Source organism: Dunckerocampus dactyliophorus, chromosome 16, assembly GCF_027744805.1.
Source record: "Dunckerocampus dactyliophorus isolate RoL2022-P2 chromosome 16, RoL_Ddac_1.1, whole genome shotgun sequence".
In the NCBI taxonomy this organism is placed as follows: domain Eukaryota; kingdom Metazoa; phylum Chordata; class Actinopteri; order Syngnathiformes; family Syngnathidae; genus Dunckerocampus; species Dunckerocampus dactyliophorus.
Genome location: NC_072834.1, coordinates 8514902 through 8803259, shown reverse-complemented (window position 1 = coordinate 8803259; position 288358 = coordinate 8514902). Strand labels below are relative to the sequence as shown.

The 288358-nt window shown below is 41.2% G+C and overlaps 10 protein-coding genes across 22 annotated transcripts; 6 read left to right on the top strand and 4 right to left on the bottom strand.

Moving 5' to 3' along the window:
* Nucleotides 1–83464: 83464 nt before the first annotated feature.
* ccni2 (cyclin I family, member 2) lies at nucleotides 83465–87214 on the top strand. Its single transcript, XM_054754672.1, has 5 exons — nucleotides 83465–83779; nucleotides 85167–85326; nucleotides 85436–85570; nucleotides 86863–86937; nucleotides 87020–87214. The coding sequence occupies exons 2-5, from the start codon at nucleotides 85213–85215 to the stop codon at nucleotides 87212–87214; spliced, it is 519 nt and encodes a 172-aa protein (XP_054610647.1). The 5' UTR covers nucleotides 83465–83779; nucleotides 85167–85212.
* Nucleotides 86382–126565, bottom strand: septin8a (septin 8a). 4 transcript variants are annotated; one of them, XM_054754668.1, is made up of 11 exons: nucleotides 126420–126565; nucleotides 126105–126224; nucleotides 115964–116078; nucleotides 114205–114400; nucleotides 111544–111730; nucleotides 106974–107135; nucleotides 104515–104611; nucleotides 99720–99888; nucleotides 99504–99636; nucleotides 98304–98473; nucleotides 86382–88836 (listed from the first exon to the last, which is right to left on the bottom strand). In XM_054754668.1, the coding sequence occupies exons 2-11, from the start codon at nucleotides 126132–126134 to the stop codon at nucleotides 88668–88670; spliced, it is 1428 nt and encodes a 475-aa protein (XP_054610643.1). In that variant the 5' UTR covers nucleotides 126135–126224; nucleotides 126420–126565; the 3' UTR covers nucleotides 86382–88667. The 4 variants fall into 4 exon arrangements, with proteins under 4 accessions (XP_054610643.1, XP_054610644.1, XP_054610645.1 ...); XM_054754670.1 differs by having other exon boundaries at nucleotides 86385–88833; XM_054754671.1 differs by having other exon boundaries at nucleotides 88685–94074; nucleotides 126420–126562.
* Nucleotides 126566–127862: 1297 nt separating this feature from the next.
* LOC129169594 (ankyrin repeat domain-containing protein SOWAHA-like) lies at nucleotides 127863–130135 on the top strand. Its single transcript, XM_054756160.1, has 2 exons — nucleotides 127863–129102; nucleotides 129180–130135. Exon 1 carries the CDS (start codon nucleotides 127946–127948, stop codon nucleotides 129077–129079), a length of 1134 nt encoding a protein of 377 aa, XP_054612135.1. The 5' UTR covers nucleotides 127863–127945; the 3' UTR covers nucleotides 129080–129102; nucleotides 129180–130135.
* A 3538-nt stretch (nucleotides 130136–133673) lies between these two features.
* shroom1 (shroom family member 1) lies at nucleotides 133674–168466 on the bottom strand. Of its 4 annotated transcripts, none has more exons than XM_054755165.1 (9): nucleotides 168247–168466; nucleotides 142278–145043; nucleotides 142021–142207; nucleotides 141886–141926; nucleotides 141174–141710; nucleotides 140533–141090; nucleotides 139422–139524; nucleotides 139054–139326; nucleotides 133674–134981 (listed from the first exon to the last, which is right to left on the bottom strand). In XM_054755165.1, exons 2-9 carry the CDS (start codon nucleotides 144833–144835, stop codon nucleotides 134733–134735), a joined length of 4506 nt encoding a protein of 1501 aa, XP_054611140.1. In that variant the 5' UTR covers nucleotides 144836–145043; nucleotides 168247–168466; the 3' UTR covers nucleotides 133674–134732. The 4 variants fall into 4 exon arrangements, with proteins under 4 accessions (XP_054611140.1, XP_054611138.1, XP_054611139.1 ...); XM_054755163.1 differs by having other exon boundaries at nucleotides 168266–168466; XM_054755164.1 differs by lacking the exon at nucleotides 168247–168466 and adding an exon at nucleotides 148446–167179.
* Nucleotides 168467–169811: 1345 nt separating this feature from the next.
* Nucleotides 169812–215974, bottom strand: aff4 (AF4/FMR2 family, member 4). 2 transcript variants are annotated; one of them, XM_054754755.1, is made up of 21 exons: nucleotides 215694–215974; nucleotides 195367–195496; nucleotides 186206–187006; nucleotides 185327–185365; nucleotides 185109–185195; nucleotides 184845–184863; nucleotides 183593–183656; nucleotides 183419–183511; nucleotides 183132–183276; nucleotides 181852–182608; nucleotides 181605–181756; nucleotides 181440–181525; nucleotides 180352–180586; nucleotides 180176–180273; nucleotides 179910–179973; nucleotides 177260–177396; nucleotides 177113–177184; nucleotides 176261–176354; nucleotides 176095–176138; nucleotides 175774–175991; nucleotides 169812–174813 (listed from the first exon to the last, which is right to left on the bottom strand). In XM_054754755.1, exons 2-21 carry the CDS (start codon nucleotides 195490–195492, stop codon nucleotides 174686–174688), a joined length of 3459 nt encoding a protein of 1152 aa, XP_054610730.1. In that variant the 5' UTR covers nucleotides 195493–195496; nucleotides 215694–215974; the 3' UTR covers nucleotides 169812–174685. The 2 variants fall into 2 exon arrangements, with proteins under 2 accessions (XP_054610730.1, XP_054610729.1); XM_054754754.1 differs by lacking the exon at nucleotides 215694–215974 and adding an exon at nucleotides 204638–204854.
* Nucleotides 215975–216899: 925 nt separating this feature from the next.
* On the bottom strand, nucleotides 216900–219850 carry zcchc10 (zinc finger, CCHC domain containing 10). The gene is made up of 4 exons (XM_054755342.1): nucleotides 219775–219850; nucleotides 219046–219207; nucleotides 218888–218926; nucleotides 216900–217469 (listed from the first exon to the last, which is right to left on the bottom strand). Exons 1-4 carry the CDS (start codon nucleotides 219813–219815, stop codon nucleotides 217223–217225), a joined length of 489 nt encoding a protein of 162 aa, XP_054611317.1. The 5' UTR covers nucleotides 219816–219850; the 3' UTR covers nucleotides 216900–217222.
* Nucleotides 219851–220826: 976 nt separating this feature from the next.
* On the top strand, nucleotides 220827–235250 carry hspa4a (heat shock protein 4a). Of its 3 annotated transcripts, none has more exons than XM_054755897.1 (20): nucleotides 220827–220906; nucleotides 220982–221166; nucleotides 222672–222729; nucleotides 222822–222962; nucleotides 223453–223575; nucleotides 223814–223913; nucleotides 227443–227576; nucleotides 227789–228033; nucleotides 228169–228245; nucleotides 228359–228510; nucleotides 228609–228715; nucleotides 229383–229516; nucleotides 229714–229895; nucleotides 230746–230823; nucleotides 231651–231806; nucleotides 231955–232080; nucleotides 232162–232269; nucleotides 232369–232488; nucleotides 232556–232717; nucleotides 233841–235250. In XM_054755897.1, the coding sequence occupies exons 2-20, from the start codon at nucleotides 221060–221062 to the stop codon at nucleotides 234036–234038; spliced, it is 2508 nt and encodes an 835-aa protein (XP_054611872.1). In that variant the 5' UTR covers nucleotides 220827–220906; nucleotides 220982–221059; the 3' UTR covers nucleotides 234039–235250. The 3 variants fall into 3 exon arrangements, with proteins under 3 accessions (XP_054611872.1, XP_054611874.1, XP_054611871.1); XM_054755899.1 differs by having other exon boundaries at nucleotides 220842–220906; nucleotides 220998–221166; XM_054755896.1 differs by having other exon boundaries at nucleotides 220846–221166.
* Nucleotides 235251–235835: 585 nt separating this feature from the next.
* On the top strand, nucleotides 235836–245530 carry rnf14 (ring finger protein 14). 3 transcript variants are annotated; one of them, XM_054755888.1, is made up of 10 exons: nucleotides 236016–236189; nucleotides 236381–236536; nucleotides 236629–236759; nucleotides 236833–237025; nucleotides 238258–238640; nucleotides 238698–238926; nucleotides 239957–240129; nucleotides 240238–240368; nucleotides 240454–240528; nucleotides 245390–245530. In XM_054755888.1, the coding sequence occupies exons 2-9, from the start codon at nucleotides 236389–236391 to the stop codon at nucleotides 240512–240514; spliced, it is 1449 nt and encodes a 482-aa protein (XP_054611863.1). In that variant the 5' UTR covers nucleotides 236016–236189; nucleotides 236381–236388; the 3' UTR covers nucleotides 240515–240528; nucleotides 245390–245530. The 3 variants fall into 3 exon arrangements, with proteins under 3 accessions (XP_054611862.1, XP_054611863.1, XP_054611861.1); XM_054755887.1 differs by lacking the exons at nucleotides 236016–236189; nucleotides 245390–245530 and adding an exon at nucleotides 235836–235959 and having other exon boundaries at nucleotides 240454–241567; XM_054755886.1 differs by lacking the exon at nucleotides 245390–245530 and having other exon boundaries at nucleotides 236017–236189; nucleotides 240454–241567.
* A 1809-nt stretch (nucleotides 245531–247339) lies between these two features.
* Nucleotides 247340–253015, top strand: endou2 (endonuclease, polyU-specific 2). Its single transcript, XM_054755889.1, has 6 exons — nucleotides 247340–247512; nucleotides 247941–248049; nucleotides 251241–251362; nucleotides 251432–251544; nucleotides 251957–252110; nucleotides 252672–253015. The coding sequence occupies exons 1-6, from the start codon at nucleotides 247411–247413 to the stop codon at nucleotides 252924–252926; spliced, it is 855 nt and encodes a 284-aa protein (XP_054611864.1). The 5' UTR covers nucleotides 247340–247410; the 3' UTR covers nucleotides 252927–253015.
* A 428-nt stretch (nucleotides 253016–253443) lies between these two features.
* ndfip1l (Nedd4 family interacting protein 1, like) lies at nucleotides 253444–259588 on the top strand. 2 transcript variants are annotated; one of them, XM_054754941.1, is made up of 8 exons: nucleotides 253444–253635; nucleotides 254321–254408; nucleotides 254930–255060; nucleotides 255302–255358; nucleotides 255675–255762; nucleotides 256508–256632; nucleotides 256822–256888; nucleotides 258998–259588. In XM_054754941.1, the coding sequence occupies exons 1-8, from the start codon at nucleotides 253606–253608 to the stop codon at nucleotides 259099–259101; spliced, it is 690 nt and encodes a 229-aa protein (XP_054610916.1). In that variant the 5' UTR covers nucleotides 253444–253605; the 3' UTR covers nucleotides 259102–259588. The 2 variants fall into 2 exon arrangements, with proteins under 2 accessions (XP_054610916.1, XP_054610917.1); XM_054754942.1 differs by lacking the exon at nucleotides 255302–255358.
* The last annotated feature ends 28770 nt before the right edge of the window (nucleotides 259589–288358 follow it).

Sequence of the window (288358 nt, the reverse complement as noted above, 5' to 3'; positions counted from 1 at the left end):
ATACTGCCAGAGGTTTGGGGCATTTTTGCTGAGCTTTCAAGACCCACAGAATATTGCGTTTTAGGACGACATAAACATTGAAACTATCTCAAGAAACTTTAGATAGACTCTCTTCTTTCATCAGAAAAAAAACGTTTGTGTCTAGCCTTTTTGGGTCTTTAGATATTGGCGGTAGCAATAAAACTGCACACATCCGCCTCGCTTAGTGAACGGCCCGAAAATGTCAGATAAGTGTTATGCCCATCTTTTTCGAAGGGAAAAATACCATCTTACATTCGCATCAATACAGGGTGTCCCAAAAACATGTACACACCCTTTAGGAGCTGATGATTCAATTGTTTGTTTATTCTTTGCAGATTAAACCTATTGGAATGAATGATAGCAAGAAGAAGAAAAGAAAATTCATTCTAAAAAAGCGTGAATGCACACAAACATCAAGGGAATTGTGGGCGATTCCATTGCTTCACGTTGTCAGCAGTGTCTGGACCAGAATGGATGTCAGTTTGAAAACAGGCGGACAAAACAACAAAATGATGTTCGTAAATTGTATTCGATTATAACGAATTATAATAAACACCTGGTTCACATTTATTTAAAGCAAGTATACGTTTTTTTGGGGTCACCCTGTATATTGTAGTGGGGAGGGTCAGAATGTTGATATGATACCATCATATATACCATTATATTATATATGTAACCCGCCCTGTTTCGCACCGCCCGCACCGGGGCTCGAACACCGGACCTTCGCAATGGGAGGCGAGAGCGCTGACCACACGGCCAAAAGCCCTGACTGTCGACCGTGTGTTCAGCGCAGCTCTTGAGGCAGAGGGAGTGAGGTTTAGCAACGTACACTTGCACAGCCTCACAGGCTGGCATCCGTTACATACAGTATATACCATTAGAAGGTATACAGTAGCTGTAATGGAAATGTCCGCGATTCCCAGTAAAGATTAACCACATAACCGATATGAGCCTCATGAGAGCCGTGTATTGACCGTACATAGTGTCATTGTGCCAATAACACTTGGATGTGTAATCCTCTGAAGCCAAGTAATAAAAGTGAATCACAAATCTAACCTGTGATGATGACACGGTCAGAAATAAAGCCATTCACGCTATTAATGTGTCTCAATATGCAAGTTATAGTTAATGATGTAGAAGTCTGGACCAACACATTGGGCGGGGGAAACGGAGAGTGCCATTCGGAGAATCATGACGCTTGTGTGTCTCCAAAGCCAGCTAATCCCTTTTAATCAAGACAGTGTGAGAGTGCTTTAGTTAGATCTGATTTCCAGGCACCAACAACAAACAAGCTTGCAACTTTCACCCCGTCGAGATTAAAGTATCGCCAAAGCCTGACTGATGTTTGAAATAATATAATCATTAAGGAATGGCGTTCCTAATTGAATAGGGGCTCGCATGATATACATCTACTGTATCATGTAAACACTGATAGGGAGTTTAGGAACATGAGCCAGGCCTTGAAGAAAGTTATACAAGCATGAGTCGTTCATATGCGATCTGATTCTCTCTCACACTCTGCCCCACTTTTTTTATTTCTTTTATTTTTATGGCGAGTCACATGAACGTGACAAAAGTAAAAGCCAGTTCTTCAACACCTTGTCCAGAGAACGCCTTGGAACATCAGCCTGCATTCGGGTGTAAAAAAACACAAGATTAGCTGCAGCTTTATGGGCTGTTTTCAAAGTGTGCTTTAGCGAGCTACTTAGTGTAGTCGCTGAGCCAAAATTTGAAGTAAGTGACTGAATTATTCCGAGCCTCTAAATAATTTGCCATGTACAACCCCCACATTGACCTACTTGGAAAGACAAAGCAGTCTAAGAATCCCGCTGACATTCTGTTTGTTTAAATGATGTCTTCTTAAGGAGCTTGATTTTATATCAAGTCCACAGTGTGACGCATCTACCTGGAGAGACTGTGCAGAAAGGGGGGCAGGTATACCGTGACGAGGGGGAACAAGATGAAGGGGAGAGTGGAAGGGAATGCTTCAGCGTGACTGCCACGCTTCACAAGCAGGAAGCTATTTACTTGTATATGTGCCAAGAAAAATCACACTCCACACACTCCAAAAGTTCATTTTAAACCAACGCTAACATACTTTATATAACACCTTGATGATAATGTGCTCTATTGTCATCTTCTGCACCTTCTATAAGGCAGCTGTAAGCACTTTTAGCCAACATGAGGTATGAAACAACACTGCCCCCTACAGGTGACAGGGATCTTGCGTATAGGGTGAGAGGGGTTGAGGTTTAACTTCTTCAAAAAACAAACATGAAATAAAACATGTTTTACAGAGGTCCAATATATAACAGAACAATCAAGATGAGATATCTATGAGGATGGACAAAGTAGTCAGCTGCATCAGTGTAAGGTAATAACACCAAAGGCACCCACCTGTTTGTCCTGCATGGAGTATCAAACTATGCAAATGGGAGCCAACTTGCAAAAACCACGAGCAACGCTGACTTTAATCAGATCTGACAGTTTATTTTCAAACCAATCACATCGAGGAATCATTTGCTTCCCTCACAATGACCACATCACTTTCACAGCCAGTCTCTTTACGCTCACCCACGCTGGCACAAGATGGCCGCTTGTCCACATTGCATTAGTTACAGATCTTTGTTAGAAGCATCATTTTAGGTTTGTCTTATACAGACTGGAGAGGTAGGTGACAAGTACTTTTACACAGCAGTAATCTGATATACGTAGTGTCTCATATCTATGTGCATGTTTTCAAGTGATCCATATCTGATAGCACTGTGTTATTTGTTAAATATCGTCATTGCTTAGTGGGAAAGAGGCTGGTACATCTGAAATTTGAAGACTCATGATATATCACAGCTTCATTTTTTTAACTTTAATGATGATTTGGAGTGTAGTAATCAATTGTTTATTGTGGTTAATTGGTTCCAGGCCCAACTGTGATAAGTTAATTCCTTATTCCTTATTTATAAATGGAACATTTTCATAACTAGAGCATAGAAAACCTGTTTACAACCTTGTAAATATGGTTTTTAACATTATTAGAACACGCCTATAGTCACTTTACACTTGTATTACCCAGTATAGTAGACATAATAACCATTTAAGACATAAATACAACTTGTGTGTTGCTATAAATGTGTTCCCTAGAGCAGTGATCCCCAACCCCCTGGGTCATTTGTCTGCTGTTTGTGTGTTTCACTGAACAGTACAGTAACATTACTGTCACATAGTAACCAGTGTAAAGTACTACATATCATTCACAGCGTCTTTGAATGCGTTTTTTTTAATGTCTTATTATGTATTTTAGTTAATTTAACCATTTTTATGTTTTAAAATTCTTCATTTAGGACATTTACATTAAAAAAATATGTATATTATGCATATGCATATGTATCAATATGCATATTTTTGAATAATAATAGGCTGTATTCAACCACAAAACAGCATTATATATTAATTAATATCTTTTTGGAAAAGTGGCGAGGTCCGACTGTACATGAGACAGTGAAAAAGAAAACTCTCTGATCACATCGTCATTTATTAACAAGTGTGTTACACAACCCGCAACACAACAGCAACAGAACCAATGTTGTACCGCAATAGCAGTAAGGCACAGCATTAACAGGGCTGATGACTTCATTGTAAACAACAGTACGGAAAGTGTAACACACATGGGTTTCCTTGACGCTGAGTTAATTACAGACCCCGGCAGTTATTTGCATTTGGAGACCATGCACCCAGCAACCAACTGAGACTCACTGGTTAATTGACTGGAGGCATTAATTGGAGCATTTACTGCAGGCTATACTTTAACTGTAGTTTGGATTCACCCCAGGAGCATTTTTTTTCTTCTTTTTCCATCATGGGTGAGTTGCTTGGGTAGATGTATGTGATAGTATGGCAACATGGACAAGGGAAACAGTGAATGGACAGACTACATTATAGAGGAGAACTGCACCAGACAACTTTATATCAAGCTTGGGTCATTACTTATATATCAGACAGTACGCATTGCATACTTGACAGACTAAGAATGACAGAGATTCTGACTTGCAGGGTGCTCTTACAGTATATACTGTACTGTACCTTTCACAGAACACTTGACTAACAGCCAAGTATTGTCAAGCTATGTTGGGAATAAACAGATACATGTGTAAGACTTTAAGGCACGTATGTTCAACTGAGAGCTGTTATTTCACTCAGAATCCACTCTGCAGAGTGTGTTCTATATGTGGCTTGCTCATGCTACTGTTGATATCAGGGTGTATATATTCTACCTTCCATATTTCTATCTGGTTAGGATAGGTAGATGGTATGGTAGATCCAATTAGTCTGTTTACGGTGCAGCAGCATTGGAAGATTGATGCCGGATTTGTATTTGCATTTGTAAGAGGCCTGGTTCCGATCTGTGGCTATCCAATTGCATACTTTCTATTTTGCACTGGTATGACGAATATCTGAAAGCGCTCATTGGGAGCAAAAATAAAATAGGAACGTCACTTGAACTATGTAGTGTTGTACCATCAGCATAAATATACTATTGCCCTGTTAGCATCATTCTAACCTCTGTCCCTACACATTCTCAATGTAATCAGCAATCTGTTGAGTTCGACTGCAGCAGACGAATGTTCGTCTGCTCTGGCCGCAATTATTGTTACAAGTCTCTCCAATTTTAAAGTGGAGGAATTATGGATGACTCATCAAGAATTCAATTCACAGGCAATCAGGAAGATAAACTGCTGGAATAAGCCACATAAATTTGATGGAATGGTAGATTTTCTTTTAGGATGTCTGTTGAGTCAGAAGCACCAACATACAAAAAATACAAATAAAAAAAGTATTAAAACTAGCCTGCATTAAATGTTTTCATTTGTCTTTAAACTTGTTGTGTCTTAGCGCTGGGCTGTCACAGAATGTGTGGTTATCTGTTGTAATCTTAATAGCCGTGACTGATGTGGCGAGAAGTGATGAGAATGTCAAATGACTCAGCGTCGTACGGACGGAATTCCATGTGCATCAACAGTGATTAAGACGACCGGTTAGTTAATTTGCTGCCGGCACTGGGTATTAAGCACCCAACATCAGCCCTGTGAAGCAGCCATTTGCATTATGTACGTGTTTGCACATCACAAAGTCTTTACAGTTAACTTTCCTGCAAACTACGCTCCACTTCTAGAGGTGCTAACCCTAATTGGCACTCTTTTTCCAAACAACACAGACCTGCATGCGATCACATCTGTTCTCTCTGTGCATCAGCATGACCCCTCAAGGATTAGGACATGACCCTTTTCTTGACATAAGTTACTAGAGCACTGCCTAATGAGACAGTCTACAGGCCCCCGATAAAATTATATGGAGGAATAAATAACCACACTGGGCAATTACTGTCCATATGAGCTGAGAAACAAAACCGCAATCTTGGTTTTGTCTCACTGATTGGCTTGTATTGTATTGTATTTGGATTGTATTTGTACTTTATTTATCCCACAGCAAATTCACTTGTTACAGCAGCAAGCAAGATACGCAAGTAAAGAGTACAGTGTAAAGAATACATATTGACTACAATATGGTTCAGGTGGTGCAGGTGTTGTAGAGCCTGACAGCGATCGGTATGAATGACCTGCGGAACCTCTCCTTCTTACACCGTGGGTGTAACAGTCTTAGGTTGTTACATTAAAGTTAACCTTCGTGTGCATCAAAAGAATAGCCCTTTAAGCTGTATAAATTGTGTCAAAACAGGACTTGTAACTTTGGATATCTGATTATATCGGGAGACCGATGATACCTGCGCTTGAGTGACGACGTGCTCCACACAGCAAAAAGCTTGCTCGCTATGTCCGCCGTGTGGAATTACTTCCAAGTTTTAAATATGCAATTTGCAATGAAAGCGCTGGTTATGCGAGAGGGGAGTAAGGCGTCTTCCTTTAATACAGTAATCCCTGGTTTATCACGGTTAATTGGTTCCAGACCAAAGCGTGATAAGTGAATTAAGTAGAAGTACGATTTTTTATTTATAAATGGAATATTTTCATAGCTAAAGCATAGAAAACCTGTTTACGACCTTCTAAATATGTTTTTTAACATTATTAGAACACTCTAGACATAAAATGACACCCCTATAGTCACCTTTACACTCCTATTATCCAATATAGTAGACATGATAAGAGCAAATAAGCCATTTAAGACATATAAAACTCTTGCTCGTGTGTGTTGATATAAACGTGTTCCCTAGGGGAGCTGAGTGGTGGATGGACAGGAAGTGACATTGGGGATTCAGAGTTTTAAATTGGAGTTACTGCAGGGATTTGTATTAGGGATTACTGTGACTGTTGTGAGATAATTCAAACCTGCAATAAAAGCCCGTTGTTCCAGCTATCAAGTCTGGCGTTTGTGTGTCTCACCGAATATTATAGTAACATTACTGACAGAGTACCAGTGTGGAATACTGCGTCGTCTTTCACAGCATCTTTGAATGTGTCTTCTGATGGGGGCCGAGAACGTCAGAACCGGCATGACCTGGTGGTGTAAATGTGGAGCTTGCCAAGCCATGGCGACAGAAATCGAGTGTTTCTGCTGCACTGAGTGGCGTACAGTGTTACCATCAATGGGAAAAGCTTCGTGTATCTGGCAAGAATCACAACCAAGAATTGTTAGCACTAACAAACCCTGCAGTGGTAGCAGCTTTTTTTCCATTTACCTCAAATCAACTGGAAAAGACGCCCAAGGCCATCTGCACCACCCAGACGATATTGATTCTGATACATGGAGCACATAGTGCTTGATATCACAACTATACACACAGTGGATCTAGCCGTGTCACTACGCCAGAAAAGTAGTTCCTCTGCGTTAGCTCCTACAATAACAATGTCGCTATAGCTTGGTTAACATGCAGGTCACAGCATGTGAATGGAGCGTTGTTGGTAGTTTTCGGAGTGTTTTTTAGAGTGTGAATCCCAATTACATCAATTGTTAGTGGAAATACTGCCAGCACGAGGCGAATATCTAGAAATCACAGAAACGGAAAAGATGTGAATTCATGCCTCATACACGGATTATGGATGGTGGGCCAAATTTTTGAAAAGTGCACTTTTCCTTTAAGTCATCTGACTAAAACCAGACTAAAATGTCATCTGTGTCATCAGTAAACCCAGCATCAGCAAATTTGTGAAACATCCGTTTAATTATTCATGATTATTTTGTAGTTACTCACTCACTTTGACCGCTCTGAATTTGTCACTCAATTCTCCTGACTACTTGTCATTGCGAGTGACTCACCAACAAATGCAGTATGCATGATGCTTTTGCCTTAAATTCATGGTCACTGTTTTATTTGTTTCAGACATGCTTCACAAACGACATTAATTCATGAACATTGCATGTCAACACAATTCAGCATGTCCAAAAAGAGCTAGGAAGAAGTAGCGCTTAAACCTACCGCTGATCTATGTTTCAGCAATTACCAGTAGTTTGCTAAATGTGATTCTATCTCCTTTGATAATTGATCATTTGATTGACACGAGTGTACATTTCAGTATAAAAATGGAGATAGATTCCTTTGTTTCTGCAGTTCAAACAAGCACATTCTCTCAAGGATCCTGAAAGTTGGAAACAGGGTTGGGTCCCTCTTTGCAGAAGAAACCTCAGGGAGTAGCTGCATGTAAAAGAAATACAACTCAACTACTCACACATGGGAGATCCTCTTAGAATAGCATTAAAACACATTTTGACCCAAACCCAACAAAGCAAAATGTGTCTCTTTCGGGGGATGTATACTAGTAACTTTCTTGTTATTGCTTAAAACTCAAAATGGACTCTGTCTTTATGTTTGTATTTGTGCTTTTTGCGTGTAGTGCAATGACAATCAGCTGTCTGAAGGGACATCTCTGATGTATTATTTGTTCAGTAGCCTGGAAAACAGACGAGCAACTTGATGGAGTCAAGGACTGTGAAACAAGAAGGTCTGACATGAACACATTACAGTTTGGTTCAGTTTAATAGGAGACTTTTTGCATTTCTAAAGTCTAAAGTTGGAGTTGTCAAAAGTGCCACACTATTTGTAGGCAACAGTAGACATGTAAATGTCCTGCGGGTTGTGGTCCAAATGCTTTGGAAGACATGCTAGCAGACATGTCCTCAAATTTTTAGAATCAAAAGTGAAATGGCCAGTGACTTATGGACAATTGGTAGTAATTTTTTTTAAAATTTTTTTACCAAAACTGAATTGACTTAAACTAGACTTTGTAGTTTTCATTGACTAAAACTAGACGGAATTCTTTTAGGTTTTCATCAACTAAAATTGGACTAAAACTATTAAATATAGAATTGACTAAAATGTGACTAAAACAAGAAGCACTTTCATCCAAAAGGCTATGACTAAAAATAAAATGGCTGCCGAAAACAACATTGGCTAAGACGTTCAAAAGATGCATTTAAAGACTGTGCGAACGATATGTAGCATTCGAACACTGGGCACTAGGTGTCAGTAATGCTACTGTGATGTTCTGGGAGACACGCACACACCACTCTTGATTGCCGAACAACAGGCTTTTATTGCAGGTTTGAATTATCTCACAACAGGCACAATAATCCCTGATAAAAACATAGGCGACTGTTGCGGCTTCAACCCACGCAAACCTAAAACGCAGCTCTGAACTCCCGACGTCACTTCCTGTCCACCTGTCACTCAGATCCCTGAGGGAACACCTTTATAACAAAACACACGAGTACGAGTCTTATTTATGTCTTTAATGGCTTATTTACTGTTATTATGTCTACTATACTGAGTAATATGAGGTTTTCTATGCTCTAACTACGAAAATATTAGATTTATAAATAAGGAATCGTACTTCGCGGACATTCACTTATCACAGTCAGGTCTGGAATCAATGAATCGCTGTCCTTCCAAAGAGACAGCAGTAGCACCAGATGGACAGCAGCAAGTCAAATGAAAGATATTTTTATGCTCTGCTGAATGAATGAATGAATTTGACTCAAGACAGAGGATTGTACACCCAAGCTCACGAGAAGATGATCAGACTTTTACAGCAAAGTAGCAATCGTTTTCCCAGAGAATGATTGGGCTCATGTACTTCATATACCTGTACAGATAAAAAGTCAGACCACAAATGTTTTTCCGGTAAATAAATAAGTAAATAAAAGGTATTATTTCAAAACAATTTGAAGACTTTTTTTTATTTTTTTAACCAAAGTGAATTATGATGTTTTTCTTGTTATCCTCTTAATCAGCAACCTCTATTGAGGTAAAAATAAAATAAAAAAAACCTCCAAAGGAGTCAGTGCCTCAAGAGCCATGAACCTCACCACACGTCACTGTAACAGTGGCTGTTTTGTCAAGCGCATTGAGTTGTGGGAGAAATTTCAAGTTAATTATGGGGTCAAATATTGGGGTTTTTCAACAGCGCCACCGTGTGGTGTATTTGTCAGAAAAACAATAGCACAGGCATCACAGTTGGGGTTCATACTATGACAAATTGTGTGTGGGCGCAGCAGTCCAGGATTAGTTACACCAGGGGATGTCCTAATTTTTTCACATGACTGTAATTCTCAGAGATGCAAATCTGTCTATGCAATAAATGTGCCCATAGTTATTAATTTAAAACAGATTCTGTAAAGTAGGCCAGTTTTAATTAAATCACAGAAAAAAAAATCTTTTTCTTTTAATTTGTTCCTCCTGAGGCGCAGCATGTACGGTACAAATTTTATTAGCGTGATGACTGTCTGTGTAGAATGCCAACGTGTCCTGCTTAATAATTATGATGAATCATCACAGTAAGCCTAAAAAGTCAACACCGAAAATGTGTGTGTCATCTTAAAATAGCAGACGGGCTGTGCTCATTATTTGGACTATGCACGAGGCCGACACAATAAAATGATGCTCGGTGACAACATTGTTACTATGGTGCATAGCAAATGGATAATAATTTATATTCCGGGCAAAGCTTTAATTGAGGTATAAATCCATATTCTATTGCAACAGCATGACAGCAATCTGTGACTTGGCCTCTGGAAGTTATCGATATTTCACTTCATTTTGTGCTTTCAAGGTGTAACTTTCAAATCAGAGTTCAAGAAAGTCCCTAGCTGGCAAATTCATGTGATCCATAACTAATTACTGCGTAAGTTAGATAAGTGTATGCTCACTGCATACTCAAATAAAAGACTCACCCCTCAATGTGTGCAATTGGAGATGCACAGCAAGCCTCCAGGGCACCCTTCATTAACATTTTAAAGGGTAAAAACAAAGCATTTCAAGGTAAACTTTTGGGTGGTCGTAGTACATGTGTAAATGAGTGCATATGGTGTATGGCAGTGGCCCAGACCTTATAGTAATCTAATGCCATACCAATGTACAAACAAAGAAAAGCTATCAAATTAAAACATTTTAGGATCATTTTTATACAATAATAGTGTCTTGATTTGGTAGTGGACAGTGCCAAAAATCCAGTATAGTAATCCCTCGTTTATCGTGGTTAATTGGTTCCAGACTGACCGTGATAAGTGAATTTCCAAGAAGTAGGATTCCTTATTTATTACAGTAACATTACTGACACCTAGTGACCAGTGTAGAATACTATCAACATATCAACACAGCATCTTCTTCCTTATATTTGTATTTCGTTTCATTTAGCCATTTTTTATGCTTGAAAATGATTAATTTAGGGGGAAAATGTGAAATTAGCTTGAATATGCTTTTTTTTTTCTTACTAATAATAGCTGTAATCATGTGAAATGATTCATGAGATGTATTCCATTGTAACCTGCATGCATGTTCAAATAAAATTAAACCGAACCGAACCGAACAAACATGCATGATGACTGTATTACAGACGAAATCAAATAGGAGTGGTAACGTTTTCAGTACCACTGTAAAAAGTTCAGGAGAGGTCCTTTTAACTTTATTCCAAACTGACAGAGCACAACACATCGGGGATTTGGCTCATTTGTATACCTGGAAGCAACAAAACCATATTTTAAGCCCCTGCTGACATCATTTTTCTTTCTCGTGTCGCCATAATTCTCACTGGCCTGGGAAGTTTTTTTCCAGCAGCCCCAGTCTCTTCATGTGCACACTGTGCTGCTCCACTGAAAGACTGAGCAGATCATTGCTTCCCACACCATTCGGCTCTTCAGCACAACAGAGGTGGAGCGATCTATCTATCTATCTATCTATCTATCTATCTATCTATCTATCTATCTATCTGTCTGTCTGTCTGTCTGTCTGTCTGTCTGTCGGTCCGTCGGTCCGTCGGTCCGTCGGTCCGTCGGTCCGTCGGTCCGTCGGTCCGTCGGTCCGTCCGTCCGTTGGTCCGTTGGTCTGTCCGTCCGTCCGTCGTAGTTTGTTTCTTTGTGTACACACTACCTAAATTTGATCATCAGCTATTACTCAATAAAATTTCCTAAATCTAAATACATTTTCATTTAATTTGACGTGGTTATTTAAAAAAAAATTGAAAACGTGTGTCGATTGATTTTTTATTTTATTACGTCTCAAATGGACCTGTGGTGTTGCCCTCTGGACCTGTTCAAAAATCACCTTTTTCTTTTTATTTTCTTTTTGCTTTTGGGACTGGAAAAGCTAAAAATGATAACCGTTTTGCCCTATGATGATGGGAAGCATTGCCTCGTCGGACTCAAAGATTTCCATGTGCGAGAGTCCAAAAGCGGCAAATTTTGCATACCGGAACTGAGGTTTTAGTGTTTAACTTTTGATAGAAGTAAGAGAGCAATAAAATAGGTGTAAAACGGAAGCTTTATTAATGCTCTGTTCGTATGTCAAATTTGAATAACAACTAACAAAAATGTTACACTATTTACCGAAAATTTCAAAATTTCATATGCTTGACTTACATCATTCAAAGTGAAAAGTGACATTTTGTCCAAAGTCCAAACAACCAATATTCCGATTGTCTACATCACAACGCTATTACACAGTTATTTGTTGAGAGTTTTTGAAGCTGTCAAAGTGCCTTCTGTTGTACTCCTCAGCTTGGAGGAGATATCTCCTCCGCCCGGGATCTGTGGTGATGTGATCTTCCTCTCTCGGCAATGTAATTCACCACTCTGAGGTTGCTCACATAATCCAGAGCTTTGATGTCGTCTGCATTTCCTGGCCATGATGTAACAGGCTTCAGGAGCCAATCAGTTCCGAGACTGAGAGTGTCCGACAGAAGGTGCGACTCTGGACCAATGAGATCATTTCGTGTGGTCTTGGCTGTGATCCTCAGAAAACTGGTTCCCTTCTTCTGAAACTGTCTGGTTTGTTAGTAGAATGTACCGTAGCTGCACTGCAATGTCCTGTTTCTGCTTGTCACTCAGCCTTCTGCTGAACAGCGCAAACGGAACCACCTCCTGCGTCAAGTACCACCTGTGATTGTCAGGTTTCTGGACAACTGCTTCAGCAATGTCTGTGGCTGTTCTCTTATACTTCAGCATGTCCTGGTATAACTGCAGGTTATACAGGGGCATCAGCTGCAGAGGGTGAAGTCATCCACACAGGGGTGTAGAATAGTGGCAGGAAGGTGTTGAGACAGTCTCTTCGTCGCATTCCATCTCCCCACTGAACATGAGCATCTTCATGGAATACAAGTTCCTGGCCATCCATCTCGCCTGGTGAATGGCTCCTGGTCGGCTCCTGTGAATCCCACGGGGAGGTGTGCCTCCAAGTACAATCACTGTGAGCTCAGCCATCTCTCTGTAGTCAGCTCTAGGAGGGGTATCCGATGTTAGGATTTCCTGGAGCATTTCCTCAGTCTGTCTTTCTTTCCTTCAGCCATTTGCCTGTGATTGAAAGGCTTTTAGGGATGTCTGTTGTCAGGTTTCCTTCCCCACACGTCCTTGAAATGCTTCAACCAGGCATTCTCTGGACTCTTGACCCTGCCAAACAGTTTTTTCCCAAACTGCACCGACTAGCACTTCCAGAATATGGTGTCTACAAGCCAGATAAAACACCTTTCTGTCTAATATCCTAAAAAAAAGGTCCAAACGCCCCAAAATAGGAGCTTAACCCACAACTTCGTGCTTCATGAGGCAATGCTTCCCAACATTTTAGACCAAAATAAATGTGATTTTTGGCTTTTTCAGGCCCCAAAACATGGGGAAAATGACAGGAGGATATAAAAATAAGAAAAAAGTTGATTATTGAACAGGTCTACTCGTGTATGTTAAAGTTACAGCAAGCAGGTATCCTTAAGCATATAATAAAATTGTCTCCTTTGTGAGAGATGCTAAAATCTGCAATGTAAAACTTTACAGATTTGACCGTTTCCTTTTTTTCATGGGGAGTCATGCCCTTACTGCATTCAGATGCAGACGATTTAGTAGACGAGACACATTTCATATTTAAACGCCTTTTGAAGCAACATGCATTTTAATTAGTGACGCCTTTTTGACTGGCTGTCGCAGACACTACCTCAAGCAGTTGAGTTCCCTCCCTCAAGCTTCCGTCGACAGTGTGTATGTGTTGCAAACAGGATTACAGCGTTCAAATTGGTGCCAAGTAAAGCTTAGAAGACAGCACTTACTTATGCTGCCAGCTACTTTGCTATAGAGCAAAGTAACAGTGTACTAAGGTAAATTGCCAGCAATACACACAACACATGGACAAAAGGATAAAGTTGGGTAAGAGATGGGTCAATAAATTGCAGGCCAAATGACATTACGACTTCTTTTTGGGTGCACTCAGGCCCATCTAACTTTGCCTCGTTCCGTTTCTTCCCATCAGACCGACTAAGACAATAACGTAAGAGGGTAGTTGGCCGCGGTCGAACACTTTGTCTTTGGCTTTCTTCCAGTGGGCATGCAAATTTTAAAAGGCGCACACACAAACAACTACTGTGCCTCCATACTATAGGAAAGACAAGGACGCTGACTTGTGTCACCTCGCAACTTCATCTATAACGTTTGGGCGGTTGACAGGGTCGTGCAAACGGATCAAAAAAACTTTACTACCACTTTGAAATATACTGCATGCTTTTTATTTACCGTCTGTCTGGTGTCCCCAGTGTTTGATGGAATAGACTCCCGATGACCCTGCACAAAACAAGCAGTATAGATAGATGACTGGCATTTATTGAGTGAGGCAGGAGAACAGAACTTTTACTCCACATAGCCGAACACAGAGATGCCCAACGGAGATTCGAACGAAGGTCTTCCCGATCTTCAACATGCTAACCGCGAGGTCACCCTGCAACATGTCAGAGCAACAATTTATAAACAAACAAAAACTCATAATGACAACAACAGTAAAAAAAACAACAAAATTAAACAACTTTGGAAATTAAGTAAAACTAATAAAAACAAAAAAGAAAACATGGTAATATACAAATAGTGCCTGTTGCATCTACAACTAGTGGTGGAACCATGATTGCTTGGGCTGAAAGTGAGCAAGGGAAGGTATTACTTCCACTCTTCCCACATCCCCTTTCCGTCAGCTCTGCAAGTGGCCTCCAGATGACATCGGAAATAATGTCATACCAAGTGCCTTGAGGAAGTCAACGAGGGCAATTCAAACTGCTGTTGGAATGCAGCCTAGACTTTGGACAACACACTTCCAGTACACATTTGTGGAACCGCTGAGTCTTAATAACTTGAACTTAACTTGAAAAATTGTATAATATGGCACCTTTAATACTGTGGCCATCAGTGTGAAACAAGAGCAGTTGCGTCGAGATGCAGCAGAGCAAAGCAAAGGTCACCAGCACCACCATCTATATTCTCAGTAGAGGCTGTACAGCAGGGCTTATAAACCTTTTACAAGCTCATGACCTACAGTTTTTAATATCTATAATTTGGCAAATGGTGGCAATTAACTATCAAATTGAGTATAGCATTATTTTTAAATATATTGTCAAGAGCAGGAAAGTTCAGCGGCATGTGAAACGACCATGAATGTTAGAGCCATTATGGTGTCAACAGCGACGTAAGTCAGTATGGTACAGCGGAAAGGTTAACTAGAACACTGTGACCCCTACAGTCTTACTTTTAAGGAGGCCAAATATTTTACGTTCACGCAAGAGAAATATTGTCACCTCCTTAGCTTATTTCACAGACAGACGACAAGACATCAGATGGTGAAGACAGTAAAATATTAAATAACTAACAAAGCGTAAACGCCTTTATTCAAGTCTAGTCTCATGTGGTCGCCGGGTATGTGGTCTACAAAAGCAAATAACGCATGGGTTCTTACAAAACACTGGCATTAACAGCCAAGGGTGTACTCAAAATCGTGACTTTTTAATGCTTGTTTTTAACTAAATTCAGCAAGTTTTTCAATTTATAATACATTCGACTTTTCTCTTCTTCTCTATCCCCTCCTGTTCCGGTCCGCTCGCTCCAAATTTGCAAATCAAGTCAAATAAAAACTATGTAGCAGGAGAAGAGTATCTTACACTTTTCGCTGGGAAAGCAAATCTGTTTAGCATGTAAGGGCATCTAGATCACCAATACTATTTGCCCCACTGCCTGGACAGGACAAGGGGAAAAATAATTCAACAAGATGGAGTACCACAAGTACCAAAGACAATAAACCCATCTGCGGTATTAATACAGTAAATGCTTACTGTGACTACAACATTGGCCGCTGAGTTTTGCAATATACTTTTCAATAAATGACAATAGACTAGCTGAAAGCTTATGGAAAATGTGTCCCCCAGAGATCGCTGATCTATAGGCTACTGATTGGCTAGTGATCTGTACTGTGCGTACTCCACTTTTTAAGACTATCCATAATGGGTGGATCTCCATGCCCAACCAGAAATGCAGACAAATCACAATCGTTCATCAAGTTATAATCTCACAGGCACAACAAACTCACTAGGGAGCCAAACACGCATCGAACTATTTATAAACAGAAAAATCCTTCTTGGTATCTCCAAAACAAAAAACTTGCCAGCCCCGTTTGATGTGGCTGCCAAGACAATCACCGAGCAGGCAGCGATTAAAAAAGGAATAAAATAGTTTCTGTGCCAAGTAAGACACTCTTGCAGATGAAAGGGGCCTCACAGGTAGAACTGAAGGCCTCCTGCGACAGAAATACAGACAAAACAATGTTTCTTCTCCTGATGTCTCTGCCTCACAGTGGAGGATTTGCCAAGAATGAGCTGCATGTGAGTGTGTCTTGTAATCCCCGGAGAAGGTAAACAGACCGGAGAGGGTTTATATGGAAGCCAGGGACCAGAGTCAACTGTCATCTCCTGCTGTGGCTTTGAACACTTAGGGACGGGGAGCACAGAGACAAGGGAAATGGGAAGCAAGCATCTGTTAGGATTGGTGTGCCCGATTTATATGTCTGTGCACTGGTATTGTTCTCAGGATGTACAGTCTTGTCCTAATTCACTGTCTCTTTGTTGGTACTGTTCTGTCTTACTTCTTCTTATGATGAATCATTAACAGACTCATAACTGAACGGAGCATGAGTTGGTGTTCTATCGAGATCCAACTCATAAAACCTGTAGATCAAAAGTTTCTAAAGTCTCTAAAATTCCAAAGTCTTAGGAGAAAATGTGAAGCCTACAAACAAGGCTGGAAGTCTTTCTTTCAAGCAAAATAGTATTTTAAAAAGTACAGTAAAAAGTATCTTTGGATTTTGGGGGGAAAAGAATTGGCTTTTTGGTTCCACCGAATTTTAAGATGCTCATGTTTGCCAAATGTCATCTAACTCTGCATGCGCTTTAAAATGTTGATTGTGTTGCTTGTTGGTGTTAAAACTCCATATGGACATGCCCTGCTTTGCTGGATCTCCACTCCCACGGCAAATACTTTGTCTTTCGTGAATGTTTGTAGTGCTAGAGGAGGGGTAGGAAAACTGCGGCCCGCAAAACAACATGACTTGCAGTGCTATTGTGGCACTCTTCAGTTGTCAGAAGGTTCAGATGCAATCTGTAGCTTGTACATAAAAGCAATCCACAACACAACGCACAAAGTACCCTACCTACTGCACCATGTGAGCATACAAATAAACATCTGCACACAATACCCATGCCAAATAAACACCCTTATATTCCCGCCTCAAGACATGCTGGGTAGCTTGATTGCAAAATATGTTGAGGACATCTTCAGAGAAGTAAACAAGGAGGAGTTAACATACTCTTGATAGCCAACGTTTTATTGTTCATAGTTCATATTGTTGTTTCAGCTGGACTACCCAGCATACCTTGCGGGCATTTGAAAATAACAGTTTTAAGATTTGTGTTATGTTTAGCGCTAAGTTGTTGTTTATCACCCACGTAGTAGTAGTTGATTTACTGTATGTGAGGCGTTCACTTGCTCTCAATGTGTTGTTTTCGTTTCATTGCACCGTGAGCAAGCATGTTGTTCTATTTGATGAACACCTATATATATATATATATATATTTTTTTTTTTTTAATGGTTGTTTAGATTTATTAGTGGCTGTCTGCCACAAATAAGTGTAGGGGCAACACCGACAACAGACCCTCTTGTCATCTGGAGGATCTTTGACTAGTGCAGGGGAACCATTACCATCAAAAGAGCCATTTTGCCTCCTCTTCCAATAAAGAAAAATAGTCTGGAGCCCTAAAACATCACACAGCTTACAAACTTTTCAAAATGTACAATTTTTTTAAATGTTCCTGTTATAACAACAGAATTCAACAAACAGAAGTGCATGTGTAGGCCTATTCGGAGTTCATTTGAACGCCTTTTTGAGACCTTCCCATATCTGTGTAAAATTGAAAGAGGACATAACTAAATGTAACATTAAAAAGCCCACCAGAGTTCACATATCTGCATGTCAGTGCTCAATATCATTTACATCACTTGACTCATCACTGGCAATTCAATATGCTTGTGCTGAATTCATTCCATCATTTCCCTACTGGTGATGTTTGTTGCCATTCTATTGGTCCGGTCCTTGACTGTCTTTTCAGAGAGAGGCATTGCTTTCATTTTCTGAATAATTTCATGTGTATATCAAGCTTCCCCGCAGCTGTGTATCATTCTTCCTGGTACATTAAACTTTTCAAATTGACCTATTGTTTCCGAGACTTATTTGGAAGCATTAAAAGGTAAAGGACAAAAGCGACAAAAAACTTTAAATTGGTCCTTCAAGTGGGATTTGACCTAAGGATCCTTACGTCGCTGGTTCAACCAGCACACCGGGAAGATTGATACACAGCTGCCAGGACTCGTCTTCTGCACGAGTGCTGGAGCAAGTCTGAGGCACTTCTAGTCAGATGTCATTTTACCGAGCTTAGCCTCCCCCTTCCACATCCTGTCGTATGTCTCTATGTGTGACCCAGTGGTCTTAGCTGGCTGGAGCTGGTCGATACTAAGTGTGCCAAAGGTTGTGATAAAGGATAAGATGAAGGCGAAGCAATGCAGCGATTAAATATGTCTGCCCTGATCATGCCATCTAACATGTGCCAAGAGAGGCCTATATCCAACTACATCTAACAACTTCTTGAAAGTATGTTTGTGCTGCTCAACTCTTTCAAACGCTTTTCGAAAATGCAATTTTCCTCCACTTAGTTGTCAAAAAAAAAATCACAGAGCTTGGCGTGGGAGCCGCAACAAAGAAGCAGAAGAGCCACACAGCCTCGGGAGCGGTGGGGTGCCAACCCCTGGACTAGTGTACACATAGTGCTTGTGTTTTCATTTATAACAATGAAATGATTCATGTCTATGTTAGCCATTTGTTGAAGTAAGCGTTTTAAGGTATGAGAGAGTTTGCGTTGACGTTATATACAAAATACAAAAAAATATGTTAAAATTGGGCCCTCTAGCTCTGCTATAGAATTAAAGATCATTTTAAATGTCAGCAAACAAGTGATACAAATACAAATGAACTGTATAGACTTTATAGTGGTTAGTAATTATGGTGAAATGTATCTATGATACTTTAAATGCAGTGCGATGTCAGATTTCACAAAGTGCACAGTCACAAAATGTACTGCAACCTTTCCAATCAATACAACCAAAGACAAGTTCCCTTTTGAAAGCTTTTGTGTCAACTTGACCAGAAAAAAGAGCAAGAGAAGAGCACACACACCGTAGTAGCCAAGGAGACAGAGGGACGGAGGACAGGTTCCTCGCCTTTAAAACATTGAAAGTGCTGATGCTCGCCATCGATTTATATCTTTCATCTGTTCGATGGGGCGAATGCATGCATAATCACAATTACAGAGGGCTCTGATCTTTAATCTGCAGGCGATTCATTTTTGTCGATCCCTTCATTTATATTCATTAGCTCTTTGAACTTAAATGTAGATTTCCCTTCACGTCGCCCAGGTCGGTCGCCGTTTGCTTTTACTTAACTTTGGTGCTGCACGGCAGCACGTTCTCTTTTGTTTATATCCAGCCTTCCATCTCTCCCTCCATCCATAAAACCCAATCCATGTCTCAGGAGGGTCACCTTGTCTGACAGAACGTCTAAACTTGCTGGAGAAATTAGCTGCCTCATCGTTTTTTTCCACACACACTCTTGCTTAGAACATTCCTTCGGTTTCATCACGGAACGGGTTGCTTCATAAAATAAAACAAAAAAATGCAGTGAAGGTGCTGTAAATCATCACGTTTATAACAGTTTCATCAGAGTTGCCAGAGAACGCATCTGTTTGAACGCTAGAGGAAGCAAACGTGTCTGAGAAATAACAGAAGCATTCCCAAACAGAGAGAAAAGCAAAACAAGAGCCCTTGAGGTTTACCCACTATATAACCCGGGCAAACTAAGTTGAACATAAACTGACATTTTGAGTCATAAAAACACTTTTTCTTACAGGTTTTTTGAAACGCGTGAAAGCTTCTTCTTAAACAGTGTAACGTCAGCGTCATTCTGAGGGATGGATGCAATTCGCACATCACGAAACATCATTTCAGCATGCATCAGAGACTAACTGGCTGTGTTTTCTTTGGCCATTTTCAGCTTTAGTGTTATTAAACTAACAAATACAAAGAGGTAAGAGTTTGTTTCAAAATCCCCCAAAAATCAGAAGTTGACCAGTGTTGCGGAATGGATCGTGTTTGACCTTCTACTGTAGGTTCCAGCGTATTGTCATGGTAGCAGTTCTATGAGAACGTGCCCTCATTTTTATGAAAATAAGACAATATAATGGCATAGATTTGTTTTTGGTGGTTTTTACTCTTTAATTCGTTTTTGGCTGCTTGTCAGCATTACATCACTCTTTAAACTGCTGCTTTTTCATCGTCTTGTTGATCTGATATGCCCAATGTGGACTAATCAGAGAGAACATTCTGTCTAGCTGGAGGTTAAAGACTTGACATCTTGGGGAAATGTGTTCTCAAGCACTAGAACAATGATTTAAAAAGCTTGAAGGCTTGAACCTAAAACATAACCTTGTCGCTGTAAGTCATTGGTTTTCAGAAAATATACGTACTTCTTCCTTGCCATCTTTCTGGAGCCTACTTTGTAAGGTGGAACAAAGATATCTATATATTTTTCCTTTGATATAACTGACGCTAGCTTTACAGGTGTTCTTTATTTTTCTCCAGCTGCTGCACCACCACCAAAGTCTTTTGGAAATTCACAGGAGAGTCCTGCCTCACACTTCAAACAACTCAATAAAAAATGCAATTACCGTAATGGCCATAGTATCATCACCAGACATTTTTTTTTTCAAAGCCATCATGGTTGAAGTGCTATGGACAGCTAAAATTGACTTACATCTTCGCCTCAATGGACAGTTGAGCTATTGATGAGATGCTGGTAAATATATGTGAGATCCCCTGCAGCTGTAAACAATACCAGTCAGCCTGTTTATGAAGTTCTTCTAATGGATGGCCAGGAAAGACAGTGACATTCCATAAAAGTGACATCACACACAATCCTGGGTATGGACTTGACAGAAACAATACGTACTGACACAAGCACATAAATCTGTGAGGTAGGAATGATTCTAATGAGGGATTCTATGTGCAAAAATGTCTCCACCTATTAAAAAACTGACATAAGATGAAAGCCAACCATTGATAAAAGCTTGACAGCCATAAAAATGTGACAGATAGGAGAGACAGAATCACCTGAGACTTGGAAGACGGTCTTTTTTCAGTGCATCGCAGAGAAATCGAAATCTTGGCATGAAACAGTCGGAATCCAGCGCCCATCCGTTTAGAGCGCATGTTAAATTAGTTCAGACAATTTGCTTGTTTCAAGTCTACAAGCTGTCAAATGTGTCAAAACATGCACCCCTACTGTGTGGCCTGTTATTATTTTTTCTGTAAATTCAATTCAATTCAATCCTAAAGTTTGACCTAAAAAGTCAAATTGACTTGAAATTTCTTTCAAGACAGATGGTTTCAAAGGGGGGTGAGGGGGGCCTTCCACATCAAAGTTGAGAAACCATCTCTGAAAAGAGGGGTAGGTCTGTGACACCATCTCTCCTACAGTGCTGTCCTTTCATCCCTTCCTAAAAGATTCAATCATTTAGCTTCGAACGAATAAACAAGTCACAGCCACCTTGGTTTTTGGCATATCCATGACCATCATTACAAGTGAATGGAAGGCCAACAAGGGTGATACCATCCAAACAACTGCCGTTGGCTGGCAGAGGCTCCACTCGATTGCATCTTAACGACATCATTTTACACCACAAACAAGCAAATCGACTCATCCTGCCACCGTTAGGGTAAATACTTTGGATTCCTGCAACACCTCCTCAGACCAGGGCTTTTCTAACTAGTCAGTAGGGGTGTAACGGTTCACATGGATGTACTGAACTATTTCGATTCTGCATGTTCGGTTCGGTCCACTTGCGTACCGTTTCGGTTATATTTTATGCTATTTTTCTCATTAAATGTATTAATAGAGTGATCTAAGCACTTCACGTGGAACTAAAGTCCTGGACGAGTTTCTGCACAGACGCCTCTGAGTGTCAGACACTACTGACTGAGGGGGAAGAACGCTAGTAGCTCGCAGGCGCGACAAATGGCATCATGGCAAATGGAAGCGAGAAGCCTGAGTTGGAAGACCCTGCCATCTCACTGCAGTCTCCTGTTTGGGAACACTTTGGCTTCCCTAAAATTACGGATGGACAAAGGCAAGCGGATAAGTCAAAGCAGTAACATGTGGTATTGGAGTTTTTATAGCAACAAAAGATTACGTCCATATTCAGTTGTTGAGAGAGCTGGCTTTAAGTAAAGTCATGGAAAAAATGATTAGACCACGTTCATTTCAATGCCTGATACAACTGAAGGTACCTTTGTTTGGGCAAATATAACAATGACAACAAAAATAGCTCATAAGAGTTGAATTGTTTGACAGTACAATGCTATAGTTATTCATGTAAGAACATTTGGTTATTATCACGAAAACCATGGAAGATGCTTGATATCAGCTCTTAAATTCAACTCTTATGAGCTATATTTGTTATATTTGTTACAAATGTACCTTTAGTCGTACCAGGCATTAAAATGGATCAATAAACAGACGAAACAAGGGTGCTCTAATAATTTTTTCCATGACTGTATATGATTAAAGTTCTTGAACCTCGCTACGAAATAACATCACGTCCTCACTTTAGCCAGAAAGTTATACCAGCATTTTATGAAAACACTAAAAGTGATGTCGTCAACATGTGTCCTCTATTTCACTTACGACAGATGGTTGGACTTCACGCGCAAGAGAGCTATTTACATGTAACTGTCCATTACATTTTGCCACAATGTTTAAACAATCGTTTAAATACAACAGTTGGTTTAATTATTATTTTTTGGTTTAAAAAAACTCAGAGTCAAATTTTTTTTAAATATCACCCAAATGGGTCACTTTTATTTCTTAAAAAAAAAAACAGTTTTCATTTTTTTCTCCCTTTTTTGTACCGAAAATTAAGCGAACCGAGCACTTCAAGAAACGGAATCGAACCGAAATTATATCAGTGTATCATTACACCCCTACTAGTCAGACTAGTGTTTTTCCTGCCTAGTCATTAAGCATAAACTGATGACGTCGGATGAGAGGCGAAACGTTTTCTAAGGCCATGCCCACACAAACACGGATAGTTTCAAAAACACACATTTGCCCCCTCCTCGGTATTAAAAAAAAAACTCCATCCACACAGTGACATTTTAGAAGTATTTCTGTCCACACCAATACACATTCACAGGCTGTCATGAGCATGCCAAAGTAATGCCGAAGCTGCAGGCTGGACTGTTACGCCAATTTCAGCCAATCAAAAGCAGTGATGATGTAATTTCCGTAGACGCATGATAACAAACATGGAGATTCCCATGAGAAGACACATGTGAACTGCTAGTTTTCAGTAGTTTATTTCACATTTGTCAGTAAAATGTATTGAATATTAAACTGAAAATGTAGGAAACTTATGTTTATTTATGAGTAGCAGATGTTGATTATCACGACCATGCTGTGAAGTGGAGTTCATTTTATTGATCAAGAGAGAACTCCATCGACTGTGACGCTATCATTGCTGAAATAATTTTGTGTGTCTGGCAAAATTGTCCTTTAATTGCCTCCACGACAGTAGTTATGCAGCACAAAACAGGCATATAGAACAGGGACGCTTTCAATGTGCAGGCGAAGAAGCAATCACAATGTCCTTGCCATGCCAACATTCTTCCAAAGTAACGACATAATTGTCAAAGTTGTCCCACCAGCTAGAGGTCTAATCGTGTCTTGTCCCTAATTGCCGTCATTGGCGGGAGAGTAGGGTTGTTTTAGTTTTCAAGAGCAAAACAGCAGCAGAAGCGTCCTCCGAAGCCCATAATCGCGCCTTTGTTCATCAGTGTAAAGCAAAAGTAGGGTTATGTTTACTTTTAAAAACAACAAAAAGTCATTTCAGTATGCTTAAATCCAGCAATGTAATGTTTGCCATTGTGCACATTAAATTGTACTTATCTAATGTGGAAGGGACGGCACATAATTGTTACGTCATCTGTCGGCAACGAGCCAAAAGCTTCCTCCAGACACATAGGCTGAAGCCGGAGTTTACCAAAATCTTGCACCCTGGCCGGAGTTTTCCAAAAGCTCTGTTTTTAAGGACAAAAACCTACGTTTGCGTGTGGATGAGAGGCCAAAACTGATAGAAAAATATGCATTTTTTAAAAATCCGTATTCGTGTGCACATAGCCTAAGATAAACTGAACAGTCCGGTTGCTATTGATTCAATGCCCTGAGAAAACAATAAGAAATACTCACATTCATGACTTGAAATTTCTCACACAGCCACCAACACTCACTGTAACTTCAAAGTGTTTAGCCGAATCACCACACAATTTTGTACGCAACTTTAGGGAACTGACAAGAACATACCTGTCAAACTTGAGAAAGATTGATTGAGAAAACATAGCCGCCATCAAGCAAAATGTCTTTGCAGGGACACAGGTCTGAGTCAATGGCTATTTGTCTACTGATCATAAACTAGGATAGCTGTGTTACATGGTTACATGGCTGCGTATGGTAAGCTTGTTTTCCAAAGCATTTAAAGCAGGGGTTCTCAAATGGTCTCAACCTGGGACTAGGCATGGGCCAGTTACTGGTTTCATGGCATACCACGGTATGAAAAAGTCACAGTTTCAAAATCACTAAAATTTTGCCTCATACCATTTCTATGCTATGAGAAAAGTGGAAGTCCAGTGTGGCCACTACGTGGAAATACTTTGTCATGTATTGTGTCCTCGCAATCGAAACAGGGCTTCAATGTGTTGAAACCACAGGCGTGTGCTGTGTTACCGTACGTCAGGCAAAGATAGCACAGGCGTTGTTAGCTGCCTCGTAAGCATTGAGCAGCTCCGGTATGGCCGCGCTGTTGTCGGTCGATATATTACTCACGTGGAGGGTTACCATATGTGATTGAGAAGGAGACAGGAGTGGAGGATGAGTGGTAAGTGTTTACGCTCCGCGGAACAACAAGCAGCAACCGCTTAACGACATCTCAGTTGCTAACTCTTATTGGATTACAGACCTGATTCATGGAGGTTTGTTGCAAAAGCCAAACAGTATTGTTGGTCATGCTGTGTAATAAAAAAGTAAATTCAGCAATACTTTGTTTGCATTATTTTTAATGCTTTGAGGACCTATTTTCATAACCATATTCAGTTCCACAAATTCAATTTTGTAACAAAAGCTTATTATGAAAAAAGAAAAAAAAAAAAAAAAGGATCGGTACTGGATTGGACCGGATCGGCAAGACTATTAAATAAAAAACAAATCGCGAACTAAAAAATGTGGATCGGGACATCCTTAATATATGCTGTATAATAAACAATAATAAAATGATAGTAATAATAATAATAAATGTAATAAAAATAATAAATAATTCAATATCAAAATTGGAGTCGATAAGACCAGACTGATTAATGATTATATACCGAAGAGGAAGGTGACTAAAATGTTACATTTTTGTTTTGAAAAGAAAAATGTGTTTAAAAGAACAGACATCAGTTGTATATTACATATTGCTGTCTGTGACGCACCCAGAATGGATCCACTACCCGCTTTTGGGTGCTGACCTAACTGATTTAGACCACAACCCATAGCGGGCGGCGCACACGTCATTTACGGTCATGTGAAAAAATTGAGGACACAGGACTGTGCATGTAATACAACACAACCAGTGCTCCTTCCCACTTAAAACAACGAAAACAACAGCATCAAAGAAGCCGGGACTCAAACAAGGACACATGGTAGGGGCTTTATAGACCTCAGTGAAGTAATAAGAAGAACCCTGAGGGAGAGGAGGATCAGAGAGACCCACTGACGGAGCAATCAAAACCATTCCAGGAATGGAGTATAGCATTAGGGCCACAAAGTCAAACTCTGCTGACAAACCTGCTTTATCAGCTGATTATGCACTTATTCCCTTCTAATAATTCAATTGGCTTTGACACTCCTTTAGTGAGCTGTTTCATCTGCCTTGACTTGCTCACCAGCTCCTCTTAAGTTAATGTTGCCTGGTCTGTATTCTATGTAGGGGGTATTTTGACGCTGTATACTCAAAGGGCCCCTCTTGGTCCTTAGTTCAATATCAAAATAAGATTTATTGTGCCACTAAATGGCCCAGACTGCAGTTTGACGCTCATGTAACTATTGGATGCCAATGTGATAGGGATTTGCACATAATGCAATTCAATTCGTGCCCGAGAAAAATTGGACAGTGAGAGAAACCAATTTGGGCCTTGTCCTGCTGTGAAAGTGTACTTTATCAGGACTATGCTTGCCATTGCACACCCAGTGCCTCAGTCGGGCTGTAAAACTACATTAGATGGGAAAATGAGACAGGAAGGAGATTTTCAGCCATGACAGCTTCGATGTGATAGGTGTTGCTCATTCATGTGTACAAACAAAAAGTACCGTATTTTATATTCAGAAAGACACTCAGGGGCAACCGCAAACAGACATGAATCAGCTACAGTACATGCATGTATTACCTGAATCATAAATGCATAAATGCAGAGTCTCATATAGCTGGTGGATGTGTTGTCTATAGAAGCCATGGTCTCTAATTCGTGGTCAAAAACATTAGCATTAACAGTTGTGGCTGTAGGCAACCTCCTGGTGTATATTTTTTTTATCAACTCTACAAGATGGCAGTAGCTGCATTTGAAGTATAATGAGTGCTCAGCATACCGCAGCTTTATCTACCTCTGGATGCGCTTTAAAATGTAGCTACTCGGTTGGTGTGAAAGTCATGCGCGTTACACTGTTGTTGAATGCTGGCTGAGCACTTTGCTCCTTACTCGCTAACAACATTGGGTCTGTTGCTGTTGTATTGTGAAATGTGTATAAAATAAAATATAGAAAATATCTACATTTTCCCTTATACTTTCTCATGCACTCCAAATAATCATTACATATACAATAATCAAAAAATATTGTTATATATCAGGGGTGTCCAATTTTTTTTAGCTAAGGCCACATACTGAAAAATGGAAGGACGTGTACAAAATATCCAAGGGCCACTTGGATATTTTGTACATGTGTAGATATGCTAAGAAGTTATGTGTATTTCAAGAAAAAAAACTGCATCTCAGCTTTGTGATGTACGTGAAAAAGCGGATTATTAGTATGAACTTCGGTCTTTGCGCTTTTTTTGACATTTTTGAAGTTGCTGGGTTTTTTTTAATTGTCAAATATTTCACCTTTCTTCTTAAATAATTTTGTAAATTTTGTTCTTGCAATCTGATTTTCCAAAAATTACAACTTTATTTGTTGTTTTGCTTGTTTCTCATAATATTATGACTTTAATATTTCAACTGTATGCAAGTAAAATGACTATTTTTCCTCATAATATTATGTTTTTTCATAAAATTATTACTTTTTCTCATCAGATTACAACTTTTTTCTCTTAATATTTTGGCTTTATTTTTTTTTTTAAATTACAACATTTTTTCATTTATTTATTTTATTTTTTTTTTGTTTTCTTGTTCAATTATATTTTTAGAATGTGCCAGGGTCCGCACTTTGGCCACCCCCGTTCTATATAATGACTTTTCACACTTCAGAAACAGCCTATGCGTATACCGTTGGCGAGAAGGCAGACATGGGCAAACTGCGGCTCGTTAAACGTTTCTTCGTCGAGGCCGGAGTCGACAAAAGTATTTGTAATGTTATTTTAAAATGATCATATCTCCTGACCTATCGAAATTATTCCAGTGGTTTCTGAAGCGAGAGACTCTTTCTGGGGATATACAGGTATTGCGGTAATCATAGATTCTACATTGCAGCAGCTACAGAAAGACAAGGCTGTGATAGAACGCGGGTGGGTGGGGGTTTGTGTACGGGTCGGAGAAGCAAGCTTTCAATACAAAGTTCTTCAAAAAAGTGATATTTTATATTTTATGGGTATTTTTACCATTTGTTTTTGTGTTTTGCTTTTTTGCTGCGTTGGCGAGGTTCTATGGGACGTAAACAAGACTCGCTCACAGATATTCTCTGTTTTATTGTTCATACTTTCAATCCCACATCCTGTATTCATATACACTCTGTGTGTCACAATCATTAAAAAAACTGTAAATTTCACATACTTTTTGAGATGGTCTCCTAACATTTGTAGCATGCAGTAATGCAAAGCAAACTTCAGATGCTTAAAGTAGACCAGAAAAAAGGGACCCAAGCACATACAGTAGATTGTAACGTTTTTACAACTAAAATAAGGCAAATAATTCCAATTAGAAGTGTTCAATTATATACTGCTGTGACATTTGACCCAATGCGGCCCACAAGTCAAAAAGTCTGCCCATGCACACCTGGTACAGGACAGCATCCGTACAATTCATGATCAGGTTATAAATAAACTGATTTTGAGCTAAGATATTTTTGATAGAAAATGCTTGCAGAGAACAAGATTTTCATGACAAGGTAGACATCGCCGTCTTGTCTAGATTGATGTCGCGATGGATGATTTGTTTGCAGGCTACATCGCCGCTTCAACCTTGGAGTGTCAAAAAGAAGTGGACAATTTTGAGCAATCCTGTCTGCAAGACATCTAGCAAAATAGGCCTGGATTATTTTCAGACCTCCATGCACCATCATGGGCGCAGGTGGAGGTAAAGGGAAAAGGGCCTCTACCTCCTGTTTTTCCGTCAATGCTTTTACGGTGGAAGATGATGGGAAAACAGTCGGTGTGCCGCCTTATGCAAGTTAAGGGAAGAGTTTGATAATGCGAGGCGCCGAGCGGGATGCTGATATGCCGATTAGAGGTAATGATCGGGAAAGTGCGAGAGCGAAAGACTAAAGGGCAGGAATAAATTAAGATGATCCTTGGGGAGGTGGAGACTTGTACTGGAGGTAGTGTGGACAACAAAGTCGCTAAACTTGCCTAGGGCTGTCTTATTTAAAGACAAGAAAAGTCTGCCTAGAGGGCGCCAACATTCAAAAGTACTTTAAGCATTATATCCCGCCTCTTCCTGCTTTGAGTATGTAAGCTATGCCGAAATAACACACACACACACACACACACACACTAGTTAAGTTTGCTGTTAAGTTTAGCTACTAACATTAGCTATCATTGAATGTAGCAACAACATGAATGTATATTATTGATATATATGTATGTATGTATATTATAGAGACTGCTTTTGTGTGTGTACACATGACGGACATGTATGTAAATACCAACAGCTGTGAGTGACAGCCATGAAACCAGTTATTTTATTCAGGCTGAACGAAAATGTCCAACAAATTTTTCATTCATCCATTCATTGTCTTTCACTTATCCAAGGTCGGCTCGCAGGGGCGGCAGCCTCATACAAGAAGTCCAAGCTTCCCTCTCCTCCATTGCTTCGTCCAGCTCCTCCTGGCGAATCCTGAGGCGTTCCCAGGCCAGTTGAGCGACATAATCTCCCTGGGTCTTCCCCGAGGCCTCCTCCCAGTCAGACGTGCCCTAAACACCTCCCCAGGGAGGTGTCCGGGAGGCATCCTGACAAGATGCCCAAGCCACCTCATCTGGCTTCTCTAAATGCGGAGGAGCAATGGTTCTACTCCAAGTTTCTCCCGGATGACAGTGCTTCTCACCTTATCTCTAAGGGAGAGCCCAGCCACCTTATGGAGGAAGCTCATTTCGGACGCTTTTCCCCGAAATCTTTTCCGTTCGGTCACTACCCAGAGCTCATGATCATAGGCGAGGGAAGAAACGTAGAGCGACCGGTTAATTGAGAGCTTTGCCTTTCAGCTCAGCTCACTGCAGACCAATCAGTCAGTCGATGTCGCGTTCCATCCTTCCCTCACTCGTGAACAAGACCCCAAGCTACTTAAAAATAACCTCTTTTTTGTACAATCTGTTCTTCACCACTATTTGTAACATATACTAGCTGTGGTGGTGTTCTTATATTTTTTTTGGTTTTAAATGACGTAATCTGGAGCGAGTTGCATACAGACTGTTTAAGCAAAAGATTCGTTGACTCTCAGATTGAAAGAGACAAATATTCTCTGCTGTATTATTCATTTTTGTCCTCGGTATCATGCCCTCATTCTTTTCCTGTCTGCAATTTTTTTGCTCTGGACGCTTAAAGGGATAGTTCGGATTTTTTGACATGAAGTTGTATGACATCCTCATCAGCAGTGGACTACAGGTATATCAAACAGTGACTTACCCCCCCATTTGGTCCCGCAAGTCCAGTTCTGGTCGGATTTCCGTGACAAGGAACATAGTTCTGTTTAGTTGTTGTTAATATATAATATATAAATAATAATTAATATAACGCAGAGTGATTCGTGAGGTCCAATTTTTTTGAGGAAGCATTTTTATGATACAAATGTATTACTCTTTTGAACGCATATTGTTTTGAGAAGTCAAACTCTTTACTTCAATGACCCAGCAACTACGTTTCTTGTCACGGACAGCCGACCAGAACTGGACTTGCGGGACCAAATGGGGGGGTAAGTCACTGTTGATGTCACTGCTGATATAGTCCACTGCGGATGGGGGATGTCATACAACTTCATGTCAAAAAATGCAAACTATCCCTTTAATCACATTTCTGCTCCTGTGACTCTGCATGCTTGTCTGAGTGATTAAAGTTGCACAACTCCGCCGCCTTGTTGAGAGCCGTTTATAGAATTATATCAGTGGTGACGTTGACGAACAAGGCCACAGGGCGATGTCGGTGGAGGAATGGTGCTTGGAATAAATTAGTTTTCATGTGGAGTGGCGGTCCCCAAACACTGGTCCACGGCAGAAGTTTGTTGTTCTGGCATTTTGGAGTTATTAGTTCAACTGAAGACATTTGAAGAGATTTCACTGAGGGCGAGTCAGTTATTGTGTGTTTTGTACAGTGTTTCAATTTGATATTCGTGGGCACCAAAAAGTCGGGGGACCACGGTGTTCACTTTTTAGCTTGAAGACTAATCATCTGCACCTACCATGTCACACTCGAGAAAGGCAATTAATCATAACAACTTTGTTCCCCAAAAAGGAAGACAACCAAGCTCTAAATAAAAGTTGTGCAACAATCTACTTGCTTTTTCACCGTGACGTCTTTCAGAACTTCCATCGATGGTTGCCAGTTGATTAAATGTTTGAAAGTGTTGTTCTGAAGGAGAACAGTAGTAAGAGGGGGTGTGAATGGTGGCAGCAAGGACTTCAATCTACTTTCACCCCTGAAGACAGATGGTTTAAATTCAAAAGGAACTCTGGGAGTGGGAAAGTTCCAGTGGCCCGTTTCGCACACTGACTGCTGATAAAATACGATTGTTGAAGTTAATTAACTTCAAACTGTTCCACGGGTGCCGCACAATGGCCAGAAGTCAAAGAATAAGAAGGCTCGACAGGGCCCCCGACCTCAAATTACTCTTGAAGTTAAACTGAATGTGCTCGGTGTAGACGGAAGATTGAAATGGCACTCGGAAGCTGGTAAATAGCACGGCCCTCGATTGGGCATCATTCAAAATCACTAGCACAGAAAGAGGGATAGGAGTTTTACAACATTTCGAATAACTCTGAATGTTCTGAACTCCTTTTTCAAAGACAGTGCTGTATTAATTAGACTAATGCTGCCTGAAAAAAGTACTGTAGTACATTTTGCCTCAGTTGTTACAAAAGAATTAGTCAGTGAGCGAATTGACCCGAATATAAGACAGCATTTTTTCCCCCTAGAAAGGGTTTAGAGATTTACATATAGAAACAATCAGTGACGGCAAAAGACTTCTCAAGTGAGTCAGAAGTTCTCTTCCTGTCACTAACTCGCACACCCTCCGGTAAAAGAGTGTCTCAACGTTACGTCAAAGTCGAGTTGGGATGCTAATATTATGATAACGGTGATCAATGAAGCAGCGAAGAAATATTATTTACAATACCTCCTAAAATAATTCTGGTTGAAATTTGTGGGCAGGCAGAGCACAGATGAGGAGGCCACAACAACAAACCTGACCTTTTACTTCAGCTCCCACGGCCACCATGGGTAAGACATCTGATAAAATCTATTTGTGTCTTTGCTTTGACTTAAATGGACACGTCCAGACGGATGGAGTGAGAATGCCAAGTAATTGCGAGTGCACAGTGACTGTATAGATTGTGAAATTGCACCTCAGTGTTGGACCCCATCTAGCCTGTCTACCTGTCCAAATGTGACCAATAACAGGTTATCATAGAGCAGCCATGACAGAAAAGAACCATCAATCAGTGGCTGGTGACAGTCGAGTAATTTCCAAGTGCAATACGCCTTCGGCTTATGCTGCATGTGTAGCTGTAAGTGTGTATGTCTGCACTGTATGTTCAGTGGAGGAGGTGCTTTCTATTTCTGTTATATTATTTTCTCGCAACTAAAAAGTGTAAACATCGGATAAGTGAACCAGTATCAAATTGTACACCAGGACTATTATTATTATTATTGACTAAATACATTCTTGAGAAAGCTCAGGATGAGGGGGCCGGACTTCTTCTATCACTATTATGGTCATGTATATAATGTCCGTGAAAGCTCTGTTTTCCTCAAAACTACGGATGCAACGATGGATCGGCCACCGGTCGGTATCGTCCGATTTCCGTGAAAAAGCATGTGATCAGCATATGCTGATAAATGCCTTTCAACGCCGATCACAAAAGTTGATCGCCTGTGGCTAGTAATATAGCAGCACCACCGCGCGGCCCTTCCTCAGTTGTATATTACATATTTTAATATAATTTTTGACTAGCTCTCTGCAACCCACGCAAATGGATCCACAATCCACTTTTGGGTCCCGATCCACCAGTTGGAAATCCCTGCTCTATATGGTGGGGGAGCACTGCGGTTTTAAAGGTCATTCATGGGCCAGATTTGGCCCGTAATTGGCCACTTTAACAGGTCTGCAGTACTATTTTTTATGTACTTTTCACAGTTCCACATCCTTTTTCCAGATTTGGACCTTAACGTAATAGTTATAAGGGCTGTTTTTTCAAAGATCAAAGATAAAATCAATGCATTGCTCATTGTAAGTCATTTTCATGTTTGTTTAGTTTTTTTTATTCGATTTAAATAACACTATATTAATCATATCCCATGAACGTTTGCAAGTTTGCAAGTACACTATTGTGAATAAGTATGGTTCAAGACTAATTACAGATAATGCATGCTTTCAAGAGGCCGTATTGCCAATAGAGTTACACTGGGGGGGAATAGAAAGCCTGCGTATTCCTCCAATAGGGTACTTTGCATGTCAGTGTCTTACAGCGACTGAGGCTTGTGATCGCACTTTGTGACGACCTCTGCATCTCAGTGTCCTCTCCCCTGTGTGTGCGGGTGCGTGTGTGCGTGTGTGTGTGTAAATATACTACAGATGCTCAGCCCCACTGGCAGGTAATGAGAAGTTTATGTGTTTTCATTACTCTGTGCCTGACAACAGAATCACTAGCAGGGTTGTTGGCAGCGGCCGAGGCTGGAGGAATGCAGTCAAATCAGATTAAGGAGCTGAGATATATAGTGTGTGGTGCCACAGGTGAGCCGGTAGGTCTGACTGAACTGCTACCATCCACCCACACACACACACAGTCATTTACTTACATTTAGTATATAAACAGTTTGCAAGAAGCATTAGTTCAAATTCCCAAGTAACAGAAAAGCATGTATATGTATTTGCATCTACTCAAGTGGCTTACATTAAATCTCCTAAATGTGAGGGGAGCAGCAGACGCAAAACCAAACAAATGCTGATCAGGGACCATAAAATAATTTAACGTCCCTCACTCTCCTACTGTATATCCCTGTGAGCATCAATCCTATCACTTTTTTATTGCAACAAGCTAATATCAAGGATTGGACTTCTTGGTTTTCTTCAATACAGCGGCAAAGACTCACTCAGAAGGACCTTAAGTAGTGAAGGCCACACTATTGACGAAAGATGGTATTTTTATCTAGGAAAAAAAAAGTCTGAAAAAGATTTAGAGGTTTAGGGATTTATACATTCAAACCAACTGGTGACGCCAAACAACTTATGCCCAAGTAAGTCAAAGCTTCTCTTCCCATCACACACACACACACACACCAGTGAAGTGGAAAGACGCAGCTGCAGCACAGGGACGCGCGGGGAAAAAAAAGTGTTTCAAAGTCTTCTATTCGGGTCAGTACGGTAATGGGCAAAAGTATGGGGCCTCTTAGCAATCAGGTCAGTGGCAGCGTTTGGTAAGCATGCATGTGTTTGTGTCCCCACTATGCAAGACAGAGGGAGAGACTCGAGAAAGACTGAGAAAGGAAATACATAGCAGAGCAGAGCTGGGAGTCTTTGAGGACGCGAGCAGCACCGTGGCGCTGCAAACGAGAGATGGAGCGGGCGGGAAAGATGAGAAACATAAGTAAACAGAAGCTTGTCGACGACATCACATCCTCCAGAGACCATCGTCTATTTTTGTAGCCTGACAAGCAGGTTTTTCTCTCTCTCTCTTTCTCTGAGCGATGCGCATGAGAGAGCAGTTCAGGCGGGGGGGGAGTCCCAGTGAAAATAGTGAATCAGGGCCATCTCTCTCTTGAAAATTCCATCTTTCTCACACAAATTCATCTCCCAATGGATGCCATGTCAGTGACTTCAAGAGCTTTTGCATTGCCCAAAGCCCCCCCGCCATCCGCCCCACGTGACTCACTCACATGCTGATTCACGTGACAGCGAGCGTATGAGCGCGCCCGCGAGGCTTTGCATGTGTGAATATGCAGATAGTGTATTTGCATCCTCACGAGCGAGGACCGTGTTGGCACATTTGCACGTGTCTGTTGGGGCTTTTGGCACATCTTGCTGGGTGCAAGGGTGCACATGCATGCGTATATACAGTCATGGAAAAAATGATGAGACCACCCTTGTTTCTTCAGTTTCTTGTTCATTTTAATGCCTGATACAACCAAAGATACCTTTGTTTGGACAAATATAACAACGACAACAAAAGAGTTACATTTTTTGGCAGTGCAATGCTATAGCTATTCATGTAAGAACTTAAGTGATTTTGGTTATTATCAAGAAAACCATGGAAGTTGCTAGATATCAGCTCTTAAATTCAACTCTTATGAGCTGTATTTGCTATCACCATTACATTTGTCCAAACAAATGTACCTTTAGTCGTACCAGGCATTAAAATGTATCAATAAACTGAAGAAACAAGGGTCATGTAATATTTTTTTCCATGACTGTATACACATACAAACAGTGCTTATAAAACGTAGTCACCACCCTTGGATATTTCAGGCTATAATTGCTTTTAACAATGAAATCATGCTCAACGTAATTTGGCTATAAAATTTAATGTCAAAGTGATTTTTTTTTCCAAATGTGTGCCAAATAATGAACAATTTTAGGACTGTCAAATGATTACAATATTTAATCCAATTAATCACAGTTTTCAAATTAATTAATCACAATTAACCACCATTTGCCACTATGTGTGAGATATGCCCATTTTTACTGTATTTTATGAACAGAAAGATAAATGACAGGACATGAAATGTATTCATGAATGTATTAAAAACGCCCAATGAACTGAAAATTTAAATCGAGCCAAAGTCCGAAAATCGATTTGCTTGACATTAATCTGTTTAATAGTAGCAGAACATTTAAATCTCACTTTAACCGTGTTATTGTGTGCAATGTGTGCAAATGAACTGAAAATTTAAATCGAGCCAAAGTCCGAAAATCGATTTGCTTGACATTAATCTGTTTAATAGTAGCAGAACATTTAACTCTCACTTTAACCGTGTTATTGTGTGCAATGTGGGGTTGTGTTCAAAGACGCAAGGTACATGTTTTGGGTGTAAATACTAGGGGTGTCTAAAATAGCGCATTAACAGCGGTAACCAATTTATTTCATCGATTACGTTAAACTTGCTAGCGTAATTGCGCATACGCATCATGGCAAGCCACGGCTATCTGTTGTGACGTCAGACGGCGGCACAGTGTAGTGTCCCCGCAGAGTCACACAGAGTCTGCCGCTCTTTTACAACTTTATTCTGGAAAAAAATGCGAAGTGAAGTGACGTCAAGGTTTCAAGCAGACGTTCAAGGATTTATTTTTGATGACAAAAAAATGCTTGGAATATCTTGCTGCATGAGCAGATAAGGTTCAGAACTGCACGCAGTACAACCTTTCCGTCAAGATGAAGGAATAAATGCTTTTAGAAGGAAAAAGGTGAAGTGCATGATTGACACACATTACTCCCACAAAATATTGTGGTGGGCCACGTCCGGCCCCCGGGTCTTGAGTTTGACACCTGTGCTTAGACAGTCCAAATTCAGCCAGTAGGCAATGAATGAGTAAGCAGCAAATACATGAGACTACTAAACCAATGCATTTTTCAAGACATGTTCACCGTATCAAGACAGAGATGGTGGATTCATTAATAAGAGAGGCTATAAATACAATTTGACATTTGGTGGTACGGGGCTCTCCTGGGAGTTCAGTGACTTGATGACAGATTGACGTAGACGCTGCTACAGTGATTAACCTTGTGCTTGGGAGTCACAGAGGAGGTTAAGTAGTTTAACCGACAAGGAAGAAATGTGAGACAGCTGACGATTCTGCATTTTATCTCTACTGCCAATCTCTTCCTGTATGTCCGGAAGCGTCTTAATTAAACTCAATATCTTCAGTGAAGCAAGAGCACAGGTGAGAGAGGAGGTACAGGTGCGAGAAGCAAAAAACGTGAGGCGAGCACTCTTGAAATAGTTCAGGTCAAACCTAATGTGCTTTTTGTGCAATTTTCCTAGAGAGACTGTCTGATAACCCACATTAAAATGTTCCTCTACTCCAGCTTTTTTTCCAAGTGACTGCGGAGGAGATGATGTACCTTTGAATTAATAAAATATGCCCCAGGACATCTGTGTTATTCTTTACGGAGTCATTCATTTGAGTTTGGGAACTGCATTTCAAATCCCCCGTGGTAGCCACTAATGTGAAGCTTCATTTAGGCTGCATGAGAGCCATCACAAGCCGCACAGAAGGTTAGGAGCTGTAATAACACCCTTCTATCACACTTGCGCCATCTTAATGACTTTGTGCCTTTGAGCATTTATCAAAAAGCTACAGCGTATAAATCATCCGTATCACAACACGTCACCTCTTCAGTGAACATTTGCAATTCCTACCCAAATTGGAAGCAGAGAACAAAATGTGCCAGAGAGAGGGACATTTTCAGAGTTACAATTGGACTCTTTTTTTCCAACACTGGCACAAGCGTTCCAAAAAATGAGTGTAGCTGCAGACATACATCCATGGAGAGCTACCTCTCATCTGCATTCCACCAATTACACTGTTTTACTTTATGTACACTCATCCCATGAAAACAGGCTGCATTTTCAGGGCTGTATTATCCAGAGTGCAAAGCTGTCCAAACAAGCGATGGCTATGTTTTGATTACCATAGAGACAGCCTCTCATACAGCGGTGACCATGCTGACCAAGCACAAATAAAAAAAGATGGAAAGATTCCTATATGGAATCTAAGCCATGGGTCCATTGCTAATGGAGATTTTGTATGGGTATTAATTTATTCTTGGCTTTCGAGGGTTGTGGGATGATTCATTTGGAATTTGAAGTGATATATTGTGGTATTCTAAAGTTAAAAGATGTATGACTAATAAAATGAGGCACAAAACTACTGTATTCAGATTTGGCACTTCATGACTTTACTATTAAATATGTTTTGGTCATGCTTTACAATAAGGTACACAAAAATACAGCAGTTACTGAGGAACTAATGATCCACTGAAGAACTAATGACTAAGGCATGTAAATTTAGACTAGTTACTGAGGAACTAATGAAGAACTAATGAGGAACTAATGACTAAGGCACGTAAATTTAGACTAGTCACTGAGGAACTAATGAAGAACTAATGAAGCACTAATAAGGAGAGTAGCTCCTGAGGAACAAAGGCACATGAATTTAGAGTAGTTACTGAGGAACTAATGAAGAACTAATGGGTAACTGATGAGTAGTGGTTAGGGTTAGAGTTAGGTAGGTTCGTTCCTAATGAACTACTGTAATTTTGTGTACCTTATTGTAAAGTGTTACCAATGTTTTATAAAGGGATCTACATTTGACACAATTTTCTTGATTGACAAATTTTTTGTACCGAATTTGCCCCAAAAAAATTTATTAGATTTAAACGGCAGAAAAAAATGAATCTTAATGATTTCAATATTATTTATTACTTTCGGATGCCACACAAAACAGGAACAATATTAAAATGCCTTAATGTCTTATTATTATTTTAGATTGTAGAATTTAAAAAGTAATGTAACAAACACGTAAAAACAGAAAAAACAGTTATTTAAATGGCTTTTCTTAAATCGATTTCAGATGGCAGAAAAAAATTGAAAAAATACTAGTTATTGAAATGTCTTAAAAACATAAATTTTACATGGCAATATTTTTTTTAAATAACTTATTTATTTATATTAAGTAAATTCCAGAAAATACTGCACTTTTAAAAAAAATTCTTATGTGAAATATGAACACACGTGGAAAGAGAGAGAAACAGCTAGCATGAGGCAGCTAACAATGCATGTATTTCAACTATAAATGCCAACAACGTTCCATTTACATAACGTGACCTGCATATTAGCCAAGCTACAGCGACATTGTTATTATAGGAGCTACTGTAACACCCAAGAACTACTTTTCTGGCATAGTGACACAGCGCCTCACTCGCAACGCCTCATGCCACTACCGAGCAGTAGCTAGAAGTAACGTAAGCTAATGGACTTGCTGCATTGCCTGTGAGTTTGAATTAGTGATCGCTCGCGAACGAATCGCCTCTTAGAGCCGGCTCTTTGAAATGAACGACAGGAGCCGGTTTGCATTGAGGTGTCTGATGACAAAGACATGGAGTTGAAGATTGGTCGGCTTCAAACACAAAATGGTAAGTGTAAATTACCTTTGAGTTGATTATCCTTCAATTATTGTTTTAAATCGACTTCTTAATGAGCGTAAGGGGTCTTTGGAGCCTTTTTTTATGGTGTAGTTTGTCACTGCTCCGCCCCCCACCGGCGTGAACATATTGCTGAGAAAGTATGTTTTATACCGTGTATAATACTTTGAATGCTTGTCGCTATGGTAGCATTGTCTTTACAAAACAATACTGTATGTAAATAAGACATGACTCACTGTGTTCTGTGGCAACTTTGATGCCGTTCTTCTCCTTTTGTCCTGTGTAGCATAGCATCAGGAATAGCATCCTAGCTAAAAATCCGTTTATACCATACTTTCAAGCGAAATACTTCTCATAAAGTTGTTCCTTCATAGCAGTCTTCAGTGAAATCTACGCGAGGCGTTGGTCCATTTGTCCCTTGTCTGTGTACTTGCTTTGTTCATTTTAAACCTTCGTCTTTTGAAAAATAAAACAACCTTACAGTATCACTCGGACACTGTGAACAGCCAGCGGCAACGCAACGTTAAAAATATACCGAACAAAGTCGACGAGCTGCCTCTTGAAGGGTTTGTTTACTAGCTGTTAGCTGAGAGCTGCTCCTTTGTCGACGTCACTTGAGAAATGCCCCTTTTCTAAGGAGACCATAATGGCGCCTGCGATGTACAAAAATGTAATTTTTAAGAATTTTCAAAAAAACGAACTTAGAACATAATTACAAACAATATGGAACATTTTTAAGCAAAGTTGAAAAATGTCAGTGACCCTTTAAGTGAAGTAGGTTTTCACAAAGGCGGCACGGTGGCCTAGTGGTTGCAGCCACTAGCATGTTGGCCACACAGTCAGGAGATCGGAAAGATCTGGGTTCAGTTTGCTCCCACATGTCCAAAAACATGCATGTTAGGTTAATTGGCGACTCGAAATTGTCCATAGGTATGAATGTGAGAGTGAATGGTTGTTTGTCTATATGTGCCCTGTGATTGGCTGGCGACCAGTCAAGGGTGTACCCCGCCTCTCAAATCAGGACTCACCTCACCCTAGTGAGGATAAGTGGCATCGAAGGTGGATGGATGGGTTTTCACAAATAACTGATAATTGTTTTTAGATTGCTTTTAACAAATCACTGACAACTAGAAAAATGTCAAAGAAACATAACAATGGTTGTAGCTGAGACTGATTCAACAGCGCCTCTGTTGGTCGCAGCCAAGTAATTCATTAGTAATGCATTCGGACACATTTTCAGAAATTTTTAGGCCTAAAGCACAGGAAAAAAGTATATAACCAAAGTAAATTTAAAAGCTGTCTTTGCCCTTCGTTATGAAAACATGTTTAAACAATCCACTCCAGAGATGAATGAATCGATTACTCTGTTATGCCCAGGCCTACTTACAATGGATCAGTAATTTATTCAACCTCTGCCCATCTCTTAATTTAGATGCAATAACATTTTTTAAAAAGCACATAATGATGACTACAGTCAGGTCTTATATGTGAAAATGTCTATTGTCTGTTTGGTTGGCTGGGTGAGCTGCCGCTGTTGGATGTGATGTATCCATCCATTGCGGGAAGAAGATTAAAAGCTGCTGGTGACACAGTTCCTATCAGACAGTACTGCTAAAGTCGTTTTGCAAGTCTGCTTCTTCGCATGTTTAGGCAGGAAAAACAACCCAGACAATGATTCGGGACAATGAGACAGGAGAGGAGGAGAGTGATGGTTTTACTGTAATTTCATTTGTAATACTCTTTAAATGGCAAGCCATTCGTCACCTTTTGTAATTTCCTGTTCAAGCTGGGTTGCAGGACAAACTTGTATGGGTGAGGGAGCTAGTTAGCTTCAAACGACGTAGCCAGCGAGTTGAAACGATTCACTGAGTAGTCATGAATGTTGCACAATTACAATATCATGCATGTCTCATGTAGCCTCTACTGTTTTTACACATTTAGTACAAATGCATCACTCTGTGGAAGCAGAATAGCTTGTTCCAACATCAAAAGGCATAAGCAATGCTCTGCCAACTGCTGATATGGGAAAATGTGAGGTATTTTTGTGCTGGGTAATCTGCACATTAAGCTCATCTACATTTTGGAAAAATATAAATCTCCAGAGGCTTGTACTATTCCAGTCAACATTGTGATGGTGGGGCCTTTTCTTTCACCGCCAATTACCTGATTTCAACTTTCCCTCTTCTGCAGCAACTTCCTGCTTCATAAATACGCCGTCATATTCATGTAAAACTTTGTTGTTGTTGCAGCGCAAAGCTCTGCCTAATGTCCTGAGGGGTCACGCTGCATGCATGCACAGAGTTGCTTTAAAAGAAAATTTAAACAAAACATTAAAAAAAAAGTGTACAGATGCTGCTTAGCAAGCCTACTGCAGTGGTCTCCTCAGGAAAATTAAGCCGGTAGTAATGAATCTCTGGCTCAGGGAGGCGGACCGCATTCAGCCACACAGGAATAAGCAACAGAGTTTGTATACTTTTATGTAAATTTTTCCTTGCTACTTCAGAGCTTTTTGATGGCTGGAATTCAGGTACTCAACACTGGACCAAATCAAGAATTTGAGGACAACACATCAAATAAATCCACATACCGGAAATGCTCCAATTAAATCGACTCAATTAACCAGAGTGTCCCATTGGGAGTACAAAAGCAAATAACCGCAAGGTCTCTCATTAATAAACCAATCAAAAACATAGGCATTTACAGCTGTGGCTGATGATTAACTCCACAAGATGGTCACCACCCAGCAGCTTTATCTACCTCTGTATGCACTTCAAAATGTTGCTATACTCAGCTGTTGGTGTGAAAGTCGTGTAAACTGTTGCTTGCACTCATCAGCGATATTAATTCTGGCTGAGCAGTTTGCTGTTTACTGCCGTTACAACATTGGTTCTGTTGTTCAGCGCCTGGCTTGCGACCACGCCCGAAGTCAGCTGGGATAGGCTCCAGTATACCCCCGCGATCCCAGTGAGGATAAGCGGCATAGAAAACGGATGGATGGATAGATGGGTTCTGTTGTTCTGCTGTGTTGTGCAATACACCTGTTGAGATATGACCATGTGTTCGAAGAGGGCCACGTTTTGCTTTTTGCTTCACATTTCTGAAGTAATAGCCTCTTTTCAATAAATTAGGTAAATGAACACCCCAGCTAGTAATACAGCAATTACGGTATATTAAGTTTTCAATAAAAACACGTCAGTGTCTAAATACAGTCGTCCCTCGCCAATTCGTACTACGAATTTTGTAGTTTCACTTCACGTTTTTTCAAAAATGTATTAATAAATGATGCTGTTTCATGGTTGAATACGGACTATTATTAGTAAAAAAAAATATGCATATTGAAGCAAATTTTTACATATTTTTCCCCTAAATTGAGCATTTTCAAGCATATAAATGGCAACAATGGCCGAAGAGGCATTCAAAGATGCTGTGAATTATATGTAGTATTTTACACTGGTAACTAGGACTCACACTGCAGATCAATTCCGATTTTTTTCTCAAATGTGACCTGTATCTGATTTTTTCATGTCCGTGTGAACAGTACAATTTCGATTTTTTCAAATGCGATTTAGGCCTTTATATAGATTTAAATCCAATATGAATCTGATGTTACTGCAGTCTGAACGGTCAGCTCGCATATATCCGCCATATACGTCATAGAAAGGCATGGTTTATCGTGCAGGTACTCACTGATGTAGGCAACAGTTGTTTTTGTCATCCGAAAATGATTTTAAAACGGTGTTAGTGAAGCAGCTCTGGTCAATGTCTCACCACTCCTGCCTCTGACATCCACCCACATGCTCCTTGGAACAGCTGACGTCGCAGCAAGTTGTCTACAAACTGCCAAAATTCTTGCCCTCTTTCTTCTTAATCTACACTGATTCATTTGGTTGAGAAAATATTGACTCCCGTTGCACAAAATCATTGAAATTGCCACAAACACATTAAGCAGAGCACGCTAGTGTTTTGCAAATCAATACTGAAATATCAATACTTGCAATACCAGTTCTTCATTCTCTAAAGTCTATGCTCAAATAAAAATATTGATTTTTAATACTTCAGATGTATGTTTTTTTCTGATGTTGTATATTAGCTTGGCTATATTGTAAATCACACCGCTACCTCAATATACTTCAGGGTTTCAAATAGATCAATAAATTACTATCATGTCTTGTAATACTGTACGCTACTTCTTAAAATTTACCAGACGCATTAGGTGAATTTGCACAAAGTATCGGTTCAGTATCGCCGTTACCACCCTGCAACCTTTAGTTCCGTGAAGACACGGAAACGCGTTGCGACGTCACTTTGCGGAGCCTTTGCGTTCACATTAACAACTCACATTTTTTTGAAGGACCACATAAAAAAATCGGACTTAAACAAAAAATGAGAATTGGGCGTCATACCCTGCAGTGTGAACATAGCCCAGGTGTCAGTAATATTATTGTGACATTCGGTGAGACACACACACACCAGACTTGATTGCTGGAACAATTTCAGGTCTGAATGATTTCACAACAGGCACAATAATCCCTAATAAAACTCCCTCATAAAAACATGGGCTTCTGTTGCGGCTGTAACCCTAGCTTGGCAGCTCTGAACCCCTACGTCACTTCCTGTCTGCCCGCCATTCAGCTCCCTTAGAGAACACATTCATAGCAACACACGAGTCTTAATGTCTTAAATGGCTTATTTACTCTTATAATGTCTACTATATTGGGTATTATGAATGTATAATAGGGGTGAAAATATTTCACTTATAAATAAGTCATCCTACTTTGCGGAAATTCACTTACCACGGTGTTTCTGTAACCAATCAACCGCGATAAACAAGATTATTACTATTTAATAAGAGATGAATACAGAATGTATGGCTTTATTGTTAAAAGGTTGTCATTCGTGTGTACACTGACTGACCTTAAAAGCGCTTCACCAACTTAGGGTAGGCACTCATTACCCCTACAAGCAATGAAGGTATTTGTTATGTTTTTATTTAAAAGGGGACAATGCATTATACATTGACATGAGCACATTCAAGTTCAACATGTAAATATGCCAGATTTAGCCATAGAGGCTAATTTTCCTCTGCAGTCCCATGACAGGTTGATGTAAAAACATGAAGCCCAAAATATACACAGGTCATTTAATTTAAAAAAAAAAGCCCGTCTAGTTTGCTGCCTTGACTGGCCGTGGTAGAAAACAAAACAGGAAGTGACGGGAAGAGAGCTAAGTTTATAGTAGGTGGTGACCATTTTAGTCTATTGTAAATATTCCAATAGATACAGCACAGATGGGTAGGTAGTGGATGGAGCGAGGTTCCCCTGGCTGGTAAAGTTAGCCTATCAGACTGGCTGCTGCAGTGACCATGTTGGACTAACAGTATATTGACAAGGGGGCTGGGGTAGAATTACGAAGGGGGTTTTTGTGCATTAGTAGAAGCGTTGTAGTTCTACTAAATGATTTGCGCATACATTTTTGTACACGCCTGTTGCTGCGAAGTAGTAGAATTTCACTGACAATTTCAATTTTAACCTTTAAACTGAGAGAGTAGTCAGTGTGTAAGTGTAGGGGAAGTGGAATTAGGATGTCAGAGATCTAAATCATCCTGTGCAATACACTGTAGAAAGACCAGATAATCCATTGATGATCCAAACTGAACACAAGCCCATTCCCCTTGGGATCAATCCAGTTCCATCAAAGCTTTTCAATGTTAGCAAGCCCATTTCTTTCAAATAAATCGCATGTCCTTTGCTGAAACCTACAGAAACAAGCTCCCATTTCCAGTGCTGCCACTGCTGAGATTACAGGCTTGGACAGGAAGTCCAAGACTTCAAAGCGGCCGTCGCTTCTTCGATGGGAACTTCACGGTCTAAACGATCCCACGGACATGGCACACAGTCTCCCGTGTCCTGAGCTCCCCTGGACACCGCCTTCCCAGTCAGTGGACACACACTGCATATACATGTGACTGACACAGTCAACCTTGAAGGGGAAACGTTTCTATACTGCTGTCTGATCCTCGCCCACCACCCCTGATTTAAAAAAGTGTGGTGTCTCGCATATTGCTCTCCTTCCATTTTTGAGCGGTTAGGCATTGATTTCCCTGGCCTGATCTAATCCTGGGTTCACACAGCTGAGCATTAACTAGAGCGAGTGATGCAGCATGTGAGAGAAAACCGCAGACCATATATAACAGAATCAAGCCTACAAAACCGTTGGTTCAATGTCAGATCGCAGCCAATGGGGGGAAGAAAAGTTGAGAAAAATCTATACGTCAAGTAAGTTTTTTTTTTTTATGGTTTGCATTTGTGTTTATCAGTCTGAGCTCTAGCTTCCACAATGCCTCCTCCTTTCTCCCCTCACACTACTGCTTTTTTTCTACTCGTGGTCCGAGTGGCTTGGATCTGAAATGTCTGTCACAGTTGAAAGAAGCTCTTGCAAGGTCCCCGCTGTAAGCAATGCACTCCATCTGCCTTTATAGGGGCTTGATTGAAGGGAGTTGAAAGGACTAGTCTCCATTCTCAAAGGGAGGCGCAGGGACGACCCTCCCTGCCACACCATATGCTGAAGCCTAGCGTCCGATGTCTGTGCTGCTTTGATGCCATCTAGTGCTCAATGGTGGAAATTCAAGGGAGGGTAACCAATATGCATAGTCACGGACAAAAAGTCAACAACTCGTAAAGTTTGCCTTCTACAACAGAAGACTAAAAATCCATCCATCCATCACTTATCCTGAGGGTCGTGGGTGTGCTGGAGCCTATCCCAGTCGACATCCGGCAAGACGTGGGGTACACCCTAGGCTGGCTTCCTCCCACATTCCAAAATCATGCATGTTAGGGTAAATGGATACTCTATAGTTGTTTGTCTATATGTGTCCTGTGATTGACTGGTGACCAGTCCAGGGTGTACCGCGCTTCTCACCTAAAGTCAGCTGGTGTAGGATCCAGCTCACCCATGACCCGAATGAGGACAAGCGGTATAGAAAACTGACGGATGGATGAATGGAATACAACAAATGAGAGGCAGGGATGACTTTCAATATTAGTGCAGACCTGCCTACATGTGTGAATTTGTTGTACCCAGCATGCAATTGGACTCTTGGATGCGCTTGCATACTTCACTGCTCTCCTTTTTGTTGCATTTTGCTGGTTTCAGTTTCGAGTTTAGTCTGTACAGTACAAATACATAAACAGATATTATCAATTTCTCAATAGTATTTCAGATCCTGGGGGGGCATGTCATGACAGAAAATAATTGAGTACCGCTGCCTTAGGCTGCCTGGTGGTTGTAGCAGGAGCCGTCCATATTTCATTTACCACATGGCTGGCACTGTATACTCCTAAAAGGTGAATGCATCAAATATACATTTCAGAAAAATGTTTTTTTTTCTTTGCCATGTTAGTAATGTTTCATTTGTTGTACATTTTCACGCAGCGCCCACCGCAGTGATTCCAAATGACTGCTTGTCTGTGTTGAATTGCAATTACAAATTCACACACGCCATCCCAATTAGATGACTAGAGAGTTTTGTAATTGAAAAGAATGCTGACTCTTTTCCTGCTCTGCAACTTGTAAATAAAACAGCTTTGGACAAGAAATTAATTTGCTGAACATTTGTGCTCACTACGGTGACGGTGAATTGCTAAGTGTGGCGTGACCGCCTGCGGGCGAAAGCACAAGGAATACGTTTGCGTTGGGCTTTCTGCTTGGCAGCAGCTGTCTTCTGCCAATTATAGTGTTTGTGTATGTGTGTGTCCGTCTCCAAACGTGAACCAAAAGCTACCTGGGCTTTAACAATCCTCTAAAAATAAATAAGCTCTGCTTCTTCCTACTCCTTTCGGGACATGTTGAATTGTGCATGCATATACTGTACATGCGATGTGCTCCAATATAACTTTGTTAAACATGTTTGCTATAAACTAAACCCTTACTAAAACCAATGCAAAAGCCGGTACTGTCAACTTGATGTCCTGCGCAACTCTTAAGGTGTCAGGGAGTGAGGTTTACCGACGTACTCTTGTACAGCTGCGGTTCCACTGACACCCCCAAACCTCACTCCGTGTTGTGTCTCGCTGCCACATCGTGCCTTTGGTAACAATCACGTGTTCAGTGAAGGTAAAAGTAACCTTAAATGTTCACGTATGCCTTTCATTCACCATTTCTATGCATTTAGAATTGTTTTATGCGTGTGAAACTATAAAAACGTATTGTATGTTAAAATTTTTGATGACATCATAGATGGATTACATAGCTGATTTCCGGTTCCCGTAACTTAGCAAGCTAGCTTCTTTGTTGGAAGCTAAGGATATTTTGTGATAACTAATACATTAAGAACACAGTTGGAGTCGCGCAGTGTGTATTAATAACACGACACGACACGCACCATATTGTACGCTAACCGGAAAACATACCTAAACCGAGGCTACATTTTTGCGTTTTAACGTTAACTGCAAAACACACTAACCAGGGCGAATGCTAACCGAGGTTCCACTGTATTTTTGAAAAACCGTGATCGAGAGACGACTGTAAGGGAAATGTGTCTGAAATAATCATACAAATACACATTTATTTAACAAAGATTTGCTGAAATAAACATTGCTCTTTAACTTACCTCACACATCACAGTACAAGTACTAAAACAGCTAACATGGGGATGGCAAGCAGCAGTGGTCCTTGCAATGCAAAACAATTTGGAAGTGGTGGTCCATGTAAAAGTTTGAGAACCCACTGCACTAAAATAGAAACTGTCATGCATGAAACTTGTGCATTTACAGGGTAACCCACCATGTTGAACTTTGCAAGATACTTTAAACTAACTTTCATTCGAGTAGCTTTTTGCCTTCCCGCAACTCGGGTCTGCATAAGAATATTTAATCACTCAAACTTTTTACTTCAACCTCAAGAGAGAAGGCGGTTAGCTGTTAAAACCTTGAATGCTCCAAGGTCTCCTCACCCGTGCACGCCACTGTGGCCACGTTCTCGCACTAATAAGACTTATGTTGCCAGTTTTGACAGCTGTGTTTGTCAGAAAACCTCTGGGCGCCTAGACCTGAACCCTCCCCTGAACCCTCCCCATCCATGCTGTTGCCTTGGCTCGAGCCCTCCCTACACACGCAGATGCAGAAATACACAAGCAACATCAGGACCGGCAGAATATGAGGTGAGCTGCCCCCCAAAAAAGATGCCAAGCACAGAGTGGCAGACATTTAAAAAGGGGTCTGCAGATTGCCCAGCATACAAACCAAGAGCAAAATGTCAATCTGAAAAGCAACTCAGTCGGACAAACAAAATGTCAGTGGTGCTCAGGTCAGCTAGCCATTATTGGTCTAATACTCCTGTTATCACTTGTCAATCGATCTTTCTGTCACATTGCATGGTAGACATTTGGACAGGTGTACTTGGAAGACAATACTTGATATGCCGCTGGTAGGTATGTTATGATCACTGCACAGGTATTTGTTTGGGCATGTGTGTAGTGTAAATGACATTTGTGGCGCCTCCTATGGGTTGTGCTCAAAATGCTTTGGAAGACATGCTGGTGTACAGTATATGTAATACAGACATCCCTTAAGTTTTACAGTCATTAGGCAATGGACAGTCACTTATGGGCAATCACTTAAAGTTGTTTTGCTTGATGGTGGTCATGTTTTTCAACCAATTATGCTCAAAATTTACAGACATGTTCTTGTCAGTCCCCTAAAGGTGTGCATGCTAAAGCAGGGGTCGCCAACCCGTCGATCGTGAGCTACTAGTCGATCTTCGAGACTTTGCTGATCGATCGCGAGAACGTTTGAAAAAAAATGCATTATCACATCAGTGCCCTCACCCCCCTGAGAGCGACCAACAGGCGCGCATTTTTTCCATCGAGCACACCCGTACGCCTTGCTGCTATCCAGGCAGCATCCCGCAAGCCCCAGCAGGGAGCCCAGTCCCCAAAACCCCTCATAAACTGGCTCACCTAGTACACCGACTCGCCGCCCCGCGTTAGCAAAAAGGTCGAGCAAAAGAGGGAGGGAGTGACAGAGCGCATACACACAACAATAATTATTGCACGTTGATAGGGCTCAAAATTTGCATTTGCTACGTCAACGTTAAGACAAAAAACTCCATAGACGTGCGCCCCCAAGAAAAATCTTTGAGCTGTGATGAATCAGAGTTGAATCAGAGTTGCTCAGTCATGAATCAGAGTTCTGTCATTCCCACTGTTGCAGAATATTCACACCGATAAACGGGTCTGGTAACCTAGCAACAAATGCTTTCAGCATGCACATCATGGAGACACTCAATCCAATCAATTTACGGAAGGAGACAAAATCCCATTCAAGAGGCTGCAGATGTTCTTTTTTTCCTAAAGGACAGAGTGGTCAATTATTAAAATGCAGAGTTTAGTATACAAAAGGGAGTGACAAATCACATCCTATTGCAGAAGGTCATTCACAGCAGCATAAATCAATGTCCACCTGGACACTTTGGTGAAGAGGAGGAAGGGGTAGGGGAAGCGCTCATCTCCTGGCACCAGTGTCACTCCGGTGTGCTGGCAGCTCGGTGTTTGCACGTACTGTCTGAGTCGAGCGCCTGTGTCTTGGCTGGCGGGTTGTGTTGATTGTGAAACGAAATGGTTTGTCTCACCGTGCAGACAGGGCTATTCCCTTTTGCTCTTTAAAAAATGTTTCTTTTCCTCCCGAAAAGAAATAAAAAGCCACAAAGTTTCCCCTGCACTCTTTGGTAAGATGTATGCGAAGCAGAAAGTAAACACAAAAGGAAAGAAAAAGGAAAGTTCCATCTTTCCCCCAAAGGCATTTTTTTCATTGCAAAAGCAAGGTTTGACTTTGAAACATTGCACAGCTTGGTGCCCTCACCAAAATTGGTACCAGCGTGGTCAGACAGGAGCAGCCTTTTCAAATCAACTTTAAAAATGACCTTGCAGGACGGTGGCCGCTACGCTAGGTGCTGGAGGCAATCAATGAGCAGCGAGTGTGCCCTCTGCATGCGATTTACAGGACCTGCAAACTCATGACGGATTCATGATCCGTGCGAGTTAGCGCTTTCCTCTCTATATGCACTATATTAACCTGTCGTGATAAACATGTCAGCGGGCTGTAAACACGCGGATGACGCCGTAGCTCTCACTCCAATGTTACTCGGCCGACTATCACGCACAATAAACGCCGCAATACATCTCAATAACTTGGCGTTTTATTGGCTTTGCACACAGTTCACATTAACATTTGTCAAGGTCTCCTTCATACTGCAGCCAACAGAGCGTTATTGGTTATTATGCCTCATGTTTGTATTAGCGTATTACCTCATATACACTTGCACTCGATATTCTTCAAGCCTTACTGTGCATTTCTTTTCAAAAAATGTACAGACTTTCAGTGGGTAATGGCCGTTTATAATATTAGATGTGTTGAGCTATTTAAATCGGTTTTCTTTTGGTGTAATGAACTTTGCAGTTAAATAGGAAAGCTAGGCTGGAATTTGCCAAAAAAGTACAGAGATGCGACTAAAAAATTTTGAGACAAAAGTTTTGTGGACTGATGAATTTTTGAGCCTCATGTCTGTACTCTTTTGGCAAATTCCAGCCTGGCCTTCCTATTCTTCTTGCTCATGAGTGGTTTGGATCGTCTGGTGTAACCATTGTACTTTTCTTCATGAAGTCTTCTATGAAGATACGATAGCTTCACTCCTGCCCTCTGCAGGTTGTTGCTGATGTCACTAACAGTTGTTTTAGGGTCTTTCTTTACATCTCTCATTCTGTCATCGACTGCTGATGTTTTCCTTGGTCTACCTGTTTCACGTCTATTTCTGAGTACACCAGTAGTGGATTTCTTCTTCAGAACGTTCCAAATGATTGTACTCATTATGACCAATGTTTATGTAAAGGTTTTGATTGATTGACCATCTTCTCTCAGATTCACAATTGCTTGATTTTTACCCATCGACGTCTCTCTGGTTTTCATGTTGTTTTCACCTCTAAATACAGCCTACACAGGTAAAACCTATCCTACCCAATCTGAAACTGAGTGTAGACATTCAGTGATATTTGTTGATTGAATAAGCAACAAAACACACCTGCCAGTCAAATGTTTTGATACTTTTGCTCACATGAAAAACGGGTGGGTTTACACAAAGGGTGCTATCTTCTAAGCTGTGCATCCGATCTAGATGTAAACACTTCAAGTCAAACCCAAAATGTTCTCAGTCTATAGGAAAAATAAAGAAATACTTTTGGAGGACACTTTTTTCTTTTGGTCTAGACCAGAGTACCGAACCAGAAGTGTGGACGCAGGCTTATTTTAGCGAATAACGCAGCGTATAGTCCCATTCAAGTACATATTCACACATTATCTGGGGCATGCCGTCTAATAGATCGGAGGCTACTATTTGAAGACCATACATTACGTGTGGCACAATACATGTCTCCGGCGTCATTCCAAGAGATTCAGGCAGGAGGAGTTGTGGGGGTGGTAGGTACAAAGCGGACTGCATTAAAAAGGGGATTACAAGACAAAACCCATTTTTAGCAACAGCCCGTGTAGATTCCCTCTTGGCAAACGTGATAATAATTACTGATTGCTTTTCCAGAGCAACACAATCACACCCAACATAACTCAGTAATTACGGCTGATTGCTGAATGCAATCAATCAATGTTATTTACAGTGTCAAGGTTTAGTGTAACACATGCTTACGTGATTGACTTAATCCTTGTGACAAATGAAAATCCATCTCCTGCAATTATCTATAATGCAGGCGCTGGAGAGATTTAATGTGATGGGGGCTGTTTATAATGTTGTGCTAATTATATGCTTGGAGACTTCTTTGGCTTCAGAAATAATTGTAAGAGCAGAAAACAAATGAGGTTAGTCACAAAGTACGGCCAAACTTGTCAGAGGTGGCTGCACAAATATTGCTTCAACTTTGTGAAGAAACACAGCTTTATAACTTTGTAGTGATTTAAAGTGGATCCGACACATCGATGTATTGCTAGCTGGTTCTAAAGGTGACTGTTTATTCAGTGCCCAATTACGGTACCGCTTCTTTCTTTACCCATCCAGCCATTTCGGAGCTCAAGGGAGGGGATTTGTGCCAGCATGAATTATAGGTGCAAAGCACGGCCGCACTGTGGGATTCTCATCAAATTCACCTCATTCACACCTCGGCAAACATAAATAGCAGGAACACGGGGGCAGAATGCAAACACACTGACAAGAGTCCAAACTTTTAAAGTTCTTCTCCTTACATGGCCAGTCTACACCCAACAACAACCACAACATCCGGGCATTACGCCTACAGAAAGCCAAGAACATAGGAAGAGTTGGTGCCATACTTTGTAACTATAGAAGCATTTCATCTTCTAGGAAAGACTTTTCACAATTTGACAGCGCATTTTTGCATACTTTGCGTATTTTTGTAACACTAAATTCACTAAAGTCATCCAAGATTGCCTTTATGGACCAAAAGAGTCTTCGTTTCATTCTAAATTAGACCGACAATGAAAAATGAACATCATGCTATGTCCAAGAAGACTTTACACTAGCAATTTAGACCATTGTGGAGTGCTTTGATGTTTTTAAGGCTCTACTGCAAAAACGCTAGCGAACGATCCCCTACGACAGGAGTGCTTAGCTTTTTTTAAGGATCTACTGCAAAAACACTCAAAGATCGTCTGTGTAACGCTCTGCAGTTTAAGAGCCTGCGACAAAAAACACTTTTCAGAACTCCTCTATGTGACCTAAGCGCTCTGCTGTTTTTAGGAATCCGCTGCAAAAATTTCTCCGAAGTTTTAAACTGAGCTAAGCCGGATTTGGTCCGTGGGCTGCCAGAAACCATTAGATTTAGACAGACTTTATTGATCCACAAGGGAAATTGCTTGGTTACAGTAGCTCAATTGCAGAAGAAAAAGACAAACACTTTTAAATAAAATGCAATGCAATATAGATACAATTTAATCAAATAAAAAGAATATAAGATAAATAACAAGAACATACAACAAACAGGATTGGACAGGCTGTCCAAATATGGTAAATTACACTTTAAATTGACATTTTATGCAAGGGAGGGCAGACAGTACAGCGCAATGATGTTGTGAATTATCTTTCACAGACAGGCGAGGTATTGTAGAGCTGGATGCCGTGTGGAATGAAAGTCCCGTAGCGTTCACTGTGGGAATGGAACTGGACGAGTCTGTTGGAGAATGAGCTCCGCTGCCCCTCTATTGTCCGATGTGTTGGTGGGGTTGTCCATGATGGAAAGCAGTTTGTCCAGTATCCTTCTGTCTCTCACTGTTACGAACACCTCCAACTGAGTGCCGATAACTTGTTGGGCTTTCCGGATCAGTTTGTCCATCCACTTTATGTCCTTTTTGCTGGTTCTGCTCCCTTAACAAGCCACAGCAAAGTACTGGCAACCACACACTGGTAGAAGATCTCCAGCAGCTTGCTGCACACCAGTGTTGTGATGTTCACAAACGAACCGGGTCTTTTGAACGGCTCCTTAAAATGAACAATGGGAACCGAGTCACACCTCGGAACCGTTTTAACCGCAACCGGAGACAAATATAACGCCAAGCGAATTGTGAGGTCTGATTTTTCTTCGGAGGCATTTGTATGATGCAAATGTATTACTCTTTTGAACGCATATTGTTTTTAGAAGCCAAACTCTTTACTTAAATGACCCAGCAACTAAGCAGAACTACGTTCCTCGTCACGGAAATCCGACCACAACTGGACTCGCGGGACCGAAGGTTGGGGTAAGTCACTGTTGAAATAGTCCGCTGCTGATGGAGATATCATACAACTTCATGTCAAAAAAATCTGAACTATCCCTTTAAAGCCAGACTGGCTTCTTAAAACTTAATAAATATAAAAATGAGCCAAATGAGCAAGTTTTTTAAACGGCTCACCAAGATCCGGCTCCCTCAAAGAGCCATATCAACATGTGTTCTAAAAAGTAAACAAATATATTGCATTCTTTGTCATGTTTTGACCAACTCGAGGCTTCTTCATCTGTCTTTTCTGTCCTTTTCCCACAAATCCTTACGGGGACTTAATGGAACTTCAATTCACAAAACAAGACAGCAGGCCTCACCCACTGTCTCAAAGTCCCTAAAAGCCATCTATTTATCCTCTATCCAGGCTGTCCAACTTCCATTAGTCTGATGCCAACAAGCCTGGTTTCCCCTCTAACTGCAGTATGTAGTCTTTTGAGGCCCATTATAGTGACACACGTCACAGCGTGTGACTGCTTTGTTTAACAATGCAGGTGTGGACATTGTGATGTATGGTGCCTTAATATAAAACAAAATCATGCATCCATCAGCATGCGTCCAACATATGAATTAGATCAGCACAGGGCTCACAGGGGTTTTTTTTTCTTCATGTTCATGCAAACATGCGGCCGTATCTGCACCTCACCTGTCACTAATGAGCAACAATAGGAAGGCTCTGCTCTGCATGGCGGCGCGTTCAATACTTCCAAATGCCATTGGCTCAAGGTTAATTGTTGTGCTGGGGCAGACACAAATAGCTTGTAAGTAACATGGTCCTGCGGCTGTTTAGAGCACATTTATATATGTGTTGGCTGTCAGAGCAAGCTAGCCTCACCATTAATGTCAAATTGGCCGTGCATTCCTTTACACTACAACACAACAATCACAAATGGAGTTTCCTAGGGAAGAGAGTTGACGGTATTCATGTTTTGGAATATCATTATGCACAAAATCCAACTCTATTATATTATGGAACAAGGACTAAATGCTTGAGGAAAATATGCATTAAAAAGCATGAAGATAATCACACAGTGTGAAAGCTAACATAACAGAAAATAGTAGTTGCAAACACTTGATTTAGTAGTTTGTGCTACGAGAAGATCAAAAGTGCTCATGACACCAAAACACATGTTGAGCTTGTTATTTTTGCCTTGCAAAATAACACTGAAAGGCATATTTCCTGCGTCACAGTGGATGCGTGCTCGAATGTTGATATATTTACCCTTTTTTTCATTTTTCACCACTGAAAGAGATTGGAGAAGAAAGAGGACAGGGTTTCTGCTACATGTGATTGATTCTGGCGGCCCGCCACCACAAAAAAAAAGCCACCACACCTTAAAAATGATGATTTTTTTTTAAACATGAAAACAATGTAATATATTGTATGAATGGATATACTGTATATGCTATCTAGATACATACTGTATATACAGGGTGTCCCCAGAAAATTTATACACACTTTAAATTATAAGAACTCTTCCCTCACCCACCCCCATCTCCCCTGGTAGGGTGGGTGGCTGTTCATCTCAGGCTCGGGTCCTCTACCAGAGGCCTGGGAGCTTGAGGGTCCTGCGCAGTTGGTTGGCTACAGCCATCTTATCGGTCTGTATTCGGAAGTCCCACAAGATCTAAGCCCTCTGATTTTCCACCACCTTGGGAGGTGTTTCCCATTGCGATCTAGGGGTCTCCAGTCCATATTCTGCACAGATGTTTCTGTACACTATACCGGCTAGTTGGTTATGGTTTTCCATGTATTCTTTTCCTGCCAGTATCTTATACCCTGCTATTAGGTGCTGGACTGTTTCAGGGGCCTCTTTGCACAGACTGCACCTGGGATCCGGCCTGGTGTGGTAAATCTGGGCCTCCATTGCTCTGGTGCTCAAGGCCTGCTCCTGTGTTGCCATGATTAGCGCCTCTGTGCTGTCCTTCAGTCCAGCCCTGTCTAGCCATTGGTAGGACTTGTTCATATCCGCCACTTCAGCTATCTGTCGGTGGTACATCCCATGCAGGGGTTTTTCCTCCCATGATGGTTCCTCCAGACCCGATCCCAGCAGACCCTCACAATACGTTTGGGCCTGCCAGGTCTCACCAGCATCCTCCCCCACCATCGAAGCCAACTTACCACCAGGTGGCGATCGGTCGCCAGCTCCGCCCCTCTCTTCACCAGAGTTTTCAAAACATATGGCCACAAGTCCGAGGATACAACCACAAAGTCAATGATTGAAGTGCAGCCTAGGGTGTCCTGGTGCCAAGTGCACTTGTGGACACCCTGATGCTTGAACATAGTGTTTGTTATCAACAATCTGTGACGAGCACAGAAGTCCAAGAACAAATCACCGCTCAGGTTCAGATCAGGGGGACTGTTCCTCCCAATCACGCCTCTCCAGGTCTCACGTTGAAATCCCCCAGACAGAACAAGGTAAGCCCCTGAGGGAGCACTCTCCAGTACTCCTGTCGAAAGGGGTGAAAATCGACCCCTCGGAAAAGTTGGGTTTTTTGCCATCTTTGGGTCCTGCCGGGACCCCCGATGAATGTTTGGGGGGTTTGGCCCACCTCCCGGGGCGGAAAAGTGTCGTTTAGGCAACTTGAAAAAAATGCGATTTCGCGACAGTGCCGGCACTGTCGAAAGGGGTGAAAATCGACCCCTCGGAAAAGTTGGGTTTTTTGCCATCTTTGGGTCCTGCCGGGACCCCCGATGAATGTTTGGGGGGTTTGGCCCACCTCCCGGGGCGGAAAAGTGTCGTTTCAGCAACTTGAAAAAAATGCGATTTCGCGACAGTGCCGGCACTGTCGAAAGGGGTGAAAATCGACCGCTCGGAAAAGTTGTTTTTTTTGCTATCTTTGGGTCCTGCCGGGACCCACGATGAATGTTTGGGGGGTTTGGCCCACCTCCCGGGGCGGAAAAGTGTCGTTTCAGCAACTTGAAAAAAATGCGATTTCGCGACAGTGCCGGCACTGTCGAAAGGGGTGAAAATCGACCCCTCGGAAAAGTTGGGTTTTTTGCCATCTTTGGGTCCTGCCGGGACCCCCGATGAATGTTTGGGGGGTTTGGCCCACCTCCCGGGGCGGAAAAGTGTCGTTTCAGCAACTTGAAAAAAATTGGATTTCGCGACAGTGCCGGCACTGTCGAAAGGGGTGAAAATCGACCCCTCGGAAAAGTTGGGTTTTTTGCCATCTTTGGGTCCTGCCCGGATCCCCGATGAATGTTTGGGGGGTTTGGCCCACCTCCCGGGGCGGAAAAGTGTCGTTTCAGCAACTTGAAAAAAATGCGATTTCGCGACAGTGCCGGCACTGTCGAAAGGGGTGAAAATCGACCCCTCGGAAAAGTTGGGTTTTTTGCCATCTTTGGGTCCTGCCGGGACCCCCGATGAATGTTTGGGGGGTTTGGCCCACCTCCCAGGGCGGAAAAGTGTCGTTTCAGCAACTTGAAAAAAATGCGATTTCGCGACAACTGTCGAAAGGGGTGAAAATCCACCCCTCGGAAAAGTTGGGTTTTTTGCCATCTTTGGGTCCTGCCGGGACCCCCGATGAATGTTTGGGGGGTTTGGCCCACCTCCCGGGGCGGAAAAGTGTCGTTTCAGCAACTTGAAAAAAATGCGATTTCGCGACAGTGCTGGCACTGTGGAAACGGGTGAAAATCGACCCCTCGGAAAAGTTGTTTTTTTTGCCATCTTTGGGTCCTGCCGGGACCCCCGATGAATGTTTGGGGGGTTTGGCCCACCTCCCGGGGCGAAAAAGTGTCGTTTCAGCAACTTGAAAAAAATGCGATTTCGCGACAGTGCCGGCACTGTCGAAAGGGGTGAAAATCGACCCCTCGGAAAAGTTGGGTTTTTTGCCATCTTTGGGTCCTGCCGGGACCCCCGATGAATGTTTGGGGGGTTTGGCCCACCTCCCAGGGCGGAAAAGTGTCGTTTCAGCAACTTGAAAAAAAAATGCGATTCGTGACAGTGTCGAAACGGGTGAAAATCGACCCCTCGGAAAAGTTGGTTTTTTTGCCATCTTTGGGTCCTGCCGGGACCCCCGATGAATGTTTGGGGGGTTTGGACCACCTCCCGGGGCAGAAAAGTGTCGTTTCAGCAACTTGAAAAAAATGCAATTTCGCGACAGTGCCGGCACTGTCGAAAGGGGTGAAAATCGACCCCTCGGAAAAGTTGGGTTTTTTGCCATCTTGATGAATGTTTGGGGGGTTTGGCCCACCTCCCGGGGCGGAAAAGTGTCCTTTCAGCAACTTGAAAAAAATGCGATTTCGCGACAGTGCCGGCACTGTCGAAAGGGGTGAAAATCGACCCCTCGGAAAAGTTGGGTTTTTTGCCATCTTTGGGTCCTGCCGGGACCCCCGATGAATGTTTGGGGGGTTTGGCCCACCTCCCGGGGCGGAAAAGTGTCGTTTCAGCAACTTGAAAAAAATGCGATATTGCGAAAGTGCCGGCACTGTCGAAAGGGGTGAAAATTGGCCCCTCGGAAAAGTTGGGTTTTTTGCCATCTTTGGGTCCTGCCGGGACCCCCGATGAATGTTTGGGGGGTTTGGCCCACCTCCCGGGGCGGAAAAGTGTCCTTTCAGCAACTTGAAAAAAATGCGATTTCGCGAAAGTGCCGGCACTGTCGAAAGGGGTGAAAATTGACCCCTCGGAAAAGTTGGGTTTTTTGCCATCTTTGGGTCCTGCCCGGACCCCCGATGAATGTTTGGGGGGTTTGGCCCATCTCCCGGGGAGGAAAAGTGTCGTTTCAGCAACTTGAAAAAAATGCGATTTCGCGACAGTGCCGGCACTGTCGAAACGGGTGAAAATCGACCCCTCGGAAAAGTTTGGTTTTTTGCCATCTTTTGGTCATGCGGGGACCCCCGATGAATGTTTGGGGGGTTTGGCCCACCTCCCGGGGCGGAAAAGTGTCGTTTCAGCAACTTGAAAAAAATGCGATTTCGCGACAGTGCCGGCACTGTCGAAAGGGGTGAAAATCGACCCCTCGGAAAAGTTGGGTTTTTTGCCATCTTTGGGTCGTGCCAGGACCCCCGATGAATGTTTGGGGGGTTTGGCCCACCTCCCGGGGCGGAAAAGTGTCCTTTCAGCAACTTGAAAAAAATGCGATTTCGCGAAAGTGCCGGCACTGTCGAAAGGGGTGAAAATTGACCCCTCGGAAAAGTTGGGTTTTTTGCCATCTTTGGGTCCTGCCGGAACCCCCGATGAATGTTTGGGGGGTTTGGCCCATCTCCCGGGGAGGAAAAGTGTCGTTTCAGCAACTTGAAAAAAATGCGATTTCGCGACAGTGCCGGCACTGTCGAAACGGGTGAAAATCGACCCCTCGGAAAAGTTTGGTTTTTTGCCATCTTTTGGTCATGCGGGGACCCCCGATGAATGTTTGGGGGGTTTGGCCCACCTCCCGGGGCGGAAAAGTGTCGTTTCAGCAACTTGAAAAAAATGCGATTTCGCGACAGTGCCGGCACTGTCGAAAGGGGTGAAAATCGACCCCTCGGAAAAGTTGGGTTTTTTGCCATCTTTGGTTCCTGCCCGGATCCCCGATGAATGTTTGGGGGGTTTGGCCCACCTCCCGGGGCGGAAAAGTGTTGTTTCAGCAACTTGAAAAAAATGCGATTTCGCGACAACTGTCGAAAGGGGTGAAAATCGACCCCTCGGAAAAGTTGGGTTTTTTGCCATCTTTGGGTCCTGCCGGGACCCCCGATGAATGTTTGGGGGGTTTGGCCCACCTCCCGGGGTGGAAAAGTGTCGTTTCAGCAACTTGAAAAAAACGCGATTTCGCGACAGTGCCGGCACTGTCGAAAGGGGTGAAAATCGACCCCTCGGAAAAGTTGGGTTTTTTGCCATCTTTGGGTCCTGCCGGGACCCCCGATGAATGTTTGGGGGATTTGGCCCACCTCCCGGGGCGGAAAAGTGTCGTTTCAGCAACTTGAAAAAAATGCGATTTCGCGACAGTGCCGGCACTGTCGAAACGGGTGAAAATCGACCCCTCGGAAAAGTTGGGTTTTTTGCCATCTTTGGGTCCTGCCGGGACCCCCGATGAATGTTTGGGGGGTTTGGCCCACCTCCCGGGGCGGAAAAGTGTCGTTTCAGCAACTTGAAAAAAATGCGATTTCGCGACAGTGCCGGCACTGTCGAAAGGGGTGAAAATCGACCCCTCGGAAAAGTTGGGTTTTTTGCCATCTTTGGGTCCTGCCGGGACCCCCGATGAATGTTTGGGGGGTTTGGCCCACTTCCCGGGGCGGAAAAGTGTCCTTTCAGCAACTTGAAAAAAATGCGATTTCGCGACAGTGCCGGCACTGTCGAAAGGGGTGAAAATCGACCCCTCGGAAAAGTTGGGTTTTTTGCCATCTTTGGGTCCTGCCGGGACCCCCGATGAATGTTTGGGGGGTTTGGCCCACCTCCCGGGGCGGAAAAGTGTCGTTTCAGCAACTTGAAAAAAATGCGATTTCGCGACAGTGCTGGCACTGTGGAAACGGGTGAAAATCGACCCCTCGGAAAAGTTGGTTTTTTTGCCATCTTTGGGTCCTGCCGGGACCCCCGATGAATGTTTGGGGGGTTTGGCCCACCTCCCGGGGCGAAAAAGTGTCGTTTCAGCAACTTGAAAAAAATGCGATTTCGCGACAGTGCCGGTACTGTCGAAAGGGGTGAAAATCGACCCCTCGGAAAAGTTGGGTTTTTTGCCATCTTTGGGTCCTGCCGGGACCCCCGATGAATGTTTGGGGGGTTTGGCCCACCTCCCGGGGCAGAAAAGTGTCGTTTCAGCAACTTGAAAAAAATGCAATTTCGCGACAACTGTCGAAAGGGGTGAAAATCGACCCCTCGGAAAAGTTGGGTTTTTTGCCATCTTTGGGTCCTGCCGGGACCCCCGATGAATGTTTGGGGGGTTTGGCCCACCTCCCGGGGCGGAAAAGTGTCGTTTCAGCAACTTGAAAAAAATGCGATATTGCGAAAGTGCCGGCACTGTCGAAAGGGGTGAAAATTGGCCCCTCGGAAAAGTTGGGTTTTTTGCCATCTTTGGGTCCTGCCGGGACCCCCGATGAATGTTTGGGGGGTTTGGCCCACCTCCCGGGGCGGAAAAGTGTCCTTTCAGCAACTTGAAAAAAATGCGATTTCGCGACAGTGCCGGCACTGTCGAAAGGGGTGAAAATCGACCCCTCGGAAAAGTTGGGTTTTTTGCCATCTTTGGGTCCTGCCGGGACCCCCGATGAATGTTTGGGGGTTTGGCCCACCTCCCGGGGCGGAAAAGTGTCCTTTCAGCAACTTGAAAAAAATGCGATTTCGCGAAAGTGCACTGTCGAAAGGGGTGAAAATTGACCCCTCGGAAAAGTTGGGTTTTTTGCCATCTTTGGGTCCTGCCCGGACCCCCGATTAATGTTTGGGGGGTTTGGCCCATCTCCCGGGGAGGAAAAGTGTCGTTTCAGCAACTTGAAAAAAATGCGATTTCGCGACAGTGCCGGCACTGTCGAAACGGGTGAAAATCGACCCCTCGGAAAAGTTTGGTTTTTTGCCATCTTTTGGTCATGCGGGGACCCCCGATGAATGTTTGGGGGGTTTGGCCCACCTCCTGGGGCGGAAAAGTGTCGTTTCAGCAACTTGAAAAAAATGCGATTTCGCGACAGTGCCGGCACTGTCGAAAGGGGTGAAAATCGACCCCTCGGAAAAGTTGGGTTTTTTTGCCATCTTTGGGTCCTGCCGGGACCCCCGATGAATGTTTGGGGGGTTTGGCCCACCTCCCGGGGCGGAAAAGTGTCGTTTCAGCAACTTGAAAAAAATGTGATTTCGCGACAGTGCCGGCACTGTCGAAAGGGGTGAAAATCGACCCCTCGGAAAAGTTGGGTTTTTTTGCCATCTTTGGGTCCTGCCAGGACCCCCGATGAATGTTTGGGGGGTTTGGCCCACCTCCCGGGGCGGAAAAGTGTCGTTTCAGCAACTTGAAAAAAATGCAATTTCGCGACAGTGCCGGCACTGTCGAAAGGGGTGAAAATCGACCCCTCTGAAAAGTTGGGTTTTTTGCCATCTTTGGGTCCTGCCGGGACCCCCGATGAATGTTTGGGGGGTTTGGCCCACCTCCCGGGGCGGAAAAGTGTCGTTTCAGCAACTTGAAAAAAATGCGATTTCGCGACAGTGCCGGCACTGTCGAAAGGGGTGAAAATCGACCCCTCGGAAAAGTTGGGTTTTTTGCCATCTTTGGGTCCTGCCGGGACCCCCGATGAATGTTTGGGGGGTTTGGCCCACCTCCCGGGGCGGAAAAGTGTCCTTTCAGCAACTTGAAAAAAATGCGATTTCGCGACAGTGCCGGCACTGTCGAAAGGGGTGAAAATCGACCCCTCGGAAAAGTTGGGTTTTTTGCCATCTTTGGGTCCTGCCGGGACCCCCGATGAATGTTTGGGGGGTTTGGCCCACCTCCCGGGGCGGAAAAGTGTCCTTTCAGCAACTTGAAAAAAATGTGATTTCGCGACAGTGCCGGCACTGTCGAAACGGGTGAAAATCGACCCCTCGGAAAAGTTGGGTTTTTTGCCATCTTTGGGTCCTGCCGGGACCCCCGATGAATGTTTGGGGGGTTTGGCCCACCTCCCGGGGCGAAAAAGTGTCGTTTCAGCAACTTGAAAAAAATGCGATTTCGCGACAGTGCCGGCACTGTCGAAAGGGGTGAAAATCGACCCCTCGGAAAAGTTGGGTTTTTTGCCATCTTTGGGTCCTGCCGGGACCCCCGATGAATGTTTGGGGGGTTTGGCCCACCTCCCAGGGCGGAAAAGTGTCGTTTCAGCAACTTGAAAAAAAATGCGATTCGTGACAGTGTCGAAACGGGTGAAAATCGACCCCTCGGAAAAGTTGGTTTTTTTGCCATCTTTGGGTCCTGCCGGGACCCCCGATGAATGTTTGGGGGGTTTGGCCCACCTCCCGGGGCAGAAAAGTGTCGTTTCAGCAACTTGAAAAAAATGCAATTTCGCGACAGTGCCGGCACTGTCGAAAGGGGTGAAAATCGACCCCTCGGAAAAGTTGGGTTTTTTGCCATCTTTGGGTCCTGCCGGGACCCCCGATGAATGTTTGGGGGGTTTGGCCCACCTCCCGGGGCGGAAAAGTGTCCTTTCAGCAACTTGAAAAAAATGCGATTTCGCGACAGTCGACTGTCGAAAGGGGTGAAAATCGACCCCTCGGAAAAGTTGGGTTTTTTGCCATCTTTGGGTCCTGCCGGGACCCCCGATGAATGTTTGGGGGGTTTGGCCCACCTCCCGGGGCGGAAAAGTGTCGTTTCAGCAACTTGAAAAAAATGCGATATTGCGAAAGTGCCGGCACTGTCGAAAGGGGTGAAAATTGGCCCCTCGGAAAAGTTGGGTTTTTTGCCATCTTTGGGTCCTGCCGGGACCCCCGATGAATGTTTGGGGGGTTTGGCCCACCTCCCGGGGCGGAAAAGTGTCGTTTCAGCAACTTGAAAAAAATGCGATTTCGCGACAGTGCCGGCACTGTCGAAAGGGGTGAAAATCGACCCCTCGGAAAAGTTGGGTTTTTTGCCATCTTTGGGTCCTGCCGGGACCCCCGATGAATGTTTGGGGGGTTTGGCCCACCTCCCGGGGCGGAAAAGTGTCCTTTCAGCAACTTGAAAAAAATGCGATTTCGCGACAGTGCCGGCACTGTCGAAAGGGGTGAAAATCGACCCCTCGGAAAAGTTGGGTTTTTTTGCCATCTTTGGGTCCTGCCGGGACCCCCGATGAATGTTTGGGGGGTTTGGCCCACCTCCCGGGGCGGAAAAGTGTCGTTTCAGCAACTTGAAAAAAATGTGATTTCGCGACAGTGCCGGCACTGTCGAAAGGGGTGAAAATCGACCCCTCGGAAAAGTTGGGTTTTTTTGCCATCTTTGGGTCCTGCCAGGACCCCCGATGAATGTTTGGGGGGTTTGGCCCACCTCCCGGGGCGGAAAAGTGTCGTTTCAGCAACTTGAAAAAAATGCAATTTCGCGACAGTGCCGGCACTGTCGAAAGGGGTGAAAATCGACCCCTCTGAAAAGTTGGGTTTTTTGCCATCTTTGGGTCCTGCCGGGACCCCCGATGAATGTTTGGGGGGTTTGGCCCACCTCCCGGGGCGGAAAAGTGTCGTTTCAGCAACTTGAAAAAAATGCGATTTCGCGACAGTGCCGGCACTGTCGAAAGGGGTGAAAATCGACCCTTCGGAAAAGTTGGGTTTTTTGCCATCTTTGGGTCCTGCCGGGACCCCCGATGAATGTTTGGGGGGTTTGGCCCACCTCCCGGGGCGGAAAAGTGTCCTTTCAGCAACTTGAAAAAAATGCGATTTCGCGACAGTGCCGGCACTGTCGAAAGGGGTGAAAATCGACCCCTCTGAAAAGTTGGGTTTTTTGCCATCTTTGGGTCCTGCCGGGACCCCCGATGAATGTTTGGGGGGTTTGGCCCACCTCCCGGGGCGGAAAAGTGTCCTTTCAGCAACTTGAAAAAAATGTGATTTCGCGACAGTGCCGGCACTGTCGAAAGGGGTGAAAATCGACCCCTCGGAAAAGTTGGGTTTTTTTGCCATCTTTGGGTCCTGCCGGGACCCCCGATGAATGTTTGGGGGGTTTGGCCCACCTCCCGGGGCGGAAAAGTGTCGTTTCAGCAACTTGAAAAAAATGCAATTTCGCGACAGTGCCGGCACTGTCGAAAGGGGTGAAAATCGACCCCTCTGAAAAGTTGGGTTTTTTGCCATCTTTGGGTCCTGCCGGGACCCCCGATGAATGTTTGGGGGGTTTGGCCCATCTCCCGGGGAGGAAAAGTGTCGTTTCAGCAACTTGAAAAAAATGCGATTTCGCGACAACTGTCGAAAGGGGTGAAAATCCACCCCTCGGAAAAGTTGGGTTTTTTGCCATCTTTGGGTCCTGCCGGGACCCCCGATGAATGTTTGGGGGGTTTGGCCCACCTCCCGGGGCGGAAAAGTGTCGTTTCAGCAACTTGAAAAAAATGCGATTTCGCGACAGTGCTGGCACTGTGGAAACGGGTGAAAATCGACCCCTCGGAAAAGTTGTTTTTTTTGCCATCTTTGGGTCCTGCCGGGACCCCCGATGAATGTTTGGGGGGTTTGGCCCACCTCCCGGGGCGAAAAAGTGTCGTTTCAGCAACTTGAAAAAAATGCGATTTCGCGACAGTGCCGGCACTGTCGAAAGGGGTGAAAATCGACCCCTCGGAAAAGTTGGGTTTTTTGCCATCTTTGGGTCCTGCCGGGACCCCCGATGAATGTTTGGGGGGTTTGGCCCACCTCCCAGGGCGGAAAAGTGTCGTTTCAGCAACTTGAAAAAAAATGCGATTCGTGACAGTGTCGAAACGGGTGAAAATCGACCCCTCGGAAAAGTTGGTTTTTTTGCCATCTTTGGGTCCTGCCGGGACCCCCGATGAATGTTTGGGGGGTTTGGCCCACCTCCCGGGGCAGAAAAGTGTCGTTTCAGCAACTTGAAAAAAATGCAATTTCGCGACAGTGCCGGCACTGTCGAAAGGGGTGAAAATCGACCCCTCGGAAAAGTTGGGTTTTTTGCCATCTTTGGGTCCTGCCGGGACCCCCGATGAATGTTTGGGGGGTTTGGCCCACCTCCCGGGGCGGAAAAGTGTCCTTTCAGCAACTTGAAAAAAATGCGATTTCGCGACAGTGCCGGCACTGTCGAAAGGGGTGAAAATCGACCCCTCGGAAAAGTTGGGTTTTTTGCCATCTTTGGGTCCTGCCGGGACCCCCGATGAATGTTTGGGGGGTTTGGCCCACCTCCCGGGGCGGAAAAGTGTCGTTTCAGCAACTTGAAAAAAATGCGATATTGCGAAAGTGCCGGCACTGTCGAAAGGGGTGAAAATTGGCCCCTCGGAAAAGTTGGGTTTTTTGCCATCTTTGGGTCCTGCCGGGACCCCCGATGAATGTTTGGGGGGTTTGGCCCACCTCCCGGGGCGGAAAAGTGTCGTTTCAGCAACTTGAAAAAAATGCGATTTCGCGACAGTGCCGGCACTGTCGAAAGGGGTGAAAATCGACCCCTCGGAAAAGTTGGGTTTTTTGCCATCTTTGGGTCCTGCCCGGACCCCCGATGAATGTTTGGGGGGTTTGGCCCATCTCCCGGGGAGGAAAAGTGTCGTTTCAGCAACTTGAAAAAAATGCGATTTCGCGACAGTGCCGGCACTGTCGAAACGGGTGAAAATCGACCCCTCGGAAAAGTTTGGTTTTTTGCCATCTTTTGGTCATGCGGGGACCCCCGATGAATGTTTGGGGGGTTTGGCCCACCTCCCGGGGCGGAAAAGTGTCGTTTCAGCAACTTGAAAAAAATGCGATTTCGCGACAGTGCCGGCACTGTCGAAAGAGGTGAAAATCGACCCCTCGGAAAAGTTGGGTTTTTTGCCATCTTTGGGTCCTGCCAGGACCCCCGATGAATGTTTGGGGGGTTTGGCCCACCTCCCGGGGCGGAAAAGTGTCCTTTCAGCAACTTGAAAAAAATGCGATTTCGCGAAAGTGCCGGCACTGTCGAAAGGGGTGAAAATTGACCCCTCGGAAAAGTTGGGTTTTTTGCCATCTTTGGGTCCTGCCGGAACCCCCGATGAATGTTTGGGGGGTTTGGCCCATCTCCCGGGGAGGAAAAGTGTCGTTTCAGCAACTTGAAAAAAATGCGATTTCGCGACAGTGCCGGCACTGTCGAAACGGGTGAAAATCGACCCCTCGGAAAAGTTTGGTTTTTTGCCATCTTTTGGTCATGCGGGGACCCCCGATGAATGTTTGGGGGGTTTGGCCCACCTCCCGGGGCGGAAAAGTGTCGTTTCAGCAACTTGAAAAAAATGCGATTTCGCGACAGTGCCGGCACTGTCAAAAGGGGTGAAAATCGACCCCTCGGAAAAGTTGGGTTTTTTGCCATCTTTGGTTCCTGCCCGGATCCCCGATGAATGTTTGGGGGGTTTGGCCCACCTCCCGGGGCGGAAAAGTGTTGTTTCAGCAACTTGAAAAAAATGCGATTTCGCGACAACTGTCGAAAGGGGTGAAAATCGACCCCTCGGAAAAGTTGGGTTTTTTGCCATCTTTGGGTCCTGCCGGGACCCCCGATGAATGTTTGGGGGGTTTGGCCCACCTCCCAGGGCGGAAAAGTGTCGTTTCAGCAACTTGAAAAAAAATGCGATTCGTGACAGTGTCGAAACGGGTGAAAATCGACCCCTCGGAAAAGTTGTTTTTTTTGCCATCTTTGGGTCCTGCCGGGACCCCCGATGAATGTTTGGGGGGTTTGGCCCACCTCCCGGGGCAGAAAAGTGTCGTTTCAGCAACTTGAAAAAAATGCAATTTCGCGACAGTGCCGGCACTGTCGAAAGGGATGAAAATCGACCCCTCGGAAAAGTTGGGTTTTTTGCCATCTTTGGGTCCTGCCGGGACCCCCGATGAATGTTTGGGGGGTTTGGCCCACCTCCCGGGGCGGAAAAGTGTCGTTTCAGCAACTTGAAAAAAATGCGATTTCGCGACAGTGCCGGCACTGTCGAAAGGGGTGAAAATCGACCCCTGGGAAAAGTTGGGTTTTTTGCCATCTTTGGGTCCTGCCGGGACCCCCGATGAATGTTTGGGGGGTTTGGCCCACCTCCCGGGGCGGAAAAGTGTCGTTTCAGCAACTTGAAAAAAATGCGATATTGCGAAAGTGCCGACACTGTCGAAAGGGGTGAAAATTGGCCCCTCGGAAAAGTTGGGTTTTTTGCCATCTTTGGGTCCTGCCGGGACCCCCGATGAATGTTTGGGGGGTTTGGCCCACCTCCCGGGGCGGAAAAGTGTCGTTTCAGCAACTTGAAAAAAATGCGATTTCGCGACAGTGCCGGCACTGTCGAAAGGGGTGAAAATCGACCCCTCGGAAAAGTTGGGTTTTTTGCCATCTTTGGGTCCTGCCGGGACCCCCGATGAATGTTTGGGGGGTTTGGCCCACCTCCCGGGGCGGAAAAGTGTCCTTTCAGCAACTTGAAAAAAATGCGATTTCGCGAAAGTGCCGGCACTGTCAAAAGGGGTGAAAATTGACCCCTCGGAAAAGTTGGGTTTTTTGCCATCTTTGGGTCCTGCCCGGACCCCCGATGAATGTTTGGGGGGTTTGGCCCATCTCCCGGGGAGGAAAAGTGTCGTTTCAGCAACTTGAAAAAAATGCGATTTCGCGACAGTGCCGGCACTGTCGAAACGGGTGAAAATCGACCCCTCGGAAAAGTTTGGTTTTTTGCCATCTTTTGGTCATGCGGGGACCCCCGATGAATGTTTGGGGGGTTTGGCCCACCTCCCGGGGCGGAAAAGTGTCGTTTCAGCAACTTGAAAAAAATGCGATTTCGCGACAGTGCCGGCACTGTCGAAAGGGGTGAAAATCGACCCCTCGGAAAAGTTGGGTTTTTTGCCATCTTTGGGTCCTGCCGGGACCCCCGATGAATGTTTGGGGGGTTTGGCCCACCTCCCGGGGCGGAAAAGTGTCGTTTCAGCAACTTGAAAAAAATGCAATTTCGCGACAGTGCCGGCACTGTCGAAAGGGGTGAAAATCGACCCCTCTGAAAAGTTGGGTTTTTTGCCATCTTTGGGTCCTGCCGGGACCCCCGATGAATGTTTGGGGGGTTTGGCCCACCTCCCGGGGCGGAAAAGTGTCGTTTCAGCAACTTGAAAATAATGCGATTTCGCGACAGTGCCGGCACTGTCGAAAGGGGTGAAAATCGACCCCTCGGAAAAGTTGGGTTTTTTGCCATCTTTGGGTCCTGCCGGGACCCCCGATGAATGTTTGGGGGGTTTGGCCCACCTCCCGGGGCGGAAAAGTGTCCTTTCAGCAACTTGAAAAAAATGCGATTTCGCGACAGTGCCGGCACTGTCGAAAGGGGTGAAAATCGACCCCTCGGAAAAGTTGGGTTTTTTTGCCATCTTTGGGTCCTGCCGGGACCCCCGATGAATGTTTGGGGGGTTTGGCCCACCTCCCGGGGCGGAAAAGTGTCGTTTCAGCAACTTGAAAAAAATGCAATTTCGCTGTCAGGACTGTCGAAAGGGGTGAAAATCGACCCCTCTGAAAAGTTGGGTTTTTTGCCATCTTTGGGTCCTGCCGGGACCCCCGATGAATGTTTGGGGGGTTTGGCCCACCTCCCGGGGCGGAAAAGTGTCGTTTCAGCAACTTGAAAATAATGCGATTTCGCGACAGTGCCGGCACTGTCGAAAGGGGTGAAAATCGACCCCTCGGAAAAGTTGTGTTTTTTTCCATCTTTGGGTCCTGCCAGGACCCCCGATGAATGTTTGGGGGTTTGGCCCACCTCCCGGATCGGAAAAGTGTCGTTTCAGCAACTTTGAAAAAATGCGATTTTGCGACTGTCGAAACGGGTGAAAATTGACCCCTCGGAAAAGTTGGGTTTTTTTCCATCTTTGGGTCCTGGTGGGACCCCCGATGAATGTTTGGGGGGTTTGGCCCACCTCCCGGGGCGGAAAAGTGTCGTTTCAGCAACTTGAAAAAAATGCGATTTCGCGACAGTGCCGGCACTGTCGAAAGGGGTGAAAATCGACCCCTCGGAAAAGTTGGGTTTTTTTGCCATCTTTGGGTCCTGCCGGGACCCCCGATGAATGTTTTGGGGGTTTGGCCCACCTCCCGGGGCGGAAAAGTGTCGTTTCAGCAACTTGAAAAAAATGCAATTTCGCGACAGTGCCGGCACTGTCGAAAGGGGTGAAAATCGACCCCTCTGAAAAGTTGGGTTTTTTGCCATCTTTGGGTCCTGCCGGGACCCCCGATGAATGTTTGGGGGGTTTGGCCCACCTCCCGGGGCGGAAAAGTGTCGTTTCAGCAACTTGAAAATAATGCGATTTCGCGACAGTGCCGGCACTGTCGAAAGGGGTGAAAATCGACCCCTCGGAAAAGTTGGGTTTTTTGCCATCTTTGGGTCCTGCCGGGACCCCCGATGAATGTTTGGGGGGTTTGGCCCACCTCCCGGGGCGGAAAAGTGTCCTTTCAGCAACTTGAAAAAAATGCGATTTCGCGACAGTGCCGGCACTGTCGAAAGGGGTGAAAATCGACCCCTCGGAAAAGTTGGGTTTTTTTGCCATCTTTGGGTCCTGCCGGGACCCCCGATGAATGTTTGGGGGGTTTGGCCCACCTCCCGGGGCGGAAAAGTGTCGTTTCAGCAACTTGAAAAAAATGCAATTTCGCTGTCAGGACTGTCGAAAGGGGTGAAAATCGACCCCTCTGAAAAGTTGGGTTTTTTGCCATCTTTGGGTCCTGCCGGGACCCCCGATGAATGTTTGGGGGGTTTGGCCCACCTCCCGGGGCGGAAAAGTGTCGTTTCAGCAACTTGAAAATAATGCGATTTCGCGACAGTGCCGGCACTGTCGAAAGGGGTGAAAATCGACCCCTCGGAAAAGTTGTGTTTTTTTCCATCTTTGGGTCCTGCCAGGACCCCCGATGAATGTTTGGGGGTTTGGCCCACCTCCCGGATCGGAAAAGTGTCGTTTCAGCAACTTTGAAAAAATGCGATTTTGCGACTGTCGAAACGGGTGAAAATTGACCCCTCGGAAAAGTTGGGTTTTTTTCCATCTTTGGGTCCTGGTGGGACCCCCGATGAATGTTTGGGGGGTTTGGCCCACCTCCCGGGGCGGAAAAGTGTCGTTTCAGCAACTTGAAAAAAATGCGATTTCGCGACAGTGCCGGCACTGTCGAAAGGGGTGAAAATCGACCCCTCGGAAAAGTTGGGTTTTTTTGCCATCTTTGGGTCCTGCCGGGACCCCCGATGAATGTTTGGGGGGTTTGGCCCACCTCCCGGGGCGGAAAAGTGTCGTTTCAGCAACTTGAAAAAAATGCAATTTCGCGACAGTGCCGGCACTGTCGAAACGGGTGGAAATCGACCCCTCGGAAAAGTTGTTTTTTTTGCCATCTTTGGGTCCTGCCAGGACCCCCGATGAATGTTTGGGGGGTTTGGCCCACCTCCCGGGGCGGAAAAGTGTCGTTTCAGCAACTTTGAAAAAATGCGATTTTGCGACTGTCGAAACGGGTGAAAATTGACCCCTCGGAAAAGTTGGGGTTTTTTCCATCTTTGGGTCCTGGTGGGACCCCCGATGAATGTTTGGGGGGTTTGGCCCACCTCCCGGGGCGGAAAAGTGTCATTTCAGCAAACTGAAAAAATGCGATTTCGCGACAGTACTGGCACTGTCGAAACGTGTGAAAATCGACCCCTCGAACAAGTTGGGTTTTTTGCCATCTTTGGCTTAAAAGGCAAAAAAATAAGACAAAAAAACGACACAAAATATGTATTTGCATCTGTGTGGCAAAAAACACAATCCAACACATCTTGGCTCAACGGGTCAGAGTGGAATTTTTACATTTAGGGGCCTATTAAAGTCAACACTCTCCAATGCAGGCAATCATCATATTCTTGATTATAATACACACAAATAAAAGCAGCTACAGTAATGAGAAGACTGTTAAGCATTTGACTGCAAGCCAGGCTTTTTGTCATTTTAAAGCTGCAGAAATGCACTATACATGCTATTATATCCCATTCATTACCAACAGGAGAGCTATTGGCTAGCTAGCCAGCTCATGAAGACTCTTAGCTTGGTAGTCTCTTCTCAGACACACTATGTGTACAAGAATGCTTCTTCCAACCATGAAAGACAAAAACTACAACTGGCAGTAGTCTACCTAAAATGATGATAATTCCAACTATGGCTGCCAAAAAGTCTAACAAGTAGCATCAGGGGAGTGCCAACAGCTACAAACATATCAACAAATAGCTAAATAACACCAAACAACTTTAAAATAATCTCAATCAACTAGAAATGTGCAATTTTGGGAGAAATTGCATGTGAATACTGGCGAATTCTGAATCACTGAAATGCTGCAGCTACCATGCTTACGCCTAGCCCTGAGCAGCTGATGCCGGACTGAAATGCTGTAGTTGGCATGCTAAGTGTTGGCATGTTAACACCTAGCATGATAGCGCTAATAGTCAATGTAAGATAATACCTGAGAAAAGGGCTACAATGCTAACATGCAAATGATAGCATACTATCATTGGTAACATACAAACTGTTAGCATGCTAGCAGCTAACGCCGCTGTTTATATAAGTTTATACATTTGAAAATAGCAAAAAAATAAAATATGGTCATTTTAGCATGTTAGCATGCCAAAAGCGAACATTAAAACACTAAGTTCATACCTTTTAAAATAACAAAAAAGCTAACATGCTAATTTTAGCATGCTCTTAATGCTAACATGGTAGCTGTTACCACGCTAACACCTAGCATAATAGCACTTACTCTTTATGTAGTTTACACATATGAAAATTGCCTAAATGCTAAAATGTTAACATTAGCATATTAGCAATGCTAACATGCTAACTGTTAACTGCGATAATACCAGAAAAAAAGGCTACAATGTTTACACTATAATGTTACCACACTAGCATGCTAACAGTTAGCATGTTAACATTGATGACAAAAACATCCATCCATCCATTTTCTATACCGCTTCATCCTCATTAGGGTTGCGAGGGCATGCTGGAGCCTATCCCAGCTGACTTTGGGCGACAGGCGGGGTACACCCTGGACTGGTCGCCAGCCAATCGCAGGGCACATATAGACAAAAAAGCCATGACAAAAACACTGTCTATATAAAGGTTTATACATTTCCAAATAGCAAAAATGCTAACATGCTAATGTTAGCATGTTAACAATGCTAACATGCTCACACCTAACCTGAAAACAGTAACTGTCTACATATGTGTTAATATTTGTAAAAACAGAAAAGCTAGCATGCTAACACCTAGCATGCTAGTGCTGCTAACATACTAAATCAAGTAAAGGAGCGTCTTAAAAGTGCTGCTGTTTTAATGACCAAGACCACCTACTGTTTAAAGTGCATGCAAAGAGCGTATACATGCTTCAGGCTGGAGGAATGCAAAGCAAGCACACACACACACACAATGAATCTGTAAATGAAAGTACAGTACATGTGAGCATTCAAAGAAAATAGAGGCCTTCTCTCCCTTTGAGGTATGAAGCCGTGACAGAGTTCCAGCCTACTTTCTCATTAGCCACCATCAGTCCTCATCTCAGAGATAAGGAGAACACCTGTCCTCATCTCAGCAGCCTGCCTGGAAGCTTCCCTTTAATGAGGACACACACACACACACACACACACACACACACTTTCTACTTTATTTACTGCAGCGTGGTTGTGATTTTTCCAATGCGAAATAAGGACAGCTGTGAGATAACGCCCGCCCCCGGCACACAGGACAACACAAACAAGTGCTAAAAAGCTAATTAATGTTTTGAAGTCACTTTCAAGGATGAACTCAAATGTCCGCGGGACATGTAAATGACATTTGCGGCGCCCTCTATGGGTCGTGCTCAAATGATTGGGAAGACATGCAAGCACACGCGTGACACAAGTATCCTCAAAGTTGTATAAACATTAGACAAACGTTCAATGACGTTTACATTTATTAGCCTAACATTATAGGAGACTAAATTCATAATATTATTAGGAAAAAAAGCACTAATTTTATGAGAATTATTTTTTTTTTTTTAAAGGAAGTTAACACACTAGACAAAAAAATGTGTAATATTATGGAATAAATGTGAGGACAATATAGAAAAGGAATGAATGCATGAATCATTCAACTTTTCCAGAAGAAAGTCGTGGTCGTCAATCCCGAAACGTACGACGAGACAAAATGTTGTCATCTTACGAAACAAAATGTGAATATCTCCAGAAGAAAGTTGTCATATTCGTAAAAAAAAAAAAAAAATCATGTTAAGCACCACCCACACCAGGGATCGAACACAGGACCTGCACAATGGGAGGCAAGAGCACTGACCACATGGCCGGAAGTGTTCAATGCAACTCTTACGGCAGAGGGCATATATGGTCATTTTAGCAGGTTAGTATTGCTAACATGCTAGCTGTTACCATGCTAAAAGCGAACATTAAAAAACGAAGTTCATACCTTTGAAAATAACAAAAAAGCTAACATGCTAATTTTAGCATGCTATTAATGCTAACATGCTAGCTGTTACAATGGTAACACCTAGCATAATAGCACTTACTTTTTATGTAAGGTTACACATATGAAAATTGCTTAAATGCTAAACTGTTAACATTAGCATATTAGCAATGTTAACCTGCTAACTATTAACTGCTAATTGCGATAATACCAGAAAAAATGGCTACAATGCTAACATGAGAATGTTAGCACGCATGCACACATGCTAACAGTTATCATGTTAACATTGAAGACACTGTGTATATAAAAGTTTATACATTTACAAATAGCAAAAAGGCTAACATGCTAATGTTAGCATGTTAACAATGCTAACATGCTAACACCCAACCTGAAAACAGTCAATGCCTACATGTGTTAATATTTGTAAAAACAGAAAAGCTAACATGCTAACACCTAGCATGCTAGTGCTGCTAACATACTAAAGTCCTCATATTATGAGCAAAAATCGTGTGGAAAAAAAGTTACAATTTGTCAGATATTTCAAGAAAAAAAAGCTGTCCTGTATAAAAAAAACTTTTAAGATTATGAAAAAAAAGTCTAATATCACGAGACAAAACGTCTAACCAGAAACAAATTTGATATGAAACATATTATGGTACATTTTTTTACCATTTAAAAAAAAAAGAAAGCAGTGATATACAAAAAAAACTTGTAATATTATGACAATAGAGACAAAACATCATAACAAAACGGGAATGGGAATTTTACGAGAAGAAAGTGTTCTTTAAAAAAAAACAACACACATTTAAGAGAGTAAAATCCTGATTTTATGAGGAAAAATGTCCTAAACTAGGATGCATTTTTTTTCGAGACGCGTGCTTGTCAGTCTTCGAAAGGCGTGCTTGGTGGAGCGCATTAATCTGTGTAGAGGAACGAGCATACAACACATTCCTTCATGTGAAAAACTGTACTTGTGGTTTCTTCATGGTTTACGTCTTCCAAGCGCCTGCAAATTTGCATATCCGTCTTTGCTAGTGTTTATTTACAGTCGTGGTGCGTACAGCGGTGCCAGCGTGTGTGCCTTTAAGAGTGCTGGAGCCATAATGTGGGCATTAGCATTAAATGACTGCTGCGTTTCTGTTTAATGGCTCAGAAACCAAATGAATCATTTAAGAGGTTCCGCCATCAAAGCCACAGAAGTCTTTGAACCCAGCGTTGGCAAATGAAAAGGGAGTGAAAGGGGTCCGCATGAGGGGCCCCGTCCCTTGCGAGGGCGTTCACGTCCCACGACGTACAGAAATGTATGACATTAGCTCGATGCGTGGCGTCTGCTGCGAAACTGTCTTATCGTTATCCTGATCACATGATGAAAAAGGTGCTGATTTTTTTCCAACAGTAATTTATAATTAATGCAGAATACTCGTTCCTTTGTGAATTTAGTGCCTGGAAAAATCCATGTATTTTAGTGTGAGTCTGTCTGGCTTGTTTCTATGATGCCGTTTTTATTGATTTTCAGTACATAAATGGTTGTTGTTGTTGTTTTTATTATACCATTTATGTTTTTAATACGTGTTGTGAGAATACGTTGGAATATTATGGGAATAAAGTTTAAAAAAGAGAGGGACTAAAGTCCGAACATGAAATAATACGGGAATAAAGTCAGAATGTTATTGAATAAAGTAGAAATATAAAAATAAAATGTGAATATTATGAGAATAAAGACTTGAAAAAATAATACTAGTCATAACATTGTGGGAAATTAGGAAAATACTGCAAGAGTACAATAGAAATGTCATGACAGGAAGTCGAAAATATCACGTGAGTAAAGTCAAAACAATAAGGGAATAACCAAGATTAGTCAGAAGTCATAATTAGGGGTTTCCCATATTGGCTTTTTTGCCAATAACCGATACGCCGATATGGTCCAACTCTTCCGATTCCACTATCAACCGATACCGATATCTTTTTCTTGAGTACCAATACCGAGTACCAATACTCTTAAATGAGTACAGTTGTTTTGTTGGCTACTCCACCCATCTCTGAGTAGATAATTCATGTATTACATATTTTATATAAGAATACATTTGTGTTTCTTGTGCCTTGTTTTATGTTATTTTTGGAAAGATTTATATATATATATATATATGCTGTGTATGATTTTTGGCACTACTTTGTGCTCTGTAGCTGATGTGATGTGAATGCTTACCGATGTTGGCCGATATCACACTTTTATGCCAATATCGGGCCCATAATTATCTGTGGCCGATATTATCGGAGAACCCTAGTAATAATATGGCGATCTATTAAGACGCAATAACGGGAATACTACTATTCACAGTAGAATGTTCTTTTATAAGACATACAAGGACTATTAAGTAGATTATAGAGTAGATGTAGTGTATCTCATGAGGAAACTTTGTCAATCGGAATCGATTATTGATGAAGACAAGCTAAACAACATGCTATGTCTTCAAAAACTCCTCCTTCTTTCCTTCCTTCCTTCCTTCCTTCCTATGTGCGTTTGCTTGATGATTTATTCATGCGACACTTCCGCAGTCGTCCATGCTTACCACACATGCACACATAAAGAGCAAAGATGGTGAAATGTACATTCTTCCCGAACAGAAATGTGCTTTTGCTAGCAAATGGTCCGCACAGTGGAGGTTAAAAACGTCAGTTCAGGAAGTCCTACATTTTTCATCAACACTTTTTATGATTTAAGACCCACAATGCAAAGCTACACACGTTTTTAACACAATACGTTTACTGTACCATGTTTGCCCGGTGGAGGGGACAAAGATTCTATAAGAATATTCTTACCGTTTGCAAAATTATGCGAAATTTTGCGTAACGTCATGAAAATAGTCGTAAGGATAAAACATGAAGCATTATTTGTTATTATTATATGTTATTTGTTTTAGGTTTTCGGTTTTGGACAAGCAGAAAGTAAAAAAAATAAAATAAATGTTAATTGTAATGATTGTAAGATTGCAACAACACGTTAGGAAAATAAAGTTTGAATAAGGATAATGTAATATCACCGCAAACACAAAAACAGATTTTCCGAGAATAAAGTCCCATTTTGCAAGAAGATTCTTGTAACTGAAGTCACATTTGGAGAGTGAAGTGGTGATTTTGTCACCCCAAAAAAAAAAGTCTTAATTCCGAAAAAATGTCTACAATGAAAAATGTAATTACACACGAAAAATAGGTTTTAATTTACAAGAAGAAAGTTGTCATTATTAAAATCAAAGTTGGAGATTTTGGATCAAAATATTACAAAACAAAATTTTTAAAAAAGGGATGTCAATTGTAATGATTGTAAGATTGTAATCAAATGTAAACTTACGAAAATAAAGTTGTAATATTACCAGAATTTTTTTTTTATTTTGAAAATTGTCTAAAAAGGGGAAAAAATATATATTTTACATGAAAAAAACTCTAAAAAAAGTGGACTTTAAGTGAGTTTTGGAGGGTGAGAGAATATGTTTTCATTTTGCAGTAGCTGACTTGCGGTTTCTCCCATCCGGGCTCGTCACAGCGAGCTGAGTCACATGATTTACGACATAGCCGAGCTGAAAAGAGACAACAAAAGGATCGATATTTCAGCATCGAGCTGCACATCACTAACGTATTTCTTATGTGTTGAGGAAATCCAACCCTTAGCAAACCGCGTGTACCGTACCACCGTACCACCGTACCACCACCGGGGCATTCATTTGAGAGAGTAAACAGTAAAGCTTAAAAACAATAAAGTTTTTAATAACTTGTCATATGAAAAAAAGTCATATTTTTACCAGAAAAATGTTCAATTTACTGAGAAGGAAAGTAAAGTCCTAACATCCTGTTGTTCTGTCTGAGTTTATTTGTGGATTTTTTTTTTTTTTGGAGAAAATATTGCCAGCGATGAAACCGTGCAGCCTTCTTGTCTGCTCCTCTTTTGTCCAAAATTGTATTTACGGCTTCTGTGATTTCAGTCCATTTGCAGCGTTTCAGTCTTGTTGTATTCAGGAGCGGCTGCCGTCGCTGTAACATTTCCAGTGACTCTAATTGGTGGAATGAGACAAGAACTCCCCTGTGATGATTTCTTACTGAGAGGGAAAGCGAAGGCCACCGTGTAAAAAAAAAAAATGAAAAGGTGGGAATCGATGAGGACGCACAGGGAACGGCAGGCGAGTGTATGGAAATGCGTGCGCTGATGATGCATTCGTGCTAACTTCTCTTTGTAGTTTTGTCACGTGTTGTGCACAAAGTGGAAGAACAAACTCCTGCAGTCACTTTATATGCTAATAGCGGCTGTTATTTATTCGCTTCCGTGCCGGGCGTCAGCTAATTTATTACAGACAATTAAAGGTTCGGGGACTTGTTCAAGGACACAAAGCGAGGAGTTAAACTAGTCACCTACCGTTAGCAAAAGGCCACCTGAATCTTGATAGATTACACGTCAGTCTCCTGCTGTATCTTTAATAGAAATAAATACTTGCTAGAGTACGTCGGTCAAACTCACTCCCTGACGCCTTGAGGGCCACACTGAACATCAGTCTGGCCTTTTAGCTCGATGGCTAGCGCTCTTGACTCTAATATTATGAGAAACAAAGTCCAAATATTGTTAATGTGACTACTTTTAGGGGTCAGTTTGACAGGTTTCCACTATTTTATCCCAAAGCTACGGGGTTGCTATACATTTAAACAGGAATTCTATATACTGTACATGTAAATGATATCCACTCCTGATCTAAATTTTAAGACCAGTTGAAAAACCGCAAGCCCTGTTGGATCTTAAGGAGGTTTAAGTAGAGCTTCAAAATGCAAAACGAAGAAATGGGAGTGAGACGAAAAACGTTTTGAGTAAGCAATTTATTGTAAACAACCACTGATCGGAAGTTTAAGAACATAACTCGAAAATGGACTCAGTAATGTGTACCTGCACCATTCTTGTTCATCAGCTGAAAAATTGGTTTGGGCATGCTTGATGCCAGTGTTTTCATGAAGATGGCTTCACAGAGGGCATCCAAAGTCTGGAACTGTTCTCAGGCAGGCATTGTGAACTGCAGTGATGTCCTGTTGAAAAAGCCAGTCATTAACACACAGACGAGGACCTTTAGTCATGAGGGGGGATTCCGCCAACGTCGCCGCTGCCGTTTGACGCCCCTGCACAACATGAAGCTCCAGTGTTCCATTGATGGCGCCCCCTCCACTGTGCCGTGTGGAAAACATCTCAGGTGGGGTCTCCTTGTCATGCCAGTAATGTTGGAAGCCATCCGGAACGTCTCATCAGAGAAGAACACCTTCTTCCACTTTTCAGTGTCCCATGTTTGCTGCTCTCATGCAGTTACCAAACACGCAATTTTGTGGTGTTAAAGGAGACGAGGCCTTTGAAGACATTTTTTTGTTCTTAAAACCCTTCTCTCTCAGATGCCGTCTGATGGTTATTGGGCTGCACTCGGCACCGGTAACAACCTTCATTTGGGCTGAGGGTCGTCTCGTGGTTTGACGGACAGCCAATCGGATCCTCCGGCTCAGGAGGATTTGTTCTATTTGATTATTGTGATTAGATTCTATTAGTCTGCATTGTTTATGATTATCAAGTGATAGCATCAAAGTAAAGTGGCCATCTGCCAAACTGTCCTCCCCAAGTATCAAGATATTTTTAAAAAAGACATTTGAAATGCAAAAAAGCTGGGAAGCTCATACAATGAAAGATATTGAGCTTCCTGAAAATTCCTTGGTGATTTTTTTTGCTCTGCTCTAAAGATAATTTTATTATTATCAAATATTGCTTTTTCTCTCTTGGGGTTGAGAGGGACAGAAACAGCAACTTCAGTGTAGCTACACTGCCCCCTATTGGCTAAAACTGTTTAACTACTTTAATAGAATGTTCAACCCAACAGAAGACAAATACGTTTTAATGTTTTTTTAAACCAAAAAAAAAACACACACACACACACACATATATATAAAATGTCACAGTATTTGACAGTATTTGAACAGTATTTAAGTTATGATGTAAATTGTGGATGACACCTGTACAATAGACAGTACATACAGTATCAATGAGGTGGCCTTTGGCTCCCTCTAGTGGTCGTGACGATACATTCATGCTTCTCTTTTAAAGCTCTGCTGATCCCAGCGGTCTTTAATGCTTATTCTACTTCCATCTACTGTATGTACAGGTATATGCATACAAGTATATGACAATGACAAAACTACATTTTTAGTTCAAACTAGCTAGAAATGAGAATGTAGCTAGAAATGATGCAAAACACTGCAAGGTGTTTGGTGAAGACATGAATCATGTTTTATTGTATTGTGAAAGTGAGACATACTGTACCACTGGTCTGACTGGACAATTTGGAGGCAACGATCTTTTGGATATGCCTGTATTAAGAAAAAGGATGAATACCTTCGAAATACGTATTGAAAAATAGCATTTATGGCTACTTCTTACGCTTTCTGAGCGGTTCGGTAATGCACTTTAACTGACTTTTTGGTCTTATATTAATACATTTTTAAAGTGCACATGGATTAAGGTAAATATATGTTAATACAACTTCTCAGGATCGACTGGTTGGCAACCCCTGCGCTAGTCAGACTGGAGCCATCCTAGCTAGTCACAACCGAGGCTCTAGTCTGACTAAAGCTGTCCTACCTAGTCACAACTGAGGTTCAAAGCGCTTTGACACTGTTAGCACATTTATCACAACTAGAGCCTCAGTTGTGACTAGGTAGGACAGCTCTAGTCAGACTAGTATGTTGTGCGCCTTCCTACCTAGTCAGACTAGAGCTGTCCTGACTAGTCAAAACTGAGGCTCTCATCAGACCGGAGCCATCCTAGCTAGTCACAACTGTATTTAATATATTAATTTTAACTTTTTGGGATTCACATATTTTTTATCAGTACTGAATGGTGTTATTTAGCAGCATGAGAGGTGCACACTACAATATTTAACTTTGTTTTTAAAACAAGCATGGTTACCTTTGCGTAGGTAGAATAGAAATGTGATAACAGTTGGGGGGAAAACGAGTGTTAAGTAAAGCATGTGAGCGTCCGTGATGCGATCATGCTGCGCCAGGCGTGATCAGGTTTTGAACACACGCATGTCGTCAATGTCAACAATGAGACGGACAAGAAAAGCACGCAGCATCTCTGACCGGGATCAAAGCGAGGAGCTCAGACTGCGACTTTAGCGCCATAATGTGCTCAGCGGAGTGCACAGAGTGCTCCTGACAGCATGAAGCTGGCTGATTCTGATTGGTTGCCGCGCTGCTAGTTAGTGGGAACATTCTTTAGCCACCAGGGTGCACATTAGACCAGGAAGGAGGTTTCACAAAGTTAGACCTGACACTTTTATCCACACGCCATCCATAAGCTGAAGCCTGCAGAGGAGCCCTGAGACCCTCCTAATGTGAGTGTTTTTACCTCGACTCTCATATTCTTCCTACTCCTTTTCAAACATCTTCCATTCTTCACTTTTTTTTCCCGGTAATCAGGCTAAAAACAATCCAACATAGGCCAAGATATGCTGAGCAGCTTAAAGAAACATCAGCCTATATCGCAGCTTTGTGTGGTAAGTGACAAAGCTAAGTTGTTAGCAATGGTGGGATAACATCACGACTTTTGTTTCATTTTAGTTTTACAAAGCAAAACAAAAAACTAAAAAGCTGCGTACCGCAAATCGCCCCTGGCCTGCATTTTGGACACCGGTGTCTGAGAGTTGTTATTTCTGCCTATTTCATCACGTCAGCTCCATGTTTTATTATTACTATTCATACAAACATGAAAAATGTTAATAATTCTGAAATCAGTACCAATAATAATCATAATGAAATACAGAGTTCCCTCTTATCGCCGGGGATAGGTTCCAAAAATAGCTCGCAATGCGAGGGGTGTATGAAAAGTTTTAAGCATCAGAAAAACTAAAAGGGATTTTTGGTCATTTCTTTTTCAACAGAGTCCCCCTCAAGGGGCTGAACACTTGCTCCAACGGCGCTGAAGCGCTTTTATCCCGGTGTAGAAGAACTCTTTTGTTTGGGACTCAAGGAACCCCTCAACTGCAGCTATGACATCATCATCATCATCACTGGCAAAATGGCGACCAGTCAAGGCTTTTTTTCATTTGGGGGGGAAAAGATGGAAGTCGGAGGGGGGCCAGGTCTGGCAAATAAGGTGGATGTGGAACCAGTTGGAATCCACAGTCGTGAACTGCTGCCATGGGAGCCACTGAGCACACTGAGCCACCGCATGAATTTCTGTTTTCTCCATTTTTCACTGAATCCTTGACCCTTGCTTATTCAAAAATCTGGAAAAAAAAATATAAGAAGCATGTTAGAATCTTAAAATTTGTCAGGAATACTTATAAAAGGTTGAACTTGGTTTGAATATGCATCAACGCTTCTCATACACGATGCTTAAAACCTTTCATACGCCCCTCGTAAGTGAAATCCGCCAAGTAGCCTACTTTGTTTGTTTACGGTTGTTATATATGTTTTAAGGCTGTAAACCCCCCTCACAATACACTTGATACACTTTTCTCAGACAGGCATTAACATCTTCTCACATTTTAACACTCTCAAAAGTTCAAATCTTGTTTGAATTTTAACGATCAATCTACTCGGTTGGGCACAATAAATTATGAAGTGACTCACCGTGACCGTGCTTCGTCCTGGCGCCGTTCAGCTGTAGCGTTTTTGTGTCCTTGTTAAAACATATTGCTCCTGCCGTCGTCCTCCTCCCAGAACCGAAGATTCATTTAGCGGGTTACATTCTTCTTCTTCTGTTGTTCATTGACGGTTTAGCTAGCAGCTCAAGCAGTTAGCTGGCGACAGCAAGAAGCAGATTGATTGGCTATGGTCTACAGCCAATCAGGACTCAGAACACAATGGGCACAAGGGAGACGCTGCCCATTGTGTTCTATATTGGCTATAGCCAATAAGGACTGTTGTGGCTTAATATTTAGCCGGCTATTGTCTACTGTGGGTTCCTAATATGCTGGTAAAGGCACGTAAACACACTGAGACAAGTGGAGCTGCACACATCTTCAACATGAGTATACAACACCCTCTACTGGTAGCAGTAGTAAATACAATAACAGACACATACAACAAAGCACAGATAGACTGCTCTAATACACCAAGGACAAAAAACACAATGCAGCATCATTCGCTGGAAAAAAAAAAAATTATGCAAAATTGCACTTTAAAAAAATCAGCGAAAGGTGAATGTGGCACGGGAACACTGTAATTATTATTATTATTATTTGTCTAACAATAATAATAATTATTATTATTATATTAGTCTGGCTGTATATTTTTGATAAATAATAATTACAAAAAAACAGAATTTTTACAAATGCTGGATGTCGGATTGCTGTGATATTGCGAAAAGGTAGGATTAAATAAGATCTGCTTCTTCCAACTCCTTTTCGCACATGTTGAATTGTGAAAGTGTAAAGTATGAAATGTGCTTCACTGTAACCTTGTTTGCATGTAAACAATCTAAAAATACATGCATATTGTATTAATCAGGAAAATACAATTTTTAAAAATATATTTAAAAAAACATTAAAAAAAATATTTTAAAAATATCACTTAATAACAATTATATAACAGATGTATTCAATATTGTTTGATTTACAATTTTATTGTGATGAACAATATAAAATATCATAAAATACATGCAGAATTATATGAAATAGGCACACATTTTGTCATTGTATTTAAAAGAGTGTGTTTAATGTTGCTGAGAGCGTCTATGCCTGGCCTAGAAATTCCACGACAAGAAAGCAACTGGGTCCTCGTACCGGAAGTTAGAGTCAGATTTAGACAATAAACGCAGCCCATGGTGATAATAGTTTAAATAAAATACATGTAACAGTATCTATTGTCAAAAGTGGACATGTTGAGCACAAATGTCTTCCATTTGCTGCGTGTGTACGACCATTTTGTGCGTGTGAGCCCCGTATGTTTGACCCACTAACATATTTCTCTGCTGCACAGTGACGTCACGGGAGGGGCGGGGCCTGGTATTCAAAACACAGCCTGCCCTCAATCCTGTCTGATTTTTTATGCTTCCTGTCTTGTTTTTGCGCTTATTTTCTGCAGCTGTTCGGTTCCATTGCGCCATTTTACGCCTTGTTTTTTTCAAACCGACCTTATTTTGAATGCTAAAATGTGGCTTCCCAACGTAAACGACTTCCGGATTTGTCTCTCCAACATCGTCTTTGTTCGGCTTGTTTATTCTTTTGGTAGCGATTGAGTCTTTTTTTAAAAAATAAAAATAAAAACGTATAAATGCACCTTCCATCGAGGAGATATACAACTTTTGAGCAAGAAGAGGTAATGTTTCAATCTGTTTTTGTGTGGACGTTTGGTACGTGACGCTAACAGCAACTGTGCGGCAGCTGCAGCTTGTTGTCCCGCCTTGATTCCAATGCCTTTCCCTCAACATAACGCACTATACTCCACTTTGCATTGCTGGTTTTCAAATGTGCATAGCTTATTTCTCTTTTTTGTCGAGCACCAAAGTCTAAAAATAGTGATCTTGTTCTTTTGTTTGCTTGCCGAGTGCAGCATTTCCTGCGGCTGTTGTGAAGCAACTCTATAGTGTTACTTCCTTAAAATCTGTTTTGACAGACAACAAATAGTCGTTTGGTGCGTTTAAACGCTGAAATATGTCCACTAACTGTACAGTAATTCCTGTAATATGGCACATATTGCTTTAAGTTAGCCTCTTTGTGTTATCAGGTCATACGTCCAAATATCAATTGTACATTAGCATTGCGTCCTAAATTAGGAACGCATAAGAATATGTCACAGCATATCATGGCAATAAAAAAAACCTATAAGTGATTGCGAGCAGTAAATGATCCAATTCTTGCATCATTGCTTGATTATTTTATTTACGTTCTGACAGGAAAAAGTCCAATATTTAAGTTGCGGTAAGCCAGGATTGATGAAATAAGTTAATTTGTTCCAACCGAGACGCACGTTTTCGTCTTTGAGGGTGTTGGAATCTGTTAAAAGATTACAATGTGTAAAATGTTTGCGCAAAATACCAACTAGAGAAGAAAATTAACATCCAATTTGTTGTGATATGGGGGGGTCGGTTTCAGAGTCAAATGATTGTGATAATGAAACCTGAACATGCATATTTTTTTAAAGTGACCCATTCTTAGGTCATACAAGTGTGAAAATAAGAAAAACACTGATTTAAAAAAAGGAAAAACATAAAAAGTAACTCTGTCTTACCTTTGACAAATGACAGTGTACTTGTAAAGTGATTTGTGATTTTCTCTTTTTAATGGTCTTGTGCGACATATGGGACATACAGTATTTCACCTCTCACATTTTTGGTCAAGTTCTCAACTGTACGACCCCATTGTTCCCAAAAATATGGTCTCGTTTCGAAATTGGACTTGGTTTTGTGGCGCTGGACTTTAGCAGTTCCACTGTACTCAGGTGTGTAAAACGAAGTTGACCACTGTAAAATGTTTGTTTACTAAAAATATCTAGTCTATATTTTAATAAGTTTGTAAAGAAAAAGCAAAATGCGAAGATTTTGTTGATGCTCGCTGAACTGAGGCGTTAACGCTATACGCCGACGTCACGCAGGGTGCTGGTTCAAACTGCAAAGTTTCATGCAACTTTATGTCCCCCCACATTTTGACTACTTTACATTCACTGTTGACTAGCGATGTGTTCACGTGTCCTTGACTTCCACCAGGTGCGCAGGCCCTGGTTGCCTTGTCCTGGCCCAGGAGGTGCTGGCCATGAAGGGTCCGAGCGCTGCAGAGAACCGCCGCCTTCTCGGCCTCCTGGAGGCGGCCCTGGTCCGGGAGGCCCGCCTCTGGAAGGTCCCCGTCTTCAAGGACGGATGCATTCAGGTGTGTGAGGCGTTCCAAGTACCTCGTCAGGAAAATTGTGGGTTTTTTGTTTTTGTTTTTAATTGATTTGAATAAGTTGTAGAAGCTCCTGTCTTCTTGGACTCCACAGGGTGCTGACATCTCGTCATCCCAACACCAAGACATGATAGTCTGGCTGGGGGACATGAACAGACGCTTCCAGTTCTGTCCAGAGACCTTCGCGTTGGGAGTGTGTGTCCTCAACAGGCTGCTGGCCACCGTCAAGGTACACGAGTAGGCCCCGGGATGTTTCGTGGTTCTCGCTGGTGGAGAAATGCTTAAAAATGCTTGGTTTTGGATCAAGTGCTATAAAATGTGACTATTTCACAACAAATTTGAAGGAAAAAATACAGGTAAACCACTTTGGAACATCAAAGAAGCTGAATTCAATCAATTGAATTGCATTTACTAATTTAAAAATATTTCCACATTATTGGCTTATAAAATGCCAGGACCGAGTTATTTTTATACAGGCAATGTCAGCAATAATAGTCCTGTAAGTGGTACAGAAAAGACTTGGTATTTTCTTTGAAAAATGTATTTTCTGAGACCGTTTTTCATTTTATGTGGAAAAACAATTGAACTACATTTACAGGAATGTGCTTCTTTATGGTGTGCCACAAGGCACATTACCAGGGCCGTGTTTTTGCTTATTTGTATATGAAGCACATTAGCATTGTCAAAAAAAAAGTTTGTTCTTTGTGTTTTGTCTGCTATTACAGGCGGTCCTCTGTTTACGTTTTGTGATTATGAACGCGCTCCCATAAATTACAAACTTTTGGGTCGTAATGACGACGCCCTAAAGTATATAACGGTGGGGGGTTTATTCACAATTCACCCATGGCTCCGTTTACGATCGGCCATGGTTTCAGCAGACAAACATTACCTCGAATGACCGAAGTACCACAAGTGTCAATGTTTTGATTCGAGAACCAATTTTAGCGCATAAAGAGATGGTATCGCTATTTTGGTATCCATCCACATATCACTACTTTTTGGACTTCTCCCGAGCAGCAGCGTGCCAATGAAAAGGAAAGCCATCAGCACGGAAGTGAAAATGATCATAAAAAGCTCAGGGCAAGTGGACACACTCGCCAATATTTGCCGCTCTTTTGGTCCCGACTGCTCAACTGTCGCGACCGTCATTAAGGAGAAAGATGAAAGTTAGAAAGGCCTGTAATGGCTTTTTAAAAATACGGGTTACACTAAATTATTGTATTTAATCTTTTCATGACTGTGTAGAACATCCTTTTGTGTTGTGTACAGTGTGAGGGACTTAGGAGTCCGTTTAGGTATTTCCATGACCGTCTAGGAACGGACCTCGTTCGTAACCCGAGGACCGCATGTACTGTACTTGCCGGTTTGAGGTGGAATAATTGCAAGGGGGAAAAAAAGGGTATTTTGTGAATGCTCAGCACCTCCAGTTATAGCCTCCGATGTTATTTGGATTTGGAAAGTAATTTCCCATAGGAAATAATGTAAAAATGATACCAAATTCTTTTTATGTTTTCTTTTCAGGCTCAACCAAAATATCTCAAATGTATCGCTTTTACCTCACTGGTCCTGGCAGGCAAAATCAACGAGGAAGACGAGGTAATTTTGAATAAATAAAAACACCCACGTCAGCGTTATTTGAAAACAACACTTTTATTGGCTCGCGTTGCTTTGGAAACAGGTGGTGGGTTCGGTTAGCGACCTGGTTGCTGAGAGCGGATGCAACTTTTCAACGGCGGAGATAGTTCGCATGGAGCGGATCATTCTGGACAAGCTGCACTGGGACTTGTACACCGCCACGCCCATTGACTTCGTTCACATTGTAAGTACAGCAGCGTTCTTTTTTTGTTTGTTTTTAAAGACAAAAACAGTTTGACTCAACAGGCAAGATAATGGTTGCATAACAGGCCAAGGCACTTTTGACTGACCCGTCCCCAACCTCGTGAAAGCAAACACCGGTTTGTTTTATTTTCCTCGTGTGATATCAAGACGATTCCAACAGTTTTCCCCACTTAAAAATGGCATCAGACGGTGATTGTTTCAAAACAGATTTACCCGTCCAGGAAATGTGCTTAGCAGCTCTGTGTAATCTCGCCCTGCATCCTCAAGCGTCGCTAATCCCGCCAGCCGTCATTTCCTTCCGTGAAAGATCACACCACCAGAGTGCTGATGGAGCGTTCATAAAGCCACAACCCATAAAAATGACCCTTTTCCCCCAATTTCCTGGATTAGACTAATGCCCCTTTTCCACTGCACGGTACCTACTCGCTTATGGCGCGTTTCCAATGGTAAAAGCAGGTACTACCGCTACTGGTGGAGCAGATTTGTCACTGAGGATGCACAGCTACAAACGACAAAAGCAAAGACACATGCTAGTGTTATCTGCTCCGTAGTCTCCCCTTGGATACTCTAGGACTCTCCAAGAAGCTTTTCGTCGTCCATTGTTTTTCATGGTTGAATGGGGCGTGATGTTTGCACGTTATTGACATGCAAAACCGAAACGAGGCGGTACCGTGCAGCGGAAAAGCAGCATCATATTATTGAGGCTTGTGTGCAGTCACTATTGTGAGCCGACCACTGCCCCCAACACTTAGGTATTACAAAGACTTGAATAGAAAGAGACGCAATAGAACAGTTAAAAAAATAATAATAAAAAATAAAGACATTTTCCTTTTTCTTATATATTCTGTTCAAATAAATATCTTCAAATAAATACTCTCGACTGAGACCGAACGATTATCTTTTCCTAAATATTTTATCTGTATTCCACCCCCCCAATAATTTGTCAGACACGTCACCATGACAACAATACGTTGCTTTACCATACCGGCCGTCTTGGAAAGGCAGATTCAGTCCCAAAAGTCCCATTAAGAACTTTTTTTTTTTTTTTTGAATAGACGACTAAATCCCACTTTTAGTGGACATGTCTCATTGTTGCTACGGACGCAAACAAAGCAACTCTGAGAGATATTGAGCAAGGCGGTGTTCTCCCACCAAAATATCCAGAATACGTTCGTGGTGTATAGAGTATTTTTGTTACCTTTGGGTCCGACTCAGGTGTGTTGTGATGGTTCCAAATGGGAGCACAGAAAAGCACTGCACATACAACACAATACAAACATGGTGCTGACTTGTAGTCGGGCCTAATGCAGCGATGTTGGAGGGGTCCAGGGTGACAAACCGGGTTGGACAAAGACAACAATGACATCATGCGCTAACATTTTGGTTCCTCTGGTCTTATCCCAGTTCCACACCCTGCTGGTCTACGGCCACCCCCACCTCATTCCGTCCATCGGCCTCAGCTGGGACCCAACGCCAAGTCCTGGCCGTCAGAAGAGGCCCCCGGGCTTCCATGCGGCGTTGTGGACCAGGCAGGTACAGCACTGTATGGCCTGCCACCAGCTTTGGCAGTTCAAGGGCTCCACGTTGGCCTTGGCCATCATCACCTTGGAGCTGGAGGCGCTCACGCCCGACTGGTTCTCCGTCTTTACGGACCTGCTGAAGAAAGCCCAAGTAAGGAAACCGCCTACGAGGCAGCCTTGAGCCCCGTTTCTACCAAGCAGAACACTTATGTTTAGTGCCCAGATTTGTTGGTAACGGTACCAAAACTACCAATTTGCATCTTTGGACCCTTTTCACGCTACATTTTTCTATACTTCAAATTTCTTTCTGTCCTCAGTCTCCTCTTGGATTAAGTTTGTCTCCTTCTAAGTAACAAGTAAATACTGTATAGGAGACCCTCGGTTGTTGTGGCACACCTTCTTCTGACAGACTAGTTGGGTACAAGGTGACACCGTTTGGAGATTGGGTTTTCCAAAGGGTGGAGTCCCTGATTTCCCACTCCTTCTTGGTTGCTAACATTTCACTTTTTAAGGGTATACGAAACTGAAGGTGACGCCTCCTTAGACTACGTAGAAGGTCGTAATCCCTAAACCGGTACTCCCTTCATGGCTGGTAATGTGAGACCTCACTCACACCAAGGGTAAGGTTGGGATACGTCACCAGGAAATCCTGTTTTACCAAGTTCTTAAATGACTTTCATTGACTCCTCCTTGGCTTGTAATGGGAGCACCCAAGACGTTTGGAATGGCAAGGCTAGAAATATGTGAGGAGGAAAAATCCCCTAAAGGCAATGCTGTCCCATTTTTAACAAGGGTTGGGTTGACCACATACGCTAGGTATTTTTTTTTTAAGGTTGCAGTAACCTGAATTGGGACTCTTGTTGGTCATGTGAGCAGAAAATCATCAGAAAATGTCCCGAACTGTCCACCGTCCCATTTAACACTGTGGCTTTCAGAGGTGCCTCCTTAGACGACATACTATGTTGGTTTTTTTTTTGGAATGTTGCCGTGCCCAAATTGTGACTTTTGTTTTGTTTGGAGCAGCCGGAAAAAGGGTAAAGGTGGGAATATGCAACCAGGGAATCTAGAAAAGGCAATACTGTCCTTATTAACAAAAATGTGGTCAAAATCGCATACAGATTGTGTAGGCTAGGTCTCCCAAAGCTCGCAGTCCTTAAACTGGGACCCCGTTTCCTTCGGTCTTCCGTTTGTGTCATGGATACCCACTTTCACACCGTAAGGAAGTAGTTGCCTCTGAAGGCGTCTCCTCTAGGATAGCGCCATGTAAGGTTAATGCTAGCTGGAGCAGCTTTATGCATGCGGCCTACGCAGTGGAAACAAGTCCGATCACGGTTTACCATTCCAAACCTTAAGATGAGAGCTAAACTGAACTGTGGTGCTTGGTGGAAACATGGCTTGTTGTGTTTTCTAATGACTACAGGCAATTTTATGTATGATGCTCCCGTACTTTACCTGCTTTGGTGATCTATGTCCTTAGAGTTATTTGTCCTTCCACATAAGAGGTTATAATTGAGGCTACTTTTCCATGGAGCTGATAAGTACGTAGTGTCGGACTAGATGAATGTTGTTCACATTTGTCCTGTGGATTTACCGCCACCCTTCAAGGTGGACAGCGCCGAGTTCATCCGCTGCAAAGAGATGGTGGACGAATACCTCCACAGCCTGGAGTTCTCCCTGCCCACCAACGCCGTCTACATCTTTGACAGCACTTACATCCACGAGGGGGAAGCAGAGGAAGGAGAAAGAGTCCGGAGGACCAGGAAGGTGCACACCAGGGACGAGCCTGGGGACCCGGATGAGTATTACGACGCTTTCAGGCGTTTGTACGATGAAGGAATCGACGTAGAAAGCGGTAACGTCAACTGTTCGCATGACAGCGCCTCGCCCTGTCCGCCTTTGCACCCCGCCAGTTAACTCGGAGCACATTTGGGCCGTCCGCCAAAATGCAGAGTCGAGGCATACCGTAATTCCATTCACATTTCATACGACGTAAAATAATGAACTGTGATACTGTTTCATGTTCACAGTGAAAGACGACATGAGCTTCTTAGCCAAGAAATTAAACTCGTTCAGGTTTAAGGTCCACAGAACAAATGTTGTGGAATTCCAAAAAAAAAAAATGTACTTTGCACATCGTAGTTTCAAATGAATCCATTTATACTTTGACACCTTTACTGTCTTTCTGTGCACTCGTCTTCACTTCCATGTGAAATAGTGTCTGATGCAGTAAGTTGACTGAAAAGAGGTCCATTTTAAGTTCTAAATTACTATTTTGTAAGGTTTTTTTTGTGTGTGCGTTTGTTTTAACGGCGCTGTCATTTTTTTTATTTGACACAACGGTTTGTGTTTTGTATAAGCTTGGAGTGTTTTTCGGGTCAGGAAGGGCTTATTTTGTTAAGTTTGTGAGGTGCTCGGGTTGACCTCCCCAGAGCCACGGTAGCACTTTTAAGATAAAGACTTATGTTTTAATTAAAAACAAAAAAAAGCTTTTATTTTAACCACATTTTAGTTGTATTTACTGTTTCAACAAAAGCTTTAATTTTATGACTAAATGCTGCAAGTGGTTTTCATGAATTGCCATATTGACTCTGAATATAAGAGGACCCCTCTTTTTTTTTCCTAGGGAAAAAATACTGTCTTTTATTGAGGTCAATATGGTGAATCTTCATTTACTAAACAGCCTGAAGCATCAGCAGAGAATAATCATGAATTAGCATAACAGCTACACTAGTCATTTGAAACATATTGGGATGGAAGTATCCTATTTTATTTTGCTAAAGCTATTGCGCTCACTTATTTGTCCTTTTGTGACTTGTATACACAAAACAAACTTTTAGGATTATGTTTACTGATGTCTGTTTCATTCATTCTTTTTAATGTGAAGTGGTTATGAGTCATCCAGTGGAAATAAACTAGCGACCAATGTTCTTCCTCACATCCCCCGGGCAGCTACTGTACGTGTGTGTCTCTGTTTAAGTCTACATCACAGAAATAAAGCAGTGACCTCAAGACTCACGTGTTTTCTTTTGGGTTTTGTTTTAAGTTTGCAACAACATGGAAAGAAATCTCCCTTTACTATTGGGATCACGTGACCCGCCCTGCAAGTCTACCAAACAAATATGAGAGGAGCTGTTAGAAAAAGCATTTAACCCATAATTACTGTAATCAGTAATCTACTGTATTTGTCATTATAGTGGTGTCTACTTTCATAGACGGCAGGTGAGTATTTTATAGTTTAGTGTATTATCGGCTTACATTTTCTGTATTTTTACTTCTGTTCATTTGTAATAGGGCCCTATGATTTCCGCATTAACGGAATCCCTGTTAAAACGCGGAAACTTGCAGAAAGTGAAACTTGCACACCGCTCAAACGTGGCGGGATCTCATCACAAACGCTAACGAAAGTCCTCTCTTACGGCGAATGAATGGAAGCTAGCGGGATTAGCTTAGTTTAGCAGAGCATGCTAGTGCGGCTGTGTGTGTGTGTGTGTGTAACGTAAGCGAGCGTTTTACGATGCCCGCTAACGACGTGCGGGTTCCGAGTTAAAAAGACAAGAGGCACGTTTATTCTTGCACCCAGCTCACCTTATCCATCAAAACACATTCTGGACACACAACACACTTCCAGCTTTCAAAATAAGAGCACTGTTTGCAGCAATAAATAAATGAAAATATCTTACATTAATAACGCTATTGGAGTTACTTTGGTGACTACGTCGTCCTTGATCATAAGCATGGCCATCACAGTTCGTTGAAGATTTCGTAGCAATGTGTGCAGAGGTTGACGTCGCATTCTAAAAGCTAGCCAGGCTGCATCCATTTCTCAATTACGAGGCAAAATTGGCCAATGATGTATTGCATCAATAAATGCAAGGATTTTTGCATTTAATGAATGGACATTTTATTCACTAAACCAAAAAGCCCACACTCTGTGCTGGAAAAATAAGTGGAAAAGGTTAAAAAAAAAAAAAAAAAGGAAATTAAAAAAAATTAAAATGGAATTTGTGGAAAAAAATAAAACACATTTTAAAAAGGGCCCTACTTCTATGTATTTATAAATTGAAGTGTAAACATTTGTTGGTTAAATGTGCTACTTAAAAAAAACAAACATCCACAACCATGCAGTTCAAGTGCACACCTTTAAAATTGTGCATTATCGTTTTAAGGGCGGAATTTTTGGATTGAGCACTTCTTTTGAATATTATACAGAATTACAGGGGTGTCAAACTTGTGCCATGGAGGGCCCAAACACTGCAGGTTTTCTTTTCAGCCGGTCACTAAAGCGGGTGATTTTAGCGATCAACACCTCCTTCAATCTGAGGGAAGGAGCTCATCAATTACATCACCTGTTGGAAAAACTGGGCGGGGAGAAAACCAGCAGTGTCTCAGCCCTCCATGGCTCGAGTTTGACACGTGACGTACATGTACAGCATTGGGACGCGCCCGTGTGCTGCAGGTGATGTTAACGCGCACGGACTGTCCACAAAGGACCGCGCTGTCAACACACTGTAATCTTTCCCGTCACACACTTCCTCTGTAGACACAATATTTACATTTTTCACCCATCCTTGTCGCAAAAAAACAGCACAACGTCTTCACCTGTGTCGGCAGCGACAAACAACATTGTGGGACGGATGTGTGCGGGCTTTGGGGGAGGCGGGGGAGAGGTTTCGGTTTATTTCCAACGACAGTAAACACAGCTGCTCTTGTTTTTTGGCAAGCTGAGGCTTTTAGGTTTTTCCAGAATATGTGCGTGTGTGTGTGTGTGTGTGTGTGTGTGTGTGTGTGTGTGTGTGTGTGTGTGTAGTGGCTTCGTCTACTGTTTACAATAAAGTTTCCATTACATCACTATGGGCTTCTTCCATTATAACACTATTGCATAGTAAGATGGAGTACGCTCTAACAATATTCACAAACAATGAAGACAATAAAAATAACAATAAGCACAGTCTTAAATTGTTACATTGTTACACTGCAGTACCAAACAGTCTTAAAGTGACTGTTGATTAGTGGGTTTCAATCTCTGGTGTGTTGATGGAAAAATCACACACACACACGCACGCACGCACGCACACACACAAAACAAACATATATTCATATAAAGTGTCCAAAACAATAACAACAATAATAAAAAGAATGATCCTGAATGAATAAATGATGGCCATTGTTGTCAAAGTGAATATTATCTCTCACCATTGTGTGGCATCGTCATCATCATCATCATCATCATCATCGGTCCATGTGCACAATGTCAAGATGGAATGTCAAAAACACAAAGAAAACACGAGTTGTTGTTGTTGTTGTTGTTGTTGTGTGGTGATGGATGATAAATCCGTGGTCATGTGTGGGAGGGAAAACAGCGGCCATTAATTAACTGAAAAAAAAACAAAACAATGAGAGAACATAAATAATAACATAAATGAAATGAATAAGAAAAGCAAAAACATTTGTGGGGGGGGAAAAAGGAATAAAATGGCGTTGCTGCTCGAGAGCAGCCACTAGAGGGAGCCACATACTACGTCATTGTGAGGCGCCACTTTGTATTCATTCGCGCAGATTAGACGGCAAATCTCATCAGAAGATAAACTCAAGCGTTCGATCTTTACGTAAACTACAAACGGGTCACCATCACCTTTAATTTGGGTCAATGCAAACTCTCCACATTACCCAGCAACTACAATAGATGCGCCTGCTAGATCCTATACAGGAGCTGCATTCATCAAATAGAAGTGTTCTGTTTTGATTGACACCACCGAGGGAGGTAAAGCACGTGTCTTCGGCCTCCGTCAGTCATTGTTTTGTGTCACTTAGTCACGTGCAAACCTCCACCAAGGCAAAAACAAATGTGTATTAGTTAGCAGGCTGCTCTTTTTTTATTTCATCAAACAGTAGTCATAAATAAAGTCATAAATCAATACAAATAATCTGTTAATTTATGATAGTCAAACATATTCCGTATGACAGACGAGCTCTGCTGTTTTTAAGTACTGCAACAATAGTCAAAGATCCATCTAACTGACAGCAATTCTGCTGTTTTTAAGGACCTACGGAAAAAAACGTTCGGCAAACATCCTCTGTGCCATTACAGGGCTCTGCTGTTTTTGAGAATGTACGACAAAAACGCTAGTTAAAGATCCTATATGCTGCAAAAATGCTTATCAAAGATCTTCTATATGACAGGGGGTTTTGATACTTTTGATACATACTGGGAAAAAATGGTCAAAGATCCCAAAAATGACAGCAAGCCTCTGCTGTTTTTAAGAATGTACCGCATAAACGGTAGTCAAACGCCCTACAGTATGTATGGCAGGGGTGCTGTGCTGTTTTTAAAGATCTACTGCAAAAACGTTGGTCAAAGACTGTATGTGGCAGCACTTAGCTGTTTTTAAGAATCTACTGCAAAAATGCTAGTCCAAGATCGTCTATACAGTATAATGGGGTTTCTTCTGTTTTTAAGGATCTGCTGCAAAAATGATTGTCAGAGATCTTCTATATGCTGCTGTTTTTGAGAATCACTACAAAAATGCTAGTCAGAGATCATATAGCACATGTGACAGGAGCATTCTGCTGTTAAGTGCGTGCTGGGGGGAAAAAATGGTCAGAGATCCTCTCAATGACAAGACCCTGCTGTTTTTAAGCATCTACTGCAAAAACTACGGTGGCCAAGAAGTGCAAAAAACATGTTACAAAAAAGCAAAACAAATTACAATTGCACCACCCGGAAGGGGAATGTACCACATGCCAGAGTTATAGGAAGTGATAACGTCTGGGTCAGTCAGCTCTGAGGAGTTGGTACATTCCTTTTCCGGTTAATGCTGGTGGCTGACAAGTGCAAAACACTTAAACAAAATGTTACACCACCCAGAAGGGGATTGGAGCGCACAAGTCCGATGGCTGGTAAATGCGGTAACATTTGGAGTTGTGGCTGGTGTTCATGCATCATGTTTTGCCCATTTTGCGGTAAACACCTGAGCGGCTTGACGCAATTGTGTTGCACATGTGGCCGGTCGTTGGAGTTGTTAAATGGTACTTACCAGACGGAAGGAACAGATGGGCTACAGGAGTCCATCAAATATATTTTAATGAGGCGTACAAAACAGGGGTACAATCCAATTCCGGATGGTTGAATTGTAACTTGTGTTGTGCACTTCTTGGTCACCAACATTAACCGGAAAAGAAACGTACCAATGCCCCCGGAGCTGATTGGTCCAAACGTTTTCACTTCCTATGACTCTGGGATTTGGTACATTCCCCTTCCGGGTGGTGTAATTGTGATTTGCTTTGCTTTCTGTTAACATTTTAAACACTTCTCGGCCACTGTAAAAAAAAAACAAAAAAAAAACGGTGGTGAAACATCCTATACGGCCAAGGTTCCCAAAGTGGGGTACGCGTACCCCCAGGGGTACACCAATTGCCATAGGGGGTACATGAATAAAAATGAAAAACAATTAGCGCCAAACACTCACAATTACGAGTGCGCCTGAACGTCTCACGGCGCAAGGAGAACGGAGCGTGAAGTTGTTCACTGTGCATCATATGAACATATAAGTACGTTTTTGTGCATTAAGAGTGTTTCATCTGTGTCCATTTATATAGCTGCTCCAATCCCCGTGAAAACCTGTCACCGTGAGTGGGGGATTCCCCCGAAAATGAAGCGTTATCGTTGGTTGTATGTATTTTTGTACTTCGGATACTGCTTTATCGTGAGTGATAAACTTCCCCCTTCGATTTGGTACTAAATTAAAAATGCAGACTTAAACCGTAGCCGCTGTGAGTGGACAAAAAAATTGAAACTTAAATTCAAGCCATTCAAACGGAAGGATGCCAACGTCAGACTGGGATAAAAGATATGTAGGATGATCAGCGATCATGAGGGATGATCGGAGGTGGTGGTGTTTATTATTGTGGTGCAATCAAATGACATCATGCAGTGCCGTAAAAATGATGGTGTCAATCAAAAGGAAGCATTTCAATGTACAACATTTACTTGTCTGCTAGTAATGTTGCTAAATGACATGCTAAATCATTTATAGCCTTAAGGTGCAGCAAACTGACGCCACACCCACACCAGACAAAAATATATGACAAACATAAATGAAGTTTAACACGGTAAAAGTATGTAGGTGATGATGATGACTGAGTGGATGACAGAAAACAGAAACAGGAACAAGTACTAGATTTGGATCTCAAACAAGAAAATCCAGTCTGGTGGTTCTACCCAGGCGTATCTTAATGGCAACAGCACGCATCAACAGAGAACGTCGTTTTTTCCACTGTGCAAAGTTAGCTTCAGTGGTGCGAGAGTCTCCCAACAATTAGAGCGAGGGAGGAAAGAGGAAGAGGACAGGAAATGTCAAGCAGGGTCAGCGAGGCCTTCTTTGGAAACTCTGGTGTGTTTTATTACTTATTATGCTACCATTGAATGCTGAGACATGTTGAGGGCTATACTTCTTGAAGATACATCACAGCATATCATAGCAATCCCCACATACATTGCAAATATGCCCTCTGGTGGTTGTGAGCAGTATAGGGATGGCACTGTAAGTGCATTTACGTGTAGGCAAAGTCATGACATCATCGCTTCGAAGAAGTCACATATTTTACGTATCTATTATTATTATTATTATTATTGACACAGTCTGCCGTGCAAAAGTTCATTGTTTCAGCAATGCTATTATGACAATAAATATTTGGTATAGTAGAGAAAATCAGAAAACACAGAAGAACGTGAAGGAAATTATAAAACGTCTAGGTGACATTTAGTGTGAGAAATGTTAATAATAATAATAATAATAATAATAATAATAATAATAATAATAATAATAATAATAAAATTGCCTTAAATAGTTAAAAAGTCAGAATTATTTATATTATTTATTTTATAATAAATAGCAACTGATAAAAATAAACACTTAAGACCAAAATAAAATTAGGTTAAAAACAGAATAAATTGCACAACAATAACAATATATATATATATATATATAGGAATAATAACTACCGTAACGGCCTTCATTCAGACAAAAAGTAAAATAAAGCAACACATTCATAATAAAGAAATACGAGCTATGATGATACTGTACACTAATGATAAATAGATCATAAATTAGGCCAAAGACCTAAAATTAAGGTTTAAAAAATAAAATAACTGAAGAACCACTAGCATAACAATAGTTTTATAACCAGGAACCTAAAATATTATTAGAAACAACAATAATAATAATAATTTTAATAAAGTCATATGTTTAGTAGTATATTTATATATCATAATAAGAAAAAGTAATTGCGGCAAAAAGCTAAAATTGAGGTTAAAAAACCAGACCAGGTATTGAAGTACCGAAGTTGTACCGAAATTAAACCTGAGCTTGAGGCTCCCAAGTAATGTCATTGCTAATGCAGAGAAAGACATTAAGACCTTGGCACAGTACATTATGTATATACAGTATATCTGAAATATTATATTTATATTTTGAATGTGTCTCTCAGCATTCTCCTTAAAGTGGCTTTATGAGCTGCCAACCCGCTTCGAAGGCTTGTAACGGCAAGACAAGACGGGATGAGACGACAAGAGACGGGTTAAAAAGGAGGAAGTTAGTTACTTACTTTTTCTTGTCCTTGTCTTTCTTGAGCGGCTGAGATAGGGACAGCGTCTCGGCGGCCACCTTCTTCCTGTTGAAGGCGTTCATCTCCTCCTCCAGGTCGCGCCGCTTCTCCTCCACTTTCCTCTTCTCGTCCTGGTGCATCCGCTTCAACTGCTCGAACTTGTCGTGCAGCTGCAGACAGACAAGTGATGTTCGCGGTGATTATCGAGGCAATTCGAGTTAAAACACTCATGATATTGATTATGTCTGATATTATATTATGTTATAGCTTAACACTAATTATACTGTACTGACTACTACAGTACTAATCAAACAATTGGACAAACCTCGTCATTGAATAACATGAGAGCGCGCGTCCAAGCTTTTGACTTACTGTACGTATGATGTATTATACTGATGCTTTTGTACACCATATGGACAAAAGTATTGGGACCCTTTCTCATTATACTGTATCTGCAGTAAGTGACAATGGAAGAAAATACGGAGCCTTTCCAGCTTGCCGTTCGTTTGGGTAGACATTTTACAATATTTTGAAGTGTTTCTGTGGCAATTTCATCCAGAAGACTATTTGGGAGTCTAATAAGTCTCATAAGTGCTTAACGGAGTTGACATCAGAGGTATTCTTTCACACCGGTTTCATCCAACAATGTCTTTTAGGGTTAAAACATGTCTTCCCAAAGCTGTTCCCTGTGTAGAAACATCCAAAACGTCTTGGTAAGATGAAGACTTAAGACTGAAAGGGAAGTAACTCCTGATCAATTCATTCATAGGTGCGTCTCAGATTCAAATCCCCCAAAATTAAACTTGGTTCGCTCAGAAACGTTTGCAAAATTTACAAAACATATGCATCACCATACGTATCCACCATGAAACTCACTGAATACAAAAAAACAAGACACAAATTAATTGAAGTGAATCAAAAAGCACACAAACAAACAAATAGCTGCCATCATTTTACGCAGAAACCCAAAATGGACCAGGACCAATGAGACTCAGATGGCTTTTTAAGGTCACTAAACACGTGTAGATTATGTTTTTGGGGTTGTCTATTCTCAGTAAAAACCTTTAAAGCTATTTTATTGATCATCAAGCACAATTTAATGGCAAAAGGGTATCCTGATTTACATTTGTTGTCATAAATCAATGTCATCTGCATTCTTTGTCATTAGTTTATGTACATAACCTTGCTGCAGATACTGACCTCTCGCTCCTTTTCCTTCAGCTCTGCTTCCGTCTCCTTAACTTTGTTGACAAACATCTGTCGCATTTCTTCCTCTTTACGCTGCAGGTCTCCCAAGAACTCTTTCCTCTTGGCCTCGTAAGTCTCCTGAAGACTGCAAAGAAGACAAATAAAACAGTTGATAGCGTGCTGGGTGCTTGGATTTGCATCGCGGAGCCTCCTTCCTCCCCTCGGTACCTGAAGGGCTGGCTGTCTGGGTCGGTGTCTTTGAAGCCCATCTCCTCCAGCTTACAGCGGCGGTACAGCTCGTAGTGTCGTGCGTGGGTCTGCTCCCTCAGATCCTCCATGTTGACTCGGATCAGCATCTCTCGGAGTTTGACAAAGTCGCAGTGGCTCTCATTCTCCACTTGAGGGGGAAAAACACACCACAAAGTCCATCATTGGTTTTCTGCAATACCGTCTTCAATACCTTCACCAGTAACAAACCGTAAATGCCAGTTATTAACAATAACCGCCAATTTGCATAATAGAAATCACTAAAACGATTCACAATAATCCACAAGGGCAAAGAGAGGGTCTGCTCAAGCACAGTAAAAATACGTCATAAAATATATTGAATGGATCATTCCCTCCTGCCAGTTGTTAATCATACCTGCCAACTGCATAATAGAGAACACCAAAGTCAAACTCAAAATAATCCACAAAGTCACAGGCACGGGAAAAGCACAGGCACAGGAACACTATGTTGACGTGTTTTATTAATAACTGGTAGGTTATTGTAACCACTATCTTATGAGATGGAAATAAAGTGAACAAAATAATCCGGAATCCTTTAGTGTTCATATGCAAAGCACCATCTTCCCACCTTCTGAGAGCCTTTCAACAAATGTGAAATGCTTTTACTGCCAAGTCAAGCTCCCGGCTGCATTTCCCAACACATTCCAACATAGCCCATCTGTCACCCGCTTGCCGTCCCTTCCTCTACGTGTAAACCCCCCCCCCCAAAAAAACCCACACACATCGTAAAACATTCCTTAACAGGGATATGGTATCTTCACAAAATCACCAAAAAAAAAAAAAATCTACCAATATCCTGCCAATAAAGGCTCGCTCACACTTGTGTGAAGGTGGGACAGAGAGCAGGATGTGCTTCCTGCCTGACAGACTGAAAGCAGGGTGGAAATGAATCCTGTGCGTCATTTTTGTTCCACCGATGATGATGATGATGGAATTATGTTATGGTGGAGCCAACAGTCAAAAACCTCCCTGAGCCAACCCATTACAAAACTATGTGCACATGATGTCAGGTGGGATACATTGTGGCTTCCGACATGTCATTTTATACGATTAACTAGAAAAATGTGTCTAGAAGGCATCATAATGCAGGCGGAAATAACTTCAGAGGGTTAATGTGATCATCTTGTTAGTAGTAAAAGTCAGAAAGATGCTATGAAAGAGCATCTTTGTAGTGTCATATGTGGTGGCGGTGGAGGACACGTGCAGCATGATGGCACGTGTCCTTTCCACATAGCGTTGCCACATAACAGCAGGAGCCGCAGGGTGCTTGAATTCATCTACACTACAAGCTATGAGCTCTCCGGGTGGACACATAAACATACCATTGGGAACGTACAAACTAACATCGTGGGCTTGATTTATTGTATGTGCATGTTCATTATACAGTACAGTGTTCCCTCGTTTATCACAAGGGATAGGTTCCCCAAACTGCCCGCAATAAGTGAAATCCGCAAAGTAACCAACTTTAGTTTTTTTTACAATTATTATGTTTGTTTTAAGCCTGCAAAACCCCTACGACGGAGTATTAGGGCCACATTGAAAAAAATTATGATCTGAGATTGAGGCTTTATTCTCGTAAAATGTACAAAAAAAAAAGTTGTAAATGTACACATAATATTACGACTTTATTCTCGTAAATTTACGACTTTATTCTTGTAATACTATGACTTTTTTTCTCGTAAAATTATGACTTTATTCTCGTAATATGACTTTTCTCGTAAAGTCGTAAATTTACGACTTTATTCTCGTAAATTTACGACTGTTTTCTCGTAAATTTCTGACTTTGTTCTCGTAAATTTACAACTTTATTTTTTTTTAAGTCATAAATTTACGAGAAAAAAAAGTCGTAATATGACGAGAATAACGTTGTAAATATATGAGAATAAAGTCAGAAATTTGCGAGAAAAAAAGTCGTAATAAAACAGGAATAAAGTCGTAAATTTACGAGAATAAAGTCATAATATTACGAGTCAGAGGGAATTTTCTCGTAAATGTACGACTTTATTCTCGTAATATTCTGAGTTTTTTCTTTTTATTCCTGAAATCTCAAATTAGTTTAATACTCGGTCGTAACAGGCATTACCTGAGACAGCTATGAAGAGGAGGGGGCTTAAGTGACCTTTGGCCTTGGGCAAAGGTAATATGACTTTTTTTCCTCATAAATTTAAGCCTTTATTCTCGGAAATTTATATTTTTTGCAAATTTACAACTTGTTTCTCGGAAATTTACGACTTTATTCTCGAAAACTCCTTTTTTTCCCCCCCCAATGTGGCCCCAATTCTTCATAATCAAATTTTGAATAAAAAGGGGGAAAAAATTGGATATATTTTTTCATTGGACAGTTATTATTATACAATACACAAATAAAATACAAGAAAATTTTAACAGCTGATTAAGTTTAAGAAGATTGTAATGCATTAGAATAAAAATGTTTTATTTCCCAGTAATGCAGAGAGTTTGGCACCTTATTGACTGGTAGAGGACAATCAAATAACGAAACAAACAAAGTTTTCTTGAACACAACTGGATTAACTCAAAGTAGCCAAGATGGTTAAGAGGGGTAAGTATGCTGCATGAGCACGCCATCCGTGAGGACTAACAACTTAGACATGATGATGATGATGTTCTGCGGGGGCTTGGCTCGGGCTGCTGAGCTCGGGCTGTTCATTTGTCATGTAACATTCTATTTGTGCTGACCACGGCCTTGCTTGCACGCACACAAACAGCAGACAGAAGTACACAAACAAGAAGGGGAGAGAGAGAAATTTGTCTTGCAGTGTAGCAGAGGGGAAAAAAAAAAAAACAAATGCATAGTTGTCAACTGAGAAAGCAAGTGGCAGTTAAGTGCTAAATAGCTTCCATGTTTGCATACAAATACTAGCTGAAGCACGGGCAGACAAATAGCTGAGAAAACATCTGGCGTTCAGAGATAACAGCGGCAACATTCTTAAAGGAAAACACACGCCAACAAAGCTCAGGAGGCCCCCCCCCCAAGTAGACAGTCCTTCCCCTGTCCTTCCTCGACTCCAGGCACATTTCTCATGGCTCTTTTGAGAGGTTAGCATAGCACATCTATTTGACATTTGCCTTCGACAAATTGTTTCCACTCGCACAAAGCCTCCTTTCAGCTGGAGCGTGCGTCCGTGCGCGCTGTGCAAGTGTGCGGCATGAAGGCTGAGCCATCGGTTTGCGAGATACAGTACGTCATACTCACAACGCCTAAAACCACTAAGGATGGTGAATTATTATGATGGACAAGAGCTTTGCGGTGACTCATGGAGTAAAATATAAATAAATAGAAATGTCGTCCCAAGGAGATGTGCAACATTATTTAACAACTGTCATTTTCAAGGTTGGACAATGAGAGTGGACACCGGATGAGGGACAGGTGTGAGGACACAGGAGCCATAAACTGGGTGGATAGGTGGAGTGGTCCAATATGATCAAATTGAAACCATATTTACAAGGAGAATTACAGTTAAAATGGGGAAACTGAGGAAAAATACACACACAGTCTCCCCAAGCTCAACCCTTGGTGAGTGTCACTCTGCATGAAGTCAAAGTCACAGCTGCGGGCACTCTGCAAAAAATACATATCCTTCAAATGACAGTGTCCTCTGCTAATAATATCTATAAAGAGAGGGACGAAAAGGCTTTGGACCAGAAGCGCTCGTGTTCTGATTGGAAATCCACTTCCCGTCCTACTGGATCTCAAGATTTGAACGCTAACCAGCATTTGTGGGAAAACTATGTCTAAAAAAAGGTCCAAGTGAGTCTGCAATCATATTTTGCCATTTCTTTGGCTTTTTTATGTTGTTTGTAAAACCACTGCATACTAAATGCAGAGAACGGGAACAGGAAATGGCGATGATGCCAGTGACAAACCCGCTGCATTTTGGTGTGGATCCCGATAAAGGCTTCTTGTTTGCTTCCTGTGTGCATTTTAAGTTGTGTCAATGTCACGCCCTTTATACTTCCATGTGTCCAATGCATTGGGCACGTTTATCCATTAATAAGTTGTATCATCGGCTGTTGTACACAAAATTACAGTAGTCCATGAGGAACTAACCTACCTAACCCTAACCACTACTCATTAGTTCCTCAGTAACTACTCTAAAGTTCCCTAAAGAAGCTTTAGCTAGGATTTGCCGCTGTTACACTGCCCCCTCATTGTTTCCTGTGGTACCGCGTGAGTTTTTTTCCCCCAAAAGTTGCCAGCAGATAGAAAGGAGTATGAACAAAAAGAAGGCAGCGTTCAGACTGTGTGTATGTGGATTTGATGAGCTCCGGTATAAGATCTGTATCAAAATGTCTGTCTTTACAAAGACAATGTTTAGAAGGTACTAATTTAACAATATGTGTATTTTTGTAATAGTAGTATGCAGACGTGTTGGGACTGCGTGATTTACAGTACATAAGTCCATAATTATCACCTTTTTCATTTGTGAGCAGTTTTCAGGAGGAGTCACCAGGGTAACCAGAAAAACAAAACTGGATCGCATGCAAGTACAGACTTCCATCAAGTCCGATCCCTTTTACAGGATCTGCTCTAGGTTTTTCATTGTTATGAGCCATTGATGCTGCTGTATAATGTTAGCATTGGCAGAATAAATGGTAATGTAGGACTTGATCGTTCACCGACTCCCACTTGAAGTGCCGTAGCAGTGTTCATCTACTAAACAAAACCCGCCTAACCGCCAACAACACACCCACAAAGCTTTGAAGCAGTTCTCACCTTGCACGACACCCCAGGGGTACTGCCTGGCCCTCACTGTTTTGTTGCCAACTTTCACTTCTTCCACGCTCCCCACCACGGCGAACGGCAGATGGGCCTGCATAAGCACAGAGGTCACAATAGTCAAGAGGTCACTAGGTTTATTTGCACTCCTGGTGAACTGCCAAACGTTTTCCACTGAAGGCCACAGACTGACAAATCAAAGGATGGGGGGTGCCATTTTGATATTTTACATTTTGTAAACCAACCCATGTAGATATGCTAATAAATCATATATACTGTATGTTTCAAGAAAAATGTTTTGTGACATAGGTGGAAAAGCGGATTATTAACTCATTCAATCCCAGCCATTTTTCAAAAGACAACCCCTTCAGTACCAGCCTTTTTAGATGAGTTGCGCCATCACCTCGTTTTGCCTCTTGCGCAAAAACACATAAAAGACGTATAAATACTGTGTTGGGGTCGGGCGCACAGGTTTATAAAAATGTATAACAATGCCTTTGGTATTTAATAAGTTAATATGAATTTTGATCTCTTTACATTACACTTCTTTGCTCCTTTTTCCATTTTTGATAGGTTTATTTCCCCAAATATTTAAACTTTCTTCTCAAAATATTTTCTTTTTCTCAAAATTCCCATATTATTTTTACCTCATTCTCAGAATATTATATATTTTTCCCCAACCTAATTTAATACAAATTTCAACTTTATTCTGTTTCTCATAGTATTATGACTTTAAAAAATAATGTTCTTAAATATTTCAAGTTTAAGCTTCTAAAATGAAATTTTTTCCCCTTCTAATATTACGACTTTATTCTCTGAATATTACAACTCTTTTTCTATTATGACTTTATTTTCTCAATATTTCCTAATATTCCTAATATTTTGATTTTAGTCTTGTAAAATTACCTGCTGTTTTTTTTTTATTTATTTATTTAAAGGTATTTTTACAATGTGCCACGAGCAAATTAAAAAAAAAAACAATAGAGTGCTGCAAATGGCCCCCCAGTGCGGCACTTGGGACACCCATGACTTAAATGCATCGTACGGCAATTAAAAGAAAAGTAAAAGTAACAAATGACTACTGAGCCACCTCTCGATATACCCACTTGAGAAAAAAACTGTGGCGATGTGATCTGCACCACAGGTCTGCTACGAGTTTAACGTGCGGCTCAGTGGGGGCTGAGAGGCCTATTTTTGGTGTTGTGATTTAACAACGCACACACGTTGTCGTTGCTATGCTTCGTTGGGCAGCCATGCCACAACCCCCAAAAATTAGGTGGCATGTTGACGCCCACTGGCCAGCTTGATTTTGGTTTCGTGGCATACGCTGGTACTGATGTCACCCACTGGGAATAGATGGTGAACGATGAGCCAAATGTCAAACCAAACGTGTCTTTATTTATCCGTGGGGGAATTTCCCGCTCGTATGTGCCCGTGGAGATGTGCGCAGAGTAGTTATTATGAAATCTGAAATCTTACTTGGAATTTCCCAGTAAAAGACACACTACTAGGTAGTCTAGTAGTGTAGAGTGGAGTGGTTAGCTATTACTTACTTAATGAATATAAGAAACACTACTTTAGCATGTTAACGCAAGCAAATTAAACCAATGCCGTATTTCTGTATATAGTTGGCAAGGCTGACTGTGTGCTAAATTGCAGAGGGTACCAGGTGTCTTAAGGGGAAGGTGTTTATTAAGGAGACGGCCCATATTTGGTTACCAAAGTGGGGTACGCATCCCTCTAGGGCAGGGGTGTCAAACTCGTGCCATGGAGGGCCCAGACACTGCAGGTTTTCTTTCCAGCCGGTCACTAAACCAGGTGATTTTAATGATCAACACCTTCAGTTTGAGGGAAGGAGCTCATCACTTAAATCACCTGCTGAAGAAACTGGTTGGAGAGAAAACCTGCAGCGTCTCGGCCCTCCATGGCACAAGTTTGACACATGTGCTGTAGGGGTACGCAGACTGCTGTAGAGCAGTGGTTCCCAAACTTTTTATAGTGGCGTACCCCTTATGACGTTTGACCTGAAGCCATGTACCCCCTATGTACCCCCTTCTGCTGCACACTTAAAAAACATGAACCTTTTTATTTTAGTTAGCTAGAAATACTGAGCATAATTAATTGGTTTATTCATTTTACAGTAATTTCAGGTCAAAATTGTGTATTTTGCATGGTCACATTTTGATCAAGTTTCACATGAGCACTGATAAATAGATAAGTAATCATCATACATATCTTTTTTTGTTGGCATCTTCAAGGGTGTTTTTATAGCTGTTGATTTATTTGGCTGGATTACACAAAAAATACGGAACCAATTTCCTTGGAACTTTGTGTAGCGATGAAGTATCGGACAAGAAAGACTGGTGTGGATTAAGGACTGTTTTTCTTTTTTACATAAAAAACATGAAGGAATTTTATTTATTTATTTATTTATTTTTTAAGGATTTGGTGCTTACGTTCATGGAGGAGTTGATCTCGCTGACTGCTTCATCGTCTGTTGGGAACTGATATATTTGGACGCCGTTGCTCACCAGCTCGCTCATAATCTTTATTTTGAATTTGTGGAGCTCACTCTTGGAGATTGTATCTGCTTTGGCAATGATGGGGATGATATTGACCTGGGGAAAAAGACAGCAAACACTGTTTAAAGGCAGTGCAAGATTCAATGCATAAATCTTGACCTTTTTTTGTGTGTGTGTAATGTTGGTTTAAGCCTGGTCTGACATGCATTCTCACGCCTGATGTTATCATGGCTGACAGGACGTATGCATGCGTCCGTTCCATGACACGATATGCAAAACGTACTTCCTTTGGTCACAATGCCGTCAACAAAAATATATAAATATGCAGTGATGGCGGGCAAATGTGCTCAGTCATAAACAAACCCTGATGATTAAACAAACCGGGCGTCAGGTTCAATCAACATCAAATCTCCAGCTGTGGGGACAATGACGATTCCCACAGACTGCCACATCAGTGAGTTCATCTGGAGTCATATTACAGGCACTTGTAAACTCTCCCGGATGGATCATTCATTTACAGCAGGGGCCATCAAGTTTAAAACCTTTAAGAAAGTTAATTCATTGCAATTCAGTAATGGTAAAAAAAAAAAAAAGATCTAATGGCTACCGACTGAGGCAGATTTGGGTCTTGACAGGTGCCAGGGATATTTGCTTACTTCCCAGATGGTTAAAGAGTGTTCCCAAATAACTGTTGATTGTGGGTAAGCACCAGATGGTAGCTTGGACCACACTGGGACATTCACGATCACTAAAAATAAATATCACACTGGGATATTTAGGAAAAGTAATAGTTGTAGTAAATTGCAGATCATTCCCCATGTGTGGCGAGTTCACAGGGGGGTGAGGGGCAAATGGTAAAAGCTCTGTGGGATAAGATTTAATTCTAACCAAAACAAAACTGAAGGAGGCTTCGCCACACATCTTAAAACAAAGAGTGGCACTCTGCCAATCAGCTACTGACGTGGAAGCTGCAAAATTGTGGGTTTTTTTATTTATTTATTTATTAAAGACTATTAGCTTTGTGACATAGGTGAAAAAGCATATTATTAGTATACATTCCCCCCCCCCCCCCCCAATTCTTGCTTGGGTTTTTTCCCCCAAAAAATATTTAAACTTTCAATTTTTCAAAAATTACAACTTTCATTTGTAGTGACTGTTTGTCCTAATATTACGCCTTTAAAAAAAATAACATTGCATTTCCTCTCATAAAACTGAATCTTTTAAAAAAACAAATTTCTCTTAATATTTTGACTGTATTGTCAGAAAATTACAGCTTTTTTTTATTCTGCTGGTGTTGTCTTTTTTAATTTCCAACTATTTCGGCATTCTTCTTGTAAATTTTCTTCTCGTAATTATGGCTGTACCGCCTGAATAATTTTACTTTATTCTCGTAACGTTCCGCAACTTTTTTCCTATTTTTGCTGTTTTGTTTGTTTCTCAAAAAGAAAAACATTTTAACATTTGAACTTGATGCTACTAAAATTATGTTATTTTTCCTCATAATATTACAAAAATTATTCTTGTAAAATTCCGCATTTTTCTTGTTAGAATACAAGTTTTTTTCTCTTACTATTTTGATTTTATTCTTGTAAAATGTTTCCTATTTTTATGTTTTCTAGTTAAAGTATATTTTCAGAATGTGCCGCGGGCCACTTTGGACACCCGTGTTGTATGTAAGTGCAGATTTACAGCGTATATGTAAAAAGTGGATAAAATGCATGATAAAGTTTCTTGGAGCCAAGTAGACAAACACAGCTCATTAGCATTAAAGCTACAGACACACAAAACAATGTGTTCCCAGGAGGGCTTACTAAAAGCACTTTTAAACTAATCTAAATCCCAGAATCAATCAACCAATTAATAGATTTTGGCCAACACACTTCAAATCCACTATTGTCAACCCTCTGAGACGTATTTAAAATAGTTGAAAAACAGTATAATATGGGACCTTTAAAGGCTAGTAGAAGGAATTAATCTACATGGTTATGTCAACAAAAATAGGCTCATTTAGTAAGAAAAGGTTGTCTCTGTTCCTGCCTCAAAGCCTCAGCTTGGCTTTAAAAAGCTGTCTACAGGGCGCACGGGGAAGGAGGGTGGTATTTTGTACCCTACTAATGAGGGAAAAACACCATTGTCTTGCTTTGACAGCAAATTGTGCAGACCGGAGGAAAAGCTGTTTCTGGTCCACTTTTCCCTGTTCTTCCTGTTCCTTCCAGTATTTCCTGGCTGACAGGAGAGCCGTGTCAGCTCAGCTTCCATATTCATGCATGGAAACTACAATGGAACCTCAAAAGCCAGACAAAATAAACTCAATTTCATATTGGAATCACACGAGACCTCTGCAACTGCTAATGGTGGCTACCAGCACTAGCCGCAGGTTGACTGCTGCTATGCACGTCGTCACTCATTATGGGTTTTCCATTTTACACTGGTTAGCTTCGTTTTTTTTGAGATGGTTAAAATCGTTCTTTAAAATGTCCTGTACATTTAATAAAGTTGTTATGATGGCAACAGCTTGATCCTCAAACTGATTATCTCCATGTATTGTTTTTATGGGGAACAGATTGTATTCAGCCTTGGAGGTTCTCATATACAGGGTGGTCCTCGGGGTTACGTCGTCCAAGTTCTTAGACGTTAATCTAAGCCGGGTTTTGGTATGAATCAGATAAATTAACTCCTAAATCACTGAAATTATACACAGAACACATGATGGACATACTGAAATGAAACAGTACTGGAGTGGCTGGGCGTGAGCCACACAGAGTGTATTCTTCCGCTCTAGCGAGTTCTCAAGCAAGTCTCACGGTTATGGCAAATGTAAATTTTAATTCATCTATGGGCGCGCGCACGCACCCACGAAATGACAAAATTCGGAACGCCGTAAACCGACGACCACCTGTGGTATTCAAAAATAAATGTGCCTACAGTCCCTATTTTAACGCCCACAATGGTGTAGCCCCCAACACCAATGACTTCCAATAACTGTGGTGATTTATGGCCACAAGAGGAATAGCACTTTCACAGACATTCGTCAGTTATGCCGACTACGCAACATATTTATCATAAACTCGTCGATGAATGGTGTGTTTATTAATTTGTATAGAAATGTCAGACATAAAGAAGTGGCCCGGTCCCGCCAAGATCACTCAACACTGGCTCGTTTTCACATGAAACAATATGTGTGACATCATATGAAATCCACAATCAGATTCGTGCATTGATCTGGGTCACTCGTACAACTAAAATTAAGGGTGCCATATTATCGTATTAAGGGTGCCATATTACCTGCTTTCAGTAAGTCCTACTGGGAACACGACGCTTTGCGTGTCTGTGGCTTTAATGCTAATGTGCTGTGTTTGACCACGTCTGTCTGCGAAATTGCTATTGTGCGCTTTATCCACTTTTTTCAGATACACTGTAACGCTGCACTTGTCTAATGTAATAGATGTTATATATCACATACATCAGTGTAACATTAAGGAGCAGGACAGGAGGACACAGGCGCTAGCAACACTAGCGTAGCTACAGTATGTGAGCTACAGCGCTAACATTACACTCACGTTTTAACAGCAACATGCTGGGTTAGCTTATTTGCTGATGAAAAACAAAACTTACAACCTTATAGCTCCCACGCCTGCAGCTCACTAACGGATAGTTGACAGAGCTCCAGGCTTTATTTAAAGATGTGTAGCGAAGCCTTTCAGTCTTTTTTTGTTTTGCTTTGTTTTTTTAAGTACACAATTGTCATCTGTCAAGATTACGTAATTAATAAAACAACAAATCAAACTGCACACGTTGAGTGTACATAGCATTAGGCAACTCTCGAAAAAACTAAACAATGAAACATCCTTGGCTGTGGAGTTCACTCACTGTTTTTAAATAGCATCAGAAGACATTTGGGAGAGTGCATCCATGCGTTGATAGTGCCAGCAGGTTTTCAGTCACAAGCTGACCATCTGCTTTCTTCTGGATTTATTACCACTGCATCACTAGACACAATAAAAGCATAAAGCTGCCACTTCACCATGCATAAATCAGCATTAGAATATTATCTCAGCGCTTATTAAGTAACCATTCGGTGCCGTATTTCACATTAACCTGACACACTCCAGCAGTGGTGTGGAAAAACATGAAAATGTTCCTTGAATTACGTAGGCGAAAGCATGCAAGAACAACACAGAAGTCGTCCCCCCCCCTCGCAATTTTTCCATGCGGCAGTGGTCACTGACAGATGGATTTAAGTTCACCACTGTAATCAAAGAACAAGAGGGAAACCAACAGGTCTTTCCCTGCTACAAGGTCTTTTTTTCTCCACACAAAATAACAACTTTCTTGATATCCGATACGCTGGGAGGCGCAAGCTCGCTCTTTGACTTCTATTCATTCAAAGAAAGAAAACAACACCCTGCAGCGCTTCGGGGTGAAATGCACACGGCTCTCGGGATTTCACAGATACTGTTATTAGCCAACAATGGGTAACGGCTCTGACTGTTTGTACCGGTACCTTGCTGTCCAGTTTCTTCATCGTGACCAGGTCCAAGGACTTGAGCGAGTGTCCAGTGGGGGCGATGAAGTACAGGCAGATGTGGATCCTGGTGTCGTGGTAGTTGAAGAGCGAGCGCTTGATCTTCAGCTCTTCCTGCAGGTAGTTTTCAAACTGGGTGTCGATGTAGTCCACGATGGGCTTGTAACTGTGGAAGGCCGCAAAAACAAAAAGTTGTTTGGTGCAAGCATGTCCTGGTAGGAAGATGGGGACTGTCACCAGGGGAAAGGCTTGTTTGTGTGATCCACTTCTTTGCCAAGATCTCACAGCTGGGTGCTGCTGCATGAGACCTGTGTTGTGTTATGTTATGTTGCCCTCTGACCCCTTTCTCACAGTACTTTTCTTTAAAAATAAAAAAAAAATATGCAGCTCATGTCGCACAATATGCAATGACTTAGCATATCTTGTGAGACTCGGGCTCAGTAAGCATTTCAAGCATGAAGCCACCACAGAAGGGCACCAGTGCCGACAAAGACGGGAAGCATGATGACACTGAGCCTTTTGTGTTGTGTCCAGGCTGCTCAGTACCATACGGCTAAAGCGACAATAAGTCAACATCCATAAAGTCAGTTGTGTTTATTCTTAATGTGAACAGACTTACCTCCCAGCACCATGCATCTTAAAAAGCTAAACATACAATTAATTGGGTTGTTTTTTAAGTTTTATTTTGTTGCAGCTTGTGGTCCGGGGCCATTTGCTGCTTGGTTTTTATGGACCAGTGGCACATTGTAGAAACAAAATAAACAAAATGGAAAAAAACTAATAAAAAGGCATAATGTAACAAGACTACAAGCAACTACACGCACATGCATCAAGGTCAATTATGGAAATTAGACGATGGCGTCCTGACGATTACCTAGCAGCACCATGAATAGATTGCAGTCCTGTGGGAAACACTGGAATATATACCAGATCACTTCTTAGCATATCTACACTGGGTTTGCAAAATGTTAAATATTAAAATGGACACCACCTTTAATTTTTCAGTATGTGGCTCTCAGAGGAACAAGTATAATAATCCTAGGCATGTAATAGCACAAACAACAACATCTCTTGTCCCGCCTCCACATGCATCTTCAACCTTCCTCTGCGGAATGCACCGCAGCTGACCTTCGCGGTCCTGAATTTACAGTGCCGGGTCTCGTCTTCCACGGGCCTACAGAGGAGGCTGCTATCAGAGGGCGTGAGAATGCCGTTTGCTGGTTGGCTTCCAACTTTACTAGAAGACTCGGCTGAACGTAAAGACTGCTTCCTCTTCCAGTAACGACCCCTCTCTCATTGTGTTTATTCTCAGGCCCAGTGGGGATAGAAACATGTGCAAGAATGTGTGCTGCTTTTCTCATTGAAATCCTCAACAGCATGAATGTTAACTTGGCAACAAAAAACACCTGATGAAAGAACTGGAATGTGCCTATGGTAGCTTTTTAGGACACATATGCAGTCGTCCCTCACCACTTCGAACATCGTTCCCTCCCTCACATTGCGGTTTTTCATAAATTCATTAGTTAATAAATGATCGCTGTTGACTGTGGCCTATTATTAGTCAAAAAATATTGTAGTATGCTACACCAGTCACTGGGTGCCAGTGATGTTACATTGATGAGATCTTAGCTTGCATGACATTACCTTAACGTGCACTGCATGGAGTCAGCCATGGATGTAAAGTGAAGAAAAGTTCTCCTCTCATTCAGTGTGGAAATGGTACGTTTTTTGCTTCTTACTTTGTCCTTCTTCCCCACTCACTTTCTTAAGTTTAGAATAAATAAACTTGGGGCCGACTAGTTAGCTCGGTAACTTGCTATGCTTAAAGCGGCAGCCGTCTCGTGTGTCCCGCTGTGATCCCGTAGCCTGCGCATTACAGTTGAGCAATATGTTGTAAACAAAGAATAATAGGAGCGTAAAAGTGCCTATAGGGGTGTTATTTCATGTCTACGGGGCTATAATAACGGTAAAAATCATATTTAGAAAGTCCAACAGGTTTTCTATGCCCCAACTACAACTACTTCAGGGAAATTCACTTATCACGAGCGATCTGGAATCAATTCACCGCGATAAACAAGGGATGACTGTTGTGCCAAAAGGAATTGACGCAAATGAAACTTAATGTTTAATTACTTTCGATAGAACATTTTTAAGAATTTTTTCAGAATTTATATACAACGTAAACATACTCTACATATATACATACGTATTTATTATATACATATATACTATAGATAAGAAGCAAAACTCTAATCTGTAAAGGAAATAATGTTACATTTACAAGCACTATAAATGCATTTTTTATACTGCCTGTAACTGTTTTTTCCAACTTTTGGCTGTGTTGCTGTATAAAACGGCACCAACACGGAAGAATTTTCAGCCATCTGAGGTGTCAAAGCCGTACCAGAGGTGGCATAGCGCCTGTGTGAAATGGTATTCTCGTGCTGACATTGTTACGCAGCTCATTATCTGATTGCCGGAGACTGTGTTGCCTGTGTCACAAGCTCGCTTTACTGTGTTCTGTGTGAAAGGCATAGGACAATAAATGCCGGATCTTCTGTTACGGCTCCGATGGAGCAATTCTGCGCCAAAGTTGCTCCAAATATTACTTTTAAGATCTGAAAAGGTCTATCCTCATACCTGTCGTCTTTGTTGATCTGATCCCCGAAGCCGACAGTGTCGACAATGGTCAGCTTGAGGTGGACGTTGCTCTCTTGCAGGTCGTACGTCCGCGGGCGCAGGTAGACGCCGTTCTGGTAGTGGCTGGCCTCTTCGTTCTCAAACATGGTGTTGAACAGCGTGTTCATTAGTGTAGACTTGCCAATGCCCGTCTCCCCTGAGGACGGTTGGAAGGGAGCAGCGTGAGGCGAGACGGAGGAAGACAAGCGTGTGTGAGATGTATTGCTCACAGGGGAGCGATACGTCTCGTTTTAAAACGCTCACTATTACTTGATACACAAGACTGACTTCTTCCTTAATGTCGAGCAACATACACGATGTTTAACACACTGTTTAAGCTCAGCTGTATGGTGTGCACTGCATGTCATTGTAATTAAACTAACCAAGGCATTTCTCTACTGACTATTACTACACTAAAATGTTAACAGCTTAAAAGACGATAACTAGCATCACCTTTTCTCACTAGAATTAGTCGAAAAACAAAACGTACAGCCACCTCAGACAAAATCCTTAACATAGCTGCAAATATGAGACTTTTTTAAACAAGTACTAGGCCAGGGGTGTCCAAACTTTTTCCAGCGAGGGCCACATACTGAAAAATGAAAATATGCAAGGGACACTATTTTGTAAACCAACACAGAGATATGCTAAGAAGCTAGCAGCTCAAGAAAAAAATGCATTTCACCTTTGCTACTAAAAATGACGTTTTTTCCATAATAATATTCTTGTAAAATTGCGACTTTTGTTCTTCATTCGATTATGACTTTTTTTTCTTATTATTTTGACTTTATTATCGTAAAATTACAGCTGTGCTTTCCCATTTCTACTGTTTTTTTTAATTTTCAAACTACTTCATTTCAGCTTTCCTTTTGGATTTTTTTTTATTTTCTTCATTTTATTTTTCCTTTAACTTTATTCCCATAATTTTTTAAATCTTTTTATTTCAACATTGTTACTAAAATGATATTTTTCCTCCTATTACAAGTTTATTCTCGTAAAATTGTAACTTTTTTCTCATTAGAAAACAATTATTTTTCCTCGATATTTTTACTTTACTCTGGTGAAATTTCTGCTGTTTTCCATTTCTGCTGTTGTTTTTTTTGTATAATTTTCCCAAATATTTCAACTTTCTTCTTGTATATTTTCTTCTCCTAATATTTTCACTTTAGTCTCAAGTTCTAAATTTTCCCCCAACCTAAGTTTCCAAAAATTACAACGTTATTCATTGTTTTTTACTTAAAAATTAAAATTCCTTCATATTTCAACTTCATGCTACTAAAATGCCATTTTTCCCCTCATACTATTACTTTATTCTTGTGAAATTATGGCTTTTTTTCCTTGCTAGATTGCAACTATTCCCTTGATATTTTGACTTTTGATTGATTTGCTTCAAGTTTCCTTGTTAAATTGCATTTTTAGACTCTGCTGTGGGCCGATAAAAACACAGCCGCGGGCCGCAAAAGGACACCCCTGTACCAGGCAATCACGAGAAGGGTTTCCAAACTTGCTGGTAAATTTTTATTGGACTGTTGATTGTCAATGATGTTTTTCGATCATGTTTGCAGTGAATTTATGTATTTAATGTTCCTCATCATCTGCTGATGTTATGGCAATACGAGGAAACCGTGCTCTAGGGAGCACATACGAGGATTGCTATGATATGCTGTGATGCATCAACAAGTCGGCATGTCCAGTATGTCATCAGGAGGCATTTACTCACCTACGCAGAGGATGTTAAAACAAAAACCCTGTGTGACCGATTTGCTGACCAGTTGGTCGGGCAGGCTGTCGAATCCAACATGGCCGCCCAGGTTGAGGCTGCGCTTCTCTTCATTCTATGAGGGTACACAAACGAAAGAAAAACATGAGGATAAATACTAACATATACATTAACACAGTATTTCGGGTGACATTGGGTGGCAGTTTGCGAGATGAAAACATCAAGACTCAAGTGTTTTCACCTTTGACCTTGCTATCTAAACCATCTAGACAGGCACACAGAAAGCGTGTCAGCGCTGCAGACAGCACCTTGAGATAAATGAGACTAGCTCGTAGCGCTGCTCGTCTGGCTGAGCCTCTGACGACCGACCGACTGCATTCTTGAAGGCTGATGTCACCGAACGGCAGCAAACTGAGAGCAGAGCTCGGCTAGACGTGACCACACTGCAAACTTCCAATGCAGAATAGCTATGTGTGTAAAAGAGCACTACATGTACGTGCTGTCATAGGTCAAAACACGGAAAAGGTTCATGAGCAGCAGCACTGGGAGTGACAGTCAGTGAACCATCCATTCCAGAGGAAACAACACAGTTCCCAGACCAATGTATGGCTTTAGGACAACAGGAAATGGCTGCAGGGTTGGCCCCCAGGTGGCTCCCAGTGAAATAGGGCGGAAACTAGATGGCTTATAACAGCTATCACATGCGGTTGGCTTGCAGAAATTGACCAGCGATTACCTAAATAACCTGCAATATCACCAAGCATCTACAACATATGGGCAGATATGACCTTGAACATTTTATTTTGTTAATTGTGTTATTTTGAACTATATATATTATTGAATGATTAATTTCCAATATATTGGTATTACTCTAAAACAGGCATCAAGTTAAATTTAGGTTTGTGTAAAATACTACAAAATTTTGGACCAGTCATATAGTACTATTTGACTAAATAGGTCAGGCGACATTTATATTATTAGGTTATTTTATATTTTAGGTTCTCAGTTTAAGAGAGCTCTGCAACTTTGCCATAAAATTAATAGTTTTGCTGTGTTCTCGGGTCACGTTCTGCCGGTTGGTGAAAAAAGTTAAATAAATAAAGTCCGAAAAATTGTTATTTGTCATAATTAAAACAATTGCAGACACAACAGTGGCAGCAGTCCACCCTCAAGGACTATTGGCTAGGACCCAAACGTGTAACTTACATCTATTTTATGACTACCTATTATTTTCCAAGGCTTCGGCCCTAGCTAGTCTGATGCGGCTGCTAAGCAAGTTGGAAAATGAAGCCCAACTGGACCGCAACAGGAGGTGTCGAGAACAGATGTCGGTTCCGCGGGGCTTCTGAAGACTCCTCATCGGGACATAATTCAACATGTGACGAGGGGAGGAACGCCACCTGATGACCTCAATGACAAACCCATATGCGCACACAGGGTGTTCCTCAAACAGGACTGGTTGCTTGTAAGCCAAGGGACATTATGCAAATGTATTCAAGTGTCTCCTAAAGTGCAAGATATCACAATTGGAACCTATGCAAGGTGCTTTTTCAGTTATTCTGACAATGAATTGCAGCAGAACATGTGATTTTATCCTGAGGACAGTACATGTGCGCAGAAATCCTGAAAAATTGGCACATCAGAGCCGTAAAAGACCCTGTTGCCTGTGCCTCTTAGACAGACTACAACAAAGGTGCAATATAGCCGCAACCAAAGCACTCCAAAATCAAATAATTATACGGATGACAACATCAGCACCACAATCTGGAACAATGAAACAATTCTTGCATGACAACGACAATTGCTTTCATTACAACAGGGCTGGAGAAGGGAGTACCCTTTACACACAGAGTGCGTCCCGCCTCTGTTACAGCTCTGATTCTACCTCCAAAGGCAGAAAATTGCCAGATGGGCTTCGTCGCCTCTAAATTCTGCATTGGTGAAACTGGTCAAACTGCAACCCAGACAAAAGCCTGCCTTTAGAGGCAGTGTTAAGTTACCACAGCCTCTTTCACACAGAGATCCCACAAAATAGTCGCACCAGAGGTATAACAGTCGACACAACAATAGGACGCCTTTGCTTTTTACACAGAACCCAGAGAAACTCTGGGCACTTTCACACAGCAACACGGCATCATCAGATCAGACAGTTAGATGAGTAAGATGGGTAACAATACTCGTCGCACAGCGAAAAGTGCTTTTCCTTCAGAACTTAAAAGTGTTCATTTTGCCAGCCGAAGGAACCGGCATTGTAAAACATCACAACACACATTTTGTTTTATTAGCTCAAATGTTGCCCAACCAAACTTTCCCTTTTGGTTTCTTTGGCATCCCGTTTAGGCAGTTAGCAAACTCCATCATGCCTCCATTTCTAAAGAACAACACTTTGCTGACGGAAAGGTTAGGATTTTACATAACTGGTCAATTCGTATCATGCAGAAACTGAAGAGGAGATGAGGAATGACACAATCCAGCACCAAAGGTTTTGACAAAACGTTTTTCGTTGTTAAACAACTCATCTGTACTCCCTTCCTGTTCCTAGATTCTCACACAACTGCTGCCCTGCCTCCTCACTCATCACCGTCCCACAGGAAAGATAAAATAAATGAGTGAGGCAATTGTTTTTCCAGACATATTTACCTCTACATGACTGCAAAGATACTATCATTGAACTGACAAGAGACCAAAAAAAAAAAGTTCCTTGAATTCCCAATAGTGAAAAAATATATACTGCTTTTCTGAGAGTGTCTAAAAAGTACTGACAATAAAGCATTTAAGTTTTTTTTCTGTGGATGCACTACAATGTGGGTTTATTGTGATTTATTCTAGCACATGGGACAGGATTGATTGGCCGCAGAAGATAAGATTGCACAGTTGAGAAGCCAAAGTACCATGTGGAAGAGATTGAAAGTGGAAAAAAATGTGACAGCGAGCAGCCTTCCAATTGTCCTCGCCGGCAAAAAAAAAGAAAAAACATTTACATCCAAGCGCCAAGTAAAATATTTAAATTTTTCTCTGCCAGTGACGAGTGTAGGATTCCACCATGGAAGCAGTGGGAGACTTCAACCTCCACTCTGTTGCTGCACAAAATAAAGTACAAACTCTTTTCAGGAAAGTCAAACAAACAAAATGTTCAAACAGCCATCATGAATGATGCTGGGATATCTCGCCATGCCTTAGCTAAGTAAGAATCCAACTATGTGGCTTTTTCTTTGGCTTGTTTTCCGTCTATGTCATACCGCCACACAGGCAAAGATGAAATAGAGAGAAAAATGTCATGAAAATCATAAAAAATGGAAGTCCGTGATGCAGCGGTACATGCGTCTCGGTCCTGGCTGCTCAGTACAGTTGGCAATAGTGGAAGAACCACGGAATGTAATGAAGTTGTAGAAGATGGTCGTCAAACTACTGTATAGGAGGAAAAAAAGTCTCTGTAACAGGGTAGCAGCCATAATATTAAGAGAAAAAACAGGCAGAATGATACAAGACAAGTCATAAAGCTACATAGAATGGCAACAAGGTCATAAAATAGGAGAGAAAAACGTATAATCCTGCAAGATTAAAGCCATAATGCCACAAAATAAAGATGGTAATATTTTATTTTGAATGTGCATACAGGTTACATTGGAATACATCACATGTCACAAGATATAATCTTATATACAGTATATATAAGGATATAATCTTACAGTATAAATGTTGTAAAGTGGGCATGTTCCGGGAAAAACAAGGTCTGAATGTTTGTAGAACACGGAAAAAAAGGGTAATAATAATATAGCGGGCAAAAAGCCATGATGTTGGAAGATTAAAGTCGTAGCGCCACAAGATAAAGTTGCAATATTACAAGAAGAGAGTCATAATGTTATGCGACAAGTCAAACTGTCACAAAAAAAAGTCTCTAGCCACGTCGAGGCTTCATTCTCACGTTTTTTCAAAAATATATTAATGAATAAATCATGCTGTTTCGTGGTTGAATACGGTCTATTGTTCATTTTTAAATATTGCATATTTAAACCAATTTTACATATTTTTTGCCTAAATTGAACATTTAAGCATAAAATGAACTTAAAAACGTCAGGCATTCAGAAGACACATTCAAAGACGCTGTGACTGATGTGTAGTATTCTACACTGGTCATTAGGTGGAAATAATGTTACTGTAATGTTCGGTGAGACACACATCCCTTCCTGCCCAACACCGGAACACATTTACAGCCACACACATATGAGTATGCGTCTTATCGATGTGTTAAATGGCTTATTTACTGTTCTTATGTCCACTATAATAGGTGATACCAGTGTAAAGGTGACTATGGGGGTGTTATTTTATGTTTAGAGGGCTCTAATGTTAAAAAAAACATATTTAGAAGGTCGTAAACAGGTTTTCTATGCTCTAACTGCAAAAATATTTAATTTAAAAAGAAGAATCCTACTTGGGGAAATTAATTGAACCGTGATAAACGCCAAAAAGTAACAATGTTACAAGGATAAAGCTGTACAACTACAAAACAATCATAATATAGTAGAAGTCGCATAGTTATGAGAATAAGTTGTAATATTTCAGAGAAAAGTTAGATAAATGTGATAGTTTTGCAAAAAAAAAAAAAAAAAGTGTTTGCACAAAACAGTCCTGTTATGAGATAATGATTTTACAACAATAATGTCACTAATTATGAGAAGAGAGTTGCATATAAGAAATGAGTTGTATTTTTGGACAAAAAATTCAAATTTTTCCCAGGAAAAAAGAAATTACAGGAGAAAAAAAAAAGGTTGCAATGTAATAAAAAAAAAAAATTGTTTTTTTTGTTTTTTTGCAAAAGTCGTAAAACTGACAATGAAGTCATAATGCTTGCAGAATGAAGTCGCAACATTCTGCGAACAAAGTCATCATGTTAAAGTCGTAACAAACACAATTCTGGTCAACGTTATCTAGAAATCTATTTCTACAGTTTTGAGCGCCCGTCTGACCTCTTCTGTACGTACTGCAGCGACTGACTCATTCGTTCACACGGCGGCTGCAGCGTCGGTGTCACTATTCATCCGCAGCATTGATTTTGACAAGCTCGCCTCCAGGCACTTGTGACATGTATGGTCTTTAAGCACCACAATGCATCAGTGATGACACACCATATCCTGTGTACAGTCCAAGCCGTCTGACCTGAATGTGCAAAATAATTAGCTACAAGTCTTTGAATGCGTCTGGCGGGGTTACTTACTTGCTTAAACAAATAGGATGAACTACTGTTTCAAGCATGACCCCACCTCCACTTGCCTTAAGTTGTTCTTGATGATAATTCCGGATTGCATGCAGGCCTCACGGGTGAAACAATGGTCTCCGGGGTCAGTAAGTATAAGTAGCCTTTACATGGGGAATACGTTGTTGGGCTTTTCATGATATAATTACAGGTGCAGCTAAGGCTTTAAGGACTAGGCTAGAGGTCCGTAGGGAAGCCGGTAAAGCAGCCCCCCTCTCTATGATTCCTGCCTTTTTATGTGGCATGTTTGGATAAATGAGTGTCAAAATTGCCCTCAGGGGCACTAATAAAGGCTTGTTACTCTTCTCCCTGTTGTGAAAATGTGTTTACTTGGAGCCACAATGCTTTTTTCCACCCCCACTAAGAAAAACTCTTGCAGAAAGTGGAATTTTTTTCCCCGAACACAGCAACAATTGTTCAGTTTAATGTGTCTTGAGCTGCGGGATTGTTTTGTGCGACATGCAAAAACAAGCTTTAGAAATGTGAGAAACCCCAAATCTGCTAGTGCAATATTAGTATGAGTATTATATTGAAACACCGACGATTTGAATATTTTTTTTCCTCATAGGAAATAATGGAAATGGAATGAATCTGTTCCGATGTCAAACTGCTCTGTGTTGTAACATTTTAGCTAACGCGTTAACAACGTATTAAAAGGAAATTTCCTTTAACAGCAGAATTTTTTTTGACACGCGATTAACGTGCGCACGTCCTGTTTGTCCTGGATGTGGAGCCACAAGCGGGAACAAATATTGAGGAGAAATTGACAAAGAAAAGGGTATTTTGAATGGTAAGTTTAGCTTCAAAGCCCTGGCAGACGGCTCTCGCAACAGGACTAAAGTTATTTGCATCTACTGTCGCTGTGAGTGGAGTTGTCGCGGAGTACATCGGCTGCCGGAGGGACGTGAAAAGTTACTGGAGCACTGCCGGTTTTAGATGCGAGCCCTCTCTAGTATGTTTTTTCTGCTTTGAACTGGGAGCTAAAATTTCAGTTATGAGCTGCTAGTTACAGGCAGGCATAGCCAAGGACAGCTATTTGGGGGCTTTGGTCAGTGTGGCCATGTAATAGCATTAGCAGCACGCTAGCTAGTCATTGGGAAAGATTTTCAACACATCCGCAAAACACACACATTATAGTGATCTAATTTATCTTATTTATTATGTATTGTGTAAAACTATGACAGGAACAACATCAAATTAAAAGCACGAAATGAATACAGACCCACCATACGCTAGCACGACCACAGAGTTTGTTTTTCCAAAGAGGTTGTGCACCAACAAGTATGCACATTAGCACTCGGTAAGGTCATCAAATCTCACCTTCATGCATTCACACATAGTATCAGCATCTGCGACCAAATATGAGGTGAAAAATACAGCATGGTAGTCTATCTGTGCAGCGTGGGAGAAACTTAGATGGTGCGTTCAAGGACCATTGTGGCCGCTCATATTAAACATGCAAAAACTGTGAGATTTCTAACTCTATATTATTTTTTCAATAAAATAATGGCCTATATTTCCAAAATTGATATCCCTTTACATAAAATCTGATGTAGTTATTTCCAAATTATTTTATTTGTTATTATATTTTGTTGTTGTTGTTATATTTTGTTAAGAACGCTTTCCACGTTACCATTTTCCCTGCCTTACAGCATACTTGGGGATATGATGTGCTCTTTTGCACATTTGAAAGAATGTAAGAATGCCACGTTTATAGGCCTGGCTTCTTTGTTTTCTCCTGTAAGGTTAATGTCTACACCAACAAAGGTAACCGTTGAATCGGATCAAATCAAAATCGTATCGTCTGTATTGAATCGTATTGTTCTGTTTTTAAAAAATATCCTTTTTGGAATCGTATCTTAACCCGTGTATCTGGGTGCGCATCCCTACTTTCTATAGATATACTGTAAAATGATTTCTATCTGAGATTAATTGCAATTACTTCTAAATTAACTGGCCAAAATGAGATTAATCACGATTAAATATTTTAATCAATTGAAAGCCCTAATTTCAGCACTTTTAACAGGCATCCAAGTGTAATGCTAAGTTGTCGCTGTCAAATTACTAAGATAAAATAGTATAAACAACTTTACTGAGGATTGTCCCATACAAAGTTTAAAAAGAAGTTAACCACTATAATAACAAGTCACAAAAAATTAACCGAAAAATCTGAAACATTGCTAATTGTGTATTAGCATCAGTAGTAACTCATAGTTTGTATTTTCAATACCATATTTTTTATTATTTTCTCATTTTTAAAAAATCATCTGTTCCGGTGTCAAACTGCACTGTTTTAATAGCATTTAGCAGTTTAGAGAATCTTAACTTTGATGACGAATGAGGACCGCTACTTTGTTTTCCGAGCTTTCTGAAACTTCGGCAAAAGCTGACATTGTTTGTGTTTTAACATAACTAGAGGGCATGTTTAAATGAGCGGCGTGCTGTTATTCATGGGCCCCCAGTCTGGTAGAATCAATGAGAGAAAACAGCAGTTGCAGGGTAATTGGCTGCATCGATCGCCTCTCGTGGCCTACAAAGCTATCCCAAAAAGCTACACCCCTCTGCAATATGTGCCAATGACACTCCCCCACTGTGTGCCCTTTTTACACAAACCAGCCAGGCAGGCCCATCAGTTTGTTCAATATGGTCTCACTTAGATCCGAAAAGAATAAAAAAAAAAAGTGAAGACAGGAAGTCAGACAGGCCCCAGCTGTGCAGCCGCCCAGCCGCTACCGCTGGCCTGTTTCACTGCATTCTCAGCATTTTTCCCCCCATAATCAATGCCCCAATTTTATATTCCAAAATCCCAGGCAGCAGCAGAGAGCCGGCTGCGCGCCACGAGCTAAGCAGCACACTACTTTTGATCGGATGGCTTTGTTTTGCACAAATAAGACGCACAGGAGTCTTTTCTTAATCCCTTCAGCCTTTCTAGTGTCCACTGTACAAGCAGGTGTCCTAACACTCTCTTCTGTTGCCTCTTTAACAACAAGGAGCATCAGTGCAACTTCCAAGGAGAAAAATAAAATCCTCATGTCATTCCGAGAATAAAGCTGTAATGTTACGAGAATTAAAAAAAAGGGAATATTACAAGAATAAAGTTTAACTTTTACAAGAATAAAGTCATAAAAAGTTGATCATGTTACAAGAACATCCATCCATCCATTCATTTTCTATGCTGCTTATCCTCACTAGGGTCACGGGGGTATGCTGGAGCCTATCCCAGCTGACTTCGGGCGAGAGGCGGGGTGCAGCCTGGGCTGGTTGTTACAAGAATGAGAAAATGCACAAAAAGACTCAATATTACATGAATACATTCCTATTATGAGAACATTTCCAGAAAAAGAGCATAAGAGTATCGGAAAGAAGCCATAATATTCACAGAAAAAAACTCTAGTGTAATCATTAAAAAAAATGTAAAAAGCTACAAGGCAAAAAGTCATAATATGGTGAAGATAAAGCCGTACAAGAAAAAAGGGAGATATGGTTGCATTATTATGACAATCAAGTCATAATGGCGGGGCTTCAGGCTGGAACGGATTCATGACGCTAACCAAGGTTCCGCTGCAGTTTGTTTGAGGATAAAGTCATAATATTACGGGAAAAGGCTGTAACGTTACTAGGAGAAATTGTTGTTGCATTACAAGGAAAAAAAGGTTATGTTCTGAGATCAGAGCAAACCTGTAATATTTTGAGGTAAAAGAGTCGTACTGTTATGATTGAAAGTTGAAATGTTACAGAAAAAAGTCGGAATGCTACTGGAAAAAAAAGTTGGAATGTTACGGAAAAAAAAAGTGGGAATGTTAGAAGAATAAAGTTGTATTTTTTATATGCGTTGTTAGAAAATAAAGTCATAGTTTTCTGAAAAAAAGTTCTAAAAAGGTCACAAAAAAATGTTGGTAATATCGCAGAAAAAATAAATTGAGGTAAAAGAGCACGACATTACAAAAAAAAGGTGTAATGTTCCAAAAAAGTCGGACTGTTCCAAGAACAGTCATTTTTTTCCCCCGTGTAAAGGTATGTTGTTCGAGAATAAAGTTCTACTATTCCAAGAATACAGTCATACGATTACAAGAACAAAGTAATAATGTTACAAAAATTGTTGTAAGAGGAAAAAATTTGAACAAAAGTTGAAATATTTCCGGAAAAAAATGTATCGTAATAAGATCTTAGAAAGAAAGAAATCGTAACATTACAAGAACAAAGTCGGAACATTCTGAGCATAAAGTCATACACTCCAGGAAAAAAAAAATAACAGTAATATTTAGAGGAAAAATGACGTAACATTACGAGAAGATAGTTGCAACGAGTGAAAAATGAAGCCATGGGGTCAGACGTGATTTATTGCTGCAACTTATACATATTTCAGATGCCTTCCTGTCTTTTACGGCAAACTGAGACATGCACAAGCAAGGGGGGGGAAACTACTATAACTGTTGACGATATGAAAATACTGCAAGAATGAAATGCAATAATTGAAAGATGAAGTCTCATGACATGCAGTCACTGAGTCATTCATGTAATGCACTGTGCTTTCCTTGCACAAGTATTTAGCCTATTTCATAGTCTTTACCTGCTAGCTAGCTTACATTTTACATTGATTTCAATGCTGCATTTAAGGAGTAACATCCACATGGATCACGGAGGGAGAATAAAAATGAAAACAACCAAGATAAAAGGTCATTTGTTTGTCTAATGTCCGAAACCTGCTTCCACAAACGACTTCCACCGTGTGGGCTGAGCCCCACATTGGAGGCTCCCAACACCGGGAAAGGCTTAACCACCAATATTCGCTTCTTTTTACCTCCTCTTAACAAATCACTACCGAGTATCTGGCGTGCATTTATTGTAGCATTACTATGTGTGCATGATTGAGGAAGGTTGACTCACCGAAAACACGTCCACGTCCGTGGCAGCCATGGTGCGGAATGTGTGGTGTCTGCTGTAGCGGAGTGGAGAAGAAGCGAGGGGGCAGAAAGGGAGCTGCCCTTGTCGCTCTCGGCTAGCCTGCTACTGACAGAGAAAAGACGAGGGCGAGGGAGGGGTGGAATGACAAGATCATTCACCTACCCGTTGCGCTCGCGTCGCTCAAACAAGCGCAAGCTGTACACTTCCGTGTTGATATTCACACAATTACCGCACAAAACGCATTCAGTTGGCTTCTACCGTATTCCTCGTGAAAACAACGCACAAAAAACACTCTACCTGTGGTTTTGGTGATTAGCCAGAAGCGTTGTGTTTTAATCGTCTCGACAACGCAGTGCATGGTGGGAGCTTTCCTGGAGCCTGGCAGACATCTTTGGGCGGGACAAGTCCGCCTCAATATGGCGACCTGTCAGGAACTTCCCACTACTCGTCCTCAAGAATGTGACGCTGCAAGCCAAGACAAGAGAAGGAGGGGAAAATATGTGTGAACCATTGAGATAAATATCAGCCTCACTGGTTGTTTTTTTTTTTAATTTTACTTACATTTTTATTGATCAGTGGTGCCACATATTGATTTTGTGAAGGTCATTTCGTTTTATGTCAGTAATAGTTTGTATCAAACATAAAGATGTAATATTAATGTAACATTTTTCAACTCTTTTGTGGCTAAAGGTGGTGACGAAATCTCTCGGCTGTTGTATATAAAAATGCCGGTGGAAAGCACTGTAACTAACATACACTTCAATTAGTACCTCTCGTGCATTGCCGATAATAAAACCATAGCTATATTTGGATTTTGGATTTTTTATACCGCTCTAGTATTGGATATCATTACAGTATATGGAACAGGTGTACCAAATGTAGTGGCAAGTGATTGGATATGTGCAGCATTAAAATGCTTCCTACTGTATGTAAAAGTATACAGTATACATGTACAGTATATAACATACATACATATACCGTTTTTTTTTTTCAACTGTGCAGGTGTGTACCTAATTTTGTGGCCTATGATTGTGAATGCGCATGCAGTAAAATGATTCCTACATGTAAAACAGGCAACTGTTTTTTTCTGACTGACATGGAGTAGATTCGATAAATAATTCAATTATCATTTTATTTTACATTTCAACATATGCATTGTTATTGGTAGTAGTCGTAGTAGTAGCAGTGATAATAATACTAATCATTATTCGGTATGATTTTCTTTTGAACTTGGACAGACCTTTTAAATTTGAAAGGTCAGTTTTATTTGATTTGATATTCAAATGAAATGTTGATACATTTTGACATATGACAGACATACGCGGCTTTTACGACAATACAAGTGAGTCTAAAATAACAATTCATGACAAAATAAAACGTTCAATATGTTGTATTAATTGGGGAAAATGTACTAAAAAATCCAATACATTCAATAATACAATTAACAGTTTTAAAAATGAGTTGCATAAGTAGATAAACTGTGGGGTTTTTTCAAGCAAAATATATGTGCGCAGCCGGTTCTAATCAAATATTTGTACAGTTATGCAATCTTGGCTCAGTTTAAGTTATTCTATTTTTGCAGGAATGCGGTGTTTTGCATGCTAGGCGGGATATCCGTATGTAAAAAGGAAAGACATTTAAAGTTATTGCTTGCTTGCGCGCGTGCGTTGTAGGATTCAAATGACGTCACGCCTGCACTCCCACCGGAAAATTCAGGTAGGGAGGAGGAGGAGGAGGAGGAGGAGGAGCCGGTCAAGGTGCGCTGATAGAACCTGCAGGAAATAAAGACTTTTCCGTTGTAGTTCTTTTTTTTTTTTTGAAAGATGTTGTTGAGCCAAGAGAGCGTCCTGTCGGTTCTTCTCTCGGCGGGTGGCCGAGTGAGGAAATCCGAGCTGGTGTCTCGCTTTAAAGACTCGGTGGACTGCGACGATCCGGCTGAGAAGACGCGGAACAGAGAACTCTTTAAGACTTTTGTTAACAACGTCGCCTGCGTGAAGGAGAGCGAGGGTGTCCGCTATGTGGTGCTCAAGAAAACCTACCAGAAATGTCTACAGGAGAACACGGAGGACAAGGAGGACAAGGAGGAGGGTCCACCTGAAGGAGAAGGTGAAGACAAGACAACAGCGCTGCTGTCTCCTTTTGAGCTTGCATTGCACAGGAGCAAATATTCAGAAACAAAAGTGCAGAAGATGCTCAGTTTTGCAGCCAAACCCTACGCTTTACCTCTGAGGATGCCCTCCGTGGACCTCAAGGTGGACACCCCAGAAAGCCCCGTAAGAACCAAAAGGAGACCACCTTCAGATGAGCCTAAAGATACCAGAATCCTGTCTTCGGTTCCTCTAGACCAGGCGGAGCACGAGTGGCTGGTGAAGTGCGCCTCTGGTCACTGGAGTCAGGTCTACGGCCTCCTGCTGAGAGACCGCCAGCTGGTCCACAAGCGGGACTTCATGTCGGGCTTCACTGCCCTGCACTGGGCCGCCAAGCACGGCAACGGCGACATGCTGGAGAAGCTCGTCGACCTCTCCAGGGAGACGGGTGACGCTGTGGACGTCAACGCCAGGACGCACGGCGGCTACACCCCCTTGCATGTCGCCGCCTTGCACAAGCAGGACAACATCCTGGCCGTGCTGGTGGCGGAGTACGGCGCCGATGTGAGCATACGGGATAACGGCGGCAAGAGGGCGTACCACTATCTGCACAAGGACGCCTCGGAGACCATCAGGGAGATGTTAAGCCAACCTAAACCCCAGCAGGCTGGCGACGACAGGGAGGAGCCGTTCCAGGATTTGTCCAAGGGCCGCCACTCCATAAGTCGCCTCTTCCAGCCTCACGTGAGGCCGCACAGGAGGGGGCACAAGCAGAGACCCGCGTTCTTCTCACTGAGCGACGAACCGGCCGGCGAGGAACAAGAAGACGGGGTCTTCAGACACAGGATCGTATCAGACGCTTTTGCATAACGATTCACGAAGGATGACTTATGGTGGGGGTTTTTTTTGCTATTTCCATTACTCAACAATCGCTCCTTCTGAATGTTCTAAACTCCTCTTTCCATGCTAGGACATACCATAGCTCCAGAAAACAAATGGAGACTGAAGCAACAGCGCTTCTGCTGGTTGAAGCCAAGTACTGCACTCCATTTAGCGTAAACAACAATCCCTCATTTCTGTGTATTTGCTTGTTTGTTTACTGTATCATTATGACTCTATGGAAGTCACTCGAACATAATAACATAATAAATAGCGGTGATGGTCGACATTTTTCATGAAGCATCCAAACACTCAAAAAGGAATTCCCATGCTAATACTTGCTGTGTCCCACAGGTGGTGCCCCCGAAATGGAAAAGGACTAATTAAACATGAAAAGAAGTACCAGTGATGTTGTCATCATATAGATTTTTTTTGCAAAAAAAAAAAAACACACTGTGGGTTATGGTGGTACTGTTGATATCTTGGATCTAACAGTATCGGCGCACTAGCATCAAATATTGAATATTAAATAATACATTGTGATTGTGTGTGTGCGTGTGTACTAATGGCATTTTGTCAGTTGAGCACATCAACACATTAGGAAAATTATAATCGTGCGTTCCCCCTTCCGTGTGTGTGTGAGTGTTCTTGCCTGAGGTCAGCTGACACTATAATTCCCACGAAACACACACTGTGTTTGACGTCAAGACAATGGCTCATCTCCAAGCCTCAGGCCTTTTCATTATGCACAAGAATATTATTTGAAGAAGCTGCTGTTTGTCACTCTTGTGTATTTTTATTTTGGTCCGCTGGTCCTTCACTCATCCATTATTCCATTATTTTCTTTGGTGCACATTTAGTGCAATGGTGTATTCTTTGTTAGACGTTTGTTGGGAATTGCTGGAAATAAATTTGAAACATTTTTAGAATAATTCGATTTGTTTATATGTATATTTTTAAAAACAGATAATGCTAGTATAATTTTGAATATTAACATTTGTATTTGATTAATTATCCATCCGTTCATTTTCTTCTGCTTATCCTGGTCAGGGTCGCAGAGAAAACGGTCTCAGCAGGGAAGTACAGACTTCCCGGTCTCCGGCCACCTCTTCCAGTTCCACCGGGAGGACACCAGCTGGGAGACATAATCCCTCCAGCGTGTCCTAGGTCTGCCCCGGGGCCTTCTCCCGCCTGGGCATGCCCGGAACACCTCACCAGGGAGGTGTCGGGGAGGCATCCGCCCTGCATGCCCGAGCCACCTCAACTGGCTCCTCTTAATGTGAAGGAGCAGCGGCTCGACTCCATAAATGGCCATAAATGTCCTTAAGAGATAATAATAGATTTGAACCACCAATTAAAATGAGCACAACATGAACTGTAATAGGTAGTAAAACGTTAAACTCACCTGTTAGCGAACAGGTCGGAGATGAATTACGAGGCGAGAGGGTTCACATGGTTCAGTGTTTGTAGTCTAAATATCTAAGACGTTGAGTTTTAAAATCCTGAAGACATTGTTATGTAAGGATGTAACAGCTGTTTATAGTGTTAAGATGGAGGACGTGAAGACAAACATTGTTTCTGTTGGACGCTAGTCTGTGGCGACACCATGATGCCCTTCTGCATTACTTTTCAATACTGTAAGAACAATGCTAAGATAAGATAATGCTAAGTGATAATGATAAGATAAGATAAGGAGATAATGCTAAGATAATACTAGTGATAATAAGACAAACATACAGTATCAATGATGCTAAAAATATACTACAAACACCGCCTAGTTCAGAATTACGAGGGAGTATCAGGGCCTCATTGAAAAAAAGAATAATCTGAGATTTCGAGAATGAAGTGGTACATTTACGAGAATAGAGTGGTAAATTAACGAGAAAAAAGTGGTACATTTAGGAGAAAAAAAGTCGAAAATTCGCGAGAATAAAGTCGGAATAAAGAAGAGTCGGAATACTACGGGAGTAAAGTCGTAATGTTACGAGAGAAAAAGTCGTAGATTTACGAGAATAAAGTGGTCCACTTACGAGAAGAAAAGTCGTAAATTGACGAGAAAAAAAGTCGTAAATTTGCGAGAATAAAGTCGTAATGTTACGAGAATAAAGTTGTACATTTACTAGAATACATTTGTAAATTTGCAAGAATAAAGTGGTACATTCACGAGAAAAAAAGTCGTAAATTTACTAGAAAAGAAGTCTTATATTTGCGAGAATAAAGTCGTAATAAAGAAAAGTCGGAATATTACGAGAATAAAGTCATACATTTATGAGAAAAAAAGTCGTAAATGTACGAGAATAAAGTGGTCCATTTACGGGAAAAAAAAGTTGTAAATTTACTAGAAAAGAAGTCTCACATTCGCGAGAATAAAGTCGTAATACAGAAAAGTCGGAATATTACGAGAATAAAGTCATAAATTTATGAGAAAAAAAGTCGGAATGTTACGAGAATAAAGTTGTACATTTACTGGAATACATTTGTAAATTTGCAAGAATAAAGTGGTACATTTACGAGAAAAAAGTCGTAAATTTACTAGAAAAGAAGTCTTACATTGGCGAGAATAAAGTCGTAATAAAGAAAAGTCGGAAAATTACGAGAATAAAGTCATACATTTATGAGACAAAAGTCGTAAATTCACGAGAATAGACTTGTACATTTACAAGGTATAAAGTCGTAACATCACAAGGATAGAGTCGTAAATTTACAAGAATAAAGTCGTAATATTACGCGTCATTGTGTCAGAGATAAAATAGAGCATAGCTCTCCAGGAAGGAAGGAAACTTTCCGCTTGCTTCAGGCAAGCTTTTATTGATGACGTGGCAGCAAAACAGAGCAGTTGAGCACAAACAGATTAGCATGTCTCGCCCCTTCCTTACCCCGCCCCCTCCACACACCCAAGGCCAAAGGTCACATAAGGCCTCACTTTTCATAGCTGTCTCAGGCAATGCCTGTTACGACAGAGTACTAAAATAATCTGAAATTTTGGGAATAAAGTCGTAAATTTACGAGAAAAAACTTTGCCTGAGATACTGTAGCTATGAAAAGGGGCGATTTATGTGACCTTTGGTCTGGAGGCCAAAGGTGGGTGGGGTAAGAAGGCGGAAGTGAGAAGTGCTAGACATGCTAATCTGTGCTCAAGTGCTCTGTTTTGCTGCCACGTTATAAATAAAAGCTTGTTTCCTTCCTTCCTGAAGAGCTAGGCTCTATTTTCCCTCTGGCACGCAATATTACGACTTCAATCTCGTAAATTTATGACTATATTCTCATAATATAAAAAAAAAAAATTCTTGTAAATTTACAACTTTATTTTAGTAAATTTATGATTTTTTATTTTATTTTATTTTTTATTCTCGAGCCCTAATACTCCGTCGTGCACGCATAAATAAACACAAATGTAAAAATAAAATCTAATAAGTCATGTTTTTGTGAAGCAAACCGATAATGTGATTTTTTTAAAAAGTAAAATAAGAATAAAGCAAAATAATGTAGAGAAGGATGTTTTATTTCTCATAGAACTGTAAATAGGAGTTCATAATTGTGTTCTTGTGCAGTGAGAATGAGCTGCTGTGTGCTCAGGCCATCGTTCTCCCTCCTTTCCACTCTTTTGTCTGTGCTCTTCACAGCGACACGCTACCCGCTTGGTGCGCAATTAGGGGGACAAAGATGTCACTTGTGTAGACGTCCCTGTTTTGCACGCATGTTGCCTTCACTGTAATAGGATTCTTTGCTCGACTCATCTTTGGGAGGCGTGGGGTTACCTCACTGGACTCTTTATTAGGTACACCTGCACAACAAGGTGTCCAGTAATGACAAATGTTACACACATGGAAATACACACCTTGTTGAAACGTTGGCTTCCACTTTGCAGTAGGCTTTGATTGGTTACATATTATAATATAGATATTAATATATTTAATATATATTTTAAATAACTTTATTTATATTATGCATTTGCTTTTATAAAAGTTTATTATACAATGTAAAATAAAGATATAGTCTGTCAATAATATCAAAATATGACAATAAAAATGATTGATAGAAACAAATATTAATAATTTTTTAAAAAATATTGATACATTTTCATCCTATTTTTTATGTATTAGCATAAACAGTGAAAAAATCATATGATTCATGAAATAAAATTTACAATAATCTAAACTTGCATTTTATACATATTTATTTTATACAATTTATGATGATTTATTGTCATGTTATTTAATGTATTAGCATATTATAAAATCAGTGATGAGTTTCTATAATAAACGGAAAATAAAATTAATAAAAGTGGAACTATAAAAATGTACACATGTATTATCGCCTTTTTATTTATTATGACTTATATTGAACAACTAAACATGTATGGTAGGTTTTAATATGGATATAAGCTCTAAAAACCCTCTATGTTTAATAATAATAAAGATGATCAATTATGATTGAATTTCTTATCATTTGCACTGCGATTGCCACTAACATGTTTGGATTGTGATCAGATTCAGACTGTTTGCATAAGAGGAAAAAGCCAAATTAAACAGGAAAGAATAAAAGTTCATGTGACCGCTTTGTGGCAATAAAAGGTTTCGGGGAGGACGGGATTGAATTTATTGACGGTCAGGCCAACAGGGTGGAATTTACAACTCCAAACAGGCACATGTGACTCGGCAGAAAAAAGAAAAGAAGTGACATCATCAAAACGTCTGAAGTGTCTCTCCGCCTTTGAGAAAGACCGTGTCGAGGACGTACGGAGGCCAAACTAACGCTGTCTTTTGTGTCTTTCTCACAAATGTTTTGGGATTCCTGCAGGCTGCAGAAGAAGAAGAACAGTTTTGTGGGTCCTCCATGACCGAAACAGTTCAGCAAACCCCAAAAACGGACTTTTTAAAGAACATAATTATGCTGTTTTGTGGTCCTTAATACATAAATATACTGTACAAAACAGTCCACACCACACATCCGATGGTTTTTTTTAAGCCAAATGTGATTAAATCATGAAACAACATAAAAAAAATACCACAGCAAAGAGGATTGTAACCTCTACACACACACGCACACACACACACACACACACATTCTGATGTTGCTCAACATCACTTGTACAAATCTGACGCGTCGGCTCTGACATTCGAGTAAAAGGAAGTAAAAAAAAAAAGAGAGGAAAAAAGGAGGAATTGTTTTAAAATGTGTCATCTATTGAGAAATTAAATAAAGAACTATTTCAAGTATAATGTGTCTTTTTTTTTTTTGTTAATGATTTTGTTTCTAAGCACTTCCTTAAGTGTCTTTGATGTCACCGGCATCCCGTTTAGAATTAACCCCCATCAAATATTTCCAAACGAAATGAAATAGCTGGATGGAGTAAGGATGATTTTTCCTAAAGAAATGTGCATTTATGCATTATTGTTATTATTATTATGACAAAGTGCTTTCCTTTTGGTTTTTAGTGCCTTGTGACTCCATTCAATACAATCTTAAAGCTGATCAGCGCCTCCTTGTGGATACACAAGGAGCGGCAACGTCCGCACCGAAGCCAAGGCGCAGGGGTTGAAAAGTGGCAGGATGCGTCTCCCCTGCGGCTTTAAACCAGTCTGGAGAAGACTGGACATTCCAGCTGGACCACTTCCAACCTGAGGTCCAAAGAAGGTCCCCCTCAAAGGCTCTTGGAGAGGGCGTCCAGCTGCTCCTCCCCCAGCCTCTGCTTCTCCTCCAAGTCTTTCTGCCGAATGAGCAGTGAGGCCTTGGTCTGCACGAAGCGCCGGTAGTCCCGCAGCTGCTCCCCGGACAGCTGGCGAGACAGGAAGGTGGACACCAGGCTCTCCCTGCGGTCCAGGTTGTCCTTCAGGTCTTTGGCGTCCTCGCGCTGTTTGCACAGCAGGCGGTGGCGACTGTCCAGAGATTGCTGATATAGAGAAGACGCAGACGATTTTAATTTAATCAATTACCACAGTTTTTGCTTTTGTTTTTGTCATACAATTAGCGTGAGTCCTTCCTGGCGCCAGTTATTAACGATAACTGCAACTTTGCAGAATAGAAATCTATAAAAAGCCACAAAATAAGCCGCAAAATTAAAAACCACAGTCCGTCGCAAACCTGCCATATCATTAATGTGATCATTCCTCCCGCCAGTTATTAATGATAACCGTCACCTTGGATAATAGAAATAAATAGAATGACTTAAAATAAGCCACTAAGCCACCTTGCACGATGCAAATAAATAGAAACACGGCAATGAATAACAAAGTTAAAGCTCACGGTATACCTGCTCATGCACAGGTGCAAGATGCACGCGTCACAGGCCTGTCACAATAATCAGTAAATCAATTAACCGCACGACATCATAAAAACGATCCATCGCTCATTTTGCCAGCCTCTATATATTGACACGTGCGTGAGTGTTTGCTTTCCTGCTCTCTCTCTACCAGTGGATGACAAGAGGGTTCACTCTGTCCATCCGTCTCAACACCTGGGCACGTTGGTTCTACAGCGGAATGAAGGGAGTGAGTGAACCCTCCTGTCAGTCATTACAGTCGCTTCGTCCCAGTGGGGAGAGGCGGGGTGTTAGCGAGCGCACACACAGACTGCTGCAAGTGAGGAGTAACAAGCAAGCGAATGCAAGCGGGTGATTCTCCTGAAAGGGGTACCAGCGACTGTGCAGTTAATTCGAGGGTCACGACGCACAGACCACACTCATTTGAAGCCACAGCCATGCGAAATATACTGCAGACATGCTGAATAAACAGAAGAAACAGTGTCAAATACTTTCTTCGCGCCTGCTGCGTACAAAACACAATCTGATGTCAATTTCAGCCTGTTTGCGCATCGTCATTTTGCGACATGAAAAGGGTTGCGACAAAGACGATATAATACAAAACGGCGGAACTTAGGTTTACAGCTGGCGTGATCCCCGAAGCATAACATTTTATAGTGTGTGGTTTTGGTTTTTGGTGATGATGATGATTTTTATTTAAGTGCAATTTGTGCTAAAAGAGACTGAGTTCATTTTATTTTCATTAGGGTTTATTTTTCCATCCTTTTTTTGTTTGCTTCATTTATTATGTGGTTTGTTTTATTTAAAAGCTCTTGACATTCCAGTTACAATGTTAAATACTCTTGAGAAATTGAAGTTTATTGCTTATGATACGCTGCTCTCGCATTATTACGCCATATATTATCATTACATGAATGAAAAAAATGCCCTCAAAATGACGTTGACAATAAAGTTGTTTAGGGCCGCACGGTGGCCTAGTGGTTAGCATGTTGGCCACACAGTCAGGAGATCGGGAAGACCTTGGTTTGTTGGGCACCTCTGTGGAGTTTGCATGTTCTCCCCGTGCGTGCGTGCGTGGGTTTTTTCCGGGTACTCTTCTACCCTTCCAAAAACCTGCATGTTAGATTAATCGGAGACTCTAAATTGTCCATAGGTATGAATGTGAGTGTGAATGGTTGTTTGTTTATATGTGCCCTGCAATTGGCTGGCGACCAGTTCAGGGTGTACCCCGCCTCTCGCCCGAAGTCAGCTGGGATAGGCTCCATCACACCCTGGACCCTAATGAGGATAAGTGGCATAGAAAAAGGATGGGATGGATAATGTTGTTTAGAATTTGTGGGACAATTATCGTCCAGCAAAATTTGTTATCATGACAGGGCTACCTTGGATAAAAGAAATAAACAGTCATTAGTGATAACCAATAATTTGCATCATAAAAAAAATAGAAAGACTCGAAATAAGCAACAAAGTTCAAGCTGATGGAACGTTCTCTAATGCAACGTGGATGTGTCATAATAATCAGTGCAATTGCTCCTCCTGCCAGTTATTCATACTAATCTCCACCTTGCACACTACAAATAAATGATAAAGTTGAAGCGTCTGTCATAATGTTATGTGTCATAACTAATGGGGTCACTCCTCCAGCCAGTTATTAATGATAAGTGTCGCTTGCGGAATGCATAAATACAACGACTTAAAAAAAGCCACAAAGTTAAAAACCATGGTGGTCTTGCTAGCTATTATTCTTATATTACATGCGATCACTCCTCCTGCCAGTTAGTCGTGTTAAGCGCCACCTTGCACAACAAAAACAAAGAGAAAGACTCAAAATAATAGCAATATCAAATCCCATGGTATGCTTGCTTGCTATATCATATAATTAATACGCTAATTTCTCCCACCAGTTACGACTAACCTCCGCATTAAACAATAAAAATAAACAGAACTACTCCAAATAAACCACAAAGTCAAAGCCAGAGGTGCTCTTGCTCGCCGTCACTGTCATGTATTTCATGATATTTCAACTTGCACACTTGAAACAACACAGACCAACTTGAAACAATACACAAAGTCGGTAAAGTTGAATGAATGCAGTGTTGTGTAATGACGTCATGCCACATTTGAATGAAGCAGCTGCAGTGCAGTGTTTAGCCTGAAGATTTTTCTGCGTGAAAAGGCACCAGAAATAACGTACCGGTACATTTTTGGGGCTGATAGGGTTAAAAGATTTTGTAATTTAACATTCAAATGCTATGCAAATGAATATGATTTGAAGTGGCTCAATGTTTAATGAGGGAGAGTGTCTCGGAGGGGAGGTGCAGTGTTCCCTTGTGTCAACAGAGGGCAGGGTAGGTACAAATGTAATCGAAACCAGAGAACAGGGAGTTTCGATGAGGGAGTGTAAACAGTATTGTTGATGATCACAGCAAGAAAAGCCTCCAACCACACGCTCACAATGAGGCCTTACAATGCATCCATGTGTACGGACATAGATACTGGAACACACTGGGATGTGTGGATGACCTTTGACACACCATGCACTATTAAAAGTACCTTTAGAATGAAATACGTATAATTCAATGAATAAATGCCAGCTCAGATGCCGCCAGGTGTCATTGTTGTACACAGAGTGGCGCCAAAGATGATCTTGACACACATCCCAGAAAGCATTCGGTTCATCTCCAGATAAGACTGAAGCATTTTTGGCATTCCAGACGGTGAGAAACTAAAGCTAGCCTTCACCTCGCAGGCATGTTTGCTGTTCCAAAGTCAACACGACAGAGAAAGACAGCGTCCATGGCTGACGGCATGAGAGCAACGGTGCGCCTCTCCTCATGCCCAATCAGGCGCACTGAGAGATTTGGGGAGCTCGTTCGAGATTGACATGCACGTGTAAACAACTGAAAAGGATTAAAAGACAGGAGGTAGAATGTGTGAACATTAGGGGTGTCACAGGGTCTCGCGAGATTAAAACAAGATTTCTCGTGCAGAAAAAAAATGTCTCGTGAGCACTAGGAATGGGCCGATAATAAATAATTGACATGTGAATGCATGTCTGTTTTCCTCGTCTCCCGCCTCCAAACGGGCAGGAGTAGAGTTCACTCCGTGTTTGTTCCATGGAACAACAGCATGAACGCAGCGAGCCCTTTTGTCAGTCATACAGTCTCTTGTCCCGGTGGGAGGAGGCGGGGCTACCAGCAGAATGCATAGTGCATAGTTGTAATGCATAGTGTAGCCTTGCAAGGTGCAATACAAATTAAATTGGTAGACTGCAATACATTGTCATAGATTTTTTCACTGTTCTTTTCTTAAAAGTAATGTTAAAATCTCGTCTCTTCTTGTTCTCTGAGACACAGTCTCGTGTACCGTCTCGTCTCGTGAACTGAGTGCCTTGTGACAGCCCTAATATCTACTGGTAAATTTAAGATGTTAATAAAGTTAATTATGCGGTTAATTAATTGTTACCTCCACCACTGAGGTTATGCTCCTATTTGTTTGTTAGTACACAAATCTGGTGCATATCTAGATAAAGATATAGAAAGGATTCAGGATTTTTACCAGAATTTTTCAACCCTTTTCTTAATTCTGTCAGTGAATACTGTAATGCATATATTAAAATACCAAAAAATCAGGCCTACACAGGAGGTGAAGATCAATGAAGGTGTTGGTGCTTATAGTCATGCCACAACATAAACGTCCTCACCTTCTCCTCTGCGTCCGTGTCCTGATCCACCGTGCTCAAGGCATTCTGGACCCTCGCCAGCCGGGCAGAGAGGCACAAAAGCAGGTTGACCACCCTCTCCAGGTCTCCGATGAACAGGTTGTACCTCTCAAGCTCCAGGGGCAGACATCTCTCGCGTACCAGCACCTCCAGCGCCTCTCCGTGGGATAAGTTCTGCTGGATCTCGGCTTGGAGGGCACCCCGCGTCTCCTCCAGCGAACGCAGACGCTCCTCGATGTAGGACACTAACATGCACTGTGGAATGAAAGACAAGATGATTATGTTGCCTTTGGTTGACATTTAAGCTCCAAGGTGGTCATGATTTTTAACTTTAATTTTTAACTAATTACCTTCTTTTCTGAAAAGTCGTCTTTGCTCTGGGACTCTCTACTTGGAGGTTTATGGCTGCCAGGTGGTGGTGGAGGTTGTTCAGCAGCTCCAACAGTCTCACAGCTGCAAAGAAAAAGATGAATAGAGGTCAGGCTGACATCCCTGCAGCAGCAAACAGCGAGCAATCATCATCCCTATCCATCCATTTTCTATGCCACTTAATCTCATTAGGGTCGCGGGGTATGCTGGAGCCTATCCCAGCTGACTTTGGGCGAGAGGCAGGGTACACTCTGGACTGGTCGCCAGTCAATCACAGATCATCGCTATCTATGAAAGTTATATTGACCTTAAACTTTCTCTATGTTGCTGGTTTGTGTGTGTGCTTACGTTAACAGAAACCTGAGTGCAGGCACAGCAGTAAGCAGATATGCAGGTGTGTGTCTGTGTGTGTGTGTGTGTAGGTGTGTGTGTGTGTGTGTGTGTGAGCATGTGATGCAACACAAGGTAACATAGCACCTTCTTTGGCCATGACAAACCTGTATTGTGTGTCACAGTGAAACACTAAACTGGAAAATTCTCATTAGCGGGCCAATTATTCTCTCCATCTATGGGCCTGTACACATATACATACACACACACACACACACACAGGCACACATTAGGTACACCAGCACAATGTTATATAACAGCTGTATCACCTAAACAAAGACAATAACGCTTAGTTTTGATTGAAACTGTGGTAATATGTTGTAATATTATATATTATTGTGGTTGCATAGTGCAGTGGAAACCTATAATGCAAACAAAGAAAGGTAATGACAATAACGTTCTACTAATTTATAGTTCAAAATCTGAAAAATTTATAGTCAGAAAGTAAAACAAACAGTCTTGTTATGTACCACAATAATTTCTGAAGTTTAATTGTTTAATTTCCTAATATTTCATTTGATTAGAGCTTTGTAATGTACCTTGACGGTGCAGGTGTTTCTAAGTATTGTGGAAGGTAAATGTTTACAAAAGTGTGACAGGCCAGTGTTAGGCTATATACTATATTATACATAGTATTATATACATATTGATGCTTCTATACTGTATGTTATCAATGGTGTTTTAATGTGGGTAGACATTGACCTTTCCCTCTGCTGCTGTTGTTTCTTCTTGTAGTGCTCCTCCATTAACAGCGTGTCTTCTGACAGAAGCTGCTCCATCAGCATCAGTGCCGTCTTACGATTGGCTAAAGGATAGAAGATGGGGGCCAGCGATTGGTCGGCCTTCACCACAGCCTCTACCAGCTCCTCCCACGGTGGCCTGTTGTCAGGCTTGTCCAAACTGGCTTCTCCCTCTGGTATTCCCCATTCTCCCTTTTCCTGATTCTCTCCTGAGTCCTCGTCTTGCGTTTTGGGGTTCTTCTCCGTTGCTTCTGCCGCCTTTGGACTCACATCTGCATCGGAGACGGTGGTTTCGCCCGTTTGTGCGGATGGGAGCAAAAGGGAGAGATCCTCAAATTCACTGCCTGGAGTGTGCACATCTTCTTTGGGCTGCTCCTCTGGAGGGAGGATCCAAAAGGATGGATCTGTGGTTACGCCGCAGCTCAGGGACACTTCGTGGGTGGAGTCAGGCGGGGGGACATCTTTGCCTAGTTCCTCCACTGATGGTTGCCGCTCTGATTCAGAGAAACTCCGGACTTCCCTGCAAGGGACGGAGAATATGAATCACAACTTGACTGCAGCCCAAATGCACTGTACCTTTTTCTATGGTTCTGAGATTCTCACCTGGAGCACAGCCTGTTGTCCGAAGGATGTTTAATCTGTGTGGAGGCAGACAAGGTGGACTTGACCTCCCTCTCACTGGTCTCTTGTGCTGGAGGGAAATGCAGGTTAGACGACTCTGAGGCAGGGCTGTGAGATCCAGGAGAAACAGACTGAGCCTGAGTCAGAACGGGAAAACTAGTTGGGGACTGGGATCCACTCAAGGTGGTTACTCCTGCAGTGGCTTTATGTCCAGTATTCTCCCCGTCTCCTGGCACTGGGTCGGAGTTCTGCTTCGAAATGGACAGTTTCTGTAACTGTCCCTGGTTAGCGGTGTCTGGTTCTTTCGCCGCATATTTCTTCCTGCCCTCAGAGAAGAATGAAATGTTCCTGGTGTCTCCATCTTGATCCAGTTGCTCAGAACTCTTACTCAGAGCCGACAGCCTTGTTAACTTGGATGCGCCCAGCTCTTCCATGGACTTCCCCCTATGAGCTACCACACGGATATACTGCTGGGCCTCAGGAGTTGACTGGACTGTGGTGCTCAGATTCGTCTGCAAACTAGAAATAACATTTTGAGTAATAAATGATGCGGAAAAGCCCAACTCTGACTGACTCTACTGTTTTTATCCTTCAATTATTAGTTTGAAAGGAATTTGCCACAGTGCACACATAATACTCTCTTGACCTAAAAACAGTAGAAATGGCCCGATTATAAAGCAGATCTGGTACATACCTGGAATTAACTGGCACAGGATCATTTTCATAGTCTGGTACCTGCAAATTGAATTGCATTTATATCATTATTGTGATAATATTGTAAGAATGGGTAGAATTGCTAAAAATATAGTTCCATAATAACTGTCTCTACCTGAAATGCATGTGGTGTTGATGTGGATCTATTCCTGGAAACTGTAGGTGGTTCCGGTTGGTCCAAGAGACTCTCCACTGAGGCAGACATCCCATTGGATGGACCTTGTCCGTCCCCCCATCGCAGTTGGCTTGATTGCCCTGCAGGTTGGCCTGAATAGGATTGCGCTGGCAAGAACTGGGCATACCTAAAAAAAATTTACCATATAGTACTTAAAATTTTATGAATCACACAAGAAAATTTTAATAAGTTCCTACTTGATGGAGCTGGTTGAGGACTCAAGAATGCGTCCAGCAGAGTGGGGTCTGTTAGGTTTCTTCTTGAGGTTCTTGCACTCAGTACCTGCTGATAAAGGCCTGGGACCCCAGTCGAAAGGTTTCTCGCCCAAGGAATGCCTCTGTCTGGAGGGTACTGGTAGCTGAGGACCCAGCGGTTGCTGAGGTTCTGCCACTTTCTGCCCAGTCTTGCGCTCCATGTACTCCACCAGTGCCCTGTGCTGCAGATGCTTCAGGTTCGTCTTTGAGGCACTTGAGGCCGAGAGGGCCCGACCACGAGGCTCAAACATCTTCCTACGCGCTGCAACCAGTCCCTGCTCTCCTGGGTGCATGTGATCCTGCTGCCCCTCACCCTCCATGGCAAACAGACTCTCACTTTCATTACTAAAGGAACGACAAGAAGAGTGGCTAGGGGTGCTACCAAGCTGGTTGAGTTTCCCTGGTTCAGAGTAGCACATCTTCTTCTGCTCAGGAGTCAATCGCTTTCGGCCCCCGTTACGTGACGCCGCCTGAGGCTGGGCTACATTTGCTGGCCTCCAGTATTCTCTTTCCGTCTCTGCGTTCACTTCCTTAGGACTCTCTTCCACGATGCTCCCTCTTTCCGTCTCCTCGGAGGCCACAGACGGGGTGAGAGTGTCTGTGGAAGTCTCAGAGTCTTGTGATGAGGAGAAACTGTGAATCCCTGAAGTTCGCAATTCAGGTTTTGGCCTGACACGGTGCTGTAATGAAAGTTGCAGGTCCCTTCTTTTGAATGATGTCTCCTTCAGGACTTTAGACTGAGCATCCTTCAGCTTCTCTTTGTAGTACTTTTTATAGGAGTCATCCAGGGTGTTACAGGAGTTATCATTCTTGGTCGCATCTCCTTGCAGAAGACTTTCATTCTCCATTGACGAATCTCTAAGACCTGCTTGTTTTAGGACAGCTTCTTTGTCTTTTCCACTGAACTCTGCATTCTTTTTTGGCTGTAAAGCGGTCCTGTTAGCCCCGGTGAGGTGGTAAAGAAGAGGGGTGGTCTCTTTGTTTATCCTATCACTGGCAACATCTGTCAATGGCTGTCGTTTACCCCTTTTCACCTGTTCCTCTCTTTTGGAGTGGCTGGATGGTTCATTGCTAATGAGCAATGGAACTTCCTTTGTTTGTAAAGTTGAATGTGAGGAGCAGTTTTTCTCCGGTCCGCAGTAAAATATTGGGTTGTTGGCAGTGTGGCGGCCAATCTCAAGACTTTCTGTGTCAATTTCCTCCGAGGGATCGAAACTCCTAGAGGTCCGGGCTGAAAATGAGGTGGGTATGTGATTCTCCTGATCTAAACTTCTGGGAATGAGGTCCTTACTCTGGGTGCCTCTTTCATCTGGGACTTCTTTTAGGGGTATGAATAAATTTTCCATTGTGCTGTGGCATCGCTCTCTTTCTTGAGGTTGACGTCTTTCCAACATAGGGGAGCATTCACTCACAGCCTCACTTACAGATGCAGAGTATGCTCTCATTCTGGCCTCGGACTGTTTACACACTCCTGTAACAAAGTAGAACTGACCCTTATGATGGATACTGCTGTTGATAAAGCCTGCCTGACCAGCATTCCAAGGGCCAGAGGGTCGGACTGGCTCTGAACAGAGCCAGTCGTGAGCGGAATGCACCCTTTTGCGAGGATTTTCAAAATGGGCACGATCATCTCCATTAGATCTACTACCGCTTGATTGCTGCCTGGGCTTCAGGTGCTCTGGCTGGCTTAGGCCTTGAGGAGGCAATCGTCGAAGAAAGTTTGTAGACTTCTGCTGCTCAGAGGGAGCCTTGTTGCCCGTAGTGAACAGAGTGGGTGTGTTCATTGACACGCTGGTCTGTTTATATGAGGGAAGGTGAAAGTAGGAGCTTGGCAACTGTTTTATCTCTGCTGCTGGGGATGCCTTCAAGTCTGAATACACAGGTTCAGGACTGATGACATTGGTACTTGATTCTGGTTTAGCCGTCTGGTGATTATGGGGTCTCGGCTGTTGTGGCTGGGCTTGAAAATCTGTCTTGTTGTTTTCTAAGTTTTTAGTAGCTATGAAACTGTCCTGTCGTGTTGGGACTGGAGGAGGACCAAGAGGAGGTTGATCTCCTTGTGATGGAGCCCTAAGAGGCACCCCTACCGTTGATGTTGCTTTGTTGTTGGTATGGAAACCATCATTGCCATTCTGGTGATGGGTATTATTGCGATAGTTCTGTGAGATCACCTCCATTGAGCGATAGAATTGGTCCATGGTCTTTGAGTTAGAATGTAGCTGACTGGGATGGTAAATTGATTTCATATACTTAAGGTCAGCATAGTGGCTGAAAGAGCTGGACTGTAGGTCATCTGTGAGAAGCGAAGGCGGGTAGTCTGGGGCAGTGGAACCACCAGAGAAGGAGCTGTAGGCAGAATCTCCTTTGCCGTGTTGGTGGTGGGCAAACTGTTCCACAATGCTGCTATTGGACTTGGCTGGGGAGAGCCGACTGACAGGAAGGCTCAGAGGATGCAGGTCCACGTTGCTCATTCTCTCAAAGTGAAAGTTATAGGAATCCATCGAATAGCAAGGCAGACGTCGAGGAAAAATGAGGGCAGCTTTACTTGTAAATGCAGAGGCGTGTGGATCTGCCTTGCGGGTACGAGTGAGGAAAGTGCTGCCAACACATTTGCGCCAGGTTGTTCAGAGCACAGGTCGCTTATTAGGTCATTTTCTCACCTCCTTCTGACTTATTCAAATCCTCTGGGAATTGTTTACTGAGATGTTCCTGCAGGAGACAACACAAACACAAACACAAACCAATGATTATCCTGAAACAGTGTATTTGGGACATGCTTCAGATGTGTGATTATTTTGAGTCATAATAGCTCACAGGAACATGAAGAACATGACATTTATTCCGAGGATTGAGTGAAATCCACAAACAGGTTATTAATGTGTATGAAAATGATCATGATCTGTAAGAGGTAGACTTCTTCCTACAGTCACCAAAACATCGTCACTCCTCTTGTGGCGTGCTTGTTGGGTTCGCTTTTAATTTGCCTGTGTTTCACAGCAGTTTGGTTTTGTAGGTCAGTACAAGTTAAGCACCTGTTTCAGGGAGCCTGCCTGCCATCTTGCACCAACCAGTCCTCTAATTAGGCCTTGAGGTCGGTGGTGCACGTTGCAGCACACACACACACACACACACACACACACACACACACACACACACACACACACACGTGTAAAAATGTAAAGAATTCTGTGGAACGAGAGCGAGTGGGAAGATTCATGTGACACATAATGCCTCATTATAAAAGCCTGTATTACCTTGTGGGACTCGCCCGGATTTTTTTACCTCGGAATTGGGCAAGAACTCAAGAACACAATGAGCAGATTACGTACAAATATATTTTATTGTGATAAAAACTTTGTCGATCCGAGTCATGGATGTTTAAAGCTTGGAGACATGCCCCTGGAGGTTAATGACTGGGTTTATGCTGGACTCTTACCAGCTGTTCTCTATCATGCCCTGTCATTACGTTGAAGCAGCGTACCTGTCACCTAACTGTGACGCCAATAAAAACAACAACAGCAAAGCCAACAGGTTAATCAACTTGAGTGATGTGCTTTTGAAGAAATGCCTCAGCGATGACACTTACTGAAAGAAATGTGCACACTAGTGTATGTACAGTATATATTAAACTCCAAGAGATTGACGCCATAATTCAGATTGACTTGAAATTTCTCACACGGCTCAATACGCTCTTCAAGACACCCCCTGCAACTTTAGGGTGTTTAGCCCAATCAGCACAAAATTTGGTACACACCTTCAAGAGACTGACGATCATACCTGTATGTCTGTATAATGTAATCAAGATTGGTTCAAAAATATGTCCGCCATCATGCAAAATGTCTTTGCAGTGGTACAGGCAAGACTAAGTCATTGACCATTTGTCTAATGATTATAAAACGTATTATAAAAAAGGATATCTGCGTTACATGTATGCTTACATGTCTTCCCAAGCATTTTGAACAGAACCCATAAGTGGTGCCACAAATGTCATTGAGCATCTATATGTACAGCTATTACCTATAAACTGAGAGGTTCCAAAACTGTACAAATTAGGGGTGCAGCAATAAGTGTGTTTGTATCGAACCGTTCAATACACATGCATACATACTTGACATGCTTAGGTTGCATTGTCAAGCACAGAGCCACTGGGCTCCGCCTCCCACATTCATACCATGCTGCTGAGGGAGGCTACATGCAGGCTAGCTAATTGAAACATGGCCGATGCCTTTTCTGATGTTGAAGATCCTCCACCATCCTTCAGATTTGGTGTTTGGGACCACTTCGAATTTCATGTCAAGTATGACCCTGATGGCGAGCGTGCCGTGCACAAGAAAACAACAGTATGTCGCAAGTGTCACACAATGCTAAACTCCGTCGGTGGAAATACAACAAACGTGAAAATGCATTTACGCCGACATCACACAGATGTAAAAACAACTGGAAACAGACAAAAACAAGGACTCACATGCTACAAGCTTTACCCAGGTCATTTAGACAGCCATTAGCACATGATTCAAAGACGGCAAAAGATATCGACCGAGCGATAGCTACTTTTATTGCTCGACCTGTTTTGTCTTTAATATGCTGCTGAGAATGTACCCCAGAAGACTAGTATGGTATAGCTTTGATTTTGTCAGGATTTATTTCTTTGTAATATTTACTCTGCTGGTAAGAATGCACCACATGGATCTCCATCAGATAAATTGATTTCCATCCATTTGCGATGCCGCTTATCCTCATTAGGGTCTGGACTGGTCGCCAGCCAATCGCACGGCATACATTTATTTTAATATTATTACATGTTGCTTTTTTTGGTCTTATATGGTTCTAAGTGTGTACAGCAGAACTGTACTTTTAAGGTGACAAAAATGTTGGCAATTTTAATACAATTCAAATGAAAAAAGGCAAGGTAATTTATTGTTTTGTATCGAAAAGGTATTGAACGTATCGAACCGAACCAAACCGATTTTGTGTATCATTGCATCCCTAATTCAAATACAGTCGACCCTCATTTGTCATGGTTAACTGGTTCCAGACCCGGTTGCGATAAGTGAAGTTTCGCAAAGTAGTATTCAGTATTAGTAAATGGAATATTTTCATAGTTAAGAGCGTAGAAAACCTGTTTGACTTTCTAAATAGGTTTTTTTTTTTACCATGATTAGAGCCCTGCAGACATGAAATAACACCCCTACAGTCACCTTTACACTCCTATTATTCTTTGTTTACGCCACATGGCCCAGGCTACAGGAGACAGCCGCTGCTCATAGCATGTAGTGAGCTATCGAGCTAACGAGTTAGCCTACAATTTATAAAATTTACACTTAAGAAAGAAGAATGTAACAAATCAATGCAACATTACTGACGCCGAGTGACCACAATACCACATATAATTTGTCTTTCTATATTTTTGACTAATATAGTAGTGAACCACAAAACAGCGAATGGGATGACTGCAGTCTAAAACTATTTTGGTCTGTAAGCACCATATGAAGTATAGGAAAGATACAACATATGTCTTCCAAAGCTTTTTGAGCACACACATACTGTAGAGGTCATCACAAATGTCGTTTAAAAAATTCTAACGCCCATGCCTACTTGGGAACCCCTAATTTTTGTTTTGATGGTTGCTCAAAGTTGGCCAACTACAAAAAATGCTGGCAAAGCAAAAAACAAAAAACAGAACTCAAAGAAGATCCTTGGTGCTGGTTTTGCGCACACACACATACAGTAACTACCTTCAACAAAAGCCATTCAAATTACAGTATTAATGAGGATTTCATGTATTTATGAAGGACCTTCTGATCTGTGTGTGTTTCTATCTGCAAGAGAAAAAGAGAGAAGGGGGCTCCCTAACAGGGGAAGCGCTCAAGTGGAAGTGATAGAGGGGACAGGCAGTGACAAAATGTACAGGGGGGGGGCAGGGAGGTGGGGGTGAGGCAGAGGGCGACTGGTCCAGACAAATACCCTCACATGCAAACTACAACAAAACGACACAAGTGCGGTGAACAATGACAACACGAGGGGGAAACAAAAGAACCAGAAAAAGTGCATCAAAAGTGACAACAAAATCGTCAAGACAGCACCGGTGGAATAAAACAACACAACACTCACCCAAACTTTGAATCTTAGGCCGAAGCCTCCATCTGATAAAGACGATCGCTTCCAAAACAACAGTTTTCTTGTTTCAGGACATCTTTCTTCCAAAGGCGGCAGTGCCAAGTATCCAGGAGAGCAACGATATTAGACTGAAGATTTCTCTGCAGCCCCCTTCTCCCTCCAAACCAACCCCTCCCTCCGAGACCTGCCTAGTGGGAGCCAGCCATTGGCCCGGCTGATGACGTCCGGCTCTCCGGTGCACAATGAGCGCAACGGAGGGAATATTTCACCACCGCCGCCGATAGCTGTTAGCGCTGCCGGCTGCTTGAACAACAGAGAGAGAGCACAAGAGAGAGAGACAGAGAGAGAAAAGAGGCCTCACATTCCTGGCTAGCTTCAAAGACGCAACACAGCCCGGGCGCCATTCATTCCCAAGGTTCTGAGCCCGGCACATGGAGACTGGCCAAGGCAGAAGGGAGGAGGAAGGAGGGGAGCATGAGGGGGGATTGAGTGGATGGGTGACCTCTGGAGGTCTTCACCCCCCTCAAACAAACCACAAAAAAACCCCACAATTTACAAGAAAAAAACAATCTCAAAGACTAATTATTTTCATTTGGAAACGCCCCATGACAAGTCATTAAGACAGTCATTAACTAACGACTACAAAATTCCACTGTTATGTTATCATCAGTGCCATCCTTTAGACAATTTGGTCTTTTTCTGGTAAAGCTGCCATACCATCAAACCATCACACTTGGCTTGCTTTCTAAATGTTTTGTTGCCAGTTGGTGTTTTATAACATACCCCATAGCCGGAAAGGCAGACAGACGACACACTGTTGGTACAGCATGAGGACATCACACGATGAAGCCGCGTGGTACACTTCTGAACCAGTACGTATAAAACACTGACTGGTGTCTGATTCTTGGCCTCTCGCAGATGGGGTTTTAAAGCAGACTGCCCTATGGGTGAAAGTGTTATACAGTCCGCTGTATGCGCTTCGGGGCCTTTTTTTTTTTTTTTTTTTAAAGTACATCACACCATAATAAAAAAATAACAGTCATGAATGATAGAATTAGGCAGCCATTTTATTTTTAGTCTTAGTCTTTTGGATGAAAATGCTTCTTGTTCTGGTCACATTTTGTACACGTGACAGTTTTAGCTGACAAAAACTACAAACATTTTAGCCTGGCTTTAGTCGACAAAAACTAAAAACATTTCAGTCTAGTCAGTCTTAGTCAGTTCTGTTTTAGTAAATAAATAATTTATGTCTAAGTATTGGAAACTGTATGAGGAAAAAAACAAAGAGGGGATACAATTACTCTCTCTCTGTATACAAAGCACACCTCTTGTAAAGGTCAACAGGTGAATGCTATACTACCTTAAAAAACATAATATACACACAAGTGTGTGTATATATTATATATATTTATTCTGCACATTACCATGTGTTTCAGCACATCATTTTGACAAAATACGTGCATGTTAAAAAACAGAATTGCCTTAACTATCACAGAATCAACACAAAAATAGGTTCTGATAGCTTATTAACCACTTGACTGGCACCCACACAGTACTGAAACCTTCTGACTTTTCTTTCTTTCTGAGCAATGGCCAACATTATAATGTATCTGTACTGTCGAGTTTGTTTTGCATGTGTGTTTGTCCCAACTTTATTGTAAGTGCAGCGCAAACATCACAGGTCATGTTGGGGCTGCATGACGCCACGGACGTACCCTTGTGGCTTATGGTCCGAAGCTAGCGGACTCTACGTACGATAACAAAGCACATCGACTCCACCTGTTTAACATGTCGCAATGTGCAGACAGAACATAAACAAAGAGATGGCCACACCGGTCACTGAATGTAAACACGACAAAACATGATGCTGAATGATGTGTTCATTAAAACACATGGGGAACAGCAACGGGCCTGAAATACTACATTTTCAACATTGCACGTGCTGTCTGGTCAAAAATCCCTGCATGTTCTACAGCCACGTAACAGTAACACACATGCATTGACGTCAACACAACAAAGCCAACTTTAGCCTGAAGTTATCGCTAAGTTTGCGCCAGGACTTACTGTACGTGGAATGCTTTAGGCTTACTATGAAATGTATCACAAGCCAATTGTCGAGTAACAATGTATGTATATGATATGTTAACACCACTTGTTGTAAAAATCCCAACCAAATTTGGTTTAGTTTCTTATAATATTACAACATTGTTTTTTTGTTTGTTTGTTTGTTTTTTTTTAATATTTCATCTCTAGGCTACTAAAATGTTAACATTATTCATAATATTAGGAGTATATTCTCGTAAAATTGCGACAATTTTTCTTATTAGAACAGTTGTTAGACTTTTTTTGTTAATATTTTGACTATATTCTCATAAAATTAGAGCAGCTTTTTCAATTTTTTGAAATGAATGTTTTATCAACTATTTTTTTCTTTTTGTAAATTTTCTTCACGTAAGTATGACTTTCCATAATATTTTCACTTTATTCTTGTAACATTATAACTTTTTCCGCAACCTAACATTATTTGTTGTTTTTTGCTTGTTTCCCATAACGTTTCGTTAATAGTTCAACTTTACTACTACTAAAATGATGTTATTTTTCCCTCATAATATCATGTAATTCTCATAAAATTATGACTTTTTCTCTTTAGATTACAGCTTCTTTCGCTTAATATTTTGACTTTATTCTTGTAAAATTACTGCTGATTTTTCAATTTTTTGCTCTTGTAGTTTTTAGTTTACTTGTTCAATGATATTTTTAGAATGTGCCATGGGTCAATAACAACTTTGGACACCCCACCTATGATTACCGTAATGGCCGGTATATCATTTGAAAGCGCAGACTCTCTCGCTTCAGAAACCATTAGAAAAATCAAAGCTGAAGGTTTAAAAAAAAATATTTATTTAGGAACATCGTCAGGACGCATTAAATGGCTTAACGAGCTGGATGTGGCCCGCAGGCCGTAGTTTGCCCAATGCAGTAGATTAACGGTCAATGACTTATGGACAATTAGTTGCTAAGCCCACCCGTGCTCCTGCACAGACGTTTTGCTTGATGGCGGACATATTTTTCAAACAAACTTTGCTAAAATTTTACAGACATTTACTGTATTATACAGACATGTACAGTCAAGGGAAAGAAGCTTTGTTTCTTCAGTTTCTTGTTCATTTTAATGCCTGATACGACTAAAAGTACCATTGTTTGGACAAATACAACAATGACAACAAAAATAGCTCATAAGAGTTACATTTTTTGGCAGTACAATGCTATAGCTATTCATGTAAGAACTTAAGTGATTTTGGTTTTTATCAAGAAAACCATGGAAGTTGCTAGATGTCAGCTCTTAAATGAAACTCTTATGAGCTATATTTGTTATCATCATTATATTTGTCCAAACAAATGTACCTTTAGTTGGACCAGGCATTAAAATGGATCAATAAACTGAAGAAACAAGGATGGTCTCATCATTTTTTCCATGACTATATAAACCATTCCCATAAACACATGCCAAATCTTGTAGAAAATCTTTATTTCTGCACCAAAGCCCAAACACACTCAATTTTTTCGGTAATACCTCCAACAGGTGCCTTAGTTGAGGTAAAACAATCGCTAATCATTTATACTTCCCACATGTGAGCCATAATTGGGGATCAAGACATGAACATTGAACAATCTTATGACCATGTTCTTCCTGGCAACTGAGCTAGAGTAGTACCACATCACGGAATAGGTTAGGCTAGAATTAGGCTTAAGAGCCATAAGAATGTATAACGAGCATGTGCTCCGCGAAAAAAAAATAAAATAAAATCCTGCACAGTCAGGGAATGTGTCTTGGAAGGACACATTTTCTTAATGAGGATTAGATTGACAAAAGCAGTGAATGCAAAGAGCGACACAGAGGCTAATGGTGAGAGAGAGGAATGAACAATGGATTAGGTGGAGTGGGGGAGAAGCTTGGGGAGGTCAAAGTCTTTGCTTCACAATGGCCTTTATCGTGCAGCAATGAGACTGAACCAAGGTGTGCAAAGACAGACATTCAGTGTCAAACCATGGACAAGAATGCCATGGATCAATGACAGCACTTCAGTCTTCCACAGGACATGACGGACAACATCCCTATTGTCCACCTCTAAACAAAATGACAGGAAGCTGCTTTTGAAAAGGTGGAAGTGGATGGTTGAGGTTGCAGATGCATCAAGAGGCAGGACAGAAAGCATGCAGTTCCATGCAGTGTTAAGTCCTTAAGGATGTGAGAGAAGCTGTGGCCTCATGTTGCCGGGCAGTGCTCACGCTGCCGTCTAAAATCTGACCAAAACAAGCTGTCACACTCTAATAAGCTCGACATTCCTGCCTGCACAACGTGACAATATTGAACATTCACCAACCTCCACGGTAGCGCAATCTTACTTGACATATTCAAGCCTTCTGTACCCTGACTGGTCAACTATTAACCAGGATCTACAGTAGAGTGCATCATGCCTGCCTGGATTAACCAGACCTGTGCCCATAACAAACTCCAAATTACTTCTGAGCAGACAATTATTTTGGGTTTATGGACCTCACGGGGGCGGTTTTGCAATATGATCTTGTCACGCCGACTTTAACTGGATACTGTAGAAATTCCTTCGGACTAGAATAGAATAGGAGAGGGCTGCAGGGCATGCACTTTTGCTTTTTATTGAATACTAGCATAGGTGTGTTGACCCTGACAAAATACACAAGCAAACTCACCCGTGCAGATGTTTGTTTTTTTCAGTTTACAGTGTGTAAGGTGATTAAATAAATCAGCAAAGGACTGAATTCCAATGTTTTCGTAATGTGAAATATAAGTTGTTTTTTTTAACAGTTCCATATCCAGCCACTATCCAGCGTGTACATTGATGCAGCTAATTTATGGCTAAAAACTACTATTTCCCAGTGTCAGGAAGTAGTGACATGTACAAGTGAAGTGGAAGCTAATAGCAGGTTTTGAGGTCTTATGCAGCAATGATGTTTTGATCTGACACATCTTAAAGTAAGCTTGATCAAGTGTAGAATTACTACATCTTCTTTTTGGACTGCTCGGACGACCAACTGTCCACTTTCACCAACGGGTTTCGAAAGGCTGGACTACTGCGTGGTGAAGACGGTAGCTCAAGCTAAATGCCTAATTTGCCTCGAAACAAAAGCGACACAGAGATCCACAACAAAAGAGCGAGAGAGACTGACAAAGTGTGTGATGAAGGAATTATGAGGCTGTTCAATTGTGACGCTGAAGAAGACAACTTTAGTGGTTTTAGTTCCCAGGACGATGAGGAGGACGGCAATGAATGACCTTTCTGGTAGGCTACTGTTTACCTAGCCATGTTACACGCACTGTTCAGCACTGCTTGGAAAAAAGCATTTAATCAAAAGTTTAACAAATCTTTCTGTGTACTAAATTTCCCATGTTAAGATGTGCACACCTGCGACTTATAGACCAGTACGGCCTACAGCAAACCCAAAGGAGACTGTGTTTTTTTTGTGGTGTAAACAGTCCCATTAATTTGCATCAGCACCAAACCATAGACCCTCATAGATAGCGTACTCACCTCCTGCATATGTCTGTTTTTTGGCAGCAAAATTCAGAGAGAACCTCATCTCACAATGCTGACAAATCTGCACCTTCATCTGGATCTGCGCCAAAGTACAATAGGTTCTTCCTTAGCCAATGCCACACCCTCCATAGCGAAAATTGGTAAAATATCAATCCAACTCCAAGCAAACCATCATACAGCACTGAAACCATAGCGTCTGTCAGGTTCTCGGTGTGGTTAGGACCCCAGATGCAGAGGCTTAGAGTTTGTGTGGTAATTCAGGACTTTTAATGACAAAAAGTGCAAGAGAGAGTAGTTCCAAAAACAGAAAGCGATGGTGTTGTGGCAAAAACAGAGACAAAAGGCAAATGAAAGTTACACCATGAAGTAAAGTACAAACTCTGGAGTTAGCTGGACGGCAGGGAGGCGGCAGGTCCAAATGGGCATGGAACGATTGGTAGCAGAAGCACTCGGGTGTGTTGCCAGCAGAGGCGAAACAATGAACCAGCGGCTGCCAGCTGTGGGTAGTCGGCTTAAATGAGTATTGGGTAATTAGCCACAGGTGTGCCCAGCGTCCCCGCCTCCAGCCCGCTTAAGGTGTAACTGCAACAATAAAGGAGAAACAAGCCAGAAGAAGGCAGGTACCACGCAGTGACAACCACAACAAATGGTAGTCACTAGCACATTGTGACAGCGTCCTTGTCAGAGGTAATTATGCAACAAAACCCATGAAGCATTGTGTACGTCCCTCCAGAGGCAACATCCTAGCAAGCGCACGTATGTGAAAGCCACAAGCATTTGCTGTGATGCAAAAGTGACGAAAGACACACCCAATCTCAAGACTCACCTGTTTTACTGGGCCCAAATAGTTATGGCAACTTAAAGCATTTTGTAGAGAGCACGAGACGAGCTGCTTCACAAAAACATGATGCACACTACAAATAACAAGGGCGCTTGAGAACAAAAAGGCCAGGCAGGGTGAGTCAGAAATACAAAAGAAAAAGAGACAAAAAAGAAGAGATGGCTCAGCAGGAGGCCGAGGACAAAAACAGCAGGACTAAAAAAACAACAGTAACTGACCCACTTCCTGCTCAAAGATGGGAAAAGTCTCCATCAGGAGAGAACAATGTTACTTGAAAGGGAAGAAAACAACCTCCATTGTTCTTGTACCGCTGCTGCAGGGCCGAAAGACACACTGTCAACAGTTTTACATTACCGTCAATCAATTAATGCCATTGAAATCTGATGTGATGCTAACTACAATGACAGTAATGAACGCCCTGCACCACAAAGCTTGCTCAGCAGCATGCACCTGTCCTGTTATATAATGATTTGTACACCAGGGACCTGGCTGGAGATGTAATGATGGCTCTCCAAGTACTATGACAGTCGTAACACTGCGTGACTTCACTGGAGACTTCCCACTACATTGGTTGTTTTGCTATAGTCGCCTCCATGCATAAATTATGGGGAAGGAAACAAAGACGACAACTAATTAATTGTGTGCATGCTGTCCTTTTTTAGACAGCAAACTAGCTGAGACTGAATCAACATCGATTCTGCTGGTTACAGCGAAGTATTGTGCTCCATTTTGCTTCAAAACAAGACAAGCTAACTGTCAAGTATAAAAACCTAAATGTACTGTAGCAGGATCTCAGTCCCTGTCCGCAGGCTATTCAGCTGACATGCGTGTACACTGCGAGGCCTCGTTTACATGAAATAAAGTAAACCACAGTTAAGCACTTAGAACGTCTTTACCTGATGTTCTGTTTGTACGACACGTGTTCAGAAGCTACCAGTTACGTAAGTGCGTCGCTGACTGTACAGAGCCTCATCATTATTTTCCGGTTGGTCCAACTGCAGGGACAGCGAACAACACAGTCAACAGGAAGAATAGCTGCATGCAAATATCACTTATGTAACCTGACCTGTGCAGCAATATCAGCGGTCTTCAATTGCCTGAGCACACAGCAGGTGAGTGTACCTGATAAGGAGACTAACAGCAAGATGGTTCCTGTTCAAACAGTCGGACCGTAGGGATATGAAATTGTGGGTGTACGTTCAATAGCACTACCTGGTAGACGGTCACAAGAAAAGAAGTCACAAAAAAATCCCTTTTGATAAAGCCAGAGCAAACTGAAGCTTGTCCTGAAGCATCCTACCTTAGACCTAGACTGCAGCATTTCACATGACGCACCCCACCCCTCCATTTTCACATTCATATTATCAGGTTTGGTATGCTCCTTGTTTCTGTCCCTTATAGTAGGCACACACAACAATGCTACTACAAGTTCCATTATTATTACTAGGACATTAGATGTAGTTGCCATAATATAATTCACATTACCACAGCATATCATTATCTACGCTGTGGAAAAGTCTGAAATCAAATGACCTAGAAGTGATACAATTCTGATTTCAACCAAAATTTGGGGGGACAAACACAACTCTAGGGAAGGCGAAACTTCACACAGAGTGTGCATCGTCATCATAACCCAGTATTTTTACATGTTTTGACAGTAGCTAGCTTAATTTTACACGTAGGAATGAGAAACGTAAAGAAATGTAGTAGTCGTAGTCTTTACAGTAGAGTTACATCACTATTGCTAATCCTTAGATGGAAAATCTGATGTTAAATGCCCCTACAATACAATGGAGTATCAAGTCTCTGTAAACAAAATTGCACTTCAATAAATAATGAACACTGAGTATTATTCCTTAACAGGAAGGCTTAACATGTCGTGAAAGACGCTGTTTTGTTTATGTTTACTTTGCCGACCAAACACCTCAGTAAGTGTTGACTGTTGGGATGAAGGCTCTGCTGCACCTCAACGAAGTTTTTCTCCCAGCTGGGAAAACTGGACAAGACGGTTGTGTTTGAGGTGTTATCCCCTTCTTTGTCGCCACTACTTTCCAACAAATGCGACATATTGGCTCGTCTGTGTTCATGGGCTCACCTTGTTCATTCTGTTTAAAACTGAAATACCCCCGCACTGGGGCTGTGGCATTCGCCTTAGAAACCTTCGCTTTTGTGCCTTCATTCATATTTGCTTTTGCTCACTTGCAGGCTGCAGTACTCGCTAGCAACCCCACCTCCCCCCACTGGGACAAAGAGACTGAATGACTGACTGAATGGCCGTTCATTTCGCTAGAGAACCAACGCGCCCAGGTGTTAAGACAGAGGCACGGAGTGAACCCTCTTGTCATCCAGCCTGTTTAGTAGCGATAGAGGAGGAAAACAAACATGTATGCACATGTCAAGTTATCGAGGCCGGCAAAATGATCGAGTTGGTTTTATTCATCGTGCAATTAATTGATTTATTGATTATTGTGACAGGCCTAGTAGCGACCGTGTTAATTTGGTTTATTAGGGTCTTTTGTTTCTTTTTGGTTTTGGTTTTAGTTTTTCTCAAGTTATTTATTCTTTTTTTGAGCATGTCAGGCGGTGCCGGTGCGTGTGTGTGTACGGTGTGAGTGAAGGGAACGGCTGCAGTGCATGTGTGCAGACACCCACGTTTGCTGATACTCTTTAGGCAATGTTTGCTGATATTCTTCTAGCTACGTTTGCAGACAACAACAAAGCACACACATGTTTGCACATCATAAACAGTGTAAAAAAAAGGGGAAAACGACACAATTTATAAACAGTTAAAATCATTGTGCGGCAGAGGATGGAAGCCAAAAGAGGCTTATGTAAATACCTCCCCAAACGTACACGGGGAAAAAAGAAAGAGAAAAAAATGTAATCACAAATAAACAATAATGTAAAATAAAACATAAAAAATACAAATTCAATTACAACTCATCAAATACAAATCAAATGATATACAGCCTTATATTTTTCCGTTAATTAAAGTCCTTTTCAGATGCTTTTTAAATAAAGATAAAGAGGATGTTGATTGAAGTTCAGGACATAAATTATTCTAAAGATGAGGTCCACAATATTTTAGAGAACACTGACAGACTGACAGAAGTTCGACAATAAGGAAGATAAAATCGACTTGAACATCGTGCAGGATAATTGTGAATAACAGAAGATAACATAAAGATGTTTTGGGAAACTTTAGGAAGGACAGGAAGGAGTTAAATGGACATATTTGCACATGAAGATGCACGTCTGGTAAATATTCACATCCAAACCTGAGAGAAGTTTGACTTTTTTGACAAGTGGAGCAGATCAGCCCGGTCTCTTAGAAAAACTAATGATTCTTAAAAATTTCTGTTGAATTAGAAAAATCTTGTTGAGATAAGTTGGACAGGTTGCTGCCCAAACAGTATTGCAATAAGTATTGTACTGTAGAGTAGAGTTCATCAGTATTGCTTATCATGATAAGTCGAATGCTGACGAAGTGGTACAGTACGAAATTCAAATAAACATTTCAGGAAAACAAGACACCTCTAAAGTAGCACAACCTCCAGAGTTTGCACCGTCGTCGTGTTTGTCCATCATCATAATGTGTGTTTTGTTGTTTTTACCGCGGTTAACTTCGTTTTACACATGTGACAAGTAAGAATGCACTGCGTGATGTACTGCATTACGGTTTGTATGTTTTATTGTTTTTCAGGTTAATATTAAGCTGGCTTCTTTTCACGCTTGTATGCTTTCTATTCCGATTATTTTCAATGGGAGGTTCCACTGTGCTGCTACTACTACTACCATTGGTGCTGAAATTGTTACAGACATTGTTCTCTCATCCTACCTTGTGTTGTGAATTAGTGCTCTATTACCAGAACGGAGAAAGTTTAAAGTCTATAAACTGGATATGAATGTCTCTACAGGTCCCATTTAGCCTATAAAACAGCAAAAAAAGGATACTTATCTGTTATGTCATCATGAGTGTTGGCTTCAATACCAGTTACGCAACACAATAAAATATATAATGCTTCATTGTACCGAAACAAATGCCAAGATAATCAGGTGCCCGGGGAGGTTTTATGACAGCGCCACCTTATCGGCCTGATATGCACACTGGAGTGGATGGAAAGGTTGATCAGCAACGACTGGCTTTCAATTGGCAATACACTTTCTTACCAAATGACACTGTCCCTTTCTTTAAACTGGCGCTCAAATACAAACACTTCCTACAAAGGGTATCGGTGTCAGAGGCCAACGCTTGCAAAAGTAGAGTCACTTACACGGTGAAATGTTACAATAGCGGCACTTAGTGACGTCGTGTCTATAGCAGAAGGAAAAGACTATAAAAGCTAGGAAAGGATGAGAAAGTAGGTCACTGCTCTGCTAAAAGTCGTCAAGAGAAAGCAGACGTGGCTCTACGTGGTTTAAGATGCATAAAACAGCAGTCTAGATACACGTGTCACTGCCCTGGAGTGGTGAAACGCGACAGGTTTGGGGGTGTGGTGGGGAGTCAGCTTTTTGATTTGCAAAAGAATCACCAACATGGCCGCTGCTCAAGTCAACAACAAATGTGGACTGAAGTAGGACAGTTTTTTTTTTGTTGTTTTTTTAAAGTTTTAGTATGCAGAACGTTTGGTTTGACCCACTTTCTTCTTGGCAGGTGATATTCCAATATTCGAATCCTTTAAACCAATATTTATTCTGTTAGTTAAATAAGTAGAGGTAACTGACACACTTCAACCCTAATAAAACAATATGAAATATAAATGTTTAAACGAAACTGTTTGAGAACAGAGTGGAATCATGATGATGTAGAAACAATCATAAAAAGGGTCCACCTTGTATTTTGTCCTTGTGGACGCATGTCCTGAAAGAGACCAAACTTTCCAACTTTCGAAAATTAACACTGAATTGTTCATCTTAGTCTTGATTTGATTTGTGTTCAATAACTATGTCTACCCTACTTGCAGTCTGACAAGCCTCGGCGTTGTCAAACAACATAAAACCATGACGTGCTCCTCACAAACATATTTATCATTCCAACATAAACCAGCACGTACGCACAACATCATGCCGAACAGGCTAGCAATTCATGGAACTGATCAAGCTTATAAAAGAGCAAGGCTCAAGTTAGGCTCACAAACACAAAAATAAATGATAATCAAATTGACTTCCACAAAAAGCAGGGACTTATGAAAAAAAAAAGAAAAAAAAAGTGCTATCCCCTCTTAACGCAACGTATTCATAACGTCTGCCCCAGACTTGCCGTTGCCTTCTTCTGCTTGTTATTACATTACTGCCACAAGTGGTTGGAAGGTGTATTACAACGGAGAGTCACACAGCACTCACAGCCCACAGTTGCAAAACAGATATTCTGTGGCGGCCCTCTTGGAAAGTTAGAATCACTGCTTGTAAGACATCTAAATAGGGTTGGGCATTGTTTGAATGTGAACGATCCGGTTCCGATTCCGATGCCTTGTTTAGATGCCGGTTCCAAACGATTCTTGATCCGATGCTTTTATGGTTTAAATTACAGTTCTTTTTGGATAAAACGTCAGAATTTCTCCATGAATTCTTTAATGATATGAACTTCTTATCAACTTTACTATGAATTTCTCACATTGCTATTTTCAAATATCAAACCATTCAACTTGAATATAAATGTTATAAAGTTTATTTTTCATAAGAGTACACTTTCAGAAAAGCTATTTTATATGACACCCGTATTTTGTTAAAGCGCTCTTATTTTGAAGGCTGGAAGTTTGTTGTGTGCGTTGAGAAGGTCCCTTGACTTGCTACCAGAGATGGACTGTGCACATAAACAAACGTGCCCAGCCGTAGCCGTAGCTCCCGTCCTTTATTTACACCAAACAGCTAGCATCCTGAAACCCTGGGTTACTTTGGCATGAGACAGACGTCATTTATTGTTTGTGCTTCCCAGATTCTGACTACTGAGAGGAAGTCCGGCGTAACACATCAAAGACGAGGCACTCTGCTTTTTCTACACCATGAATGTCTGAATATTAATCATGTTCATCGTGCACCCCCCATTTATGAAGTTAAGATAAACTTTTTAGCCACTTCGCTGGTTCTCACCGGCTTCTTTCTTTTTGGGGTTTGTGGCTATTTCTTCCAGTCGCATCGAAACTAGGAATCAAAATAAAAACATTTGAGCAATCTTGGGAGAATCGGAACGTTAGTCGCGGTTCCCATCGATACCCTACATCTAAACTAGGACAGATGTAAATCATATGTAATATATAGTTTTTTCTATACGTCTCGAGGTTGTTCATTATCTTGGATACTTTAGTCTGGGGATTTCACAGTGGAAACACTGAAGTCGAAAACAATCAGTTCACGGATGATGAAACAAAATTTTCCCATTGAAAATGTAAATACATTTAATTTTTACTTCCCCCCCCCCAAATATAGGCAATTTATTAGTTGCCTATTGGTCAGGATTTTTTTCATGAATTTTCTGCTGACACAAAAATTGCACTTTTTCTATAAATTACAATGCATATTGCAGTCTTTGTCTTATTTTTCACAAATGGTGTTCATTCACATAATAATGTGTTCATTCATTTGTGGGAAGAGCTGCTGCCTATGTATATTGGTATCGGTTGATATCGGCAATGAAGTGCTGGACAATATCGGTATGTTGGATATCGGTACGAAAGCCAATATTTCCTGTGGGGAAAGTAGTTTCTAAAAAAAACCCCAACACATACAAACACTTACTTGTTGACATAGGACACCAGCGTATCACAGTGACGGTCCAACTGCTCAGGAACAAAAGTGTAGGTGTGGTGCTGTCAGATAACTACAACAGACACACACATAACCATACACACACAGGATGATGGGGGGACGGCAGTTTTTTGGCGGCAGGGGGCTTGAGTGATAACCTGTGGCTGTCATTTGTATCTATCATGTCTATCGGATGCATGGGGACAGGAACTATTGGACAACAGAGGGAGTGTCTGACAATAAGTCACAGCCACAGTTTGGGTATATTACATTAAGGCTTTCCAAATAGATGCTAACTGTGGCAGTCTGGACAGTAGGCGGGAAGCAAAACCCACCAAAAATCACCTCTTTCATTTCAACTTCTTATTAAAAACAGCTTTAGATCAAATTATAGCCCTGTTATCGCATGGTTGAACCACGCTGACCTAAATGTGAAAGTTCTTTGCAGTTTGTACAATTTGACCATCGTATCTGGCAAAACAGTTTAACCCTGAAACGATCCTATTTTACCACATTGTTATACTGTACTACTAATACTAATGTTATACTATTAAATTAAACCATTTTCCGATGTATTTACAACTGGCAAAGAGTTCGTTTGGAATACAGGAAGAGAACAAAAGAATTGCAACTGATGTGAACTGATGTTTCTTATGTTCTTATTCTTTCTTGTGTTTTCTTTCTTTTCTTGGGAGAATGAACAGAATAAGATTTTCATTGCATGGTATAACTGCTGTTTTACCATGCACATGACAATAAAACTCTCTTGAATCTTGAAACCGATGGGGGTGTAGGATTACCTAAGCTTTGCTTCTTCCTCCTCCTTTTTGGACATGCAGAACTGTGACTTGTACTACGTTATGTATTCCAATGTAACTTGTATGCATGTTCAAAAAAAACATTACACGAACCAATTTATTCAGCACTCCCTCTAGATCAGGGGTCACCAACGTGGTGCCCGCGGGCACCAGGTAGCCCCCCACGACCACATGAGGTGGCCGCAAGCCTGCTTTTCATTCAGGTTTTCAGTTAATAATGAAAGAACAGTAGAAAGAAATGCATTCTGAAATACAAAATGTGAGTTGTGGACACCAGCATTTTGTTCATGTTCTGGTAAAACAAGCATATCCGCTTTGTTTGGGTTTAAAATAAGCTCTGAAAATAAATGTTACAAAAATGAGTAGCTCTTGGCCATTTTCATTTTGTAAAAGTAGCTCTCACAAGGAAAAACGTTGGTGACCCCTGCTCTAGATTAAACAAATGCGGTATGTATGTACAATAAAAGCAACTTTAATGTAGAAAAAATGCCAATAAATCTGATGGAGAGCTTAACATCTGTTTTAAGCCAATTGGACTTAATGGCAGGGCTTTTTTTTTTAAACAAAACTAAGTACGATTTTATAAAAAAAAGATAATCTATTGTAATTACTATTATTGATTTTAAACTATTTGTTCTTTTATGAATAAATCTTGTGGAAATATTAGGCCTTAACCACTTTGAGATGGTAAACGCATTGTTGTATCAGCTCAAAATAGTCTGTTTTAAAACGGCATGATATGGCGCTTAACTGAATTAGAATGAGAACAAAGTAGAGAATTAAAGTGTGCCTTTTAGCTGCAACATGCCAATTTTCCTGAACTACTTCGAATCACTTATTAATCCCTGAAAGAAAACGTTTACCATTTAAACCCTCTTGCTTCCTGATACTACCATCTATCTCACACACTTTCACGCGCTTATCGGGAAAAAGTCCCTAAAGTGATGTCACACACACACAACACAAATGCACCCAGAGACATTTTACAACCTTTCCAAGGACATCTGTTTCCAAGGAGCACGGTGACATCATCAGGTTTGCGAGTCTGAACATTTACACCTCGCATGTTTGATGGACTTTGGTCAGCTTTTGTTCACTTGGCTCTAATTCGCAGCCACAATCTGACTGAAATGGACTGTTGATCGCATGAATTCAGATCAGCAAGAAAAACGCTGTATCATACAGATGTGTTGTCCATCCCATATAAAGAGCACAATGAGTCACCTGCTCCATCCTTAAGTTCATTGTTCCAAGGGACACATTTTCAGAACGCGACGGACCCTTTACTATTATTCTTATTTGTTTTTTGTTTTTTTAATGTCAAAAGTGAAGTCACAAATTAAAAGTCCTCTTTAAGACAGGAATGCTCTGCTGTTTATAACTACGTACTGCGAAAAACAGTAGTCCAAGATCCTTTATATGACAGAAGCACTACGCTCTTTTTAAGGACCTACTGCACAAATAAAACACAGTGGAAGATCATTTGTATGACAGGAGCACGCTGCTGTTTTTAAGGACCTAGTGCAAAAAAAAATGCTAGTCAAAGATCCTCTATGTGACTGGAGCACTCATTCAATATAAAAGACATATTTATACATCTTTTACGTTTTTTTGCGTGAGAGGCAAAAAGAGGTGATGACGCAAGTGCACAATAAAAGGTCACTTTTCAAGCAGTTTTAAACCATAAAAACAGCCACAAGGTGGCAGAAGTGCATTTGATAAGAGCTCGGCATTGATCCTTTGCATGTATTACCACACTCGACAGCAAGGAGGAAATGAGAGCGCGTGGAGGAGTGTAGCGTGCAAAAGGTTACGCGTTGTAGGAAAATTTTAACGTGTGCGCACACAGTTTAGTTCCAAATGCGTAAAACGTAAAAAAAAAAAAAAAAAAAGTAGTCAAAGATCGTCTATGTGACAGGAGCACGCCGCTGTTTTTAGGAACCTACTGCAAAAAAGTCGTCAGTTTATATGACAAGAACACTGTTGTTTTGAAGGACCTACTGCAAAGATCCTTTATACATCAGGACTCCTCTGACTTTTTTAAAGCCCTACTGCAAAGATCTTCTGTGTGACTTACTGCAAAAAAAAAAGGCTAGTAAGTGATCCTCTACAACAGCAGTGCTCTGCTGGTTTTAGCTATCTGCCAGGTTTGGCCCAAGTGCCGCCAACTGAACATCCCCGTGATAGATCCTCCTCCATTATTATCTCAAGGCCGCACTTGCACCTGACTTTAAAGTGACACAATGCAGGCTGATAAATTAACTACCAGCGCTGACGGGCAAAAGCATGAGCATGCCTTTCGTTCGCCACATAATGGTTTGTCTGACAAAAAAATCATTACAGCTGCAGAATTTGCCGTTGAACCCGCTTGAACTTCAACGCTAACCCCAGGGAAGCCAAACCAGTTGGTTCATACTCACAGTAGGGAAGCTGTGTGTGAAAGGTCACGGCAAGAATGTCCACACGCCGTGTCAAAACAAGCACACCATAAGAGTTAGTTTCCGCTGTTTAACAGAAGCTCCAGTTACTTTTTTTATATGTGCGTTTGTTGATGTTGCAGTTTGAAATGACACCTCAGTAAAACTTAGTAAAAACTCCAAAACTGGTTTCAATTAAATAGAAATCTGGATCCAATGAGGACCGGCTAACAAACAAATACAATTGGTGCGTTCATGTCATATTGCATTATCTTGCCTGAACCCGGAAGTAACCTGTCAAACACAAATACGTCACGCCATGATTTTGTTTGTGGAATTTTATTGGGTCAGAATGGAATTGTGTCGCGTCCATCTATTCCTAACAACTTACCGTACATCTTTCTCAATAAACTAGCTAACAAAGGGCCAGACAAACAAATTAATAAATATGGTGCTTCAAAATTGTTCACTTTTGTTCGATAATGCTCTTTTATTTTTGCACTGCTAGAGTCAAATTGGAACCATTCCGCCCCCATCCCAGAATGTAAGTGATAGAGTCCCATCCGTCTATTGCGAACAACTTACATCCTTCTCAGTGAACCAGGAAGTAGCCTGCTAACAAAAACAAATGTACCATAAATGTTCACTTACTCAAGTAACTCTCAAGTCTTTAATCTCAAGTCGAAGTCAACTCTCAAGTCACACGACAGGTCAAGTCATGTCTGAAGTCGTAGACTTGAAATTTTCAAGACCAGTCTGACAAGACTTAGTCACAAAAAAAGACTAGATGTAGCATTCAGGATTTAGTCAATGCACAGAAACGTAATCCACACATTTGTTGTTTGCTCTTAAACCTGATTGGACGTTAATAGATGCGTTCAATGAGGCAGATTCACAAGGAAAATATGTTGTCTTTCTGGAAATGACAAAATAACGCTCACGTGAGTTGAATACTTTGAATGGGGACACATTTAACTCAAGTATTTTCAAGTCACCGGACTAAAGTCCGAGTCACCCTGAGTCATTGATGCCAAATTCCAAGTTGAGTTGCAAGTCTTTGATGACGCTGTCAAGTCGAGTCCAAAGTCATCAAAATTGTGACGGAGTAGTCCACACCTTTGTCAAATGGTCCCAGCAATGTAAACGTCATTCTCAACAAATCAGGAAATAGACTGGCAAGTAACAAAAGGACAAATAAAGTCAAGTACGATTTTTCACTTTAGTTTCTTTTTTTGCTTTTTAAAGTCACGATACAACTCATCTACCCACCCTATAATAAAATGGTGTAATCCAGTCATTTTACGTCATTCTCCGTGAACCAGGAAGTGACTTGCAAACATGCAAACCGATGGACAAACACAAAAACGCCGCTGCACGTATTTTTCCGCTTTTGTTGGAGGAATTAATTTTAATTAAAAAGAAGTAGTTTTCATTTTGGACACTGGGGAATAATTATATCATGCTCCACTCATCATAATCAAAAATGGTACAATCCTGGTGTCTTTTGTCCACTGTGGACCAGGAAGTAGCTGGCTAGCATATGCATAGGCAAATATATAAAATGTGTTTTTTGTCCACGTTTTGCTAGCATCTTAAAAGAAATTTTGCTTTCTTTAAGAACACAATCACTCTTAGCAGCTTATCAATAATACCATGGACACACGTTTTTGTGTCCTTATAAGAACGACAAAAAGAAAGACACAGATCGTGTTTCAACACCCGAGGCATATTTAAGCGTATGACTGATGGCTTTTGTGTCTCACAGCCCTGCCCTTCTATTTGTGTTACCGTCTTTTTGTTTCCACCTTCCTTTCTTCGTTTATCTTCCCAGTAAACACACAAATGTCACCTCATGGAGTTGTCGTGAAAAAAAGTAAGCGTGTTTGGGGCCCGCATTTGCACAGTTGGGCTCGATTAGCAAGCATCCATTGTTGCATGACCATTCAAAATAGGTTAAAAGTTGTTCAACAAAACAATAAGGTTCCAATAATGAGGTCAACTTAAAGAAAACTGAAACAACAAAGCCATGACATGATCAAAATACAAGAAAGACATACTACTACTTTTACGTTTGGTCCATGGCAAGCTCTCAATTGTAGTTAAAACGACTATATAACGCGCCATACGTCATCCTACAACCAGGAAGTAAAATTTTTCTATCCACAATTATCCATCCATCCATCCATCCATTTCTATGCCGCTTATCCTCACTAGGTCGTGGGGGTATGCTGGCGCCTATCCCAGCTGACTTTGGGCCAGAGGCGGGGTCCACTTTGGACTGGTCACCATCATTGTGTTTCACGTCAATCAACACAGAGAATTATTATATATGTTACGCACATATCATCTGCATCGAACTACTTTGAGGTGACTTGGCAGTGTGGCGGCGTCCAGGTCGGTCCAGGTCATCCCCGCAAAGGGTTGGAACAGTGAGGCCAGTGTGCCGGTCCTGCTGCTCCCACCGTATAAACGAGGGAGACACCCACCGCATGAGTGCTTACGTTTCAGGCCCCCAAGAACAAAACACCAGTGTCTGGTTTCCCCCAAAGCTACCCATTCACTGGCCACGGTGCCTTTTGTTCCCACTTTAAATAAAACATAGTCCCCGTCATTAGGTTGAAAGGCCTCCCCAGTGCATAATTCAAGCCCATAGCTCAATTTGAAACAAGGAGATGAGGTGAAGGAAGTACACTGAGTTGGTCTCACAATAACAGATGAACAACAAGGTATTATATGCAGGCATACACTGCAGTGCCTTTATGTCCCGAAAGGTACCACAATAGACTCATGGACGCCATAATATTGGTACCTTCAGGAAACAAAAAGTAACGTTCAATCCTAAAGGTACAAAACGATATTTTTTTTTTACTGGTATTGACAAAATCAGTGCGGTCATATAAACCAGTCACGACAACCAGGGAACACAGGCAAATGATGCAATACATACAGTCAAAAGTGTGGATACAAACTCCCATTCGATAACATGGGAAGCCGTCTCCAAACGTTTGACTGGTAAAAATATGGATTTCTATGGATTTTCTATGGATTAACGTTAATTGACTTAAACGTCAGCATTGTCGCGTTATAGCAACCAATGTAAGATTAAATAATGTATAGAATACACTTAAAAGGTAAAATTATAGTGTTTTAGTGTACAGTTAGCTCAATATAGAGAGCGTTGTTATTTAACATTAGCTTACATCGCAGTAGGCACTGTTTGGAAATCCCGGAAGGAAATACTAAAAAACAAACAAACAACTAATTACTGAAGCTAATATACAGGTCTATAAAACTGTTATGTAATTATTTTAATAAAGATAATAATGGTTTAGTATAGGCAGAAGAAGGTGGCAGCATGTTGACAGTTTTACAACCGAAACTCAAGACAAGCAAACGCACCTGCGGCGCCTTCACGTACCTGTTGCTCCGCGTTCACTTCGCCGTCCCCTTCTTGTACTGCCTCGTCCTCTTTCTTTTGACACGAAGGAAAATAACAAAAAAGAGTCACCTTTTTTGTCGTTAAGTTGCCTCCAGTCGGTAATATAAATAATAAGCTTTCCTTCCCCTTCCCCTCAGAAGCAGCGTTACCTTGCTCCCTGGAGAAGGGACAAGCGGATGAAGGGTAATGGAACACCCAGATAGCCAATCAGAAGTGACAAGGGGCGGGGTGGTTGGAGAAAACAGCATCCTATTGGTCAAAGAGGGCGGAACAAGTGAAAAGAGGTACTTTCTCCCAAAGTGAATGACGTCAGTGATATTGACAATCAACCAAACCACAACAAACGTACTCTGCATATATTGAAGGCAAAACATATGACTGAAAAATAAATGATTGGTTAGTTAAAAAAAAAACCCCTCAATAGCTCAATTGCTAGAAACATCTGTAAATTGGTAATATAATCAAATAAATTGCATTTATATTTTTTGACAATACTACTGTGGAAAAATGAGTTAATTCTAGCCATGCAGATTGAAAAGAGCTATTTATTCCTAAGAAGCTATGTGTGTGCAGGACAACTTTCAATACCATTTTTTTGTGGTCAAGAAGGTGCATTTCAATTACAATTACACAAAATTATCATTTATGGAAATGCTCGAGTGTCTAGTGTAAAAAATTGCATTAAAAATCAAAACAAATGCAAATACATCAACATACATTTGCCTACCAGATACATCAAAATATAACATTAAATACATATTTTATTATTGCAGTGTGAAATTGCAGAGGGGTTTCTAAAATTTTGCACCTGCATTAGAGATAAATAAGGTAGCAACTACAACCACAATCAAATATTTCATAATATATATGAATAAAAAATAACTCCGCTGACATTTAAAAAAAAAAAAAGAAAAAAAAAGTAAAATGCATTAGATTGTGCAGGGTGCATACTAACTTTAAAAGGCTTTAAACACAGCAAATTATTTTCAACATCCATTAATTTGTATGCCGCTTGACCTACTAGGGTCACTGGGGTAGCTGGAGCCTACCCCAGCCAACTTCGGGCTGGACTGGTCACCTGCCAATCGCAGGTAACTGCAACATGTGGGGAAAAATATACACTGCTAAAAAAAAATTAAAGGAACACTTCGAAAACACATCAGATCTAAACTGGGGGGAAAATGATCTTGAATATCTTTCCTGATAATAAGTGGGTGATGTATTAGTAACAAAATGATGCCACATAATTTGATAGAAATGAAAATGATCACCCTATAGAGGGGGGAAATCAAAGACACCCCAAAAATGAAAGTGAAAAAATGATGCAGCACACTGGTCCATTTTGCTAAAATGTCATTGTAGCAACTCAAAATGATTCTCAGTAGTTTGTGTGGCCCCCACGTGCTTGTACGCATGCCTGACAACGTCGGGGGCTATAATGTCCCGTGGGCCGCAGGTTCTCTACCCGTGCTATACGTGCATGCACTGCTAAAATAAAGCAGACGCGAGGTAGTCATAAACATAAGTCATATATATTTTATTCTCAATACGACAAAAAATACAAAGAATATTCAGGACAGACTCTCATTAGTCACAATTAATACTCACTTCACAAGAATGCTTTTTAAATTACATGACCTAAAAGTTTGAAGATCAAACGAGTACCTTTTGAATTCGTCATATTGCATCCATCATATATAGAGCATCTATTTCATCTTAAAACTAATAGTACATATACTGTAGGCTAAGATACTGTAGAAATTGCTACAGCTTTGTCGGGAAATATCTTTTTTGGGGGGAAAAAATTTAAGAAACAGATGTGACCAATTCATTAAAAAAGGGTATTAAATACTCTGGTACACGATGTGCATCGTCATTATCACCCATAGGATCAACAATGTACACAGGGTGGGAAAGGAAACACTTTCCCTTACAAATACAGAGACGACAACATTGATGGCGGTGGTGAAGCAGAGGTCAAAAGTATACGATCACAACAAGAAAAAACAATTAAGAGACGTGGGCGTCATCTGTAACAGTTCAGAAAAAAGAGAGAACGAGAAAAATGTGCATAAAAGTATCTCACAAATATATTTACAGCAGATATTCAATTTCAATAAAAATGTCAGCCGGTAGTAGAAATTCACCCCTTTAAAGAAATGTTATATGTACACTTTATACATTTTAAATAGAAACATGCAAGTGTTAACATCTTCCTACTGGAAAAAAAACAACAAATTACCCTGGATTCATTCAATATTAATTGCTACTTACAATGAAATCTCATCAAGAATTACCCCCATACATTTACACCTTTCATTAAATGTTAGACAAAAATAAAAAAAAGGGGGTGGGGTTGGGGAGAAGAAAAATAAATAAAAAGTGTTAAAAACGTTGCTTGAGTTTATACATCCATGTAGGAGCTGTACTTACAAAGTGTACCAGTGTATGAACACATTGGCTGGCCTGGCAAATAAGCAACAAACCCAGAGAGGAGTTTTTGGTCTTTTCCCCAATGAGAAAAAAGTGGCCTCCAGATTTTAGGCACAGAATGGCACAAACCATCTGTGTTTTTCTTATAAAACACATCTATTTACACACACACATACACACACACACACACACACATATATACATATACACATATACATATGTATGTATGTATATATACTGTGTATATATACAGTATATATATATATACACACACACACACGCACACACACAGTGGTGTGAGAAAGTGTTTGCATGTTTGTCACACTTAAATGTTTCAGCTCAAACAAATTTCAATATTAGTCAATGACAACACAACTGAACACAAAATGCAGTTTTTTTTCCAAATAAATCTTAAGAGAAAAAACCCCCAAACCTACATGGCCCTGTGTGAAAAAGTGATGGCCCCCCTGTTAAAACATAACTGATTAATTCAGGTCTAACAGTTTGGAAAAGGTTATAACGCCATTTCTAAAGCTTTGGGATTCCAGCAAACCCACAATGAGAGCCATTATCCACAAATGGCGAAAACATGAGTGGTGAACAAAAGTGGTGAGCCTTCCCAGTAGTGGCCGGCCAACCAAAATGACCCCAAGAGTGCAGCGACGACTCATCCAAGAGGTCACAAAAGACCCCACAACAACATCCAAGGAACTGCAGGCCTCTCTTATCTCAGTTAAGGTCAGTGTTCATGAATCCACCATAAGAAAGACACTGCAAAAATGGCCTGCGTGGCAAAGTTCCAAGACGAAAACCACTGATGAACAAAAAGAACATTAAAGCTCGTCTCAATTTTGCCAGAAAGCAACTTGATGATCCCCAAACCTTTCGGAAAATATTCTGTGGTCTGACGAGACAAAATAACTTTTTGGAAGGTGTGTGTCCCATTATATCTGGTATAAAAGAAACACCGCATTTCAGAAAAAGATCATCATACCAACAGTAAAATATGGAGGTGGTAGTGTGATGGTCTGAGGCTGTTTTGCTGCTTCAGGACCTGCAAGACTTGCTGTATTAAATGGAACTGTGAAATCTGCTGTCTACCAAAACCTCCTGAAGGAGAATATCTGGCAATCTGCTCGTGACCTCAAGCTGAAACAAACTTGGTTTCTGCAGCAGGACAATGATCCAAAACACACCAGCAAGTCCACCTCTGAATGGCTGAAGAAAAACAAAATGAAGACTTTGGAGTGGCCTAGTCAAAGTCCTGACCTGAATCCTATTGAGATGCTGTGGCATGACCTTAAAAAGGCGCTTCATGCTGGAAAACCCTCCAGTGTGGCTGAATTACAACAATTCTGCAATGATGAGTGGGCCAAAATTCCTCCACAGCGCTGTAAGAGACTCATTGCAAGTTATCACAAATGCTTGATTGCAGGTGTTGTTGCTAAGGGTGGCCCAACCAGTTATTAGGTTTAGGGAGCAATCACTTTTTCAAACAGGGCCATGTAGGTTTAGATTTTTTTCCTCCCTTCCTCCCAAACACTTCACACCAATGTGTATATACACACACGTGTATGTATATACAGTACAGTGTGTGTGTATATATATATATATATATATATATATATATATATGCATGTGTGTATGTGTACCTACATATACATACAGTATATACATATATGTATGTACTAAACTAGTACACTACATTGCAAAAAAGGCATTTGAGTTTCTTTTAAATAAAAAAAATAAATCACAAAAAAATCCACAGAAATTGATGCTCTTTGTTAAAAAATAAAATAAAAATCCTGCATAGTTTAAAAATAACTTCTTTTTTTTTGTCTTTTTCAAGTGTAAGAGGAAAAACAGTTTGGTCCTCCTAAGATGGGAGGACGAGGAGCCGGTGAAGAGTGAGAACAGCAATGAGGTCAACAGAGCTACACTGTAGGTGATCAAATCTGATGGAGCTACAAGGAGGGACAGTCCTTAAGATGAAAGGCTTTTTCCGTCAATAAGGGATACGAGGGCCACAATGAAAAGAAAAACAAGAATTGTACTATGGGAATTAATTTCAGAGAATAAAGTTGTATAGAAAGTCACAAACTTATACACAGTCATTTAAATAATTAAAAAAAAAACATTTTTTCCTGATACGGACGTAATCAGAGAAAGTGAGAGTTTTACAACAAAAATTATGACTTTATTCTTGTCAGATTGCGCTCATATTAAAAAAATGTTTTATTCTTGCAAGTTTGAATTTTTTTTCCTAAAAAAGTGTTTTATTTTAATAAGAGTTTTCCTTGTAAAATTAGACCCTTCTGCAAGATTATCCCTTTACTTCTTAAAAAAAAAAAAAAAAGTACAATTTATTCTCAGTGTTTTTACCCCCCATATGGCCCTAGTATTCCTTGGTTTTGTCCATTATGTCACCATTAAAAAAAAAAAAAGCATTACGTTTGCTTTGATTATGGTTGTAATTCCAAATGATCCCAACTTTGGGACGGCAAGACTACATTTGACTACATTTCCTTGATCAACTATTGGGAAAAGACTCATCACCATTTAGTCATTTTAATTTTTTTTTTTTTTTAAGCTCGTTGTGAATGTTCTTAACTCCTGTTTCCATGTCAAAAGTGTATTGAGTGGAACAATGCTACTGTGAGTTGTTTTGCCATAGCAAACAGCGCCTCTCGACAGTGTTAATTAGTGTAATTCAATCAGCTAATTAATTATGAGCATCCTTAGTTAAAACTGAACACAGTGAATATCTGCTCACCTTCTTTTTACTTGTACTCTTGTCTTAACAAGCACAATTAGGATTTGAATTGTTTAAAATAGAAACAATTGCCCATTCTATAATTAAAACCTGTCGAATGGTTTTAAACTTGTTTGCCTAGTATAGATAAATAAATCTATTTTGGCTGTTAAGCCTATTTGAAATATATACTCTTACTTTATTCTATGAATGTAACACTGCTGATAAAAGAGGTGATTATAACAACTTCAAATTGGTTTCCACGGGGGCCCACCTTTTATACACCCCTATTGTAAATAAGGGCATATTTGTGGATACCACACTGTGCCGCTTTAAACACTCCCTGCTGTGAGTTACAAAAATACACTCTGGGCAAACAAGAGGTTAAAAAAATGGGCCAACACTGTACGGAAGTGACTTTTTCCTCAATGGCTACAGAGGGAAACCATTTGTAAGGGAAGAACGGCCAACTCCCTGTGCCTCAAACAGCAATAAATCTTATTACTATGAGCCTTAAAAAAAAGGCCCCAATGGTGACCCCTAGAGGCCACGCTGCTCCATTACATGTAAGTGATAATTCGGTTTCATGGAATTTGTGTTAAAAACATGATATTTAATGCTAAAATCAAGTGCGCAGTAGCCCTTAACTCATTTCCGGGTGACATTAAAGTTGATGTGCGGAAGCTCGGTCAGAAGAAGCAAAAGTTGCTGGCGCATGTTTAAAAACAGATGAAATGTAATGAGATATCATATCCAAATGTGACTGCGGGGACTGGTTTGTTTTCCTGTATCTTACATAGAAGGCACAAAAACCATAAAGAGAAACCTTCATTTGAAAATTCTAAAGCACCTTTGGTGTTTCATGGGAGGTACTTTGGTGGAAAAACAAACAAAAAGTAGCCTGTTAACTGAAGCCCAGGGAATAAATAATAAATAAATCTTCTAGCGCTTCAGGGACAAATCTTTTAAGATGTGGATATGTGAAAGATGGTAAGCTTCTCCCTGGGAGGTGCAGTCGGCGGTTTGAGATGTTCCAATTTGCTCAGTTTTTGGCAAGCTGGTGTAGATAAAAAAGGACACACACACTTTGCAGATATGTGTAAGAGGTTCATCAACACGTGTGTGTCCGCATATGAGAAGACCGGAGGTGGGCTGTGCGAGTTGAGGGCGTGTCACTGAGGTGTGGCTGTGCGTGTAGGCCAAAAAAGCCCTCGCTAGGGAACAAGCTTGGCGTCCAGACGCAGCCAATGGAGGCCCTGGCGGGTGTAACGCACCAGGTCTGTCATGCTGCTGGTGTTGAAGATGAGAGGACCCATCACTTTGTCCAGCTCCTGGAAAAAGTCTGACAAAAAATGACAGAAGATCATGTGAGCGTTATTTATGCTGGTATCGTGTAAAACTGCAAAAACAAATCCTCCTGGAAAGCGTCACTTGGAAGGCCAACAATCAACAACAATGAAGGAAAACGGGGGTCACATTTTATCCAAGAGGAGATTGGGGGCACCATGAAAATGGACTGCTGCAGCAAAGGGGAGACTGTGGAATATGATACAGCAGCCTCCAGAGCTTAGATGAGGCAACAGTGTAAGCTGGAGTGCATTTTACACATTTGTAGCTACGTTGAATGAAAATGCACGGTGATAAATGATTCATTTTCTTGACCGAAGGACTCCTGTTTTTAGGGAGACAAACAGGATATGGAGGGCACCGAGATATCTGAGCACTGCAGCCATGTGTATAATAACACAGCCACTTTAGGTAAATGTTGTAAATGTTCCCTCCATGGCTTAGTTTTTACGCCAGATGCCCTTCCTGACCCAATCGTAGCCGTGAATCAAACCCGTCCCCTCTACCATTACACCACCAAGGATACTTATTTACCTGTGCCTTTAAGATAACATAATGTGCCCATCTTGACAAGAAACCATTTCACACTGCCTGTAAAAACTGACAGAATTCCACCTTTTTGTTCTGTTTAACTGGCACAAACCAGAAACTGCGGTGTCAAAGTCAACCCAGCGATTTTCCAGCTTGGGAGAGCAGTGACACAGGCGGGATGACACCTGTGCATACGAGAATTCTCTGATAAGGCGACAGATTTGTGAAGTTTGTTGTCACACATCTAGTTGTCTAATTAGGGGGGTACTGTCTTGCAGTGTAAAAGTGGACAAAGAAAAGCAACATACCACAATTGTCGAGTTCTGTGTAAAAGGCACAGGTGTATAAAAGCCGTATCTACTGCTTTGGCTGTAATGCTGGTATTCTCGGGAATCTCCATGCAAAAAAGTGTAGGGGGGCTTACCTTTCTGCTCCTTTGACAGCTGCTCCGCCTGGTCCCACACCTCAGTGGCGTAGAGGAAGTTGGAGGTGACTTGCACGTAGCTGGCGGCCATCTGGTGGATACGCTGAGGTATGGTCACAGATGAGCTGGCGCTGCTGCTGCTACTCACTGATGAGTAGCCGCCAGCCGTGCCCGGTGACAGTTTAGGAGACACCGGCGAGGGCATTCCTGCTGCTTTGCTGCATGGAGGAGAAGAAACCACGATTAAAAAACAAAACAAAAACACGAGTAGACATGTGGAGGATAAGCCTTTTGCAGCCATTTTCAAACAGTGTGACTTACTTTCCCATGCCAGGAGAGGGAGCCTGGGTGTTACTCAGAGAGTTCTGGTCAAAAGAGGAAGAGAACCATTACTCACAAGACAACAAGAAAGTCCATTTAGTGTATGTACTGTGCATGCTATCCTCTCAAAAAGTGGAGAAGTTCAGGTTCTAGTGAAACAAAGTACCTTTAACTGTTCCGTAAGTGTTTTGGAGTATTTCAGAGCGCTGTCTTTCCTCAGCTTGAACAACCGTAGATGGAGGAGAGACTGGCATCTTAGGCTGGGCAGAGAAAGGGGTAAACTGTTCAATATTCCAAGTAGTGTGTGGATTACTACACTGGCATTGTGTTGTATACATACAGTGCAGTGCAACCTCCAAAGTCCAGCACTCCATTACATTTGCCAAAGCGCCAATTTACAGCCTTTATTTGCTGTAAAGTCAGCGTTTCAAGGGATAGTTTGGATTTTTTGACATTAAGTTGTATGACATTTGCTGCCACTCTTCTCATTTTCAGGCTTGTCAAAAGCCATCATGCCGCTCGCCACATGCTATGTACACCAGTAATTTAATAATACATTTAGTCTATCATTATTATTATTATTTTTAATAGCTACATGCTATGTACGCCAGAAATTTATTTTTACTGCATGCAACTGGTATTTAATTGACTGTGTAGCTCATATCATACGAAACAGCAAGATCCTTTCACTTTACCAAGTGCAATTTCTGGTTCTGGGGTTATCATCACACTTTTCCTTCTTTGCCATCACTGGTACTATTTTGTGGTGGCATCACAAAAAAAAGCGTTAATCCTTTGAATATCAGACCGTAAGTCTTTCTGTTTAGATTTACAACCAAAAAGTGGTTTTGCAGCGCTCTTTTTATATAGGTGCACAAAAACAGACATGGATTTTGTCTGTTTTTGTGAACTTCCTGTTACGATCTTTGCCTATTGTCTCATGTATGAAATAGGCAATCCATGACTTTGTGGAGGTTCCGCTGTAGATGACAAAGCTACCTTGATTCAGAACACTTACCAAAGAACCGCTACACGCTTATCTGCTGGTGTCGCATCTGGAGCCATGTAACTTTTTAACTTCATTGTGTACCTGAGCGTGAAGACAAAACACATATTAGCTACGAGAACACTAAGCTACTCCTGTTTTGTTTTCTTCCTTTCTTACTTGATAAGCTCCACCGTTTCAGCATACATGGGAAAGGGAGACTTGGCCTCCTGTGCGCTCTTCTCAAGGGCGTTGCCGCATTCAATGAATGACACCACCGCATCCAGGTAGTAGATGGCCTTCTCGAAACGGTCCAGCTGAACAGACAATGCAAACAACTGGGAATAAAATAACTGTTAAAACACTGTAACCTAGCTTATATTATCCACCATACCGTGCAACCCATCTATGTCAAGGAATTCATTAAAGGAAAACCGCACTTTTTTAATAATTTTGCCCATCATCCACAATCCTTATGTGAGACATGAGCACACGTCTTTCTCTTTTCTGTGCGTTGTAAAGATATAAAAACAGCTAAAAAGACTTAGCTAAGAATCCTCGTAATGAGAAACACATATTTCGCCTATAAAGCTGAAAAAAACTCCAAAAAGTGCCAACAACGCTCCATTTACATATAAAGTGACGTGCATATTAACCAAGCTACAGCAACATTGTTATTATTATTAACATTGTTACGCCAATCGAACTACATGACTGCCGTATTGACACTTTGCCACACCACACTGGCTAGCTACTAACTTCACCACACACTCGCCTGCAGCACGTCGTGCCTCAGGCCACTACCAAACGCTACATTATTGTAGCTGCTGCGACTGCTTTAGCTCTTTTTGTTTTTGAGCTTGGAGAAGTTAATGCTAGGTGTAGGCATTCGTTTCTATATTGCTGTGTGAAATCAATGTGCCCACGATGGAAGTAATCCGGTAACGCTTAAAAGGACCAAAATACTGTAAGTATTACATGTTATCATGAATGTACCTGTTACTACATGGTTACAGTATGGATATAAAACCATAATACCTTGTTGGAGGCTTTTGGAGGTGTTTTAATAGCAGTCTTTGTAGGTGTGTCTCATTACTGTACGTGCAGTAATGAGCTGTCTTTTTTTATATGTTTAGAATGCACTGACAAGAAAAAGACGAGTATGTTCATGTCTCACATAAGAATTGTGGATGATGGACAAAATTTAAAAAAAAGTGCAGTTTTCCTTGAAGTCCCGGCCCACCATGTTCGTCTTATTCCTAAAAAGTGCCCGCTTAAGTTGATGTCGACATATGTTGTGGACTTCGTGTGTCAACATAAACTTTGAGACCCAAAGAGAGCATTTCTATCCTGGAACTCGGATATTTTTACTTATATTCGTTTAAATTTTATAAAGAGACTAAAAAATGTGAATATCAACATTTCGACTTTTTGTTGTTACATTATGCCTTATGCTCGATTTTTTTTATCATCTATGGCGTTTTTTTTGCCTTCTATCTCTCTACAATGTGCCGAGCACCAATAACAAACGAGACAAGGGCTGCATCGGCCATTAATCTGAAATCGTAGAAGGCGTTTGTGAATATACAAGGGTCATTATGGGTGACTTGTACAAAAAATGCTTACATGTTGGCAGGTCTGCTACTGTCTACTTACACAGCATTAAAATGTGTTCACACAGTGACTTCTTGTCCAGTGCAGAGTAAGATTCAAAATAGTAGTAGCAATATTACTACCACAGCAGTTAACACAATACACCCCTTAATTTGTTAGACTCCAGAGGAAAGATGTGTGCATGAGAGAAAACTTCATTTTCAACAAAATTACTGCAGTACTTCTTTTAGATAAATCATAATGAAAACAGAAAATGAGGTAAAAATAAAAATATGCACATATGTAGGAGAATGATGTAAAACAAAAAACAACAAAAATCCGTTATCGTCGCCCTTTGTGCAAGCAATGGTCAGTTTCGGTTTGTCGACAACCGCTTATGTTGACATAAGTCAGCCAGTCTGAGGGCTGACATAAACAAGTTCCACTGTATATTATACTATGTCCCAAAGCATGTTTTGCAATTTTACTGACTTCCACGACCCCCACAACAATATGACTGTAATTTCCGGTGTATAAGCTGGTACTTTTTTCTTATGCTTTGAACCGTGCGGCTTGTATAGTCATGACGCAGCTTCAGGAAGTACTGTAGTGACGTGGACGAGTGAAGTGGAAGCGAGTATCACGTTTTGAAGTCGTATGCAGCCATCTCTGACACATCTTATGTTAGGTTAATCAAGTGTAGAATTACTGCAGCTTCTGTGTGGACTACTCGGACCGCCAATCGTCCACTATCACCAACAGGTTTCAAAAGACTGGACTAAATGATGAGGATAGCTCAAGCTAAATTTGCCTCGAGACAGCAATAAGCAACAATGAACAAGAGAGAGAGAGAGTGACAAAGTGTGTGACGAAGGAATTATGAGGCTGTTCAAATGTGATGCTTGTCAAGACGACTTGAGTGGTTTTAGTTCCCAGGAGGAGCAGGAGGAGGACCGCGATGAATGACTTTTCTCGTATGCTACTGTTTAACTAGCCATTTTACACTCACAGTTTGGCACTGTTTGGAAAGACAGCATTTATTTAATCAAATTCTGTGTAACATCATTCTGTGTACTAAATATCCCATCTTACAAAGTGGACACCTGCAGCTTATAGACAGGTGCGGCCTACATATGTACAAATCTTTTTTTTTCCTCTTTAAATTTAGTGGGTGCGGCTCTACAGTCCGGAAATTATAGTATCCCATTACATGTAAATATACGTGTGAAGCTCCTACCAGTGCGTCCGCATTGTGTTTAAGTTTCTTGGCCTCTTGCAAGTAGTGATCTGCTGAATGGGCCCTGAAATGAACATAGAAAAAAACATTTCCCACATGTACAATTGTTTCAAAACAACCTTATTTAAATAAACTAGAATAAATAAATAAAGCAGAATATGAATGCAATGTTTACTTGCCATAGCATAATGGACATCTCATAGCCCCCTGCATCAAAACACAATGCTCTCGTCCAAACGCATTGCTTTTAGGATAACACGGCTTACCTATCCTCAAAAGGCAGCTTGGATCTTTGAGACTTGGAGCCGTCGGTGGAGAGCGGCGGCACAGCCAGCTGGTTATCGCAGCCCTTTGAGGATTTCTCCTGCAGAGACGGCACGAAAGAGTGGATGAAGTCTCATTGGAGAAGAAAGAGAAACAGAATGCCGTCTTGATGACATACCTTGCCATCCCGAGTGCTGCGTCCCTTGTCCTCGCCTTTTCTGTGCTTGGAGGTGGAGGTGCTCTTGGTGCTGTGCCCCCCTTCCTTGCCGCTCCCCGCCCCGCTGGACAGCGACGTGGACGATTGGCTGATGGTCCTCTTCCGACTCGGATGCTCTGCTTTAGGCGTGCGCTGGAGACCCGCCATTGACGGAGAAGGGACAGGCTCCTCTTTCTTCTCCAAAGACCTCTTGGATCTGTTTGCACACAACATACAACTAAGGACACACTTTCCATGCCTCTATTGGACCGTCCCGTAACACCCAAAGAACCAAAAATGCATTGTTGTAGAGCAGGCGTGCTCACACTTTTTAAGCCTGCAAGCTACTTTTAAAATGACCAAGTCCCAAAGATCTACCTCCTACTATAAACACAGAGAATATATACAGTATATTTAGAATATTTCTAAATATTTTATACATTGTACATGTATATCAGGGGAGCAAACACTTTTTTAGCATGCAAGTTACAAGTCAAAATGACTGGTAAACTTTGAAACAACCATATTAAATACCATGGTTGTCACGATACACTCTTTTTTTTTTCACTGTTTGATTGGGACTCATCTTCAACCATTTCTTCACTTAAAAATACATTGCTCTGTGTGCATGACTGGAAAGTTGACATTTGTGTCGCCCCCTATGGATTATAATAAAAATGCTTTGGAAAACACTCTAGCCATACAGATATCCATCCTCACATCACTTTTACAATCATGACCCTAACGGTCAATGACTTATGGACAATTAGTTGCCAAGTCCTGCCAGTGCACCTGTAACAACATTTCACTTGATGGTGGCCATGTTTTTCCAATCAATCATGCTGAAAATTTATAGACATGTGCTAGTCAGTCCCCCTAATGGCTTGTACCAAATTTTGTGGCGATTGGGCTAAACACCCTAAAGTCACAGTGGGTGGTTTGTAGAGCTCACTGAGCTGTGTGAGTCATCAGAAGGCATTCCGACTTCTGGGGTTAAATAACAGCACCACCTTGTGGTGTGTTTTGTCAGGAGAATAATAGCAGTTATTGCGACTGCTAAATACACTTACTCTTTACTGCTGCTTTTATGATGTGATTGAGACTTTTCCTCCAACTTGCATCGCTTGCTGTCTGGCTTGGTGCCTTCCTCATCATTCTAAAAAGACCATACAAAGATTAGTTGGATATTACAAGCAGTACTATAACAGAATGCTACACTAACTAGTCCTGCAAACCTTGTGCTTCCTCTTGGCCTTGCTTGAGCTCTTCTCAGAGCTCTGCTTGCTGAAGTCCTTGCTGTCCCTGTCTTGGGAGTCGTCCCGCTCCACTTTTATCTCAGCGGGCTCCTTGTATGGCCGCCCGGGGATCCTAGATAGCAAGCTGAGATCTGTGGGAGATGGGATTGGAAAGGTATGGTTTACTTTACTTACAGAACATACTGTAATGGGTTTTTTTTGCATTTCAATTTCAATTTCAACTGACCTATCTTGACTATCAAAACCTGCTGCGGAGGCTGCCTTGTGATGTAGCGCTCCTCCGGGTCACTTAAAGGAGACAGCAGCTCTTTCTCCTCCATCGGGGAGAACACGCACACAGGCGTCCTGATGCTCTCAGTGTATTTGGGTGTCTGAGACGAGGACGGGATGCTGTCGTTTCCTTCGGAGTCCGACGACGACGAGTTCGTGACAAACTCTCGAGACTTTTCGCGAGACGACTTGGAGCCGGCCTTGGCCTTGCGCTTGTCCACGGAGGCGGCGGCGGCAGCTGTGGTAGGTCGTGGAGAGGATTTCGGTTCCTTTTTTATGCTCGGCTTGCGGGAACCCTTGGTGGCGGCTTTGGGCCGGTGCGGCGGGATCTCAGGAGTTGGTTCGCTTTCCACCCTCAGGCCTCCCTTCGGCTCCTCCACCACTGGGGGCTTTTCAGACTTTTTAGGCTGTTTCTTCCCCACAGGCCTCCGGTTACCCGTGCTGCTTTCACTCTGGGCAGGAGATTTCTGGCGACCGCGGCCACTCTCGCCACCTTTTTGCGCTGCCCGAAGGTCCCTGCTTGGTGCCGGTGCTGAGGAATCCTTCGATCCCCCGCCCTGACTGCTGTAGCCTCGACCTGAGCTGTTATCTCTACCCTCTTTTTTGCTCTTGGTTTGGACGTTGTTGCTGTCCAACGGTGACGCTGGAGAGAACTGCTTAGCCTTCTTGAACCAGTTGTCCAGCTGCCACTTGTTGGCCATTGGTTGTTCAGGCTAAAAGAAAGAAAAGAGCATTTTAATTCATTAGAATTTTCTTGAATCATACATACAGACTCAAATGTGTGCACAAAGTGCAGCACCTGGGGGCCATTTGCATTGGCCTGTGGCACAGTTTACACATAAAATGAAACACCAAAATGAGCAAAAATTGGGAAAATAAACCAAAAGGCATAATGTAAAGATAAAAAACAAAATGTTTAAACTAATAATGTGTAGTGTTCCCAGCGTCACACGTTAGCTCCAATGAGTGCGACTTGAGATGCTTTTCCCCCCCATCGGAGTTCAACAGCTGCCACAGTCTAAGCAGTCCAAGGAGAAGCTGTATTAATTCCACACTTGATCAAACTTACTTAAGATACTACAAATACAAGTACAGAGGTTCACTTCTTTTTACACGTGTGAGATACTTCAGAATGTCCACAAAAATAACGTTTTCTTTCACATTTTAAGCAAATCAGGAGTACACCAGCATCTTAAAACAGACGGTGCTGTAAAGTTACTTTGAAGCCATTTTTACCTCGGGAGAAGCAGGCCGTGGCGGTTCATTGGCCTCGCTGTCCGTTGTGCTGCTCTCGCTCTCACTGTCCGAACCCGAGCTACTCTCTGAGCCGCTGTGGCTACTGGAGTCATCTCTGGACTGCTCAGGTCCTTCGCTGTTATTGCTGCCATGGAAAAAAAAACGACATTAATATGTCACAAAAGGTGCCTGCTACACACCGAGCCAAGTTCAGATATGTAATAAATCACAAAAATGCTGATTCGATGTCTGTTTCATAGGTTTGAGTGACTTCCCAAAGCTCTAACCTTTCTGATTTGTTTCTTGAGATGTTCTTGGCAGAGTCCTGCTCTCCATCACTGTCCTCGCTACTACTGAGCTTCAGGTCATCTTCCAGCATACTGAGATACGAGAATGATGCATTTCAATAAGACTTCTTAGGATAGGTCACACTATAACTAGGTCAAAATAAGATTGCATACGTTGGCTGGTCATCACAAGCTTTGGACTGGTGGCTGCTTGAGCTCTTGGAAGAACTGCCTCGCTCTGTAAAGCACAAACATATCAGCGACAAAGACTTGCAGAGCCAGTAAAGCCTTTCCCTTAATGCAGGGATTCCCAAACTATGGTTCTGGGGGCCAAAAAAAGATCACAGGTCAACCCTTATTTGGCCTCCAATTGTCATAAACGTTACCTTCAAGTTTGAATGTTGCAAAAGCATAATAAAAAATATACACCAAAATTTAACACATTTTCAATTCACGCAAGACTTCTGTTAATTCACGCAAGACTTGAGCCTATCTCTTGAGGCTGGAGCTTAGTCAGAAGCTAAAAGATTAACTCTGGTAGGGTAGTTTACCCTAGGGATACTTTTCATATGTAATTATTAACAATAAGAGTGGGTGGGTCTTTCTTTTACATGTGTACGACAGTTAAAATATTACACATAACATTGCCTGTACAAATACTGCATAATTATTGACCTTGCTTTCCGAGTCAACCAGACGGAAGATAACAGAATGAATTGTCCTCTAACGTTGTGGTTATTGCTGTAATCATCCTTCATTCATTCATTCTATGCCGCTTGTCTTCACTAGGGGTCGCGGTGGTATGCTGGAGCTAACTTTGGGCAGGGTACACTCTAGACTGGTCACCAAACAACCATTCATACTCGCATACATACCGATGGACAATTACCCATCATGCATATTTTTGGAAATTTGGGAGGAACCCATGCACGAGCGGGTCAACTCGGCACAGTGATGCCCCAACGGATACGGCATATGAACCCAGATCTTCAAGAACTCCTGTGTGGCCAACATGCTAAACACTAGGCCACCGCCCCGTATTGCTGTAATACTTGACATTTACATATTAGTGTAAGGAAATATGCACAACAGTGAAATTCAAATGCATAAACAGTAAATAAATATATACACTGGAATTCAATGTTTATGCATTTGAATTTCACGGTTGTGCATATTCCATATGATATATTTTATTGATCATCAAGGTAAACAAAATGAATTGAGATGGACAAAAAGCTTTGATTCGTGTTGACACAAATTCATGTCTTGGTTTATGTGCATTATATGTCGATGTGATGGCAATACATGATGTAACATAGTAAGATTGGGGCTCTGGAGGGGTTGCAACTTTCGAATTTATGTCTTGAGATGAACCCGTTAATATGCACTCGTGCAACAGAGACTGTGAATTGTGTGTCTTACTCACTTGCAAAGGAGTGAGAATCCTGTTGTGGAAAAAAAGAGAGAGAAAACATTCAGTATTAGTCCTTTCATCCTTTGCAATTATTCTGTCTCATCTGCTAACATTCACTCACTAGCCGGAACATAAGTCGTATCACTTTAATATGCTAGCTAAAGAGCAGCCAAGTTTGTTTTTGTGTGTTTGAAACAAAGCATAGATGATAGAACCTTATAAAAAACGTTCATCTAGACACGTTGAATAAAAAGGCAGCTGCTGGGCAATGCTGACCTTGGTAGGGAACGGAAACTTGGAGGGCTCTGTCTTGCAGGGGGTGTGGATAGCTGTCAATGGAGGGGGCCAGGACTGAGTCATTTCCTGAGAGAAAATACACACACGCACACACGGGGGAAAAATGTGCAAATAAGACATAAGGTGCAGGCTTTGTGAAACACTCTTTGACTGACACAAGACTGTAGACGCTGAATACCTTCACAAAAAATACACACCTTCAGAATCTCGTCCACGCAGTTGGCGTCCCCAGACCCCTAAAAATAGACAAAAAAATAGGCAATAGAACAGTAAAGCATTCTACGACCACGGGTGGGATTTTTTCTGAAATTTCTAGGAAGGATTGCCTGTCAAGTTTAGCTAGGGAGATGTGGAACTATACATAATGGAGCAGGTTTGGAATATATGGCAACTTAAAGCAATTAACTGGTCATTAGAGACACATACTGTATGTGCTTTGCTGTGGCTCTAGCTTTTTGCAAGAGACAGACATACAACTTATTAATTCCAGCAATACCTACAAAATGTCACTACGTCTCAGTTTCACGTCCTCTTCCCCCTCAATTATGTGTAGTAGTTTTTTTTTAGTTTTATTATATTATACACTCAGTATAGTTAAGTTCTCTTTGAACTTGTATGACAGCTAATAATGTTACAGTGTTACTTAAAACATTGTCTGCACAGTTAATAAAGGCTTTATGATGGTAATGAATGAATTAGCTTCACATTACTTCCTAAGCTGATGTCTGAAATTGAACTGAGAGATGCACAGTGCAACAAAATTTGCATTAAATGTGGTTTTAGCAATAATTATGCACAAGATGTGTTTTCAACAGTCCTTACGTCGATACCTTGGAAAAAAAAAAAAAACAAATCCTGGTAAATTCTTATATACAGTAAATTACCGTTGAACGTTTCCCAACCCTATTGCAAGCGTATCTACCCTTAAACAGCTTTAATTATTAAAAATTACTTCAGCCAAACAGAAGCCTTTGCACAGGTGAATGTGAGAAAAATACGTTTGACTACTACTACTACTACTACTACTACTACTACTACTACTACTACTACTACTACTACTACATAAATAGTCGTACCTCTACAGGCTGCGAGGGGATCTTGAGTTTGGTCAGCGAGGCTTTGCCATTAGACTTCATCTCCCCCATAGTGCTGCTGTGCGACTGCCCGCTGTAGCTTTCCGCTTGTGAGCTCTTGGCTTCCGCTGTCTCCTGGCCGTCCATAGGCCTCACATAGGCCGTGGGCTTCTGAAGCATGGAGCCCGGTTTGGACATGAGCGAAGGGGGGAAGGCCTGATTGGAGTGCTGTCCGCTGGGGAAGGCGGTGTGAAGCCGCGAGGGCGAGTCCCAGTTGGCCTCTCGGTCTCGGGGGGACTTGGACCTGTAGCGTTCCTTGCTGTGGTGCTGCTCAGCGGCCAACGAGCTCCGCGAGTGGCTGTTGACGCCGGACGAGCTCAGAGAGCCCTTCGCCGGACTGGATGTGTGAGACTTTGAGTGATCGGACCCTCCGCTGTGTTTACTCGACTTTTTTTCCCGCACCTCTCCGCTGTGTCTTTGGCTTCCGCTGCTGCTGCTGCCGCTACTACCACCGTTGCCCCTCTGGCTACTGTGCCCCCCCTGGAGTCCGGAGCGTTTCTGAGACTGGGATGAGGAGGCTGCTGATGCGGGGCCTACAGGAGTCCACTTACTGCTCTGGCTGCTGCCGCCTCCTCGCTGGTCGCCAGCAAACAAAGGCGGGCCCGATTTCTCCTCCGAGGAAGACGAGCTGTTCGTAGGTTTTGTGCTAAGCTTCGGAAGGGTCTCGCCAATCGGTTCTTTCATCTCGTCGTAATTGCCCAGCATGCTCTGAATACGGCTGGACAGTTTATCTTCTTTGCTGGACTGCAGTCATGGAAGGAAGAGGTGGGGCAGAGTGGAGTGATGGAGGAAAAAAAAGACAAACAGTCAGTGTGAACCCGTTCATCATTTAGCTTTTTTTAATTTTAGCCAGACATCAGTCGGTATAAGACAAGAACAACAACAATGGAGGAGAACAAAGGTTTCCTGTGTTTTTTTGTACTTATGAAGACAGAGAGCTATAGATATGGACATAGACAGCGATAATTAGCATTAACATTAGCATGTGTGTTTATTTTTGTCATTTCTCAGAAAAAACTGATTGCTGCAGAAAAGAAAAGGCTAGAGCAGTGGTTCTCAAACCTTTTCACAGTGGCGTACCCCTTCAGACATTTGACCTGAAGCTGTGTACCCCCTACTCCTACACACTTAACATTAACCTTTTTATCTTAATTAACTTGAAATACTAAACAGAATTAATTGGTTAATTAAATTTATAATAATTCTGTGGCAAAAATGTGTATTTTGCATGGTCACATTTTGATAAAGTTTCACATGAGCAGTGATGAATAGATAAGCAATCATCCTACATATCTTTTATTCCAGTCTGATGTTGGCATCCTTCTGTTTGAATGGCTCGACTTTGAGCTTCACTTTTTTTGTCCAATGATTATGGCTATGGTTTAAGTCTGCGTATTCATTTAAGACCAAATTGAAGGGGAAAGTTTAACAACCACGATAAAGCAGTATCCCAAGTACAAAAATTCATACAACCAACAATAAAGCCTCATTTTCGGGGAATCCCCCCACTCACAGTGACAGGTTTTCACCGCTGTGCGGGTATTGTAGCACCAATATAAATGAAATTTGCAAGATGAAACACTCTTAATGCACAAAATAATCAGCAAACTTTCTTATTTGCTCATATGATGCACACGGAGCAATGAACAACTTAATGCTCTGTCTCCTACTGCTCCGTTCGCCTTGCGCTGCGAGACGTTCAGGGGCACTCGTAATTGTGAGCGTTGGCGCTAATTTTTTTTCCATTTTTATTCACGTACCACCTATTCCAATTGGTGTTTGGGAACTACAGTACAGTACTCGTTTATCGCTTGTGATAAGTGAATTTCCGCAGAATAGGATTCTTTTTTTTTTTTTAATAAATGAAATATTTTCGTTGGTGGAGCATAGAAAACCTGTTGACCTATTAAACACAGTTTTTGGCAAAAGCCAACAAATAAGTCATTTGAAACATAAAAAAGACATAATATAGACTAACACGTTACCATTGGGAGTCACACTATCACAAAGTATTTCCTGCAGTGGCTATTGTCTCATCAATGTAACATTACTGACACCTAGTGACCCAGGTAGTATACCACATATCAACGTCATGTGAACTTGAATTGAATGTGTCTTCTGAATACCTTAAATTTGTATTTTAGTTCATTTAACAATTTTTATGCCTGAAAATGCTTAATTTAGGCCAGAAATATGTACAATTTGCGTAAATATGCATGTATTTTTTACTCATAAGAGGCCGTAGTCAACCACAAAACAGCGCTGGTTTATGAATATATTTTGAAGAAAACACAACAGAATGAATTAGCAATACTGTCTACATTATGGTGTACGGTGTAAGCCAAGATATGGGCGTGTGTTCATTTTTGTCAGTGTGGTCGAGTATCCTCAAATGTTAATGCTGTGGCGATGATGAATAAACGTGGTATCGCAGCAACGTGGAGACTGTGGGCCATAACACGGTATCAACAAGGTAAGCTAAGGTTTAGAACCTGTTTGCGTTTTTGTTAGGGGTGTCTCGATACAACTTTTTCCACTTCAGATCCGATACTGATATTGCAACCCTCAATATCAGCCGATATCAATCTGATATCAGCACAAATCATACTTCTCTTACTTATTTCACAGCGTGGAATGGTGGAAAAGGCTTGATCAAGTGATATTACTCAGAACAATAATCAGCAACAGTAGTATGAGAAAAACTGACCGATTTACATCTTTAAGCATCTTGGGTATAATTTTATACACAATATAGTGAGGTTTGGGGTGCTCAATTAAGCGTTTAAGTCCGACTTTGCTCACCACCAACAGGGGCTGGTCATGTTATAGCTAATGACTTCTTGTTGTCCTGTGGGAGCGTCCCGTGTAACGCTGCTTCAAATGCACAATGAGGTTGGTCGTATTAAATGTCCCTGGTTCTGTGCCACCACGAGAAACTTGTTCATGACAAGTGTTGCACTCAGCTAATGTCTTTTTTGGACTTAAAAAAATAGACACGGCCGGCATCGCTCTTCCGTCATGCTTAACAAGTTAGCACACGCTGGGGCAAACTCTGGAATCGACTTCGTATTTTTTTTTTTTTTTTGCTGATATCCATATCCAATATCAATATCACTGACAACCCATTTTTTTGTCATATGTATCCCCAAATGTTGTAGTGATGATCTACACTGGAAAAGTAGGACCTGCTTTTGCCAGTATGAAAACACCAATAGAGGCCTAAAATGCTGATTAGGTCCATCCCACCCAGTGGGCGTCATAAATCCACGTCACTGACAACATAACCTCCTGGGAAATAAGGTGTAATAAAGTCCAAGTAAGCTTGTTTAGAGCGGTCAGCCCAACGTACCCATGAGTGTATTGATCAAAACCAGATGTAAAGCCCCCACTGTGGCCAAAGGGATCCACCACACTGCTAGCAGCGAGCATGTTTGAAGGGGGGGGGGTTGGAATATCCAGTTTCACATGTGGCCTCAGATCGCTCTTCTGTTAAGACAGATTTACACAGGAGGAAACACAAGCTGCTATCTGAAGCAGGAAATCACTTGCTTGCATCGACTCCACGACCTCCCCAGCCAACACAACCTGCTTAACACATGTGATGTATGAGTAATTACAAGTTAAAACCTTAAAATAGGGTTAATAGAAGGCGGCTGATTCTTCCCAAACCACCTAAGACCTATTTTCTGTTGTTTTTAATACTTGTGCATTTACATAAAAACGTTCTAGCTGGTCAGGAAGGAACCTCGGGGCTGGAGGATGACAAACGCACACCAACTTCCTCCTCTAAATGGATTATAATGTGCTCACCACACACCACCAACGCTCACCACTCAGGGGAAAAACTCCTGAGAGATGGCAGAAGACTTCAAGGAAGCTGCAGTGGCTTGAGAAAAATAAAGAAAAGGTTTTTTTGTTTTTTGTTTTAAACCTGCTGTGCTAACTTAAGATGTGTCAAAAGCAAAATGAATTGATTTTAGTTCCTACTATCAGCAAGTAAACAGAGCCATGGGTGAGCAGAAAACTCCGAGACAAAACCAGTTTTTCAGGGCATAAGAGGTACAAACACATTATATTCTCTGACAGCAGGCTCACTCTGCCACACTTAGGAAAACCAAATTCACACTGCCTATAAAAAGGCGGCGTGTCTCTACCTTTTTTCCCCACAGGTATGTCCAGCCTACGTTACAGCTCCAATGCTATCTCCAAAGTGAAAAATTGCCATGTTGCCGTCTCATCCTCGCTTTCATGTCTGTGTTGTTTGTCCAGAACAGCAACAAGGGGGGGGGGAATGTTACCATGTCGACCATGCATTTTTCCACCTTTGGGGGAGGTATAAGAGCCGTAACAGAGGCGGGAAAGAATTTGACTCACAGTTGTGTTGAAAGCAATTGCTGTCAACTTAAAGCAGCCAGTTACCTCTAGCCCCTTTCACACAGGCACTTTTCTGCCTTTTCTTCCTGTGTACCAACATGGAATTTGGTCGCTAAGAGTGGTAAACCTAGCAAATTTCTACATTTACAGTTGTCTTCTTGCTTTGCTTTACGCGATGACGGTTTTTAAAAAAATATATAAAACAATAAATCATGTAGTTTCGTGGTTGAACATGACCTATTATTAGTCAAAACATATGCATATTTAAGCTAATGTTGTGTATTTTTTGCAGACATGAAGCATTTTCAAAGCTAAAAATGAGTTAAATTAGCTAATATACAAATATACGACATTCAAAATACGCATTCAAAGACGTTAATTCCACACTTGTCACTAAGTGCCAGTAATGTTACTGTAATGTTGGGTGGCAAACACAATCACCAGACCTGATCGTCAGAACAGGCTTTTATATCAGGTTTGAACTCTCATAACAGGCACAATAACAAAAACCTAATAAAAACAGTTGCGGTATAACAAAACTCTGAACACACAACGTCACTTCCTGTCCTCCATACGTCCGGAACACATTTATTGCAACACACATGAGCACAAGTCTTATTTATGTCTGAAATGATTTATTTTGTCTGATTATGTCTACTTTATTAGATAACAGGAGTGTAAAGATGACTATAGGGTTGTTATTTCATGTCTAGAGGGCTCCAATAATGTTTAAAAAAAAAACATATTTAGAAGGTCGCAAACAGGTTTTCTGTGCTCTAACTACAAAAACATTCCCTTTATAAATAAGGAATCCTACTTTGCGGAAATTCACTTATCACGGCCGGGTCTGGAACCGAGGGATTGCTGTATATCAAATTTCCGAGCCGAAAGAGTGGTATGTGTGTGTAAGGTGACTCCCGCAATGTCCGGACTGGTGTGTGAGGTTCAACACCTGACAATCATTTCTCCCTGCCATGTTGTGTTGAAAGTGATCGTCACTGTCTAACAATAATTTCATTGCATCTAACGACTGAATGAGGGATGACATGTTGCTGTGGGAAAGGCAGACGGATAAATGTCGGATCCACTGTTAAGGCAATTTAGTGTAAAAGGGATGCTTGTAAATGAACGTAAATGTACTTATTTTTCCCAGTTGCTCCTTAATCCGAATCATCTTTATTCTCCAAGTATGACAAAGACACACAAGAAATGTGTTGCCGGCAGTTGGTGTCACTGTAGTACCGTTAGGAAAAAGAAAAACACACACCACAGATAAGAGGCCACAGATGCAGTGGTGTGCACATGCAGCCTTTCCACACACAACACAGCCCACTTCCACTTAGTGGAGCATGAGGGAGAAGGAAAAGTCATGCAGCAAAGGTTATGTAAGATGCAGACAGGCAGGAGACAAGCGATAGAGACTGTCGAAAATCCCCCGACTTTAAACAAATTGGCTTTACACACATAGCAAACGCCAAAACCTCCTCCAAATTTTTACCTTGCACTTTCTTGAGGGCTTAAAAACACTCATCTGTCACTCACCTCCAGTCCCCTTTCTATCACCCAGCACACATTCCTCACTGTTGCCCGAACGACTAGGTCCAGCTCAGGGAGAAGAGCTACTTAGCTCCGTGAAAATCGGGTTAGTGGTAAAGATTAGATCAGTGCGGGAAGAGCAAATCTTATTTAATGTCTTTACAGTCCAGGCTGGAGCTGGCTGGCTGGCTGGCTGGCCTACATGTTATGTGCATCAACATGAGGGGGCCAAGGCAGGAAGTGTGGTCTGTTCACACTGTGCAGGGTGTTTTGTATTTTTAAATGGTCCCATTATATGCAAAATTTCGTTTTTATAATGTTATAATGTGTCCCCGGAGCCTGTTTGTGAGCGCCAAGCGTGGAAAAAATCTCGCTCACTTTTCAGATACAAGGTGCTCATATGGTGGTCTTTTGAAGTTCCTGCTTTAGATGACTTCATGAAGGAAAAACGTTTGCCTCTGATCCACCCCCTAGCTCGAGCCAGTGGACAGCTTTGTAAAAAAAAAAAAAAAGCATACACATCTTAAAATCAAGCCTTTGATCTGCTAAATATCCACCAGTCAGCTATAGCTGTGGGAGCTGTACGTTTGATCCTATTGTTTTTCTTCAGCTACACATCTTAAAATCAAGCCTTAGATCTGCTAACTATCCATCAGTCAGCTACAGGCATTGAAGCTGTAAGTTTGATCCTATGATTTTTCTTCAGCAAATAGCTAATCCCGCATGATGTTAATGTCCGCCTGGCCCACTCCTTAATGTTAGCTGCCGTGTGTGTGTGTGTGAGAGATATATGACATCTATTAGTTTGGACAAGTGTAGAGTTACAGCGTACACAGTAGCGCTTCTTTAAGCCTGTATGTTGTCAGTGCGTGAAGTGTACCGGTCTTCAGCGCAGATCCGACCACTCACACTTGTCAAAAACCGGACTTGAGAGGGGTCAAGGGAGCCCAAGCGCTGCATAAACTCCCTTAGTCTTGTCAACTGCAACAAGATTTGGTATGTTTTTGCAATGTTTAATGTTATTTTATGCAGGCTTTTCCTGCAGCTTTTCCAGTGTCACTGAGGACGGACCTCTTGACAGGCTCACCGACCAAATTTCTTCCTTGCTTTTTGGCAAAAAAAAGAAAAGAGATTTCCAGTTTTTTCAAATTTTCTGCACTTTCTGGTTGTTGTCTGTGGTGTGGACTATTCTTTGGGGAACTGATCCCTTTCACCATAGATCTCTTTGATGCTCTTTGTTGCACAGTGGCTTTAACTGTATGACACAATTTTATACTGGACCAGCTAAACTTTTCGGGTCATTCACACTACCAGTTACACACTATATATATATATATATGTATATGTATATGTATATGTGTATATATATATTATGTATATATATATTATGTATGTATATATATATATATATATATTTAAATAATTAGTCAAATAAAACCACATGATATATACAGTATATACACTCCTGATCAAAATCTTAAGACCAGTTGAAAAATTGCTAGAATTTGCATTGTGCACATTTGGATCTTAATGAGGTTTTAAGTAGAGCTACAATATGCAAAAGCAAGAAGGGGGAGTGAGACAAAAAGCATTTTGCAAAAGTTATTTATTGAAAACAACAAACTGAAATAGGCTGTTAATCACCTGATCAAAAGTTTAAGACCACACGCTATAAAAGCCAAAATCTGCTCAAAATTGCCATTTCTGTCAGGCATTCACACTGTCATGCCCTCCTGATGGCTAAAGCTAAGAAGCTCTCTTTTTGAACGTGGTCGGATTGTCGAGCATCATAAGCAAGGCCTCTCGCAGCATTGCTGCTGCCATTTGTTGGTGCAGTAAGCACGTAAGTGAGCATTATGGAACAAAAAAGTCAAGTGGGAGACCCACAAAAAAAAATATCACACCTGCGCTGAGCCGGGGGATCCGATTGGCTGTCCATCAAGACACAAGGTGGTCTTCCACCCACAATGAGGCCCTTACTGGTGCCGACTGCAGCACAATAACCATCAGACGGCATCTGCGGGAAAAGGGTTTAAAAAACAAAAAACAAATTCAAAGACCTCGTTTCCTTCAACGCCACAAAACTGCCCATTTAGACTTTGCCAGGGAGCATCAAACATGGGACATTGAAAGGTGGATGAGGAAAAAATGTAACCTTGACGGTCCAGATGGCTTCCAAAGTTACTGGAATGACAAGGAGATCCCACCTGAGATGTTCTCTACAGTGGAGGGGGCTCCATCATGATCTGGGGTGTTTTTTCCATTCAGTGGAACACTGGAGCTTCAGGTGGTGCGGGGTCGTCAAACGGCGGATGCTTACGTGCAGATGTTGCAGCGGGCATCCCTCATGACTGAGGGCCCTCGTCTGTGTGGTAACAGCTGGGTTTTTCAACAGGACAACGCTGCAGTTCACAATGCTCCCTTGACCAAGGACTTCTTCAGGGAGAAAAACATCACTCTTTTGGACCATCCTGCATGTTCCCCTCATTTAAATCCCATAGAGAACATTTGGGGATGGGTGGCAAGGGAAGTTTATAAAAACAGCCAGCAGTTTCAGAGAGTCGATGCCCTTCGTGAAGCCATTTTCCCCACTAGCCTCCTGGAAACACTCACATCAAGCGTGCCCAAACCAATTTTTGAAGTGATTAACAAGAACGGTGGAGCTACTCATTACTGAGTCCGACTGAAATTTTTTTGTTCTGGTTTGGAGAGTTTTTTGTTATTTTTTTTTTTTTTACTTTTTCAAAATGCTTTTTGCCTCACTCCCCCTTCTTGTTTTTGCATACTGTAGCTCTACCTAAAACCTCATTAAGATCCAAATGTGCAAAATGCAAATTCTAGCAATTTTTTAACTGGTCTTAAGACTTTCATCAGGAGTGTATATGTACTTTCATAATGACATTTTTGGAATCTTCTAATTACAAGACACTTGTCCTGCTGAACAGCATTCCTGGATTTTTGCTGTATGAATGCAATAAAAAAAAGCTCAACCTTTCCTCAGAGCTATTTAAAAATATGGCTTTGTAATAACACACTTGCACAAAAATGCCCAAAGCAAGTAGGGTTCAAAGGTTAATGGTCCCTGTCAGCTGAACGCACCAAAGAAAGAAAAAAAACATGTGCATTTCTGACTAAGTGTCATGTTTCTAAACTGATTGACTGAGCGCTTGAATGTTGAATATGAATAAGCTTACCACTTTGTAAGGCTCTGGGAAAAGGGGGGAATTTGCTGGAAAGGCCTCGCCTCCTCCCTGCTGGATTTCTTGATTTCTCCTTTCTCTTTCTTTCATTCGGAGCACATTCCGGTCCTCACGGTTCATGTTGCTGGAAGCACGGGACAAGACAACAACAAACAAGTCAACATACAGTGGAACCTCGGTTTTCGGCATTAATCTGTTCCAAGAGGTCAGGTGAACACCAAAATGTACAAAAACCGAATCAATTCTTCCCATAAATACTGCAAATGCAATTAATCCAGTCCAGACACCCAAAATATGAACACAAAATACATTTAATAGAGAATTATAGTTTTACATGACAAAAACAATGCAAGTAAATGAGCAATCAAATAGAATTAACTTCATGGGGAGGTACCTATTTTGAAACTAAAGCCCAACAAAAACCCCTCAAAAAAACGCCACCAGTGTACAGTATATACCCGACCTGTATATTAACCAAGCTACAGCGATATTGTTATTGTAGCAGCTAACATAAAAAGTACAGTATATATCTGGCGGAGTAACGCAACGCCTCGCTCGTCTCAGCGTCACAACGCCTCAAGCCACTGCAACGGGACAGACGGAAGAGTGGATATGGATACTACTGGCTCAGAGTGGATATGGATGCTACTGGCTCTCAATTTCGCTACGAAGACTCAACAACTCATTTGCTACATTGTATGAGATTTTTCAGGGCCGATAATTATTAGTGCTGTAGTTAAGGAGGCCGATAGCCGATATTTGGAGCCAATATTCATTTGCAGTAAAGTGTAAAAATTGTCGTAAACATGTTGAATAATCCAAACACTTAACTTGGTTTAACTCCCTAAAAGCATGTTTATTTAACCGAACAAATACAAAAATAGCTCCAGAAGAGCATGGACTCAGAAGCATCTCTTAGAAGTCGAATAAAAACTTAAATAGCTCCCTGAAATGTTTCCACGGCTCAAAGCTAGTCCGCCTTCATAGCGTACTTCACTGCAACAAAACAAGACTGAATTGAATTTCTTACTCTCTCTCACAATCACACACACACACAGACATTGATATTACCAACAGCATTGTTTCAAGTGATTGACAGACATATCAGGAGATACTGCGAGCTAGCAAACCTGCCGCTTGTGTTTACTCCGCTCTTAACGTTACGTTATTGTAGTAGTCGTGAGCTGTAGAGTTTTTCATGTGAATTTCACGCAAACACACACTATTCTCCACATTGCTCATACATAGTCTGCTGAGCCTTAGAGCCAGGCCGGTGAACTAATGTTACGGTACGCTAACCAGCCTCCACCTTGCCGTGCTTCTCTCCAATAAAACACGTGAATTGAGTTTTTTTACGCTCTCTCTCTCTCTCACACACATGCTTTTACTGTCACGGACTGTTTGACGACATTATCAGCGCCCTTCTTTCAAGTAATTCACATACCGCGAGGGAGGTACTACGAGCTAGCAGAGGTCAATAAGCGGTCTACTGGTAGTTCTTTCTTGAATTCAATAGCGTTTCTCACACTCTTTATTAAAGTTCTGGCAACTTTTTATGCAGTTGTCCTAAATAAAAATTTAAAAAACACAATTCCTCTAACATCCAAAATACGCAGTACGCTTGAACGCCTCATCAGCGCACAGTGCAATGCTTTAATTACTCAATTATTTTCTGTCATGCCACTATTGGGGTACAGAAATGTTTCGGCCCCCCCAACAGCTGTTATCTGCTTTCTGCTTGGAGCCACAGTTTACGCTGAAGCTCATATAGGACAGTCGGCTAATGCTGCAGGTGCATCACAGTGGAGAAAGTAGTCTGTAATAGGCTTAGGCTAGTCTAGACGCTGCAGTAGCCTCCAATGACTGCAAGCAGATGCTCAGTTTGTACAAGCGATTGCTAAAAGACCCCTGCAGTCGCATTTTGTGGCAGTTGTAGCAAAAAAAGAACGTCTCTCAACGAGAATGGACGAGATCTATCTATCTATATCTATCTATATATATCCACACACACACAGGACATAAAGTTGGTAGTTAGTAACCTAAAACACAAGATTAGCACCACCAGTGTGCTATTTCTTTGACTTTTTGAGCGACAGAATATGTATTAATTCCAGCAATACCTATCACTGTTACTATTCTACAATACACGTACTGTTCCCTCTCCATTACGCATCTGTAAGGATTCTTGAAAGGGCGAGTAGTTTTACTTTATTTGAGTTCTATATCGAAGTGAAGGTTTTATAATACTGACAGTTTGAACCTGGAATAGATTATTTTAATTGAAAAATCTATTCTAAATTCACAGCAATCAACCAGTATCCGGTACAGTGTTGCAGTAAGCTCTGCTCCGGTTCTATGGTTATCACAGTTTTCCTATTTGCCATCACTAATGCATAATGATGGTGAAGTTTTGTATTACTTTCGAGACACATCTTTCGGGAAAAGCTTGGTTGGACTCCAAATTGTGCCAGTTTTGGGTCAGATGTTCCACTGCAAATAGAATTTCTCCTCCGGCAGACAATTAAATGTTCTTTTTCTGTTACTCTGGAGAACAAGTGAGCCATAAAAGCATACTGGGCCCTCATTAGCACGATCAAAGTGCTGTCACACAGCACACTACTTAACAGCAAGGAGACTGGAGTGACAACAAACACGTCTGCACGTCTTCTGACCGCAATGTGGGTCCAAACAGAAAAAAAAATAGAGAAAAAGCCTCTAAGTGTTTGGATTTGTCAATTCACACCAAAGAGAAGTAACAAAACGGTCATAAATACATCTTAGCTTTGAAACAAAAAGGCAAGCGCAACATCAGCCAGGCGTGTCACCTCTTGGTTTTAAGTGAATGCTGCTTGAGCAACAAAGATTTTACGTCTGTTGACATGAGTGCGCACACACAGTCGAGGCCTCTCCCGTTAACACAACATGCAGAGATTACTTCAACTGTTGCTACTCGCGGTTGTCAGGAGAAAAGGAAACAGATGGGATTGAAGCCATTTCAGGGAAGCATCGCCCAAAAAAAGAAATCAAAAGCGAAAACCAAGATACTGTGAGGTGTACTCACTTGTGTGGTCACCTGTTTAGACAATAATGGTCAGTAAATCTACACTGCTATACAGGCTGTGCAACAACTACTCCAAGTTACATTGCTGTAGTATTGTCACTTATGTAGTTCGCATTGTTTTCTGCATGTGAAATGACAATTGTTCTATATTATATTATCAAGTGGTTTTGGTTGTTTGGAACGAATTGAATGATTTCATATGGGAATTTTTTTTAGTTTTGGTCTGATTCGGTTTTGGACGGATCAATAATGTAAAGGGAGGTACCACCGTACAGTCAATACAGTCGTGAAAAAAAAGGTAAAACAATGTGATGAAATGTGAGTACAGGTGGTCCTCAGTTGACGCCGTTCTGAGTTTCACCATTTTGTGGTTGTGTATGCACGCCCATCATTTTGTTCGGTAAACATGAGACTTGCTCAAAAAGCTTCTTTTCGACCCCTCTATATCAAAATGCTGGCACTTGCAACTTTATTTGGCTCCATTTTGTTTGTTTTTTAAGTCATTATAAGAAAAGCAAAACTTGAGGTGAGAAACGCTAATGAATCCAAGAAAAAACTCATGGCAAAACACGAAGGCCATGTCCAAGTTGATCTTGCTGCCACATCGTGTTATTTCTCCCTTCCCCCACCCAATATTCAGACAATAACGAAAGTGACACTGATTCAAAATCTGAAATATTGTGATTATGATTTTTATTTAAGTGCATTTTTTGCTAAAAGAGAAACTTATTTTCATTGGGGTGTTTTTGCCTTTTTTTTTTTGGTTTGCTTATTTTATTATGTTTATTTGTTTAATTAATTTTATTGAAAAACTCTTGACAATCCCATTACAGTGTTAAATACACCTGAGAAATTAAAAGTTTATTGCTTTTGTTACGGTGTAGTCGCATTATTATGCCATGTGTTTTCATTCATTACATTCAAGAAAAAAATGGTCTCAAAATAATGTTGACAATTATTTCGTTTATCTGCAATAATTTGTAGGACAGTTATCATCCTGCAAAATTTGTTATCGTGACAGGCCTAAGACCCACTTGCACCAAAACTTGCCTTCCTTCACAGCCTAGGAACAGAACTCGTACGGAACCCAAAAACCACCTGTACTGTAGGCAATTTTGGGAGATACTGTGACTCAAATCCACAACCGAAACACTTAAATGGGTCATTTCACGTCATCAACAAGATGCAAACAAAATGAGTCAATTCGAAGGCAGGATGGTGATTTACAAGTAGGCTTCATTCAAGCAAAGCTGAGTAGGCAAACAAGCCCCCATAACCACCACACTCGCAATTAGTACCCACTTAATCGGTTTAAATGTGAGTGATTTAGGCTTCTTTCCCGGTGTCCAAACATCCATCAACACAGAGAGTGGTTATCTTTTATGATCGAGTGATTCACTCCATCAGTACGATCGTAAAATCTCTGACCTTTTTGCTGCCAGGACATTCTTTTCATTTGAGGTACTGGCAGCGCTAGGGTCATGTAAGATAAAGCACATAGAACTGCTTTTGAAACCAGGGGTGTCCTGATACAACTTTGGTACTTCTGATCCGATCCTGATATTACAGCTTTAAATATCGGACAATACCAATATTGATCCGACATCAACACAAATCATATGCGCTTTTATTATTTATTTTGTAGTGTGGGATATTAGAAAAGCACGACTCAACAAATGACATCATTCCTGATACTTGCTACTTTGTTAGCACGCTAGCAAACATGAATGGACATTTTTTTGTTGTTGTGATCATATGGGCTCTATCCAGGCGCTTCTGAGGCGAGTCTGGAATCAAGTGCTTGTATCGGAGTGCCAACATCGGAGACTTGAGATGCAGGGCGATATAATCCAATCATGTTTTTTTTGCTGATATCAGCCCAGATATCAATATATCAGATATCAATATCGGATCGGGACATCCCTATTTGAAACACAGCACAATGAGGCGCAAAGCCGTACATAACAGGCTAATTAGCCCAAATGAATCACACATTTTGACATTACGGACGGGCCGCAAAAAACAACTAAGCAAAACATAGTGTGCAGTTGTGTCCACGCGAACACTTTTGTGACCTGTGTGACAGGTAAAGCTGTGTAAACAAGAGTAGAGCAGCAGCAGGAGATAAAACTGAGAAAACCAATGAGTATGCAGATACAACATGTAAATGCAAATAAGCCTGTCAAAGTCAGTTTGCAGCTGAATGTGCGAACGGGCCACTGTTAGCGTAATGCTTAACAATCAAACGCCCCCGGGCTCACAATCCCTTTGTACACACTGCTCACGTCCATTCGCCCCGCTTAATTGACCCGCTCTGTTGGTTTTTATCAGTTAGGCAAGGGGTAACGCCCTGTCATACAACACTACTGTAAAGAAAATCAGCATAAGTATAGGGTGAATTGTCCGGGCCATGGTTTCTACGATACTTGTTTGTTTTTAGGTGCTATAGTGGAAAATAAAAGGCTTTTTATGAGTTTGTTCGTCTGTACATGGGCATGGATTTACTTGCGGTGTATGTTGGGTTTTAATGAACAAGGGGGCGTGCCAGGATCTAAATTGGGTCCAGAGCAAGTTTATATGGTGATGCGAACCACAGCTCTGTTCAGGAATGCCTTTATACATACATAAGTATATAAAGGCATTCCTGAACAATAAATAAATAAATAAATACAAAATGGACATTTCCTGCCATGTATTAAAAAAATAGCATGTGCAAGTACTTAACATTGAGTTTGCTAACCTTTCTCTGGCAATTCGTACATTTAATGTAACTAGCTGATTACTCCCACAAGTTTCCGAGAGAATGTTTTCGCTTGTTTGAGAAACTCGCAAATTGAACATATCATTAGGTTCATTTACAAAAACTGACAAAACCATGGCTCTGGCAGTTATATCTTTGACAGTGTTGCTTTAAAGACCAAAAAATAACTTCAACTTAACGTCTTGAAGTGTAATTTTTCAAAACAATTGCGGTATCACACCCGTAAGTGGAGCTGCAACGATTGATTGGTGAAATCGTTTAATCTTGCTTCGATGAAGGGTTTAATGCAGTGCTTCTCAAATAGTGGGGCACTGAACTATCGGGGGGGGCGTGAGAGGCAGGCGGGTGTTTCAATATTAGCGCAGACTTGCTAACATGTATGAATTTGTCATACTCTGCATGCAATTTGACTCTTGAATAAACTTGTTTGCGTCACTGCTCTCCATTATGTTGCATTTTGCCGTTTTCAGGTTCGAGTTCAGTCTGTAGAGTACAGATAAACAGATGTTATCAGTTTCTCAATAGTATTTCAAATCGAGGGGGCGCAAAACCATTTCTGTCTCCCATTGGGGGCATGACAGAAAAAAAAATAAGAACCACCGGTTTAATGAATGCAACTAATAATAAAAAAAAAAAAATTGGATTGAGCGCTCAGAACTTTAAATATGTGGAATTGTTTCCGCACGGCTGCTGCAAAAGAGCGTACTTGAGAACAGTGTTGTGATGCCGTGATCTCAGAGTGGTAAAATGGCTGTAAGAAAAAACAAAAAAACAGCAATGAGGAAGCACGAGAGGAAAGGGCCCAAAGGAAACAACAGGAGCTGTCAAAAGTTTGGGATCATTTCAAACTCAAAACGTCAGACAACGTGGTGCAATGTTTGCACCGTCAAACGGAGCTGGCATTCCACAACAGTGCTGCATTGATGATGCGGGACATTGCCAGAAAGCAGCCTGCGTGTTTACAGCGCAAACTACCAGAAACATGGTAAAAGTCTATTTTGGCAGCTACCACCAAATTCTATGCTTGACTCACATAACGGAAATTCTATTCAAACACATCGGGGCATGAGGACATAGCGTATATACGGAGCATATGCTAATGAGTTGTTTGTCCAAATATCAAACACCACTTCTTAAATTAAGACATAAAAAATAGAGGCTTTAGCATGATGAACTACAATATTTTCCCTAAAATACGCATTGAGGGTAAAAAAGTGGTGTTTTATCCAATTACTCCATTAATGAAACAGTGAATCAATAGATTACTAAAATAATCAATAGCTGCAGCACTAGCTCTCTGCTAGCCTGTGTCATCTCACATAAATACCAAGTACTGTAAAAATATTCAGACCATGCGTCAAATTGGCTCCCCAAAAAATACGCCGTGCGCTGGATTTAAAATGTGATTTGGATAAGACAGTTATTCCATCCTTGCAGTAACAGGGTTTGTTGTGAGAACACAGTCGCCTACACATGAAACTTCTTTTTACTAGACAAAACATGCCATCAGTGACAGTTAACGCTGAGCAGACTTTAACAAAATAAGGGGGAAAACTGTGTTTGGCCTTTCATTTCACGGGCAGGCGTGTTTTGAAGGTGAAAACTTCAGGTAGTAACGTGAATTTTTTTCAAAACAATTGCCTTGTACTACCCGTAACACAGAAAAACACGTGTCCGCACGTGTCGAAATAAAAAACAATTAAAACAATTTTTTTTTTACACTGTGACAATCCTGAACAGATTACTGAAATGAGTCAACTTCATAATGGGAAAAAACAAGTAGGATATTTCAAATATTACTTTGGACTGGGAAGAAAAGAAGTTGGTCTCTTGCATTTCTGCATGAGAAAGTGGACCTTTTTTAATTAATCGGATTGTCCTTGGGGCTGATCTGATCCAATATCGGCATCGTGTTCGGATACCAGCGTAACTCTCATTTAGGGCCCTGCGACTTCCACTTCAACGGAATTGCAGAAGTGGCCAATAAAAACAGAATCTACTGTTTAATGTGGAATTTCACGGAAATGGACATAATGCGAATGAAATGCTGTCATCGTGAGGAGAAGGAATGTTTGTGTGGGGAAGTCACTCGGCGGACCGCTCAATCGTGGTGGAATCTCATCTCAAACACTAGCCCGCCCCCACTCAAACTAAACATGTTGAAACGGTGAACTGAAACACCAGCAAAAGGCAGCGAAAAAACTCCTCTTAGGGACCGTGAATGGTGTAAACACTCACCCAGCCTAAGCTGCGCGCACACACAGCCGCGCTAGTATGCTCTGCTAAACTAAGCTAATCCAGCTAGCTTTCATTCACACTCTAAGAGAAGACTTGCTAATTTTGTTGCCGCCGTTTTGACCTGTTTAGTTCGGGAGACGGCGGGTTAATTTTTGTGATGACATCCCGCCACAGTTGAGCGATCCTCCGAGGAAATATTTACCCTCACGAACGTTCCTTCTCGTCACAATGACATCATGTCACTTTGCGCGAGATTCCGCGTTTGACAGTAAATTCCGTTTTTATTGGCCAATTCCGCGATTCCGTTAATGCGGAATTCATAGGGCCCTAAAAAATGTGAATGGACGCATCCCTTTCCAAACACTGAAACATGTCCATCTGCACTCAAAGCAACAACAATAGGGCGAGTTACTGGACTGTCGATTGACAACGTTGTCATTTGGAGTTTTTTTCAAAAACACAAATGAAGTCCTGCTGTTACTAGTTGGTTCTTGTCGAAACATAACCCTAGACCAACTACAAGCTGACACAAGTGGACAAACGAGTTACAATACTAAATGAAACATGACATTTTTTGAGAATTCTTAGCCTTATTTCCTGTTTTGTATGCAATATGATGGACTGGAAGTGGAGTTTGTGGCTGAGCATAACAACATAATCACGGTGCAAAATGTTTTTCAGACGAGGAAGTCTGTTTATAAGACATCATGTTTACAGCAGCACAGCGGAAGGGAATGTCCACAAGTTGTAGACAAAAATGTCTTGCACTCGTCTAACATCAGGTGCGCGACAGCATCCAGGCAACAATGGACAAAGTAGTCACAAACAGGACTAAGCAAGCACAATTTCTTGCAAACGGTGTTTTTTTTTATTTATTACACAAGTGGCCGGCTCCATTTTATTGTAGTCACTCTCCAGTATGTTGGAAAGGTCAAAGTCTGCCGAGCTGAAAAGCCCGTTCACTCTGTTCCTAAATTAATCAGCTCATCTGTCTCAAGGCACATAGAAGCCAGGTCACGTCTCTTACATGAGTGAATTTTTTTTTTTAAAAGATGCAGAACTGATGGTTAAGTGAATACAGCTACTTCTGTCACACTTTATAAAAAGGCCACCTGAAAAGAATTTAGTTCAAAAAGGACCCAGTGTTTTTACCAGTCATTTGGGGAGAAAGGCACAAAAGTCAAATAAAGACGCTGGTTTCTTACCCTGACTGAAAGGCCATGGCCCCAAACAGCGAGACATTGGAAGTACAAGTGTTCACAAGCGATTCACAAGTAGTCCTGTCATGGCTTGTCAGCCTAAAAAGTGTCCCCACCCTCCTTCAATCATCTTCATCCGTATCTACGGGACATATAGCCCGAACAACTTTGACACCTTTGAGGTACAGTGCATTTCCTTAGAGAGGAGACAAATCTGACTTCAGGAGGGGAGGTGACTGCTCTTCTCGGGACGTACCACGATGGCAAGCAGTGGGGGTGGGTCACATGCGACGTGAGGCCTTCGGGAGGCTTTTGTTTCTGCGTGCGTGCTGTGTTTTTGTGGTTACCCAAGTGTGGAGAACGCTGCAGTATGTAGATGAAAAAAAAATAAGACAATTATCGTGTACTTTTAAAAAGCAAATGAAGGGGCTCAGTTTTGAGCAATTTAGAATCATTTTCGATAATGTACATTTGTACAGTTAGAAATTAACAGGCTGCTTACGCAAGACATTGTTTTAATATAAAACAGATGAAGACGCCGTTTGTTTACATGACAACTGCGTTTTGGGGGACATTTTTAAAGGACAGCATTATTAGTTTTGGCAAAACAATTTTAATTATTTAAAATGAATCCTATCTGTGTGAAAAATAGGTGGAACACAGCACTATACTAGCATTTGACAACATTTCTAACTATAGGTTTTTCTAAATATAGGCTGCTTTAATGGGATAAGACAGACAATCTCTCTCTGAATGTTCTGACCTACTGTTTCGACGCTTGTGTCGCACTGACATAATGTTGTGCATCTTTAGACAGCAGGCAAGTTGAGACTGGCTCGACAGCACCTCTTCTGATTGTAAGCCAAGTACTTACCGCACTCATTTTCCCCACATTTGTTAATCAACAATTGAGTGCACATAATCTGAACTTGTAAGTGTCCATTGCTACTTGTAACTCAGCACCAACAAAGTTTACGTTTACTAGCGCATTCTAAAACGGTTAAACACAAGAGGACCACTAGTTGGTGCAAATGTGCATCTTTAAAAATTACCGTTGGGGTCGCGATACACTCACGAGACGAGACGATACACGATATTGGGTTCAAGCGCAGGAGGCGAGACGATATTGTAACACTACTTAAGAAAACTATAATGACGAACTATAGGACTGGACAAAACTTTTTTTTAATTTAACTTCAGTCACAAGACAAAATAAATAATATAAGCATGATGCTTATAAAGGGTGAACTTTTTTCCACAAATTGAAACACTAACTACCTACGATAAAAGATTAAATAGCGACGGCAGTTGTAGCTGCGCTACTAATCATTTATGTTGATGAGTAGTTATGTAAAGACACATGTAAAATAGGTTGCAGTAGATTAGTTTATGCTTACATTAAAAAAAAAAAGAACTACGGTACCCATGGCGCTTAGAGTGTGGACCAAGGAAGTAGTGAATTTCCCAAATAGTATCACATTTTGAAAGAAGTCTTGTGCATTGCTCGTGTTTTGATCTGACAAATCTTAAGTAACTTTGATCAAATGTAGACTTACTACAACTTCTACTTGGACATCAACACCGTGGCAGCTGTTAGACTCCGATGGAAAAAACAGTCACGAGCGAATGACACTGGGAACATCAAGGTAGGTAGGTTTGCCAGGTTTATAGTGTGCGTTAAGCACTTCATGTGTGGTTCCAATCCTTCCTCGCAAACACTGCCACTTCCATATTACGTTTATTATCATTCGCAGTAGCTTTTCTCTAAAACGAGAAATATCGTCACGTTGTAATCTCGCAAGATCTTGTGACAAGATCAGAGCATCTTTAGTTGTGTTTTGTCAGTGTGAATGGGGTTTAAACTTTTTTTTTTTTTTACCAAAAAAAGGAAGTTTACCTCTAAAAATTTCTCGAAGTGCAAACGATAAAATACTGAAAAACCCTCATCAGCTGGACTTCTGTTTGTCGTGAAGTGAAGATTTTGATCAAGACTGTTTTCATGTAAACATGCCCTTCCTTCCCTGTCGTATAACTGGAATACTCCAAAAGCTACAGGAACCCTTCCACCGTAACTATCAATAAGTTTCCCCCCCCAATAACATTAATTTAAAGCAGTGGTTTTATACTGTACAAACATTATGATACCATACTGTGTATAATGTTTTGTTACCAACTAAAATTAAAACATACAACATATCTTTAAGATGTGAATATAGCCTCTTGACTCCATCATAAATATAACAAATCCTTGAAAAGCATGCTGGTTAATTAGTGAGAACATCAAGTGCAAAAAGAGGCAAAGCACGCAGTAGGGAGGAAGGGAGCAGAGCTCACCTCTTGTCTCAAAATGGAATGGTCCACACTTGCGCCATAAAAGGACATGTTATTTTACACCACAAGGCCTCTCCTCCATGTGATGTCACTCCTCCCGGGGAGGCCAAGCCAACCACGGCCAGTCTTTCCGTCAACAAGTGCCCTTCCCTCCATCCCTCCCCCACTATACCTCTAGCACATGGGGTTAAGCACCCTTGCAGCCTCTTAAAGTGACAGCGCGTTCATTTCCTGGCACTCAGCTTGTAAGAAACAGGCGGGGTTTTCATCAGCTACGATAGGGTGATGACACATCGTGACAAATGTGTCATCAGCGTGTGCTGCAAGCTTCCAAAAACTACACTTATTTTGAAGCACACACGACCACAAGTAGAATGTTAGTGCTCCAGTGCAGAAGACCATTCCAGCTGATTAAAATGTTTTACAATTTTCTCCAGGGACTAGACAGTGGCTTCATACTGGAAATGCTCCAGCTTAGCAGTGTTTAGATTTGATCTGCTGCTTACTTTGCCATGTTGTGTGATGTGTCAATACAAGACACAATTTTGGTTCATTCCAGGACATGGATCATGTATTGTCATAACATTGATAAAACAAGAAAATGTAGTGCAAAAAGAAATCAAAACACCATCTGCCTACAGTCATTCTCAACTGTTGGGTTGCGGCCCAGTTCATGGGTCTTAATCCTGCGCTTTTATTCTGAAGGGGATCTTTTTATCCAGCGAGGTTGCCTATTAATACTCCTAAAGCTGCCGACAATGCTCTGTAGTGTTATTTGAAACCTGCTGTCATTGAAAAAGACCAACAACGCCTGTAGGTACTGTAGTGTACTGCCACTAAGATGCTGAATGTGTCAGTCCTGTCCCTTGTTGATCCTCACAAAGTGTTTGCCTGTAATTATTTTATGCTTATTATATATGAGCTGGTTAAGTGGAATGTGCATCTTTGTTATCTACAGTGTTGCAGTGGTTCTCAGCTGGTTTGACAGCAGGACCCACTGTCAGCCCTCAATGACAAGCGACGACCCAAATTGCTGATTTTTTTTTTAACTCATACTTCTCAAATCTCTTATATTTAAAAGGGACTATTTGCAACACAACATGAGATGCGTTACATTCCCACTCGATGTCCTTCCCCTCCCACTCAAGCCTGACAAAGTCGCCCAGAAACATGGCATGCACCGTGTGCCGGGTTAGCAAGGGAGTAGCGCAGACAAGAACGTGAGGTGCATTCATTACATTTTTTTTTTCCTCCAAGGCATAGCTCCACGACCCACAGTTGAGAATCACTTGACCTATATAATTTGAGAAGTTCAAAATCACTAATGCTAACTGCTAGCGAGAATAAGGGATTTTCAATGTAAATTCACTTTGAGCTAGGGCATTTGTTTAAATGTTCATTAAACTTGTTCTGCGCGGGCACATAGCTATTTTTCACTAACTCAAATTCAAACTGCACTGACGTTTCATTAAATATATTTGAGAAATTTGAGTTTTGCCCAATTTAAGTCGCTGCTTGTCTTTTAGGGGTGATGGTGAATCCCGTAGCCCAACTAATTAAGAAGCACTGCTCTATAGTATCTACTCTCCTTTGCAAATAAAACAAATGCAAAGTCAAAATAGGGACAAATAAGACGATGACTTCTGGACTGAAAGTCTTAAGTCAAAATTACTGAGACATATTGTCACAACCGATCTGCACACCACCACTAGAAAAGATACTATTTGGTTATGACTGCAGCTTTTCTTAGAAGTACTGTGCCATTCCCACAGGGTAGGAAAAAAACGCACCTTCCCTCTCTCTCTCTCTCTCTCTCTCTATTTAAAGGTCATACTTGGATTAAGTGGTCAGTTATTTTCAGCACATCAATTATACAGTATATGCCACTTACAGCCATTTAGTAGAAGCATGCATTGGACAAGTGGAACATTGCACTGCTTGGAAAGCACAAAATGACAGCTTTGTGATCTTCCATTCTACTTGTCATAGAGCTGCTTAAAATATGTGCACACAGGTCAATGAACACAGTGATCCTTGTTTATTCCTTTAAACAACACAAACTGTAATGTTATTTATAGTATACGATCAGTACATACGGTCAAAATGTGTAGTTAGCACCCGCGTTAGCACCCCTGGCATTGTTGAAGGAAATCTGCTGACTGCATGAATTCCACAGGAGGGTCCACTGAATAGCTGCAGGCCTGCCTCATATTAACAGCTGTTTGGCTAGGAGAGCCAACAAGATCCCATGCAGCCATGACGACTTGGAAACTACTTGGAAACGCAACAAGTGATAAATGGCTGAAAAAGCTACGTGATGTGATAACATTCTTTGGGAAGTCACGCAACCCCACTTGAAGTCAATAAAAATAGTCTTTGGCTAAAAGTAATCTTTGTTATTAACCACAAGAGGGTCGTTTTCATTGCCGTTTGTTAATATAATTAAGCAAAAACTACTTCCTGGAAGGGTGGGCCAAGGGAAAACTTCAAACCCACAAAGTCTATCAAGATGTGTCGTTTAATTAATGAGATCACTAAACCCCAGTTTCTGTCACACATTTCCGCTAAAAATCTACCTCGATCTTCGTACACCATTGCACGTAACAAACTTGTCCGTTTACCCTGTACTGTATCGTTCTACAAAATCAAGGACCCAAACAAAGCCCTCATGTGTTGCTGACTCACTGCCTGTACATCTTTTGTTGCGTGAGACTGCTAAATAACCTGCCATGGGGCCAAAATAAGCTGCGAGTGCTACCAATTTGATAAAGAAGGTGAGAAACACGAGTGATTTAAATCTTGCCAGGATGTATACGGGAAGCCCGCATCAACAGCAAGTTCCGCTGTTATTTATAATAATTTATTTTATTTGGAATGTTTATTTTATTTAATAATTATTTTTGGATTATTTTCTGCATATAAAACTATAATTATTCTCTATAACATGCATTTTTTTGTTAGTATTTTTGAGTATCTGGAATGGAATAATTGGATTAACGTTATGTCCTACAGGAAATGACCTTCTGAGACAAATTTGCTACGAAAACTGATGATCCACTGTATTCGTGTCGATACTGTGCTTCAACTCATAACAACAGCCTTAATTGGCATATTCTCTCCACAGATCATACGTGCTCAGTCAGACAAGGCAAGAGCTACACACTGAAGGCACTTTCCGTCTCAGCAGGTGTCACATTGTTCGAACCGGAGGGGGTCGACAAGTGTTGACGGGTCAGGTCATGTGACCATTTTGCATCACAATATCAACTAAAAACATGAATGTTAGGAAAATAAATATGCATATTACCTACACACAGTATTGAGGAAAAACTGACAAATCTGCCTTATTATCCAATTGGTAAATGCATCCTTTATTGTACTGTGTCCCAACCTCACCAAAGAGGGTAAATTGAAATCAATGCAGTTAATCGTGGTGGCTGTCAAAAGCTAGCTTGTCAGTGTCACAACACAGCAAGTGTACCAATGTCCACGTAAGCTATGACCAGTAAAGTAATGTTAGCTGAGTTCCAGTTTAAAGAGGCCTTTCTCACGTCTCTGACACAAATGACACATTATTCTGCCTGCGCATTGTGGCTCGAGTGCTAGCGGAACATGACACACATGCACAAACCCTCAATTATCTTCTTTCCCAAAGAAAACTGCGTCACTCAAGCTTCTCCATTTTTGAGCTCGCTCAGAGGAGGGTGTGGGAGATCACCCCCCTCTTTTGCACATGACTTTCTTCCTCCCCTGGCCTCCCCGACCACACGTCCCTGGTTGATTAAGTCTCGGCTACTTTGCTGTCTAAAGAAGCGCAACATCCGTGCAGAATTCCACTAGGGTGCAACATTATTCTGCTGGCAAGGAAACAGGAGTTCATTATTTTCTGCCATCTAAAATTAATTTCTAAGATCAAAATATCCCTAAGTGTCCTTTTTTTAGAAGCGTTACAGCTTACCATGTTAGCGTTGTTGTACGGTATGAACTATACAGTCATCCCTCGTTTATCGCGGTTAATGTCCAGACCCGACCACGATAAGTGAATTTCCGAAGTAGGATTCAATATTAATAAATGACATTTTTTTGCACTTAGAGCATAGAAAACCTGTTTATGACTTTCTGAATACAATCGTTACCATTATTAGAGCCCTGAAGACATAAAATAACACCACTGTAGTCACCTTTACATTTACTTTATTCTTTGTTTGCGTATCTCCTGTATTCTAAACATAAAAAAGGGTTTCAAACAGTAGGGAAGAAGTACAAAGAAGCCAAAAACGTACCACTTTGCTTCAAGCAGGGTTAGAGAAAAGCCTAATTATGCAATTGCGAACTAACCACACTGTATGGGCTAAGGTTGAAGTTAAAACAAACACCGACTTTGCCCGTGGCTTCGATTACGTAATCAAACCAAAGGCAAATGTCACTGAATGTTTGTAGTTTGACGGTGAGGGAAAAACCTGATGGATGGCTCAACCGTCTGTCACCACGTTTGTTTGCTCTCCGTCCAAATTCATATAAAAATGATAGACTTCCACGCTTCAGCCTTTTCGAGTTCTTATCTCAGTGGTGCACCAACAGCTTTCCTATACATCTACAGTGAAACAAATCATACAATTTAAAATTTGATCAAAATAGGCCAAGCTCACACAAGTGTTAGCTTTTTCCCTTACATTGTTCGTGATACCGCCACAGAAGGGATGATAGCATCAACAATTCAACAAAGTCAACTCTTTTGCCAGCGTGTCCATCACAACTGAAGTTGTTTTTACAGAAGTTAACTTCTTTTTTCACTTGTGGGACAGTTCAAGATCGTGGAAAAAAACGTGACGTAAAAACACTTGTGGTATTGTATGACACTTACAATGTTGCCTTCAGTGAGCTTCCTTCTACACTTCCTTAAACTCTATGCATCATCAAGACAGCTACCTTTTTTGTAGTTTTGTTGTACAGGGGTTAACTTATTTCTGCACTTGTATGACAGTTTGGAATGTTAAAAAGCTCGACATCAACTTGCCTGTAGCAACAGTCCCTTCCCACTCCCTTACATGCTATCAATCATCAAAGGTGATTTTTGACGGAAAGACTTTTTTTGTATTTCCATTGGGGATGTCCCGATACACATTTTTTGGCTTCCGATCCTATTTTTTGATAGTCTTGCCGATCCGATCCGATGCGGTACCAATGGTTTTTTGTTTGGTATAATACTAATAATAATAATAATAATAATAATAATAATCTTTTGTTACAGACATGAATATGACTATTTTGGTTAGTGAATAAAATGCTAAAATCCCTTCATGTATTGATGCAATACATCATTGGCCCATTTTGTCCAGTCATTGAGAAATGGATGTAGCTTACCTAACTTTTCTAAAAAGGGATGTCAGCCTCGGCACATATTGCTACAATATCTTCAACAAACTGTAATGCCCGTGCTTGTGACTAGGGAAGATGGAGTCACAGATGTCATTTCAAGCGCGTTACTAATGCAAGATATTTTAATGACGCCCTTATTTTGTTTGCACAATTACAACAGTGACAAATGTGACAAAGAGCGCTCTTATTTTAAAAGCTGGAATGTGTTGTGTGTGTTGGGAATGGCAAGTGACGGTTGATAGGCGCCAGGTGCAAGATAAACGTGCCACCAAATCACATTAAACGTGCCACTGAAATGGTGCTTACATTAAAGCAGAAAAGCAGTGAAAATACACTCATCCAGCTTGAGTCGCGCACAGCTGCACTAGCTAAACTAAGCCAACCCCGCTAGCTTCCATTCACGCTCCGTAACAGGAGTTCCCAAGGTTTTTCGCCCCCATTTCGACATGTTTAGTAGTGTTTGTTAGGTCCCCATCATCAACCAGCTCCCTTCACCATGGCGCAGCAGTCCGGCCACAGTGAGAGGGAACCACCGCTGTAGCTACGGAGCCGGATATCCAACGTCCAACGTGAAACTAACTTCCCCACGGTACACCGCGGACATGTCTACATGGTGGTGTTGCCTTTTGTTCTTCTTGCGGGTGGCGCGAGTCGAATGGCAACCAGCTTTGAGGCACATTACACCACCTACCATGTTGGGAGTGTGGCTCGGAGTTACGAACGTGATACGGCAACCGGATCGGCCCGATCTCGGGGCGATATTATCTGATCCTGACAAATACAGCGGATCGGCAGCCGATCCCGATCCTGTAGATCGAATCGGGACATCCCTAATTTCCATAGGTATCCTTTTTACACTTGTGCGTCAGTTAAATATGTCAAAAAGCAAAGTCGATTCGTCTTCACTTTAACGCTACGTATCAGCGAGTCGTCGTGTACGTTTACACTGCAGCCGTTTAAGAATGAGTACATCTTTAAATTCTGCGCATCATCAAAGAGTAAGTAGCTTTAGCTTAGCTTTATTACACAGTGGTTAACTTCTTTTTACACTTAGTTTATCACAGTGTAGAACGTTCAAAAGTGTAACACCCGTGAAGTTGACTGGCCTACAGCAAGTCCACTTCCTTAAATGGAGTGCATCATCAAAGGGTAAGTATCTTTAGCTTAGCTTTGTTACACGTTGGTCAACTTTTCCCACTTACAGTATGACACACTTCAGAACGTTAAAAAGCATGACATGCGTGAAGTTGACTCACCTTGAACCACCCTCCCTGTCCATTTCCTAAAACGCCACACGTCCTCAAATGACGACTTGCTATATTTTAGTGTTGTACCGCGGCTGTTAACTTCTTTTTACCCCTGTATAAAAAAGCGTGACAAACGTCCTTAAACACAATCTATTAGGGAGCGAATTTTTATTTTAGGACTCAGCGGTTAACTTCTTTTTACACTTATATGACAGGTTACATGCTGGCAAGGGTTGTGAACGATAAACCGATGCAACCGGATAGCCGGTTTGACAAAAAAGAGATGGGGCTGCACCGGTAGCAGCCTCCTGAATCGATAAGAATCTGCGATGACTCTTAGGGCTGCAACTCACTACTATTTTAATAGTTCAATTCAATGGTGTTATTCACAAATTATTATTCTCAAAATGTTTTAACCGCACGGTGGTCTAGTGGTTAGCATGTTGGCCAACACAGGAACAGGCTGGAGATCGGGAAGACCTGGGTTCGATTCTCCCTTGGGCATTTCTGTGTGGAGCTTGCAAGTTCTCCCCGTATGCGCGTGGGTTTTTTCCGGGTACTCTGGCTTCCTCCCACATTCCCAAAAACATGCATGTTAGGTTAATTGGAGAATGAATGGTTGTTTGTCTATATGTGCCCTGCGATTGGCTAGCGACCAGTCCAGGGTGTACCCCGCCTGTCGCCTGAAGTCAGCTGGGATAGGCTCCAGCATACCCCCGCAACCCTAATGATGAAGCGGTATAGAAGATGGATGTTTTAACTTTTTTTTTTTTTCTTTTAAAATTATTTTTCTGCCTGAAAGTTTCCCGCAGGCCGGTGGTTGGGGACCCCTGCCTTACAGCATGCTTGGGGATGTTACGCATTTGAAAACACTGTAAGAATGCCACTTTTATACATTTCGCCTCCGTATTTTATAATGTAAGATTCATGTCTACAACAACAAACGTAACCATAGAATCGTATCGAATCGAAAGGTTCTGTTTCTAAAATTGATCGTTTTTTAATGTAACCATAACCTGTGTATCTAGCTGCGTATTGGATTGTCTGTCACAAAGAGATTTACATCCCCAGCAACAGCTTGACCCTGGAACGGACCAATTCAATTTCTCTCCTATGGGGGAAAAATGTGTCTGATTGCCGTTCTTACACCAGCACACAGCTGCCTATCATTCAAAAGTTCATGACCACAGACACCCAAACCCCTCCCAACCACACACACACACACACACACACAGCCCACTAGCAGGTGTCAACAAAGATAACCAAGTTGGTTTCCCTGCCCTTGCCTAGGTGATCAAGAATATCATAATTGATCAATGTCAACACAACTGTGCGTTTTCACAACACTTTTGTGTACATGTGGCCCTACCCCCTTAAAATATTGACTTCCTGAAATAGACACATCAGCTGTTCTGTTGCTAGTTACTTATGTCTTCGTTATGTAATAATGGTCCAACAAATAGACGAGAAGGGGTGCTATTAAAAACAGATAAAAATTTGCAGCTTTTGCGGAACAGAAAAAGGTTGGTAGACATTATTGGGAGCGTTAAAAAAAACAACATTGTTTGAAAACACATAAATTGAGATCAGTTTGAAAGAGTGAGTCCATGTAGTGTGGTTTGACACAAGCACTACGAATAAGTGTAAATGCACTGCAACATAATCCCTTTTAAATGGCTACATTGTATTAAATTACTGTATATTGTTTGTGACAAAATACACATTAGACGTTGTGACCTGTTAGCAAACATTCACTGCAGGCACAAAACAATATTGACGCTTGCTTCATTCGCAAAGGAAAAAGGAAGCGCACATATACCAAAACCCTATTTAAAAAAAGCATATATGTCAATGTTACAGGGTTTTATTTCGATGTAAGACTGGCCAAACACTTAGCCGGATGCTAATGCGCTACCTACATACCTGCATCTCGGCTTTAGCATAAGGCTAGTAGCCTCCAGAGGCGAAGCTAACCGGCTAGCAAGCTCGCAAAACATTTAACATTCCCGCAGATACTTTTATTAACACTCGCTGCAAATGTCCTACAACCACTGTGAATTGTTAAATGACAGAAAACACCCTTTTGTGACATAGGGTATCCTTACCTCTTGTCTGCTTTTTAGGCCCAAACCATTCTAGCTATTGGGAAGCTCTTTTCTTTGTCTTTTCCACTTCCAATTACACGCAAAATGGACTCAGCAAAAAAAACAGCCCTAACAGCTAAAACGCTGAAGCCGAACAGACGGTCCCCATCTTTCCCTAAATTAGCCGTGGCATATTGAGTGAAAACCGAGTTAAAATCATTTTGGGACGTTGGTTCATGTTGTTATTCCAGGAAAGAAGTGCCTCCTAAGGTAAAAGGCTGCTAGCTAAGTTCAGTAGTCAGCAGGTACCAACAGACAGGAATGGATGCATGGAGGACAGAGAGCTTGCGTTGCATTCAGGACCATCCGACAAAATAATACTCACCGAAAATAACCGTGAACACGAGTATTTTATACAAAAAAGTGCATAAGTACAATTTACACAAATTCCCCAAGAGGTTATTAATACTAAACTATTTGATTGTCACGTCAACATTGTAAAACGACGCCCATAGCGACAACTGCAGTTTATTAATGATAGCGATAATTCCATTTTAAAATGCAACTTACCAGTGACGCACAAATTGCTCAAGTATGACGTTCCGGGATCGGTGTACATTGTCATCCTTACGATTTCAAAACACATTTTGAACAAATCACACTCAATTTTCTTCAAGCCCGTTGCTGAATTGACAAGTATTCTTCCATCTAAGTTGTTGCCATCTCGTTTAACAACTTTTTTTAATGACTTTGTGGCTGCATGCAGCAGATGCCTTAAGATCAGCGTGCCTATCATTTTAGATACACAAATCTCAATGCGTTTGAAAGTTTATTTCATTAATTTGGTATTTTCGCCGCAACTTCCTGCTTTGGCTTCATGTAGATTAAGCAGCATATGAGTACACGTTTTTGTGATTTTAGTGCCCCTAGTGGTAGCAATAGAAAGGGCATTAAATTATTCCAGTGTTTTTAAATAATGAACGTTTAAAATATTGATTTTCAACATTTTGCGCGAATTAAGCGAAATATTGAACATACTCTGACAATATTTTATTGAATTTAATATTTGGTTTAAGTCAACATTTCTCTACTAGCCATAATTTTCAACAAGCGGTCATATATTATCCTGCAATTTTTATGTTTTGAACAGTATTTGCACAAAACATTTCAGACTTCAAACCAAGGTTTATCATTAATGCATTTAATACACAATGTTAGCACTAAGACAACTCAAAAGTTTTATTCAGTGTCTTTTAATGGCTTGCATATTAACATATTTTCCATGACATGGTGTTGAGGCTGTGAGCTGTACAAAAGGAAAAGTTGGCTAAAATATACTTTAGTCCAAACCTAATAGCACAGTATACTCCTCAACAGCTCCCCTGAGCAGGATGAACAAACTTAAGAAAATGTCATTCAAAATCTGATGATTTGTTTTTGTCCTAACAAAACTGTACAAGCATCTCAACAGCTTTTACTAAATGCAGGAATGTGAACTGCTAAAATATAAACCAGGAAAAAAATAGCAATACAGCACATTTATTACTCATTCATTTCTTCTTTTTCTTTTTCTTTGGAGGTCCTTGATCTGAATCGCTTCCAGAGTCTGAGCTGTCCGAGGATGACGAGGAGGTGGAGGAGGTAGAGGAGGAGGAGGACGAGGTGTCATTGTCGCTGTCGCTGCTGCCGTCGTCGTCGCTGTCATCCGAAGAGGAGCTGGAGGAGTCGCTGCTGTCTGATGATGAGTCACTGGAGGAGCTGTCTGAATCGCTGCTGCTCTCGCTGGTGTCTTTCGCCCTGAGCGCGCAACACAAAGGAAACCCAAGTCAATAGAAAACGGGGTAATATCGCAAATAAAAGCTGGGAGGAGGTTACAGACGCTAATACTCAAGTTCAGTTCGAATTCTCCTACCGTGTACCTCATTTTAGGCTGTTGTAGGGGAGAAAATCCATATGGTTTGCACTGAAAAGTCAGTGATGGTTTCATTACACCACTTACGTGTATCTCACACATCAAGGAGAGTCAGCCTGACCTGTAACTACCCAGCTTTAGTATCTCACTAAAGTGAGTGTGCACCCCTCACATTTGAGCAACCACACGTCAGTCAGTCACATAGTCGGTGCACAGCTTGTATAGCAGCATAGAATTACTAGCCACTAAAAATGACTCAACACACAGCCATTATTTTCTTAATAGCTAGCAACACAAGTCAAGCATGGTGGTGGTAGCATCATGGTCTAGGGCTCTCCATAAAGACTCCAGTTGATTTCCATTTCAGAGCCTCTACTTTGAAGCAGAACAGAACTGAACATACAAAAATAAAGTATGTCAGTTACGACTTACACAAAATGTAAAAAAATAATGAGCATTAGTGATGAGCATGGCTAACACCTTCAAATATGACAACTAATTAGACATTTAAATGTACAAGCCACTCAAACAGATGATGCATAATAAGCATAACATACCCTGAGGCGCGCAATGTCTACGGCCCAACAAGAGACAGGACTGACACACATTAGCTACTTCCTGACAACGGCAATACTGAACATAAAAGCAAACAAGACTCATAATACAAGCAACATTGTTGCAAATTTTGCACCAAAAAAAAAACAAAACATTTTTTTTAAGAAGTCACATACCTTTTTTGACAAGGTGACCAATGTTTACAGTTTTTAATGTTACTGTGGTAAATCTATAAAAAGGCACATACCTGTGAATCAGCTGCACCTTTTTGTCTGTTTTGAGAATGACACAGACTGAGCAGTCTTGTTTAAATGTTACAACTTGCATTAATAAAGCCAACTTTGAAATTGTTTTACGGTGCTACTGATGTTAGCTCAGCTCATTTTATTGACCTTTTTCACAGCCAGGTGACTGTATGAAGAGTGCTGGTGCCAGCAACTCATACAGTGGTTTGCACAGGAGGCGTTTTTGGCAATGCGGGGTTATTTGTCTCTAAAAGCTTGATAATGGTTGGTAATCGACCGGCTGCTGTCCACTGATAAGTTGAGGGAGAATTGCTACTTCCGTATCACAACAGGAACACAATGTGACTTGCCACACATTAGCAGCTACCGTTTATATGCTTGGCTATTAGAATAATGCAGTTCGGTTAGGGGACAAATGCATCATCACGTTGGTGGTGCACAGCATCATATTATAAGTGTCTAATATTCTGTCCCTTTAATATTGCTCAAGAGAGATAACTTACTTCTTAGTTTTCTTCTCACTGGAGCTTTGTTGTCCCGGTCTGTAGGGAGATGTATAGAAAGCATCTTTAGTAAATTTATTATGTTCGTACTGAATATAGTCTAGCAGCTCGTAACGTGAGGCTGAATGTGTGACAAAGCAGCTTTTTTTTTGCCTTACCCTGTGATGCTCCTGGGTTGACTTTCAATTTCCTTGAGCTTCTTCTTCATTTCAACCGTCCTTGATGGTCTGTGCACATATTTCCGCTTCCCGGTGCATTCATATGTCCAGTGACCCATCTCCAAACACTTCTGGCAACGCACATGCTGTTTATTTGCCTCTCTAAAAGCAACAACAAAGAAACATCATGAATTGACGGTCCTTGAAATAGAAGAAGACACTTCACTGCATGTCCTTGCTCTCTGTCTATACAGTATATTGTATTGTTAATTTGAGATGAAACAAAAACATTCGCATTTCAAACTCACCAAAAATTCATATGATTTGGTATTATCACACGTGTTTATAATGTAGCCAACGTGCTCTTGAATAAAGCACACATTTGCCGTCAAAATCACATTTGGAACATTACTGTAGTTTGTTTGAATACACTTTGATATCGCGCTCCGAAGAAACCCTGCAGCACAACACTAAGAACACATTTTTTATTGTTGTGTTCACATTATTGTTTAGAAAGTCAGGAAATGCAGCTGTTTTGGTTGATATGAGCAATTTTGTTTCGGAGCAGACGGCGGTGCAACGTTTGCGCTCCGTCGTGGTAGCGATCATAATTAACTCACCTAAACCACATTAAGTGCATACAAATCTCAAGTGACACGCAATAAAATACTAACGAAAAAGTAAAACGGTGTGAAAATGTCCCAGGTGTGTCTTTTGTATAATACTCACGCTTGCCGCCGGGCTATTATTCTATGCATGGGAGTCGCCATGTTTGAGTTTACTTTTCTTCTTCGTTGGTAAGGGAGTAATCACTAATATATTATGAGAAGCTAAGTGTCTCTAGCGCCCTTTATGGCCAATATATTTACTACACCTAATGGCTTATCTTGATACACGTAAATTTGCTGATTATTTTTCCTTAATGTATATAACAACTTGGTTTACGGTATTGACTGCATTTCAATACACAATTTAAATTTGGATTGTTAAAGCTTGTACTCGAGAAACTGATATGTTTGTCCATTTATTTTTCTAGTTGATGAACATTTGTTTATCTTTGCCAGCCTCCCACTGTTCAGCTACAGTACCATCATTCTCACCCATATTCTCAACATCACACTTGTGCTTCTATAACATACGATTATCTCAACCGAAAAGACAAATTCAGTGCATTTGCGACTACAGAAAAATGTTGGAGATGTCTGCTAGTGTGTGGTAGCAAGTGCCATCTACTTTGCTGTTGTCTGCTGGGGGGCTGTATCAGTGCCAGGGATGCAATAAATTAATTGAGAAGGCTGGTGACACAATGGGACCGAAACTACAGACGTTTGAGACAGTGAGGGACCAGCGATCTCCATCATGGACAATCCTTTGCACGTTGCAGCAGCAGTGCAACTGTTTCTCCAAAAGACTCGTTCAGCCTTCCTAATCAAGAGTATCAACTCTCAATTGCACAGATTCTATAAACTTAATGTACTATTCCATATACAATATTGTTATTCACTGCCATGTGTACGTATGCAAATAGGTAACGTATTTTTACTCAGTAACTTGTACATATTGTATTTAAAGGTATACACACGTGTGTATGTTTTGTGACTGATGCTATTTTTATGTTCATGTTTACGTTGATGAATTGAAGTTGCTTTTATTTTAAAGTAGACATAAAAATCTAATATAGGTTTTAAAAAATGTTCTAGAAATATGTAGAATAGTAAAGAAGTAGACACGCCTACCACATAGAAAGATCCAGAATGTACTGTACTGTAGATGAAGTCTCACGATACTTGCCGACGAGAAGTCAGGCAGAACACATTGAGTCTGCATCCAGCACAGCGCTGATCGGAAACACCGGTCAACGGTGAGGATTATGACTACAAGTAACCACAGTCCAACTTAACGTCGCCTTAATATCAACTTTAACTGACTTTTGCAGCATTCTGTTACCGCAGTGTGTTACATTGTTTGTAAAGCCCAAGTGTACGGAAGTTAGCCTGAAGATTGAGCTTGGAAGATGTCTGTGGTGGGGTTTGACTTGGGCTTTCAAAGCTGCTATGTCGCTGTAGCCCGAGCTGGTGGGATTGAGACGGTCGCCAACGAGTTCAGCGATAGAAGCACACCGTAAGTACACTTTTACTTTGTCACATTTTTGTTTATTCTCACAGACAGTGCATTTTTATTTATAGCACGTTCTCGTTGCTGTCACACCGCACGTGAATCCAGCGACTTGCTACTGTTAGCTAAACTTGTTTTGTATGTAATGTAATTTGTAATTGTAATTTGTATGTAATTTAACCGTCTGTTAAGTTAAAAAGAACCTTTGTGTTTTATTTCCGTGTGAACGCGGAACTATAGCGAATGTGGCCACAACTTGCAGCTTGTTCACCCTAGCAACCGCGGTGGACACTTGAGCTAGCTTGTTAGCCGAGAGAGCATAGTTTTTATTAACTGTACAATATGGAGGCTTGATTTAACCACCCGGCAATGACAGGCGGGGCGGTGTGTTCTCTTTATTCATAATGGTAACCGCTTTATGGCTTCAGACACCGGCCAACCGGTGTACTGTACCTTGACAACCAAACGATGCGTTGTGCTGCAAAGATGACGACAGCAGGCCATGCTTCTTGGAACATTCTAGCAATACTTGCCGTTGGAATTTATTGCAAATATAATGCTTTTCTTGTCATCTTTTTGAGATTGCATTTGGCAGATATTTCAAATTATTAAACAAGTATGAGGAGGCACACTATTGTGATCCTTTTTTAACAGGTTTAATGTTAATTGTGTTAATATGTGTGTCAGATTTATATATAACAAATGTGTATTACGCTACATCATCGTTTTTATTATAAAATTATGTGTTATGATGACAGCTGAGTTTTCCCTTCATGGTTTTAGCTCTTAATGAACAAAACAATATGATTTTGCTTTCAACACATGTTAAAAAAAAAAAAAGATAGTTTAACAAAGCTTCTTTTGGGGTCTTTAATATGTGCATATTTCATTTAGTTGTTTATGATTATATTGTTATTCCTCTCTCCTACAGCATCCATTACAATTACATGCAAATATGTCATATTTAAATATGTCAATTATGCAAATTAGATAGTGACGTCATCTACCCCCTCAACCCACCACCCACACAACTAGATTGTAGTCCATTGGGAAATACTGTTTATATTTAAATTATGCCTAATTTATTAGAAATATATTATGTCTTTTGCTGCCGTAAGGGGGGAAGAAAACACACACATACACAGAAAATAAAAACGTCAGATCAGATTTGGACGAGCACCAGTCGACCTGATTTCCCGAGCAACACGCCACACTGACCACTGTTTGACATCACACGCAGCACAGCCCTTGCGTTTGACATTTGTATTTGTCTGTGATGGCAAGCATGTTAAGACCACAGCTCGGCGGGACACAAGTGCACTCAGCAGTGCAACCCATCGTGTGTGTGACTGTTGACAGTGCGACAGAGTTCCAAGTGTGTTTTAATGTGAAACATGATTATTCTATGATATGTTTGGCCTTTGAAACGTGTCATATGCACATCACCATGTGAGAATGAATTGGTTATGATTAGACTATAGCTGAACATTTGTTTTTTTATGTTTTCACAGGTCGTTTGTCTCATTTGGACCACGGAATCGAGCCATAGGAGCTGCTGCAAAGAGCCAGGTGCCTCAGTCAAATGCATCCAACAGTAAACTGAGTTTAATGGCGTAAGTGGTGTGACTTAATAGTGTTTGTACGTCATCCCTTGTGCCCAGGTGGTGACTAACTGCAACAACACGGTGCAGGGCTTCAAGCGATTCCATGGCCGCGCCTTTTCCGATCCCTATGTTCAGTCAACCAAGACGAACCTGGTGTACGACCTTGCACAGATGCCCTCTGGATCCACTGGTATTAAGGTGAGACGAGCCTTTTTAATAATGTACACAGCAAAGAAAGTAACCAAAGGAATCATTTCGGGCTTGTCAAAGCAACTGTTATTTTAGATTATTAAGATAATCAAATAGCCACACGGTGGGCTAGCGGTTAGCATGTTGGCCACACATGCTTGGGTTCCAATCTCCACTTTGGCATCTCTGTGTGAAGTTTGCGTGTTCTCCCCGTGCACATGTGGGTTTTCTCCGGGTACTCCGGTTTCCTCCCGCATTCCAAAAACATGCATGTTAGGTTAATTGGCGACTCTAAATTGTCCATCTCAGTAAACTGAAAGAACTGTTACATTTTATCGTCTTCAATAGTAAACTTCCTTTTAGCAATTGAGACAGTTTACAGCACCGTACTCGGGTGATCAGCCGTGGTGGAAGTCTGTGCTGTCTGCGAAAACTGTTGTGTTTGTCCATGTTGATAAATGGCAATGCTCACCAACTGAGGCATTTTCTCCAACGGCAGGTGATGTACATGGAGGAGGAGAAGGTGTTCAGTGTTGAGCAGGTTGCTGGCATGCTGCTGACCAAACTGAAGGAGACGGCTGAGAGTGACCTGAAGAAACCAGTGGCCGACTGTGTCATCTCTGTAAGCAATACTGATATACTGTAACTTCAGTGCTTCATCTTACCTAACAGCGTTTGTGTTCAGAAGGCTGTTTCTTTAAGAATATGTGAGTATTTTTAAAGTCCTAAGCAGCCATTGTTTTTGCTTATTTCTTCCTATTCTAGCATTTTTTTGGGCCACTCCCTTTAGATGGTTGACATTATAATGTATTCGAGTTTGCTCACAATATTCACATACTTTTCTTTTAACACCGACACAGGTTCCCTGCTTTTTCACCGATGCAGAGAGAAGGTCTGTCATGAACGCCGCCCAGATTGCTGGCCTCAACTGTCTACGACTAATGAATGAGACCACAGCCGGTATGTGGACACACAATATCTACCACTAATTACGCCCCCTTCCTCTCCCCTTTGTGAGAGAATAAAACGGTGGGTTTGTTCAGAATCTCATCGACCTTTTTCAGGAAAAAAAAGTTGCACTAACTAGCTCAGCATACCTCATAAGGATCAACTCTGTTTTTTGGCTTTTTGTGACTTTATTGTGAACATTTTTATATAATTATGATCAATGTTAGTGGGGCGGCATGGCTTCAGGTGGTAGAGTGGTCGTCTCCCAACATGCAGGTTGCGGATTCGATCCTCCATCCTCCCGTAATCATGTCGAAGTATCCTTGGGCAAGATACTGAACCTCCATTTGCTCCTGATGTTGGCGTCATCACTAGGTAAATGTGCTAACAGTGTCAAAGCACTTTGAGCGCCTTGGGGATAGAAAAGCGCTATACAAGTGAAAGACCATTTACCATTAGTGGTACTTAAATTCTAAGAAAGTAAACTAAATAACAGTGGTTAATTTCTTTACACTTGTTGGAGAGACTTACACCGTAATATTCATCTTTAACTCATTCAATCCCAGGCATTTTTCAAAAGACAACCCCTTCAGTACCGGCCATTTTAGACGATTTTGACTGATTTTTCGAGGCACGCAGAATATTGTGTTCTATAGCTATATAAGCATGGAACCTACCAAAAGAAGGATTGGACTCCAGTCTTTCATCAGGAAAAAAAGTTTGTTTCTACTGTTTTCCCATCTTCAGTAATCAGCAGTAGAACATAGGTAAGTTTCAGGAAAATATCAGTTCCTGACTAAAACAGGGAGAAAAGCAGCTTTTTGTGAAAAGATTCCTTTGAAGCATCACTTTCACTTTGACACAAATGTTTTGCTTTTGTGACATCTCAAATATATAAACAACTATACCAACATAAACAACACAAAAAAGGGTTGTTTTTCATCAAAATAACACCATGAACTATTTACAGTGTTCACATTTGGAACCAAACTGTTTGTGTGCATGTGTGTGCGTGCATATGCGTTAAAATTTCCCTGCAATGCGTAACCTTGTGCACTCTACACTCTTCCACGCTCTTCCACTTCCTCCTTGCTGTCTAGTGTGTTTGTACATGCAAATGATCAATGCTGAGCTCTTCTGCCACCCTGTGGCTCTTTTTATGGCTTAAAAGTGCTCTAAAAGTGACATTCATTAGTGTGCAGTCGCGTCATCACCTGTTTTTATTTTTTATTTTATTTTATTTTTTTTTACAATTTTCAGTCGAGAATGACATTTTGACCATGGAATAGATTATTTCTATTACAGTAGATCCCCGCTATTCATGGGGTTACATTCAAAGACCCCCCAGCAAATGGCAAAATAAATACAATGAATAGATGCACCCTTAAAAAGCACTAAAATGCATCTTTTTTTAAACTATAAACCCTACAATATGCCTCTCACAATTATAGAACACATTTTACATATTAAATAATGACTGGCATACAGTATATAGTGGCGTATCACAAAAGTTAGTGAGATTTTTTTGTTCAGGAAAAAAAAAAAGTGAGAATAAATAAATTAATTAATCACACAATAAATGAAAATGAACTCAATAATTGTGCCCTCCTCCACATATTGCCGTGTGCGTTCGTGTCTGTTTTCCTTGTTTCTCACCTCCAAACAGGCAGGAAGAGGATTCATTCAGTGCATTGGTTCAGCACCTAGACACTTCATAGAACGGTTGCGATGTTGTGAGATGGAGTGAGACCTGTCATAGTGTCGCGTTGTCTCTGCGGGGGCAGGAAGGGCCGCTAGCATACACACAGCAAAAGAGTGGAGCCTCGTAAGGAGCAATGCAAGGTCGTAAAAATTAGGAGGAAAATAGATAATTGCAAAGCCAAATACCACAGCCCCCTTGTGGTAATATTAATAATGACCAAGGTGAGCCCATCAACATGAACGAGCCAGTATGCCGATTTTGTCCGAAAGTGAAACAAAACAAACTTGCCCACCTAAACGTATCCACCTAACCCGCTTTTCCCATCATGGAAAACAGCTACACACCGACAGTCAACACTCACTGAGACGTTTTGATCCGCAAAGTAAATACAAGCGGAACAGCGCAAAATGGTGTGCATTCACACAGAGTGTAGTTTAGTACAGCGCCAAAGAAATGCTGCCCTTTAATACAGTTGAAGAGCCAGCGTTTCACGTTAGACAGTACGAATTGCCTGTGAGAAAAACATGTCACAAATGGCAATTCCACAACTTTACAGTGAAAGATGACCTATAAAAGTAAATATTGCATTACTATGATATATTATATAGAGTGAAAGATGACATATAAAAGTAACTATTGCATTATTATTATTATTAAATATATTATATTTATATTATTATTGTTATATTATTATAATATTATTATAATAATATAATATTATTATTATTATATATTATTATTAAATATCATCACAAAAGTGGTTTATATGGTCTCAAAAAATCTTGGCAATAATATTGGTTAGCGTCAATTGGTCACAAACCCACCTACATTGTTTTGTGACTAAAGTTTGTGTCCAATCATATTTTTTCACTGTACGTTTCTTAAAATTAACGTTAAAATGTCGTATTTTGTCGTTCTTGTGGACCCGATCACGTATCAGATGTATCATCTCATCTCGTGAGTTGGGTGTCTTATGACACGCCAGTATATAGTATTGTGCTGTATTGTACAAAATGCGCAGATACACATCGTCATGTCTTGTCAGAGCATCTTCCTGCTGGAGAATGTTGAGTGAAGGGACTTGTGAGACAGCGCCCTCTGCAAGATTCGTAGCTGCAGCACACTTTCACCTTCAAGTAGCGCCATCAAATCACAGTTTATGATAGTTACCATAAAAGACATGTCGCATCATAATGTGTTTATGACGAGGACGAACAGGTAGTGTTGAGTATTAATCCCTGAAACATGTGTGGAATTACTGACTACTCTGGGGTTCCGGTCAGAAAACACACAGTCATCAGATGGACTCATCCACTTTGATTGTGGACTTTGAAGTGTGCGCACAGTGCATTACTTCAGTTAAATAAACTCAATGTCTCCATTTTATATGCATATAAACAATGACAACAAATACGCTGATAAGTTGATCTGTGGCGGTCAAAATTCATTGGTGGCGGGCAGCCACAAATAAATGAATGTACGGGAAACACCGATCCTTATAGGTCCTTACAGTATGTAGCTTAAACATTAGTGTTGCGTTTTACTCCCTGTGGTTGCGTGTTTGCCACTCTAGTGCGACAAGCATAGTTTCACTGACATGCTGAAACATTGATTTATGCTTTCCTAAAGAATAAAATGCACTCCCCAAACTAGCAACTCTTGTTATTCAGTGAATTGTTTATGCTAGCCCTCCTCACAATCGTTATAAATATTTGATGTTCTTTACAAATGTATATCTTGTGTTGCTCCAGCAAATAGCGTAGTGCAATTGAGGCATAGCAATGTTATACTGTAGTTGTAAGCACAGAGTAAACATCACACCCTGCCTGTGTATTGCAGTGACTCTGGCTTATGGCATCTACAAGCAGGACCTACCGGCTCCGGAAGAGAAGCCCAGGATTGTTGTGTTTGTTGATGTGGGCCACTCTGGTTATCAGGTGTCAGTTTGTGCCTTCAACACGGGAAAGCTTAAGGTGAGGCCTGATGAAACAATATCCTGCTCACAAGTATTGTATGTAATCAGCATTTATGGGTTAAATGCATTGGGGCATTCCTCACAGTTCCTCCGATGTTTATTTTGTTATGGGAGTTTCACGGCGGGCCGGATGAAATGCTTTTGGCCCGATGGCCGTAGCTGGTCTACCAGCTTTATAATTGGTCACTAACCTCAAGTGTTTCCCTCCAGGTCCTGGCGACGGCGTTTGATTCAGAGCTCGGTGGGAAGGACTTTGACAACATCCTGGTCAGCCACTTCTGCGAGGACTTTGCCAAGAAGTACAAGTTGGACGTGAGGTCCAAGCCTCGCGCGCTGGTGCGGCTCTACCAGGAGTGTGAGAAGCTCAAGAAGCTGATGAGCGCCAATTCCTCGGACCTGCCTCTCAATATCGAGTGCTTCATGAATGACATCGACGTGTCCAGTAAGCTTAACAGGTGAGATGCAAAAGGTGTGGGACTGTAACGTCAAGGAATGATTTGTGTTACTTAGGAAATTCTACTGTTTCAATCCAAATTCAAGTTTGTTACCATCACCCAGCATCCATAAATGACCTTTGCTTGTGTGTCCAGAGGCCAGTTTGAGGAAATGTGTGCAGGGCTGCTGGCCAAAGTGGAGGGCCCCCTGCGCAGCGTCATGGAACAAGCGAGTGAGTGCATACCACATTTAATGGCAGCTGGAATATCCCATGTTAACGTATGGTGTGCAGCATTTGGGGAAAGTGAAGTCGCCATATAAGTATGCCTGCCTTTCTGTGCCCAGAGCTGAGGAAAGAAGATGTCTATGCGGTGGAGATCGTAGGCGGCGCCTCCAGAATCCCCGCCATCAAAGAACGAATCAGCAAGTTCTTCGGCAAAGAGCTGAGCACCACTTTGAATGCAGATGAGGCAGTGGCCAGAGGCTGTGCGCTGCAGGTAAACATCACACGTGTCAGCATAGCCAAGTGGTCTCTCCATCATGCTATCTGGTGGATAACTGTGTGTTCTGCAAATGTTTGCACTCCTCCCCGCAGTGCGCAATCTTGTCTCCGGCCTTCAAAGTCAGAGAGTTCTCCATCACAGACGTCGTCCCTTACAGCATCTCTATTAAATGGAACTCGGCAGCAGAGGAAGGACTGAGGTATGCCTGTGCCTCTTTCACACATGATGCAAAGTTGCCTCATCAGAGCCCAAACAGTGGATCCAGCATTCTTTCACCTGTACCTTTTACACAGAAACCATCAAAGCAGTATTTTTCCGCAACTGTGTACGCTCTCCGCAATCAGACGTTTAGATGTGTTAGCGTGTGGTGTGATGTATAAAATACTTGTTGGATAGAAACAACAATTATTTCCAACACACACACCGGGAGAATAGACCGTGTTAAACTTCACAAGTCAGGTTCTGGCATTGTGCACACAAAATGTGCCAGTTTGTGTCATCCTCCATTCTATGCCGCCGACTTTCATTTCTTCTGTGTTCTATATTTATTCTGGGAAAATTGTTCTTTACCAGCTTTGCTAGATTCAATGAATACTTTTTCATGACAAAATGTAAACATGAATTATTCCAATTATTCCATTCATTTAGTCTTAGTGAATTATCTTGAGTAAACATGGAGAAGAGACCTCAGTGTTCCTCAGTGTAATACAAATATAAACAATACCATACCATAGCATGAGCGTGCATAGTAGAATACATAAAAGTGGGTTACATTGTGGTTGTCTATGTCCAAAGATGTTTACTTGTTTTTTTCTGTTATTCTGTGTTCCTATTTATCTTGACATCTTCCTGCTTTGTCCTAACAGTGATTGTGAGGTTTTCCCAAGGAACCACGCATCTCCCTTCTCCAAAGTGTTGACCTTCTACCGGAAAGAGCCCTTCGTCCTTGAAGCGTACTACAACAACCCCAAGGAGCTGACCTACCCCAACACCTCCATAGGTACATGATTTGATCACACATGCGGATGTTTGCTGTTGATGCACATAAGCAACAGCATGTGCCGTACATGTTATTGCTGAAGTGGAGTGGGACGGGTAACCTGTGGCCCGTGGGCCATGCGTGGCCATAAAGCAACATTTAACCAAGAAATACTCATAACATTTGAACAACTAACCATTTCCTTGTTACCCCTCCAGGACAGTTCCTTGTCCAGAATGTTGTCGCTCAGACATCAGGAGAAAGCGCAAAAGTCAAGGTTAAAGTTAGAGTCAACGTTCACGGTGTGTTCAGTGTATCGAGTGCCTCGCTGGTAGAGGTCGTGAAAACGGTGGATGGCGAGGAGCCGATGGAGACTGACCAGGCGGTGAAGGAAGAGGAGGTATGTGTGGTGTTTGTGTGTTTTGCTCTAGGCATCACTTTCAGGTGTGTCTCTGGCCGCACCTTGGCTGGCAGTTTTGTCATTACTATTGAATTTGGCAGGCTGGTGCCAAGAGTTCCCTTTGTGTCTCTCTAGTGCTACATTATTGTTGCCAGCATACCTCCGATGAGTCAAAGCAGTGGCTCACAACATATGGGGGAAGTGTGAATGTCAGAAGTACACAAAAGACAAGCACAATTATGCGTGTACTCATGTAGCATACATGAAATACTCGCATTAATGCTTCGATTATGCTGCAGTCGTGTGGTGTGTAAAATCAAAGAACCACTGGGGTCTCTAATTGTCACAGGTTCAGAAAGCATGCTGTGGCTGTAGGCACCCTCCTGGTGTTGTTTTTCATTAACACCACAAAGGTGGCAACAGCTGCATTTGAAGTATCATGAGTGGTCAGCATCCAGCAGCTTTATCTACCTCTTCATGCGCTTTAAAATGCTGCTTGCCCCACTCAGCTGTTTGTGACTTGCCTTACCGTTGTTTACGGTGAACTCATCAGCGGTATTAATGCTGGCTCAGCAGTTTGCGCCTTACTGTTATTAAAACATTGGTTCTATTGCTGCTGTGTTGTGCAATGCACTTGTTAATAAATGACCATGTGGTCAAGTAGAAGTAGATTTTCTTTTCCACTTTCTCATGCACCAGTCATTGTTCAAGTAAAAAGATGAATCTTTTATATCTAATGAGTTTTCAGATTCAAGAAATAACTCTCCATGTACGTCCTGCTTATACTTAATACCCCATCTATAATTACAGCATTTACGGCTCTTCACTGTTTGTTTTGTTGTCCCGTCAGAACAAAATGCAAGTTGACCAGGAGGATCAAAAACCAGATCCTGGTGAAGACAAGAAATGTGAGCCAGAAGAGATGGAGGTAAAAGTTGTTGGGTGACTATGATGAATGCTTTGTAGCTTGCCTAGTAAAGGTGTGGTACCAACATCAATCAGTCTTTGGCAAGTCAAACAAAAACGATGTTGTTCTGTGATGTTTCGTGGAAAGCGTCATATTTGACATTGGTTTTACATTCTCAGAGGACATTATCACTGAAGAAGTCTCCATTTCAATGTTACTTTTAAATTGTATGCTGAAAATATATTTTTTTAAACCTTCCTACAAACTTGTAGATTTATCGGTGGCCAAAAAAAGAATATCCCCGATATTCTAGTGCTATAATGCTCACAGCCCCGAGAGGGCATGTTACTGTGAAACCGCCAAAGTGGTACCCAGTCTGTGCCGTTTGTTCAAATTCTGTAACTATTTTTCCCATTGGAAATAATGTCAAGTGAATGAATTTGTTCCAGGCTGAAACTTTCACCATCATAAACTCTTTAACAACATTTTAACAGATAACAAAAAAATAATTCACAGCTGTCATTTAAGTGTAAAAAGAAGTTAACCATAAAATGTATTTGTCGGTGTAACTGATAGTAACATCTGTACTGGGAAGCCAGACACCGTCTGCAATATTCTCCATATTTCTACGGTTCTATCACCCATACAGTAGATACTTTTGCTTTTGACTTTGGTGGTTCCGCTGTATCTTGGAGTTGCTATGATAGGCTGTGATGCACCAACAAGCCGCATCGTCGACATTATTCGACTATTATTTTTCAACATCCACACGCACTTTGATCGGAATTTGCAACTTCTGGTTACCGTATGATCGTATCAGAATAAAAGATTTCCCATCCCGATTTCAGACAGCAACAGAGGACGGCAAGCAGGAAAAGAAGAACGACCAGCCACCTCAGGCCAAGAAACCAAAAGTGAAAACAAAAACGGTGGAGCTGCCCATAGAGAGCAATTTGTACTGGCAGCTGTCCAGTGATGTGCTAAATGCATTTGTGGAGAATGAGGTAATGTGTCTAAAAGCAGCAGGCATGTCTAGCATGCCCTCACACCATTAGCCTGAGCCACCTGCTGGCCATTTTGAACACCAAACAAAGAAACATTGCTCTAAATCTACACTTTGCTGTTTCGCTTGACAATCTGCTTGTTCTCCAGGGGAAGATGATTATGCAAGATAAGCTGGAGAAGGAGCGCAACGACTCCAAGAACAACGTGGAGGAATATGTGTATGAAATGAGAGACAAACTGTACGGCTCCTTGGAGAAGTTTGTCAACGAAGCGGTGAGCGCACACACTCTGATGTCCTTCCTTGTTGACATTTCTTCACTGTTTTTCCAAGCCTTTTCTGTTTTGTGCCTGCAGGATCGTGATGCATTCTCCTTGAAGCTGGAGGACACAGAGACTTGGTTGTATGAGGACGGAGAGGACCAACAGAAGCAAGTTTACATCGACAAACTCGCAGAACTGAAGGTGGCTCTTAACTATTAATGCCTATAGTGGTTCTGTAGGACCTGTTGCCCAGAACCCCCCATACTCAACAAATAATGAAAATGCTCAATATGTCTGCAGAAAATCGGGCAGCCTATTGTTGAGAGAGCCTTGGAGGCCGAGGAGAGGCCGAAAGCATTCGAGGAGCTTGGCAGACAAATCCAAATGTACATGAAGATCACTGCCGCCTATAAGGCAAAGGTAAACCACTCTGTAGGCGAAGGGCCCTGTCTTTATGTCTCATGAATAAGTTTTATTGTCCAAACAGGACGAGCAGTATGACCACTTGGATGAGCTGGAGGTGACCCGGGCGGAGAAGCAGGTGAACGACGCCATGGTGTGGATGAATGGCAAGATGAACCTGCAGAACAATCAGGACCTCACGCTGGACCCTGTGGTCAAAGTGAAGGAGATCCAGGCAAAGTCCAAGGTACTGAGATTCCATACATCAACACCTCATTTCAAAACACCTTTTCTCCGTAGGATCAATCTATTCCTGGTTCAAACTGTTTCCATCATAAAACCATTGTTAACTGTACAGGCAGTGTTTTAAGTAATATGTTTTAACTGTGCAAAGAGACTTGAACCACTGTTTCATAAAAGTAAAATAAAGTAAAATGACTCAATTCCTCCCTCATCACGGTTAATTGGTTCCAGACTCGACCGTGATCAGTGAATTTCCGCAAAGTAGGATTCCTCCTTTTTATAAATGGAATATTTTTGTAGTTAGAACATATTATTTATGTTATTTACAACCTTCTAAATACGGGTTTTTAACATTAGTCCTCTAGGCATGAAGTAACACCCCATAGTCGCCTTTACGCTCATATTACCCATTATAGTAGACATAATAAGAGTAAATAAGCCATTTAAGACTTAGAATAATACTTGGGCTTGTGTGTGTTTCTATGAATGTGTTCCCTAGGGGAGCGGAGTGGCAGGTGGACAGGACATTATATCAGGGGTTCAGAGTTGAGTTTTTATTAGGGATTATAGTGCCTGTTGTGAAATAATTGAAACCTGCAATGAAAGCCTGTTGTTCCAGTGATCAAGTCTGGTGATTGTGTATATCCGCAAACATTACAGCTTAAAAATTATTAATTTAGGCAAAAAATACCGAACATTTGCTTCAATATGCATATTGGCTCAACCATGAAACAGCATAATTTATGAATGAATATATTTTTTAAAAAATGGTGAGCGTGTAGCCGCAAAATTCAAACCACTAAGTGGTGAGGGACAACTGGATATACAGTATTTACTTGGTCCAGTCATGTTTTGAATTGTTTTGCTCATGTTGTACTGAGCAGCCATACCCTTTCCTATGTCGCAAGTTCCTTTTCTGCTTCTATGGTTATCATTACACTTTCTATTTGCTATTATCTTCTGTATCACAAACAAAAGTCAAACATTCTCTAGATGCACACCGACCTGAAATCTCATGAGATTTGTCACACATGATAATGGTTTGACCTCCAAGATGACTTTTGCGGCATTTTTTTGGGGGGGAGATTATATTTAGCTTTTATTGCATCCTCATTCTCTCCTCATAGGAACTTTACGCAGCATGCAACCCTGTCCTGTCAAAGCCCAAGCCCAAAGCCGACCCACCAAAGGAGAAGTCCGAAAACGGGCCTGCCAACGGACAGGAGGGTACAGAGAACCAGTCCCCCAACTCGGACAAAAACCCACCTGCAGGCACGGAGCAGAAAACGGCAACAAGCAAGCCTCCTGAAATGGACATTGACTAACTTTTGTATCCAAACGTCGCTCTTCTGAGATCGGTCTTGGGGATCCAGCAGCCGCACCACTTAAGGACACAAAGAGCAGCATCCCTTATCAGCATCCCTTCTGTCATTTCTTAACGATTACCAATTAGTTAATCTGTGTGTTTATTACTGAGTAGTCACACAGCATTTATACAGTAAATATGTTTGCAGAACATCTTACTGAGGTATAAATACTATTTCAAAGAATGTGGATTGTTCCAGAGTTCTACATCATGTTTGCATTTGAATCCACAACTACTGGATGGTTTGTATTTAGATTCAAAGGAAATTATTTGTATTTGTGCTGCGTTCTACAGCTTATGGTCATGCAGGTTTTCATTGTATGGCATTGGTTGATTAGTTCTCTGGTAGCCTCGTCATTTTTTTCCACATCATATTGTGAATTCTGGTCCAGAAAATCACCTTTCAGGTGCTGCTATGTTGCCACGTCACCATCATCCGTTAAAAAGAAAAAATAAATCTCAAGGACTACAAAACAAGTGCTATATGGAGACATTTGTCGCAAGACCTTTGATTTGACTTCATTTTAAATACAGTAAAACTAAATACTGTAGTAGTACTATATTATATACTGTACTGTAGTACAAGTAGTACTGATCTTTGTGATAGTAGTTAAAATTGGTGGTCATAGGGTTTTGTGATACATGACTGAGAAATATATTGCAAATGTACTCATACTTTTTTATATTATTTGGCCGAACCAAAACAACCAAATCGCAATGCTAGGATATTGTAAAATTGTGTTTTCTGGAAGTAAAGGTGATGTCAAATCAACTGTGGGTGGCAGTAAATGTTAGAAGTAAAGGCATTTTAAGTTGAAATGACAAAAAATTGGCATGGCAAAATAGTACTCTAATCGAGGCAAAACCTATTTCAATTAACACTGTCAAAATGTATCTTTTACAACTCCGCTTGGTGAGTAACCTCTGACACATCCTCCAGCCAGCAGGTGTCGCTGTGGCAAATCAAGCACTGTAATGTTAATAATGGGATAATGGGAATTTCAGCTCTTTTCAGGGAGCCGTTTCTTTTTGCGCGGCAGGCTTATTAGAGCGGGCAATTTAGGTTCCCTAGTGACTCCTCATGTTGCTGAAATCGGTTTATTACCAAAATACAGTAATTCATTCATTCGTTTTCTGTGCCTCTTAATCCTCATTAGCGCCAGCCAATCACAGTGGCAAAATACATGCAAAAATAATTTTTAATGTAAAAATGTAATTGCATAAAATGTTTATATATTTAAGTATCTGTCTTCAACATGGAACAGACACAAGAAATTCTAAAATAAAACACAAATACCCGTCTCAATTAGACAAAAGGGTCCAATCTGTTTGTATGTATACCCCCGCTTACCCTCATTGGGGTTTCGGAGGTATGCTGGAGCCTATCCCAGCTGAGAGGTGAGGTACACCCTGGAATGGTCACCAGCCAATCGCAGGGCACATATAGACAAACAACCATTCACACTTACATTCATACCTATGGACAATTTAGAGTCCCCGATTAACCTAACGTGCATGTTTTTGGAATTTGGGAAAACCCACACACGCACGGGGAGAACATGCAAACTCCACACAGAGATGGCCAACGGCGATTCAAACTCATGTAGCCAACTGCGTGGCCAACATGCTAACCACTAGGCCACCGTGCGGCCCCTGTTTGTATGTATTATTTTGAAATTATTTGTAATTCAACTTCTTTAGCGAGGATTGGCATTCAGTTTCCTGCTGCTCAGTTTCCATATATTGACCAATCACGAAGCGACTCAAATCAACGAGCCGGCTCTACGATCCGGTGTCCACCGGATCGTTCCAGAACCACTCATCACTACAGTAATGCAATCCACATGAAACAGGCGTCTACAGCGATTGGTTCTTATAAGGCAAGAGAAGTACTTTTTGAGCATATTTATTTATATTTTAAAACAACCTCTATTATTACGGCACTGTTTAGTCTTTTTCTTACTTACGGAAGAACAACCATGATTCCATTATGACAAGCGAAAGCAGTGTCGAGCTTAGCCACTGTTGACGCAAGCTACCTAGCTTGAATGCTGTCACATGACTTTTGTTCCTTTTAACCTTTTTACATCAACCTACAGTTGTTATTTAGGTGAGCGGTTCACTGTTTTGAGAAAGACTAACTTAAAATATCGAAAAAAAACTGAAATTAAAAAAGGAATGTGGTGTTTACCTAGCTAGCTTGAGGTATGACAAATTGACGTGATGGCGTCATGACGACATTGCGTCACTTTCCCTTGCAGCAAGAATAGTGTTTTGGCTGACCTGTTATTATTTCACCAGGAATGTAAATGTCTCAGGACAAGGCAGACCAGGAGGATGAGCTACTTGCTTTAGCAAGTATTTATGAAGAGGAGTTCCATCGGGCAGACTGTACTCAAGGGGGTGAGATCCAGCTCTGTGTGAAGCTCCCTCCTGATTTTAAAGTTGTTGTCAAAGGTATGTCATGTCATGGGGGCAAAGTGGCAAACATTGTCGGCATTATCTTGTAAGCAAAAAAAAAAATCAATATTGAATTGTTTGTTTTGCAGGAGAGACACAAACAGAATGTAAAATCAGCTTCCTGCCTCCTTTGGTTCTCAATTTTGAGCTTCCTGCAGACTACCCATCCACAAATCCACCAATATTCACACTCAGCTCTAAATGGATGACCAGAGGACAGGTGCGAAACACAAACTAGTTCCATCAGTTCTGTTGGCACTTTCCTGTTGATCACTGCTTTCTTACCTTGTCAGATGAGCTCTCTGTGCAGACGACTGGACGAACTATGGGAGGAGAACCAAGGCTGCGTTGTTCTTTTCATGTGGATTCAGTTCCTCAGCGAGGAGGCTCTGGACTTCCTGGGCATCCAGTCTCCTCTCTTGGTCTTCAGGGAAGGAAGTAAGGCGAGTGGAGAGCGCATCAGGAAAACTGACCATGCAGCTACAAGTACGAATTCTTTACTGAAATTGTCTGTGTGCTGCTCTAAAAAGGCATACAATACAATTCGTAAAAATAGGCATACTTGGCTTATGACAATTGGCATACGTACCAAGCAAATGCCAATGTAAATAAACGTATTATACAGTACACACACTGCCTAAGAGAAACCACAGTTTCACTCTGCAAACACCTTCCTGTTTCCTCTTCTATTACTTATCATAGGTGTGAGTGGTATTTAGTTTCATTATACTGTATAGTGGTTAACTTCTCTGTACACTTCTGTGACAGTTAAAATAGTTACTTAAAACATTGCCTATCCAGTTATTAACATACTATATATGCACAGTGGCTGAAGTAACTATTTAACACGTCACAATTTTTCTCACTAAATGTATTTCCAATAGGGATGTTAGAGAATATCGGCCACAGATAACTATCAGGCCGATACTGGCATAAATCGGCCAACGTCGGTATCGTTTTTTGTACCCTACAGTGAAAGCCGATACAGAGCTCTCAGCGCCAACTTCGCAAATGTGCAACATTGCCGAATACTGTGCTGCTCACAAGTCTGTGAGGATGAAGGAACGCTACATTTGGCAAGCAGGGTAACAACAGAGCTCACAATAAACCTACCAACCTACCAGGTAGATCAATGATCTTTAACCCCCGGGCCGTGGCCCGGTATCAGGCCGTGAGTCATTTGGTACCGGGCTGCACAGAAAGAAAAAATAATTTCAATTTAATTTATTTATTTTTTTTGGTGTTTTATTTTGAAAAGTGGCCAGATTCTCTCTGTTACATCCGTCTCACTTGACGTCTCATGCCGCACAGATAGACTACTATACTGTATTTTTAGCATTTTTCTTTCACCTCATATTTGGTCTGAAATGCTGATACTATGTGGGAATGCATAAAGGTAAGTTTGGATGACTTATCGAGTGCTAATGTGCACATTTGTCTCAAGTTAATTCATGCTAGCCCACGCCCCTTTACCACACACGTCAAACAACGATGTTATAATCTTTCTGGAAAAAACTCCAGGCTTGAACTGGTGGATGGTGGGTCGGCATTCATTTTGTGCTTTTAATTTGATGTTATTCATGTCTTAGTTTTACACAATACATAATAAATACGATAAATTTGATCGCTATAATGTACGAATATTCTCAGATTTAAAAAAAAAAAAAAAGCACTATCTGGTTGTATTTATTTTTATTATTTTTTACAATTCGACCCAGATGTGACACATGTCGGAAGCCTTTGTGAAAACTCAGAGATGAAAAGAGAGCTGAAGAGGAAAAAGTCTGAGCAGCAACCCTCAGCGTCCTGCCCCCTGGACCCGCGGGCCATCGTGTCGGTGGACATGCGCATGGACCTCCTACCTCAGCTGCTGGACTTTGACGAGGCGCAGCGTCAGAGGCTGTTCGACTGCACCATGTTCTGCTGCGGGATATGCTTTGTGGAGAAACGGGGCGCCGACTGCATCCGCTTCAAGGAGTGCCAGCATGTCTACTGCAAAGCCTGCATGACGGAATACTTCCAGATCCAAATACGTGACGGCAATGTACAGTGCCTTAATTGCCCCGAGCCCAAGTGCACATCAGTAGCCACACCTATGCAGGTAAGACTGTTGTATAATACATTTCCCAAACAAAATGTACATGTCCCCATCTTTCAGGTTAAGCAGCTAGTGGATGAGGAGCTGTTTGCTCGCTACGACCGTCTGCTGCTTCAATCCAGTCTGGACCTCATGGCGGATGTTGTCTACTGTCCCCGACACTCCTGTGGTACGGCAGTGATGGTGGAGCCAGACACCACCATGGGCATCTGCTCTGCCTGCCAGTATGCTTTTTGTACACTGTGCAAGATGGGCTACCACGGGGTGTCCCACTGTAAGATCCCTGCAGGTAATTTCCATGGAAGCTTTCATGTTTGTCTGCAAAACACGGTGGGACAAAATAACCTGTAGCTTCCGCTTGTGACCACTGCCATGTCCAAAAACTACATAGAACCCTAATTAATTAAACATCACATGCACAAGCGGAACTGCATTTAGGCTCCTACATGTTTATTTTCTAAGTATCTAGTGTAGGGGTGTCTAAACGTTTTGTCACCAAGGGCCACATACTGAAAAATAAAAGGATGCAAGGGCCAATTTGATATTTTTTTAACAAACACATGCAGATATGCTAGTAAGTTTCTATCTGAATGTATGTATGTGGGCCGCACAGTGGTTTAGTGGTTAGCATGTTGGCCAACACAGTAACAGCCTGGAGATCGAGAAGACCTGTGTTCGATTCTGTGTGCGTGGGTTTTCACCGGGTACTTCGGTTTCCTCCCACATCCAAAAAAAAAAAAACATGCAGCTTAGGTTAATTGGCGACTCTAAATTGTCCATAGGTGTGAATGGTTGTTTGTCTGTATGTGCCCTGCGTTTGGCTGGCGACCAGTCCAGGGTGTATCCCGCCTGTCGCCCGAAGTCAGCTGGGATAGGCTCCAGCATGCCTCCGCGACCCTAAAGAGGAGAAGCGGTATAGAAAATGGATGGATGGATGAGAACATGCAAACTCTATTAAAGAGACTAGTGTTAGACAAATTGATTTTTAGACTTGTGTAGTATCTTTTAGCTTGATTGACATACAGTATTCAGTTCATTTGGTTCATATTTCAGACATAGTTGCTAAGGGTGATTAATCATGGTTCATTATTTAAAAACTGATTAATCTGATTTGACAGCCCTAGTAATAATACATAATATACTGTATCATGGATACGTGATACTGAAAATGGCCCCCAGGCCACACCGTGGACATCCCTGCTTTCGAGGCAATATTATTACAGAATAAGTACTTTCACACTTGGCATTTCCCCCTCCAAATTTACATGAATGATGTCTCATGCCATTTTTCATCTTTTTCTGTTTGTCCCGTGCGACAGAGGAACTGCGAAACCTCAGAGACGAGTACCTGTCTGCCACCGCGGAGGGCAAAAAGTTTATGGAGCAACGCTTTGGGAAGAGAGTAATCCAGAAGGCCGTGGAGGAGTCCTTCAGCAGGGACTGGCTGAACGAGAACTGCAAATGCTGCCCTCACTGCGGCACCAACATACAGGTGGGCTCCCCCTGCTCATCACAGCGTGGTACTACAGGTGTTGTTGCATTTTGAGTAGGCTGCTTCTGTCGTGTCACCAGTGATGCCTTTTGTCACACGTATGTTCAGAAGGTGGACGGCTGTAACAAAATGACGTGTACCTCGTGTCGCCATTACTTCTGTTGGCTGTGTCTGGGCCTCCTCAACAAAGCCAACCCGTACAGTCACTTTAACAACCCACATTCGCCCTGCTATAACCAGTGAGTCATCCCTTCCTCCTCAGAGTCAAGACGCCTACGTTGATATCTTACAGCCTAACACGGAGATGCTGTCTTTTCTTTCTAGACTTTTCCATGGTGTGGATCTGGATGATGACGATGCCTTATCGAGTGATGAAGAGGACTGAAGTTCTGCTTTCTGGTCCGCCTCAATGCACTTTATCTCACAACGCAGTCTATTTTTCATCACTGACTGTCACCTATGCATCATGCAGCAACGCCGCAATGACATCACAGTCAGGCCTCATTATGTACACTCATAGGCCGCTTTATTCGGTCCACTTGCGTATAGATTTATAAAGATAAGAATGCTCCGTTTTTCATTCAAATGATGCGTCACTGTTAGCTTTATCAACCACATTATTGCGGAAACCCACGTGTACCTGGGCCCCCTAGAGACAAAGGGAGGCATGACATTACAGCTCAATTCACTAAATTGCACACAATTAAAACATCTAAAATTACAGAAACATTGAAATAAAAAATTGTATTTAATCATATAAGTAAAATAATCGAGCTAATACAGTGAAAATAAAATCATTCAAATTATCAATTCGAAATCCTTTGAGGTATAAGTCTAATCATAACAAAAAAAAAATAAAAAATGTGCGAACTGATATAGTTGTGGCAGTTATTCATGAATCTAATGTTTTCCTTACCCATTTGGCACCGTACGTGTACCTAACAAAGCGGTTGGTATCCAGATTTGACAGATGGGCAAGTGTAAAAGTATGCGCTACAATGGGCACGTTTAGTCCACGAGAGATGGTGTGACACTTAAAAATCATTGTGTGCGAAAGTAAGTTTGATTAGAATAATTATGACCTCAGTGATCAGAATTTATGCATAATTTCTGGAATAATTATTCGAACGTTACACTTGATTTTGAAAGTTTTTAAGCTTATGTGTTAAAATTGTTCAAAGAAAATCATGGATGGGGTTCCTCAGGGTCTGCGGTTTTGTTGTGTAACAATGCCAAAAGCTACAATCCAAAGAGGAGCCATAGAATTATTATCATTTACAAAACACTATTTTTGTAAACTGTTTTTATTTGACTAGAAGAAAGTACCTTTTTTGTGACCATGAGGCTACGGCAAGAGTTGTTCATTCAAATGCACGAAGATCACCTATCTTGTCGTCACAAGATGCTTCAAAATAAACGTTCCCACCTGCCATTCAAATCATGCATCCAGTGTGAGTCATTTTCAAATTCATACCACATTTTCACATAAACAACAACGGGACTAAATGTGCTTCAAACTGGAGGTTGCCGTCTCAAATAATCACTCATCCAGGTCTAAGACTAGAAGATTGAAGTCATTGCTTGTATACAGTAGAACTTTTTTTTTTACAAGCTTTTGTTGTGCATGTTGCGGCCTTAAATGCCTAATTTCATGGCAGTTTTTTCACAAAATGGCGATGTTTTGAGGCTTATGTGGTTCAGTCACATTGCATCAGCTTCTATGTTTCTTCTATGTTTTAAGTGCTCTTTGTAATCTCAGCACAGCTAACAAAATATGCATTATTTGGATATTAAACTCAAGTGCAGACTACATATTTGAACATTGACAGTAATTTAGCAGTCAGGATATCTGGGACATTTTTTGAGATGCTTGATTTTGCAGGAGTTTGTCTTTTGTTATTTTTATGTTTTTTTTCATATAAAATTGCAGGAGTGAGTGAAAGTTGCAATAAATTGTTGTGATTTTCCCTCTGTAATTATCATCGGGATAATTGTCTTCTTCGGGCGTTTCGGTCACTTTGTTCGGCGGCCCTTGAACACATCATGTGTGAAGCAGATTGAGACTTATGTGTGTGACTTCCACCGACGCTGCACAGACAGACGTGTATTTTCTATTCCTTTCACCTCGTCCTTGTTTACCAATATCAATGCTGTGTGTAAATGCACAGAGGTGAGCTTTAATAATGTTAGCCCTGTGCTGCTGTGCATTTTCGCTTGGTGCATAATCTCATGCGATATGTGCTCATATGTCCATTTGGCTCAGTAATAAGACTCATATTGAATTCATTTCTTTATTGATTTCTGGATGTTATGTGCCTTTTTGTTTTCAGAATTATTATGATTATTTCCATGCCGCTGCTACAACGGTATTAGGGCCACATTGAAGAAAATAAAATCTGAGATTTCGAGAATAAAGTCGTAAATTTTCAAAAGTAAAGTCGTACATTTACGAGAATAAGGTTGTAAATTTAGGAGAAAAAAAGTCATGAGAATAAAGTTGTAATGTTACAGGTCATGGTGTCATTCCCTTCGATTTACGAGAATAAAGATGGAAATTGAATACAGTCAAACCTGTCTATAGTGGCCACTAAAGGGAGACGGTGGCCGTTATAGACAGGTTGGCGGCCATTTTGAATGTTGACCAGTAGAGGGCACTGTGGGACTGCGGATAAAAGTTGTAAAGAACTACTACTGTAGGTTAATAAACCGCTGTTAATAAAGCGATTAAAGTGGCCGCTATTATATACAGGTGGCTGCTAAGACAGGTTTGACTGTACTTTATTCCCGTAAATTTACAACCTTATTCTCGTAACTCTACAAGGAAAGAAAATCTTTGGCCTTGGGCAAAGGCAATATTACGACTGTTTTTCTTGTAAATTTGTGACTTTATTCTCGTAAATTTACAGCTTTTTTGTCATTTACGATTTTTTTTCTCATAAATGCATACAAACTTTCTTAAAGTTACACATTTTTTCTCGTAAATTTACAACCTTAGTCTGAGTTTTCGAGAATTACGTAAATTTACGACTTTATTTTCATTAATTTGACTTTTTTTCCTCGTCAATTTGCTACTTCTTTTCTTGTAAATTTACGCCTCAATTCTCGAAAATTTCGGACTTTTTTTCTTCTCAATTTACAACTTTTTTCACGTAAATATACGAGAATAAAGACGGAAATGTATGCCTTTTTTCTCGTCGAGTTACAACTTTATTCTCTGAAATTTACAAGGAAAAAAGTCTTTGGCCTTGGCCGAAGGTAATATTCCGACTTTTTTCTCATCAATTTACGACTTTTTCTCGTAAACACATACAAAACTTTCTCGTGAATTGACACATTTTGTCTTGTAAATTTACAACTTAATTCTGAGACTTTGAGAATAAATTAAATTTACGAGAAAAAGGTCCTGAATTTCCGACAGAGATTTCAAGAATACAAGGAAGACTTTATTCTTATAAATTTATGACTTTATTCTCGTGAATTTACGGCTTTATTCACGAAATCTCTGATTTTTTTTTTTCAACGTGACCCTAATACTCCCGTCATATGCTGCAAACCAAAACACAGCAAAAGAGCATAAAGGTCACTGTTCACCACATCTTACCACAGCTTGTCAGTTATAAATAAAACTACCAAACAGAAGACAAACCAGCCAGGAGATATCTTACCCCTCTAAAACCCTCTCCGTTTTAAATTAGTAGCCTATTTGTGCAGTTGAAAAATAAGGAACATGATTTTTTTAAATACAGTGTCATAAAATATTTCATAATATATCAAAGATTTCTAATTGTGACCTCCAGTCAGATGTCGGAAGCGGTACGCCACTGTGAAAAGTTTGGGAACCACTGGGTTAGACAGTTGACGTGCATGTGCGAGTGCTGCTCAGGGACAAATGTGACTTGCAAAAATGATGATTGGTCAAAATGTGCTAGTAAATTGTGGGGATTTGCACAACATCTTGAAATTCTGGGAATGACTTATTGTTCATTTTTAAATGTTAATGTCATATGTAGCTAATGAAAAGAGGACTTTTTCCACAGCATTTGCTTACATACCATATAATATTAATATAAGTAAGTGCCGAAACAAAGCAAGTATCCATGTTTTGTGATGCACAGAGAAATTACAGTATTTTCATCATCATTATTTTACGTTTCGTATTTGTATTTTCGAAATAGTTTTTGGTTAAAAAAAAAAACAAAAAACCTCGCACGCATGCGTTTGACAGCAACATTATGTTATTTAAATGCTAAAATTAAATAAAATAAAAATCTGTTGCATCACTGCACGTTAACACAATTGTGTGAAAAGTTTAAAACGATACGATTTCAACAGTCAACTTTAAAAAAATAAAAATAAAAAAATTGTACTAAATAGATTGTCTAGCCATCTTATCGACTTCCACAAATAAGCAAAACATGTTATCATTTTTGGGTTGATTTTGTCATTACTTCCTGTACTTCCTGTATTACTACACACGTGCAGAGATTATCTATAAATATGCCTCCCAATATTTATTTATATATATATGTGTGTGTGTGTATGTATGTGTATATATATATATATATATATATACTGCATGTATATATACACTATTTAAATTTTTTTTATTTTTTTTCAACATTTAACATATTAAATGTGTTTACATAAATGATTATGTGTTTTGTATGTATTGTATTTCTACATACTGTTTTGAAATAAGAACTATAAATGTCTCGTGAGCAGTAATTTCTGTAAGTATGTAAAATATATATATTTTGAAAATAATATTTCATTAATATTTATTTTTTAAATGTATATTTATTGTACTTTATTTTTTATTTTTAAATAGGTGGTGTGTGTGCAGAAAAATCCACCTTGTGTTGCATTTTAACCAATCATTCATCCTCAACATGTCATTTGTGAGCGCGTCTAAGAGGCATGTGACCCAACTGAGACTCCAACTGATGATATGATGATGATGACACGATTGTGTAGCTTTGTCGAGAACGTGCCGGGCCCTCCTCTCTTGCACAGAGCGTCTTGTAACCTGCAGCGTGACCCATATTTAGGTTGTAATCCAGGTAGTGGTGCCGTGTGACACCAGCGGGAGAAACAATGAAATACTAAAGAAACAAAAGAGCACACGTTTTAGCCTGAGATTGAAAAGAGACGACAACATTGTGTAATCCCTTTGGCTAGAGTTGCTGACAGGGGATAACCCTTTAAAATGGCCCCTCTCTCCTGTCCTGTCCTGTCCTGTCCCCCCGCCCCTCTTGTCCAGCCCCTGTCTTTCTCCACACAGGCTGACTGACTGCCCTAAAGACACCTGCTCTCACTAACACAGGGAAGCATCACCAGCATCGCCACCTTTGGACCATCCAGCCAGCCTTCTGTGAAGCAGGACAGTGCTCCCCACGGGATAAAGGTCAGTGGTGGATCATGGGACGCAGCCTGGGGGGGACTCAAAGGGTCACAAGGGAGTCATCAGTCAGTAAAGTGTCGTATCAGGGATGTGGAGTCACTTATTTAGTGTTATCTCTATTGGAGATAGATTTGAGCCACATGTCCGTATTGAACAGTATGGTGGTAATCATTCATGTTGTTCTTATTTGGCTCTGATTGTATTGTCAAATAAGCACGTTCATAAAGTCCAGCTGTGGAAAAACACAGCAAAAGCTGTTTATCTATTCTTAAAATTCAGTACAAGTAACTTTTTTATTGGCCGAGGAACCATATTTGGTAGTAGAGGCAGTCGAAGCACGTGATTTCCACCAGCCCATTCATAATATATTGTTGTTTCTAATTTAATTTAAATATATTTATTCACAATGGCTATATTTACATTTTATCACTCAATAGTAATAAATACTTTGGTTTTCAGTTTTGATTAAAATATATTTACTCCAAAGGATGTTATTTCTATGTAAATGGTGAAATATATTGATATTATGTGTCTTCACTTTGACATAATTTAGTTGAAAAAAATGAAAGTAGTCTCTAATAATTGTCTGGGGTTCAACTTTTTGATATGAATTCGTAGTATGAGGCAGTAGAACCGTACAACAATTACAATCATATTTAATTTCTAAATCAATTCACGAATGTGATGAATCGAATAATAAAATTTAGAAATATCAGCCAAAAAAGTAAAAATACTCCAAACACCGTGTTGTGTTAAACAAGTTACCATGAAGGCTCTCACACATACACAGTCTTCAAAACCAATCTCAAAAAGTGGATGAGATGTTTTTAATGTTATGTGTTTGTTTTGGTCATTCATTGTGTATTGTTTCCACACGGTGGCCGAGTGGTTAGCATGTTGTTCACACAGTCAGGAGATCGGGAAGGTCTGGATTCGAATCTCCGTTGAGCGTCTCTGTTTGGAGTTTGCATGTTCTCCCCGTGCGTACGTGGGTTTTCTCTGCGTACTCCGGTTTCCTCACATTCCACAACATGCATGTTAGGTTAATCGGCGACTCTAAATTGTCCATAGGTATGAATGTGAGTGTGAATGGTTGTTTGTCTATATGTGCCCTGCGATTGGCTGGCGACCAGTCCAGGGTGTACCCCGCCTCTCGCCCGAAGTCAGCTGGGATAGGCTCCAGCGTAACCCCGCGACCCTAGTGAGCATAAGCGGCATATAAGATGGATGGATGGATGGATGAATGTGTATTGTTTATTGGGTGTAGATGGTCATTAATATGCATTGTCCCTAATAAATAAATACAGTATTTCTGTTTGTGACCTATAAACACATTTTTGGATTTAAAGTAGCCACAAGCAGGATAAGCGGCATAGAAAATGAATACAAAATATAATTATATCAACTTTATTTAAAAAGTTGAAATGTGTTTATTTCTATGTATTTTACTTTGTATATAAGGACATACATTTTTAAAAATTCTATAAATATAGAAAATATTTGATTTTATATTTGATTTTATTAGGTCTTCATGACAGGATAAGCCGCATAGAAAAAGAATGGATGGATGGCTAGGTCTTCATGACGGCATATCATTTGTTAAAGATGTCACGCAAAAATAGTTTTAAAATTTCAAGCTGTTTTTTCGAGTAAATAAATCGGACAATAGTTCAAAAAATATTGTGAATTATTTTTCGTTTATATTTTAGTTTGTACAGTAAAGACATACATTTTTATCTAATTTTCATTGCGCTCCTGCTCAGCATTGTTCTTTGTTTACAGATATTCAACAAACTTCTATTTTTAACAATTAAGCATCTGAGAAGCACGCCTGCATCTCCTTCACCTCTCATTTGAGAAGAAAGCCGAGCGGCCGTATCATGATCGAGAGTGAACGAGAGCTGTCGGCCATGGTGCAGGAACTATGGGACAATGATGTCAACAGACTACGACCCGGGAAGGACTACAGGATCTCCCTGCAGGTGCACCAAACACTCCCAACCAAAATCTAACCTTGATGCTGGAATTGAAAAGTGCTTTTTGGTGATCCCTACTGCAAACTTGCCATTTTGTGTGTCTGTAGCTTTAGTTCTAATGAGCTGTGTTGATCCACCTTGTCTCACTCAGGCTCATTGTGTGACTCCAAAAAGCGCTATTGTGCACTTTATCCACTTTTTTACACATACACCCTCACTCTGCACTTGTCCAATGTGATAGATAGACATGTGATCAAAAAAAAAGTCAAAAGACGTTATTTAGACGATGTTTATGTGTAACACTACCCTCATTGTGCAGCAAAGGAGCATAAAGATCACATCTTACCACAGCTTGTCACCACTTGTTATAAAAAAAAATAATAATGAGGGTAGTCTGAGGCGGCAACACGTCTTATTTATGTCATTGTTTGTAGGGCAAAGCTGGAGACAACATGGCCATCAACGACGACAACAACGACGGCGCAGGATATCCTCTGTTTAAATTTGTCGACGAGAATATTTTCCAAAAGGAGACTTTTTTAGGTGAGTGTTTTTTTTCGTTTTTAATGTAGAAGGAATAGGGGTGTCGCGAGATCTCGTGTGGCGAGATCTCATGTGATTAAAACGTGAGATTTCTTCTTTGGGGAAAAGCTGTAAGCTGTATCGCGAGAATGGGGCAGCCAGAAGCCAATCGGTCTGTGAACTATGGCATCGCTACTATGACTGATAGATAATACAGTAATATGGAAGTGGCAGTGTGCAAGCTTTATACACACCTTGCAATCCAACCTACCTTGGTGTTCACTGCATCATCGAAGTTGAACAGCTGCTTGCTACTTGTTGATGTCCAAGCAGAAGCTGTAGTCATTTTACATTTGATCAATTTTACTTAAAAATTTGTCAGATCAACCCACATAGATGTTCGGACTTGTCTGCACCCTTAATCACCAAGCGGTTCTGTTGGCGCTCATTACATATGGCTCAGCGCCAACTTTCAACTTTCACTTTTCTTTGCGTCATGCGTTTATTCCGTATTTAAATACAAGCCATCAGCAAAGTTGAAGAATCCACCGAGCAGGCTCCATCTCCTTAACGCCGTGCAGTGCACGTCTGAAAGCTGTAAAAATCCTTCCGCAATGCAACTCAGGCCCTGACCAACAAAGACAAGAAGGTCACCTTGCTTCACCTGGCAAAACATGCATGGGTGTCCAAAGTGTGACACGGGGGCCACTTGTGGAATGTGGCTCGTTGCAGAAATACAATTAAAACCGAGCAAAAGTGGAAAATAGAGCAAAAAGGGATAATGTAACTAGAAAAAGCTCAAATGTTGATACTAATAACTAATAAAGACACAAAGATTTGTCTTTAAATATGTATAAATTATACATTGTTTCTTTTTAAAATTATAAATATCAAAGTACAGCCCTGCCTTGTATAGACAAAGACAAGTAGATCAGAGAAAAACAGTTTAACAGTGTTGTTATTATTTATTATTATTATACAGTACAGTATATTATCACAACAGTGGTTTATTTGGTCTCAAGAAATGTCGACAATAATATCTTTAAGTGTCAACATGTGGGACAATAAACATTTCTAAACGCACCCACATTGTTTTTTACTCGGTTAAATTAAAAAAAAAGTCTGTCTGTCCTGTCATATTTTGTCATTGTACTCTTCTAAAAATAAATGTTAAAATCTCGTCTCGTCTCCTTCTCGTGGACCCCATCTTGTGCATCGTCTCGTCCGTGAGTTGGGTGTCTCTTGACACCCTTAAGAAAAACACTAGCACTAGCAAGCACTAGCAATTGAGTCATTCATAGATTTGACGATTGGGCACAATAAGGATTCAGACCCTGCTGCCTAAGCAGGCTGCCATGGAACTCATCACAGCAAATAAACATGAACGTTCTATGTGGGACCCGTTTGAAATACATGAATGGAGTGAGGTTCCCGTGGGTAGCAAAGTTAGCGCATCAAGACATCTCACCTGACAGACCACACTGTCACCTAGTGGTGTTTTACAGCTATTTCTATAATTACGTGCACGTTGGCGTCATCAAAACAGCTGCTAAAATGCACACTGTTCAAGTTGCACCAGTGTTGACCCCCTTTAACGCCGCCCCCTCGTCACAGCAAAGCTTTTTTGATCTACCCCTAATCTCCTTATGACGAACAGTAGCACGTTGCGTAAGCACAGAGCGCACAGAGTTCACGAGGGTGCATGTGAAGCATGATGCTCGCCCCTTTCATTTGTTGTGTCACATGACTTGGAAGTGTTGAGACGTGCTTTGAAGGACTACAGGTACTGTAGGTGGCATTCGTCGAGGAGTTGTTGGATGTTATGGGATGTATTTTATTTCGTTTGTCCACTGAACTCAATGCTGCTGTGTGCCACAGCCCTTAAGGGTTGCGTGTTTGCCATGTCATCTGAAGATTGCTGTGATACTGTGATATTTACAGGAATCTTTCAACCATTTCTGAATTACACTTTCAATTTTATAACACGTTTCCTAGTAAAACACCCTTTTGGAGCTTAGACCCTTAGAGCACTCGGTGAAATACACAGACATCTGAAAATGTAGCAGAAAATACCAGGAAAATATTTTACTTTACTAAGTTTTCCCTAATAAAATTATAATTATCATTATAAAACGTTTAGGAAAATGAAATACCAGAAAAATAAATTTTTTCTTCACGAAGTATCATTATTATATGTTTATAAAAATGAAATACCAGAAAAATATATTTTTTCTTCACTAGGTTCCCCCCCACAAAATTCCACGATTAGAAATTATGTCACATTTTTATTTAATATATTTATTTATTTTATTATAATAATTGCCTCTCTGTTAATTGGCTGGGGGAAATTTTATTTAAACGTATGAATGAATTTAGTGTGCTCGTCTGTATTTTTTTTTTGTGCATTTTTGGTACATTTTTACAACATAGCCTATTATATTTTTGGCCACCACAATCCTGACTTTAAATATTCTCACCATTTTGTCTGATTTGCAACACATTTCTCAATAAAACACACACTTTTGGAGCTTAAACACTTTCTAGCCCACTCAATGAAATGCATGGAAATCCAAAAATGTACCAGAAAATACCAGGAAAAGCAGGTCAGGTTAGGTTTCTTGATTCATACCTGCAGGTAAATTAGTGTGTAGCGCAAGAGAGGCATCATATCAGCGACACACATACAATGTTTACAGTAAAAATACATAAAGATTAAAAGGTGTGAGTCTATTGCCCTCATTGACTTAATAGGTTTTCCCTAATGCAATTCTAATTCTAATTATTTATAATTAGCATTATTTTTAAAAATAATTTAAAAAATTAAATACCAGAAAAATATATTTTTTATTTTACTACGTTTTCGGAAAAAAATTCTAATGATTAGGAATTATGTCATATTTTAATTTTATATCATTATGTATTTATTTTTATTAGTCAGTTAGTTACCAAATAGAATAGAAATGGTTTAGAAACCCCCATTTAAAAGTATGGGTTTAGTGTGCTCATTTTGGTCCATTTTTACAACATAGCCTATTCTATTTTGGGTCACCGCAATCCCGATTGTAAATATTCTGCACCATTGTATGTCTAATTTGTGGAGGTTTAGTGTTTAATTATGTCATAACAAGCTTGGAGACTTGGCAGAGAAGCCCTTTTGCTGCACTTTTGTGTTTTTTTTTGTTTTATTATTATTATTTTGTTTGCATCTGCAGCCTTTATCTCCTTGTTGGATAACTATGAGAGTGACACTGGAGAGCCAGAAATTGTGACTCCAGAGGAGGTGGCAGAGAACCACAAATTCCTGGACTCCATTGTTCAGACTCCCACCATGAAGGTACACGGTAGCGATCGTGTCTCTTCTATGCCACAACCAGCATTGTAACTCTGTTGCATTTTGTTGCAGATAGCTCATAAATACCTTGTAGAGAAGAAGCTTTCTCCGCAAGATATGACACAGTTTAAGGAGCAGCTCTACAGGATCTGGTTTGAACTCTACGCAAGGAGAGGATCCAGCAGGTGGGTGCAACCTGGCGCAGTGCCCAAAAATGGAATCTTACACAACCATGGCAACTGTGTGAGCAAAGGGTGGGTATGGTGGCTCAAAAGGAACTCTTTGTAGGGAGAGAAATAGAGGTAGGAAATGTAGCTGTCTTTGATTTTGGATTCTGTTAATAAGTATATTGCAAAACACAGCAGCAACAGAACCAATGTTGTAATAGCGGTAAGACGCAAACTACTCAGCCAGCATTTATAGTGTGGATGAGTTCATTGTAAACATTGCAAGTGTTTCACACGAACGGCTTGGTAGCAACATTTTACAGCGCACGCAGAGGTAGATGAAGGTGCTGGATGCTGACCACTTCAAAATTACAAAAGGATAGTTTTTTCCCCCCCTGGTTTCTCATGTTCCCTGCCCTCTATCCGCCAGGCCGGACTCCTCAGGTTTTGAACACGTCTTTGTTGGAGAAACCAGAGGAGGAAGGACGGTTATCGGCTTTCACAACTGGATCCAGCTCTACCTGCAAGAGAAGCTGGGACACATCGACTACAAAGGATATAGCGTCAATGCAAACTCACCGCAGGTACTCTGTCACTGCTCCTTTCTAGCACCTTTCACACCACTTAGGAAAAGCACCGGCTTCTCTTCCTTGTTGCTGTTTTGTATACAAGGCACCGACACGGAATGTGGGACAAAGTTGACCTGGCAATGTTCTAGGTAGTAGAAGAGCCGTAACAGAGGCGGGACTCCACTTGTATGCCCTTGTTATTCAATAATGCTGGGACATGGGTATGACATTTGACAACTGAGAGTCCCCTCCTGTTGTGTTGAATGCAGTTGACACCGTCCTACATGTTTACATCACACCAAACGCATGCAGTTTTTTGTTCTGTGGTGTGAACGCATCCACAGATATGCAATATCCCATTTTGCTGGGTTCTGTGTAAAAGTGAAATAAATGCCAGATATACTGCATGGTTATGGCTCTCTGTGTGAAAGATGTTTGTGTTTCTGCTTCAACTCCAAAGTGTACCGTGAAGGGTTCTGTTTTTAGGATTCTTGGCCTTTACACCACACTGCATACAGTACCAAAGCAGCCCTTTTCACACTGTAAACAAACCTCTGTTTTTTACCTTTCCTACAGCCCGATGAGAACAAGCACATTTTGGCTCTGCAGTTCAGCTGGAAGAACGGCATCAAGCCCAAGGGCAGCATCTTCATCGGTGTCAGTCCAGAGTTTGAGTTCGCCCTGTACACTCTGTGTTTCCTCACCTCGCCCAACGAGCGTGTAAAAGTCCAGTTCAGTTTCTATGACGTGGAGATCGTCTGCCACCACTACAACCAGAAGCACATAGGGACGACTTACCCTGTGCTCCTTAAGTACCAGAACAACACTTAGGATGTCGGTTTATAGCCTGAGCTTGCATGCAAAAGATGTACAGGTACTGTTGTTGTCTTTTTATTTTACATGAAGATGCAATAAAACCTTACAATACCTCATTACATGCATGTTTGCACATTTTATCAGATTCCTCAAATTCATTCGTTCGTTTTTAGGCTCCAAAAGGAGAAAAAAATAAACTCTCAGGATTTTTAATAATCTGCAAGCATCTTTATCGCTGTTCTGAAGGGGGCGTGGGAGGTTTGTTGTGACTGATGACGTCAATGACAAGGCTACAGGAGCGTCAAGTAAAAGGAAAAAGAAATACGTATCCGAGTTATTTCAAAATAAAAGCAGGTTTGTGTGTCGTGACGATGCAATTTCCTGTAACAGTTAAACGACAAGACATTCGACTCGTTCAAATTGTATCATAAATATCAATTTTGAATTGTTTCAACATATTGTCGTCGGTGATCTAATTCCTGACAACTATTAGTCTATTGAAGCACCCAAGTCGGAAGTAGTGTACCTTCGCTTTCGCTGCCTTGATTAATACATGCAGTGCACGTAAAACCACGCTTTCATGACGAGGATTGATTTAACAGTTTCCACTGTTATATAATTTTCTTCAAGCTGGGATCCTGAGCACTGTGTCACTTCTCTGTTGTTGCTTCTTTTAAAAGCCGTTCAAGTCGGAATGGCTGAGCCGAGCGCCAGATATCAGCAGGTATTGTATATTCTTTCCACACTTATAATGGCCACCTGACGCTAAGTACTTAACATTGGACACGGTTACGACGGGGAACACTTTTTTTGTTCGTTCAACGCTAATTGACTTGCATAAAAGCGCACTGGCACTCTCATATATGGTATAAGCATCCCACATGCGAAGGTAGTCTTGAATTAACACCAATTTAATGTTTACACGGGTGTTTTAACCTCAGGACGTGGCAACCCAAGTTAGCATGCTAACTTCCTTGCTAGCTTCGCCGAACTTCACCAAAAGGTCCCGCTTCAAGCTGTGAAAGTTGTCAGTGTTGATATGTATAATGTGTACAATGACAGCCAGATAAACGAGCTGGCTAACCTGCTTTATTATAAACGTGAACGTGTCACATGATTTTTTTTAATGCGTTTGTAAATGCTGCCCAAGCAGTAGCGTAGCTCAACTAGCCTAGCCTGTGTCTGTTTGCTAATGGACGTTGACGTTTATGGCTAGCATAACGTGAGAGTGGCCGTGCATTGCACAGTTTTGATGATATCAGTCCAAGATGTGGCAAATATCGTGGTTGCAGTGTAGTAATGCAGTGGATCGTATGGATACACACGCTAATGTTGGCCATTTATGACCAACACATCAGGAAGTTATTGTTCCGTGTTCGATTAGTCACGTCTGTTTTGTTTTTCCCCAGCTTCCCAATGTGGATGATGCTGATGGGTCTTCGCAGGTAGCTGCTGACGCCCCACCTCCATATAGCAGCATCACAGACGACAATGCTGGTAAGACAGCAAGGAATGTTGCTGCTTTTGAAAGACTGTATAGTATGCTATGGTTTATTGTTTCACACATGTTTATCAAGTCACATTTACATTTGCACGAGTCAACATGTCCGAGAAGGCACAATGCACTTTTTCTTTAAACTGTAGTTGCCATCTCTGCACCGCATAAAGCAGCGGTGTCCAAACCTTTCCGAGGGCAGGGCCACATATTATAAATTAAAGGATGCAAGGGCTATTTCTATTTTACTATTTCAAGTAAAAAAAAATGCATCTCAACTTTTTGACAAGGGTGAAAAAGCATATTAGTAGTATCAACTTTGGTCTTTTGTGTTTTTTTTTTCCAAATATTTACACTTTCTTGTTAAATAATCTGTGTCTGTCTGTGTGCTGCGTTTGCCTTCAAATAAGGCAGTTCATGTTAAAACGATGGAAATTTTATTTTAAAAAGAGATTTATCTGAAATTAATTGCTATTTTTTGTTTTCATTTTTAAAATGCCATATTTAATTGTGAATACCTCAGCCTACTTTGACTACAAGGAAGACGGGAGTTTCCCCAAGCCTCCGTCCTACAACGTGGCCACCACACTACCTTCCTACGACGAAGCGGAGCGGACCAAAGCGGAGACAACCGTTCCCTTGGTAACCGCAAGAGTGAGTCACTCACTGTCTCTTCAAGACTTCCTGTTCTGCTTCATGACAGGAAGTGTCTGAATCAGCTTATGTTCAAACCCAACGAAACTGTGAAGGGAAGCCACCGTTTGCTTTCAATATGTAGCAGAAGTACTCACGTGTGACCTCTAGTGGTCACTGGGTGGAATGCGGGGGGGAGGGTGGCTGGGCGCCCTGTTTTGATTGCCTGGTGTTGTGTTTCTCTGCCGCTCGGCCGCCGCAGCCTCAGCACAGGGAGCGTCTGGAGACGTTTGATGATGTAATTCGCAGTTCTCTGGAGGTAACTTGGAAGAATGTGCGTGTCTGTGATGAGTTTTAGTATTTTGGCTCTAGCTTTAGTGTGTGTGCCTCCATATCTCACCCTATATGTATATATATATGTGTGTGTTCTCTATGGATCTGCTTTGCGAGTTGTTTTTGCCAGACTTTTAGACGTTGTGATGACCATTAAATGTGCTCACTGGGTTTTTTTTTGTTGCTTGTGTGTGTTGTTGTACTTTTACACTATTTGTTTTGTACTATTTGGGTTTATTGTTTTGGCGGCTCATGTTTATATCGTTAAATAGTGTTTTTTTTCTCCACTTGTTTGCTGATAGGATGAAGACTTTGTGGCCAGGGATGATTTTGAAGATGCTGATCAGCTGAGGATAGGCAACGACGGCATCTTCATGCTCACTTTCTTCAGTAAGTCCAAAATGACTTAATATCACTCATAACTAAACAACTCATCCTTTTTAATCTAGACCTTTTTAATGAGTTTAGGCCTTTTTTCAACACCCAGACTCATTTTAGTTCACAAAAAGTCCCTCCCACCCCCCCCATACAAAAATGGTATTGGTTTAGTTTATTTCTAACATGCATAAGAAAATGACATTGAAGTACGTCACATGTTTACACAATATGCCTGAAAAGTGAGTAGGTCGAAGCAGAGCTTATTTAATTCTACCCCTTCTCCATATGTCAGCCATTACTGATACTGTAGGTTATTCACATTCTGTGTTGTCATGTTCCAGATGACCAATATTTAATAGTAAAGGAAAAGGATGATGATAAAGTAATATAAACAGATGGATAAACCCCACATACTGTACCATTGTTGTGTAATAATAGATATCGAGAAAGAAAGAAAGGAAGGAGAACGTTGAAGATAAAGTTTTATGTTTCTGGAATGACACCTTTTTATTTTAAGTACGACTTTATTGTCATTTTATGTTTTTGTGTTAAAATTAGGGTCCAATAAAATGACAACTTGAAATTGGCTTTTTTTTTTAATAACCTCTGTCTTTCTTCGTCCTTCCTCTTAATCTTTTCTTTCTACCTTCACTCCTTGAAGGTAGAAATACTATGATATATATACTATGATACTTGAAACTTACGGCTATGTTGTTTTCTCAGTCTGTGATACTTATTGTGTTTTGTTTGTGTCCAGTGGCATTCCTCTTCAACTGGATCGGTTTCTTCCTGTCCTTCTGTTTGACAACCTCAGCAGCCGGCCGCTACGGGGCTGTCTCTGGCTTTGGTCTCTCCCTTATCAAATGGGTCCTCATTGTCAGGGTATGTGTGTATATATATACACACACACACACACACACACAAGTGTATGTTTTTTGTGTGCACAAACGACACTTCTGTGGTGGTTGGCTGCTCTGCGCATCTTCTATACATCATTTTGGAGTACTCCACTTACTTCAGAGGCCATATTTGTTCTAACCGGCCATTTTTATGTGCCTGTTGTGTTTCTAGTTCTCCACATACTTTCCTGGTTACTTCGATGGCCAGTACTGGCTGTGGTGGGTGTTCCTAGTGTTGGGTAAGTAGCCATGTATTAATATTGTCCTTCATCAAGACCAGCACGATGCAAAGTCATCATTTATTTAGTTATTCAATGTATCCAACTGTTGGAAAGTCTTACATTTGATCTTATTCATAAATATACACTAACGGTATCCCGAGTGCAAGGATCACTAAGTAAAGGACCGTGGACCTTGGCTTTCGGAGGTTTTCTGGATCTGGACCTATTTAGTAGGGTTTTAGTTGAATGCCCCTGCTCTAGTGTAATGAAACTCTGTGACACGCAAAGCTCAGTTGCCACTTCCGTCTGAGACCTTCCTGTTTGAAGCCTGGCAACGGCGAGCTACGGTTGGGTGTCACCTTGGTCTCACGATGTCAAAATGTGAACAGCATGATGATAAAGGTGTACTGCAAATGAGAAAACTCACCAGTCTGACCCAAAGTTGGTGATGGGTATAAATGACTCATCTAATGTGCATATCATGATGTCACCTGGCTTAGAATTTGTCAGATCCCTGTGTCCATGATACCGGCTCATCAAAATGTCTGATCCACTTGTGATGTTCTTTCCCATCTCTCAAGCAAACCCAGACATCATCATCATTACAGCGGGACACTCTTGAACACCACTGCTGCCTCAACGGCTATTATTACTGCTGTTATTACATAGATATATATATATATAATATATATATATATATAATATATATCTATATATAATATCTATATATAATATCTATCTGGCTCCCGCGCGTTGTACTGAGTATGCCGCTGTTTCAGCGTTTTGTTTTGTTTTTTTTACATTCCTGCTACCACCCTCACCATTAGCAGTGTTTTGACAACCCACCACGTCCCCTCATGCCAGCCCGAACACGGTTTAGCAAAGCATCGGCTCAAGTAAGCTGCGTGTGGACTGTCATGGCGAGCAGACTCGCTGCCGCACCCCACAGGGGCCTTCAAAGTCTATAAACTTATAAACTTTGCACGGGAACACCCACAGATGTTGCTCAGATTGACGTTGCAGGTGTAAAGTATTCACTACATGAGGCACCATATTTGTACAAATGGCCTGTTAAATTCAGCAATTTAGCGATTTTGGCGCTTAAATGGTTTAAGTCCATCCTCAAATTTCACCCGAAGGCAAAAAAATATGTGCGGAAACGTCACAATCACCCAAAACGAGATTTTTGTCACATCCAACGATTCACAAATAAACTCTGTGTGTTTTGCAAATACAGAACATCATCCACAAGCTAACGCATTTTGTTTTGCAAATAAACGTAGCTATCAAACAAATACAAGTACATCCTGCTCCAGAAACAAATACAGCGTGTTTTGCACAAACAAAGGAACATTTCTTCCATTCCAAAAAATATCCTTCAAGTACAAAGTAAAACCTTTCAAGTACCCCCCCCCCCCCCACACACACACACACACACACAATTCTACAACTACGAACGACTGTAACATGAATTTTAGCACAATCTTACCAACTGCAAGGCAGACTATTGGTGCCAAAAGTCACGTGACAGTTTTTTGTAGTTGTAGAATTTTTTTTTTGTACTTAAGGTTTAATAAGGTTGTAATGGAAGAAACGTGTTCTTTTGTACGTATAAAACATGCTGTACTTGATTCTGAAGCAGGATGTATTTGTTTGCGAAACAAAATGCGTTGATTTGTGAATTATGTTTCGTATTTGAGTTTGTTTGTGAATCGTTGTGCAGGAGTAAAACAAGTTTTGTGTGTTTTGTGGCATGATTTTAACTCCATACAAATATCCCAAAGTTGTTGTGATTAGGGTTTGTTAGACATAAAAATGTGACAGAAAAATAAAGGTTAGTTACTTAATGAGGCTGTATTAAAAATACCTGTTCTAGAGCGTTCTAATCATCTATACATATGAAGAAAAAACATGAGGAATTTGGGGCATTTTCGTCAAAATATAAGAAGTAATTATTTTTAAAAATATTTATATTTAGATTTTTGTAATTTTTTTTTATTTTAAATAAGTCTTTTAATGCTTCCTCTTGTCATTTCCAGCTAAACAACATCCATTCACCAATTGAAAAGTCACCTTTTAAGACAATAAAATGATAGTTTTCATCCCATTTTGTCTCTTCATCTCCAGGCTTCTTGCTCTTCCTCCGAGGCTTCATCAACTACGCCAGAATCCGCAAGCTGGCCGACACTTTCTCCACGATGCCCCGCACCCGCGTCCTTTTCATCTACTGAGCTTACAAGCCTACCATTTCCGCTCCCAAAAAATGTAACATTCATTCCTCTGCTTGACACGATGAGGACGCTTCTTCTTTGTCCTCTTTTTGGTGTAAAATCTCTTAAACAATCCTTGTTATTGTTGACTCGTAAAAGTGCGGATTGCTGATTTATGAAGTGATGTCTTCTGCCTTATTTACTGTCGTCGCATACGCTGGCATGCGCTGCTCCCTGCCACCAGAGGGCAGTGTTGTATAATATCTGGCCAGGTCATATGTACATAGCGATGTGTGCACAGGTTAGCTCACACGATATAAAATACTGATATATTGCTTTTAACCTCTTGATTTAGCGTAGTTATGGTTGATCATTCAGGTTGTATGAGGGATATAATGAGCTGGTGTTATTTTAGCAATCAGTGAAAATGTTGAAATGTAACTGCTCATAATGCTGTTTGTAGACCACAAAACTGCTTTGGAAATTAAAGTGGGGAAAAAATGTTTAATTTTGGTGTTGACAAGTGTGGTTTGTTTTTATATGTGTGTGTGATGTCACAGCAGATGGGGGCCATTGAAGATAACCATAGAACCAGAAATGGAAGTCTGTGTGACATGAACAGCATCTACTCTGTAAACACCTTCCTCTTCCCTCCCCAGGCATATTCTTCAGGTGAATAATAACTTGGTAGTATTGTTCAGTGGTTAGTTATATCACAACTTCAAATCTTAAAATGGCATTTGGTTGAAAATCAAATTCCTACATGTGTCGCTCTAAAGCGTAACACATGATATCATTGATTGGCAAACTGGTGTGAGTGCCACTGGTGGGCGTGATCTATACAGGGGTTTCTCCGTTGGCCTATAGGGAAAGCTATGCTTGAGACCCGTAAATTCTGCCTAGCAACAAGTCACTGCACAATTGTGTGACATTACCAGGAGCAATAAGTATAGTAATATAGTATAGTAATAATAAAATAAGTGATTAAATATGAAAATAAGGCAAAGTTGAGCTTGAGCGATTCTTTTTTTTTATGATTGGGATTCACATTTTAAATGAATTTAACATTTGGACCTTTTTTGTGATCAAACAAATTTACATAGAGTAATTATTATTATTTTTTACTAACTATGTTAAAATTAAATGCAATTATGCGTCCAAGTATTCAAGTATTATACCGATATGCTGACTAATGATGTGAATTGTAATTTTTACTCCGATAAAATCCTTATTTCAATGATAAATATATTCTGCGTAAATTACCACGCGTTTCTCGTTCATTCCCAATAACAACATTAAAAAAAAACTAAAATCCAGGGAAATTGTCCGACTGATGTATTTCCAAAATCCACCCCACTAAATTCTCCACTCCTTTGCAACCCCCCAGAAAGTAAAGGGGAATTAAATGACATTGAAAAGGTGATTAAAGATGATTAGAAGTGGTTATAGGAACCCAACATATATTTTGTGTGAGGAGGTTCCCTAAGACGAGGAGAGGATGTTTGATGCATCCAAATGATACGAGCTTCCTGTGTGTGTGTGTGTAGTGATGGGGGAGGGCCTTATCATTGATGTGTGAGTCATCTTGACCCCTCCCCTCTATTGCACGTCATGTGTTTAAGGTGTCTCATTTAAATGATGCTACGTGTGTGTGTGTGTGTGTGTGTGTAAAGCGGTGGTGAGTCATGCACAGTGCGGCCTGTTAGCGCGGCTCAGACACAGCAGGTGCGCCACCATGCACCTTCCCATGTGCTCTCCCTCCTCCTCCCCTGCTTCTTCCTCTTCTTCTACTTGTTGTTGACTCATGACTGACTCCCCCGCCATCATCAATGACATCACCAACACCCCTCCTCCCTCCGCACCACCACCACCACCACCCTCATCCAACACTTTGTTGTGGTGATTCATACTGTATGTCCCCCCCCTTAGGGTGAACTTGAATGTCGCCCGTTCATTCACAAAAACCAACAATAATGCCGCAATGTGATTTTACCATCATGGCGCTTCACTGTATACGTGTAATGCTCCTCTTGACCTCCTTCGTGGAGCTCCACCCTCACTGGACACTTCATTAGGTACACCTACACGGTCTAATCCGATACATTCTGCCTTTACAAGGACAATCATGTGCTTGCATCATCACTGTATTAAAACTCAAGTCAGTGCAGCTCGTGGACGATAGGATGTGTACCTAATCTTGTGGCTTTTAATATATATTGAATATAAAATGTTAATAATACATAATACAGTTTTAAAAAATATATAAAATAATATATTACAGTTTATTTTAACCTCTCTGGTGTGTTTACTGGAATTGGATGACAAATATGAAATCAATTACTTGACAAAGGTGCAATTTAGATGATACATTTTGTCAGCATGTTGCTGTTTTATTTCTGTCTTTAATAGTGCAGAGCATGGTTGTCCAAAGATTTTCCACTGAAATTGAGGGACATGGGCGGGGCCGTTGTGATACATTTTGTGCATTAAAGGCGCTAAAACAATCCAACGTAGGTTAATACATGCTAAGACACCTATATTGTATACAGTATGTTTTTATAATATGACAAGGGCCAATAAAAAAGGAGCTGTTGGCTGAAAATGACTCCTGGGCTGCACTTCGGACACCCCTGGTATTTTTTTTCGATCACAGAAAAATCAAGAATCATAATGTTACAGGAATAACATATTATTATATATTTTGGGAGTAAAAAAAATGCATAATATTACAAAAAAAAACCCCAAAGCATAATATTACAAGAATAGCCTGTTAGTAATATCCATCCATCTATTTCCTATGCCGCTTATCCTCAGTAGGACTTTGGGGGAGAGGCGGGGTACACCCTGGACTGGTAGCCAGTCAATCGCAGGGCACATATAGACAAACCCTGGTAGTAAAAATGATGAAAAAAAATACTATTGTTAGGATAAGGTGTAATAGTACCAAAAAAAGGTCATAATGTTGTAATATTAGGAAAAATGGTAATAACATGTCATAATAACATAGTTAAATGAATATAAGTGTAGCTACCGAGTGTGTAATGTAACGCTGCAAAGCGTGCTGAACGCCACAGTAATATGACGTCTCAAACATCATATTACTGTGTGACAGCTCCGTTACCCTCTCAAATCCGTTGGCATTCAGTCCATGCATGCAGCATACCTACTATGCTGTCACCATGGCAACAATAAAACCTTCAAAGTGCAGCAGCACACCGAAGACATTCATTGCTATACACGAAGGATGTTTATGTTATTCCAATCTATTTGATAACAGCTCGGGCTTTTTTTTTTTTTTATGAATGGAGGACTGGTGAATGAATGAATGAGCGGCGGTGGCTACGTCACATGACGCTCCTGCAGTGTATCAAGGGACCTGTCTGTGACTCATACCGCCAGGATGGGGAGGGGAGCGCATGATGGAGGAGACAGCGAGAAGGGAGGAAGTCGAGGAGGCGGAGTCTCGTCTTTTTTTTTTTTTCCCTACCTTCTCTTCGCAGTGATGTAATACAGGTGAGCTAGTCATCACGGCTTGCTTCATGACTGCTTTTACTGTGGAGGGTCACAGGAAGCCACCAGCCGTAAAGATAAACATCGTCTCAGTCCCCGTTTGGACTTTTCAAGATGTTCCAATGTGTTCGAGGGAAGATGCGTATGGGGATATCATACAACTTATCATACAACTTCATGTCAAAAAATTGAAACTATCCCTTTAAGGCGGCTTCTTTGGCGTCTTAGTGGGCGATGCTGGCGTTTCGGGTGGCTCGAACAAGGTGTCCGAGTCAGTGGGGATGTCCCACACGATCGACGCCGTGTTTGTTTGCAACATTTCGCACGTAGGACCAAAAAATACAAGGAATGTGTCTCATCAATGCACCTTTACTGATGCCTAGAGACCAGAATATTACATATGACTTTTTCACTAACAGGCCATAGTCACCCACGAAACAGCAATCATTAATTAACTCATTCAATACCAAAGACGTATTTATATGTATTTATAGAGGTGATGACGCAACTGCACACTAATGGATGCCACTTTTAGAGCAGTTTTAAGCCACAGAAACAGCCACAAGGCGGCAGAAGTGCATTTGATAAGAGCTCGGCGGGAATCATCTGAATGCACAAACACACTCGACAGCAAGGAGGAAGTGGAAGAGCGTGGAGGAGTGTAGCATGCAGAAGGTTAAGCACTGTAGGGACATTTTAACGCCTATGCACACACACACACACACACACACACACACACACATACAGTTTAGTTCCGAATGTGAAAACTGTAAATAGATCACAATGTTTTAGTTGTAAATAAATAGTTACTTTGATGTAAAACAACCCTTTTTGGTGTTATTTTGTGGTATAGTTGTTTAGATATTTGAGCTGTCACAATAAGCAAAAAAGATCTGTGTCAAAGTGAAAGTTATGTGTGAAATGTAGCTGTTTTTCTCCCTTTTCTTGTTGGGAACTGATATTTTCCTGAAATTACCTACCGTATGTTCTACTGCTGATTACTAAAGAACGGAAAACGGTAGAAACAAACTTGATGAAAGACGAGATAGAGTGAGGGAGCGACGTTCAGATGTAGCGAAGGATGACTCTAATGCGTGACCAAGACGGTTGTGGCGTATGCATAAGATGTGTGTTAAGAAGCAGCGCCACGATGCCATCTGCAGTAGTGTTGTAGCGACAAGCTACACAAACAGGCCCGTTAATAACGTTAGTGAGCGAGCACGAGCACAAAAAAAAGTTTTTTTTTAAGGTAGCGCCAAATTTATCTGTGGTGGTCTAAATGTATTAGTGGCGGGCCGCCACAAATGTAGGTCAAACACTGAGTAGCTAACTTACGCTTGCATAACAGTGAAGAATGAAAAAGTGTAACTTAAAACCTTACAGTTGAGCTTTATTAACTGTTCTTTTGGCCACAGTTTGACCCTGGAATAGATTAATTCTCTTTTCATGGGTTTTTTCTGTGCATACTTACAGGTTCTTAGTGCTGGTGTCCATACATATGAAGCCACTGACATATGTGGCATATATGTGTGTTTGTGTGTGTGTGTGTGTGTGTGTGCACGCTCCTTGCCAGTCATCAGACCCCTGGTTGTCTCAGCCTCCACCTTGTATGAGTCAGAGCTGCAGTACAGTGTGGGAGGGGCCGGGCTCGTGTATGCGTCCATCTATTGGAGAGCAACACAAAAAAAAAAAGGCTTCTTCAACTGATGCGAAGGAGTAGAAAATAAAGAAACAACATATGACATGTATGATTGAAATGCAAATGTGTGCACACACACTACACCATCACATCCGGCCCCTGCATGAGCGCTACACGGCGGTGGCCTATAATTAGCTGCCTGGGAAGCAGACTGTCTAGAGATGAGCTAACCAGAAAGAGGGTGAAGATGCAGCTCCAGGAGGAAGTGGGTAAAAATCAACACACACATCAGACATTTGATTGAGTGTGTCAGTCAGCGGCTACTAATGTGGGTGGGTGGCCCTGGCAGAAAGAACCACCGAATAAGGAAGTGGTCCATCCTGCGTGAGCACCCATCCTTGTGCATACACATTATGTATGAAGACCATTTTTTGTGAATGGAGAATTTTTCTGTGAATGGAGCCCCAGCAGCCACTTAAGCAAAAGTGGGCGTAAGACTGCGCGGCGACGAATGAATGAGTCAGGATGGACGTAACCTGGCTACATGGACGACGAGGAAGGACGGGACGAGGGGAGGGGCTTTGTGTATGACTCACACTCGCTCTTCTCTCTTCGTTGTCGCTCCTGATGCTGCTGCAGTGGATGACTTGTGGCCCTAATGCTGCCTCTGCTGCTCTTGTTGAGCCTTTTCCTTGGACACCTGCACACCAATAGAATTAATGGTATACCTAAAAAGAGGATGTTTATGTGAGTTGTGGCGTTTATTTACTCAACTGCAGAGAGTATCAAACAAACCGAACTATACCGCTTTGGGGTGACAGTAAGGGTAGTTTTAAAAATGATATCAGAGTGGTTTAAAGGTCCCCATGATGCAAAAGTGACTACAGTCCCTACAGCCTGTTTATGACCAAATATGTATCATCTCCCTCATTTTTGAGAGAAGAAGGGCTCAAACGCTCGCTTTTGAAATTCCACAAAACCGCCTTCCTCGTGAACAGGATACCGCCGCTGACACGCCACTAGGTAGACGTACACGCCCACCACTTCACAGAGAAGAACAACAAAAACGGCAGGTTTCGCTACACATCTTAAGATAAAGCCCGCCAACTGTCCGTCAGTCAGCTCCAAACTCATGATTGGTTCCAGACCCAACGGTGATAAATTCATTTCCGCAAAGTATTTCCTTATTTATAAATAAACTATTGTCCTAATTAGAGCAAACAATACCTGTTCACGATCTTCTACACACGGTTTTTAATATTAGAGCCCTCTAGACATACAATAACACCCCTATAGTCACCAAACACACTCATATTACCCACTATAGTTGATATAATCAGAGAAAATTAGCCATTTAAGACCTAATTAAGACTTGTGCTTGTGTGTGCTTCAATAAATGTCTTCCCGAAGTGTGGACAGGAAGTGTCGTCGGGGATTCAGAGTTGAGTTTTAGCTGGAGTACGACCACAACATTGTGCCGTGTTATAATGAGGATTATTATTATTATTGTTATTATTGTGCCTGTTGTGAGATAATTCAAACCTGCAATACTTATTGTTGACAGCAATCAAGTCTGGTGTGTGTTACCGGTGACACCTAGTGGCCAGTGTAGACTACAGTTCATCGACGTCCTTTAATCCCTTAAACGATGTTTGTATTTGAGTTCATTTTGTCATTTTTATGCTTGAAAACGCATAATTTAGGCCAAGAATACATAGAAATGGTTTAATATGTGTGATGTGCTGTGGTGTTGCTTTGCTGCCGCCTGTCTGCCATCTGTTGCAGTGCACCGCTGGGCCGGCAGGGGCGGAGCTGTCTGTGCACACCTGTCTTCCACTGGCTTTTTAAGCATGACTGAGACTACACTTTGATTGAGAGATGTTACCTTCACATTCATCTGCTCTGAGCCCGGCTTCATGGTGTTACTTGTGCTCATTATTTTCTGACTTTTAGCTTTTGCCTTATTTGCTAGTACTCCTTGCCAAGCATTGCCTACTACTGCTAAAGTAAGTTCTGCTGTTCTTTATCCTGCTTGACTTACTCAGCAGACCCTTACTTTTGTCTTTATACCTTTTTTCCTTGCACCTTTTTCTGCAAACGCCTTTTGTTCTCGTAGTTCTTGTAATTTTTGTTACCTTTTTTGTACCTAGTAGTCACCTATGTTTGTATGTTCTTTACCTCTGGAAGAGGGCACTTTTTGGATTAAAAGGATTTTTTGTTAGAAGCGGTTCTGTTCTCCTCTGCTTTTGAGATCATAACCCTGGCCTTAGCCAGACCTGACAATGCTTAAATAAATAAATAAATAAATATCATTTTTTTTTTTTTTTTAACTAAGCAGTCAACCAAAAAACAGCAACCATTTATTAATTTTTGAAAAAAACGTGAGCGTGAGCACGCAGTGTTCGAACCATGTAGTAGGGAAGGACGACTGTATTGGTTCCCAAAAAGTGGACTGTACCATCACTGTAAAAATCACAATCTAATTAAAACGTCACATAAAGGAATTAAGATATACTGTAGTTCAACATTAAGAACTGTAATTTAGGATATATACTAATACAAATGACCTTATAAATCAAGCGATTCATAAGTTAAAGTGTTGAATTTAATCAGCACCAACCTCTTACACTTCCTGATTATTCTGTCACGTGACCTCCTCCACTTCCTGTAAGAGCAGAACCAGGTGTCTACTGATTTAAAATGAAGACTTACTGATTGTTATATTTATTGATATTAAGTTTTCTTGTATGTACTTCTGTGAAGGTTTTGCTAACGTTAGCCTGTTCGTGTCATGCAACACTGCCGAAAAAGAGTTAAAGAAAAGATTGTCCACTTGTGGTAAGTTATATTCTTTATCTTTTAAGCATGTTTACTACTGCAGTGGAACCTTGGTTAGCGTCATAAATTCGTTCCAGAAGGTCCGACTCCAACCGAAATGGATGTGAATCAGTTTGTCCCATAAGAACTAATGCAAAGCCAATTCATTTGTTCCAGCAAGCCAAAAATGTGAACACGATACTTGCCCATTATTGCTGCTTTTTGCAATTAATTCAAACAATGTGGATTCCGAGGCAATGTGCAGCAACAGTTTGTGTATTGTGATTGTGACAATATTTGTTAGTTTACTGTACAGAAAAGTACTTTATATAGTTATGTTGCGTTCAAGGGGCATATGCCACATTTTTGACTTGATGGATTATTTTGTCTTTCTATGCATTTTTTTATAAAAAAAAAATATATTGAATACAATTTTAAAAACAGAAAAACGATTCCTTCAAACAAAAGCACATGGCCCTGAAAATGGTGTGTTTGTGTGTGGAGAAAATTATCTGATATGGAGTAAAATTCAGGCTGCTGTTGGTGATTTACTTTGTGCAACGTCACCTATCTAATGTGTCCAGGAGTATGTTGAGTTGTAGCTAGGTCTGTCATAATTGATAAAACGATTGAACGACAAAAGTAATTTTTGTCGCCTCTATAAATTGACATGCGCGACATGTACGTATGTATGCCTGTTCCATTTCCTCGCCTGGTTGGAGCTCACAGGGTGGACGACAAGAGGCTTCACTCTGCTTGTGAATGAGCGCAATGGTTGTATAGTCAAATCAAGGGAAAGGGTGAGCCTCCTGTCAGCTATTCAGCGTCTTTGTTAGAAGACGCATTCTAATTGTGATTGTAGTACTGTACTCTATGTTGGCCACTAGGTGTCGGTGTTTGGTGTGACCATGGCCAGACGTGAAGGTTAAAATAATCATAACATGAGCTACTGTTGGAGCTATCAGCCATGACAAGCTAATACTCAATCTGTTCCCTAGGGAACACATTTGTGTGACGCACACGAACAGGAGTTTTATTTAAATTTTAAATGACTTATGTCTACTATATTGGGTAATACGAGTGCAAACTGATAGCGAGTGAGAGTCTATTTTGTCTTATTTACAGTATGTCTGTCTATCCATCCTTTTTTCTATGCCGCTTATCCTCACTTGGGTCGCGGGTATGCTGGAGCCTATCCCAGCTGGCTTTGGGCGAGAGGCGCCGTACACCTTGGACTGGTCGCCAGCCAATTGCAGTGCACCTACAGACAAACCATTCACACAAATTTTTGGCATGTGGGAGGAAAACCCACGCAAGCACGGGGAGAACATGCAAACTCCACACAGAGATGCCCAACGGAGATTCGAACCCAGATCTTCGTGATCTCCTGACTGTGTGGGGAAACATGCTAACCACTAGGCCACCATGCGGCTTATTTATGTCTTATTTTCTCTGATAATATCTTCTATATTGGGTAATACACATTTAAAGGTGACTATGTGAGTGTTATTCCATGTCTAGAGGGCTTTTACAATGTTAAAAACTGTATTTAGAAGATTGTAAACAGTGAAAGTATCGATATTTTGATGTAATGATTTGAGCTGGTAACAGAACTATCAATATTTCTGTATCGATCCGCACATCACTAGTTGAACCTGCCGTTGTATCCAGTCTTTCTGCTTTCACTTCGTTTATTTGTCAAGGGGAAGGAAACCAAGATGTTAGTGATTTTAGTTTTTAAACAGCACATCAGGGCTGTAAAAGGATAAGATCATTTTCAAAGATGTTAACATAGCAGAACATTGGTTCTCCACATTGAATTTGGCATTATTAGATTATCATCTTTGTATTTGTGCAGTGAGTAAACCTTGAGGGTATAGATTGAAAACAGAAGATTATATTATCTTTATACACGTCCTAATGATACAGTTGTATTGTATAATAGGCTTTGGTTCACATACAGACGGCAGCAAACAACCAACCATGGGGGTTATTATTACTTCCTTTTAATTGCCACAGGCCAACATGCTGGCAGATGTGACAGGAACAGCGAGTCATTGTGAAGGCGCTGACCAGAGGAAGCGTAGTGGAGAGGTAATGAAGGTGTAATTTGCTAACCATCTGTGAGGTGCCTCGCTGCCCCTGGGGGCTTCCTCCTCTCCGGAAACTCCTCCTCCGCAGGGGCACAGGTGTTGGAGAGAGGAGGAGGAGGCGGCCAGGGCCAACAGTAACGAAAGGAAAGAGGAGGGAGAGGGCGGTAGCATGCAGGAAAGAGTCAGGGATGGAAAAACAGATGAGCTACACGGAAATGTGGGATGCCTCAAGGTTCTGTCCTTAGCCCAATTTGTGTTTTATTGCACAGGCTTCTTTTCTCATTGTAATGGTCTTCGATTTTGGCTGATCTTTCAAGGCACACAGAATATTGTGTTCTATGGGTATAAAAACATGGAACCTACCAAAAGAAAGATTAGACTCCCGTCTTTCATCAGGAAAAAAAGTTTGTTTCTACCTTTTTCTCGTTCTTTAGTAATGAGCAGTAGAACATAGTTAAGTTATATCAGTCGTCGACTAGAAAAGGGAGAACCAGCTTTTTGTGAAAAGATACATTTCAAGCATCACTTTCACTTTGACACAAATATTTTTTGCTTTTGTGACAGCTCAAATATCTAAACAACTACACCGCAACATAAACAACACAAAAAGGGGTTGTTTTACATCAAAATAACAATGTATTTACAAATAACACCGTGAACTATTTACAATTTTCACCTTTGGAACTGAACTACATGTGTGCACCTGTGTGTTTTGTTTGAGCATTCAATTTTCGGAATGATAGAGTCCAGGGCAAACGGACTCTAATTTCAAAAAAAAATTTTCAACGAAACTGAATCATACAAAAACTAGGGTGTACGAAAACCGAGGTTTAACTATTTGTTTCTAAGCTACTTATGGAGTGGAAACAAAAACAGTTGACAACTAAAGCAAAGCAAAATGTGCACTTGAGCACAGAGCAGAAGTCTGTGATAATTCATGATCACAGGAGACTAGATGGGCTGGTATTACTAATCCATACACTAATGTCATTTCCGTGAAAGAGGAAGCTAGAATGCATATGTAAAATAACCACAGTTGCCAACGGAATGACATTAAATACTGCCGGCAGGCTAAATAAAATAGCCATTCTTGAAATAAAAACGATTTCTAAAGCCTCCTGTTTGGTTATGCTTGGACAAATCTACACGTCCGATCAAAACGAATCCAAGATAATCAAATTTGCTCATCCAAATGCCCCCCGTGTGTCTCCTCCCGTGACCCCCGTGTCACCCTGTAAACTCCTCACTTCCCCTTGAACATGCAAGGCTGGTGGAAGTGACCCCCCCCCTCTCCTGCTTTGAAGCGCTCCAGTCAGCCGTGTTGCACCGACTGCCTCTCTCTGAGGGGCATATAATGGCTTTAAGACTCCCGGGCTTCCTCCATAATGACCTCTTCCTCTGCTCTTCTCCTGTCCTGGCTCCTCGGAAGTGTGGGTGGCGGACCGGCCGGCTAAAAGGCTGGCACGTATCACATGTATTTTCAAGTGATCCAGTGTCCAGGACACCTAAAACACGCCCAAAATGCAGCAACAACCCCGAAGTACACAATGAGGGATCCATATTGAGTAGAATATGAAACGTGTTTTTGCCCTAGAAAACGTCATCTTATATTTCAGGTCTGCAGTTGAGGTTTATACATTTTTCTCTGAAATATTTGTAAATTCTGCATGCTCTTTGCTGTATTTTTAATGCTGGTCCATGTAGAGCTCACAGCTGAGTCCTTTTACGGTGCTCTTTAAAAGTATATTTTTAGAAGCTTTTTGTGGGTGTGTAAAAATAGCGGAATATAAAAATAACCCGTAGTTGGACTATTTGTCTGATTTTTTACAAAAGTGGAACTTATTTGTGTCCATAATAGTACAAATCCAGTCGTCCCTCGTTTATCTCACTTAATTGGTTCCAGCCCCAACCGCAGTCCGGTAAATTTTCAAGAAGTAGGATTCAATATTAATAAATGGAATATTTTCATAGTTGGAGCATAAAAAATCTGTTTATGTTTTCTACCATTATTAGAGCCCTGTAGACATGAAATAACACCCCTATAGTTGCCTATATACTTGTGTTACCTAATATACCGTAGTAGGCATGATAAACATAAGACATAATAAATCAACATTGGGAAAGTTCCTTGTAATATTTTGAACATAATGTGGGTAGGTCACATGGCATCAAAAAAAGAACTCGACATCAGCCTATCATCCATCCTCGCTATAACATTTGACACTTGATTACATTAAACGTACGCGCCGACAGTATCGCTAGCTTTGTTTACACCACATTGCGCATTGCTTATTCGCAAGCAAAGGGGGCTCTGAAGTAACACAAAGGACGGCCGCCGCTTTTAGCATAACAAGCTACCGAGCTGACGAGTTAGCCTCCGGTTTACTTATTGTAAATTTAAGAATTGGCTTGAAACCGAGTGGGGAAGAAGGGCAAAGTAAGAAGCCAAAAACATACCACTACCACACGGAATGGGAGAACTTTTTTTTCACTGTGTCATGTCGGGCTGCAAGGATCCATGGCTGCAAGCTTAGGTACTATAATGTAAATTCGCTGCCCCGTAGCGAACAGTCTTTCAGTTTTTTTTTTAGTAACAAGAGGCCAGAGTCAACCACGGTGATCATTTATTAATACATTTATGAAAATGTATGAAAATGTTCCAACCGCGATATAGCGAGGGACGACTGTATATACTGTATAATAGTACAAAGTATTCAACCCAATTCAATTTCAAGAAAGCTGCCCATTCATGTTCTTAGTAGATTTGATGTGGTGTGCGTTGTTTGGGTGGTATACTACTGGTATACTACTGTATCTGGGTGTATAAGGGGAAGTTGGCTTTTTCACTGAGTGGCTCCTTGAGTAGATGACTTGTTGTCTGTGGAATGCAGCAGGTGGTTCAGAATCTAAATGGACTTTGCTTGTGAGAATTTGCACACGTATCTGGAGTGCCTGTTTTTTCCCATGGCTGAAGCCAGGTTGAGGGTTTTTTTTTCCCCCACTATGCCGTCCTTCAGATTGCATCCCTAATCTGTCTTGTTTCGCATTCCTGATTTCCTCTTGCTTGTTTGTGAATCTCCTACAGGGGTGAGTTAGCAGAGGGTAAAATCCAACAATGTGTGGTGCCTCTGGGTTCTGTCCTTGGCCCAATACAGTTTTCAATGAAACTATGACACATACTATGGAAATAAAGTTGTTGTTTAAGAAAAAGGTATTTTACAAGCGGGGGAAAAGAGTCATTTCACAAGAGGAAGTCGTATTATTCCGAATAAAGTTGTACATTTACAAGGACGCCATATTACGTAAAGGTTTGTAATTATACCTTGGATGGATGCAAGGTTGGCCTGCGGAGGTGATGGTGTGCCCTGGCTTCGTCCTGGGATCTCGCCTGGTAGCCTGATGTCCCCACACTGTTGTGAGTTGTGTATATGGGTGCAGAGAGCGAGAACAAATCTATAACTGAATTATTGATTGCTGGGATATGAAGAGGGGGTTGGATTTAATCCAAAATGTGTGGTCCCTCAGGGTTCTGACCATATCCCAATAGAGTTTTCAATAAATGCGCTTCCTGTGAGTTGCTTGTTTGATTATTTTCATGAAGTGACCCAACGCCTCTACGCCAGCAACACCTGCAATTATTTCCCGTTTCATTTTTCTAAATACATCTGCCCAGCGTTTGCTTGTTTTGAATGAATTGTCAGTTTGCAGTTGAATCGCTGATTGTTTTGAGCATGCAGGATATACAGTAAGTCAGTCTCTGACTGTCCATTTATTTCTGCAATTAGGTTGTCGGATGTGAACACAATGACTCAGAGTGAGCGTTGCTCAAGTCATACTGTATGTCATGCAGTGTGTCCCTGCACACAAACGCACACATCCACGGGATCATTAGGTAAACAAAAGGGCAGCGGAAGCGAGTGAACACGCTATCAGCAGGTTATCTACACTGACTGTTGACTCTTGCGTCTCTTATCGCTTCCATGAACTCCACTCTGATGTGCTGTGTATATATATGTGTGTGTGTGTGTGTGTGTCGCATAGTTGGGTATGCACACTTTCCACGCATAAATACCGTGGGAGCGTTTGCAGTATCTCTGTATTTTGAAAAGGAGCTGTATATATTTTGCGGTCGTTTGCTGGGAATGATAAACTGTCGGAAACGTGACTGTTACATCAGAATGCAATGTCGGCAAAAATAATGATAGCACAGTATGAGAACAAAGTTGCCATTTTGTAACGAAGAAAGGCATAATATTACAAGATTAAAGTTGCAATATTAGAATAGTAATACTTTAATTCTGTGACAAAAAAGTTGTAATATTCAGAAAAAGAGTTGTAATATTAGGGGGGGGGGGGAGTTGTCATTTTGAAAGAATAAAGTTGTAATATTATGAGACTAACGTTGAAATATTAGTAGAATGTTGTAATTTTGCATGGAAAAAATGTTAAACTACGACAAGACTATCGATTCTCCCCTGAGGCATTTCTGTGTGGAGTTTACATGTTCTCCCCGTGCGTGCGTGGGTTTTCTCCGGGTACTCCGGTTTCCTCCCACATTCCAAAAACATGCATGTTAGGTTAATTGGAGACTCTAAATGTTCCTTTTCGGTGTGGCCTTAGTTCCCCTTTGTGCACCGGTCATACTATCTTGCTTGTTTGCATTGTGACTGATGTCTGAAACCTTTCCAGTGCTGTTCTTTCAAGGGTATTCCATCCAATTTCTGTCAAACTATGTCAACTTTTCCCAGGACAGTCAGTTATCAGCATAGAAGGGGAACGGAGGTAAACTATTCTTGTATAAACAAGATAAGGCCATCTATTATGGGCTCGTACCAAATCAGAAGAGGTTACGATGGACTTTTCTCCCTCATAACCTTCATGTATGAAGTTCATAAGTTGACCTGGTCTGATTCCAAAGCTTTACTTTGATTTTGTTTCCACTGACCTCTCGGTGAGTCCTCTTCCTCTTCCTGAGTCCATCCTCCATGCTAAATGAGAACCAGACGTTCAACAGAACCTAATCAAGATGTCCTGAGCTTGAATGAGCCTTATTATGGGATGGGTAAACAGAGAGTTCCGATGTTGCCTGGGGGTGGGGGGATAAAATCCCAGGACGAAACTGAGGGTTGATTGAGAGAAAAGATACTGACTATGCACAGTTGATGTACTGGAAGATGCTTTTAAATGCGCTACAAAATACATACGCTTATTAGTACAGTACGATTGTGTCTACTGTGAGAAGAAATGGCAGTCTTTCAAAATGATATTGAGAGATGTCTGTAATCTTTGGCTCACTCATCACCATGGCAACCACTACCTGCAGTTGTACTCTCTTCAGCTGGTTCACATTAGCCGATGGAACCTCTCCTCACATGCCATTACTTGGCTTCTATTTGTACTTGCATCGTATAGTTGTTTGTGAATCCTGCACTGGTGCGATATTGCAGAGCTAATGTGTGGTCCCTCAGGGTCCTGTCGGTAGCCCACTATAGTTTTCATTCATCATGCTTGTCGTATTGTTTGTCCATGTATCGTTTCGAGTGATAAGATGGCCAGTGATACCACACCAAATGCCTTAATACACATATTAGTTACAGTGTGGGCCTAAATTCTGAAGTCTTTAATTTAAAAAAAAAGCTAATTGTTTTTTGCTGACAAAGCACAAATGGTGGTAATAAATATAATTATTTGTCTTTCTTTATATGTCTCTTCCCATACATTCATGATAATATGTAATACTTACAGCAGGGGTGTCCAAACTGCGGCCCGCGGCTAAAAAATGTAATCTAACAAGGAAACTTAAAAAAAAAAAAAAAAGGGAAAATCAATCAAAAGTCAAAATATTAAGAGAAGAGTTGTAATCTAGCAAGGAAAAAAAGCCATAATTTTACAGGAATAAAGTAATAGTATGAGGAAAAATGTCATTTTAGTAACAAAGTTGAAATATTTATTTTTTTAAATGTCAGAAACAATGAATAAAGTTGTAATTTTTGAAAGCTTATGTTGGGGGAAAAAATATAACAGGAGGAGAAAAGTAGTTGAAATATTTTGAAAACTATACAAAAAAAATCTACAGCAGAAATTTTATTTTAAGTAAAGTCAAAATATTAAGAGATTTTTTTTTTTCTAATAACATTTCAATTTGATGAGAATAAACTTGTAAAATGAGGGAAAATATAATTTTAGTGACAATGTTGAAATAAAGAAAAAATACATTATCATTTTAAAAGATATAAAGTTATAATTACGAAAAGAAAATTTACAAGAGGAAAGCTGAAATTAAATGGTTGGAAATTTAAAAAATCAGCAGAAATTGAAAAAAAAGCTGTAATTTTAAGAGAATAAAGTCAAAATATTAGTCATAATCGAATGAAGAACAAACGTCCCAATTTTACAAGAATAAACTCATATTGTTATGGAAAAAAACATCACTTTTAGTCGCATTTCACCTATATTACAAATTTTTATTCTTGAGCTACGTATAGCTTCTTAGCATATTTCAGTGTGTTGCTTTACAAAATATCAAAGTGACCCTTGCATCCTTTCATTTTTCAGTATGTAGCCCTTGCTGGAAAAAGTTTGGACACCCCTGACTTGGAGTATTTAGCCATACTATGATCATTTTAAACATTAGAGGAACTTCTTTCCTGGGTGCATTGATTTCACAGAGCCCACTTGAGAGGAACTAACGCTGCTTCTCTCAACAATAGCAGCATAAAAAGCAACTAATAATCATGGCAGACTTTGTGAGAGCCGCCGCCGACAAACCATGCAGTGATAGAAACTTGTTTCCACCTACCCGAAATAAATTGTAAAAGACGCCCTAGATCAGCTGGACCAGACGAGTCCCCAGGATATTGATTGTGACACACGGCGCACATGCACATGATATCACCACACAGTCCATCGAGCCGCGTATAAACAAAACATGGAACGTGGGCTAATACTTTACAGATAATTTGTCTGTTCGTAGTTGTTCATATGCTTGTTCTTGTTTCCTAGTCAGTACAGATTGGTGTCCTATCGCATCCACTCCTATTTTGGAGTGAGCCCGTTACCTCTCGGTAGTGGCGTGGGTCACTACGCCAGAAAAATCGTTCTTCGTGTTAGCTGCTACAATAACAACGTCACTGTAGCGTGCTTTATCTGCAGGTCAGTTATGTGAATAGAACATTGTTGCCGTTTTTTGGAGGGTGTTTTTTTCAGGCTTTATAGTCGAAATAGGTGTGTCCCGTTACGTGCTTTGTTAGCTACCACATGCTAGCTGTTTTTCTCTCTTTAGAACGCTCAGAAAAGAGAAACGTGTGTGATCATGTTGCACATAAGGATTGTGGATGATTGGCAAAATAAAAAAAAAAATGCGGTTTTCCTTTTTAAATGACACTTATTTGTATCATTTAAATGACGTTCTTGGGCCCTAAAGTGTAAAATGGAAACATCAGCTACAAAGACAACACTGACGTTGCAGAGGTTATTGTGGGTTTTGTCGACAGAAAAATGTTTAACTTTGTCACTCACTCATGTACTGTATCATTTACATACAATAGCAAGCAACTATTTCCTAAAACGATTGCATGAAGCTCTTTATGCATGTGCACACATGTGGGGAAAAAGACTGAATAGTTGGCCATTGTAAAAAAAAAAAAAAAAAAGTTTAAAAACAAATCCCAGCATGCCTTTTTTGCTTTTGTTTTCCTGCTGCACACCAGTTTTTCATTTACGGGCCGTGATGGAGGGCTGGCACATGGAGAGGAAGGCGGAATGAACAGTATTTATAGGCCGGCATTCTGACCAAAATGATCAGTGTCCCATGGAATGACTTCCTCTGGCCTCACCGCTAAATAACAGGAAGTCTTCAATTGTACGCATTTATTAATTTTAACACAAGCAAAACAAGCTCTTGTGCACATCGAGGTCTGCTGTGTAAACTCCCTGTTGTCTTGTTGCGCACACGGCCACCGGGTTTACAAATACGCAAGAGCCTGGCCTCTATTAGCGAGCCTTTCAGTGGCGTATGCATGTAACGGAAGGGGGGCGCTTGGGTCAGAGGTCAGACTGTGTTAATGGATGATGTGGGGGGTCCTTTCTGCATGGATGACCATCACTGCCACGTACACACACACACACTTCCCCATTATTGGATGCTTCAAGACGGACCAAACCATAATGCTGATGTCGCACCTGGCAGCCCTGATAATGTGCACATGTGGTCCAGGCTCACTCACCATGACCACATTTGTGGAAGTAGAATGCATCTGCATTGTCAGCAGTACGTACACATCTGTTTTGGAATTTAACATTTACACGACAGCACCTCATTGACATGGACTTGGAAGAATGATGGCACGAATGACTGAACACAGTAATATGCATGCCAGGCCAGTAGTTGGCAATGCCACTTTGTAAAGAACCTCAATCCGCAGCAGAGCCCCGCTTTTTGTGGGCGTTACCCACCAGGTATAAGCCCTAAATTTGTCTCACACGCTTATTAAATGCATTTGAAAGTATAAAATGTGTCGGCACTCGCCACGAATGAACAGGAATGTAAGATAATCCATAAACAGATGAAAGTCGGATCCAGTTTCACTTTCATTTTGCAGCAAGCAACGGTGGTGCGTTCAAGGACAGCCATACAAAATGTGACATTTCAACGCTTGGCGAAAAAACATGATCAGTGAAGCACACAGACAAAAACATGTAAAAATTGTGGGCTGGTACATTTTCCATGCGTTATTACGTACTTGTACATTTTACTGACTTAGAATGATTGAGAACATTAAAAAAACATTTTTTTACCTAACATTTGCAACTTCGCGGGGTCGCGACTACTGAATCGCGAGTAGGCGGGCATTCATTCTACTATAAACCAGTGGTCCTTAATCTTTTTGGGCCCAGTGATCAGCGCTTAAAATCCAGTCTCACAGAAGTAATCGGAGGGGAATAACAACAACATCCTCAATGCCATTGTGGAAAGTTCTGGATACTTCCTTTTGACTTTAATCCAAACAAACAAACGATTGATTATATATTATTATTAAATAAGATAGATTGCGTTATTTCTAGGGGTGCACGATAAATGTCGGACCGACAACACGCTCCACTGAGGCGAGATTACCCGTACTGTGCTGTAGGTGGGTTAGAGTGAGAAAATCAAACGCTCCTTTTCTCCTGCCTTCCACGTGCAGACTCACCTGTAAACAAACATGGTGTCGATTGAGTGTGGTTTCTTCACTATTTCAGAGGAAGACATCACATGTGCTAGTTGCACCAAATGCTCCGCTATGAGGGGAAGAAAACATGGAGCTTCAACAAATCAAATCTTATCAGCTTACCTAAAACGCCAGCATTGCTATGACGCCCGGGGCTTCTTCCTATCGCCACGCCGTTTGAAAAGTGCAAAATAAGTTTGCCAGAGATGACCTGAGGGCTAAAGCGATCTGTGATTTCTTCATGGAAATGATGGTGCTGGATGACCAGCCCTTTACCATCGGTGAAGATATGGACTTCTGGCGGCTAGTAAATCCCTTGGAGCCATGCTTTGTACTTCTGAGCCGCCACTATTTTTTGTGTTTTGTTAATAGTAGTGCTGTCATGACATTTGGTAAAGACATATTTACAGGTGCAGTTTGTCAAATCCAGCTTTGTTTGAGTTGTTCTTACCTGTGGGTGTGCACAAACCACATCCATCCATCCATTTTCTATACTGCTTGTCCTCACTAGGGTCGCGGGTATGCTAGAGCCTATCCCAGCTGTCTTTGGACGAGAGGTGAGAGACTTTGATGATTTTTGTACTGCATCTTAATGTTTTTTGCAGCCCGGGTTTGGACCTGCCCAAATTGGTGCCAGCTTAGATTGGTACTGGGCCCTGTGGTTGGTGACCTCTGCTCTATACTGCAAGACTAAAGTCGAAGTATAGCTTCAATAAAGTTGCAATTTTGCGAACATTTTTTTTAAATTATCAGTCGAATATTATTGCGGTTTTGCAAGAAAAAAGGTCGTAATATATTATTAGACTAAAATGGTGGAATATTATTGTATTTTGGAATGGAAAAAGTTGCTACCTTCAGCTGACCGGGATAACAGTCAGCCTTCCTCTAAGTCGTATGGACTGCCGATGACGATGATTTAAGACTCAAACGCATCATCTCTCGGCCCCTTTCAGGCTTTTAGATGTGGTTTTTGTGTTTTGGTGGCACACAAGCATGACGGAACCCTCCACCACATGGGGCCAGTTAGCTTGCCACCCAGCGGGTGTGACCACAGGGACGGGAAGTGTACTGACTTACTGTGAAGTCACAGCCATCATACCTCTATTCTATGTCAATGAGGTAAATGCTAGTGTAAGAGCTGTAAAATGTGCTTGCATACTTGCAAGGGTGCCTGTTTCCTCACCCAGGTGAGTTCATCATCAGTGTGTGTGTGTGTGTGTGTGTGTGTGTGTGTGTGTGTGTGTATGAGAGGAGTTGACTGGGGTTGCGTAATCACCATGTGCCTCTCAGTGCCTGGAGCCGGCAGCTCGTTAACCTGCCTTCCTTCCTGCTGTCACCTCAAACTAAATAAACACGAAGGGCTATCTGCGCTGTGCACACACACACACACACACATACACACACACGCCTAAATACCCATGCTCCCATTCAGGTTTCCTCTCTGTGTGTCTTGCTTTCTTACTTTTCTGAAAACAAAAGTTGCCCAGCTTATTTCTTTAGAGGAGGCCAGATCATACGATCATGACTGTATATATTACTTAGCTAACGCTTCTACTCCTGGACCACTGCACACAAAAGGGTGAAAATTGGTCAAAACATACACACCTATGGTGTAGTCTGTGCTATTATTATTTTTTTACATTTACACCACACATTGGCGCTGTTATAGAACCCCAAAGTTTGACCCCCACGAGTCCGCTCCAATCGAAATTTCTCACACAGTTCAATGCGCTCTACGAAATACCTCCTCAAACTTTAGGGTGTTTAGCGTAATCACCGCAAAATTCGGTGCGCGCCCTCAGAGGATTGACAAGCACGTGTTTGTCAAATTTGAGCAAGATGGTTTGGAAAAACATGGCTGCCATCAAGCAAAAGTGCACAAATTGCCCATAAGTCTTGTCCAATGATTATAAAATTACATGTATGCTAGCATACAGTATCTTCCAAAGCATTTGGAGCACCACCCATAGGGGGCGCCACAAATATTTAAATTAATAATAAATGTCAACAGTGATGCCACTGAAACACAAGATCACGCTCTCTCTCTTGCACACACGCACACGCACACGCACACATACTCACAGACACTGATGTAGAGCTTTTTATTTACCCTGTGGGGAGGATGTTACAGTTAGGATGGGATACAACATGTCATTGAGGAATTCCGCCTCCCTGTCAGTGGAAAACAATCTGCCGGGACTCTCTGGACTTATTGGCACCGACGGTGCTGTGCAGATGTTGTGACAGGGTACTCGCTGTCAGGAAATGAGACCCCAAGTATTGCTTTGGGGCTTGAAACAGGATTGGGATTTGTTGTAAGTGGTCACCTGTTGAAGAAACATGGGTGTAAATACTTAGTAGGAAGTGCAGCTCTTAACTTTGTTGCTAGTTTGCGTCCATTCAATGTGGTTGTTTTTAATTTGTGTTACATTTTGGAGACGACGGAAGAAGAGGTTATAGTTGTTGACAATCTAATGCAGCATTAACGACAACTGTTTTCGTCATAACTGCCATATTTGGTGACATAAACCAGTACAAGCATATTATTTGTCGCAGCCAACGTTAATCTTAATCGATTAAATAATCATTTAAATCGTTATTATATTGATATATCCTAATATTGCATAGAGCAATAATTATGAAAAATAAAAAAAGTTGTACTATAGAAATGTTTTAGGGATATGTTTTTATCCATTTTAATGAGTACCCTACATAAACGCTAGTAATAAGTCAGACTGGTTTACAGTAAGTGTTGGACTCCACCAGGTCACCGATTCTGTTCATTACTTTTATGGACAGAATTTCTATGCGCAGCCAGAGCGTTGAGTGGATCCGGTTTGGTGGCTGCAGGATTGGGTCTCTGCTTTTTGCAGATGATGAGGTCCTGCTGGCTTCATCAGGCCGCGATCTTCAGCTCTCACTGGATCGGTTCGCAGCCGAGTGTGAAGCGGCTGGGATGAGAATCAGCACCTCCATGAGTCCACGGTTCTCACCCGGAAAAGGGTGGAGTGCCATCTCTGGGTCAGGGATGAGATCCTACCCAAAGTGGAGGAGTTTAAGTACCTCAGGGTCTCGTTCACGAGTGAGGGAAGGATGGAACGCAAAATCGACAGGCGGATTGGTGCAGCATCTGCAGTGATGCGGACTCTGCATCGATCCGTTGTGGTGAAGAGGGAGCTGAAGCAAAAGGCAAAGCTCTCAATTTATCGGACCATCTACATTCCTATCGTCACCAATGGTCATGAGCTTTGGATAGTCACCGAAAAGACAAGATCGCGGGTACAAGAGGCCGCAATGAGTTTTCTCCGTAGGGTGGCTGAGCTCTCCCTTAGAGATAAGGTGAGAAGCACTGTGCTCCAGGAGAAACTCGGCGTCGAACCGCTGCTGCTTCGCACTGAGAGGAGCCAGATGAGGTGGCTCGGGCATCTGGTCGGCATGCCTCGGGGAAGACCCAGGACATGTTGGAGAGACTATGTCTCTCAACAGGCCAAGGGAGAGGGAAGTCCCTTCTTCCCTGCTTAGGCTGCTGCCCCCACGACCTGACCTCGGATAAGCGGTAGAAGATGGATGGATGGATGGCATACTGTTATAATATAATCATTTTCTGGGGTCAGATTTAAAAATTTGCAAGGATTTCACAGAGTGCCCTCTAAGCTAATACGTAAATAGGAAAACAAAATATGTAGTCGGAAGTTGCAGTTGATGGTGTTCCTCACGAGTCCAATAGGTGGCGGTAATGTACCTACATTACATCATGGCTGCCAACTGCCAAACCAGTTAAACAGACGAGCAAATGTCTGCCGTCTCTTCTGGAATCAAAGTTTCCACCTTCGGTTAGCATCCACCCCGGTTATCATGTTTTTTCCGGTCAACATCGAAAATGCACTGTACTCAGCAGTTAGCGTACAATATGGCGCGTCTTGCCATGTTGTGTGAGTACAACTGTGTTTTTAATGTGTGTTTTAAATCACAAAACATCCTTCCTGGTTATCATCCTATTAGCTAGACCGGAAGTGAGCTAGGTTACATCGCCCATCTGTGATGTCATCAAAGTTGACTCTCAGAAATGTTAACACAAAATTTTTTTTAATAGTTTTACAATTATAGTTTTACATGCATAAATACAAATAAATGACAGATGAAAGGGATAAATGAACTTTTAAGGTTACTTTTACCTTCATTGAAGCCGTGACCGTTCCCAAAGACACGATATAGCAGCAAGATCAACCATCACCACCTTCCTGTTTTCAGTCACGTCAAGAATCATGTCTTCATTGAAGGTAAAAGTAACCTTAGACATTCATGAATCCCTTTCATTCAACATTTATATGTATTTATATGCATTTGAATTGTTTTCTGCATGTAAAACTATAATTGTAAAACTCTAAAACGGAGTTTTTTGTGTTTCTGGAACAGATTAATTTGGTTTACATGATTTCTTATGGGAAAATTTGATTCGGTTAACATCCGTATTGGTTAGAGTCAGACTTTCTGGAACGAATTAATGACGCTAACCAAGGCTCCACCGTAATACGGTCTCTATTCTCACAAAAATATGGTTAATTATTTATTTCTTCTTTGGTCCGCCACAACATTTTGTCAATATTGTATGAATATTTTCTCTCTCATAAACAAACCACAAGGCAAACACAAACGATGAGTTGAGTTGTCGTGCCGCCCACCCACCTCACCCCCGCCCCCAAATAAATGAACTCTTCCCAAATGATTACAACACACTGAAGTGCATGTAAACACACAATTTCACTTTCTTTGTCTTGTGGCCTTTTGAAGGTGCTTAATACCCACTTTGAAACCAAACTTTTCCGTACCAAAACACATAAAACCACATGTAACAAAGCCACATGAAGGATGTGTGTTCATAAAAATAACTAACACAACCCCTCTTTTTGTATTTATTTTCCCTAAGTTTTCAGCCTTTAGAGCATTTCCGCATTAATCTTGTGGGTTTTAAATGGCCTTTTTTGTTGTTTTAAAAAGGAACACGGTAATGTTGGGGGAGAAGTAGCAGTGGAAGCATTAATAAACAAAGAAATAAATAATGTTTATTGCCAGCCAGACATGACAGTTGCTTTATGGCCGGCCTGTAAACTGGAAGACCTGGATTTCGAATTTACATAATTACTTCCTGGTGTAAATTACTCAAACGACCCTACTCCCAAATCCTGCATCCCCCTTCTTCCACTTCTAACCCTGCTCTTACTGGGTTAGATTACCCCCAATCACAACAGGTTTAGCACGCATTGTACTCGTGGTACTTCAGATTAGAAAAGTTACAATGGGAATAAACAAATCTGGTCAAATTCTTTTTTAATCCGATTTTTAAAGCTCATTTACCAATTGAGACCTATGAACTCTGCCCAGCAACAAATTACCAGGAGCATGAAGTGGAGCAGTTGTGTTGACCTACATTGCTATACCTCCAAGATTGTTTGATTTCTCTCCCAGTTGTAGATTTTTTTAATGAATCACTTACTTGTAACTTCAATCATCAGACGATAAATGGTTAAGGCACACATTAGAAAGGAGAAGTAAGCACTGTGGTTATTCTGTGATTTCTTCATAAAAACTTCACATGACTTTAGATGACATTCGTGGTGCCCCCTTTGGGTTGTGGTAAAAAATGCTTTGGAAGACATGCTAGCATGCATGTAATACCGATATCCTCCAGTTGTTATAACTATCAGACCAATGGTCAATGAATTGTGGGCGATTAGTTGTGCCCATGCCCCTGCAAAGAACTTTCTCTTGTTTTTTGTCCAATCTTACTCTGATTTTACAGATTTGCTTGTCAGTCCTCTAAAGCTGTGTACCAAATGTTGTGTTGATATGGCTTAAACACCCTGAAGTTACACCGGGTGTTTTGTAGAGAGCTGTGGGAGAAATTTCAAGTCAATCACACTTCTGGGGTTTGATAACAGCGGTGTACTTGTCCGAAAAATAATAGCAACACGGGCCTGCGAGTATTTCTACAGCACGCTTGAGCACGAATGAATGCTTTGTGTGGTTCTATGGTGTTTGTTTTTGCACATATACATGAATGTGGTTGTGTTTATTTGCTGCCTGTGTGTAGGATACAGGAAGCCTTGGGGGCCCCCTGGCTCTAGCTGTTTGTTATAGAGTGAGCAGGAGATACTGTGTGCGTGCGTGTGTGTGTGTGTGTGTGTGTGTGTCAGTTATTGCCGTCTCTGCTGACTATGACTGCTGTGCATTGAGTCTCAATGGAGCCAGAGGACACACACAACTAGTAGGATGATCCTGGCAGTTTTCGTGCGTGGACCATTCAAAAGGTGCATTGTCAGGAGTCATGCCACACAAACATGGAGTACACACACACACACACACACAGACATACACACACAAAGCACAAGTGGTAACACTTTATTTGAAACATATAGCAGTGATTTATTACAGCCTAATGACCCACTCAGGTCTTGAGCTGGTTCATCCATGATGTCAACGCTTAATATCTTCCTGTTGAAGGGGCTGTTTGCAACTGGCGCAAAATAAAACATTTCAAAACCCCAAATATGTTACCATTAGTGGGTTTAAAGAACAGACTATCTACTTGTCACATTTACAATTTCAACTCAGTAGAAATTGTCTATTCGGCCGGATAAGATGAATGGCATTCACGGCTGTCACTCACGGATGTCTGGTGCACACGCACACCCCCGTAGCGCGCGCATACACAAAAGGAGTCTCAGAGAAGCGATACTAACTTAAGTCTTTTACTGTACTTTGCTTTAGATATGAAAAATGTGAGAATGATGTTCTGACATCTACACCTTCTAAACACCGCCAGCGTTTAGCAAAGGCGCACGTGTGTGTGTGTTTTACGTGGGGCGTAGCTTACATGCTCGGAGCAGGAAGCGGGTGGGATATAATGCGTGCAGAACAGTGTAAAGTTGCAGAACCGTTGCAAACAGTCTCTTTAATTGGAGGCACCAAAATAAAAGCAACAAATGAATACCTGCACGTGTGTAAAACAGTATTATCTTTACACTAAAAAGTACAGTGTATTAAAGTGCTCATGACACCTAAATAGTTCAAAACAAATAACAAAATGAAAGAACTCACTTAATAAAACATTTTTGTCATACTGCTGTCATAGATAAATAACCAACTATGAAATACGAATGAAGTGAGGTGTTGATTTTGATAAATATTTCAACATTTGAGCGTCTAACACAGGAGATATGCCTTTCAATGTTACTTTCCATGGTGGAAGAAGATTAACGTGTTTTGGTGTCATGAGCACTTTAAAGGTTGTTTTTTTTTTGCCGTGACTGTATGTGCTTCTACTCCTCAAACACTGGACACAAAAGGGGGAACATTTGCCAAAACATGTATGCCTACTGTGTTGCTGGTACTGTTATTAACCCCAGTGTTTGATCCCCCGTAAGTCTGATTGATTTGTAATCTCTCACACGGCTCAATGTGCTTTCCGAAACACCCACCGTAACTGTAGGCTATTGGACCGAATCACCACAAAATTTGGCACACGCCTTTCGGGGACTGCCAAGCACGTGTCTGTCAAATTTGAGCAAGACGAGTTGACAAACTTGGCCGCCATAAAGCAAAATGTCCTGGCAGGGGCACGGCAGGAATTGTCAACTCATTATCCATGAAATGATTGACCGTTTGTGTAATGATTACAGAACATGAAGGATATCCATCTATTAAATGCATGCTAGCATGTCTTCCAAAGCGGTTTGAGCACAATCATACCCCTCAGTTTAAAAAATCCATTCGCTCTTTTCCTTAATATTGTGCTCTGAAATGCACTTCACACATCATGTGTATTTAATTTGAAAAAGATGACAGATTGTTTTTTTTGTCTTTAAAAAGTGGGCAGACCCTGTGGAAAATGTGTCTCAGGTTGACTCCAGTTGAGAACCCCTGCTGTTGGTGGTCCACAGGTTTTTATGTATTGCTTAGCTTTTTTTCTGAAACACAAATTTAGACAATTATTTTACCATCTTTACCCTAATTACCCCCTACTTACTTCCCCGCGGTTTGGCTCCAGTCATTTCACAGTTTCACCACATCCACTTTGGTTTGTGGATGGTGATTTGGCTCAGAGGGCGCTCATTTGTGGAGCCATCTTCTTCTTCTTCTGACACTGCTGTGTATGGTGTGTGGTTTCTATCTATGAGGGCCAGCCTGGAACTTTGCACAAAGATGGTTTACGTTTACATTTCCTTACATTTGACCTGCTCGCTTGAAATGCGCAGCCAACAAACAGATATGATAGAAATAGAATCATTTGTTGGAAGCTTTTATGCAAGAACTTTCTATTTTTAATCCCATGTAGCGTCCTCTTGACAGCTACGGTAGTCCTCTTTGTGGCCTTCTACTGTTTCCAAGGTGATGGTAGTCTCATGTTTACCCTGCAAAGTTTTTTAGCCCTGAAGGGAAAGGACGGCAAATGTCTGTCTTAATAAAAAATAACAAAAAAAACAGATTTTATGCGTGTTTGAATAGAATAGAATAGTTAATTTGTTCAGTTGGACCCAACAGACACAGGACAGGAAGCATGTCATTATGGGACAGAGGTGCCTTTGTGTGGGCCGAGGTCGCTGAGCAGGTGCCTCAATTTTTCTCAGTTGTTGTTGTTTTTCCCTCCAACCGTTTCAACTGTCTTCTTGTGCATTTTCTTCTCGGAATTATGGCTTTATTCCTATAATATTTTGACGTCATTCTCGTAATATTATTAGAACTTTTTCCACAACCGAAAAAAAAAAAAGACAACTTTGTTGTTTTGTTGTTTCAATTTTCCAAATATTTAAACTTTCTTCTTAAATAATCTAAATGTTCTTTTTGGGTTCTCTTTTCCCATATTTTGAATCTATACTCATAATATTCTAACTTTATAAATGGCAATTTATTTTTTTTTGTTTGCTTCTCATAATATTACGACTTTAAAAAAATAACGTCTTTTTCTTTGAAATTTCATCTTCATGCTACTAAAATGATGTGATTTTTCCCTCATAATATTATGTCGTTTTTCTCGTGAAATTACTTTTCCTCATTACATTACAACTTTTTGTCAATATTTTGACTTCATTATTTTACAGCAATTACTGCAGATTTTTCCATTTTTGCTGCTGTCATTGATTTTTAAAATTTATTTTAGTTTTCTTGTTCAATTGTATTTTTAGAATGTGCCGTGGGCCAATAAAAAAGCAGCCACGGGCCACAAACAGCTACGGACACCCCTGCCATAAACCAACCAATTTACTCAAGAATAATGAGTTTACTGGTCGGAAGAATCCCTTTTCATCATCAGGTAGCTGTTCAAGCAACTGAGACGGTTAACTTCTCGCTCCTGGTCAAGTATCTTCTATTCTTTTTTCCTCTTTCCTCGATGGATCAAAGATTGAACATTATCTGGGAAATCGGTGGATCTTCGATTTCTTCCCATTTCACATGTAATAGAAATACAGCGTGTGCTAAATAAATACATCTTCAACGCAGTAAGTCACTGTCACCAAGTGGGATATTTCCGAATTCCCAGCAGTCTCAAAGCATGACAGCCTGAAATGAACATAGCGTCACCCAAAGAGGCGGAGGCGGACGTATATTCGGCCTATTAATTGATTCTCCTCCTTGGGAAAACGCAAGTAGTCGAGGGAAATGTCCTCGCACAGCTAAACTGGGTATGTAAACATCGTAGGTGTGTCACGAAACACTCTATAAACAAGATTATACACAAGATAGGGTCTACGAGAACGAGGCAAGATGAGATTTTAACATTACTTGTAAGGGAAGTACAATGAAAAAATGTGACGATATACCGTACAGTGTTCCCTCGCTCTATCGCCGTTCAACTTTTGCGGATTTGCAGAATTTTTTTTGTGCTTCTTTTTTTTTTTATTACAGCGTATGAACGCTGTTACAGGCTGAGCCTGGCCCTTTAAGAAGAATTGCATTCTGGGAAGTTGAGTGTCTAACTCTTCCCTCTCTCATCTGTCTGCGCCGCCCATTGT

Excerpts from the sequence above, each read along its gene's own strand:
- ccni2 (XM_054754672.1), top strand. The coding sequence starts at position 85,213 with ATGAAGGGTCCGAGCGCTGCAGAGAACCGCCGCCTTCTCGGCCTCCTG. Across the intron at positions 85,327-85,435 it reads TCAAGGACGGATGCATTCAG|GGTGCTGACATCTCGTCATC; the intron begins GTGTGTGAGGCG and ends TGGACTCCACAG. Across the intron at positions 85,571-86,862 it reads GGCTGCTGGCCACCGTCAAG|GCTCAACCAAAATATCTCAA; the intron begins GTACACGAGTAG and ends TTTTCTTTTCAG.
- septin8a (XM_054754668.1), bottom strand. The coding sequence starts at position 126,134 with ATGGCTGCCACGGACGTGGACGTGTTTTCG. Across the intron at positions 114,401-115,963 it reads TTTTAACATCCTCTGCGTAG|GGGAGACGGGCATTGGCAAG; the intron begins GTGAGTAAATGC and ends AACCGTCCTCAG. Across the intron at positions 88,837-98,303 it reads AAAGACAAGGACAAGAAAAA|CAGGTCCGTAAAGACGGAGA; the intron begins GTAAGTAACTAA and ends GGCTTTCTTCAG.
- LOC129169594 (XM_054756160.1), top strand. The coding sequence starts at position 127,946 with ATGTTGTTGAGCCAAGAGAGCGTCCTGTCGGTTCTTCTCTCGGCGGGT.
- shroom1 (XM_054755165.1), bottom strand. The coding sequence starts at position 144,835 with ATGGATTCCTATAACTTTCACTTTGAGAGAATGAGCAACGTGGACCTG. Across the intron at positions 142,208-142,277 it reads TCCTCAACCAGCTCCATCAA|GTATGCCCAGTTCTTGCCAG; the intron begins GTAGGAACTTAT and ends AATTTTTTTTAG. Across the intron at positions 139,525-140,532 it reads CAACAGCAGCAGAGGGAAAG|CTGTGAGACTGTTGGAGCTG; the intron begins GTCAATGTCTAC and ends TTTTCTTTGCAG.
- aff4 (XM_054754754.1), bottom strand. Across the intron at positions 176,355-177,112 it reads AAGCGTGTAGCGGTTCTTTG|CCTAAGATGCCAGTCTCTCC; the intron begins GTAAGTGTTCTG and ends TTCTCTGCCCAG. Across the intron at positions 174,814-175,773 it reads GCTGTCAAAGGAGCAGAAAG|ACTTTTTCCAGGAGCTGGAC; the intron begins GTAAGCCCCCCT and ends ATTTTTTGTCAG.
- zcchc10 (XM_054755342.1), bottom strand. The coding sequence starts at position 219,815 with ATGGCGACTCCCATGCATAGAATAATAGCCCGGCGGCAAGC. Across the intron at positions 218,927-219,045 it reads CAACCCAGGAGCATCACAGG|ACCGGGACAACAAAGCTCCA; the intron begins GTAAGGCAAAAA and ends ATCTCCCTACAG. Across the intron at positions 217,470-218,887 it reads AGTGAGAAGAAAACTAAGAA|GGCGAAAGACACCAGCGAGA; the intron begins GTAAGTTATCTC and ends TTGCGCGCTCAG.
- hspa4a (XM_054755897.1), top strand. The coding sequence starts at position 221,060 with ATGTCTGTGGTGGGGTTTGACTTGGGCTTTCAAAGCTGCTATGTCGCT. Across the intron at positions 228,716-229,382 it reads GCAGCAGAGGAAGGACTGAG|TGATTGTGAGGTTTTCCCAA; the intron begins GTATGCCTGTGC and ends TTGTCCTAACAG. Across the intron at positions 232,270-232,368 it reads ACAAACTCGCAGAACTGAAG|AAAATCGGGCAGCCTATTGT; the intron begins GTGGCTCTTAAC and ends ATATGTCTGCAG.
- rnf14 (XM_054755888.1), top strand. The coding sequence starts at position 236,389 with ATGTCTCAGGACAAGGCAGACCAGGAGGATGAGCTACTTGCTTTAGCA. Across the intron at positions 238,927-239,956 it reads CCACTGTAAGATCCCTGCAG|AGGAACTGCGAAACCTCAGA; the intron begins GTAATTTCCATG and ends CCCGTGCGACAG. Across the intron at positions 240,369-240,453 it reads CATTCGCCCTGCTATAACCA|ACTTTTCCATGGTGTGGATC; the intron begins GTGAGTCATCCC and ends TTTTCTTTCTAG.
- endou2 (XM_054755889.1), top strand. The coding sequence starts at position 247,411 with ATGATCGAGAGTGAACGAGAGCTGTCGGCCATGGTGCAGGAACTATGG. Across the intron at positions 251,545-251,956 it reads GCAAGGAGAGGATCCAGCAG|GCCGGACTCCTCAGGTTTTG; the intron begins GTGGGTGCAACC and ends TCTATCCGCCAG. Across the intron at positions 252,111-252,671 it reads TCAATGCAAACTCACCGCAG|CCCGATGAGAACAAGCACAT; the intron begins GTACTCTGTCAC and ends CCTTTCCTACAG.
- ndfip1l (XM_054754941.1), top strand. The coding sequence starts at position 253,606 with ATGGCTGAGCCGAGCGCCAGATATCAGCAG. Across the intron at positions 253,636-254,320 it reads CGAGCGCCAGATATCAGCAG|CTTCCCAATGTGGATGATGC; the intron begins GTATTGTATATT and ends GTTTTTCCCCAG. Across the intron at positions 255,061-255,301 it reads TTCCCTTGGTAACCGCAAGA|CCTCAGCACAGGGAGCGTCT; the intron begins GTGAGTCACTCA and ends CGGCCGCCGCAG.